This window comes from Culex pipiens, chromosome 2, assembly GCF_016801865.2.
Source record: "Culex pipiens pallens isolate TS chromosome 2, TS_CPP_V2, whole genome shotgun sequence".
NCBI lineage: Eukaryota > Metazoa > Arthropoda > Insecta > Diptera > Culicidae > Culex > Culex pipiens.
In genome coordinates, this window is record NC_068938.1 from 80,616,758 (window position 1) to 80,905,115 (window position 288,358).

At 36.3% G+C, this 288,358-nt stretch overlaps 13 protein-coding genes and 2 long non-coding RNA genes across 18 annotated transcripts in view; 9 read left to right on the forward strand and 6 right to left on the reverse strand.

The window, feature by feature from the left end:
• Positions 1 to 12,578, forward strand: part of LOC120418319 (A disintegrin and metalloproteinase with thrombospondin motifs adt-2-like) — a 16,177-nt gene extending 3,599 nt beyond the window's left edge. Inside the window, exons 2-7 of the mRNA XM_039580647.2 lie at positions 1,132 to 1,967; positions 2,023 to 2,151; positions 2,211 to 2,330; positions 6,603 to 6,738; positions 6,795 to 7,313; positions 12,271 to 12,578. Coding sequence (XP_039436581.1) covers positions 1,132 to 1,967; positions 2,023 to 2,151; positions 2,211 to 2,330; positions 6,603 to 6,738; positions 6,795 to 7,313; positions 12,271 to 12,525 — 1,995 coding nt within the window. The 3' untranslated portion in view covers positions 12,526 to 12,578. The remainder of the gene's footprint in view (positions 1 to 1,131; positions 1,968 to 2,022; positions 2,152 to 2,210; positions 2,331 to 6,602; positions 6,739 to 6,794; positions 7,314 to 12,270) is intronic.
• A 22,001-nt stretch (positions 12,579 to 34,579) lies between these two features.
• LOC120418286 (carbonic anhydrase 2) lies at positions 34,580 to 76,226 on the forward strand. The gene is made up of 4 exons (XM_039580613.2): positions 34,580 to 35,023; positions 57,790 to 58,205; positions 63,334 to 63,405; positions 74,425 to 76,226. The coding sequence occupies exons 1-4, from the start codon at positions 34,990 to 34,992 to the stop codon at positions 74,731 to 74,733; spliced, it is 831 nt and encodes a 276-aa protein (XP_039436547.1). The 5' UTR covers positions 34,580 to 34,989; the 3' UTR covers positions 74,734 to 76,226.
• On the forward strand, positions 43,727 to 48,394 carry LOC128092769 (uncharacterized). Its single transcript, XM_052707348.1, has 2 exons — positions 43,727 to 47,925; positions 48,049 to 48,394. The coding sequence occupies exons 1-2, from the start codon at positions 47,205 to 47,207 to the stop codon at positions 48,240 to 48,242; spliced, it is 915 nt and encodes a 304-aa protein (XP_052563308.1). The 5' UTR covers positions 43,727 to 47,204; the 3' UTR covers positions 48,243 to 48,394.
• Positions 61,872 to 62,521, reverse strand: LOC120418287 (uncharacterized). Its single transcript, XR_005605574.2, has 2 exons — positions 61,962 to 62,521; positions 61,872 to 61,907 (listed from the first exon to the last, which is right to left on the reverse strand). It is a non-coding gene; the product is annotated as an uncharacterized LOC120418287 (long non-coding RNA).
• A 3,912-nt stretch (positions 76,227 to 80,138) lies between the features above and the next one.
• Positions 80,139 to 85,213, forward strand: LOC120418295 (HEAT repeat-containing protein 3). Its single transcript, XM_039580625.2, has 2 exons — positions 80,139 to 80,894; positions 83,670 to 85,213. The coding sequence occupies exons 1-2, from the start codon at positions 80,297 to 80,299 to the stop codon at positions 85,031 to 85,033; spliced, it is 1,962 nt and encodes a 653-aa protein (XP_039436559.1). The 5' UTR covers positions 80,139 to 80,296; the 3' UTR covers positions 85,034 to 85,213.
• Positions 85,214 to 88,229: 3,016 nt separating this feature from the next.
• LOC120418290 (cyclin-dependent kinase 12) lies at positions 88,230 to 122,648 on the reverse strand. Of its 2 annotated transcripts, none has more exons than XM_039580618.2 (6): positions 122,503 to 122,648; positions 109,072 to 109,438; positions 90,318 to 90,546; positions 90,102 to 90,262; positions 89,886 to 90,045; positions 88,230 to 89,747 (listed from the first exon to the last, which is right to left on the reverse strand). In XM_039580618.2, the coding sequence occupies exons 2-6, from the start codon at positions 109,275 to 109,277 to the stop codon at positions 88,458 to 88,460; spliced, it is 2,046 nt and encodes a 681-aa protein (XP_039436552.1). In that variant the 5' UTR covers positions 109,278 to 109,438; positions 122,503 to 122,648; the 3' UTR covers positions 88,230 to 88,457. The 2 variants fall into 2 exon arrangements, with proteins under 2 accessions (XP_039436552.1, XP_039436553.1); XM_039580619.2 differs by having other exon boundaries at positions 122,237 to 122,553.
• LOC120418294 (larval cuticle protein 65Ag1-like) lies at positions 90,554 to 92,552 on the forward strand. The gene has a single exon (XM_039580624.2). The coding sequence runs from the start codon at positions 91,340 to 91,342 to the stop codon at positions 91,703 to 91,705; it is 366 nt and encodes a 121-aa protein (XP_039436558.1). The 5' UTR covers positions 90,554 to 91,339; the 3' UTR covers positions 91,706 to 92,552.
• On the reverse strand, positions 95,892 to 96,374 carry LOC120418292 (larval cuticle protein 65Ag1-like). Its single transcript, XM_039580622.2, has one exon. It carries the CDS (start codon positions 96,338 to 96,340, stop codon positions 95,966 to 95,968), a length of 375 nt encoding a protein of 124 aa, XP_039436556.1. The 5' UTR covers positions 96,341 to 96,374; the 3' UTR covers positions 95,892 to 95,965.
• LOC120418291 (larval cuticle protein 65Ag1-like) lies at positions 96,497 to 97,128 on the forward strand. Its single transcript, XM_039580620.2, has one exon. The coding sequence runs from the start codon at positions 96,497 to 96,499 to the stop codon at positions 97,001 to 97,003; it is 507 nt and encodes a 168-aa protein (XP_039436554.1). The 3' UTR covers positions 97,004 to 97,128.
• On the forward strand, positions 101,246 to 102,150 carry LOC120418293 (endocuticle structural glycoprotein SgAbd-1-like). Its single transcript, XM_039580623.2, has one exon. The coding sequence runs from the start codon at positions 101,684 to 101,686 to the stop codon at positions 102,053 to 102,055; it is 372 nt and encodes a 123-aa protein (XP_039436557.1). The 5' UTR covers positions 101,246 to 101,683; the 3' UTR covers positions 102,056 to 102,150.
• Positions 122,649 to 128,349: 5,701 nt separating the features above from the next.
• LOC120418298 (larval cuticle protein 65Ag1-like) lies at positions 128,350 to 132,665 on the reverse strand. Its single transcript, XM_039580628.2, has one exon. The coding sequence runs from the start codon at positions 128,800 to 128,802 to the stop codon at positions 128,422 to 128,424; it is 381 nt and encodes a 126-aa protein (XP_039436562.1). The 5' UTR covers positions 128,803 to 132,665; the 3' UTR covers positions 128,350 to 128,421.
• A 2,874-nt stretch (positions 132,666 to 135,539) lies between these two features.
• LOC120418297 (trypsin-3-like) lies at positions 135,540 to 150,848 on the reverse strand. The gene is made up of 7 exons (XM_039580627.2): positions 150,645 to 150,848; positions 150,396 to 150,571; positions 146,111 to 146,276; positions 145,467 to 145,622; positions 144,022 to 144,165; positions 136,172 to 136,502; positions 135,540 to 135,844 (listed from the first exon to the last, which is right to left on the reverse strand). The coding sequence occupies exons 1-7, from the start codon at positions 150,714 to 150,716 to the stop codon at positions 135,732 to 135,734; spliced, it is 1,158 nt and encodes a 385-aa protein (XP_039436561.1). The 5' UTR covers positions 150,717 to 150,848; the 3' UTR covers positions 135,540 to 135,731.
• Positions 150,849 to 151,973: 1,125 nt separating this feature from the next.
• LOC120418301 (major facilitator superfamily domain-containing protein 6-like) lies at positions 151,974 to 157,026 on the reverse strand. Its single transcript, XM_039580630.2, has 3 exons — positions 156,314 to 157,026; positions 152,530 to 153,368; positions 151,974 to 152,476 (listed from the first exon to the last, which is right to left on the reverse strand). The coding sequence occupies exons 1-3, from the start codon at positions 156,737 to 156,739 to the stop codon at positions 152,050 to 152,052; spliced, it is 1,692 nt and encodes a 563-aa protein (XP_039436564.1). The 5' UTR covers positions 156,740 to 157,026; the 3' UTR covers positions 151,974 to 152,049.
• Positions 157,027 to 179,714: 22,688 nt separating this feature from the next.
• On the forward strand, positions 179,715 to 184,281 carry LOC120418302 (uncharacterized). 2 transcript variants are annotated; one of them, XR_005605575.2, is made up of 4 exons: positions 179,715 to 179,726; positions 181,860 to 181,965; positions 182,050 to 182,176; positions 182,240 to 184,281. It is a non-coding gene; the product is annotated as an uncharacterized LOC120418302 (long non-coding RNA). The 2 variants fall into 2 exon arrangements; XR_008212128.1 differs by lacking the exon at positions 179,715 to 179,726 and adding an exon at positions 181,696 to 181,731.
• Positions 184,282 to 210,006: 25,725 nt separating this feature from the next.
• LOC120428131 (uncharacterized) overlaps positions 210,007 to 288,358 on the forward strand; it is a 481,672-nt gene continuing 403,320 nt past the window's right edge. For both annotated transcript variants that reach the window (XM_052708221.1, XM_052708222.1), the window contains exon 1: positions 210,007 to 210,921. The gene's annotated coding sequence lies outside the window, so the exon portion shown is untranslated. The remainder of the gene's footprint in view (positions 210,922 to 288,358) is intronic.

A 288,358-nucleotide genomic window follows, 5' to 3' on the forward strand; every position in this document is an offset into this window, starting at 1 on the left:
TAAGTAGAGAAGTGTTCAAAGAACCTTAAAATCAATTTCTAATAAATTGGAACTTTTCATTTACGAGCAATTCCAGCTCAAATCAGATTTCTCCGATTTCAATGAAACTAGGCCTATATAAGCCATTTTTGTGTATATGGAGCCAGTTGCACTCGATAATGACATCGTATGACAAACTTATGTGAAATTGGACGAGCTTTCCGGTAAAAATATTTGCGAGACTGAAAAATCAAGTCTGCCATATAGTTAGACATTGCCAAAAACCACTAAAAACCTATTTTTTCAACATTTTTATTTTTAAAACCGCTGTATCTTCACAAATATTGGATATAGGACAATGGTCAATATGGAGACTTTTATGTAAAATTGTCTGAGGAATCAATTCCCGCTATCGGTTTTTGAAAATTTTGACGTTAAGACCCCTTTTCAAAACAAAAAAAAAACAGTTTTAGTAAATGATTTGTGCTTTTTTTTAGGAGAGACATGCATTTTTCATGAGTCTTTTTGTCACATTTTAAGCTATTTTCACAAAAATTTTGAGCGAAAAATAATCGTGACATCACCTTTAAATTTAACTTTTAAACCTAAAAATTGAAAAATCGCATAGAATTGGCGTGTATTTTTCTTTCAGTGTATTTTTTATCAAAAAGCCCGACTAATTTCCTACAAGTTTTTTTTGACCACTTTTTGATACGATGTAACGGCTTAGAGATACAGCAATATTTAAATTACAAAATACAAAAATATTTAAAACCCTTACGCCCTTCTCAAATGTCATTATCGAGTGCAACTGGCTCCATATACACAAAAATGGCTTATATAGGCCTAGGATAACATGTCTAAAAAGTTTCATTGAAATCGGAGAGGGTCGGGTACAAAAGTACCAGAAAAAATCCTGATTTGAGCTGGAATTGCTCTTACTTAACATATTTTTTCATAAATTTTTTGTTAAAGTAAATAAATTTTGTTTATAGCATTCTCAATTTTACGAAATCAATTCCCTCCCCAAACTTTAAGGCTGAAATTCGTAGGAAACCCAGTATCAATTTAATTTCAAAAATTTATCTAAGAACTGTTCTCGAAAAATTGCATGAATATATTATAAAGTTCAATAACTTTGTCCACTTTCAGCACGGCATCGTCTTCCTACCTAACCGCACACTCGAAATCCAACCCTTGAACGAGCGTTTACGTAATCTGGTCCCATCGCTGTACGGCCACTTCTTGCTAGAGTCCCAAAACCTGCACCTGATCAAGCAAACCACTTTCGAGAGTGTCATCAACGTGGACGACGTCCTAGACCGGAAGAACATTCTGAACAAGCAACCCACGATCAACAACGATGTCCACCTGTTGGGGGATACTTTAGCCGAACGGAACTACACCCTAGATGGGTTGGACGAGGTCGAGCTGGATGTTCCAGCGATGGGGAACCAACGACTTCGCAAGCTGACCATCGAGCTGGGACTGTTTTTTGATGAAGCAGCCTACAGGATCTTCGCGCCACATTTCGACAACGACGATTTGAAGTTGAAGGACTTCATCCTGGCGTACGTGAATGCCATCCAAGCTCTGTACCATCATCCCTCGCTTGGTTCTCCGGTGGACATTACGGTTGTCTACTTGGAGATCATGAAAAAGCAGCCTAAAGGAATGCCACACCACGGTGGCGAGCGGGAATCGCTGCTGGATTCGTTTTGCGCGTATCAGAACATATTAAATACCGGGAACGACGGAGATCCGAATCACTGGGATTTGGCGCTGTACGTGTCCGGGTTGGACTTTTACGCGATTGAGAATGGCCGCCGGAACGGGGTCACCATGGGACTGGCCACCGTTGGCGGTGTCTGTCTGGGGGAGTACGCCTGCGTGATTGCGGAGTTTGGAACGACCAGCGTGTTTGGGAAGCCCTATCCATCGGCTGGGTTCACTTCGGTGTACGTTTCGGCGCATGAAATTGGGCACAGGTAATCGATGACGAAATCATCTGGATCGAACTTAACTCCATTTGAAACAATTTAGTTTAGGAATGCATCACGACTCGGCGGGGAATCCGTGTGCCAAGGATGGCTACGTGATGTCACCTTCGAGGGGAACGCAAGGGGAAACCACGTGGTCCAGTTGTAGTGCGGCGGCGTTGAAGCAACTTGCGTGAGTTACTTGTTATTATTTTTTTAAATTGATCTGTATTAAATGAGAATAATTTTTAGTTGGGCCGACTGCTTGTTCGACTCACCGACCAAGACTCAGAAAGAGTTGGATGCTTGGAAGTTCAACGGGTATCCTGGGCAGGTGTTTACTTCCAAAAGGCAGTGCGAGATATTGTTGGTGTGAGTATGAATTCACAAGTTTCTATACTGCCCCTGTTCACATAAACGTCTCAAATGTGTTTTAATCACTTTGAGTAATTGATGCAGTCTGGTCCTTGGAACCACAAAGTGTTAGTTCTTTGTTCTATAGGTAACTCTTTTTTTCATAAAATTATTTTTATTAGGTCCTTTTCGGTGCTGGGACCTGGTTAGGACCGAGTCGGCTTTTGTAATTACATTTTACTTAAAGCTAAGAGTAATTACAGAGGATCTTGTGTGTAAATGTTAGTGGGAGGGGAGCCGATTACTATAGGAAAATCTATGGATAAACTATTAGTGGGCAAGTCAAATTGCATTTCTTTTCAGCTTGCTGTTTGTTTGAATATGGGGCATTTATGCGAACAGTGGCAGTATGAAAGACTAAGTTCGATTTAATTCAATTCCATAATCAAATCTGATCATACAAATTGGGCATGATAATATTCGAAAATTTGCATCTTGAGAATGTATTTTTGTGATCGATTTAGTGTCTTGGACAAAGTTGCAGTTTTCAAAAATTTCCCATTTTTAGTGGATTTTTATCACTAAAAGTTTAATTTCCATTTTTTATTTTATTTTTTTATGTGTGTTAATTTATCAATGAAAGCATGTTTTGCGCTGAAGTTCGGGATAGTGCACAATCTGGTACAGCAGTATTTGTTTTCAAATATTTTTTGTAAAAAAAATAAAATATTTTCAAAAAATATTCAAAGGTAATTTTTAAGAGCAAAAAAAATTTTCAACCGAAAATTACTTAACTTATTTTTGATAAAGTGCTGCCTTTTCAAAATATAGGTATTTTAAGGTAAATTGTATCAAAACATGTGCATAATTATTTTTTAAAGACTCATCCAACCCTGCAAAAAAACAACTTTGAAAAGCTCAGATGTTTTTTTTCTAACTTTGTTGATTGGACTGCCTCTCAATTTTCTCTTTGCTAAACAAAGAGTTTTTCTAATAAGTATCATCTAAAAGCCCCATTTTTCAACTCGCGAAATCCCTCTATAATTTTAAATTTAAAATACATTCCTGCACTTTAAAACGATCAAAATATTTGTTTTTGGCCATTTCAAAAATTTCAAAAGGTAACTCTAGATTCAAAAATTTAATTTTTATTTATATCGAAAAGAACAGCAAGTTGTACAAAAGTTTCATTAATTAATATTGAAAATCGAACAGACAATTTTCGAGATATCGCGAGTTGAAAAATTAAATCCTTTTAGATGATACCAATGAAAACTCATTTTTCATTCAAATTTAACTTTAAGGTGAAACGGGAAGGCAGCGCCATGTTGAAACCACGACTCGAGTTTTTGGAAGCACTTTTAAGGAAAATGGCCTAACACACGAAGTTCTGTTTATTTTTTGCAGATGCTAAATAGGTCGATAGCAAGCAATCTGTCGAGTTCAGATATTGGTTTAAGTTGAACAGAAGAAGGCGTCCCGTTTCACCTTAAACCTTAAAAATACTTTAGAATGCTTCTTACTTTAAACGTTGCACTCTACCGATTTTTTTAAACAATTACGGTTGCAAATTTAAATTTGCATTTAGAAATAATTTATGCAATTTTGATAGGTTACATTTTGGATTTGTTTTTTGAAAATCACTTCTTTATAATATCTCTGGTACAAGATTTGCAGTTTTCAAAAATCCAGAATTTAGAATTACGTACTTTGGAAATTATTTTTTGTGATAAAAAGCCAGGATTTTTTTTCGTATTCCATATTTTTGTAATGGAAAACTTATAATGTAAAATGGAGTTTGTTTCGCGGTGCCTGTCCGTCGGGACGCACTTTTTTCGCGTTCCGTTTTTGTCGATCGTCGTCGGTGTGTTTTTCTCGTTAGTCATGTATTTGATACACATCACAGCCGGGTTTCTTTGTTCTATGATTTGCAATTGTTTCACGGGAAGATTCGTTTTAAATTGCGTTAGCAAAATATAAATTATCATTCAATTCGACCATTCGTTTCCCGCGAATCGCGGCGACAAATATTGTTTCAACGCGATTGTTCAAGTCCTTCAGATAACATCATAACTTATCTTATAATAATTTAAAAGTATAAATAGTCTCAGGTCAACTCGACGTAAATATGTAACGCTGAGTTTAATATTTCACCTTTTAATCACACATAATTTTGATTCTATCTTTCCACAGCCGGCTGTCTAAGATTGAATCATTTATGCTAAACTCAACACCGAATAACCGGGAATGGTCTCATCCGCATCATCCGATTATTTGCCTTGAGAATACATAATACATCACCCTATTCAACGAAATTCATTGATAATTGGGCCACATCATTATCCTCTATGATGAATCCTGGCCATTACCCTTCCCCACTAACAAAATCCCAAGTAGAAGTAGTTTTCCGGCACACGCGGGGGTGTGGATATCGTATAGAACCCACCCTTGGTAGCAGCCTGTGCTAACTAACATTCCCGTCCCATCCCCTCGAGATCTACAAACTGACATGGCGGGCGCCGTTGGTGGCCAACGACTGTTTCCTATTCGCACCGGCTCTAGTTTTGATGATCGTGATGTTTTATCTTTTCAGCGCATTCATGCATGCTGTTGATAAGGGAAACACCATTAGATCGTTGAAGCGTATGACCGGTTGTGCTGATGGTCCTGTTCAGCAACGGAGAAGGACAACCATGGGTGGTCTCTCATGCTCATGCTCATGCTCAATTGAAAACTTATAATGTAAAATGGCTTCTTTTATCATAGGGCAGATTTATTTATCTAGTGATTATAAAATTCCGATCTTTTAAATCACTTTTCGTCATAAAAAAATTCCCCAAAATAATTAATTTTCATTTTTTTTAATTTTCCTTTCCTAAACCATTGCATGGCAATATCTCAGCAACTTAAGGTCGTATGAACAAAGTTCAAAAAAGCAAAATATAGAGAATTTTCTCAGCTTTTCAAAAAAAATTTTTTTGAAAAGTGGGCAAACATGTGCACTTATTTAAAAAAAATGAAAAACTGCGACTATTTTCAAAAACGTCACGTAAAAATGAATTTAACTTGAAAACGTGCACCGTATCAAAATCGTATCAAAATTTCACTTAAGAACTTTTTAGCATAAGCATAAGCATAGCATAAGCAAAATTTCACTAAAGTACTTTTTGATTGCAAATTTGATTTTACATCGAAAAATGAAGTTGAAATTTTGTTGCGACCAATGTTTTGATTTATTGAAAAATCAGTATTGATTCAAAAATTCATAACTCGGTCAACGATTTTTTGCACAACTTGGAAATTTCTGAAAAGTTGGCATTTGATGTCTCCTAAAACATATCAAAAAACGAAAAAAAATAAAATTGTTTTTTTTTACAAATCAAGGTTTAGTGACAAAAAATTAATTAAAAAACCATAATTATTTTTTACCGTGAATCATTTTTTTCAGCGCAGTCCTTATCCATACCTACAACTTTGCCCAAAACACCAATTCGATCAAAAATTTAATTCAAAAGGTGCAGATTTTTGAATTTTCATACATCATTTTTGTATGGACAGCTGCCAAATTTAGCATAGCATAGCATAGCATAACGGGTCTGCACCACGCTGTAGGGGGTGCCACAATGGTCAATTCAATATTCTTAGACAATTTGATTGCTGCCCGGTACATCCAAAAATATCTAAGAACGTTAATTTCCACACTGTGCTCCAAGGCTACGCCCATACAGTCCCGTGGGGATTTGGGAGGGGATGTTTTTGTTGTTCACTAGTGGCAAAAGTGCAGGGAACCCATGCGACTTTTAAAAGTGAACGGAATATTTTTGGGAGGTTTGGAATGTATGGACAGCTGCCAAATTTGTATGGAAAATTATATAGACAAACTAATGATGCAAAATGGCTTCTTTGGGCATACTGAAGGCACCAAAAAAGTTTCAGTCGGATTAGAAAAATACAAAAAAATTACCTCAATATTTCATAACTGCCATGTTTGCCGCCATTTTAAATAAATTAAAAATGTCAAAATCACTTTTAAGCATTTCTAAGTACATATATGAGCTTAAAAAATCGAAATACGACAAGTAGAATCAATTTTTGTTATTCTATTATCCAAAGTGATATATTCCGAGTACTGCATATTATCGAATCTGGACTTTGGTTAAAATTATTGTATCGATGAATTTGAATAATTGAAATTACGGGCTTTATCGTTAGTTTTCGGTGAAATTAAACTCACAAATTAGAAGAAATAAATGAAACTGATTGTATAATTGTCCTCCTCCCCAATTATAGGGACAAGGATGCAATCTTCGCCCCTACTTCCGGCTTGGAACGCATTTGCGAGAATCTCCAGTGTCGCACGCCCCATCGCACGGGATTTTACTTCGCTGGTCCCGCACTAGAAGGAACAGACTGTGGCGATAGCAAGGTAACTGAAATCGCCTACAAGTATGCAACCATTTTACAGTTTGCTCGCGTTTTCAGTGGTGCATCGGGGGAAGCTGCGCAAAGCAGAAAAAGAAACCGCTGAATGTGATTAAGGGAGGTTGGGGCGAATGGGTCACTGAGGACTGCAACTCGGGATGTTTGGAGCGGTCTCGTGGGTTCCAACAGAGAACCAGGCAGTGTGATAATCCGAAGCCGGTCAACACGGACGCCGGATGTGAGGGAAGTACGTATGACGTGGTCGTTTGCGACGATGAGCAACTGTGCCGGGACAAACGGCAACCGATCGAGATTTACGCAAATATTAGGTGTAAGGAGTTTAGCAAGCTGTTGAGTAGACTTGATCCGGCTGGGCGTGGGCTTCAGGGGCCGTATGATGGTCACCGGTTGTGGATGAGTTGTGCCATCTATTGCAAACGGGCGGATAGTGATGCGTACTATGCGCCACGGTTTGATTTGAACGATCTTGGGGTGGATTCGTACTTCCCGGATGGAACGAGGTGTCACTCGGATGGTACAACGAACTATTACTGCCAGCAGCATCACTGTTTGCCGGAGGTGAGTAGATGTCGTGCTCTGGGTGGACGAGATTATTTGTTAAGACTTGTTACTGAATGTTACGCTTCAATGTTAGGACTATTAATTATAAATTATTACGGATTTTAGAAGATACTTTTAAAACAAAACTAAAACATTCCGTTTATTTATTTATTTATTTATTTAATTCAAATAATGTAACTTAAGGCTTAGCCTTTTAATTTGTTACAAAGTGTGCAGATGCAGGATTTAATTCAATATCGATAAATCGATTCCTTAATGCTATGCTTCTCTTTATCCTAATTCTAATTTACGCTGGCGAGTTCTGACAGTAGGTTTTCTTTGAAATTTTTATAAGAATGACTATTTTTGATACTAATGCTTAATTGATTCCAATTCACAACCCCTCTTGCAAAGAAAGATTGACTATAGTAAAAAGACGAATGTTGCGGTATCAAAAAACTTTTAGTTCTTGTAGATCTTAACGGTCTGAGCTTAGTATATAAATATTCTGGTTTTTTAGTATGAATTATTCTGAACAAGTTAACACATGAACGAAATTTATAGAATTGCGAAAAATTACATCCAATAAGTGTTTTCTGCAAGTGAGTAACTCTAGATATTCTTGGAAGGTTATAAACAAATCTTACACATGAATTAAGTGCCACCCTAAGTCGATCAAGGGCTGCCATAGATGCATTTGTGTACAAGAAATCTCCATAAATAAAATGCGGAAAAAGCAGGGATTTAAAAATTCGAATTTTTGTTGCTATGTCTAGATGTCTGGCTACAAGATGTAATTTCTTTAATGTTCCATAAATTTTTCCACACTGAATGTTGATTTGGGTCTCCCAACATAAATTACACATAAAGGTTACCCCAAGATTTACAACTTTATCAACAAAAACAATTAGGTCACCATTCAAAAACAACATGGGATGATTCACTTTAATCTTGGAATGACTGAATAGAATTGCTTGCGTTTTAGACGAATTTATAAACAACAAGTTACGTTGAGACCAGAGCCAAACACTATGAAGATCGGAATTAATTTTTCGTGCAACAACATCAAGATTATAATTAACATCAGCATTGAAGTAAATTTGGACATCATCAGCAAATAAATGCACCGAACAAAAAGTTAGAACCGATGGAAGATCATTTATAAAAAGCGAGAATAGAATTGGCCCCAAGACTGAACCTTGGGGGACACCAGATTTTATCATTACAAAACTAGAAAAGACATCATTGTACAAAACGGCTTGACTTCGATCGTTTAAATATGACTTTATAAGATCAACAGCCATAGAAGAAAAGTTAAATTTAGATTTTAATTTATGCAATAGTTTTGTATGTGACACACGATCAAATGCCTTGGCGAAATCTATTAAGAGCAAAATAGCAATACCCTTTTTATCTAAATTTAAGGCAATGTCGTCGTGTATTTTTATTAACGCAGTTTCAGTGCTGTGGTGTTTTCTAAAACCTGATTGATAGGGACTCAGTAAATTCATTTGATTAACATATTCTGAAATTTGTGATTTTACTAATTTTTCAAATGCTTTAGAAAGAGCACTTAGAATGCTTATTGGCCTAAGATTACTTAAAGAAGTACTATTATTTTTTTTCTTAATAGGAATAACTTTTACGCGTTTCCATGCATTAGGAAAAATTGAAGTCAGAAAAATAGAATTGAAAATATGAGTAATATAAGATAATGCTAAGGGTAGAATAATTTTAACAAATTTAATTGGTATTTCATCTAAACCGATTGCATTTGAAGTGATAGAAAATACAGCATTAACAACCTCAAAATCTTCCACTAGTCGAAAACGAAAACCATCATCATTTGAAAAGCCTGAAACACCATCATAAAGAGTATCATCGGACGTAAAATTAGAGGCAAAAAAATTATTAATGTCTGTAGGAGAAAACTCGCAGCTTTTGTGGGTGGAACTAGTTTTAGTAACACCAAGTTTTTTAATATTTTTCCATAATTGTTTACTAGGAACGTTGGTATTAATAATTCTTCTTTCATAATTTTCCTTGGCATGTTTGATCGTTTCATTTACGCGATTTCTAAGTCTTTTATATTTGTTATGCAGATCAGTAGTTTTGTTACGTTTCCAATTATTGTAGGCAATATTTCTATTAACGATAGCTAGTTCAATACCATTGTTATACCAAGGATTGTCTCTTGGTTTGTACCACTTGAGGGGAAAAAAGTCTTCATGTAACACCTTAAGTCTTTCATTAAAACTGACCAATAAATCATTAGGATCAGTTATACGCAAAAAAGAGTTCCAGTCGAAAGAAAAAAAGGTATCACGCAAAGCTGCCGCATTAAAGTTATTGTAATCTCTATAATAAATAATATTTTTTTCAGAATTGAAATCAATATCTAATGAGGCAATTATCATATCATGACTTGACACACCTGGCATAGAAATTTGATCATTTTTTATAATAAGTTGCGGAGAGTCAGTCAAAAGAAGATCGAGCTGAGAACAACCAGTATTATGAAAGAATGTTGGCTCATCGTTTATACAAACAAATGACTTTCTTTCCAGAACATCACGAAAACTTCGTGATTTATTCGAATCTTTCATCAAATTAGTATTGAAATCACCTATAAAAAAGGTTGAATCATATTTTATGTTATACTCTTCAAAGTGGGATGCCAGAAGACCAGAACAATCAGAAGTTGGTGGATTATAGTAAACTCCTAGTAGAAATTTGTTCAAACCGCATTGCATTTCCAGCAACAAAAATTCAGTTGTATGAAAGTATGGAGAAGATATCGATTTACTAACAATGCGGCAATTCAAATTCTTTCGATAATATACACAAATACCTCCTCCTTGTCGATTTCGGTCATTTCTAACCAGTTGGAAATTATCAATTTCAATCATCGAATCGGTAATCTTATCACTTAACCAAGTTTCTGTCATACAAATGATATCAATTTTGTTGTCAATAAAAGACATTTTAAGTTCATTGAATTTAGTGAACTGTCGAGCACAAAGGCTTTGAACATTGATGTGAGAAATATTCAATTTTTCATTATTTAAACAAGCATTGATGACCGCACGTGGAATGAATGAATTTGAAGGGGTGTTGTGAACGGATCCACTATTCAACATCGTAGAACCAACTGCAAATTGACTTCAGAGGAAACCCAACTGCCATACCCACCACACGAAAATTACAACTAGGATTTGAGAAGCATATCTTATAACTAATTATTGAATTCACTTTTCTTGAAATATGGGCCGTCTAGGATTAAATCAATCAAACATAAAGTAACACAACTATCTTAGTAAGTTACGGCCATTGATAGCGCCTCTGCATCCAGCACGGTAGTACCAGCACTACAGCAAAAACGGTAGCTTACGACATCGCCGACAGGAACAACAGTCATCGACAACAGCGGCCGACCTCACCAGCAACAGCAGCATCCGTAAAACAGCGACATCAGCAACCGTCATCAGCAGCAGCAGCAAACCGTCATCAGCAACAACAGCAGACATCATCAGCAACAATTTGATCAGCAAGCGTAGTATTTTTTTTCTTCAGCAACAGACTTTCAGGAAGGATGGATTCACGGGAAATAAGGGATCGGATTCAAGGGAAAATCGAGGCGGGATGAATGATTTAGCGAGGATAGGTTTGATTGGTGAACTATTTTCACAAATTGACTTTCAGGAGGGGTGGGGATTCACGGAAAAAACTCAAGGAAGGGAAACAAAGGAGGTGGGGGAAGGAGAGAGAGCGCTTTTGAGGAAAGGTTATTTGACGTGGTGGAACAGCTTGTCCAGCGTGTGGCACGCGACGGCATCAGCAGCACCAGGTCCCTTCACGAAAACGACGCCGTCTCTGGAGTAAACCCTCAGCAGCCTCCCCTTCTTCTTGAGTTTCAGAGCCTCACTTCGAATCTGTCTGGCTTGCTCGGTGAGGTTTTCGTTGATGTACACACGGTTGTCACTGTCGAATCCAAAGTTGCGCAAGCTGAGGGTCTTCAGGTTGAGGTAACTGCGGTAGAATTCGTCTCTAACGTTCTTCAGGGCAAATTGGCACACGATTGGAGGCATCGTTCCGGGTGCGATAGGGTCGCGAGCCATACGTCTGAGCGAGACCATGGGGAGTTGATTATCTTTGTACCCAAGTGTGTTTGCCATGTTCCTGAACAGACCGAGCAAATTTTCATTTTGTGTGTAGGGAACCCCAGAGATAAGAATATCTTGAGATCTACCAAGTCGATTGATGCCCTCTGCAGTAATATCCAGGTCATGGCGTATGACGTCCACAGTTTGAGCGATGTTTTGAACACTCGAGTGGCACTCGTTCCGCAACTCGGCAAGCTTAAGCTCGATGCCACCAATACGCTCCTCGAGATCCGTTTTGCAGGAGTCAATTTTGGATTCGATAGTGTTGAATTTTTCTTCCATGATTGTGGCAGAGCTCGAAAACATTCCATGGATTTTGGACCACAGATCAGCCAAATCGGTGACTTCACCCATCTCACTGCCCTGGTTAAGATCGCTGCGAGATCTTTTCAAAGTATTGCCGTCCAAGCTGATAAGTGAGTTCACCGAGGTTGAACGTGTTATCATTGAATGGTTAGAGTTCATTTCAGTGAGTGACCATTACAGCAGCTGTCAGAGTGGTCACTCCGAAAAGGTCACAAGGAAACTAAAGAGATCCAGCAGCAACGTGGTGTATAAATAATGTTGCTAATTGGCGATTTACAGCTAACACCTCTTCTTAAACAGCAGAACTCCACCAGATCGATGACGAGTCAGCTCTCCTGCAGCGGCCAAACAATAACCGTAACTTGTAACGTGGTAATACCGATAGATTTTACGATTTAATCCGCGACGATAACTTTATTTACGTTTGCTTGTTCATCCCTTAGGGTGATGTTTGCTCGACTTATCTAAATTACCCCCCACTTTCATTCGTTCCATCTCGCACGCAGAACTTCAAAACATCCAAGATCTCGATCTGGGCCCTGACCGAGGACATTCCCATCCCGGGTAACGCCCTGCCCATGCGGACCCACTTCCTGGACAAGGAGCTGTTCAACTACCTGTCGATCGACCGGTACGGCCGCCCGCTGGTGCAGCACTGGAACTACCGACCGGTTCCGCACGAGGACGACGGCGAGTTCCCGGACATCGACTATCTGGAGCTGCCGGAAGAGGTCCGCAAGGCAACACACCGGCAACGGTGAATTTAGAATATGATGGAGTGTTAATTTAAGAAATAAATAAATAATAAAACGAAGGGAAACATGTTTTCTTTCTGACTCCGCTGGCAAGAAATTTGTTTATTGCGAATTTTGTTTGTGGAAGAAATAAAAATGTTTATCGTTTGCTGATCTGTTGACGCACGTGAGAGAGACCACGGCCAAAGAAGAATTAAGATGTTTTTGATAACACCTGCTCTAGGGCTATTATCATGTCGCAAACGAGGGGGTGTTGATAAAAAAGGTAAACGCATGCAGACAATACAGATGGACGTCGAACAGGAAAAACAACGCTTCAAGGTATCTTGAGTGTTCGAGATCTTTTCGTTGGCTATGATTCATACCATAAAAGGGAATTTCAAAAGAAGCTTTTTTGAAGTATTTGGTTTTCCAAACAAATACAAGTGCTGATTATACGTGGATTTATTCAAATCTGTATGTTGGCAAAGAAATTTGTGATTATGCTCATTTGAAAAGGTTTTACTTAACTTCAAAATCTCGTTTTTTTTTTGCAATTCCTTTGTAAAACCATTATTTTTTCCTGTCATTTTCGAATGACAAAATGGCATACTTTTTAGCATCCAGAAGTAATAATTTTCGATACACCGAAAGAAATCCGAATTCGTAAACACTGAAATGTTACCAAAATCATCAACATTTTTCCCGATTTCGCTGTAAATGTTTTCAAAATCGTAAACATTGTTGGAAATGTTTCCATGTTGTCGAATTCAGCAACACAGAGTTACCGGATTAGCTTACAGGATTGCTATCCGTGTACTGCTTTGGAATTCGACACTTATCTAGACGTCAAATAACTTTTATCCTGACGAAAAAAATCAATTCAAAGGGATATGCAATCAGCTAGTTGCAAAATTTAAAATTTTATTAATTTATTCAACTCGGTAATCCTTCTGAGCTTGTGCTGAAAACTTTCTATACTCAATATAACTTTCTTTTACTTTACTTTTTCAAAACTTTTTTTCGTAAAATCGCGATAACTCGTGATGTTTACAAGCAAACCCCTTATGTTTATATATCAAAAAATTTGTAGTTGTCTGATCTACTTTGTAGAACATTGATACACTCTAAAACAGTGTTTCTCAACCTTTTGCGATCCATTCCCCCCTTGACTGATTTGCAAGAACTTCATTCCCCCCCCCCTCCCTTTTTTATTTTTTTGCACAAGTATAATTGCATCTTTTTCAGGTTTGCAAATAGATTACAATTTTCATAACAAATTGATGTGTAAAATACGCAATAAACTATAGAAGGTATTTGAAAACGTTTTATTTTTATTAAAAAAAAACTTACAGACAATTTGACGATTTCGCAGGTTTAAATTTGAACGATAGTTTGTTTATTTGATCATTTTTTCTTTAAAAAAAAAGCTGGTATTCTATTCCTTCTTTTCGTTTTAATTACAATTATAAATACAATTATAAAATATGTACAAATATAAAAAAAAATATCTGCGACAGAAGACAGATTGCTCTAAAAAAAGTGAAGAATTCAAATAATCTTAAATAATATTTGAAAAACTTTTTTTCAATTTCCAATTATTTTTCAAAAAAATGATCTTGTTAAAAGGTTACAAAAATCTTATAGAATCCAGCGAAAAAGTCTGTCACAAAAAAAAATCTTGTGTCCAAAAAAATACAAATGCCTGAGAAATATTTAAAAAATCATTTATTGTTTCAAGAAATGTCAAAATTAAGAGAAAATGAAACTTTCATAATTATTTTTTGGGAAAAAACAAATGTTGTGATTACTAGTCAAAGAAATTGAAAGCTGCAAAGAATGTGTCAGATAATGATTTAAGAAATTGGATGTTTATTGAACCCTCATTCACCCCCTAGAATGGCTAAATTCCCCCCCAGGGGGGAATTCCTCACCGGTTGAGAAACACTGCTCTAAAAAATAACCCTGCAAAGTTAGAAAAAACACGAAATTTTAAATTGAAATTTTTTCTTCTAAATGAAAAAATGACCCTTCTGGGTCAATGTAGATTCAAAAAGAACATAAAAAAATGGCAGAGTTTTTAAAACTTTTTTAGTGTTTTTTTCGATGAAAAATACGTTTTTTCGGAATTCTGAGTACGCCATCAAATCGGGCGTCTTATTTTACATAAAAGTTCCTTTGACACTAGTGCGTCCATCCCGGGAATTCCCGGGACAAAATTCCCGGGATTTTTCCAAAACCGGGAATTCCCGAATCCCGGGATTTTTTATAATTTGTCCCGGGAATTCCCGAAATTGAAAAAAAAAAACAAATTTTGGTCTGAAAATTCAGATTTGGTTGTGGAAATAGATGACAAGTTGAATATTTAGTAATGGATTAGAATTTTAAAGCATTTTTTTTAAAAGGTCCTAAATTTTCATTATTTGTTATTTGAGGTTTTTTAATATCCCTGACTCAAAGTGGTTTTAAAAACACCCAAAAGCCAAAAATTGTAGTATATTTATGATTTTTTATTTGAAAAAAAAAACATATTAAATTATTTTTCATAAAACACTGTAATATTGGTTAAATCAAGACAAATGTTACGAATTAAGACAGCTATTTGAGCCATTTTTCTGCATAATGTTTTGAATGACTTCGGTTTGAACAGGAACATAACAAAACAATAAGTACGCCGATTTCCAAGTTTATTGCTCTAAAATCTCCTGCACCTATTCAGACTGTAGTCCCGATTTTCCTAGTTGGCAATAGTATCTTATAAATAATTTGTAAAATATATTTTATATTTAACATGAAATTCAAAATATACTTTATATTTTACATTGTTTTCGCATTTTATTTTTTTTTTACATTTTCAATAAAATTTCAAGCTTTTCAAATATTAAAAAAATAAAATATTTTTCCCGTTTCCCGGGAAATTTAAAACCCGGGAAAATTGGACGCCCTATTTGACACCAAATTTCTATCTCATCACTGTTTCAGGCTGCAAATGATTGAAAAACATGTCTTTTTTCGCAAGTTCGAAAATTGAAGGGGTCGTATCGCTCCTCTTTCTCGAGATATCAAAAAACGGACCTTGGATTCGTGATCACTGATCAGGGACAAAAGTTACCCCTTAGGACAAAGTTTCACGCAAATTGAAGAGGGGTCGGGGCAACTTTTCCCGATTTCGTGTGAGTTGGTAGAGAATATCAAAACAAAGAAAAAAGATCTCTTGGAGGTTTTTTGCAGCACTTTTTAGAAAAATGTATGTAACTCAATCCAAACATTTTTTTTTTCTTTGTTTTCTACAATGAATTTTAGTCAATTTCGCACAACTTTCTAGAACAAATCTAATTTTTTACCCACATACTGACGAGATACAGGCCCCCCTCTCCCCTAAATAAAAAAAATATTTTTTTAAATTGATAAAAAATCAACAGATTGGAATAACTTTTTCAAATTTTTAAACCATTGAATGGAATTGAATCTTTTGCTCAGGAACATAGGGTGAATGCAACTGTTTTGATTCTACCTAAGAATATTTTTTTCTTAAGATCCTATTAGATCCAATTCAACAAGAATCATAAAAATTGGAAAAATTTGAGTGGAATTTGGTTGAAGTAACTTTTACCACTTTTTAACTCAGTGAAAAAAGCAGTAAATTTCATTAACTTCAGAACGTAGGGTAAGCGCATATCTGTTTGTTCGACCTTAGTGAATGTAATACAACTGTTTGAAGTTACATTATAAGAATTTAAGCTCATGAAAATGAGTTAAGTTTATAGAAATGAGTTAAAAATGCCTTTTGCTTTGGAACATAGGAAAGATGCACCTAATGAGCATCTACTTAAGTGAAGGTGGTTGTTAAGATCCTACCAAACCAAACTCAACAAAAATACACGGTATGGCGGAAGCAATTTATTATAAATCAAGATAACCATGGGTATGTAAAATACGTAAAAAGTTGTGTTTCTCCTTCCTGATAAAGAATATGTACGATTTAAAATATTGTATCGGTGAAAAATGCGATTTTCAGAAAGTGTTTTTTCATATCAACGGAGACGCCTGGTACTAATAAGAAGTTGATAATTTAGATTGAAGGTTTTAAGTTTATAGTAAATTTAGGCATGAGAAATGCAAAACATTTTGAAAGACGACAAATAATAAGGCAAACAGAGAAAGAGGCTTGGCGTAAAGCTTAAGTGTGATTTATTAACCTCGAAAGTCACAAGTTCTTTTTCAACACTTTCTTTTGTTGTTTCTTTATTTTGGACTTGATCATTGCTGTACAGCAAACACTGTCAAGAAGGTCTAGAACAGTTGAAGATCACTTGCGTAGAGAGAATGAAGCACAACAATTGTAAACCGATTGTACTTTGTACACCAAACATTTGTGTTTACATATCTATTTGCGTTACCCAAAATAAAAGTTTGACAATTTATGATGACCATTTCACCGAAATTGTTCAAGGCGTTTAATTTTCTCTTTGGGTTGTTGGTGGAGGCGGAAAGCAGTTGAAAATTTATTTCAATGCTTCAGCAAAGCGAAAACCAATCTTCCCAGCTTTCGTTCATGAGCAATTCTCTGAGATTTCGGTCATTCGATTTTTTTTGTATTTTTTAATCCGGCTGAAACTTTTTTGGTGCCTTCGGTATGCCCAAAGAAGCCATTTTGCATCATTAGTTTGTCCATATAATTTTCCATACAAATTTGGCAGCTGTCCATACAAAAATGATATGTGAAAATTCAAAAATCTGTATCTTTTGAAGGAATTTTTTGATCGATTTGGTGTCTTCGGCAAAGTTGTAGGTATGAATATGGACTACACTGAAAAAAATTGATACACGATAAAAAAAAATTTGGTGATTTTTAATTTAACTTTTTGTCACTAAAACTTGATTTGCAAAAAAACACTATTTTTAATTTTTTTCATTTTTTGATATGTTTTAGAGGACATAAAATGCCAACTTTTCAGAAATTTCCAGAATGGGCAAAAAATCTTTGACCGAGTTATGATTTTTTGAATCAATACAGATTTTTTCAAAAAATCGAAATATTGGTCGCAAAAATTTTTCAACTTCATTTTTCGATGTAAAATCGAATTTGCAATCAAAAAGTACTTTAGTGAATTTTTGAAAAAGTGCACCATTTTCAAGTTATAACCTTTTTTAGGTAACTTTTTTGAAAATAGTCGCAGTTTTTCATTTTTTAAAAATAGTGCCCATGTTTGCCCACTATTGAAAAAAATATTTTTGAAGAGCTGAGAAAATTCTCTATATTTTGCTTCTTCGGACTTTGTTGATACGACCCTTAGTTGCTGAGATATTGCCATGCAAAGGTTAAAAAACATGAAAATTGATGTTTTCTAAGTCTCACCCAAACAACCCACTATTTTCTAATGTCGATATCTCAGCAACTATAGGTCCGATTCACAATGTTAATATATGAAACATTTGTGAAATTTTCCGATCTTTTCGAAAAAAATATTTTCAAAAATTCAAAATCAAGACTAACATTTCAAACAGGCCAAACATTCAATATTACGCCCATTTGAAATGTTAGTCTTGATTTAAAATTTTTGAAAGTATTTTTTTCGAAAAGATCGGAAAATTTCACGAATGTTTCACGTTTCAACATTGTAAATCGGACCTATAGTTGCTGAGATATCGACATTAGAAAATGGTGGGTTGTTTGGGTGAGACTTAGAAAACATCAATTTTCCTGTTTTTTAACATTTGCATGGCAATATCTCAGCAACTAAGGGTTGTATCAACAAAGTCCGAAAAAGCAAAATATAGAGAATTTTCTCAACTTTCCAAAAATATTTTTTCCAAAAGTGGGCAAACATGGGCACTATTTTTAAAAAATGAAAAACTGCGACTATTTTCAAAAAAGTTACTTAAAAATGGCTATAACTTAAAAACGGTACACTTTATCAAAATTTCACTAAAGTACTTTTTGATTGCAAATTCGATTTTACATCGAAAAATGAAGTTGAAAAATTTTTGCGACCAATATTTCGATTTTTTTTAAAAATCTGTATTGATTCAAAAAATCATAACTCGGTCAAAGATTTTTTGCCCATTCTGGAAATTTCTGAAAAGTTGGCATTTTATGTCCTCTAAAACATATCAAAAAATGAAAAAAATTAAAAATAGTGTTTTTTTGCAAATCAAGTTTTAGTGACAAAAAGTTAAATTAAAAATCACCAAATTTTTTTTTACCGTGTATCAATTTTTTTCAGTGTAGTCCATATCCATACCTACAACTTTGCCGAAGACACCAAATCGATCAAAAAATTCCTTCAAAAGATACAGATTTTTGAATTTTCACATATCATTTTTGTATGGACAGCTGCCAAATTTGTATGGAAAATTATATGGACAAACTAATGATGCAAAATGGCTTCTTTGGGCATACCGAAGGCACCAAAAAAGTTTCAGCCGGATTAAAAAATACAAAAATTAAAATTAAAGAAAAAAGACCGATTCCGTAGAGAACTGCTCTCATGTCACACGAGCAACTTTGGGATCGTGTTGTTGTTGTTGATGTGCTAACGTTGTGCCAGACAACGCAAAGTGATAGAATTGCGAGTAAAATGTCGATAAATTTGTCAAATCGTCGTGATTGTGCTAGCCTACCTCATGCACGTTTGACAATGAATGAATCGTTTTTTTTTTCAAGTTTTTGAGAACAGCTTTTTAAGTAACACAAATGGCGTCATCAATTTATCAAAAAAATCCACATAAGACAACATAGCACGATCACGACGAAATGTTGTGGCGTTTAACACTTTAGCTTTCGGGACTTGATTCAAAAATGATTACAGTCAGGGCTACGATTTGTACGGAGGAGTAACGTAAGAATTATGTGGTTTCAGTATGCTTAATTTATGTTTCAAAAACGTTGGTGGATATATTTCTAAGGCAACCTTATTCTTCTTCAAATTTACTTTGCATAAAACTGAGTACCGTAAACTGGGGTCAATCGGGACACATGGGGTGAATTGGGACAGCAGTTTTAACCATGTTAGAGCACAATATTTTGATTTTTCTGGTTGGTTTTGGTTAGAACAGACTCTGGCCAACAAGATGTGTACATCCATTTCCAAATTTAAAAGCTTTAAGTGCTCTAAAAACTGCTGTCCCTATTCAGACTATAGTCCCGATTCACCCCAGATTACGGTAAACGATAACCGTACTAAACGCAAGGTTAGCTGTTATAAGCAGAAGTAGAACATTCAGTTGGATGGTGAGGATAAGAGAACGAACATTTTTCGAATAAATTAGTGTTAACCGAAATGCCAGCTCATGACGCAGTTCAAATATTTTATACTTCTTGGATTAAGACTGCAATTTAAATTATGAACTCGCCAAAAGGTTGCAATTTCTTCGCAAGAAAATCAAATCATTCAAAATAGTTTTGAGGGAAATGATGTCTGCTCTTCAGAAGTTTTTTTTTCTTTTTTAAGAATTCACAAATCGAATTATTCAGATGCTCTTAGACCAGGTAAAGTAAATCAGAAGAAGTGTTCGGAGCACCCTAGTGCATCATTCACAGCAGCAAGATGTTTTGTCAGAAAAAAATCAGGTACGCAAAAAAGTATTAGCATTACACTCAAAATTGGTTATACAAACTGCCCTGTTTGTTATGTTCTACTTGAGATTTGCGGAAATAAACAAAAATGAAAACTGTTTTTCCAAAATGTTTACTTCCTTTTTTGAATGCTTCGTTGCTAAGTACAGGAGTGTTAGTACAATATGTTTACAAACATTTGCAGGTCTTCTTTTGCAAAATACAAAATCCATATAACTGAAGATTAAGCTGCGCAAAAAATATTTAACAAGTTCCACATCAAACTTCTTATTTCCAAACTGTTCCAGTCTATTTGACGTATATCGACCGACGTGATTGCGGCTAACTAACCCCGATAATTAGTGCTAGTTTGTACGATCCTGCTAATCGGTTAGACAATATTGATTGATCTTAATCGACTAGCGCGTGATTGTGACCGGCTAGATCGCATATTCAAATCGGTTGAAACTCCTAGGGTAGAACAATTATCCTGAACTTGTCTTACGAAACAATACACATAAATACCGATTGAACAAATTTAATACATAAGTATAATTGGTAATTTTTGTTTTGTTTAGTATTTCTAGCGAAAGATTTTAAAACTTTTTGAAATATTTTTAATATTATAAATCTAATTTTTACAAACATTGATATCAAAGTCTTTTGAAAGTCACTTTTAAATTTAAATTTAGTGGACATGTGTCAAAAGTTTCAACCATATCTAAAAGCTTCGTGTTGAACAAATTTGCAATTCGACGTAAATTAGTCACTCTACCTTTTAAAATAGAACGCTTGTGTAGCGATATTAAGATTGTTGTTAAATACGCAACTAAGACTTAAAATTTTCTAAAGTTTAATAAAATTTCAAGCTACAATATGACTCTAAACCAATTACCTGGTCCGTGCAAATTGAATCACGTGCTACTTTTAGCTCTCAAGTGCTGGCAACAGTTGCGCTCCCGTTGAGGTAGCAATGGTAGAAAAGCAACCCAAAGCGCGCGTTTTTTTTTTTTTGCAAACTCAATATTTGCGCAACTCTTTATAGTACTGGTATAATAAAGCATCAACAACGCGCCATTATGGTCATATCGGGCATTTGTGTCTCACTTGACGACAAGCTATCTACCTCTTCCTCCGGATTGATATCGAACGATACAGGCTTACGCGAGTTCATGCGACGACGACCTTGGCTTATTCTTGAGGTGGAAAGTTCTATTTTAAAGAAAAATTGAAGGGTCATGCATAATTTAGGTGTGCCACGTGACGAGGGGAAAGTTTGGCTGTCACGATATCTTACCAACTGATCGTCTTGAACTGATAATTATAATTCAAATTTGGTCACCTGTTTCAGTCATGGACTTGGCATGGCGTTGTGGTAATTGACCGGAAATTGAGCTGCTATGAAGTTATATTTTCATTTGTTGAGATAAAATCGAAAATTATACAAGCGATGATTTGTCGATTTTCTAGTCGCAGTCAAAAGTTTATGATAAAAGTTTTTAATTGGGTGTGTATGATGGTTTAATCGTTATAAGCTGTTTGATAATTGAACTTTAATTGGTTTTCAATCAAATTTCACCTCACAGTGACACATTATTAAGGGTAGATCTTCAATAACTTGGGTTCGTTGGAAAGGTCTATTGATTACCCATCCAACGATGGGTTGCATGATGGAATCGGACATCATTTTGAACAAAATATCTAAGATCCGGCGTTTAAAAAGTGTACAAAATACACTTAAGTGCTTATAACTTTTGATGGGGTAGTCAGATTTTCAATCTCTTTGACTCTTTGGAAAGTCACATCAAACGATGTGTCGCATGGTTGATCCGGACAACGTGTTCATCAAAATATCTGAGATCCGGCCTCAAAAAAGTGCTTAAATGACACTTGAGTGCTTATAACTATTGATAGGGTTGTCAGACTTTCTACGTTTTGGGCTCGTTGGAAAGGTCTTTTAAATCTATATATATAAATAATTTCGACGGGTTTGTTCGAACGCGAATCAATTCAACACGGAATGTCGGATCGAGGTGCTCTTTGTTGCGTTGGGTTCGTATAAGTCCAAGGAAGGTTCTTACGCCAAAAAGTTACAACTTTGGCCACTCTGGAACCGATTGCGGAAAATTTACAGATTGTATGGGAAAAGTAACGTAAAATCAAATTTTGATCACAGGAGGCTGAATAAGCAAAAAAAGTTAAAAACGTCAACAAACGAAAAAAAGGCAGAACGAAGTTTGTCGGGTAACGCTTGTACCTTTATAAAAATGTATAGCATGACGTGTTTTCTTACAAAAACCACCCTTTTTACAATCTTCCGGACTTGAGCCTGAATCGGTTTTTTGCATAACTTTTAAAGTACTTTACTAAACTTCACAATTTATAGATAGTGACTTATGGGACTCCAAGACGGATCGAATGAGACCAAAACGGTCAAAATCGGTTCAGCCAGTCCCGAGATAATCAAGTGCAATTATTTTGATCAACATCCGCACAGACATTTGCTCAGAATTTGATTCTGAGTCGATATGTACACGTGAAGGTGGGTCTACGAGGTCAAATAACGAAGTTCATTTTACGAATGATTGTATAGCCTTTCCTCATTGAGGTAAGTAGGCAAAAAGTGTTTATTAGACCTTTTTAAAAATAAAACTCCAAAAGTTATGATTAAGTGTTTCAATTGTAATTTTAACAAGAATTTTTTTCAGAAATAAGTCGTTAAATAAAAGAAAAACTTTAAACAAGTCAATTTTGGGAAAATCGGGACAATACTCAAATAACTTGGGATTCGTTATTTTCCGGTTTAGAAGAATCAAGTCCTGATTCAACCCATTTGACAAAAGTTTCGATTAAATTGATGCTTTTAAACATCTTTTCAATCAGTAGCTAAATTTTATTTAATTCTTAGATTTTTCTAATAGATTTCGCAATAGATCCCATTCTAAAACAACTGATTTTCAGCAATAGTTAGTATTTTCTCATTTTTTTCTAACTCTTGGTAATCTCTTAGTTATAAGCAATAATCGTTCCAAATGGATTGAGTTTTAACACACAGCTGAAAGGAACTCCAAAACTCTGTTATGTACTGCAAATGAACTTATTGTATCATGATTATTCACGAATAAAAACTAATTGAAATTGATTAAATTTTAACAAAAATCATTTGTTTTATGAAAATCCAACCAAGAAACTTAGAATCTTCATAAAATTTTCGTAAAATTGTCATGATTTCATCGATAACTGGGCAATTTCTGGGTCCTTTACCAAATCCTCGTGACATTTTTTCCCAATTAAATATCGATTCTTATATCTTATCCCTCTACTGCCCAAATGTTTTTTTCGAAAATTTTTATTTTTCCCGTGTTCAGGAGGTCATTTTGAGCAACTTTTGTTCTACGAAAAACTTTACTTCTTTTGTTTTATGTTTTTCTTGTTTTATTTTTAGTATTTTAATTTGCATTTATCTTGTTTAGTTTATCTTTGTTTTTGGTAGTATTTGGCATATTCTACCACCTCCTATCATTACATTTTGCCTTTCTAATTTTTTCATGTTTTTAAAGTCACTTTTTATCTTTTTTGCATGTTTTTCACATTTTCCGCTATAGAATGATACCATTATCATTTAAATTGTGAAAAAATGCGTAGAGGCGTAGTCTGGGACACAACAAAAATTACTGCATACTTATTTTTACTTAAAATATAGGAAATGTTAGTAAAAAACACAGCCAAAGTTGACCCCTGAAAAAATGACATTTTTAAAAACATTGTCAAAGTCACATAAAACAAGTAAAAATTCAAACCCATGAGTATTCCAAAATTTAAAGAGTTCTTCCCGAAGGCGGGGTTAGGTTGTAGAGGGTTATCTTATATCTTTAAAATATAAAAAAAAAACATTTACACCAGTTTAATGGCAAATTTGGCCGTTCTAACATAAATCAAATAAACAATTTAAATTCAATTTCAAAAATAGGCAACTAGCAAAGGCCACAATGCTGCAGAAGGTTATACATAAGTCTAATAATACATAATTGACCGATTCTTAGCGAAGCTACACCAAAATGTCACATTTTTCAATTTTCAATGAGATTTTTAATATGAAGAAAAACATTTTTATTATGATGCAATAATTGCAATGTGCTTTAAATGCATTTTCTTACCTTAAAAGCCAAGAATATTGACCAAATGTGGTCTGCAAGCCATTGAACGGGAGAGGAGTTTTTTCATAAATCTGCTCCTTTCGTTGTCCCGTCACGAAAAGAAATGGCTGGCAAAAACTCAAATTTCAACCAATTCTTTCAGTTCAAGGAGCAAAAGATTCGTTTTTTAATTTGTGATAATGTGTAGAAGAGCAAAAGTTTTTAAAAATCAAACTGGCAAAACTGTAGCGATTTTTGTAGTGTGCCTTTTAAAAGTCCAGTTTTACGATGTTGTCCCGTCACGCTACATTTTTATTTCAGGAGAAGCACAGGTACTATATGGTTAATTCTGCATGATATTTCTTTTAAGGAAAATCAATTATCTTTCCAAATATGTTATAACATTGGGGGGTTTCTTCTTTTATTTTGCCACTACAGCCAAAACGCTGAAAAAAACTTGGATTTTTTTTGAAAAGGAGCCGAAGAATCGGTCAATTAAGCTTTCCTATTTTTGTGAAAGTGACAGGGTTTTAACGCTGCACAAATAAATATTTGAAATATTTATAAAGAATATTTATCTGGAACATCAACAAACATTCAACACCATTTGAATAGGTAAAATTTACTAACTTGACTGTTAATTGCTTTCATTGGCACTTTCGAAAGTATCTTCAAGATATTTAAAGAATGAAAGAGAGCAACGCAATAAAGATTTAAAGTTGAAAATACACAGTTGAAATTAAGTAAATTTTAGAAGGATGAAAATTTTATGCCTAAATATAATCTTCTAACTTTACCACAATTTATGTAGAAGAAAGTTCAATTACACGAAAAAGTTGAAAATTTACACAGTTTTCAAGGCAATATTACCCATTTTTGTTGAATCAAAATCTGTCCCAGGTATAATGTTACCATGATTTTATTTTATTGTGTAAAATATTGTCATATCATGGATTTCTTATGCAGTTTGATCGAATCAAATGTTAAACTATTGTATTTCTTCAGCAGCTCTTCTTCTTATATATCTACCCGGGCAGACGGCAAGAACAAAATTCATTCCATTTCAATAACAAATACTTTCCCCCTTTTTCTCGAGCTTGGGAGTTTAGGTGTTAAAGTAAAAGAAAATGTTATAGATCTTCTTGAAAAACCCATGAGTAAGAGATTAATAACAGTTTATGTTATCATAAAAAGATTTTTTTTTAGTCTGATATTGGTTGAAAGCCAAAACGACTTGGGAATAACATTTTTTGTTTTGGAAAAATAACTCCAACTGTTATCGGGCTGATCGGATTAGTTGTTAAAAAAAAATAATAATAACAAAGATTTTTTCGAAGAATACCTACAAATTTGATTAGTCTGTTATTAGAATAACGATCCAATAACAAAATAAAAATCATAACGACGAATAACAAATCCTGTTATAAATAACATTAAATGTTATTGGTTAGTATTTTCAAATATCAAAAAAAGTTATTCCCAACTTATTTCCGTTTGCTCGGGTATTTCTAATAAAATGACCTCTATAATTGTTCCACTTGGTAATTACTCTTAGCTTTAAGAAAAATTTTATTACAAAAGCCGACTCGGTCTTTACCAGGTCCCAGCACCGAAAAGGACCTAATAAAAATAATTTTATGAAAAAAAATTGTTCCACTTGAAACATTAAAAAACAACAATCAATGCAGCAAGTGAAAGTCAAGAATTTCTGCCAAATCACTGTTCCTTCTCTCATTCACAGTTGCAAGCGGTGAGTAAATCGCGTTAAAATAGCACCCAACACTCTTGTTACAGTATCAATTAGTGTGGTCAAAAATGAGCAATTACTGTCAACGTAAATCAACTTTATGGGCCGAACGTGCGTGACTCTTTTATTGCAGTTGGCGAATCACGTTTTTGTGAGAAGCATGATCATTCTTATTGAAACATTTAGAGTTACGTTTGATTCAAGTTTTTTTTCCTGTGCATACATCCTGCATTTCTGAAAAAAATCTTGAACCAGTTTATACCGCTTGAAATGAGTTTTATTTGGTTCATCTTTATTTGTCTTAACTACACTCATCCAATTCACACTTGGTTTTTTATCAGATTTAAGATTCGACTTTTTTTTTAAATTCACTAAGTTTGATCAGAATTTTAATTATTAGTGCTTCAAAATTATTTAAAAAGGTCTCATAAGATTTAGTTATAATTTTTTTTTATTTAATCAAGCTGATTAAACAGATAAGAAAATCAACCAAACACTCTGATGCGATTACACACATAAACAAAGATGGCCTGTTCGAGCAATAAATACTTCAGTTTACGCAAAAACCGAAAATAAAGCAGACACAAGCGTTGTCGGGCCGATCGTAAATTACCTTTTGGCTGGGATTTGAACTCATAATTTTACCGTGCTGAACGGGATTTGCACAAGGAAAGTGCAAATGTTCAAGAAGAGAGAGAAATAAACATTCAAGCAGAGTAAACCTTAACACAAAAGAAGAGTTGAAGTGGGTGAAAATAACTTCAAAGGTTGTAAAATCTAAGCACCACACCCGCAAACAGAAATAGCGTTCAAACCCATGGCGAGAATGGCTGCACGTGTGACACTTTGAGTGTTGTGTTTGTTTTACTTGGTCACTTGCGCGGGGAGAAATGACCACAGGAATAGGACTTTGCGAAGGAACGTGTAGAGCGAGCATGGGCACGTGTGAAAATAAAGCGTTGAAGATATGTTGCAGTAATTTGTTGTCTGATTTGTTGGTTTGTTGATATTTTGTTAATCTTTATTTAATGAAAAAATATTTAAATGTTTAAGTAAGCTGACGCAAATGTAGAAGTGTCAATTCGAATATCACGATCAATAATTATAAAACGTAAGAGTCACATGCAAATAAAGTAATGTTTATAGGATGTCCTGCAAATATAATAGCAGCTTTATTTAATTCTAGAAAAAAAAATCGACGGATATTTCAAAAAAGGTGTTGGTCACTTGTAGTAAACAAATTCATAAACTACTTTCTAGGAACACAATATTGCACACCATTGGCAACAGCAATCCTACCGTTTATCCTGTGTTGTTTGATAAAGATTAGCACCTTGTATATCTTCGCAAAACAAGTTGTTTCTTTTGGTCAGCAGATGCCGATCCTAAAATATCGCTTGAGTTTTGGTCTTTATATTGGGCTGACTGTTTTAAATCAGGTTTTTGAAAAAGTGGATTTTGAAAATGTTTAACTATTCTTCATAACAATATTTTTTTTATTTAAAAATAATTCGTTTCTCAAGTACCGTAAATGATAGGTTTGCGATTTTTCCGCAAAATGAAGAGTACAATTAAAATATGTAAGAAATGGTTTAGAAACATACTGACCGTGGTAGAGAAGTGTTCAAAGTACCTCAAGAAGAACTTTTCATAAAATATTGACAAGTTTAAAAAGTTAGTTAACTATAGTTAAGAAAATGTAGATGAAAGTAATTATTTTAAACTTCTCAAATTGTCATGATTTTCTCAATGAACTGAACATCTCAACATCGGAAAACGAAATGCATTTTCGGATTCTTTGGACAATTTTCCACTAAGAGAAGGTTAAAAAAGTTTGTAAATAATAAATAATATGTGTTTTTGAAACACAATTCGATAAAATCTTCAAATTTATAGGCAATTTCAGTTGAACTAATTTCATGTCAAATGTGAAAACTTGTGATTCGTGCTTCGAATTCAGTATAAAATGCAATATAAATCGATAATTTTATAAAAAAAAAACAATTTTTAAAAAATTTCAGGCAAAATTCCGACTTTTTAACAATTTTACCTAAAATTAATATGTATTTTGCTAAAAAGCTTATACACTTAGTTAACTAAATATAAACATTAATTTTTTTCTTAAAAACTATATCAGCTACTTTAGTAATGGTACATTTAGCGTACAAATAAAGTTTGAACATCTTAAATATGATTTTAACAAGAAAAACAATGACTATCAAAGTCACCCCGGAATTAAAACTAAGAATTTTTAACGTAGCTATTTTTCTTAACATTATTGAAAACACTTTTTTTCCGAAATAGTGCATAGACTTTGTGTGGTCTACCCCAGTACATGTTTTAAAAATAATAATCTTGAGAAAAACCTTACCTATCAAAGTCACCCCGTACATTTTTCTCGAAAGACAAAACATTTCAAAAACTTAGTCCACTTTACGTCAATGGTTTCCAAGTGCTAATTAAAATTGTGGCAGTGTTAATTGGTATCAAAATCAGTTCAGTGTGATAATTACTTGAGCCAACATTTATTGGCTGTTTTGTTTTGAACACACACGGAAAATGCTGTCTCATTGGAACTTTGTTACCATTAGTCCAATTTGGTCATCAATAAAATTATTAAATGATTTTTTTTATTTATTCTTTTTAATAATTGTTCTAAGAAATTTAATGAATAAATGAGGCTTACTTACCATGATTTTACTTTTGATAACATTGGGGTATCGTCATCTGGGGTGGTTTGGGATACTTGGGGCAAATAGGGACAATAGAAATATTTTTTGATTGGTTAGAGTTAGAACTGAAAGAAACTTACTAAGTTCGTACATTGATTACCAAATTATTCTTAGCATAACTTTTTTGCATATAGTCCCGATTTGCCCCAGTAAAGCCATATTTTTAACTGAATATAGTATTAGTAAAACATTTTTAGGGTTTTAACAAATTTCCAATAAGAGAACAAGCTTAATTTCATATTGCATAACTCAGTCGTCAATCCCTTACAACTCCTCCAAAAAACTCCTAAAAGAATTGATTCATAATATTTTCGTGAGGTTTTACGCAACAATTTTTCAAAAATGTTATGTTAAAATTTTGACATTGAGTTTAAAAAATATACTTCCGTTGATAGTATTACTTCCTTCTTCACCAAAAACATTAATTTGCTAAAAAAATCAATTTTTGACTTCATTGACTACTCTAAATTTTGCAGTCTCATAAAAATGCAATTTACGCAAATTGAGATATTTTTTCCAAACATAAAACTTGAATAATTTTCCTTAAATATTCAACAAATAAATTTTACCCACACATCAAAGACTAGCCAGTAGCCACAAAGCATTCAAAACATCAACGCGCAGCATCCATCAACCCAATCAATTGAAGTGATCGCGACACCACACACACACGCACAGCACCTTTCATGATGGCTAATGCAAATTGTTCAACAGTGTTGGCTGCTTCGACCAGCCAGCGCCTTCTTTTCGTTGTATTTCCCTTTTACACACAATCACAGCAGCACTGTAGGGTTGCCAGCCGTATCAGCCGAACACACCTGTGCGATTTGACTCAAATCGTTTCGAGGGCGGTGGTGTGGGGCGGGTGGGGACTGGAACCTCCGAACACATGTAAACAGTAAACATTGCCTCGTGCTCGGTCGGCTCGGGTTCGGCTTCGCGTTCGGGTGTACCGGCTTTTTGACGTCAACCGAATCGTGCTGTAGTTGGTCGGGTCATTGTTTACTTCCAGCCGCCGAAGATCGCGCCCGGCTTGTTGAGTTTGGACGGTGAGGGAAATTTCGGAATTTAGAAGGAAATTGTAAATAAAAATAGTGAATCAAATGAGAAGTTCATTTTTTATGTTTGTTTCAGGTAAAAGAATGCCTACCAAATAATTAAAGAATTTTTAAAACTTTTTTTTTTAAATCCAGAGTACTTTTTTCTGATGATCACGTAAGCGTCGTTTTAAAACATGGAGTTTCGACATTTTTCCTGTATCACTTGGTGATCTAAAAGCACTTAAAAATAAAAATCCAATAATACCATGAATAATCTAAAACCTGGTAAAATTTCGATTGTATCAGCTAAATCAGAGCCTCAGGTAATATTTGTACACAAGACAAATGTCAAATTCTATATACTCATCTTAAAATTATGGTTTAACACGGCTCAATGGTTTTCATTGCTGAATAAACCGCACATATTCAAGTCAATCAAAACTCAACTTTCAAAATATTCTACAAAGTTAAAGTGGATGTGCAACATAAAGTCGAAACACATAAGGTCGAATGGGAAAAGGTCGAAAGTGGACATGAGGTTGAATGGACAAAATGTCGAATGTGGAAATAGTGAAACATAATTCTGTAATTTTTTTGTGAATTTTCTAGCATAGAATACGCTAATTTAAAAATGTGCACAAATAGTCAGACTTTTTAAATATTTCAGTAACAAAATTCTTATAAACAAATAAGTATTTTTTTGAGAGTTTTTTTTTTCAATCTTGTAATTATGGCCAGGTCTTTAATAAAATTGCATAAGTTAAGTGATAATATTGTATCCTATTCTTTCAATTATGAGCAGTTCTTTTATGAAGAAAAGTCTGATTTCAAAAATATTTTGCAAGTTTTTTTTTCTATTTTTATCTGGGTGCAGAATAGTTGTCGGCAAAGCGGCCTCAATTTAGAACTGTCAAAGCGGAACCAATTTAGTGTTCGCAAAATAATACCAAGAAGTGGCAAGTATTGTGATAGATTGTGATTAGAGGGTGACGATTCTCGAGATTTTCAATTTCCCGGGAATCGAGAGTTGAATTTGGCAATTTCCCGGGAATTCCCGGGACCCGGGAGTTTTTTTTTCTATGCCAATAGTGGCAATAATTTAAAAGAAAATGTAATAATATTTTAATTTTAATTTAATCCTCTTTATCTGAGGAACTATATCTACCTTTTGATTATTTTTTTTTCTGAATCTGCAAATACAAGATCGTTTCTTGTGCTTTTTAGAACTCAAAATTGTAGTTTAAAATGTTAACAAATCTTTATTCGCACTGAGTGATTTTTCAAAAGTTTCACAAGCTTGTTGCATGAACTTCTTATTAGATTTTTGTGAAGTAAAAAAAAAACTAATATATAATTTCCCAGTATCGTGATATTTGCAGAATGATAAACGACGACTCAAAACAACAATTTATACTTGTTTTGTCTCCTTTTTAAGGTCAACGGTAAATATTCATTGAAGAAATATTTACAGTTATCCGGAAAATCCGAAAGTTCACAATTGGTGGACTTTACAAAGATTGACAGAGTGTTTTTTCCAAAATATAATTGAATATTGAGGTTGACGTAAAACAAAAAATGACTCATTGACATCAAAAAAGGAAATTACCTTGATACAGCGAAATTACCCTAGGGACATAGAATTAAAAAAACAGGTTATGAGGATTGCTGTGCTCGAGAGAGGATATGGAAATTGAACTTATTTTGAAAAAGCTTTTCCCTCTTATAAATAATAAATAAAAATAATTTAAAAAAACTTCAGATTTAAATTCTGGGGAGTAACTGCTAAGTATGCTTCAAGATAAATTTTGGGATCCAATTTTTATGGCTTCTCTCAATTACAGTTATTGGAATTTTTGACAAGTTAAATTTTAAACTTTCTGAATAAGAAGGTCAGAGAAGCATTGGTTTTTTTCGAACTTGGACATCGAACATTGAACTTCCAATGTATATACAATTTCGAATTTTTCAAATAATTTTCTTATTAGTTTATATAATCTTGCTTCGATATTCATAAGCATAAAATTTCCCGGGAGTCTCGACCGAATTTCCCGGGAATCGAGAGGTCCAAAAATCGTCGATTTCCCGGGAAATTTTTCCCGGGAATTCCCGCTCGTCACCCTCTAATTGTGATCGATCTATAATTTATTTTGTCAGGAATAAAAAAAGTCGATGGCGTCGAGCTATTAAGGTATTCGAAGTCAAAACATCTTAAGAAGAGGGTTGAAATCGAGATTGGCATGATTCGTTGCTAACATTTCAAAATCGCTATGTCTCACGCAAAACCTATGTTTATGACGCTTTTTGAAATGTTAGCGACGAATTATCAATAACTATGAATGGTACCTGCCAAATAATATTGGATAATCTTACTCCGATATTATCACTGCACATCAAAGATACATAATCTCGGAACTTCCATTCGGTTGCTCTTCTGATTCACGAAATTCCACCCACTTTTGACACCATTTTTCACCACGTGCAAAACAAAAAAGGCCTCTTTTGGCCGCCCATCGTTTAGCATACGAAGAAAAAAGTGGGATGCACTTAATTTTTCATCGAAAACATCAACATCTATCAACATCATCAGATCCAAAATGTTTCAAAACAATTCACTTCAGCAGCAAAAAATATGTCACGCTTGAGCTTGAACATAGCCTTCTACTTTGTTTATGTTTACAGCTGTAGTGCTGTTGTATTAGTGGGGAGCAGTGGGGAGCTTTCGAAAATCACGTTACGCATTCTGTCTTTTCAGCACCCAGATTTTTATTATTAACTTATTCTTGATTGTCGTTACATTTGTGTGAGTTATTTCATTCTTTTAAATAAAAGAAAACTTTTGTTGTAAAAGTCTGACTCACGAAATATTTATTTATTTTTTTCATTCTTAGAAAAGAAATATGGTGTAATATGTTTTTTCATTGTTTAATAACAACCTGTAATTGATTGTCATATTTTTTTTTTCATTCTTTCAAACATGAGCAGAACTTAATAAAGTCGAACTTCTAAATTATTTTATAATCTTCATGAAAAACGATTCTTGATGGTTGAACAATATTATTGACTTTTTCCATTCTTTCAAACATAAGCAGCTCCAATAAAATATTTTAGAAGGTTTTCTATCCTTTTTAATCAATCTGTGATGATCGTAATAGCTTGACTTCTGCAATATTTTATTTCCCAAGTTTAGTTTATGAAAGGGGGAGCTTTCAAAAATTTCCCAAAAATCCGGGGGCAAAAACCGCTTAAAGCACATTTCCGAAGCAGTTTTCATATTTACGCATTTAGAAAAAAAACGGTCAATTAGGGTTATTTTTATACATTTGTATGCTCAGAAAAATGTCGACCCTTTGTCCTTTCTAGAGTTTGTTTGAATAGGTCCTATAAACATATGAAACACAATAGATTATAGGACCTTTAAAAAAAACTCTAGATTTCAACAATAATCCATTCGACCTTTTGTCCACTTTCGACCTTTTGTCTATTCGATTATTTGACATGCGACCTATTGTATTTCGACCTTTTGACATACAATATTTTTTGTCATATTTTGCATATTTTGAAGAGCAATTGACAGATAAAACACAGCATTGAAAATTTTCCTAAACCGGTATTTAAAAAGTTTCCAAAAAATATTTTATTTAAAAATTCAAATTTGAAATTTCATGGAATCAAGACTAACATTTAAAATGGGCGTTATATTGAATGGTTGGCCCCTTTTGAAGGGTAAGTTTTGTTTCCAAAATATTTTCAAAATATATATTTTTGAAAAGATACAATTTCTCATTTGTTTCTTTTCTTAAATTGGAGATATTGGCATTAGAGAATGTGGGAATGTTTGTTTCTTTTTCTTTTATTCGCTGTATTTCAGCAACCAGATGTCCAATCTTCAATGTCTCTTAGGCTATTTTATTGAAAATTTTCTGAATTTTTCGAAAAAATATGTTTAGGAATTGACAATCAATTTAAAAACGAAACAAAAGATTTTTCAGTTAAAATTAAACTATAAATGGCTATATCTTGAAAACACTGCGCTTAATCTGAAAATCTTTTTGGTTGCAAATTTGATTTCAAATTGAAAAATGAAGTCTTAAAAAATTACATTTTTTTTTCCAAAAACATATAATTTTTTTCAAAAAATCAAAATAATTCAAAAAGTTAAACATACTAATTTTAAGGAATTGTTTTTTTTTTGTGAAAACAAATTATTTTTTTCCACGTACTTATTTATTTTTTTTCTGAATATTCCGCATCCATACCTACAACTTTGCCGTAGACATCAAATCGATCAAAAAAATCCTACACAAGTAACAAATTTTCGAATATTTACGTACAATTTTTGTATGGACAGCTGCCAAAATTGTACGGCGCCTTGTATGGGTTAACCAATGACACAAAATTGTTTCTTTGGTCATAGGACCCCACAAAGTTTGAACCAAATGTAATCAATCGATTTAAAAATTTGAATTACCTTATTTAAGTTCGACCTTTGAAAAAAGGTTTTAAAAATCATGCAAATTATTCAAATTTATCACTCCTTCCGCATTAACCCTAAACCAATTTCAAAAGCAATTTTCGCAATTAAAAGCCCAAGTTCACAACTTTTTAGATAAAGTCCAAAGTTAAACCATCGCGTACACCACCAACACGGCATCAATTGCAATCGTTTAGTGCGAGACTCCCGACTGCACACAGGAATCAACAACAACAACGGCAGCGAAACTAACACTAGTCGGCGCACTTATCACCCCAATCCGCTTGTGTTTGTCGTCGCGGCGGTCGACCATCATCCGAGTGGGCCAAGCGGCCGACGAGCGCGGTATATAAGGTGACGGTCCGAACTCGCTTAGGCGCTTACTCGTCAATCAGTTGAGCAGGAACCTCGTAACAGAACGGACGCGTGTGCTCTTTTGTAACCCTTTTTTGTGTGGTGATCGTGACGGTAAAGTTGCGTTGGTGAAGCGAAAAATTACAATTTCAAATCCCGTCGGCGAAAAAATCTTCGGCGAGAAAGTGATTGGGATTCTGAAAGTAAAAGACTTAAATCACAGAGACTTGCTGCTACCAGAGTGGAGTTAGTGCAGCTGAACAGTAGAAAAGAAGTGCAGTTGTGCAGTTTATTGTGGTGGGGCAGTACCTGATCGTGGATTGGAAAGTTTTTTTTTTTGTTTTAAAGCCTTCTAATAAATATTAAACTCGAGTGGCCGAACCTCGGAAGAAGTGCGCGGACCTTAACTTTGTACCTGTACTAAGCAAAAACCAAAAAAAAACAGCAAACACCATGTCGAAGGTCTGGGGATACACTGAGCTGAACGGTAAGTGAAGCTAGAAAGAATGCGGTTGCGTAAATTTACATGCAGTTCGATGTAATCGCGGGGTGAACTTTGCGCGCCTCGGTGAGGCGGCGATTGTTTATTTTAATTTAGGGAGAAAAATAACAGGCTAGTTTAAACGAGTGATTTACAATATGCAAATCGAGATCGGGACTTTCCTGGCAATTTAGTGCGGTTTGATGAATGTTCTAGTTGTGACATGACTCGGCTTCTGGTCTGAAGCTTGCTTCCAGTCAAGTAACTTAATTATCCCGGGGTAGCATTTTACGTTAATTGTGTTGCTGACACAAAATACTCGGCATTGATCTTTAAGCTTGGTTGAAATGAGGTGATTGAAGGAATTTTGTGTTATTTACACCCTTAGGCACGAACTAATTTCGCACAGGAATGTTGAAATCATTAAATCACGGACATTATTTTCAAAGTATTGATTTCTGTTTCTTTAATAATTTGTTTGACCTATAATGTGAATGATAAAAGTAGATCGCACACGTATTTTTGTGTAACTTCAAGCTTAACTTAATTTTGACAAGTTTCGAAACAATTGACATTCAACTTAAAAATTCAAATCAGCTAAGACTAGGGCTTTGATAAAACCTTAAATTTAAAATTAAATTGACTTAAAAATAGAAGTTTTCTACACACTCAATAGTTGTTTGTTCAATAAATTTTTTGTATAAATCTTCTCAAATCTGTTTGAAAACTAAACATTTAAAACTATTTATCAAAAACACCATCAAAGCTCGGAACTACCCTAACTCAACAAGAACCGCCATGGTCACGTAGTGCAAAATATGTGCCAAATCGCGAATATTAGCGATCGAGTGATAACAAATGTTGGCACCGGAATGCTAATCACCGTAAGTGGTTATCAACACAGTCAATGGCGAAATTTTATCATCCTTATTAATTTTCATGTGTAAATTTCATTTTTTTGGTTTTTCTTTCATGACAATTTATGTTTAAAAAAAAATAAAATGAACCCCAAACTTGTTGTTTGAATGTTACAATGAACATATTAAAACAAGTTTATTCAATCTTTTTTCTAAAATAATAATTTTCCCGCAGCTAAATTATTTTTTTTTGTTCAAAAATTATCCAAAACACTTTGTAGAAATAAATTCTTGGTATAAAACAAACGAGTAATTTTTCCAAAATAACCCGATTTGATCAAATTAAAAATTGATATGAAAATATTTGAAAATCTCTTTTTGAGGATGGAATTTTCTTATACATTTGGTAGCTTTAGTAAAAATGAAGGTTGTGATGAAATGTTTTGAAGAAAACATATGTTACACTCTCAACTAGTTACAACTAATTTTTTAGTTTATGTAAAGGTTTTGCAAGAGCAAAATAGCAATTTTTGAGACAAGCAGATTTACGGACTTTTATCACAGAGATTATTCTGCTTTAATTATTTTAACAGTCATGCTACAGTCCAGACTCGATTATCCGAAGCCTCGATTATCCGAAGTTTCGATTATCCGAAGTTTCGATTATCCGAAGTTTCGATTATCCGAAGTTTGATTATCTGAAGGTTTGTTTTGGATTTCGGATAGTCGAATCATGAAAAAAAAATGTTTTTCGTGTTTTTTTATTTTCTAATTTTAAATATTAAATTCGAGTTCTGTGACCCCATTTTATTCAAATTCGAGTTGTTGATTGCCTTTTATTTTACCAAATACATTTTTTCAGTATTTCAACCTCGCCAGTTTGGCCACCATCTTGGATTTAAAAACTCAAAATCAATTTAGAGCATGTTTAGGGTAATATTCAAGCTTAACAATCAAAAACAAGACAACGAAAAAAAATTTCTTGATTCGATTATCCGAAGTGAAATTTTCTCGAGGCCTTCGGATAATTGAGTCTGGACCGTACTATGTTTTTTCCAAATATTGATTCTACAAGTGTTGTTTGATATCCCCTAAATAGTTAACAAATAATTGTTACAAGTTACTTCAATGGAAATTTAATTTTTTAGCAATATTTTTTTGAAATAGCCTAAATATTTTCTTCGAGAAAACTATTATTTTCAAATAAAATTAAAACATAGACTACCAAATTTTATTCTATTATTTTAAAAAGAACAACAAAATTGGATAAAAATGACTCAACTTTTTTTTAAGTGGATGCAAATTTAACTTTGAGTGATTAGGGTCAAAAGGTTAGGGGTAATATTAAATGTTTGGCCCTTTTGAAATGTTTGTTTTGATCCCAAAATTTCACTTTTTCCGATATGAATTTTCAGCCAATATTGGGATGGAATCTCCAAAAAAATGATAGAATTTGCCATCAGCAACACAATTCACGTGTTTTTTCAGGTATTTATCGTTTGAATTGCGGGAAATTTGAAAATCAAAAACCCAAACAATGATTTGTTATGGGCTACCATTTGACAGCTAGTGCTTTTGTTGTGGGCTCTCATTTGACAACCGTGCTAATGTTGACTGTTGTCAGTTTGCTTTGGTCGGAATAGGGGTTTTTTTAAGTGGATGCAAATTTAACTTTGAGTGATTAGGGTCAAAAGGTTAGGGGTAATATTAAATGTTTGGCCCTTTTGAAATGTTTGTTTTGATCCCAAAATTTCACTTTTTCCGATATGAATTTTCAGCCAATATTGGGATGGAATCTCCAAAAATATGATAGAATTTGCCATCAGCAACACAATTCACGTGTTTTTTCAGGTATTTATCGTTTGAATTGCGGGAAATTTGAAAATCAAAAACCCAAACAATGATTTGTTATGGGCTACCATTTGACAGCTAGTGCTTTTGTTGTGGGCTCTCATTTGACAACCGTGTTAATGTTGACTGTTGTCAGTTTGCTTTGGTCGGAATAGGGTTGCCATCCCCCCGGTCTAAATCGGCCGATTTCGTAGAACAGTACTCATTTTTAAAACAAAATTACAACTTTTTGAAATTCATTCAAAATTAAGCTTTGTTGACACAAAATTCTAAAATAAAAGAGTTTTCTAAAAATAAATACAGTGCCATCTCGTTTTTGGCAACACGACTTTTCGATACATTTCCTTTCAGCAGAAATGTCAGACTAACGGGAATTGCTTAATTTTTCATTCAAGATGTTGCTTGAAAATTAGGCTTAAATTTCACACAAAATGAGCAATTAAATAATTGATGTTGCTTTTGTGCAAGCAGAAATGTTTGAAAAAGTCAAGTTGCCAAAAACAGGAAGGCACTGTAGTTTATATTGGTATTTAAACATTATTTCACCAAATTCCTATGACTAGCGATTCCATTTTAAATATTTTGTTGAAATAAACTCGTTTGATATTGTCAGTGATTTGTTGAAATATCACTCCAAAAATCATCAACACGTGGTAACTGCTCCCCAAAAAACTGATAAGACATTTCCAACCTATCATCACGTGCCTATCTTAAACCTGCCAAAACGCAATCGACTTTATGAAAATATACAGCCCTCAACAACAATGGCCGCGCGCAACCACCAACCAACGTCACCATCGCTAGATCATTGCATTCGTTGAGTGATTGATTAAAACAAAACACATCCATCAATCAATCATAATTTTCTGTTCGAAACTGGTTAATAATCTGCGCGTGATTGTTTCTATATTTTTTATCGCCACACTTGAGTGAAAATTGAGTGCAATTTCCCAGCTCTCCATGGTATGTAAATAGCCCGACTGATCAGTACTTGAAGTAGTCCCACGTCAAACTCTGAAAGGGTGCGAAGACACGTGGTCGAGGTTGCCCCAAAATGGCCGCAATTGATTGGCATAATTTACAACAGGTCGTGGATTACAAGTTGAGCTCGAACAATTTCAATATTATAAATTACTGATAAGGTGTAACCGGTTTCACAAAGTCCGAAAATCCTTCTCGACTTGAACGACCTGCCTAGACTGCGTTTCGTTGCCTTCAAGTTCCCCGCTTATCAGATCTCTTCATGAAGTCCCTAATCAGAGCTCTCGTCGTTATCTCGTCCCGTCAATTACGCACGTGCTGATTGTGGAGCAACCGTCAATAGACTTTCGATTGTAAGGCCTAGGTATAAAACTAACGCCAGTGCCAGCGGATTAGGTGGCAAGCAAACTAATTTGATGTGGTAACAAGGGCCACTTGACTCGTTGAGCGCGCAGTCCAACAGTCTTCAACGCTTCGCGCCTACGCCTTTATTGCATCCAATTGAAACAATTGAGGCTAGTTAATTCAACACAATTTACACTTGTTTGGCTAGCTGGAATCGCCCGCGGCAGTGACGATTTATCGTCCAGCCAAGAGATTATGCACCTGGCTTTTGTTGTTTTATCGACACATTCCAGAACGAAATTTTTCCAAATCACTTCATTCCGTGCATCGTCCGGCGGTGTATCATCATCATCCCGGGCGAGGCTAATAATTAGTTTGAAAATTCCCACAGGCAGACTAACTCGTGATTGTATTGAAAAAGGCCTTTTGTTTTTTGCCGTCCACGTGTGCTGTTGAGGGTGGTCGTGTCGGAGAGGTGTTGACCAGGTCTATTTTGTAAAACTAAACTATGCTATGTCACGTGGTGTCGTGGGCGTGGGTTATTTTTAAGCGTCGCGCGTCGTGTGGGCAGTTTAAAATTATAATCTTGATCGATACAGATTGGTTTGAATTTATAATTTAAACATTTGATGACGACAGGAGAAGGCTTTCACGAAAATCAATGCTTTTATCATACATTAAATATAATAAATTGAGAGCATCTCAAAACAAAGTAAAATTCTCGATTTTTTATTTTATTTTTTTGGTCCTAAAAACATATCTAGAGTTTTGAAAAGGTCCTATAAGCTATTGTGTTTCATATGTTTATAGGACTTATTAAAAAAAAAACTTTAGATATGAAACATAATAGCTTATAGGACCTTTGAGCAAATCTCTGAGATTTCGGTCATTCGGCTGAAACTTTTTTGGTTCCTTCGGTATGCCCAAAGAAGCTATTTTGCATCATTAGTTTGTCCATATAATTTTCATATAAATTTGGCAGCTGTCCATATGAAAAAGATTTATAAAAATTCAAAAATCTGTATCTTTTGAAGGAATTTTTTGATCGATTTGGTGTCTTCGGCAAAATTGTAGGTATGGATAAGGACTACACTGAAAAAAAATAAAACACGTTAAGAAAAATTTGGTGATTTTTGATTTCACTTTTTGTACCTAAAACTTGATTTGCAAAAAATCACTATTTTTATTTTTTTTTATTTTCTGATATGTTCTAGGACAGCGATTCTCAACGGGGGTACCGGGCCTACTTGATTTACATGGCAGGGGGTACCAGCCTAGAAGAAGGTTGAGAATCGCTGTTCTAGGAGACATCAAATGCCAACTATACAGAAATTTCCAGAACGGGCAAAAAGTCTTTGACCGAGTTATGATTTTTTGAATCAATACTGATTTTTTCGATAAATCGAAATATTGGTCGCAAAAGTTTTTCAACTTCATTTTTCGATGTAAAATCAAATTTGCAATCAAACAGTAGTCTAGTTAAATTTGGTTTAAAGTGCACCGTTATCAATTTATAGCCATTTTCAGTTAACTGTCTTAAAAATAGTAGCAGTTTTTCATATTTTTTTTTAAATCAGTGTGCATGTTTGCTCACTTTTGAAAAAAAGAAAATTCTCTATATTTTGATTTTTTGAACTTTGTTGATACGACCCTTAATTGCAGAGATATTGCCATGCAAAGATTTAAAAACAGGAAAATGGATGTTTTATAAGTCTCACTCAAACAACCCACCATTTTCTAATGTCGATATCTTAGCAACTAATGGTCTGATTTACAATGTTAAAATATGAAACATTCATAAAATTTTCCGATCTTTTCGAAAACATTTTTTTATCAAAATTTAGATCAAGGAGAACATTTCAAAATGGCCAAACATTCAATATTACGCCCTATTAAAATGTTAGTCTAGATTTAAAAATTTTGAAATTCAAAAATAAATTAAGTTTTTTGAAATATAAAAACCTTTTCGACTGAATACTTGATGATTTTTGTTTAAAAAAAAGCGTAGGAGCTCAATTCAAAATAGTCAGCAACATTTTTTAACCATCTACTGCCCAATATTTTTTTCGAAAATATTTATTTTTCCCGTGTTCAGGAGGTCATTTTGAGCAACTTTTGTTCTACGAAAAACTTTACTTCTCTTGTTTTATGTTTTTCTTGTTTTATTTTAAGCATTTTAATTTGCATTTATCTTGTTAAGTTTATGTTTGTTTTTGGTAGTATTTGGCCTATTCTACCATCTAATATGATTACATTTTGCCTATCTAATTTGTTCACGTTTTTACAGTCATTTTTTCATTTTTTTGCATGTTTTTTACATTTTTTGCTATAGAATGGCATCTTCATCATTTAAGTTTCAAAAAAATGCGTAGGCATAGTCTGGGACACTACAAAAATTACTGCATACTTCTTTTTACTGAAAATATAGGAAAGGTAAAAAACACAGCCAAAGTTGACCCCTAAAAAAATGACATTTTTAAAAACATTGGCAAAGTCAAATAAAACAAGTTAAACTTCCAACCCTGGAATTTTCTAAAATTTTAAGAGTTCTTTTGCTTTTTAAAGATCAAAAATCGCTTTGATTTTTTTTTAGATCGAAGCCCGTTTAAAGGCGGGGTTAGGTATAGAGGGTTAACCCTGGTTGCTTGGCAACTATCCACTTTTATAAATATTTCAATTGAAGATTCTATATGAAGTGGTGAAATGTTACTCTCAGTGTTCCAATCGAGGTGTCAGGTCAGGTTTCCAATAAATTGACAAGACCTTGCAAGCATGTGGTTCGAATAACTTTAAAAAAAAATGAACAAATGTGATTTTGAACATCACAATTTTCAAGAAACTTGTGTTTAGAATAAATATTATTATAAACACCAGTTTCAAACAATTTAGGATAGTCCAAATCTATTTTTTGGTCTAAAATATTTAAAAAAATGATTCCACTTTATTCTTATCAACATTTTCAACATTTGCCTCCATACCAAATCAATCTAAAAATCTTTTCTAAAGATACAACAGCTGTCAAAATGTACGGAGATTTGAATGGAAAAACTAGTGAGACAAACAAAACTAATCCTATGGTAATAGGAACAATTTAAAAAGTTTATTGAAACTTTAGAAAATTTCAAATGCTAAGCACTTTTTAAGAACTGAGAATTATTCAATGCATTTCTCAAGGAGGTATTACACTATGACAAACAAACAAAACTCGTACTTTTTGACAGTTAATTTGCTTTTGTTTTGCCTGCATTTATAAAAATAATCAAACAAAAATATCAGCTTGCATTCATTTTGCTTTGTTTGCGAGTTTGCCGCAAACAAGTTTACGAATTAGGTAAACTGAAAAACACGAAAAAGTTCGAGTTTGTTTGTTTGCGTTACGCTTTGTATTTCGTCGGTTTCTCAAACACGATGCAATATTTTTGCAGTCTTTTTGAAGCAATTTGTTCGTCTTGTTCCATTCTACAATCAGCTTTAAAAACATTGCAAAATGTCGTTTTAGAGTAAACGAAGATACACGAAGCGTAACGCCTGCGCACTATGCGAGGTTTAATTGTATGTCATAGTCGAATACCTTCTTCAATTGGCAAAATTCATTTTTGATAAATTCAATATTCCCAAACGATTTAAAATTAAATTCTTGGTGGATTGAAGTTAAACCCGCAATTTAGAGTAAAATAATATTAACAAGCAGTTTTTTGTCAATTGGAATGAGGCAAATAAATTAATTGTATATTTAATGGTCTAAGGTCCACCACATTTCTGAACAAACAGATGACAGATGCCTTCTGTCATCATCATCGTCCGATTTGTTCGGATGGAAAATTTTGTAAGGCACGATTTCACAAATTATTTATCACCATTGACGACTTTTGTTACCTCGCATCTGTGGGTTTTTGACAAAGAACTTTGTCCTAAGGGCTCTATTCTGGTGAGGTGTCAATCCAGAAAAACGAAAAATGTCGCGCGTTACGAAAATGTTGCATGCTTGGTACTGCGGAAGGGGTCTGCAACGAATGAAATGTGGCAACAATGGTGCAACATTCTCGCGTGACAGTTCCAAGAAAGCAGGAGACGAGGCAAAATTTGCACCATGTTGCCACATTTCATGCGGACTATATAAGCTAACAGATAGCCTCTGAACAATTTAGTTTTGACCGAAAATCCGTCAGAGACGGATCGACGGTGGTAATTTTATTGCTCACACACACATACACACATTGAAAGACACAGGTTGTGCACCACCTTGGGAGGAATTCTGTTCTAAAGAACATTGTTAGAACGGTCACTCGGAAACCAGAATGATTCAAGGCAATGGGGTTGGGACCAAACTGGTAGGATATTGGCCACACCCGGAGTGGCCATGGCCCTGAGGGAAGGTTCTACCGGGGGGACATTTATCGAACCATACGACTTGGGGCAATATGGGTATCAAAATTCATGGTTTTTGATACTGGTAATGAAAATGGCCATTTTGACAGGATTGGCCACACCCGGAGTGGCCATGGCCCTGAGGGAAGGTTCTACCGGGGGGACATTTATCGAACCATACGACTTGGGGCAATATGGGTATCAAAATTCATGGTTTTTGATACTGGTAATGAAAATGGCCATTTTGACAGGATTGGCCACACCCGGAGTGGCCATGGCCCTGAGGGAAGGTTCTACCGGGGGGACATTTATCGAACCATACGACTTGGGGCAATATGGGTATCAAAATTCATGGTTTTTGATACTGGTAATGAAAATGGCCATTTTGACAGGATTGGCCACACCCGTAGTGGCCATGGCCCTGAGGGAAGGTTCTACCGGGGGGACATTTATCGAACCATACGACTTGGGGCAATATGGGTATCAAAATTCATGGTTTTTGATACTGGTGATGAAAATGGCCATTTTGACAGGATTGGCCACACCCGGAGTGGCCATGGCCCTGAGGGAAGGTTTTACCGGGGGGACATTTATCGAACCATACGACTTGGGGCAATATGGGTATCAAAATTCATGGTTTTTGATACTGGTAATGAAAATGGCCATTTTGACAGGATTGGCCACACCCGTAGTGGCCATGGCCCTGAGGGAAGGTTCTACCGGGGGGACATTTATCGAACCATACGACTTGGGGCAATATGGGTATCAAAATTCATGGTTTTTGATACTGGTAATGAAAATGGCCTTTTTGACAGGATTGGCCACACCCGGAGTGGCCATGGCCCTGAGGGAAGGTTCTACCGGGGGGACATTTATCGAACCATACGACTTGGGGCAATATGGGTATCAAAATTCATGGTTTTTGATACTGGTAATGAAAATGGCAATTTTGACAGGATTGGCCACACCCGGAGTGGCCAGTGCCATGGGGAATGTTTCTCCGGGAGGACATTTACGGAACCATATAAATTAAAAACTCCTTTATTTGACCTCCTTGCCAAATGGTGTCTTCGGAAGAGTTGTTGTACTTGATAAGGGCTATCATTTGAAGTTATTGACATACAGGGTGACGACCTTCCAGGGTGTCAACCAAAAACTAACTCTGTTGGATGACGTTGTAGGGCTTTGGTGTCTTGGGCAAAGTTGTAGAGGAGAAAATTTCATGAAAGTTTGTCAAAGGCGCCAAATTTGTAGCTCTTTATCTACTCGAGATATACGTCATTTTTGCAAAAATGGTAAAAAAAGCACTTTTTTGGTGATTACTTAAAATGTTAGCATTTTAGCGGCCTACTATGTTCTGAAGAGTTGTTTATGACATGAAATTACACATCTTTGCCGAAGACAGCAAAATGTTGTGAGCATTTATTGAGGAGTTATAACCATTTGTAAGTGATTTTGAGCATATTTTCAAGTTGCAATGTTTTCAAAATGGCGCATTTTGGCGCAAAACCGAACAATGCACATGAAAGTACACACTTTCAACTACATTTTCTGAAAATATTTTCGTGTCTATCGGTGTCGATTTAGAGATACAGTGGACTCTCTGGTTGTCGATCTTCTCGATATCAATATTAATCCAGCTGTTAATAAATTTTTCAGTCCCTTCAAATAGATTGCTTTGATTTTTTGTTCTATAATTTCATAACTCCTACTCTCGACGGTTCCTTCAATATCGACAACGAGAGAGTCCACTGTATCTCAATTTGAATTTGACGGTTTTTAATCAATTTATTTATAATTTTTAAGCGGAATCTTATTGAAACGTGGCTCGGTAAATTGATCGATTTTAATATTGCTTATTGCGAGATAAAATCACGTTTCTCCTTCGCTGTGAGTGACAGGAGATTATTGCCGCCTTATTACCGCAGTGTAAAAATCAGCAAGTTAAACTGAAATTCTGCGTTGATTTGGCTGTCAACTTGTTTTTTTTTTTTTTGAATATTTTCCAAAAAGTCAGCTCAAAACTCAAGGCAACCTTTGACAACAGCCAAAAATTTGTTCTGCGGTTGTCTTGCGGCTGTCATGCGACCATTATCTTGCGGTCGTATCACCGCGCGTGAACTCTAATTATTGACGCCCACAGTAAAACATTGTTCATGCTTAAAATTATGATACACATTTTAAAATTATGAATAAATACATGTTTTTCACAAAAATAATGTAAGTAAAAATGTTAAATAATTGTTAAATAAATGTGTAATTAAAATTAAGTATATCTTTTTATATTTGGTCACTCTGGAAAGGTTGTCGTATTTTTTTCATAGACAATGTAATTTCCATAAAAATCGATCAATTTACCCTTCAATTTACCGATTTTCACCTTGTATTCATTATGATTTCGAATAACATTTATAAATAAATTGATTAAAAATCGGCAAATTCAAATTGAAATATCTAAAAATATAAACACGGAGATATTTTCAGGAAATGTAGTTGAAAGTGTGTACTTTCAGGTGCATTGTTCGGTTTTGTGCCAAAATGCGCCATTTTGAAAACATTGCAACTTGAAAATATGCTCAAAATCACTTACAAATGGTTATAACTCCTCAATAAATGCTCACAACATTTTGCTGTCTTCGGCAAAGATGTTTAATTTTATGTTATAAACAACTCTTCAGAACATAGTAGGCCACAAAAACGCTAACATTTTGAGTTATCTAAAAAAAGTGCTTTTTGGACCATTTTTGCAAAAATGGCGTATATCTCGAGTAGATTAAGAGCTACAAATTTGGCGCCTTCGACAAACCTTCATGAATTTTTCTCCTCTACAACTTTGCCCAAAATACCAAAGCCCTACAACGTCATCCAACAAAGTTCATTTTGGTTGACACCCTGGAAGGTCATCACCCTGTATGTCAATAACTTCAAAAGATAGCCCTTATCAAGTACAACAACTCTTCCGAAAACACCATTTGGCTAGGACGTCAAATAAAAGAGTTATCAATTTATTCCACTTAATTTTGCCATTCCGAACACTGTGCAATGGCCAGTCCGGGTGTGGCCAATCCTGTCAAAATTGCCATTTTCATTACCAGTATCAAAAACCATGAATTTTGATAACCATATTACCCCAAGTCGTATGGTTCGATAAATGTCCCCTCGGTAGAACCTTCCCTCAGGGCCATGGCCACTCCGGGTGTGGCCAATATCCTACCAGTTTGGTCCCAACTCCATTGCCTGAAATCATTCTGGTTTTCGAGTGACCGTTCTAACAATGTTCTTAAGAACAGAATTCCTCCCAAGTATGTGCACAACCTGTGTCTTTCAATGTGTGCATGTGTGTGTGAGCAATAAAATTACCACCGTCGATCCGTCTCTGACGGATTTTCGGTCAAAACTAAATTGTTCAGAGGCTATCTGTTAGCTTATATAGTCCGCATGAAATGTGGCAACAATGGTACAACATTCTCGCGTGACAGTTCCAAGAATGCAGGAGACGAGGCAAAATTTGCACCATGTTGCCACATTTCATGCGGACTATATAAGCTAACAGATAGCCTCTGAACAATTTAGTTTTGACCGAAAATCCGTCAGAGACGGATCGACGGTGGTAATTTTATTGCTCACACACACATACACACATTGAAAGACACAGGTTGTGCACCAACTTGGGAGGAATTCTGTTCTAACGAAGATTGTTAGAACGGATACTCGAAAACCAGAATGATTTCAGGCAATGGGGTTGGGACCAAACTGGTAGGATACTGGCCACACCCGGAGTGGCCATGGCCCTGAGGGAAGGTTCTACCGGGGGGACATTTATCGAACCATACGACTTGGGGCAATATGGGTATCAAAATTCATGGTTTTTGATACTGGTAATGAAAATGGCCATTTTGACAGGATTGGCCACACCCGGAGTGGCCATGGCCCTGAGGGAAGGTTCTACCGGGGGGACATTTATCGAACCATACGACTTGGGGCAATATGGGCATCAAAATTCATGGTTTTTGATACTGGTAATGAAAATGGCCATTTTGACAGGATTGGCCACACCCGGAGTGGCCATGGCCCTGAGGGAAGGTTCTACCGGGGGGACATTTATCGAACCATACGACTTGGGGCAATATGGGTATCAAAATTCATGGTTTTTGATACTGTTAATGAAAATGGCCATTTTGACAGGATTGGCCACACCCGGAGTGGCCATGGCCCTGAGGGAAGGTTCTACCGGGGGGACATTTATCGAACCATACGACTTGGGGCAATATGGGTATCAAAATTCATGGTTTTTGATACTGGTGATGAAAATGGCCATTTTGACAGGATTGGCCACACCCGGAGTGGCCATGGCCCTGAGGGAAGGTTCTACCGGGGGGACATTTATCGAACCATACGACTTGGGGCAATATGGGTATCAAAATTCATGGTTTTTGATACTGGTAATGAAAATGGCCATTTTGACAGGATTGGCCACACCCGGAGTGGCCATGGCCCTGAGGGAAGGTTCTACCGGGGGGACATTTATCGAACCATACGACTTGGGGCAATATGGGTATCAAAATTCATGGTTTTTGATACTGGTAATGAAAATGGCCATACCCGGAGTGGCCATGGCCCTGAGGGAAGGTTCTACCGGGGGGACATTTATCGAACCATACGATTTTGGCAACATGGTTTTTGGGACTGGACATGAAAATTGCCATTTCGATAGTGGTTGTAAAGTCCATGATTTCCGGATGCAGCTCTATCGCTGCCGTTTTTTTCTGGGAAGGGGGGGGGATGTTTTGGCAATTTATATCCATAGAGGTGCCATTGATTGAATACATTTTATTAGAATTAATTATTCAGGATTAAATAAATAGGCAAAGAATTAAAAAATATAAATAAAAATAGCATGATTTTTAGAGTTTTGTACAAAGTTCTTTGTCATATTGGTCATGTAGAACATAACCACCTGCACCTTTTTTGTTTGAAAATTAGCAATCCGCTAATGGTAATCTCAAATATTGTCGTCTCCGGTGTCGAATTTGGTCCACAATAAAGTCATCTACCTCGCTCGAAGAAAAAGCTGGGGCTCAAGAAATGTCAGTTTTAACCCTTAAATCTGAAACCAACTTAAATTCGTAATTTGTTTAAGTTTTCAATCAATTCCAGAATTTCTCACCTTTTTTAAGAATACCAACAGAAAACATAAAAACACAAACAAAACCACTTAAGAGATAATCCTCCTTTCGACCTTGGTGTCCCCTCAAGAGAGGTCCGTCGCACTGTTTATGCGGCAATATCCTGGTTGGATATTGAAACACATTAAAAAAAAGACTTCCCAGACGGGATAATAAATTTAATCGTGATAAAGGTGATCGCGCGTCACAGACAAACAGACCACGTGACTCTAGTCGCATGCTGCAGAGGTGCTTCCGAAATGCAAATTTGCGCGCGCAAGTTGTAAAAATGTGATAAATTCGTACACTCCTGGTGGTGATAAGCAGTGATAAGCGGATTTTTGGGGGTGGAAATTTTGTTTTCGTAAATAGAAATTTTTGGACTATGTGGATGCGATTTTTTATGATTTGTTTATTTTATGAGATAAATTTTGATAAACAGTGTGACCTCATCGTAGCTTAAACATTTGGATTACAAAATAGCTACATTTGTCATAATTATGACTAACGTGAGTGATTTATTCGTTGGGCATTTGGTTTTACTATTAGTTCTAACAATTGATCAATTTATTTGCAGAAAAATGTGACTAATTTATCATGATTATTTGTCAAAGACAAACAGACGAAAAACTCAAAATGCTCAACTTGATTTAATAAAAATCAAATTGACAACATTTAAACAGTCAAACTATCGGAGTCCCACTGTATTAAAGCTGCACGTTGCACAAACTAATCCGCCAGGAACGCAAATTTCCTTATTTATTTTCATTTTTGGGGCGGGTTTTGCACGTCGACAAACGATCTCAAGGTGAACGGATCAATATGTTTTGGCGGCGGCGATGGCCAGTGGCTTCCGACTAACTTGTTTGCTTTGTCGTAGGACGTAGGTTCCTCAAGAACCCGAAAAGCAAATAAACACTGGAGGTGTGGTTGAAGAGAGTTGGATGTGATGATGGCCTTTGGTCGTTATTTGTTGTGACAAAATATGGAGGTTTATTTATATTTTGAATGTCTTGACGCGTCAAGAAAGTCTTTAAATGATATTAAAACCTCGATTTAAAAAAAACTCGAAAAACAAAACCTAAATTTCTTTGCAACAATCTACAACAAACTGTCAAAACTGCTCGAAAGTGCTCGACTAACATGAAACAACGACGCAATGGAATCATTCTTGCTCGAGCATGTTAGAAATTGTCAAACAACCTTTCAAATATGAAAAAATCGCAAATTTTAAGCCAACTAGCTACACCAAGTGAAAAAATTAGCATCCATTACCGTATGTCGCATTGAGTGAATTTTTCGAGACGAAATCGTTTCCCTCAATTGGTTGATTGTCTCAACTCACGACAAAGTCATTATCACAGCCTGCGGTCAATCTTGTTGGGGCGGCGTGGTCGTCAATTGAGTTGACTCGGTGAGCATCTTCTGTTTGAAGTCAAAGCAGGCCGGTTCTTCTGGTTTTTTTCGAGCAGTTTCGTTAAACGCAGGATGCGCTGAATTTGGTCAAATTTTGGGTCACGTTGATAAGGTAAATGATCTTGATGCGACAACTTTGTTTCAATTCTAGATGTCAAGGTTAGTTGAAATTTCCTGATTTAAAGCAATAATAAATTTTCATATCGATCCGGGAAGTTTCAAAAGTTGTTTCCTCAAACAATAAGGTAATTATAAGGGGTTTAAGTGGGGTTCAACAGGTATCACCGGTCAAAGCTAATGTGTTCAAGCAGTAATTAAAAGGGGCACCACCAGTTACACTTACACAAAAAGATTGTGTCACGTCACTCAACTGCGGTGACTTTGCATCAAAAGTGTCACTAGCAGTGACAGCAGTTACAAGTACTGCGTAGTTGTTTACCCTAAGCTTCTGAACAATTTTCTCTAGAAACAATTACAGTTAACACTGCTAGTACGGATTTCTTTCTGAGACAAGCTATCTGACAAGCTAAGTACTGAAATCGAGCAGCTTTTTACAGAGCTGTAAAATCTACCTCTTGAAAACGACAATCTTACCGGATTCGAACGGTAGTTATTACGGTTATTACAGATCGCCCATTAATTAAAAAAAAACAAAAACTTCTCGAATGCTGTTAGTAGTGTCAGCTCGATCGTAAACGTCAAACTGCTCAAATCGCTTGCAAAGGGCACGACAACCGCGATAAATGTCGTGATTTCGATCCCAGTCCTTTTTGCGAAACATTTTAATCAATTTCGCACCAACTAAAATTCCCGTTTCGCCCACCGAAAAAACAGGTTTCAATTCGCGGAACCTCTCCGTCTTCTTAAAAGCTCTGCCGTCATCTTGTTCCGACCACCTGGAACCAGTTATCGGTTCTCGACGCCAAAACCCGCGTTTTCAACGTCTCGTGCTCGATCTCCACGATCTCCATGCTCGCCGGCACGTGAATTCATCTCTCGCCGGGGATCAACATTCTTTTCTGCAATTGATGTAACGAAGTTAAACGAACCTATTAGGGCCTGACTGTGTGTTTGCACTATAAATAGCGCGATCTACAGAATGAAAGGAACTTGTGAGCGGGGTTCAGAATTCGCTGCATCGGTATGCGCGCGTTGTGGCGATGCACTGAACTGTAACTTCAATCCCAACTCACTTTCATCCATCCAACGGCCTGCCACGATTACGGGCCTGCTAAACGGTAGAGCAGAGTTATATCACGTTATGGTGCATCACCAGGCCTACTCGATCAATCTTCGGACCCAATAAATCTACCACTTGACCAACTGTTAGACCGTTTAGACCCAATTTTCCAAATGCCTGCTTGGACACCGGTTTTCACCCCGTGTCAGTGAACTTTCTCGATCGCGATGGCGCGCGTTTGTTTACACTTTTGACGCACGTGCAGCGCGAGTACCCGTCACGATCGAGTCACGATCAACGCGACTGCCTTTTTTCGGGGGTTTGTTGTCTTTCGGTCGAACAGCTTGTCCCACAACACGAAGCTGTTGGCACCTCGCGCAGATGTGCAACGCGTGACAGCTGTGTGTTGGTGAAGTCGCGGCGCGGTGATCTACCGAAAACCTGTTAATCGCATTTAAGGTAGTCGAAACTGTTGTTGGGGACTTTCCGATGTTTTTTCGGACAGCCGGACTTCGTCCGGAGTTGTTAATTTAAAGATCACGCGGAAGAGTGGCAACTTCCGCGGTCGTCTTTCACGAACGGTTTTGCTTTCAGTTGACATTCTAGAAAAATCTACTGAAACAATGACGCAAACGTCAACCCCATAAAAGATCGCGCCAGCTTTGATCTAGATCATTCTGAGCGATCACTTCCTCATTCTACCAGCCTACCCGCCAACTTCGATGTAGTTGTGCAACGCTGCAACTCCCCAGCGTCGGCAACTCTACCATAGTTGCCGCGATTCCGAGATAACCTGCTTCACCGTGCCTCACCGTCAACCCTCGCGACCAACCGCGCCGATGTAAACAACAACTGCGCCAAAACCAGTTCGCGCCGAGGTGCCGGGTTTTTTTGCCGACCCACCGAAGCGAAGCAATTTCTTCTTCGGAATTCTCGCCGAACTGAACCGGCTGACTGGCAGCGCAAGTCACGTGATGGAGGCCCGTGTGCGTAGTTGCCGATATCGTGAGTCGGCCGAAAAAACAACAACGTCAACAAAGCAGGCTGGAGGTTGCAGTGCTGACGGATGCGCGAGTGAGTCATGGTTTGCTGTGGAGGGAGTTATTGGAACCGGGGCTGGTGAAGCTCATCTTGTGACAACTGACAGAAGGTTGTCCTTGATGTTTCATGTGAGTTTTGAGATGAGATTAACATTTCAATCGTAATTTCTCATAATTTCTTAATCTTGACCTGATCTGACAATCAAGATTGATTTTATTCAAAAGGACACATCTCGAGTTTTTTTTGAAAAGGTCCTATAAACAAAATTTTCACTTTTTGCTTTTTAGGTGTTTTTGAATACCCCTGACTCAAGGCGGTTCTAAAAACACCCAAAAAGCAAAAATTGAAAATTTTGTTTATAGGACCTTTTCAAAAAAAAACTCTAGACATCTTCAAATGCTAGTTACCCCAATTGAGTAAGATTCCAGCGACTTTCCCACCACTGACCGCATCATGGCCAGCTAGGATGCAGCGTAAAATTCAAGCGCGTGCCCTCAGCTATCACTCCCAGGCCTACTGATTTAGCTTCCTCCCTTCCTGACAGAAGCAACTGAAGGAAAGCGGATATACGGATCTTATCATCTGGATGCGCACTACCCACTGCCAACTGCGAACCCAGGGATTGTTTACACCTATCATTAACCGGATAGCGCGCTGCAAAACAGGCAATAAAGCTGCGACTTGATAACCGACATAACTGACAGTTGTGCCGAGGGAAGTTGTTTAGATGAAACGCAGCTGGAGTTGGTTGGTTGGTCTCTAATCAGCACGCGTTGTGTATGGAATTCGAGCAGACACGATTCCTAGGTAATGAACTTGACCAAGGGAATGGTTCAGTACGGCTGTCAATGGGTCAACGGGTTTAGTCAACGCGAAAACTGTAATCATCGCGCTGGAAGCGTATGATTTGGATGGGTCTGGTCAGTGCGGGTGAATAGCCGGAACCTTTAAAGCTTGACGAGAAAAATGTTGAATTTGAAGAAATTTCAGCAGTTAAAAATGGCGCCAAGCGTCACTCTTTGTGCAGCCTACTTTGACGGCTCGCGTCAGGGTCACACGACCTTTTACAGCTCGAGCTTCCTATCTTATCTTGACCTCCTAGGTGATAACACAGGTGAACAGACGTTTGGAACAATGGCGCACGGGATTTGATTGGGGCCAATTAGGCCATATTGATGGAAGATTCCTTGACGCGTGGACGCTCGGAGTTATTTTGGTTCTTGAGCTGGCACTTGGTGTGTCGGACCAGTCACCGATAATTTAAAATAGTTGTTTTGAAACGATTCGTTGAATAAAAATGATGTTTACGCCTATTTGCCATAACAAGTCACGTGATATTGTTCATATCGTCACCCATTAAACGAATCCCAGTTGATCGCAGTAACCGGCGGATGAAACCGGCTCCGGCCTACTCGATTGCATATTAATGATCGCACCCAAGCTGTTGTCAACCGGCGCGACTCGACCCAGCTGTCAATTGGCATCAATGTGTGCCAAAAATGGGATCTCCACTTAAAGTCACTTAACTTTATTTGTCAAGAATCTCTGCTGACCCGCGGCCGGCAATTGGGATCAATCGAAAAGTTATGACGCGTTCTCCGTGACAGTTTGTGCAAAAATAGTCAATTTTGATTGAAATGACCGGCGTAACGCTTTTTGCGCGATTCTAACCTAAAACAAACAAATAAACAACAAAGCGATCGTAAAATGGCAATCGCGACGTTCAAATCACGTGACAGTTTTGCGCAGCGTCATCGCTGTTTGTCAATTTGTGATTCATTGCGGCGTAAATTGACGCGCTGAAATCTCAACTGACAGCCCATTTTTGCTGGCAGTAGGCGGGAATTCATTGTAATTGCACCTTTAACGAAAGGGGGCGAAAGTGGGGCTCGCGGGACTCGCACGTTCCGACGACGGTACGATGTTCTTATCTCCGGTAAACACACGTAGGTCAGCGTGCATCCTCATGTGCCGGCGGTGGATGATGAGGACGCTCAATTACGTCAGTGCTGCGATCTGTCAAGATTGTTGGACGGCGATAAGCGTGGCTTAGGTGTGATTGCTTGTTGCAATTTTGTCGGTTAAGGTTTATTTTTATTTTGAGGTAAAATTAAACAATGTTCTTATTAAGAATTTTATTTTGGAGTAAAACATAAACATTTTTCTACGATAACTGCCATTCAATGCCAAAATGACGTGAAGTTTGAGAAACTTGTCAATTTGACATTTATTTTACACGCAGCGCTCACGCACACTTCTATTTGGAGCCTAACGTTTCAAAAGGGCACATAACTTGTGTAAACAATAGTGCATCCCTTTCACTCAAATGACAGTTTACATCAGGTGTGTAAGGGCTCTTGTTTAAAAAAGTTATGTGCCCTAATGAAATGGCAAGCACGATTTGTTCGTGACAAAACAAAGACAGTTCGCTGTCCTACCAGCGAGATTCTACTGTAAAATTCCCAGATAAATGCAAAAGACCGCAACTATTTAAGCGCTAATCGATTCCAAAACTTTCATTGCCACCGACACTTGATGGCAATGACGTGAGTCCCTCCACTTCTCAGGATCTAGGTCAAGAAGATCCCGTCAATGACGCTTGATGATTTTCTTCTCACTTTCCGCGTTTATTCGTGGGTCGCTTGCATTTTCTCAATAACCTTTCGATATCCACTCAAGATGCACTGGACAGATGAACCTTGCTGGTTTGACTGTAATAGTGACGAATCAAAGTTAATATCACTTTCAAATTTAATTTTTTTTTCAAAATTTCATTCTTCGGTAACGACCTTTACTTTTTACTTTTGATTACTTTGTTTACAAACAGCAGCGTTTGACGTTTCTTCTGCAAATGTACCAGTGAGCATTAATTTTCTCCTGAAAATCTTGGAATTTTTTCATTGAGCCCAACATTGAGCCCATATCTCGCGTAAGATTGAAACGAAATTCAATCTGTTTCAATGTTTTCTCTCAGTGAGAGCTCAGTGAAATTTTTTTTTGATGAAGAATCTCTCAAAAACAAAATTCAAGCATGAATCTTTTCAAAGCAAAATTGAAATTGCAATTTTTCAACAACATTCATTCTGAATCGTGTCAAACAAACAAAAGTTAACTGTGCATGGAATTTTCCTAGTAACCAAACGAGATGCTGCAGCAACTATTGCTGCTTCAAAGGCAGGCTACTAACCTCCAACCTCTCCATAAGGGTCTTGCAGTGTGGGACGCTGTAAAGAAGCTTAATCGTGTAATTGAGCACGAATTAGCGGTTATTGTTAAGGTTATTGATGAACACGGAAGGGGATAATCGAGAGGGATTGTGCTGGAAAGTAGAACCAGTTAAGAACCATGCTTCCGGATAGTGTTGCATTTAGTAAATATCTATTGAACGTTCAGTTCCTTTTTGGACTCGGTCGTTGTAGAAGACCGACTTATTCGGCGGGATAGTTGCGGGCTTTAAACTGTCAAAACATCTTACTGATCCTGCTGCAGGTTTGTTGGAATGGACATGGAATTTGCTTTTGATTGGATTTTTTACATAATTTTGAATTGTGAAACATGTCTGAATCCGGCTAGAATGGCGTGGCTAGGTTAAAGTGACAGTTTGTCACACGTTCAATTTGTTTTCTCCATAATTGCGAATAACCTGGAAAGGAGGTTTGAAAATCAATGGAACGGTTCCAAAGATAGAGAAAAACAAATTAAATTTTGATTGCAAACTTAAGAAACAGTTTTGTCGTAACTTTATGGATACCGACTATATTAAAAGCTAGACTGTTAAGACTAATTTGTCAATAGTAATATTTTTTTAAATGCATTTTTGTTCTCCAATGAGATTTAACTAGTCACGTACGCCAAATGCCTGACCACATAAATTACGATACGGCTAATGGCTGCCCTATCATGCACTTCTATCACTCATCACTTAACGACTCAGTATTGGAAAGTGGCAGTTCAAATTAACCTAGCCATTACACCCAGAACAATGGTTTCAATCAATCCTTTTTCGGAGCAGGCGCTAAACAAAAGATGCATGAGATGAATAAATTATAATTTGTTTGATCAGCGCTATCTAGATGAGAAACACTCACTGTATCAACACAATGTCCAATCCTAGATAACTGTGTCATTCGGTTGAAACTCAATCAACCACCTCCGACGACCTATTGCTGGAGAAACAAAATAATTAGAACCGATTATCTTGTCCAAATGTTGACTCGCGCGCGCTGGTTGGACAAATTTACCCAAGTATGTAGTACAAATATTGGTGCAATACAAATTACCTTTTTCGATGCTTGATAACACGTGACTTTGTTCGAGATAAATTTCAAATTGTTTTACTGTTTATCGGTGTGATTCAGTCGATCATTTGCGACGCATCACGTGGTTTCTGCGGCGGGGTAATCGAAGGTAAAAGTGATTCCGGAGTCACGAGCGACGCCTTGGGGGCGTATATAACCGATTACGTCGTTACTTCCTCGGAAACGAGACGTCATTAATGCGATGCAATGGATTAGTTCTAGAATGTTTTGACTACACTCAAACCCCGATGGTTTGACACCAACTGATGTCAAACGAACGGGGTCACTTTTTAGTTTGACACCCCTTTTACACGGAGTTCACACACACTACCAAACGTTTGTTTTGATAGTGTGCGTGAGCGCCGTGTAAAAAGTGACAGTTCGTCACTTTTTAGTTTGACTTTGACCAACGACGTACAAACTAAAAAAGTGTCAAACGAAAAATCGAACAATCACCTGGGATTAGTGTATTTGCTCGACTCAGGATTTGTTTATTTGTCACTCTTAACACGGAACCCACTCACACTACCAAAAAAACGTGTGTGAGATCCGTGTAAAGAGGGTGTCAAACTGAAAATGGACCCCGATGGTTTGACAACAATCGATTTCAAACCAACAAAGTTTCAGTGAATGTGTGAACATATTTTCTTCACTTGAATTTCTCGGAGCTGGCTGAGCGAAGTTTGACCAAGTTTGTTCCATTCGGTTTGAATTAGAATCCCATAAGTCCGTATTGAAAATTATTGAGTTTGATTTAGTGCTTTCAAAGTTATTGTACGATCAGTTCCTAGCTGGACTCGATCGCTGGAAACGACCGGCGACTCAACGACCGACGATATAGGCGGCGGGCCAAATGCGGGCATAAAAATGTCAAAATCTCTTCCCCTCTCACTACGTCTCACCATCCAGCTGCAGCTTCCTACTTGACAGCTCGTTCCAAGGGGACCATAGTTGATCCATCGAAAAAATGTTGTCTTGTCAAAAAAAAAATTGCATTAAAATGAAAAAAAGTGATCAGAAATTGTTTTTAATCGTGTTTTTTATCGTTGTACATAAAAATTGACATAGGGCTTTAGTACCCAATTGAGAACCCCAGCTACCAACTAAATCTACAATCACACAAAAAGATGTTCTGGCTTGGATGTCATAAATAAAAATATTGACTGAAAAGTTCTGTCGGAAATATTTGTAAACAAACTTACAAAGCTTGCATGCAACAAAATTTCAGCATTTTTTAAAAACAAATGTCTCTGTCTTCTTTTTTCCCCAGGACCCCACGTCTGGAAGGAGATGTACCCGCAGGCGGCCGGCGAGCGCCAATCGCCGGTGGACATCCGGACGCGCCAGACCACCCAGTCCAGCGACCTCAGCTCGAACCCGCTCCGGTGGACGTACGTGCCGGAGAACACGCGCAGCCTGGTCAACCCGGGCTACTGCTGGCGGGTGGACGTCGATGGCAAGGGATCCCAGCTGACCGGCGGGCCCCTCGGGGACGAGATCTTCGTGCTGGAGCAGTTCCACAGCCACTGGGGCTGTTCGGACTCGCGCGGTTCCGAGCACACCGTCGACGGGGAAGCCTTTGCCGGGGAGTTGCACCTGGTGCACTGGAACCAGACCAAGTACGCGAGCTTCGCCGAGGCCGCCGGTCAGCCGGACGGGCTGGCCGTGCTGGGAGTGTTCTTGAAGGTAAGGGGGCTTATCACGTGGTGGTCGTAAATTAGGACAAATGAGGGCAAAAAGTCAGGGGTATTATCAAAATTGGTGAGCGTGTGATGATGATTGCATGGGAGAACCGTGCGAGTTCACGTGTTGCGATAGTGAGAGGACGCGAGATGATCCGTGAAGCATTTGTTTCTTGTTGATACCAGGGAAGTCTATCATTTTTGAAGGTTGCACCCAAATCATACATCACTGACATTCAGTGGTGACCAATCCACCGACATCCATTGTCAACGCTTCTGTCAACAAACGTCAAGATCAGCTCACTCGCGTTGCAGTCAAACGGAAGTCGTATCAAGTGTCAGATCGTCATCCTTTGTCAAAGCTCCTATCAAAATTGTCAGAGAATTTGGCACCTCTCGTACGGGTGTAACGATCGTTACTTTATTCATAACCGCGGTAGAAAAAATAAGATCAATCACAGTCCTAACGGTACCGCGTTTCAACGTGTCGGCATGCAGCCTACTCAGTAATTATTCTGAACTCTGACTCAATCCATCACATGACCTTCACCACGATCAGCAGCCTGCTCACTGCATTTGCTGGTAGTGTCAAAACATATTCGCGTAGAGCACTCGACGCTCAGGCTACTGCGATTCTAGAACTTTGACCAGCGCTGCAAGCTTCCAGATTTGACAGATTTGGTAAGGTAGGAAGCTGTAATTTCTTCCACCTTCGCCGGTCGTTGTTTCAGTCCACCGAATGCGACTTCCAGATTGATAGGGATGCTCGAAAAGCATTGTTTGTTCGTCATTTTCCGACACGCAATAAATGGCGTTGAAACTTTCAACTGCACGCTACGGCGTAAACGATAGATGACGGATGCTAATTTATTCCGTGCGTTCGACCTCCGGCCTAACGAGATAATTATGCAAGACGAGACCGACTTAGGCTAGTCGTACAGCAGGTTAGTTCTGGACAGTGCACTTTGTTGTCTGCTGGAGTGGATTGATGACGCAACTAGACTGGATGAACTTTACTCGCAGTTGTTGAGATCGAGCGCGCTTGGCGCAACTGTCAAATGTCAAAATTTGTCTGAAATCAACATGACACTGCGCAACTGTCAAAATTGTGAAAAGTGTCAACAATTATGTCAAGCGAGCACGACATCGTCGTGAAATGTAAAAAAAAAATGCGTCTGGCAATGCGCGAGGAAACGTCTGGAACCGCTAAGGTCGGTACGACCAATTTCCGATCCATAGGTCGGACCCTTCCGCGTCACGGTTTGCTGGGTGCGACATTGGAAACTGCGTTGAAGAACGAGTAGTTCACCGCAGTAGGCGCTGCACTGTCAGCGCAGGCCGTGCCATTTCTAAATCTAATTACTGTACGCGGACGGAAAAGTGGCGTCCAAGTATCGGTTACGAAACCTGCTGTTCTGCCAGCAGGTGTGGTTTTGAGTCATTGCTAGCACGCGGAACTGGTTTGATTCTGCTGGAATTGTCCCCGTACATTCGCTGGGTAATTCGCAGCGCGACTTGCTGAACATTGGTGTCAACGATTTGTGCCCGTTTTGGCGGGGTTCGGGGTTTTCGGGGTAATCCGAGGGGGATGACACTCCTGCGTTGACCGAGCGATAAAGCTCCCTTTCCAGACCTTTGCAGCGCTAACTTTTGCTTTCCCACTTTATATTGCTTTAACTCGCGTTAACCGCGATAACTCGCTTTTTGGCATGCGTTTTGTTTCGTTCACGCATCAGACTGCTCGATTTTTATGACAGCGAGAACTGTCAAACGCATATGACAGTTCTCGTTGTCAAATCAGTCGAGCAGTTTGTTTTGCTGGAACCGATCATCAGCGACCGAAATTCTTGACCGGATCCCGTCGCCGGAGAACCGCGACGACCACGAGGAGGAGGAAGATCCTTCTTCTCCACCATCTTCCTCCTCCCATAAAAGTAAAGTACCTGAACATTATCGCCAAAGCCGCCGTTAACACGACCTGCGAGGACCGAGAGCGCCAATGATCGAAGGGGACACCCATCCGCGTCGATGCGGTTTCGGGGGGGGGGGGGGGGGGGGGGTTGGTGGGTTGCTTTGCTCCCGGTGCAACGTCGTGATGGATCACACCCGGAAAGGTGCAATCGATAAGCACTGGCAGGCGCAAATGCACTTGAAGAAGTTGTGGGGAAAGGAAGAATCGAAGGCGTCCACCGAGGAAGGTTTCGCCGTACGTGTCGTGTGAGACACGGGTCAGGCAATATCCGGAAGGGACGTTTCACGACGATCCGGACTGCGGGGAATTCATGTGTTCCACGTGCAACGTGATAATGGACCATACGCGGAAGGGACCTGTTGGCCAAGTTACGCGTCAATCATAGTGCGAAATCTGCCTCCAAGCGGGACAATTCCGTGCTGCGGGTCAACAAGTTACAGGACCAGGACGGTCTTCCGGAAGACGATCAAACCTCCTAGGTGGGTCGAATGATACCCACCCAAAACAACCGCATCCAACGCAAGCTGGCAGGACGCAAGCTGGCCCGGCTTCAGCGAATAAGCAGCTTCCGGAAGGAATGTTAATGAAAACGGGCCGCACGCTGTGACCGGGGTTGGGTATGATGAGTCTGCTGTGCTGTACGGCGATGAACATCCGGAGGGCCAGCCACCGAAGTGCCCCACGGAATCCTGCCAAGCACTTTACCGGGGATGTTTGACGGAACACTGTTACCGAGACTGAAACCGTGATTGAAAAAAAATGACGAAACGGAAGCTGCTCAACCGGAACCAATCGGAACACCACTACCTCGAGAACACAAGTTTCGAAAAAGTTCGATGTGCGGAGAGAAAGTCGTGGAAGCATAATCAGCTTTTTAAATTGTTCTTATAGCGATGAAGTACACAATAAAGATAAATTTAAATAATTTATTTGATTTAATATTATACTGCTCGATTTATTCCAGATTATCCTGCCTGAAATGATTTCCTGAACTTGCCGTAGCCTCTTAGATAATCGGCGCATTGCAATCTTGCATCTGGCCCCGATTCTCCAAATCGCGACGCGCACTCCGCCTACACCTGCCTCCCATTCTGGTAATCGTTAAGCACCTCCTTCTTGTTATTGTCACCGTGGAACAGCTGTTGTTGTGAGTCCGTCACCACTTGCTTCGGCGCTACAGACGACCCTTGAACTCCCGGCCCGACAATCGCTGCTTATTAAGGCAGTTAGGTTAGGTTGCGCGTACCCTTCGAGAATTCACCTCCAGCTTGCGCCGATTGTCTTCCGGCAGGCATTCTATATCTACGTCCACCTCCTCCTCTAATTTCAAGGCTTGCGGGGTCCGTTCCGCATCCGCGCCGTCCCCAGATTATGCTGGGCTCATTGTTGTCATTGATCTTTAGCCGCATCGGATCGCCTTGGCTTTGGCGAGCGTTCCCGAGCTCTTGAGGAAATTTCCCAGTTTCTTGGCGAAAGTTTCGGCGATTCGCTGGAGGACGGTAACATTCCGCGCATGCTGGCGTAGCCCGTAGGCGTTGGGATTCAGCTTCGAAATTGTTAACTTCGCTGTTTAATTCACCGAGGTTTTCGAGAATTTCCGCGATCGCTGCTCCGTGCTCGTTATCGTAAAGGGCGGGTGATGAAGCTTATTCCAAGCCTGCTCCATCTCTTCAGTAAAGTCGCAACAAAATACCAATGTCCATCAGGATGTGGTGCGCATTTTATCACACAAATCTGCCAACAAAATCAACCATTAAAATCTTAACTCGACCCCTTAAAAAATCTTACCCTTCTCCTCCTTGAGTTGCAATCAGAAATCTTCCGTCTTCCCGTCCGTTTCGTCCACCCGTCCACCTCCACTCGGCCCCCGCATCTGCTCCGTCGGATTCGCCGGTCCCGCCATCGGTGTAAACGGTGTACTACGGATTGTAGATTATCACGTTCACCGTCGGCGCCACAACACGGGACGATTTCACCTGCTCCGAGCGCCACAAACCAGCAGCGATTCCACCACCACCGAGTAGGCAAAAATAAAACACACTGATTGCCTCGCTGATTGCTTTGTTTATTTTTCCCGAAACTGCAGGAAAAAAACCAAAACAAATACCGAGTTGCCAAACCCGATTAAAAACTACTCGACTTAAGCCAGCAAGGTTGCAAGATCGATTCGTTTGCTTCAAAAATCGAGCAGACGCTGACCGCTTTAACTCGCTTTAACGCGCGTTAACTTGCGATAACTTGCTTTAAGGTGGCGTTATGTGAAAACTCGGCACGATGAGTAGCGTTGATGCTTTTCGAGCTAGTTTTTGTGCGTTTTAGTGTGTTATCGCGGAGTGACGTCCCCCTCGGGGTAATCCGTCAACGACAGGTTTGGTTTGTTTCTGGGTTTTGGAAAAGGAACAGAGAGGAGGCACGGCACCTATTTTCAGTCTAAAAAGGTTCTACTTTTCAGAGTGCCAAAAATAGGGACTTTCCCTCGTAAAACAACAAAATGCGACATTGCTCGCGAAGAAGTCGTACAAATTTTCAAGTGCAACTTTTTGCACGTCCATCGAGCGTAATTGGATTGGGTTCGCCGGTTATGAACAGTAGGTAGTTTGCTCTTCTATTTTCGAACAAATGCCTACTTGGTGATTATGACATTTGGTTACGATGGCGCAGCCCCATACGATCTTGTTTAGACATCATTTCTGGAGTTTTTTTTGAAAAGGTCCTATAAACCAAATTTTAAATTTTTGCTTTTTGGGTGTTTTTAGAACCGCCTTGAGTCAGGGGTATTCAAAAACACCCAAAAAGCAAAAAATGAAAAATTGGTTTATAGGACCTTTTCAAAAAAAAACTCCAGATTTATAAAATAGTATACTTATTTTGATCATAAAGATGCTAAATTTTAAGGATTTTCTTATCGATTTGGGGTCTTCAGCAATTTTTAAGGTTATGATTTGAACTGAATAACTAAAAGCAAAACACTCGAAATTTTCTTTTTCTTTTTTTCAAAGTATATTAGTTAACTAAAAATGTTTTTGCGTGATTCGATAATCCGAAATTCGATAATCGTTACTTCGTATTATCGAGTCTAGACTGTACACAAAAGTAAATTCCCATCAACAGGTTCCACAATGCTCTAACGCTATATTTGTCTGTTCTTACAAATTTCCAGGTCGGAAAGCCCCACCCTGAAATGGACACCATCGCGAAGCTGTTGCCGTTCATCACCCATAAGGGAGACCGGGTAAGTGTCTAACGCAACACAACAAAAACTGCCCGACCAATGTCGGGTATAGAACTCTGAAACCTCTCAGAGTGTAGAACCCCCGGTTGGAAGTTGTCATTTCGTAACCTGCACTGCGGTGATGGATTAGGGTAGAGGGATGTGACTTTGGAAATTTTCATGTTAGAGCTGATTTTGAAAAGTCCAATTTTTAAACCCCTAATATTATTGATTTTTGCTGAAAAAACAAAACTCTCCCTAATTAATTACAACTATTCATCAATTGGCAATCATATCGGATGATAGAACATTCAATCGAGGTAGAGGGGTGCAAAAGTCTTTACATTCTGTAATTACTCACTGCGATTAGCATTCGGAGGGGGGACGATGGTAATTTATAGTTCCCCGGCGAACTCCACACTCTGAGTGGTGAAATTGTCCACTCTACTGCTCCTATGGGTCTAATCGTTTGCCATTTTCGATTTAAATAATCTGCCCCGCGCCTTAGTCACCTCTGGCCAGTGTTGCCAGCGTTGCGTTGAAGAGTGCGGGAAGTCTAGGTTGATTTGCATTCGCTGGATGATGCAAATTTCCCGCAAAACGATGCAGCAGTATTCTTTTTATTTCGCTCGCTGTATAGGTATATCTACTGTGATAAATATTAATCGATTGAGACATCTTCAAGTGCACGTGTGGTGGCAGCGATGAGTTTACTCAATCCTGGATGGGGGCAATTTTTGCCGGGGGAAGGCTCGTGATGGAATTTGTTGAGTGAAATGTGGAATGAATGTAGATAAAATTGCTGTAGAAATTGTTTCTAGGGAATTTTACGAGCAAGGGCTTTTTTGCTTTTTTTTATATAAAGATATTTTTTGTGACTATTTTCTTGATAAAACAAAAGCAATTTTGCACAAACCCAATGAATTCAAAATATCAACATCGAACTTACATTTTAAAATGGTGTTTTAATCTCTTTTATAATATGAGCAATTCTCTACCAAGACCGGAAATGGATTTTATTTGTATTTTTTGATTTGGCTCAAACTTTGTGGGGGCCTTCCCTATGACCAAATAAGCTATTTTGCGTCTTTGGTTCACCCATACAAGTCTTCATACAATTTTGGCAGCTGTCCATACAAAAATGGTATGTAAATATTCAAACAGCTTTTGAGTGAATTTTCTGATCAATTTGGTGTCTTCGGCAAAGTTGTAGGTATTGTTGAGGACTTTTGAGAAAAAAATAGGTACACGGAAAAAAAAAATTGCAGATTTTTTAATCAACTTTTTTTTCCCTAAAACTCAATTTCCCAAAATACGTATTTTTTGATTTTCGAGATTTTTTGATATGTTTTAGGGGACAAAAATCCGCAACTTTTGAGCCATAGAGAAACATGGTCAAAAAATCTGCCGCCGAGTTATGAATTTTTGAAAAAATAGTGATTTTTGGAAAAAATCGAAGTTTCATGCAAAAACAAGTTTGACATTATTTTTCAATGCAAAATTGAATTTGCAATCGAAAAGTACTTCACAGATTTTTTGATAAAGGGCTCCGTTTTCAAATATAGCCACAGAAAGTTTGATTTTAGCGAAATATTTGCAGTTTTTCAATTTTTAAAAATAGTGACCATGAGTCACCATTTCTAAAAATATTTTTTTTGAAAAGTTCAGAAAATTTGCTATAAAATTGTCTAAGAGACATTGAAGATTGGACCTTTGGTTGCTGAAATACAGCGGCTTAAAGAAAAGAAACACGAAAATTGAAGTTTTTTAAGTCTCACCCAAACAACCCACAATTTTCTAATGACGATTTCTCAGCAATTAATGGTCCGATTTTCAATGATAATACATGAAACATTCGTGAAATTTTCCGATCAAGACTAACATTTTAAAATGGCCAAACATTGAATATTACGCCCATTATATTTTTAGAAATGGTGACTCATGGTCACTATTTTTAAAAATTGAAAAACTGCAAATATTTCGCTAAAATCAAACTTTCTGTGGCTATATCTTGAAAACGGAGCCCTTTATCAAAAAATCTGTAAAGTACTTTTCGATTGCAAATTCAATTTTGCATTGAAAAATAATGTCAAACTTGTTTTTGCATGAAACTTCGATTTTTTCCAAAAATCACTATTTTTCCAAAAATTCATAATTCGGCGGCAGATTTTTTGACCATGTTTCTCTATGGCTCAAAAGTTGCGGATTTTTGTCCCCTAAAACATATCAAAAAATCTCGAAAATCAAAAAATACGTATTTTGGGAAATTGAGTTTTAGTGAAAAAAAAGTTGATTAAAATATCTTCAAATTTTTTTTCCGTGTACCTATTTTTTTCTCAAAAGTCCTCAACAATACCTACAACTTTGCCGAAGACACCAAATTGATCAGAAAATTCACTCAAAAGTTACAGCTGTTTGAATATTTACATACCATTTTTGTATGGACAGCTGCCAAAATTGTATGAAGACTTGTATGGGTGAACCAAAGACGCAAAATAGCTTATTTGGTCATAGGGAAGGCCCCCACAAAGTTTGAGCCAAATCAAAAAATACAAAAAATAAAAATGGTCGCAATCCGCCGATTTCGTAGAGAGTTGCTCATATAAGGCTTGATTTCAATACAGTCCAGACTCGATAATCCGAAGGCTTCGGTAAAATTTCTCTTCGTATAATCCAATCTTCGGATAGTCGAATTACGATAAAAATATTTTTTATTGTCTTATATTTGATTGTTTAGTTTAAAAAACTACTCACAAGTGATTTGAATTCCACCATTCGAATTTAACTAAATTGGGGTTGTGTATTCCATAATTCGAGTATCCTGAGCATTCGGATAGCCAAACTTCGGATAATAGAGGCTTTAAACATTCGAGTCTGGACTTAATTTCGTAAATATTTTTAAAAATTGAAAACAAACAAAACATTTTACAAAAAAGAATATTGTGGACAATGTAGCGACCCTAAGTCGCTTACCTACTATACATAGACTACAGTTATTGTTTGTCATGAACAATGTCAAGTTCACGACAACGGTAAATGGTCTAGCACAAGCGGTGTGTTATACAAAACATTCAGGTAGCGGTAACGCTTGACACATGATGTTTTGTATAACATTTTTCGACCACGACCTAGGGCACTGGTAGATCACTGTTCAGTGATCTTAGTATTTAACGGCCTGAGCTTGTTCAGTCGCGTTCGTCTTGTGTTGTTCATTCAAGAGGCTGTTAGTCGGCTTCTTCTTGTATTGTGCAGCCAATAGTCTTGTGCTTGTGTCAGTCAGTACTCATGTCAATGTAATAAATAAAAAGCAGTTAAAATCAAAGTGCAAGTGTTATCTTAAGCCAGTGCATAATATCACAGTTATCCCGCTCGGACACACGGTCCGATACATCTGGTGACAGCGGAAACTAACCGCTAGGAAAAAGGAAAACGCCATTTCTGACTGAATTAAGTAATAATTGATATAGCACTCGATTTCGATTAGTAGATACAAGGAAGCAAAAGTGTGTGGGTGTACTACTCGTGAATTCTAGAACTACGCAGAACTGAGTATTGTTTTTGACCGTTTTTCGTGAATGTGTGTGTTGCTGTTTCGACGACTTTGACGATTTCATCCGTAAGCGAGGCAGGCCACCACGAGAGGATGATCATCATTCTACTGATAACATGGTGAGTACCTTTTAGTTTTAAGTTCTGATTTTTGTGGAAAAAAATAATAGTGTTTGTTGATTTGATGGAGAAGTCAGTACTACAAAGCTATTTCGTTGAGTAAAAGAGTTTGAGTAAAATGTTCATTGTTATGCATCACTTATAAATTTCAATTTTAAATTTTAAAATAACAAAATGGTGTTTGATCTGAAAGAGGCAGTAATTTGCATTCCAAAATTTGATGGATCTCCTGACCATCTACAAAATTTTATAGCATTTATAGACATTTTTGCTCAAGGCAATGAAAATAATGCCAACGTTAATTGGGAACATCAATTACTTGTAGTAGTTCGCATGAAGTTTCATGGGAAAGCGCTAGATAAAGCAGACAATTTAATTAAAGAAACTTGGAATGAAACCAAACAAGCTTTGAAAAATTCCTTTGAAGATAAATTAAGTGTTGAGCAGATTATCTTGCAAGTTAATAGTTTAAAGCAATTGTATCATGAATCTTTTGAAGATTATAAAGAGAGGGCTGACGTATAAAGAGAGGGCTAACGTCTATGCAAATAGACAATTTAAATCAAATTTTATCTCAGGTTTGAGAGATTACAATGTTGTGAAACTTGCAGCAAATATCCAAGCTGATGATTATGAAGACTTAGTTGCAGAATTAGTCAAAAAGTGCAGATATATTGAAGCAATTAATACCAGTTCAGCAATGAAACAAAATTATACAAATAACAATTACGATGATGCAATTCGTTATCACTCAGATGATTTTAACGATGAATGTACATCATTTAACAAACGCCATTATAACTATAGCTCTAATTCAAACTCAAACAGTAGATCATATTATCATGGGAGGAAAAACAACAAATTTCAAAATTTTGAAAATCGCCCACACTGGCAAGACAGAAACCAGTCTCAAAATTTTAATGATAGCAATTTTAATAACCAGACTAATGGTTCAGACTGGTTTGATAACAGAAATGCTAATTTCAGTCAACAACAAATGGACAATCAGAATAATTTACTAAATTATTCAGATAATTGTTCAGTTTTTGTAACAGAAGAGTCAGAACTAGTGCATAGCTTTGAAGATTTTAATCAAAACTATGAGTCTAAAAATGTAATAGATATTTCAAATTCAAATTACGATGAGCACATCGAACTTGCTGAAAACAGTGAAGTAAGATATGAATCTGATTTAGAATCTGAAGATACAGAATCAGATCAATTGAGTGAAAATTTGAGTATTCTGCTTACTACTGCGGCATGGAAAGGTGACAATGTATTTGAAGAGAATACTGCGGTTGAACCAACTACACACAGTGAAATCGAAGTACAAGTTTTGAATGTTAATAAAGAATTAGATCAGTTGACCCAAATAAATGAAATAAATGATGATGTTGCAACTTCGTCTGATTATTTAAAAGAAGAATATAATAAATCAGATGACAAAGAAGTTATTTATGATTTAACAAAGATTTATGCTGAGACTAACGATTCAAACATAATTATTCCTCAATGGATATTTAATCAGAAAACGTCTGAGGAAATTCATAATGGAGTTCATCAAGAACAAGTTGTTGTATCGGAATTTGATCCTATAAAAGATACCGCTTATGAAAGTCAATTTTATCCAAAAGATGCCAATGAGATCATAGAAAGTGATATTGCATGGGTTGAAACAACGAACCCGATTGCCTTGGAACAAGTCAGAACGTTTAAAAAAATAAAACAATATCATACAGATAAATTCAACTCTCGGTCGATATCATCATTGAGTTATGGTGATAGAAAAGAGAACTCAAATTCAATTGAAGAAATTAAACCTTTAAGTTTAAATTGTCAAAATGTATTGCAATCCTCACAAAAGCTTGAAGATTTCAAAAGATTTCGTATGAAAGGAAGCTAAATATGTTTTGATAATTTGGACTGGACACATTATCGAAAAATGTCGAATGAAAATTGAAATGAAAAGGATATTTATTTTAAAAAGAAGTGATTGGTTAAACATAATGGTCGCTCAAGTGCAGTGCTCTTTATAACTTTATTCATGAGTGTAGACTCTTATTATCAGGTTCACAATATGAATTTAATTTTTTTAAATCTATGTTGTAGTAACTCACCCGCAAAATTAAATAAGTCTTCGAAGATTTACCTTTCGATGGTTTCATCATTAGGTTTAATCCTCTACTAAAATAAATAAAAAGTCAATTAAAATGATCAAGGTACTAACATACATACTTAATAGACAAATAAACTTTGAAAGATTTTGTTATGCGAACAGGCATAATGACCCGCTTCACCGTGCTCCTACAGAAATTATGAAGCTTAATAATACAACGTAATAGCGATCGCAACAGGCGATTTGCTTCAATTATGCATTGTTAGCAAAATGCTCTTCAAATTTTGTTTACTTGATGACACACACGCTAATAATGTGTACGCTGTCAATGAAAACGATTATAATGTAAATTCGTTAAGTACTTTCAAGAGTAATTTGAGTTTAATCATGTAAAAAAAGTACATTGCATTTTATACTAATATGCTTGCATGCGAGAATTTCCCTTTGCTTGAGACTTTTCCTTTCAGCGCACCTACTACCAACTTTTCGGGGTCATAGGGGGAATGATCGGTCGGATCATTTATGTAAGTATATAAATTGAATGATGCCAGTAAATGATTCGGACTATTCTATTCACCAAAATTTAATATCATTCAATTTAAACCTGTATGCATGCAAGATGAATGTAAGAGGTCTGTGAGAAGAGCGATAAATAAAATGATTGAAAAAAAATACTATAAGTATGGTTTAAAAATAACCAATCATTTTGTTTATAAAATATTCAAAAAAAAAACAAACTGAGAGTCAATCAAAATTAAATGCCACCTAGAAAATAAAATATGGGGCTTAGCCAATTCGTAGAGATAATCATTATATTTAAATAATCATTATATTAAAAAAAAACTTCTGCAAATTAAAAAAAAATGCAGCTTAGCAATTCAAAGTATAAAAACAAAAAAAAAAAAAACTTAGGGTTTAGAATTTTGAGCCAGTCCTCAGAGAGCGGAATCCACTCTGCTAGGGAGCAGAGGTAACTTCAAACTTCAACATTGACGCTGGGGTCTTCAAGATAGGACAACGAAGGGTCCTTGGCGTTACTCCAGATGGTGGTGTTCTTCTCAATCAATGACGCTAGGGTCTTCAAGATAGGACAACGAAGGGTCCTTGGCGTTACTCCAGATGTTGAAAAATTGGTGATCTTCAATGTTACTCAATGTTGTATGGTGTTACCACGGATGTTGACGAAGCTGATGGTCTAGACTGTGGCAAGGAGAATGGCAAGAGATCGATGGAATCTCGTTGGAAAGACAAATATATACGGTATCAACATACGATTTAAACGACGGCGACTGGGAGATGATGCTCCTAGATTGCGCCTTATTTATTAATAACCGGAGTGTTATTAGCGGCTAAGCAATGAACCTCGACTGCATTTATTTTGGCAATGGTTGCCTGAACAGATTTTTGGCAGTGTTTGCCTTGACAGAATTGATCAAACGAACTAATGGAAGTTCAATCATACCGTATCAAGCCAACGAGATACGAAAAGTTTAACAAGAGATGGCCTCAACAACAGATTGAACACTTAACAGCGAAAAGTCAACGGTTGGAAAAACAGAGTCAATATCGTCAACACAGCCCAGACGTACATCATCGAAGCAGCCAGGACAACCGTGATTATCCCAGAAGACACCCCAGAGTCATAACGCGAGACGGAAGACATCCAAGAAGACATCCCTGAGGTAGCAAGGACCAACGTAAAGTTAGGAAAAATTATAATATTTTACCAAAAAACTTACAACTATCTACTTGAAATCAATCTCTTCAAGATTAATTTCAAGCTGTTAAGGAAGGGGAGATGTAGCGACCCTAAGTCGCTTACCTACTATACATAGACTACAGTTATTGTTTGTCATGAACAATGTCAAGTTCACGACAACGGTAAATGGTCTAGCACAAGCGGTGTGTTATACAAAACATTCAGGTAGCGGTAACGCTTGACACATGATGTTTTGTATAACATTTTTCGACCACGACCTAGGGCACTGGTAGATCACTGTTCAGTGATCTTAGTATTTAACGGCCTGAGCTTGTTCAGTCGCGTTCGTCTTGTGTTGTTCATTCAAGAGGCTGTTAGTCGGCTTCTTCTTGTATTGTGCAGCCAATAGTCTTGTGCTTGTGTCAGTCAGTACTCATGTCAATGTAATAAATAAAAAGCAGTTAAAATCAAAGTGCAAGTGTTATCTTAAGCCAGTGCATAATATCACAGTTATCCCGCTCGGACACTCGGTCCGACACAACAATGTTTATCGAACCTATGATTTCCAAGTTATCATCACTTCAATATGAATATGAACGCTTAACGAGATGACACTGAGAAAAACTTATTTTTCACAAAATTTTAAATTGAGGGTGGTTGAATCGTAGTTTATAACAGTCTGATCATGCAAGCATAAAAAAATATTATTTAAAGTTTGCTCAGCCTTTTGGTATTTTTTTTTGCTGGAATGCTTTTTTTTTCCTTACAAATATTTTAATTTTTACAAATTAAATTTTTCATTTTTTTTTAGTAGTTTTGATTGCAAATGCGATTTCATCTAAAACAAATTTTAAATATCGGTATGAAAATATTTTCAATTAAAAAAAACTAAACATTTAAGCATTTCTGTCAGTTTTTGTACCAACTAAAACTCTAGTACGGATTTTTTATTTTATTCCATTTAAGTTGGAATTGTAACATTCAATATTAAAACGAAAAAGAAAATAAAATCAGGATTTTCCGTGTTTTTTTTTTTTTTTTTTTGATAAGCAAAATCGATCCAGAAAAAAATATTTGAGATAAAAACTATGAATTTTTGTATGACCATCCCTCAAAATTTTTGAAAAGACTTGTAAAGAAAAGCTTTGATGAAAAATTGCTTCCATTGACATATAAAATGTTTGGATAAAATCTCATTCAAATAAAAATAACTTGAAAAATAATCAATTCAAAATCTCGAAAACACTTGCAAAAATTTTGAAAATGAATCTACTGCTAATTTTTTTTAATTGAAACAATTTTTTTCAATTTTTACATCTGTGAAGGATTTAAAAAAAAAAAGTTGTATTTACTCAATATGAAAAAATTCAGACTATTTTTTTTGCAAATTTGCAATTTTTTTAGAATTAATGAAATATAAAATATTCAAGTATAATGTCTACTTCTAATGCATGGATTAAAATGCAAGATTTTTTAAATTATCATGTTTTTTTTTAAACTCGACATTTTAGCAATCTAAAAAATAGGAATTGTCACAATTATTTAACAAAATATTTTTGTTAATTTTATAATAATTTAAAAGTAATTTTATTAAAATCACAGAGCAGACTAATAAGTGTTTTATAATTTGCATAGGTTGATATAGTAATTTATGTTTTCTTTTTTCAAAATGATTAATATCATGTAAATAAATCATTCGCCTGTTATTCTATAGTTATTTATTTTTATTTTAATAGATATTCTTGTTTTAAACTAGAAATTCGTTTATACTTCAATATTCTTATTCATTATGATATATGTATACCATTTTGAGTCGTTTAAAAAAATCAAAAAATCTGAACTATGATTTTTATTCAGTTTTTTTTTAATTTATTTTCTGTAATTCTTGATTTTATAGCATTACATGATCTAGATTTTATTTATTTGAAAAAAAAAACTTTTTTATTCAAATCATGCTTTGCTAGTTTAATTTATTTAATATTTTCTTTAAATTTTGTTTAATTATTGTTAAATGCATCGAACTTAGCTATTTAAAAACTCAAAACAACATTTCGTAACAAATGCTGCGCGTAACACTCTACGTAGATTTCTTCACTCTCCTGATTGAATCGTCCACGCGACGCCGACGACACTACACTGAAAATATGCCACACTTTTTATTCAAGTGCCCAAACACTTGAATGATTGAATAAAGTCACATCGTAGATCTAATTGGTTTGTGTTTCAACATCAATCCAAACCACTATCAAATGCAAGTGTTTGGGCGGTTGACTTTTTGGTATTTTTTAACATGTTATTTTCATTCGGGTGGCTCAAGCTTTTCAATTGTTTTGCTCATGAATTTGTCCCACCTTCTTGAACTATTCAAAGTGATGAGCAAAACACTTGAAATGATCTTAAGATCTACCCAAACAGGCACTATTCAAAGTCAACGTGATTATCCACATGAATTTAATGTGTTTCACTGATTGATTTTTGCGCGACTTTCATCGAAGGCTAGAAGCGAGGCAAGAACCAATAGCACAAAAAACTCTCCCGTCTTCAACTGGCCGGCCGGCGCAGTGGTAGCGTGCACGACTAGCAAGCGAGAACCTGTAAATCGCTTGTACGAACTTTTATTTTTCAACACCATTTAAAATTCAAATGTTTGGCTATTGACATTATTTTATGGCAAATCACCGAAATTTCAAGTGTTTTGCGATTGCTATTTGAGTGCTCTGTACAGCAGGGCCAGATCATATGTAGAACACTTCGTTGAGCTGTGTAAGTTTTGCTCAGTGTATGATAACAACAACACGAGCGATCTCCTTCTTTCCGAGAGAGGCCACGTGTTTGTTTACCTGTGCGCCACTGACCCATCAATGCAGTGCACACACAAACATTATTCTTTGTGGGGAGCACTTTACCATTTTATCATTTCCTTTGCAACTACACCAGACGGTGCGAGTTATTGAGTAAACTGAGGTTAGTTTACTGACATAGATTATTATTGAAGAATGAACATTGAATTTTGATTAAATTTTGATGGCAACACTGTTTTGTTTATAATACTGTCAGTAAATGTAATACTTACAGTACATTTCAAAACAAAACTAAACATTTAGTCAATTAATAATTCCCAGAAATTTTGACAGTTATAATCTGGCGCGACGAGGGACACTCGACTGTCAAACACGTGCGCTTACTCAGAAAATGCTCCAATTGTCTTGAATGCTGATCTATGACGCCGTCAACTAGGCTAGCGTGTGACACCTCTTCACCTGCGTTGGGGGCTGATTGTGGCACTTATCAGTATTGTCTGTTGTTTGTTTACGTTCGTTTGTTTATTTGCCTGTCTGTCTATTTGCGCAAGAACAACAGAATGGAAGATGGACTGTCATTACCGATATTATCGCCTCATCTGAGTAATTGATTTACCGTTTCTTTGTTACCACCGTGACTTGGTGTTGTTTGCCACTTGTGGCGCTACAATCGGCAAAGGGGTTTTGAACTGTCATCCAACCGAGGGGTTCGCCAACATCAACATAAAACTAACATCTCAAACCCCTCTTTCCAGGTCACCATGCCGAAGCCCCTCGATCCGGCCAACCTGCTGCCGGCCACCAAGGCCTACTGGACCTATCTGGGCTCCCTGACCACCCCACCCTGCACCGAGTCGGTCACCTGGATCCTGTTCAAGGAACCGATCGAGGTGTCCCACGAGCAGCTGGAGCACTTCCGCGAGATGCGCTGCTATGACGCCCGCGAGGAGTGCCCCTGCGACGACTCGCTGCACAAGACCTTCGAGTACGGCAAGGTCATCAACAACTACCGGCCCCCGCTGGAGCTGGGCAGCCGCGAGCTGCGCGAGTACGGTGGCCACTAATGGGCGGACCCCGCCGGCGGTGCCGTCTTCGCGGACGACACTTCCAGCCGGCTGTGAGCGCAGTTGGTTGAGGGTTGACGACACACGTGGGATGGAAAAGCAATAACTTATGAGAGGGAGGAGTTTTAAAAGGAAAAAAAAATATGGCAAGTCACTCGAGAATTGCACAGTGTGTTTGAAACGTCACCGTCACAAATTTGTCAATCGTGTGTTTTGAAAATTGCACGTGTTTACTATTCCACGTGTTTGCGCCGGGGAAATAAAATTGTTGGACATTTCCGTACAAGCTGTCTGAACATCTCTATGTGATCCTGTTCGTCAAATTGGAAGCAATATTGCATGCAAGAAGAGTCGTTTCTCACTTCAAAAACTAGATGGCGTCACAATCACAGGGCAGATCACTTGTTTGGGGATGTTCATCGAGCAGAAAATAACCAGATTTAGGCAGCTCTACGGAGATTGCACCGAGTGATTGCATTTTCAACAGACAGGTTTCAATTAGATTATCCACAAAAAAAAACAATTGTAGAAAAAAGAACGGAAGGCGCAGTGCAATTTCGTTGCCATTTGTTAACTAAAATTGAATTTAATTGTTTTTATTCAAATTTATCGTTGCGCTGGTGAACACAATATTATATTAATATTTTAGTGCAGTCGATTATAGTATGTTAGTTTGTACATTAGTTTGCTCCAAAATCATAGAAAAAACGTTATTCAAATTGTCACCGGTCTACCCACCGGGTAGGAACCACCCAAAGCAAACTTCTGCGTAATTTAAAAGTCGTTTCAGGTCCCCACCCCGTGGGTATGCACTAAAGTTGTAAGAAACCATTATTTTTCGGGCTGGGAACAGGGTTAATCGGTAAGATTTTTCAATCAGGATTGTCGAATCACAGCAAGCCATTCAGCATCTATTCATCCTAAATACGTTAAGTTGAGGTTAGGTTCACTGTTCTGTTCCGTTAATACACGTTAAGTTGAAACCAGCGCGATTCCAGTTTTAAAATCCAGCAAAAAAACAACTCAAACCGTGACATAGAAAGTGCCTGTAACCGCAACCAGAGGAAAGGAAAGTAACAAAAACAACCAAGTGTGAAATAGAGTTAGTCGATCAGTTAACTAAACATACGAAGCAAAACAAAACAAAAACAGATATCCTAACAAACAAACAAAACAAGTAGTGGGAACCAAAAACCGTGAGCAGTATTCTAGGGATCTTTTTCCTTTTCTAAATACGGTAATTCCCAATGAAAGCATGATATTTTTTGTATGCCGTTTTAGACAGAATTCTAGTGTACCACGTGTTTATAGAGAGTGTGCTGGTAATATATATTTACACGTTGAAATGTAAGCGTACACGGAAAGAAAATAAAACAAAACACCACGTGTCAAGGAAAGAAAGAAGCATTCATATATTACGTTGTTTGTAAGTGTTACAGAGAATTTTGTGAACATATATGAGAAAATATATATATCAACATGTAGCTTAAAACTATTGCGTTTTCCGGTTTATTTTTCAAATATCACATTTTAACCATTCTAACAAAATCTGAACATTTTTCGGAACCGAAACGAAACTTGTTACTTGCGGGTTTGCATTGATCAAGTACCTGGGCGAGGGGGATGACACTTCGCGATTTGATAAAAATCGCATCAAATCGCGTCAAATTCCACTATATTCGCTCATCGCACCTTCATCGTAGTTGATTTTTGCTTATCGTGGCACACCGCCAGATCGCGCTCATCGCGCTCATCGTGCTCAGATCGTGCTCGACTGAAAATATTTGTTTCATGCAGTGAGCGTTGCTATGAAATATTCGTTCATGCAGTTTTCCGCGAAACTGGACGCACTGTTGGAATGTTTTGATTCTTTTCGAGCAGTCAGAAAAGTAAATAAACAGACGAATCGAATCGTTTTGCCTTCCTCACCTCAATGAGGAAAGGCTATAAAATCACTCGATAAATGAACTTCTTAATTCGACCTCGTAGACCCGCCTTCACGTATACCTATCGACTCAGAATCAAATTCTGAACAAATGTCAAATGTTGAGCGATTTAAGTCTTCAAATTAACTTTAAAAATCCTAAACGTGAATCCTTTACCGGCAAAATATCAAGGGGTGCGAGATTCACTTAATACAGTCATCCCACATATTCGGAACACCCACAAATTCGGAACACTTTTATGATAATTTGTCAATAGCATGCCGAAAGTAGCTTTTCTGTCGACCTTACTATTTTTAGAACCTTCGTTTGGACATTATCTTGCTATTTCACTAGTAAAAGTAGTACTTTTTGAAATTTTGTCCTGAGCAGCAAAACACTGCCTCCAAATTGCCTGTTCCGTAATTGTGGGATGTGTGCCTGCCACTATTGTGGAACACCTGAATTTAACTGATATTTTCACAAAAAAGATATCAAACTTGTATCAAACCATGTATAAAACATCACTAAGCATGAGTTTTAATGGTTTCGATGAGAGGGCATTATTTGGTAATAAATGTGTACTCCTGGAGAGATCCAAAGTTTGTTTACATTCTTAAGAAAAAAGTTTTCCGAATTTGTGGATTTTAAGGGTCAAAGTAATTCTTCAAAAACTTCATATAAAAGTTAAAATTTGCAGATGTTACAGCATTCGAAAGATCGCAAGAAAAGCTTTCAAATGAAGGTAAAAGCGAATCATCAAGTTCAATTATCGACTGGCTATGATTTTTTGAACATTGGCCGATCTGAAACCGTTCCGAATATGTGGGATGTACTATGTCGATTCGGTATGTTAAATTTTTTAAACAGTTGCGGCTAGATTTTAAGGTTATCGAGAAATTAAAAGTGAGAGTGTGTGCGTGCAACATGAAGTTAAACTTTTCAAAGTGCCATGGTAACCTTCACAGCAATTTCATAGAAAGTTTAACTCCATGTTGCACACACTCTCACTTTTAATTTCTCGATAGGTAATCAACCAGTAAACAATTTTTCATTCCCGCAGATTTCTCCCGTCTACGGCCGGCGTATCAGCTGGGTTTGCTGGGGATGAAAACTAAACGATTGCGTCTCGACCAAGGTGGGCGTTCAGTTCTTCCGGTGACCTCGTTCTGCAAGAGCTTCACGAGCCACTGAACTGGAACGCATGAAAAATGCTGCCGAATCTGTTCACGGGCCTACCCTGCGGTCGATGCTGATGCTCCAGCTCCTGCAGCGGAATCCGGCGGTTGTCGCACAAGATCTGGTGGCCAATGACTCGCAGATTGGCGTAAGCTGCAGCAGCATGTTCGTTATGCGTAGGTTCTTGGCGCGGTCAACTTCGCTGTCGGTACAGAAGCATCCACTCGTTCTGTAGGTCAAACACCGTGCTCCGTACTTGAGCAGATCGGACATGAAGAAGATGCCCCACAGGCCGATGTCCTTGATGCTGTGACACAGGTTGTCCACGGCGAGCTTGGATTTTCCTGCGAGCGATCCCACGAGATTGATCAGCGTGTTGGCGACCATCAGCGGAACATTGTCCAGGCGCCAGCGGTAGCGAATCTTCCCAAACGCGCATTTTCGAACCGGTGAATTGGAAGGGGTGTTTCCGTCGAAGGTGTTGCCACCCATTCTGAGGCTAGACTCGGCCAGTAAATGTAAAAAAAACGTTACTTAATCCACCTTTAGGCCTTCCTCTCGTTTATAGTGATTCCAACCCCCCTAAAGTGTCACACATGTTTATGGATCTCCCCTAACGTTCGCAGCACCTAAGAGGTCCTAATAAAAATAAGTGATGAGTAAAAAAACAGACTACCTACAGACTATTTTTTTTTCTCATAAAATTATTTTTATTAGGTCCTTTTCGGTACTGGGACCTGGTTAGGACCGAGTCGGGTTTTGTAATTACATTTGACTTAATAATTACAGAGGATCTTGTGTGTAAATGTTAGTGGGAGGGGAGCCGAACCTACAGACTATTTGTTAAGATTATACAGACACGGCCTTTGAGGAAAATGGCATCCCTCTACACGGCTTTTTCGTGGCGATCAGACCCGACCAGTTGAGGTTATGTAAATTCAGACCATTTTTTAAACTGCTTGTAATTTAAGATAGGTAGGGGAAATATGCCCATTTTAATCACTTTAAGCCGTCCGACCAATTCTCATCACTTTTGCCGTTTTCTGCTATAAAATCAACATTTTTAGATGTATCAACAATGGAGAGTTGCTTGCTCACTTTTGTTTGAGCTATTTATTGCTTTGGAACCGTCAAAAACACTTTATGAAAGCTGTAATTCATGATCAAAGTGCTGATAGGCCGATAATAGAAATAGGCTGAGAAAGGGTATAGTTCCCCTAAGTCAGATCTTGAAAATTCTTACTCCACCTAAAAGGTCTTCTCATATGCTTTCTAAAAATATATAACATGTGAGGGTTTCATGAAAAATCCACCCTTTTTACCATAATTTTAATTTAATATGAAACAGTTTTTTTTTAACATAACTTTTTAAATACATGGTAAAACTGCATGAATTTAAATAGCAACTTAGGGGACGTTAAGACGGATCGATTAAAACCATTCCGGCCAAAATCGGTTGAGCCTGTGACGAGATATTTCAGTGACATTGATTTGGTACACATGTCTACATACAGCCAAACACACCGACATTTGCTCAGCTGGTGATTCTGAGTCGATATGTACATATGAAGGTAGGTCTAGGAGGTCTAATTAAAAAGTTCATTTTCCGAGTGATTTTATAGCCTTTCCTCAGTAAGGTGAGGAAGGCAAAAACATTTGTGATATTGTGATAGAGTGTTACAAACAAAAGTTTATAAATGGGATATTCATGAAGTTCTTTATTCAAAATGCATTTACACAAAATCAAAAGTGAAATCGTTAACGTTCTAATAATTGATTAAGTCGACCTGATGCTTGACCACTCAGCTTTACTTAAACGGCTGGTACAGTGCTATCTGCCGCTCGAACTGCACTTTTGGACGAGCTTGATTAAATTTGGGAGTACATATTCTACATCAGAACCGCGGAACAGTAGCGGAGCGGCCAATTTGTTCATCATTCTCACTTCTACGAGTCGAACGTCGTCACCTAGTTTCGAGTTTCGAGAACGCCAAGGCAATGCTGCAGCATGTAGAGCAAACAATTTGATTTGATTTTTGAATCAAATTCTAATTCAGTAGTAGAAAGCATTTAAAGGACGTACAGATACACAATTCAAAGCAATTTTTAAATTGATATAATAACAAGTTGAAAAATTAAACTATAAAAACTCAACCAAGAAATCATTTTGTTCAAATTATACCAGTCTAAAAACACGTGCCACCACTCACATTCTCTGCTCGGGCCTCCTCCTCTCACGCGGTCACTCATTTTATACCACTCTTTGACAGCGGCTGTCTCTTCCGCAGCTGAGTGATGTTTTGCTTTGGGATCGTTCTGTCAAACGTGTCGTCGCAGTTTTCAGTCGTCGCGTGTGGTGCAATTTTCGCTGTTTTGCCGTCGTGCGTCGAAATCCCATGTGCTTCGTGTTTTGGCCGGTGAAGAATCTGCTCCAAACCTGGTTCCCGTAGTGCCCGCTCGCGATGGGGAAAGCCAAGAAGCCAAAGGTTCACAAGAACCAGCTGAATCCGACGGGGCTGGTGGACGTGGGCGCGTTGCTCAACCAGGAGCTGGCCAACGGGAAGTCGGAAACGCCGATCCAGGCCATCGTGGACCAGCTGCAGTCGGCCAGCGCCGAGGACAAGATCTGCGGGCTGCAAACGTTGGCCACGATCTGCCAGAATGACGTGAACATTGCGGCCGTGATTGAGAGTGAAATTGTGCGGATTGCGGCGGCGTTGCTGGTCGATGCGGACAACAGCATCCGGCATGCGACGGCCGGGGCGTTCCGGAATCTTTCGGTGCTGTCGGTGGAGATTTGCGAGTACATGGTCGATCAGGACGTGCTGACGCCGCTGCTGGCTCTGCTGAATAAGTACGCCGGGAGCGAGTGGAAGCCGACCTTTGATCAGACCTTGCAGAACCAGATGGACGAGAAGTCGGACACGTTCCTGCAGGCGGTCAGTTTGCTGTGGAATCTGTGCGAGAGCACGTCGGTCGCGCTGGACAGCTTTAATCAGTCGCAGCTGCTGGAAAGTTTCGTCAAATGTTTGGACTGGAATGTGTACGGGAAGGATATTGGTGAGTTGGAACCTTTAATCTCCTTAAGTTTAGTGTTTCATTTCAACAACCTTAACTTTTAAACGATCGCTCACTTATAGTTGTTCATCACGTGTAAACGTTGTTCAAATTTATGTAGTGGAGAGTGGTTAAAAATTGCTACCTGATAGCTTTAAATCATTTTGACTCATTTTTTTCATCTTACTGTATTGCAATAAGCCAAAGTAAGGCAATTTACTCACGAAAAATAAAAAAAATGTAAGAAGACATCTCGGTTTAGTTTTCAAAACGACGTATAAGCCAAACCCCTCTAGTGGAGAAAAACGAGGATCAAGTTTCATTCAATTCAAAATCATTGCTCTGACTATTAGCTTTGGTAGCTATATCAAGTAATCCGAAATTCAAGCAATTAATGTGTGTTTTAATCTTGACTCCTAAGCGTGTGAAGAATGATAGCAACAATAGCTGAGCGGGGACGATAATTCCGCGTTACACAGCAACGAAGGGAAATGTTCAAGCCGAAGTTTATGAACTGCTTGCGCAGAACTGGCCTCTTCGTCATCAACTGCCAGGACGTCGAAACTGCAGAATGGCTCGAATCTGTACTGGCAGACCTATCGCCATGGGAGGCTGCTGTACTAGAAGCTGTAGATCCAGACGTGATCCCAAGACTGAAGGTGATGGAAGGACTTTTCTATCGAAGCGCAGCAGTGGATAATGACACCATCATGTTGTACTTGGAGAGCCAAAATGACGGACCATATTATAAGCTTTCAGGGTCCCACAAAGCACCGTGTCCACTGCATTCAAAAATAATGAGAAGTGAATTGCAATGCAGGACAAGGAAAATCTGCGAAAATCTTGAAAAAGCTATAAAACGTGGGAAACAACCAACCGCTGTCCAGAATCCTGATCCGCGAAAAGGATGATGACGTTCTCGGTGACGAAGACTGGGTTCCAGATACCAATTGAAAGTAGATACATCTAACAACACCCTGAGTGATTCTAAGGCGCACACGAATCCGTTTCAGGAGTGAAATGGCATTTCAGGTTAAAACTACTTTATTTCAGTTGATTTTTTTATTAACTGAAACGCTCAAACTGAAACAGAACGAGCAAGAGAAGAAAGAAGGTCGTCTTTCTTTTTGTGGAACCGGTGTTAAGTTGTCCAAACTGCTTGCAGTGCCGTCACTAGCAAGCGCAACAGCCACTGTAGATACTGGTCAGCGCTATGAGTTTTGATACAACGGTGTTAAACTCAGGTATTGACAACGGGATTATTGTACAACTCGCTAAATTTTAGGGAAACTTAGATGTTTTGACCCTTTCCTATCTTCCCCATGTGGCGGAATTGGTTGAAGATGAATCCCAATACCAACCGCTTTGTTAAGAATACGGGATACATACATCTTAAGAAATTTCATCATAACGTGCTTTCAACCCTAATACCTATATCCTCAATATTCTTTAAGAACATGCCATCTAACTCGAAAATAAGTGCAATTGAAATTGTACATTTTTATCTCTTGAAAATATATTTATCATTTATTCAAACTGATATTGGTATCTTCATCCTTAAAAAAATGCGATTCCCAAGTATCAAAATTCAATTATCAATGTGTTTATAAATATCACGACGATTGCTGAACTAGAAGATAATTTTTGTAGTTATTTTCATGAGTAAAATGTGCTGTTTTGGCATATTACGTGTTGCAGGGTTTTTGAAAGTGTTTCATTTCGTCTTTGTCGAATAAGTTCCTTTTTTGAAGCAAGTAATTATTCAATTCTCGAACGAAAAAAATACTATAAAAAAATGCAGTACCCGTTTAAACTTCGTCATATATTATCAATTTACAGTCATCCAACATATTCGGAACACCCACAAATTCGGAACACTTTTGTGATAATTTATCAATAACATGGCAAATGTAGCTTTTCTGTCGACCCTACTATTTTTAGGGCCTTCATTTGGACATTCTCTTGCTATTTCACTAGTAAAATTAGTATTTTTTGAACAAAAAACCTCATTTCAAGACTATTTTATTCAGAGCAGCAAAACACTGCCTCCAAATTGCCTGTTCCATAATTGTGGGTTGTTATTGTGCCTCCCACAATTGTGGAACACCTGAATTTAACTGATATTTTAACAAAAAAAGTTATCAGACCACTTATAAAACATAACTTAGCTTGAGTTTCGTTGGTTTCAGTGCGAGAAGTCATTATTTTGTAAAAATTATGTACTCACGGAGAGAACCAAAGTTTGTTTACATCCGTAAGAAAAAAGTGTTCCGAATTTGTGGATTTCAAGGGTCAATGTTTTTCTTCAAAAACTTGATATAAAAATTTTAAATTTGCAGTTGTTCGATACATCATTCGAAAGATCGCAAGAAAAGCTTTCAAATGAAGGTAAAAGCGAATCATTAAGTTCAATTATCGATTTGCTATGATTTTTTGAGCGTTGGCCGATCTGTAAACCGTTCCGAATATGTGGGATGACTGTACAATGCTTCTACTAATGTCGCAAATTTCTGGATGGATCCGGAATATGATGATTTGTACCGATCAAATAAAATCATTATCAGCCTTTTAGTATTGTTCCCGGTCCACTGACACAACTTCAGTTTCTTCATCTCGTCAAGCAAGAAACATTAGGATGTAATGTCGGCATAGACATTATCAGAATCTTGATCAAATCATATATCGTACACGGTTTGCATCGTTTTTTCAACGAAAATGGTGTTTCGGAATTCACTCAAAATCTCAGTTTTTTAAACTTTACTTTTCTCCCCCTTCCAGCGGTCGCCGTGGCCCAGTGCCTGCTGGTCATCTCCGAGGACAACGCCGCGTCGTGGCGCATTCTGGTCAACTTTGGCACAGAGCTGCACTCGCTGCTGCTGCTGCCCGACGAGGACCATCCGACCGTGCTGCTGCGAACCGTTGCCGCGGGAATCATCGCCAACGTGCCGGCACTGGCCGCTACCTACAGTGGACAGTTGCTGCAGACGCTCGCCAAAACGCTGGAGGTCAATCATCGCACGGCCCTCGGTACGGTGACGAGTGCGTTGCCGCTGGTCGGCCAGAAGGACGTGGCGGCGCTGGAGGTGATCGAGGACGCTCCGATGGAGGACGAATCGGCGGAGCAGTCGTTTCAGCGGAGACGCCGTGCCGATTTGCCGTCGGACGTTGAGCTGGAGGTGCGGAATGTGGGTTGGTTGCTTCAGGCGCAACGGATTGCGGCGGAGATATTGACCAACATTTGCTCGACCGAGGAGGAAGAGTGGCAGGACGATATGGACGATGAGAATTTGTCGGAGGCCGAAAGTGTGCACGACTTTGACGCGGCCACCGGGATGAACGATAGTCTGCAGAATACCGACAAACTGCCGGTAGAGGTGCTGGAGGCGATCAAGACGATGTCGCTGGTGGAGAAGCTCTGGCAGAAGGCGCAACCGATCGCGGAAAATGTGCGGGAAATTCTCGAGGAGAACGACAGGAACTTGGTGAAGCGGGTCAACAATCTACGAGCGGCCGCGATGCTTTGCCTGCACAATCTTTGCAACAACATTACAGTGGAGGACCTCGGCGGTGCCGAAGCAGTCTACACAGTTTGGCTCGAACTGGGCCAGCAAGTGTTCCAAGGTCAGCAAAACCCAAAACTTCTGGAAGCTTCCACCTCCCTGATGCGGGCCACCCTCGAACATCTACGCAAGAGTCCCGAACTGTTCAAACAAATGACCGAGAGTGACCTGCAGCTGATGCTGAACGGTGTCAACGAGTGCCAAGACTCGGAAATTCGTGCCAACTGGCTCCGGATGCTGGGCATCCTCGGCTGTCTCCTCCCAGAGCCCCTCATCAAGCTGATCATCGACTTTGTGCTCGTCACCTGCCTCAAGGAGCAGGACCTCTGGACCGTCTCGGAAGCGATGGACTCGATGATGGACATCTTCGCCGATAACGACTGGCCCCAGCTGGTGTACGAGCTCGGCATGCCGGCCAAATGCAAAGAACTGGACCGCATCATGAAGGCCAAACTCAAGCAGAGCAAGCGCGAACTGAACGAACGCTACCCGGCCGTCTGCACCGTGCGGACCAACCTCAGCCGGTTCTGCAAGTATCTGGAGGCGGAGATGAAAAAGTTTCGACCCAACACCGAAGGTTGAGGCGTGCGAGCGGACGCGAGTGTGTGTGAATTGTAACCGTATAGAAGTCAACACTTTCTATAATCGCAAAACTGAATTGAATCACTAGTTTTTCACCCCAATTGCCTCTTTTAGTCGTTAGATGTAATAGAGATGTGCACTCAATAAAGTCTATGAATTCTTTTTGGTAGAAACTCTAAACGTGGTGGTTTTTCTTTTACCCAACCATTATCTGATCTCACTCCGTTTGCGGACGTCAAATTGTCAAATCCTCGGTTAATATTCCTTTTCTCGGTTTAAAAACTTATTTTAGATCGAAGATGCCGTGAAAGCTGTCACAAAAAAAACATTACCATACGAATTTTGAGAAGCGTTTTTAACTGACGATCTCCGACGAGGCCCACTTGCCATCTGTCGGTGGATACGCGCAACTCGCGAAAACTGTCATCTTAGGGTAGGCCTGGTTGCCAGGAATTTGTAACATCATTAGCAACTTTGCTCCTACGCCGGTTATTGTTAAAGGGTTGTGTTGCCGTTCTATCATCAAACAGTACCAGCCCAAGGACCAGTACTATGGTCTATTTCACAGCAGCCTGCACCGGTCCATTACCGAACAGTTGCGACCAGTACCGATTCCACTAGTATTAGTTGCACCTGTAACCGCTCAGGCATTGCAAGGCCAAGCTATGCAACCCCCAGTTCCAGCTGCCCGGCGTGAAGCACCGTTCCAAGCTGGCCAACATCCGGCTTTGGAACAGGCTCAGCAGGCTCATGTTCCGATCCAGGGTGACCAACAGCCAGTTCAGCCCCAATGGTCGATGCGAGCTCCGGTAAAAGCGCAAGGTAGGTACACAACAACGAGTACCGCGATCCAGTCTGGCCAAAACCCGGCTCCGGAACAGGCCCAAACTGGGCAATGGGTAGTTCCGTTTTAAACTCGAGAGAAAGCATGAAGTTTGGGATCCCCAGAAAAACGTGCACTTTCAATTTTGATAAAGGACTGCGGTGTCAATTAAAATTTTTGAAGTTGTCGCGCGTTACAATGGCAAGTCTTTGGTGTGTGTTCTAGGTACTCGAATCTTACGTACCAAGCAGAGATGATATCTGCAACGCAACTGTTTTCTGTTGCGTGAAAGCAGCAACATGCCGTGCAAACTTTTTAAACTAACAGAAAGACTCTGGAGGATTTAGCGTCCATCAGATTTATTTCAAACGATGGGAATTTTATTACTCTCACACACACAGCAGTTCCTTTCAAATGAAGATTGCCAGGACGGTCACCGGAATACCGAACTGATTTGGGGCAATGGAGTTGACACTAAATTTGTAGGATATTGGCCACACCCTGGAGTAGCCAGTGCCCTAGGGGAAGTTTCACCCGGGGGGACATTTACCGAACCATACAATTTGGGACAATATGGGCAACTAAATTCGTGGCCGTGACCCACGCTCACGAATATTACTCAATCCGTCACGAACGAGTCGAAAGCAGCATTCTTCAAAGTGCACCAAAATGGAAAATGAACCAGTCTAATTTGAAGGACAAAGTAAGATATGAGTTCTTTTCGGCCCTGTAGTTTACAGTTGAGTTCACAGAATCAAGCCGTCCTCTGGTGGTTAAGTCGTCCAAAACCAACGAGAAGATCGCTGCTATTAATCGGTTGGCTGACACGACTATAATGACAACAGACACAGCAAATATGAGCGACACTGCTCGTGCATATATTGAGATCCAATAGAAGCGCATTTTTTTTCTAAAATTGCACTATGAAACATCCCTTGCCCATTTTGACGCGGGAGACAATACGGAGCAGTGCGAAGATAATAATGACGAGGATGAAGTGGGCTCGGAAAAATTTTCTTAGCTTTTCGAGGTTCTCGAGGATAACAGTGAGTAAAATTGATAACTTGAAATTGATGTTAGATTTGTTGAGATATAGTTATCCATGCAATTTCTCAAAACTACTATAAGAGAAAGAAATACAACGAGTAAGATAAATTTAAGTCAGTGAAATTAATCATCAAATATATATTTGAAGAAACAGAATTCAAAATTTTCCCTGTAGTTCTATAATTTAGAAATACGTTGAAAACTTTACTTATAGTCAACCATGCCACATTATTTTATGGGAGATCTGTATTTTCCTAAAAATAAATCTGTATGTAATCTGTATCATGTCGAATTTGGATCCATACATTTTTTTTAAACAAAAGATTTAAGCTTTTAAATATTGCATAATTCAATTATTTAATTGTTGAAAAAAAAAAATATTTTCCCTAAAAGAGAACTCAGCTAGCAAAATCTAAACTTAGAAACATGTACCCTCCCTGTAAAGGCTTATGAATTGATCCCAGTTGGAAGGTTCTCCAAATCTCTGAATATCATATGTAACATCCTGGAGCAGAACTGTAAAATTCTAATAAAAACTATAATGAAAAAATAATTCGAGCCTAACATTTCAAAAGAGCACACTAGAGAGCACATAACATTTGTTAACAACAGTGGGAGCTCTGTGTTACTCTGTGGTGCACTGGTTTGTACCTATAGGTGAGTATATGCTTGCGTACCGCAAAACTTTTATCCGTGGACCGCGAATAGCGTTTAAGAGTTCGCGGAGCCAGCTCAGCGTTGATGCGCCGATAGATTATGTTTCCAGATCGAAAGGGTCCGGATCAATATTACGGGTTTAAACAGCTTTCTAAAATGCATACCCACAATCCTGCGAATAACCGTGTTCAGAGTTCAGAGAGAACTTTCAGCATACCAGCAAAAGATCTCCGGCCGTAAGAGTGATTTCATTTCGGGCTGTCATCGTTGAAAAAATTTCGACTTGTTGCACCTCTTCAACGGGACTCAGACGTACCGTAGACCGGATAAAGGCATCCTGTTAGGATTGTGTTAAGTTCCAGAATCTTCTATTTTCTTTAGTTATGCCGCCTTTTGACATTTTCACGCCGCATTTATTCGCTACTTCTTCTTCGCCCTCTTTCTGGCTCGGACCAAAGAGAGTGGGATTTCGTCTTCCGAGTTCGTAGTGGTCTCGGTTTTTCATCGCTACCAATGCAAAAAGTAAAAAAGATTTTTTCTTGCGTTTAATTTCCATACAGATCTTAGAGATGTGAGACAAAATTCTCCTTGAACGCTACGTCGGTGTTCATAAACATCAAAAAAGAAGTGGTCGAGCATGGAATTTCTTTCAACAAAACGTGTCAGCAATTTCATAAGGCGACGTTTTTATTGCAATAGTTGGCCATCGATAACAAGTAATAACTTACATCAATCTCTCACAGCTAGTTTCTAGTTCTAGTCAAGCATCATCAATATTTTGGGATTATCAAAACATCGCGCACGCGATGTAAGGCAACAAACGGTTGATTCACATTGAATAAATAAACTAAAACCTAATTCACTCCACCCAAACCAAACTGCTCGAACGCAGCGCAGCTAGCTTTGATTGTTCCCATTCCGATCGACGGCTGTCAAAACAGTGGTAGCCGCTCCGTTTGACGGCTGATTGACAGTGGCCGGATCGGCGAAATGACGACTTCGTCGCGGCTTGGGCAGCGGGTTCCAGTCGATGCAATCCTGGAAGGTGCCCACATCGTCGCCCTCGATTCCGAGCGATTTGGTGGGGCTCTTCTTGACCCGCAGGTCCGACTTGCTCAGCAGGTTGTCCAGGTTTTCGTCGGCCCCGTCGGGCACGTTGTCGTAGTAGGAGCCGCGCTTCTTGGTGGGTTGGGAGACTTGGACGGGTTCGTCCAGGTTGGAGCCCATTTCTTGTAGTAGGCGGGCGATTTCGCGCTCCCGTTCGTTCAGCTCGCGCATGTTGCGGTTGACGCTGTCAGTTGATTGGGCCGAGTACAGCGTACTTGTGGAGTCGTGGTTGACTTTGAGTAGGCTTTGACTTTTGTTGATGGATTCGATGATGTCGCGAACGGAGCGTCGCCGCTCGGTTCCGTCGTTGGGCGGGATGTTGACATCGCTCGTCGATTCGCTGATCTTCAGCCGGGCCGAGCCGATCTTGGCGTCAATTTCCGTCTTGATTGGTTCCACTTTATACTCAAACTCGTAGTTGATGGGCTTGATTGCTTTCGAATCCATGTTTTGGTCCTCTTCTGGCGTCGTTATCGCGGAGTCGGACGATTCGGTTATTCGAAGGACGCTGTCTCCGTTTTGCTTGGGTGGTTGGTTGCGGTTCTTGTTCAACCTTCTGGCCGGAATAGGTGTTTCGGGGAGGGCCAAGTTCTCGAAGTCAGGCTCCTCCGCGACCGGAGGAGTCTGCGGAACTGGAGGTGGGGTCGGTTTCGCGCGCGGGGATGGCAAGGGTGGCGGTTCTTCAACGATTCTCAACTCTTCAGCTTGGGAAATTTCCTCGACTGGTTCGGGGAGTTCCGAACTCGTTACCGTAACGCTTAGTGCCTGAAGATTTTTGGTAGCACCTTCGTTGGTAGAACCCGTCTCGGTGGTGACGACTTCATCCTTCTCCTCCACAATGACCAGATTTGTAACGCGATTGTTGTTGGCATCACTGCTCGATGTGGTTGTCGTTTCGTGGTTGGAAGCACTGCTGACGTTTACGGCGTCATCGGATGTGGTTCGCACGAAGGATTCGATTTCCGCCGTTAGGTTAGTCAGCTCCTGGACGTCCTTGGGATCTTCCTCCAGTGGAGGTGTCTCGTCGATACGCAAGCGAGTGCTGAGCTGCGAGGTGTCCGAGTTGGAGGATGTGTTGACCTTAAATAAATATATGTAGTTAAACTCCTAGTTACAAGCACTTACACGGAGAAAAATCAGTCCTCAAAATCGTGAACAAGCGTTCACGAATTTCTGAACCACGAACAAAGTGACTTTTCTCAGTGTAATAGAACTCACCATTCTCGGCGGTGGTGGCGGCGCCCGGCGCTTCTTCCTCGTCCGGGTCATACTCGACCGGATGGTTCCGTTGGCGCTGAAACCGCCCAGCGAGACGCTATCGTCCAGGGCATCTTCGTCGTCGAACGGGTTGGTACTCTTGAGACTAGTTTGGGACACCCTGGAATGAATTCGTTAATGTTCTGAAGAACTTTTAGGAGATTGTTGAGTCATTACCCAGCGGTCATTCCCCGTCCGGTTGTGGCCGTCGCCGCGTTGTACCGGGAACGTGGCGTCGACGTGACCATGGTGTTGTGCCCAGCGCCGCCGTAAGTCGCGAAGCCGTTCTGGATCGTGCTGCGGTAGCGATCGTTCCGGAACAGGCCGATACCGTTTTCCTGGGAAAGGGTGGTCAAGTTAGTTAATGAATCAGACTTGGGCAAAAGGACCTACCCTCTGCTGATCCTGCAGCGAGCTCCGATACAGCGTGTTCCGCTGGAACATCGGCGTCGTCGTGTTCGACTGGGTGTGGCTGATGGTGGCCCGATAGGCTGACGCATTGCTAATGGTGTTGTAATGCGACTCGGCATCGTCCCTCCTCAACGGCGGTGGACTCTCCGAAGTTTTGGTGACTCCCAGCGATGACGAGCGCTTCTTCTTGACGCGGAACGTCTTGAATTCCCTGAAAAGATGAGAAGAAAAGGTTGCATAAGTCGGCGTCATCATCTTCGTTAATCATCAACATCAGCTGGTTTTAAAGTCGAGTCTCCACGCCAACCCGACTCGACTGATAAGCTACTTATCTCGGCGGGAGCCGAGTACTCGAGCTTAATTCAATCAACTTCCAGCTGGAATTAGTCCCACCTAGTTCCAATTGATAAGCCATCAAAATTTAACGATGCAATTTGTTTGACCCCAAGACACGTCTTGGTCGTTGATCTTCATTTCGAGTCAATAATTTGTACTCAACTCAATCGAATTGGTCCAGAGAGTCGTATTGTAGGACCGCGGACTGCACTTTAATTGAGCTTAATCGAAGCTGGTTCACACACAATATGCGACTTCAAGTGCTTGGTTACTACAGCTAGTTGTGAAGTAGTTGTATCGAAGAGTTGAACTCAGAAGCGATAAAGTATGAATTTAGTGGCATGCGAGCTATGACTCTTCATAAACTGGGTCTAACAAGATTTGGCTTATTTTGTTGAGTAAGAAGACTCTAATTAACACCACTGACTAGCGCATGAGATAATGCACATTTCCAGGTCAGATTGGCGTGACGACAGGTTAGTATAATATCCTTGAGAGATGTTCAACTGTTTATTGACTTGAATATTTATCAAGGATATTGAACTTGGCTATATGCAACGAAGTCGAAAATTATCTATAATTCAAGTATATAAGCTGGAAGCATCTCCCAAATCATCACAGTGTAGCTTCCAACTTCCAACTAGTCAAATCGAAAAATAAGAATTAAAATGAACCCCCTCATCGCACTTTCGATCGCCCTGTTCGCAGCAGTTCACGCAGCTCCCCAAAGCTCCGGAACGACTCCGGTGCCGATCCTGAGTGAAAATTCCAACCTCCAGCCCGACGGAAGCTTCCAGTTTGCGTTCCAGTCGGGCGATGGTGTCCAGGTGCAGAATCAGGGCACACTGAAGGAGATTGAGGTGCCGAAGGCGGACGGAAGTGGCACCGAAAAGGAGCAAGTCATTGTTCAGAGCGGTAGCTACTCCTATCAGGCGCCCGATGGACAGCAGATCACGGTGACCTACACCGCGGACGAGAATGGATTCCATCCGCAGGGAGCGCATCTGCCGGTGGCGAATGCTAATGGACAATAGGTTGTAGTTGTATGATTCTTGAAGTTATCTAATATAATTTTGCTGTTTTATTTACTGTTGAGTTTTTATCCCTTCCAAAAAAATCCTATTGAAATAAAAATTCAAAGGATCGTTTTGCGACGAAATCCATAAAAAGATTCATTTGATTTGTTTTTTTTTTTTGCATAAACATCGGGGAGGCCTCATGGCGAAATCCAGTCTGCAAACCGCTGAAATATCACCGTCTCCTAGCGAAGCAAAGTGGAAAAAATGGATTGCGCAAAATAACCAATTTTGAATAATTCCATTTTCGGATGTTTTTTTTTTAAGATGTCAAAAAATGTCATTTTTTCAGCTTCATTTGGCAGTGCTGCCATTTTTTTAAATGTCGTATTTTTTTAGAAACTTTTATTTTAACTTCATTTTAAAATGTAAAATCAAATGTGCAATCGAAAAGTACTTCTCGTTAGTTTTGATATCGTGCATCGTTTTCGGTTTTTATTCACAGATTTTTATTTTTTATTTTTGATGATAATGTGATAATGTGAAAACGAGGTTTTTCTTTCAACACGAGCAGGGCTGCAAAAAGTCACGTTATCAACAACAAATAGAAGTTGGATGGCTTTAACTTAAACGATGCACGGTATCGAAATTTGTGTATTATACTTTTCGATTGCAAATTTGATAATTCATCTTAAAATGACATTTTTTTACATTTTTAAACGTTTTTAACCCTCTAAAACCCAACCCCGCCTTTAGACGAGCTTCGATTTAAAAAAAAAACGCCAAAAATCAAAATTTCATTGGAAAGAAGAACTCTTAAAATTTTAGAAAATTTATGGGTTTGAAGTTTAACTTGTTTTATATGACTTTGCCAATGTTTTTAAAAATGTCATTATTTTAGGGGTCAACTTTGGCTGTGTTTTTTTACTAACATTTTTACATTTCCTATATCTCAAAAAAAGTAATTTTTGTAGTGTCCCAGACTATGTCTCTACGCATTTTTTTTAACAATTTAAATAATATTGGTACCATTCTATAGCAGAAAATGTGAAAAACAAGCAAAAAATTGAAAAGTGCCTTAAAAACATGAAAAAATAGATAGGCAAAATGTAATGATAGGAGGTGCTAGAATAGGCCAAATACTACCAAAAACTTACATAAACTAAACAAGTTAAAATCCAAATTAAAATACTAAAATTTAAACAAGAAAAACATAAAACAAGAGAAGTGAAGTTTTTCGTAGAACAAAAGTTACTCAAAATGACCTCCTAAAGATGAGAAAAATAAAAAAAATCGAAAAAATGGGCAGTAGAGGGTTAAAAAGACATGATATATTATAATAATTGGCATCACAGCCAAATGAAATTTTGACCAACTTGTGCCATAGCTAAAAATGTGGCATTTTTTGTCATCTAAAACCTATCTTGAAAAAAGATTCAAAACAAAATAATTATGAGCAATTAAGTTATTTGTGTAAACATTCCAAGTGTAAAATAGGAAAATATTTTTAGCAGTATTCTATTTTATTTGGAATAGTTCTAAGCAATACCTCGAACTTTGCCCAAGACACCAAATCGATCAGAAAATTCGTTCTCATGATACTTATTTTGTAACATTTAAAAGTCAAAGACAAATTTTTATCAGAAAAAAAACACAAATATTAAATTTTCAAAAAAATGCTCATTCTTGAAAGAATTACTTAGAAGTTCATTTACATTAATTTCACGTCTAACCAGCAGGATCTTCATAAAAAAGTACTTCGATTTGGCTCAAATTTTACATGAGAGCCAACATAGTCGAAATGACTTAATTTTTTATTTGGCGTTAAGGGTGGTTTTGTCTGAAGCACGGTGATCCAAAAACTGCAATTTTGATGATTTTCACAAAAAAAAAACACATTTTTTTAAATTAACAAGATTCCGGAACGGCTGAACCAATTTCAGCTCGTTACGTTGCAAGGAAATGTGTCAAATCAGCCTTTTATTTCAAAAGTTCTGAGACATTTCAAAACATAGATGCATAGTGAATACACTGACAGATCAAATGAAAATTTGTTTGCCGATAAGACGGTCTTGGGAATAATGAGCTCACAGTTGAAATTATTTTTCTATTATTATTCAGGGTATTTTAAGTAACATTTAAAAAAATTATGAATATTCATTGACAGGAAACTGACATATGACTTTTTGAAAAATAAAAGATTTCGGTATAGAGCAATTCCAGCTCAAATCAGGAATTTTTCTGGTACTTTTGTACCCGACCCTCTCCGATTTCAATGAAACTTTGTAGACATGTTATCCTGGGCCTATATAAGCAATTTTTGTGTATATGGAGCCAATAGTACTCGAAAATAACATTTGAGAAGGGCGTAAGTTATTTAAATATTTTTGTATTTTGCAATTTAAAAATTACTGTATCTCGAAGCCGTTGCATCGTATCAAAAAGTGGTCAAAGACAAACTTGTAGGAAATTGGACGGGCTTTCTGAAAAAAAAAAAAAAACAAAAATACACGCCACATCTATGAGATTTTTTGATTTCTAAGTCTAAAACTTAAATTTAAAGTTGATGTCACGATTTTTTTTCGATCAAAATTTTTGAGGAAATAGCCTAAAATGTTACCAAAAGACTGATGAAAAATGCAGGATGGTATGTCTCTTCTAAAAAAATACAATAATCTGGCAAACTTATGGGAAATTGGACGAGCTTTCCGGTAAAAATATTTACGAGACTGAAAAACCAAGTCTGTCATATAGAAATTGCTGAAAACCACCAAAAAACCCGTTTTTTTAACATTTTTTTTTTAATACCGCTGTATCTTCCCAAGGATTGGACATAGGACAATGGTCAATATGGAGACTTTTATGTAAAATTGTCTGGAGAATCGATCCCCACTACTGGTTTTTAAAAATTTTGACGTTTAGACCACTTTGCAAAAAAACAGTTTTAGTAAATGATTTTTGTATTTTTTTAGAAGAGACATACCATCCTGCATTTTTCGTCAGTCTTTTGGTAACATTTTAGGCTATTTCCTCAAAAATTTTGAACGAAAAAAACCGTGACATCACCTATAAATTTAAGTTTTAGACTTAGAAATCAAAAAATCTCATAGATGTGGCGTGTATTTTTGTTTCAGTGTATTTTTTTCAGAAAGCCCGTCCAATTTCCTACAAGTTTGTCTTTGACCACTTTTTGATACAATGCAACGGCTTCGAGATACAGTAATTTTTAAATTGCAAAATACAAAAATATTTAAATAACTTACGCCCTTCTCAAATGTTATTTTCGAGTACTATTGGCTCCATATACACAAAAATGGCTTATATAGGCCCAGGATAACATGTCTACAAAGTTTCATTGAAATCGGAGAGGGTCGGGTACAAAAGTACCAGAAAAATTCCTGATTTGAGTTGGAATTGCTCTATATCAAATAAATCAAAATTATCATGCTTCTCCAATGAGTTTCCATTACATTTTGCTGTTTTTAATTACTTTGGTCACGGAACTCTCATGCCAAAATTTACCCGTTTTGTTACATCCTAGTACATATCCTTCAAGCCAACGCTGTCGTGCTATCTTTTCGCACGTCGTTATTTGACGTTCCGAGAAACATGTCTGGATTATTTTTTGTATAGGTCCAATAAACCAAATTTCTAGGTTTTGCTTTTTGTGTGTTTTTTAAACCGCCTTGAGTCAAAGGTATTTAAAAACACCCAAAAAGCTAAAAAAAACTCCAGATGTGTTTTAATGATTGACTTGAATAAACAATAACATGGCACACAATGACAAACACGTTTTGTTGACCATTCTGTGCATTGTCCCGAAGTTAGGCTGAATTTGGTTGCCGAGGTCCCGAATATTAATTACAAATGTTTACGGTTATCGGCTATGTACGTGTGTCAAACGCGTTCTGACCTATAATCTCTTTGACCAGTTGTCGCACTTACATCATTTTTCAAGGTGTGTCAAGATAGCACGAAAAGATTGAAACTTCTTTAATATAAAGAGTGACAATAATACACGGAGTATTTTCGGTATCTAATGAATATCTTAGAATTGAAATCGAATTTTCGAAATCTGTGAAGCTGGACAAAATGGCGTTCTCAAATCAATTTGGTTAAAAATGCACTTGCGACAAGATAGTACGACAATGACGAAATGTGATCAGTGCAATATTTGATAAGAACAGAAGAATGTAAAAAAACACACACTTTAGAACCAAAATATATTCAGCCATTTATTTACAATAACCACAGTCGAATCTCCGAACCTACAGCAGCTTATTGAGGATTGTTGGGATCAACTGGGGCCACCGGCAGATGAGCTCCCTGCGGGTGGAATCCGGTCTCGTCGGCGGTGTAGGTCAGCTTGATCTGCTGGCCATCGGGCGCCGGGTACGAGAAGGATCCAGTTTGAACCAGAGCTTGAACGGTTTCGGTTCCCGTTCCGTCAGCCTTGGCCACCTGGACCTGCTTGAGGGCTCCTTCGTTCTGAACTTCGATCCCGTCACCGGACTTGAACGCGTACTTGAAGCTACCATCGGGCTGGATGTCCGAACTCTCGCTCACGATCGGCACCGGGGTCGTTCCGGATTGCTGGGGGGCTGCGCAGGCCACGGCGAAGAGGGCCACGAAAACGGCAACGAAGGTGTTCATTCTGAGGCGATGGAGTTGGTTTGGTTGGTTCTGAGTCAACGATGAAACTGAACTGTTCAAACATTTTAATTTCACTTTTATACTAATTCAAGTTTGAAAATACACGAGTCAAAGTCAATGGCGTGTAGTTTTGATAGAAGCTAATAATTAACCTTCATGGAGTTTGACACCTTGCACCTCTACCGTATCCAAATAGTTTCTAGCGATATAAAAGTCCGGCGAACAAATTCAATTAGCATCAGTTTGATCGCGGTTTTTCAACAGATCATCGCCGAAAATACATCTCCCAAAATGAACACCTTTATTGCCGTTTTCGTGGCCCTGTTCGCCCTGGCCGCAGCTGCCCCCCAGCAATCCGGAACGACCCCGGTGCCGATTGTGAGTGAGAGTTCGGACATCCAGCCCGATGGCAGCTTCAAGTACGCGTTCAAGTCCGGTGACGGAACCGAGGTTCAGGACGAAGGAGCCCTCAAGCAGGTCCAGGTGCCCAAGGCTGACGGATCGGGAACCGAAACTGCCCAAGCACTGGTGCAAACTGGATCCTTTTCGTACCAGGCTCCCGATGGCCAGCAGATCAAGCTGACCTACACCGCCGACGAGACCGGATTCCACCCGCAGGGAGCTCATCTGCCGGTGGCCCCGGTTGATCCGAACCATCCTTAGAGATGATGGGAGACGATGCGTCCGAATGTATAAAGTGTAATAGTGAACTAAGCAAAGTGATTCCTATTTTGGATCGTTTACAATACTCATCTTAATAAATTGGTAAAAGTGATTCTCAAGGGAAATTATGTGGTTTCATTGAACCTTTATTTGGTAAATTTTGAAAGAATTTATGTCTTCTTTTGGTACAGGTTGTTTGGAAATGTAGTCAAGACTCGATTATCTGAAGGTTTGTATAGGACTTCGGATAATTGAACCACGAAATTGAATTATTCACCCTCTTAGATGTGCATGAATCTTTGTCCGAAGAGGAAATTTTTTGTAGCTGATCACGAATCCGAGCTCCATTTTTCGATATCTCGTTACGGAGTGGCGGTTAGAACTCTTCCATTTTTGGACATTCAGATTTTTTCATTTAGAGCAAAATTTTCATTTTGAAATTTCGCGATTTTTGAAACTTTGCAGGACTTTTTTTAAACAAAGTAAAAACGTTGTACAAAGTTTTAGAGTAATTAATTACAAATATTTTGATGTTTAAACATAAGGGGTTTGCTTGTAACCATTAAGAGTCATGGCGATTTTATAAAAAAAAATGTTTTTTTATTCTATCCGCCATCATGGATTAAAAAATTCTTAATCGCTTTAGAGTAGTTTAGAGTTCATATTTAAGTCCGACAATCAAAAATAAGTCAACGATTTTTTTCCTGGTTTGAATATCCTTCGTGACATTTTTTCGAGGCCTTCGGATATGCCATTTTGTGGACTGGTCAAAATGGGCATGTGAACATTCGAAAGTCTATATCTTAGGAATGGATGTTCTGATCGATTTGATGTCTTCGGCAAAGCTGTAATAACGACTTCTTTGTATTTTTTGTTTGTTACAAAAAACTATGTCGATTTGTAAATAACAGCAATTTTTCATAATTATCTTTTCTTATCTAAAAATCTAATATGACTTTCTATCACTTAAAACTGAGTTCCCAAAAACCAATCAAAATTTCATACTACATTCCAGACTCGATTATCCGAAGGCCATGAAAAGGTTTTTTCCCTTATTCCCGAATCCCACATTCCCGAATTCCATATCCCCGAAAATTCCACATTCCCGAAAATCACTTTCGCCATTTCCCCGAAAATCATTTTTTTTCCGAAATTTCCACATCCCCGAAAATCATATTCCCGAAAATTCCTTATCCCCGAATGTCATTTATCTGAATGGCCATTTTACCGAACTGTCGTTTTCCCGAATTTACACAAACCCGAATGGTTATTTCTCCGAAAGTTCCATTTTCCCGAATGATATAAACTTAGATATAAACTAAAATGTTTTTTTAGGGATATTTTTACAAAAGTATGACCTTAATATTAAACTCTCCTACGTGTATTTTTAAATATAAAAAAAAAATAAAAAAAAGATAACCGTAGAAGGCCATTCATAAACCACGCGGTTTTGAGATCATCCACGTACAAAAAAAAAGTTTTTTTTTGTATGGGCAATTTTCAGCAAAGCACAATTTTCCAAAACGGTATCCACGTGGTAAAGATTGCACAGCAACGATATCTTTAAGCGACGACTCGAAGCGCAGGAATCAGTTTGTTCTAGATTTTGTTTAACTTTTTAGTTAAATCTAGTTTTATCTAGCTTTTTATCTAGTTAAATTTATCTTTTAAGTTAAAGTTGATTATTGAATTACAAAATGCACCTTTTTAAAATATTTCATCACCGCCATTTTGGGTTAAAAATTACTAAATCACTTTCAAGTAGTTTAAGGGTTATTACCAGAAGTGAACTTTTGACAAGGCCTTTGGATAACCGAGTCTGAACTGTATTTTGATTTTCAACTAAATGCAAAAAAAGCGAAATGATCAATGTATCAAACCGACACTGTCCTGCTATCTTGTCGTTTGTCGCTTTTTGACGTTCCGAGAAAAACGCGTGTTAGTGTTTGGTCATGAATAAACGAAAAATAGAGCACGCTATGTAAACAATAACAAACACGTTTTATTTGGTTGACCATTCTGTGCATTGTCCTGAAATTTGTTTGAATTTGGTTGCTGAGGTCCCGAGTTATAATTACAAACGTTCACGGTAGTCGGGCATGTACGTGTGTCAAACGCATTCTGATCTGAAACCTCTTTGGCCAGTTGTCGCACTTACAGCAATTTTCAGAGTGTGTCAAGTTAGCACGAGACGACATTTTTCGGTTTGTATTGAATATCTCAGAATTGAAATCGATTTTTTGGGTATCTATGTAGGTCAAAGGATGAGGCATTGTGAGCTGCACAAAATGGCTTTCTTAATTCAATTTGGCCCAAAATCGACGTACGACAAGTTAGCTCGACTGCGACGAAATGAGAAAAATAGGCAACTGTATTAAGCGGCACGCTGTTATTTAGATTTGTTTATTAGAAATATGTACTCTGCTAAAGATGTTCTCCTTTTTTACATCATTTGTCACAGTCGGAGTTTTTGTTGGATTCGGTGGAATCAGTTCTTTTTGAAAGGCAGTTGGAGTAACTAAATCTCAGAATCCGGAATTCGAATCCTTTAACTCCACAGACTTGGAAAATATTCAAAATTTAAGTGAAGCTGGAATAAAACGCTCGAAAAAAAATCGGAATTTTTTGAACGTTCAATTGTGGACATGATACTTCATTGATCGCCACATCCACGAACCCGGTCAGGCGGGTATGCCCGTTGTCCAGAACCGCGCGCGCAAAAAAGTGCTTCGATTTTGCTCAAAATTGAAGTGCGTTTTTTTATGTTTGATAATTTTCGCAAAACCATATTTTTCAAAAATCGCAATTTCGTTCCATTTCAACCGATTTTAGCTCGAACGCAAATTAAAGGGCAATCAAGGAAGAATTGATTGAAGTTCGATAAATCCAGCCTTTTATATGAAAAAGTTTTAGAAAAAAAACAAAGTCTGAAAATATTTTTATCGGATTCCTTGAGAAATTTTACGTTACATAATGGACGAGGTTCATTAACAGTCGCGTATTTCAATTACAAAAAAAAATGTACGCGAAAAAATTTAGGCCATCGCTGATATTTTAAAATTATTGCAGTTTTAGTGAAAAAAGTTGTTTTTCCGCTTTTGACATTTTCTCCTCGAAAAATCCTGATTTTACATTTAACAAATCACATATTGGAATCCTGCTAATGAACTTCGCCCATTTTTAAGTTGTTACGTAAAATTGTCCGAATAAAAAAGGCTCTTTGGTCCAGACAACGTAAAAACGGCATTGGATGTTTTGTATAAGTGAAAGATCTTTCAAACTCCTAACTATTTTTTTCTGAAAAGATAACATTATCACCTTTCATTTTCGTCCAAATGAGCTAAAATCGGTTGAAATTGAGTGAAGTTATGGTTTTTTTGAAAAATGTATTTTTAAATATCGACGAAAATTACGAATTTTGGGACCACCCTAGCACTTGGAACTGCTATATTATGAGTCCTTATCATAATCTATCACTTTGCCGAAGCCACCGAATCGATAGAAAAGAATACTGTAGTGCATCGTTTTCTGTCAAAATTTTCTCTAGCTTAGCATGACACAAAAGTTCAATGTCTTCTCAAAACTCAACAATTCGTTTATTCCCTCAATCACGGCAAATGATCTGTAAAACAGACCATCCAACAGTTCACGTTGTGGAATACAGTGTGGACGCGAGGGAAGATGGCTGGCAATTTCAGCCGGCCTGTTCAAATCAAAGCCGCTTCTCCAAGAGTTCCAAGAGACGACGCACGCCGCTCAATTTAGCAGAACAATTTATCGGCCCACTTGCGGCCCGCAATGAACTGCGTGATTCGTTCTTGGGGAGACGCGTCGGTTCCGCAGTGGATGGTTGTTTTGTTTTTAGATCGTCGTTTATGGATGGTCACCTTGTTGTTAGTGGCGGAAGACCTTCAGCGCCAATATTTACAACTAGATGCGCCGTCGCAGTTGTGGAGACCGAACCAGACATTGCGGGTTTCTTCGCTGCCTTGAAGCGGTAGCTTATGATCTTGCTTAGAGTGGGTGCTGCTCTTAATTTATAATATTAGATATCGAAAAATACTGATTTTCTAACCTTGAGCTAGATTTGAAGTTTCAGACATAACTTATCGATATACAAAGTATTTTTTTGTGCGCTTGATCATAAAAAATTGTTGATGTTTGGCCGGGTCAATATTTTCAATGATTTCTGGCAAAAGTAAATTTTCTGCAATTTTTTTTCGCCGCAATCATGATGGCACGAATGACCATCGATGCATATCGGGGAGTATCGCCGACTTGCGCTGGCAAGGTCACCGTTGTTAGCTCACCCCACGAGCTGCTCATCTTTCTCGGACCTGCTAATTGCAACTGCACAGCGAACCTTGAACCACCAACTCCACGATGGACGAGTGTGGACTTGGTCGCGATTTAGCGCATTTCTAAGCGCGCTTGTTGCAACGATATCGTGGCGTGACGTTTCTTAACCTAAAACCAGCGGTGATCTCTTCAGGGTAACCTCTACGATCTATTCGCACCTTTTTCTTCGATGCCGGCCGGCAGGTACGTCCACGATAGTGAATCTTGCCGGTAGAGTTTTGGGGGGAGTATTCATATATAAGCTGAAGGCGGGATTGAAGATTTTATCAGTTATTCAAATTTTCGTGAAGTCAACGAATCCGAACCCAACGATCTGCGAAAATGAAATCCTTCGTCGCAGTATTCGCCGTTGTAGCCCTGGTCGTAGCGTCGGTTATGGCCGCGCCCCAGCAGGGACAGGACTCCACACCGATCCCGATCGTTTCCCAGTCCTCGAACCAGAACCCGGACGGAAGCTTCAACTACGCGTACGAGTCGGCCAACGGCATCAAGGTGCAGAGTGATGGCGAGGCCAAGCAGATCCAGGTCCAGAAGGAGGACGGAACGGGCTCGGAACAGGCGGTGGTGTCCGTCCAGAAGGGTTCGTACTCGTACAACGCCCCGGACGGAACGCCCATCTCGGTGCAGTGGACCGCCGACGAGAACGGATTCCACGCCCAGGGAGACCATTTGCCGGTGGCGCCGGTCGCATAAGGTGAAGAGTGACGGTTCGAAGGAGTGATTTTGAGTAAGGTTCCTTAAGAGTTTTGATATTTGTGTACAGAGTGGTAATAAAGTGATTTAATCGATTCTTTAAAATGTTTTTGATTTATGGTGACCGGTGTCAAATGAGTGTTCGCGAAATTTGTGTCGTTAACTGCAGTAATGAGACATTAAACCAGTGATTCCCAACCGGTGAAGAATTCCCCTTGAACATTAGAAAATCAATGTGTTTAACGTTTTTACTAAAATCCTTAATACCTTTGTGGCCCGTTGAAACTTTATTGCTTGTAAACAATGGGAATTCATTCGATAAGTATCAACAGTAGGATGGTCCACCACCTGAAATCAAAGATTGGCTCATCACTAGGCTAAATTTCAAATTTGAGCTCATTCTGACAACGGGAACTCTTCCCTCTGATCTTTTGATGTTTTTTTTTTAATAAAAAAGTCGTCAAAATGTATTGAGAAATGCAACTGTTTTACTTTTTTACTTGTGGAGGGCGCTAAAGTTATCCGATTCTTACCAATTCTCAGATGTATAACCTTCATTAAATTTAGAACAACTTTCCTCAAGAAACCATATTTTTAGGATTTTATCCCGCGAATTTGTAAGAATTTGTTGAATATTGCGCCCTCCGCAGGTAAAAAACTGCTTTTCTCCATACATTTTACGATTTTTTTCCAAACAAACTTCAAGCAATTAGAAGGAGGGTTCCCGTGGCCAGAAAAAGCTCAAATTTGAAATTTAGCCTTGTGATAAGCCTATCTTTGATTTCAGGGTGTAACCCCGAGAAAGCTCGAATTTGGACCACCCTAATCAAAATCTTTGTTTCTTAGATTTCATCTTTAAATGTGTTTGAAAATATAGGCAAGAACCAAAAATCAATTACAGCTTTTAAAAAGGAAATTGGAAAGAAAACAAGTTTAATTTTATTATTTCAAACTTGAATAGCTCCTTCAAAATAAATTTTTTTTTTAATTAAAAAAAAAAAGCGACGCTATAGGAATGGTTTCGATCATGAGCCGTTCTATTTGTTTTTTTTTGCAGAAGATTGTTTTTTTCGGTTTTTGGTCCTTTGAAAATACTTAAAAACCTGAGCAGCATTAAGCATTGGTAGAATTTCGATTTTTGAGATCATTTTTTTACAAACATACTTTTTTTGTTTTTTTTTTTAATCTTTTCAAGCATTAATGGAACCTTGAAATATTGAGTTATCAAACATTTTTTTATTGAGTTTTGCATACTTTTGAAAAACAAAAAGGTTTTTTGATCACTTTGTATATGTTTCTGTTTTTTGAAAAAAAAAATGCAGTAGGGGAGAGTGGGGACACTTGATCTCTAGCATGTATCTTGTCAGCATATGGGTAAACAGATTAGCTTTGTTCTAGAATGTTTTGCGAAATTTACTCAAACTCATTGTGGAAAATATATTTTTTCTTTGTTTTGATATGTATAGAAAACAATTGAAATTTATTCAAAAAAATTTCTTTTATACATAAATTGTTTGATAAACTTATCAACTGCAAAACCCTCACGCATTTGACGTAAAATTTATCGCAATACTACTCCTAAAATAATTGTTTAAAGAGTGCAATAAGAGAGACTTGGTCTCTGCATTTTAAAAGTTACCATTTTTCAAAGGTTTTGTTCACCAGCTTTTGAAATCATGCTCAATGTAGGTCCAAAATATAATATTTTATATTTTTAAATATTTTACAAACTGTGAAATTCCTGTAACTTCAATCAATAGTTTGGATGAATAAGAAACATTTTGCTTAAGATTTCTTCAAAATGTTAAAAGGAGGATCAAGCTACCACTGTATAGTGGTCCAGATCGCAAAATTAAGTGGAAAATTGATTTTCCAAAAAAATGTGAACTTTTGGAGCTTTGGTGTCTTCAGAAGAGTTGTTGCAAATGGAAAGGGCAACTTTTGATTTGGTTGAAAATTAAGGTGGTTCACGATTAGGGTGATTTTGAAAATCTAACTTTGCATGAATATTTTTTGGAATTTTTTCGTCTTTTAGAAAGTTGTTGGGCTTGCCAATTCAAGCAACTTTGTCTCAGACACAACAATTTTATCTCGTAATCTACGCCTTCTATGACCAAATTTATAGAAAGCATCTGATCAAACCTTCAAAAATCAGTTTTTTTACGTGGCAATTCAGGGTTAAGTTTTAGAGTCGAGTAGTGTTCGTGGGGGAGATCGGTTCGTGAATCGACGCGCGAGAACCCGCGAGAAAGTGATGGAAGTTTCTGGAATTTCTTCAAAAAAGTGTTCGCGGTGTGGCCATGAAAATTTGGCCTTCAGTCGAGTAGTGTTCGTGGGGGAGATCGGTTCGTGAATCGACGCGCGAGAACCCGCGAGAAAGTGATGGAAGTTTCTGGAATTTCTTCAAAAAAGTGTTCGCGGTGTGGCCATGAAAATTTGGCCTTCAGTCGAGTAGTGTTCGTGGGGGAGATCGGTTCGTGAATCGACGCGCGAGATAGTAGTGGAAATTCGGGAATTCGTGTCGTTGTGTGAATTTTGGCGCTATGTCGTGCGCGGTGTAGCAGAGCTATTTCATACTTTTGGGATATTATATTATGAACTGCACGTCACGGATTAAAACGTTAATTATAATAACTCTTCGTTTCGAAAGCCCTTCCCATAGCTTCGTTGCTCGGATGGCACGCCGACGGTAAGAATTAAAAAAATGATTTTATGAATTGCACGTTACCTAATAAAACGATTATTATAATTACACTTCCTTTCAAAGCCCTTCCCATAGCTTCGTTGCTCGGATGGCACGCCGTCGGTAAGAATAAAAAAATGATTTTATGAATTGCACATCGCCGAATAAAAACCAATTATAATTACACTTAGTTTTAAAGCCCTTCCCATAGCTTCGTTGCTCGGATGGCACGCCGGCGGTATGAAGTTTCAAAAAATACGCGATTGAATAAGTCCTTCTCATAGCGTCGTAGCTCGGAAGGCAAGGATCATGTTTCATTTTCTGGTCATATCATCTACCAAGATGAATCCTGACCTTCCCTTTCCTTCCCCTACTAACACAATTCCCCCACTTCCCGTGATGCTTGAAGGAGATGCTGTGGATTCAACGGTCTCATGCGGTGTCAACAGATATAGAGCGACAAACTCTGTGTCTGATGAGTCTGCAACTTCAACTATCGGACTAACATTCCTACCTTTGTTGAACTGCATCTCCTTGGGGGGGCGCCGGTATTGACTTAAAGCAGAGATCTTCAGGGGTTATACAGAGAGGATGATTAGCTCCCACTACTCATCTGTTGGTTCATTGTGTAACTTCAGCTGATCCGTCAATAACGGAGTAGCAGCTCATTGGCAGTCAACCATGCTCATGCTCATGCTCATGCTCATTCAGGGTTAAGTTTTAGAGAAAAGTGATATTCAGAGCACTTTTAGAGCTCTAAAATACAAACATTTTTATTTTTTGACATGTCAATTTGGACTTAAGGGTCAAAAGTTACAGCCATTTTAAGGTAGAAAAGATTCAAATTTAAAACTTAAATATCTCGAAAAGGCGCAAGCCAAAATTTAAGCACCAGGTTGCATTTGAAAGAGGAGATTTAGCACTACAAACTTTGAAAAAATCTCAGGGGTGTTTTTCTTTAAACTCAAGATATCTTCATTTGAAAAAGTCTAATTTTCAAGTTTTTCCAACAACTTTCTACAAGCCGAAAAAATTCCAAAAAATATTCCTGCAAAGTTAGATTTTCATGAACCACCCTAATTTTCAACCAAACCAAAAGTTGCCCCTTTCCATTTGCAACAACTCTTCTCAAGACACCAAAGCTCCAAAACGTCACCATTTTTCGGAAAATCAATTTTCCACTTAATTTTGCGATCTGGGCCACTGTGCACTGACATTTTTAAAACGCTGATTAAGAATATTTTTTTGAAGCACTCGGCATGACTCGAAGAGCTCATCTGAATTACCCTTATCAGCCAAACATAGTTGAATGTTCAAGCTTTCAATTCATGCAAATGCGATACAAAAAAGGTGATCAAGTCTCCCCACTCTCCCCTATTGATATCTATGTCTTTTTTGCTGAATTCCGAATAAAATATTAAACGAGAGTAATTTAGTTTACTGGGTTTGCACGAGGTTAATAAAAAATGGTTGTAGAATTAAATCTTTACGTATTAATAATCTGATTAAAATCCTACGAAATCTTTATTCTATTTAACTCTCTACAAACAAACTTCGCTAGTGCAGTGTCAATCCGAAATTGTATAATGATGTAGCGCGTAACCGTCGCAAGCTTATGGGTATGGCAATATGAGTATCAAACTGCATTGTTTTTCTTATAAAAATGATATTTCAACACTGGTGAGCAATTCTTTTGATTTTTCTTAAACTTTGTAGGGACCTTACCTATGACCAAAGAAGCTATTTTGTATAATTGGTTCACCCATACAAGTCTCCATACAATTTTGGATGCTGTCCATTCAAAAATGGTACGTAAATATTCAAACAGCTGTAACTTTTGAGTGATTTTTCTGATCAATTTGGTGTCTTGGGCAAAGTTGTAGGTATTGTTGAGGACTTTTGAGAAAAATAGGTACACGGGAAAAAATATCGGATTTCTTATCAACTTTTTTTCACAAAAACTCAATTTTTCAAAATACATATTTTTTGATTTTCGAAAATTTTTGATATGTTTCACGGGACAAAAACTCGCAACTTTTGAGCCATAAAGAATCATAGTCAAAAAATCTGCCGCCGAGCTATAATTTTTTGATGTTTAGTGATTTTTGGAAAAAAAATCGAAATTTCATGCAAAAACAAATTTGACGTAATTTTTTATGTAAAATTGAATTTTCAATCAAAAAGTACTTTATAGATTTTTTGATAAAGGGCTCTGTTTTCAAGATAAAGCCTCCGAAAGTTTGATTTGGCGAAATATTTGCAGTTTTTTGATTTTTTAAAATAGTGTCCATGAGTGAACATTTCCAAAAATATTTTTTTTTTTAAAGTTCAGATTTTTTTTATGAAATTGTCTAAGAGACATTGAAGATTGGACCTCTGGTTGCTGAGATACAGCGGCTTAAAGAAAAAGAAACATGAAAATTGAAGTTTCCTAAGTCTTACCCAAACAACATGAAACATTCGTGAAATTTTCCGATCTCTTCGCAAAAAAATATTTTGAAAAAAATTAAATCAAAACTAGCATTTTAAATGGGCGTAATATTCAATTTTTGGACCTGATTTGATAATTTTTTTCCGTGTACCTATTTTTTTCTCAATAGTCCACAACAATACCTACAACTTTGCCGAATACACCAAATTGATCAGAAAATTCACTCAAAAGTTACAGCTGTTTCAATATTTACGTACCACTTTTGAAAAAGCCAAAGCAGCCAAAATTGTATGGAGACACAAAATAGCTTCTTTGTTCATAGAAACGGTCCCTACAAAAAATAAAAATGGTAATAGAACAGTATATATTTGTCATTTTGGTCATGAGTAACATAACCACCTGGACCTTTTTAATTACAAGTTTGACTTGTTTTATATGCATTTTTCTCATAAAAAAAGTCATAACAAGAAGGTAATTTTGTGCTATTTTTCTGACTAAACATTTTCAATTTTTCATGGGTAATAATATTAATTTATAACAACAAATGTGAAAACAAGTCTAAATTGAAAAAAGAGTATGGAAAGATATAAAAAATATTAGACAGGCAAAACATGATTTTGTTAAAAGCTTTTAAAAAACTTGTATAGGTGGGGCAAGTGTACCATATGATTTTAAGTATGGAACAAACAACAAGTTTTTTTTGGAAATAAATACGTAAAAGTTCTTAAAACCTGGTAAAAATTATATAATAATTGCCCTGCAAAATAAATACATAATGTTAAAACTTACCATTTATCTTTTGAATATATATTTTTTTTTGAAAAAGCGAATCATTATTATTTCACATAATCATGAAAGAAACGTTTCAAATACATTCTAATCTGATGTGTTTAAGTGTTAACAGTTCAATTGTAAGAAAATTAACATATTGTTTTATGAATTGTCTTTATGCCCTACTAGTTGAGTAGAGCGTACTGAGAATAAATAATTTTAAAATAAATATTTTATGATGCAAAACTGGATTTTTAGTCAGACCTGAAATAAGATGATTATCAAAAAAATCGACAGATTTTCTACATTTCAACGGGGTTTAACGAGCATTTCTTTAGCTTGTTACACTTGCCCCTATAATTCTCGATTACTTTTTCAATACAATCAATGTGCCATGGGGGCAATATTTACCACGACATTATTGAAAATTTTCAGCTGTATCAGTTGGCCATCGAAACTTTTCAAATTGCTTCATCATTCTGACAAATCTGGAAATTATTTTCAAACTGCAATCTCCATTCCATCATCGCCGCGTCATCACCCCCGTACGGGTTCAATCCAGCGCAGGGTAGATTGCGGAGTGGGTGTTCTGTTCATATTCAGCAAACCAGCCAAAGTGTCCCCCTCCAAAAAAGTGACACCACGTTTCATTTGCGCCTTCCATATTTATTATTTATTTATATATTATTTACTTCAGAGTCCAATCCAGTCAACCCAGTCCCGCTTCGTAGCTGTCTATCCACATCATTTGCGCGTTGTAGTTGTGTTCTACAGTCGTAATTTTTAATAAACACATTGATTTCGATATAATTTGGTCAAATGTTAATTGATGAAACTCGTTTTTAGTCCTAAGATATTCTGTCTGTGTAAAGTTTACCAACCGAATATCCGAGCCTAGCTTCAAAAAAAAAGAATTTTGGGTCAAGAGACCACACCACCAACATCGATCTGTCTAGAATGTGTCCAGCGCGGGAGGTTCCTCTCCACACGTCGTCGTCGGCTCACTTCTCCGACCGTCAATTGTCACGTTTGCGGGCAAATTTGAAACATAAACGCCGGCAAGTGTCGCGAAAACGTGCCACGAATTTGTGCAATAAATAACCCAATTAAACCCGGCTTCGCCATACTTACCACATATCGCGCAGGCCATCACGGATGCTGACCAGGCTGCCCCGGCGCTCGGACTTGGGCTTGTCGGACCGGTGGCCACCAAAGTGCCAGAAGCGCAGCCGCTTGTGGTTCTCGTCCTCGTAGAACGGGTTCAGGTGCTCCGGGTAGTCGTAGACGGAGTTGGTGCTGCCGCTGCGCTCCGCAGTGGCGTATCCGTACGACGACATGAGGTGACTTCACTGATTTCCGGACTTGAACTTTTTTTTTCTTCTGCCACTTCTGACTTGTTTGTTTCTTCCCTCGCGCAAGCTTTTGACACTTAAATTGCACTCATCTGTGGTCCGGCTGGAATTTTAGCAGCTGGATGTTAATTCGACAAGTTTTGCCCCTAGAACACACAACGACGAAATGAGGATGTTATAAATCTTGGATGATAATTTCGCGCGGCCAGTGCAGTCCACAAACACATTGTAAGTCCAAGCGAATTCGAAATCACGCGGCCCACTTCTTGGTACAGATCGTCGCAACTATGGGTATCTCTCGCTCCGAGTTGGTACGCGATATCTTATCAGGTTGGCATGTACTGTGTAAACGTAGGCCCTGGAACACCTTATCAGTGCAAACTTTGGTTTGGGGCGGTAAAAAGGTCTACCTGTTGAGGCGGAGACCGACGTTGTTGGTGAAGACCAGGACGTGTGGTGTTGATTAGCGCCATTACCACCGTAAGCTTTATGTAACTTGATGGGAAATGTGGTGATCACATTTTAGGTGTTTTTTGGTAGCGGAATGTGATTAGTAATGGGATTTTTTTTAAGATGGGTGATAAAAACGCCGCTTGACTGCGATTGCTAGTATTCTTTAGACTCTTCGAGTTGTGGAGTTTGTTTTTTTTAAATGGCAAAAAATCATTTTTTTTCAATGCATAGAGCATAGAGGGCATCTAAGGGTTAAAAAATCAATAAGCCTGAAATTATTGTTGTGTGCTTTTCAAAAATCCAATGAATCTTATATTTGATATAAAATTAATTTGGTTTTTTTTCTGTATCGATGGAAACGCAGCAAACGTGCATCGATTTGCTCAAATACGAAATGCTCTAAACATGAGATATTTACTAAAAGTAATTCAATGACCATGAGAAAACAACAAAAGGAGGCCTAAGTATTAGAGGATGAACTAATTATGTTAAAAACAGATGCGATATAGCCTCACCTCAAACTAGGGTTTAGTTTCCTTTAATGTTGTATGACAAAGATGAGAATTTTCAACATTTTTGGAAATTCAATATTCTTTCTTCACAAAAACTGGAATATCTCAGCTCAAAGTTGATGAAACTGCAAAGTTGCTGAGACAAAAATCTTCGTCGGAAAATTTCCTAAAAGATGCATGTATTCGTTCAGATGAGGAAATTTTTGTGTTCAATACCGAGGGGAAAGATTAAAAAGAAAGAAAAGCAAAACTCGTCTAATCTAATCATCTAATCAGACCCTAGCGCAGCCAATCTTTCGAAGGGATCCTGGAGAGTGCCTTAGGTTAGATGACGCCTAGCACTCTTCTTGTCATTTATTAACATTTGTAGTGCGCCATTGCATTGAAATGCATTGAAACATCACAAGCGTTAAAGCGGCCAGGCCTACTGCGTAAAGCCGTATCGCAGAGATGACTCGTAATTGGGTTGAGTTTGAGCACTGAGTGTTCGAACAACAACACAATTCTGAATCGACAGGGGAGGAAGAAGCGTGAGGACACACCACCATACGCTCCGAGATTTGGTTGTATTCGTTGGGAGCACCATGCTAAGAAGGTTTGGTACTCCGGGACCCTCTGGGATGGGACATTGTATTTCCACGAATGCCCTGGACACTATTTGCCGTGGTTAAAGCGCCACAACTCGCTCTCTGTAACAGTATTCCTAATTCCAGTCCACGCTCACCAAGTCGTCATGGCCTAGTGGTTAGCATTTTTGCTTACCAATCCAAAGGACGGGGGATCGAACCCCGCCTCGAGCGACTTTGATTTTTCGTTCATATTTATCATTTCAAATTCATGTGTTCTTAACTTTCTCGTTGGGAGCAGATGGGCATCGAGAACCCAGAACAATTCGCTTACAAAGCGAACACCGTAACCAGTCAGCCACGGCCGCTCCTCAAAAGAAAAGCAAAACTCGTATTTTTAAACTTAAAAGCTGCCAGGAAAGTGAAAACAAGGTTTTAAAAAACCAAATCGATACATTAACTTTTTTATTGGACCACAGACCACAGACCTTTTTGGTAAAGGCTATTTGTAAATTTTAAGATTTTCCTTTTTTCTAAGCAGATTTGGTGAAATTGTAGAAAAAACTGACTTAAAAAAATGCTCAGGGAACATGGTAAACGATTTTTCCGAAAATTTGCATGTATGAGAGAGTTGCTTCCAACATGAATATCTATCATTTGAGAACTGAGCACATTGATTTCCTCGACTTTTTTTTGGGAAACGCTAGTGCTTCGTCTTTAATTGTGTCACCAAAGACAACAAGTTTTTAAAAAATCCAGTTTTTAATGTAAAAAACTAACTTAATCCACCTGTGTGGTTGATGCCTTCCTCACTTTTTACCAACAATGGGTAATATGAGTGGTTTGGACACATTTTTCAGCTATTCTTTTAGGTCCAGAAAAATAAGTACACAGATATAACTTAAGTTGTCATAACTCGAGACAGGGTTGCCAGATTTTCTATTATGTTTGAAAGGTCTCTTGATTACCTAACCAACGATGGGTTGGATGATGGTTCCGGACATCGTTCACATACATTGAAGTGAGATCCGGCTTCAAAAAAGCACATAAATATCACTTAAGTGGTCATAACTCGAGACAGGGTTGCCAGATCTTCGATGTTGTGGACTCGTTGGAAAGGTCTCTTGATAACCTAAACAACGATGGGTCGGATGATGGATCCGGACATCGTTTACATGCATTTAAGTTAGACCCGGCTTCAAAAAAGTACATAAATATCACATAAGTGGTCATAACTCGAGACAGGGTTGCCAGATCTTCGATGTTGTGGACTCGTTGGAAAGGTCTCTTGATAACCTAAACAACGATGGGTCGGATGATGGATCCGGACATCGTTTACATGCATTTAAGTTAGACCCGGCTTCAAAAAAGTACATAAATATCACATAAGTGGTCATAACTCGAGACAGGGTTGCCAGATCTTCGATGTTGTGGACTCGTTGGAAAGGTCTCTTGATAACCTAAACAACGATGGGTCGGATGATGGATCCGGACATCGTTTACATGCATTTAAGTTAGACCCGGCTTCAAAAAAGTACATAAATATCACATAAGTGGTCATAACTCGAGACAGGGTTGCCAGATCTTCGATGTTGTGGACTCGTTGGAAAGGTCTCTTGATAACCTAAACAACGATGGGTCGGATGATGGATCTGGATATCGTTTACATACATTTAAGTGAGATCCGGCTTCAAAAAAGTACATAAATATCACATAAGTGGTCATAACTCGAGACAGGGTTGCCAGATCTTCGATGTTGTGGACTCGTTGGAAAGGTCTCTTGATAACCTAAACAACGATGGGTCGGATGATGGATCTGGATATCGTTTACATACATTTAAGTGAGATCCGGCTTCAAAAAAGTACATAAATATCACATAAGTGGTCATAACTCGAGACAGGGTTGCCAGATCTTCGATGTTGTGGACTCGTTGGAAAGGTCTCTCGATTACCTAACCAACGATGGGTCGGATGATGGATCCGGACATCGTTTACATGCATTTAAGTTAGACCCGGCTTCAAAAAAGTACATAAATATCACTTAAGTGGTCATAACTCGAGACAGGGTTGCCAGATCTTCGATGTTGTGGACTCGTTGGAAAGGTCTCTTGATTATCTAAATAACGATGGGTCGGATGATGGATCCGGACATCGTTTACATGCATATAATTGAGATCCGGATATATGTGAAAACACATTTTTATACATAACTTTTGAACTACTTATCGAAACTTCAAACAATTCAATAGCGATGTATGGGACCCTAAACCAATTCGAATGCAACTGGTTCGATCAAAATCGGTTCAGCCAGTGCTGAGAAAACTTGGCAAGATTTTTGAACACATACATACATACACACACACACACATACACACACACAGACATTTGTTCAGTTTTCGATTCTGAGTCGATATGTATATATGAAGGTGGGTCTTCGAGCTTTTAATAAAAAGTTCATTTTTAGAGCAGGATTATAGCCTTACCTCAGTGAGGAAGGCAAAATTGATTAGAAAATTATTGATTTTCCGTACGTTCTACTCAACTAGTGGGGCAAGACGAACAACCCGTTGGGGCAAGAGGAACAATGCATGAAACAACATATTAATTTGCTAACAATTGAACTGTTGTCACTTAGATACATCAGATTAGAATGTATTTGAGACGTTTCTTTAATTTTTAGATTAAAAAAATAATATTTTACTAAAAATTTGATCGATTTACGAAAAAAAAAACTGTAACTTAGATGATAAAAAGTAAATTTTCATGATATCACTATATTTTGTATGGAATTTTTTTTCAACAATTGTTTATCATTTTTTAAATACTTTTATGTTTTTATTTCACAATAAAATATGTTGTTGCAGCAATTCGTTATTTTTTCCATACTAAAAATCCATATGGTACACTTGCCCCACCTGAACATGATTTTTTAAAAGCTCTCAACAAAAATAACCAAAAGTTAAATCATACTTTATAATAGGTGCAAATCATTGGTAGAGACACTACTGATCTAGGAAAAATAGCATTTTGATAAAATGAGCCTTAAAACGAACCCTAAGCCTTATTTTGTACATTCCAAATATTATAAGAAAACAAAGGTTTTGAAAAAAACTTGATTCAATCTTATGCCCAGTGGCGTTTTGCCCCATATTCCCCTAACAGTATTTTTTAAACGACCGGTCAATTGTTTTTGAATAAGATTTATTTTAGAATTATTTTGTCTGCATTAAGCACTTTGCAAAAAATCTCCAAAATATTATTTAAACAGACTCCTCCACGCTCTGATATGGTCCCATTTTTTGCAGATTCCATGAGACAATTTTAAAGCAAAAAACGAAAAAACAATTTGAAAAAAATAAAATTGTTATCGGCTCGGGTGATTTATTTTTATTTTAATATTGTCTTGAATTTATAACAAAAAATGATACTTATAAACAAGCACCTTAACACCTAAACTCCCAAGCTCAAGAAAATTAGTAATTTGAGTGGAAATTCCCCCCTTTTTGAGCTTGGGAGTTTAGGTGTTAAATAAAAAAATCCAGATTGAATATCTGTTCATGTTTAAACTTATAAGTACAACGATTAAAGGCATGACTCAAAAACAAATTGAAAAGACAACATTTGACGATAGATCAACTATAGTTCTTTTGGAACTAGTTTTTGAGAAAGAGACTTTCTGTCAAGAAAGGCCTTAACACTTATTTTTCAAAATGGATTATAAAATAAAATGCAAATATTTTGAAAACTTACAAAAGCAAAGATTTTTCTAGAAACTTATAAAAAGTATTAAAAAATAATATATACATATATCTCATTAATTGAAAACAGTATGAAAGTTTTTTATAAATTAATTATTTAGCATGTTTGGAATGATCTTATAAATAAACAGTATTAACGAAAATTTTATATTTAGCCTACTTTTCTGTACCAAAAATAACAGAATCGAATAGTAACCCATTTCAAAACAAATGCTGAAAATTTCTACTTTTCAGCACTTGTTAGGAAAAGTTATACTTTTCAACATTTTTTTTTTGATTTGAGCGATTCATTGACTCAATGCAAGGACATTTGTCCTATAATTCTGTCCAAAGGGTGTTTTTCGGAATTGCAAAAAACGTTGTATGGAACTCGTTGCAAAACTTGATTTTTCATCACTCGTCGTATTTATCTAACTCGGTAAACCTCGTTGGATAAATGTACGACTCGTGCTGAAAAAATCCTCTTTTTGCAACTTGTTGCATAAAGTACTATTTTCATTCAAATGTGAAAAGCATGCCTGGTTTTTAACATTGTTTAATGTTGTGCCCTCTTCCACTCGACTATGGTTCACAAGTTGAGGGACATAAAACTTGCAATAAATAAAAAAAATCGAAACATCATTTGTTTCCATTACTTTTATGTTTTGTAAGATCTGTTGTCCCTAAACTATTGTTTTCTAAAATGATTTAAACGCCTTTTATTGATAATGAGTTTGGACGTGAAATTTCTTGTTGCCGAAAATTTGACGTTTGTCAGAAGTTTTTTTTTCGTTTTCATCTTTTGAACTATTTTTACAAAATTTCACTACTTGTTTTTGGATTTGTTCTTCGGGTCTGTTTGTTCTGTAAAAATGCTAAAAAAATAAAATTGAAATAACAAGCGAAAGTTTGAACATTTGCATTTTAAACTAGTTTAGTTGACTAAAATTTATAGAAACTAATGATATCCATAAAATGTAAATTAGGAAGAAAACTTTTTTTTAGCGAAATGGAAAACTTTTTGCTGTACTGTACATCGAAAATTTACAAAAAAAAACCCGATTTAATATCACCAGAGGTGAAATAGAGCCTTTCTTACAAAATGATGAAACTCCGAGATATATTTTGGTGCAATTATTTTTTCAAAAACATAATGATACCATCCAGTGAGAATTTTACCTAAAGCTTCGAATCTTTTAAGGGTTAACCTCAAATGCCATTTTTTTTTAATTTCAGAAGTACATTATTTGTCGCAAGACATTTAAATTTAATTAAGAAAAACATATTGGATTGACATTATTAGAAAAAAATAAAGGGTACTCAGTCTATAATGTTAGTCTATGATTAACTTAAAAAAATATGTATCGCAATTGCACTTTGTCGATCAATTATGAGAAGCCAGAAAGAACACTTTCACGCGCAGCGTAAAACGCGCAAGCGTAAAAGCGCTGGCGTTGAAGCTTCGACTTGACGACTTGTCGAGCTTTCGAGCGAGAACGAGCCGGGACTTCGAATTTGATGTTCAATATATGATTTTGTATAAATCCAAAAATTTAATAGGAAAAAATAGGGTAAAAACAAGACGAAAAACACTAAAATCGCTATATCTCTGGAAATACATTTTGGAAAAGCTTCAAATTTTGGGCCCAAACAGTTTATGGCGCATATTTTCGAATGGCTTTTTGTTTGAAACTGAATTCTTTAAATTTGATAGTGTTATCTGTAAAATAGTCCAAAAAATACCTCTAAAAATGGCTTTGACCACATTTACTGGTCGAAAATTGTGAATCGAAAAATAAAATGTTCGTCTCCGACCCCACGGCTACAGATCTGGCTTTTAAAAATTGTGGGTTTCACGAGCGGTTTTCCAGTGATGGAAGACACAAATTTTTAAGAGCGGATACAGACATCGGCCATGTATTTCAGAAAAAGAGCTCGTAATTCAGACTTTGAGTTCCGGGTTTCGGGCCAAAATTCAATCGAAAGAGCGCATCTAAACCTTCAATTTAGTAATAGGATTTTTTCCTGGGACGAATCCTCGCCGTGCACGAATTTTTTTAGATTTCTGAAAAAAGCGTTTTTCCAAAAGCAAACCTTAAACCTTTCTTTTGTAAGAAAGGCAAAACAAAAGGTTTTTGAATAAACCCAAATATGCTTAAAATGATTCAAAACGCAGGAGAATGCAATTGAAATTGATTTCAGCTTATTGTACTTGAATTTCCTCTGATTTTTCAGCCTGGTTTTGAAGAAGGGAGGGGGGCATATGTAATAGCCTTATTTATTAAAAAAAACCTTAGAGAATCATGGTCAAAAATTAATTTAAAAAAACCTTGCAAGAAATACGAAATGTCAAAATGAAAAATATTGTTTTCAATGAAAAAAGAGAGTAATCTTATGAGATGGTGTAGATTTGAAAAGTACATTAAATTTCCCTTCTATTGACAATAAAGTTTTATTTCTTCAATTTGAAAATTGTAAACCTTTTTTTAAAATTAAACATAATAATTTTGATTATAGACCACAACTAACAAAATTTAAATATCTTGTTAATGGTTGAACATAATGAAATTAAAGCAAAATTGTGATAAAAGGTGCACAATTTCAACAACAGAAAATTGCACTATAATGGAAAAGTATTCAGAAGAAAAGGTCTTCCCCCCAGGGGGCAAACGCTGTTAATCTTTCCCCCTTTGTGCAATAAAAGCGTCAATAAACTATCCAAGGGTGTAGTAGCATCCACAACAACAAGCAAATCTCAGCCAAGTGGAACAAAATAAGTTGCTGAGTTGGAAAATGGACTGTGTTTATCTTTTTTTTTATCGAGCTTTACCTGCAAGTTAAGCCTCGTGTGAGCTGATCTGTGAGCACCTCTGCGATGTAATTGACGCTCGAGACTCTGGGCAAGATGCAACAGCACAGCAACAAGTTGATTTGCTAATTATTTTATCGTACATCGTTTGCCAACGGTGCAAAAACTTGATGCAAGAGAACGTTATCCAATCGTTGCAGGTTTTACACCCTGCTGAGTTTGCCAAAGAATGCATGATAAAGTTAGGATAAGTATGACTGGAGCCGGTTAATCACTGCAAATTAAATGCAAATATAAAGTTTATCAAATGCTTATTCTAAAAATTAAAACAAAAAAATCTATCAAAGCTATTTTAACTTTAACATGTGTTAGTAATTTTGTCAATTCTAAATTTTCTAAAACATTAACAAATATTTCTAAACGAACTATCGAGCTACGTCACCTATGCCAAATTGACAAACACTAATCGATTTCTAAACTGAAAAATCTCATTTATTAATCATCAACCTGGTCATCCACGTAAGTTCACCTTTAACTACTGTGCTGACGTCAGTCGTGGTTTAATATTATTGTGTTGTGACGAATTCAAACCGAAAATGTTTCCATGTATGTTTGCGACCGAGGACAATGCTGCACAAGAATGGGTTTTATCAGCTGATTGGTGAAAATTACCTTCATTATTTTATCTCAACCATGACTTCGTTACTTGTGTGCTAGTTTGTGATATTTAGTAATATTTAGTAGACATTTGAATTAAACTTTGTATGAGATTCTTAACTAAAATCTTTAAAAAAACATGTGCAAATTTTAAAGAATATAAATTATTGCTAACATTAAAATTATTCAAAAAAAAAAAAACATATGAACAGCAGATTACACACGTGCGACGATTGCCTTATCGTATCATCCGTCAGTTGACAGAAAACAGACACAAGCTGACTTATTCTTGACCGTGCAAGGTCTTGTTTACTTGCTCACCTGAGTAATTTATTTAAAACTCGTTAAACGTCGTATGACGCGGAGCAGTGACACTTGATAATGAAGTTTTGAGGCGGTTTGGTGCAAATTTAAGAGTGAAAATTTCACTATTACAATTAACTATCTAAATAAACAAAAACAAAAAAAAGCTAAATATTGAAATTTTGTATTTGCATGGGCATTTTAAATTTAATAACATTTGACTTGTTTGTTTGCAGCAATTTATTCAAACCATCAACCCACAAGAAAAACTAACCTGAAAAAGTGAAACGCTTTTGCTTTGATTCACAAGTGAACGGTGTATTCACAAAGCCCGGTGCATTCGTAATGCTTGTTTGGGTTTTATCGAAGAGTGCAGTCTTCTTCTTGTCGGTTATCGTTAATCATGAATACACACCACGACCACCGAGTCGAACAGTAGGCTTTGTTCTCAAACGCGGCTTCGTGGTAAACGATTTATTCATGTTTTTTTTCGTTTACAGTAGGCCACGCACACTTTCGATAAGCTCGCACACTCAGGCATGTCGATATGTGTGTAGGTTTTTTATTTCATGTGAAAGTTTTATTGGATTGATACGCGCGTTCTGCTGTTTATCTTATCAAATGGATAATCTATGCTAACTTTAGTGAGGGAATTAGTACATTGCATCACAGTTATGTGAACCACGTGATAATTTGCTTTGAATGTAACATTGTATCAAAAATGATGTCTTCATATCTTTCAATTATGAGTTGAAAATATGAGAAAAAAAAGGTTTGCAATAAACCATTTAGAAGACAATCCATACTATTTGTGAAACGGAAAGATATAAAACAATCATGATTTTTTTTGGTTTTACATAAATATTTTTTTAAAATTTAAATAATTTAAATAAATAAACAGCGTTCTAGGTCTCGCAAATAATGATTTGAACGTGATTTTATTGTTAAAATTTGTTTTTGTGTTTTCCTATATTTATTGCCATAGAAATTTCAATTGCTTTGAACAAAATTTTAATTTTAGGGCATCAAAAAGGGTCTGGAAAATTATTGTGTTGGAAAAAATCATTGTAGAAGATCATTCTTACGCCCAAAAAATTACGTGTTACAACTTTTTGCGTTCCTCACTATAAAAAGAAAGGCCATAAAATCACTCGAATAAAGAACTTCTAAATTTTTAGACCTATTTCACGTATACATATCAACTCAGAATCAAATTCAGATTAAATGTGTTGGTGTTGAAATGTTAATCAAAAAATTGTAACTAGATTATTTTCGGACTGGCTGGGGATATTGACCATTAGGGGAAAGTGGGCCAAGTGTAACAAGCATGTTCGTTCAACCCATTAAAAACGTTAAAAAATCTGTCGGATTTTTTTATAATCATCTTATTTCAGGTCTTGACTAAGACTTTGATAGAACAAGTTTAAAAAAAATTCTGTTTTCAATGTAAAAAAATGATTTTCAAATTTTTGATTTTACGTACGTTCTACTCAACTAGACGAACAACCTGTTGGGGCAAGATGATCAATGCATGAGACAACATGTTAATTTGCTAACAATTGAACTGTTATCACTTAGATACATCAGATTAGAATGTATTTGAAACGTTTCTTTCATTTTTAGATTAAATAATAATATTTTGGTTATAATTTAGTCGTTTTTACGAAATAAAAATTATTACTCAGATGACAAAAAGTAAAATTTCATAATATCATTATATTTTGTATGGACAATTTTTTTTTAACAATTGCTTATCAGTTTTAAGTACTTTAATGTATTTATTTCCCAATAATTCCCCCAATGTTGTTGCAGGAATCCGTAATTTTGTCCATACTAAAAATCCATATGGTACACTTGCCCCATCTGGACAAGACTTTTTAAAAGCTCTCTACCAAAATAACCAAAAGTTAAATCATACTTTATAATAGGTGCAAGTCATTGGTAGGGACACTACTGATCTAGGAAAAATAGCATTTTGATTTAATGGGCCTTCAAACGAACCCTAAGCCTTATTTTGAACTTTCCAAATATTATAAGAAAACATAAGTTTTGAAAACAACTTCATTAAATCTTATGTCCCGTGGCGTTTAAGTCGTTTTGGCGGTTATGTGGTAGTAGAATTAGCTAATTGCATTGCTAGCAACAATGCCTCATACTGGAAATAATCAAAATTGTAGGAATTACGACCGTACGAGCGATTGTTCCTCTTGCCCCATATGGTCGTCTTGCCCCACCTTCCCCTATAATCTCATTCGATCCGTCTTGGGGCCTAGTAGGGGAAATTCTCGTATGTTTGGCAGGTTAAGCACTCGCTCCTAACTCCATCCAATTAGCTGATTTTTACTATTAAAACAACTAATTTTGTTGAGCTATTTATCACTCGATTTCAGTTGAAAATGCTTTTAATTAGCTTTAACTGAATGTCTAAGTTCTGATCAGCCAACATTAGAGGCACGCTGGAATTAGAAGCTGTTCCCCTAAGTCCCTATTGAAAATATGTAAAATATTTCAAAAGATTTGCTAAAATCGGTTTTCACTAAAGACCGGAAGGTTGTAAAAAGGGTAATTTTTGTAAAAATCTACAATCACTTAACTTAAAATAGTGATGTCAAGTAGAATAGATAAATTGTGCAGAAAAGTAAGTAAATTAGCGCGGTTTTCTGCAATCAACATGGAAATTTTGGACTATTTTACGTTGCTTTGCAGTTGTTTGTTCACCTTTTATATTGAAACATCAACTTATCGTAGATTTGGGAATATTCCAAATCTTACGTCGAATTAGTAACATACTTACTTTTGAGCAGTTCTCTCAAATTTCGGTCATTCGATTTTTTTTGTATTTTTTAATCCGAAAAATCTGTATCTTTTGAAGGAATTTTTGATCGATTTGGTGTCTTCGGCAAAGTTGTAGGTATCGACACAGACTACACTGAAAAAAATTATACACGGTAAAAAAATTGGTGATTTTTTATTTAACTTTTTGTCACTAAGACTTGATTTGCAAAAAACACTATTTTTATTTTTGCTTTCATTTTTTGATATGTTTTAGAGGACATCAAATGCCAACTTTTCAGAAGTTTCCGTGTTGTGCAAAAAATCTTTGATCGTGTTATGAATTTTTTAATCAATACTGATTTTTTTCAAAAAATCGAAATATTGGTCGCAAAAAATGTTCAACTTCCGTATTCTATTTATAGTTTCAAAATTTAAACTTAAAACAAAAAAACTTGTTCGACAAGTTTCCCTGAAAAAAAAAAACAAATATTAGAAAGCCACTTATGATCCGGGAATCCCCAATATTAGCCTCAATAAGCCTGATCATCATTGTCATCAATAAATTTAGCAGCCACCACATCAGTGGAGACTCAACGACGTCATTAGACTTGCAAACTCCTTCCAGTTATGTCACATTCTATCACTTCCAGCCTTCAGACCTTCACGACGCCGGTACGCCACACGGCCGGAACCTGATCAGGTGGGTCGCCGGCCGCCAATCGCCCGCGGAAAATTTGAAATTTTAATCCATTCCACGACTGACATTGGGTTCGGTGCTTATTCTGAAGGAGGTTGAACACACTTTGTTGTGTGTACATCAACCACACACTCGTGCAACGACTTGAGAGAGTGTTTCAAGTTGGCGCGGAATTTACACAATACTGTTTTTTCCTCTGACAGCGTGTGTTTGCGTGTTATTTTATTGTTTTTTGCACAGCTGCCGAGACTTGAACGCAGAACCCATCTCTTCAGAGGGGTTAAGCGCGCAAGCCAAAAACCGACGAAAAAATCGAAGCAAAATATAGAATATGTTTATTTTTAGGCCGCCGTCGGCCAATCTGTTGTTGGCTGTTTTTATAATTTTCACTCGTTCACTCTCGCTCTCGGGTTTTTCTTCAGCAAAAATTTTCACCGTTTGATCACGTCACTGGTTTATTTTCTTCTCACTCTATCTCTCCCCCTCAATGGCAATGCACTTAATCCCACAAATCGAAAAGCTGCCCAAATTTGCTTCTCCAATTAGCGCCCCGTGGCGCGTCGCGTCACACGCCTGATCCACGCGTCGCGTCAAATCGGCGTCGTCGTCGTCCGGATTAGGGCGCGCAATGCTTCGGGATGACTTTTTGGGAAGTCACTCTCCGGGCCATGACTCACCACGAATCCCTCGCGAAACGGTACCTTGGAAACGAAAAACGAAACAATCTTAATCGGCTCGCGTTCTCTCGTCGACTGAGTCGGGTTGAGTTGAGTCGGAGTCGGAGCGTGTTGAGTAAACTTTGAGCGTCACGGCGGCGATGATGAGCGGTAAGTGTAGTCGGTGCAGCGAGTTGAGAACGAACCCGATCGAATGAGCCAAGTAGTTGAGACTGACGTCGGTCGGTCGGTGTGATGGTTGGTGGAATAAGAAAGAGTGACGAGTCCATGCAAAGGTGCGAAGAGAAATAAAACTAAAGATTTAAGCAGAATTATGGTACACACTTTTTATAATATCAAAGACTATCATAGTGAAACTAATTACTTTCCCAAAAGTGAGCTGGAAGTAAAAAGAACTAAGCTGAAAATAAATAATGGGCGTTGCCCAATGCATTCTTCTATGATTAGAATACATTTTGGAAATATTTTTTTTAAATGCTTGTTAAAGGAATAGAATAACTTTTAATTAAAGTGAAATTAAACAGAAATGCTCACAAAAAGTTGCTCTACTCGTTGGTTTACTTGGTTTTAGTAAATTTCCAGATTATCCAGCATCATTCAAACACGACCGCTTATTAGGCTTAAAATGGGTATATTTCCCCCATAAGAGAACATCAAATACCAACTTTTAAGAAATTTTGATAAAGTGCACCTTTTTCAAGTGATATCCATTTTTAGGTAACTTTTTTGGAAAATAGTCGCAGTTATTATTTTTTTTTTAAATTCGTATCCACGTTAGCCCACTTTCGAAAATATTTTTGAAAAGCTGGCCGGGCTCGCAACGTCAAAAAACGACGTTTGACAAGTTAGAACGACAGCGTCGCATTGATAATTGAAGGCCAACCCGAACCGACGGAAATAACTTAGGAATAACATTGTATGATATTTGAAAATGCTAAGACAATAACATTTTATATTATTTATAACAGGATTTGTTATTATTTTTTGTTATTTAAACAACAAATCCTATCATCCTAATAGGGTAGTTTTCCGACAACTCACACAGCAGTTGCCCCGACCCCTCTTCGACTTTCGTGAAACTTTGTCCGAGGTCCGTTTTTCGATATCTCGTGACGGAGGGGCGGTACGACCCCTTCCATTTTTGAACATGCGAAAAAAGAGGTGTTTTTCAATAATTTGCAGCCTGAAACGGTGATGAGATAGAAATTTGGTGTCAAAGAAACTTTTATGTAAAATTAGACGCTTACTTTATGGCGTACTCAGAATTCCGAAAAAACGTATTTTTCACCAAAAAAAAAAAAAACACTAAAAAAGTTTTAAAAACTCTCCCATTATCCGTTATTTGACTGTTAAATTTTTTGGAACATGCCATTTTATGGGAAATTTAAGTATACTTTTCAAATCTACATTAAACCAGAAGGGTAATTTTTTCATTTAGAACAAAATTTTTCGATTTAAAATTTTGTCAAAACTTTTTTTTTGTAAAATTGCGATGACTCGTGATGTTTTTAAGCAAACTCCTTAATTTTTGTAATTGTCTGCTCTATAACTTTGTAGAACATTATTACACTCTAAAAAATAACCCTGCAAAGTTAAAAAAACACGAAATTTAAAAATGAAAAATTTTGTTCAACAAGAAAAAATGACCCTTCTGGTTTAATGAAGATTTGAAAAGTACACTAAATTTCCCATAAAATAACATGTTCCAAAAATTGTTACAGTCATGTAACGGAAAATGGGAGAATTTTTAAATTTTTTAGTGTTTTTTTCGATGAAAAACACGTTTTTTCGGTATTCTGAGTACGCCATAAAATTAGCGTCTAATTTAACATAAAGTCCCTTTGACACCAAATTTCTATCTCATCACCGTTTCAGGCTGCAAATGATTGAAAAACACCTCTTTTTCGCATGTTCTAAAATTGAAGGGGTCCTCCATCACGAGATATCGAAAACGGACCTCGGATTCGTGATCACGGACAAAAGTTACCCCTTAGGACAAAGTTTCACGCAAATCGAAGAGGTGTCGGGGCAACTGCTGTATGTTGTTGTTGTTTATTTTATTAACGTGACTTTAACCTAGAGAGGTAATTCGTCACTTACTGCTGTATGAGTTGGCGGAGAATTACCCTAGATTGTATTGTATTATATTGCTTTTTAAATGTATACTTTATTATTTTTATTTAACATTGGCATGGAAACTATTGAAAATTTTGTTCTTGGTGAATTTCGATGCTTTCCAGAAAATACTATTATTTTAAATTGGGTGAATTTCTTTTCCGCTTACCTACTTTTTCCATCCTAAGTCCTGATCCTTATCATAACCTACAACTTTGCTGGATACACCAAATTGATCAGAAAATCCTCAAGATACAGATTTTCGAATACAGTCGACTCTCTGGCTGTCGATCTCCTCGATATCAATGTTGTTCCAGCCGTCAATAAATTTTTCAGTCCCATCAAGTAGCATGCTTTGATTTTTCGTTCTATGCTTTGATACCTCCTGCTCTCGACGGTCCCTTCAATATCGACAACGAGAGAGTCCACTGTATTTGTTAAGCTCTTTTCTTTGGAAAGTCGTCAAATTTTTATGGAGACTAGTGTAGAGAATCCAATGATGCAAAATGGCTTATTAGGACCTAAAGAATAATTTCCTCCAAATTAATATATAAAAACAAATTTAGAGAACTACTCAGGGGAACAGCATGCGATATTATCGGGCTGCTTTATCACCACTTTAACGTCGATTTACAGCTTTTAGGAAGGGTTTTCATCTTAAATCTAGTAAACGGATCCATAAATACAGTGAAATCTGCATTTCACATTTTTCTTAGTACGTTTACATAAAGTGACCTAATTTTTAAAAACTGTATTCAACATTTTAATGAAATACTTGTTTGAACGCATATCTGGTTTGTTTATCAACGATAATTATTTTTTTTTTCAATGAAATAAAATTTCTAAAGATAAACAATTTTTGTGGGTTTTGTTTTCAACAAAAAACAATTTTTCAAATCTACTCTTTACTGATAATTTCTCATTATTTTTTAGTTAGTAGGTATGTTAAATTTTCGTCTCTTGAAATGGACCAGATAAATTACGATGAACGGCTAGAAAAACGGTTCAACGTCAGCTTAGAAAGAGAAAATAGAGAAATAGGAAGAGAGCGTAGAGTTAAAAACAACTGAGAGAAACTGTTTGCACTGCTATACAATATTCAGTGCTATTTGCCATATGGAAGACACGCGAACCAATTGGTTCCAACGGGTGGCGTCGCGACGCCGAGTAGTAGCGGCAGGTGTGGGTGGGTTGATCTAGAGAGCCTGGAGCTTATAAGAGAACGGCCATCTCAAACCAAAAGTACCAATCGAAGCACGAGAACTGTCAAACGGAGGTACCAATCGAGTAAAAAACAAAGGATTTTGCTCGATTGGTACCTCTGTTTGACAGTTCTCGTGCTTCGATTGGTACTTTTAGTTTGAGATGGCCGTTCTCTAATAAGCTCCAGGCTCTCTAGGTTGATCGCGTTCATCGCAAACTTTGCTGTGTGGTGTGACGTCATTGCACAGTGGTCCGAAACCGAAATCTAGCGTGACAAAATTGAAAGCGGCCACACTTTAAGATTTAGAGCTTTAGTGTCTTCGGGACAAATGATCAGGGTCAATAGGGGCATATTTTGGTATGGTGGGCATTAGGGTGGTCCAAATTTTAGGGTGGTTCAGAATTTTTATTTTGGTGGGATGACGAGATAGCGCTTTGGTGTCTTCAGAAAAGTTGTAGAGAACACCATTTTGAGCAACTTTGCTGAAGAGCACAAAGCTCTATCTTCAAACGGGAAGTTTCTAGAGCCATTTTTGTAATTTAGGTATATAATAAATTTAATTATTTTGTTGATTCCTGAAATATTTCAGCCAAAACCTTGTTTCTTCTTTTACAACCACTAGATCATTTTGTACATTTTTGAGCCCTTCTAGACAATTGTAGATCTTGTCAAAATGAACATTATTATTCTTGAAAAATGAATTTTGGTCAATTCTATCAAAAGTTATGGGCAAAAAACGATAAAAAATGCTCATTTTCAAATTGAGATTAAATAAGTTAAACAAAAAAGACCCCCGAGATATTTTCAGCAAATGTACTCTAAAATGTGAACTTTCAGATGCTTCTACACCCAGAACTGGGCATCGGCATACGAGAGGATAAAGAGCACGATTCGGTAGTAAAATGATACTGTGTGCGGACGGAGAGGATACATCCCGAGATTACCGAGAGTACTTTACTCATGGTTCATTTTCCAAAAAAGTTCATCTATCAAAAAAAAAAAGTACCGGTACCGAGACTCGAACCCAAGACCTTCGGCGTATTGAACCGTGCCTTTGCCGTATGGGCCACCATGGTTCGGTGACTAAATGGCGGTCGTTTGTCCATATAAGCCACTCATAAGATGAACTGTTCCAATGAACGAATGAACACGCGAGAGGACTTTACTCTCGCAATATAGCACTTTCCTCACGTTTATTTTCGTGAGGACTATCCCCTCGTTCTTTAACTTTGGGTGTAAGAGCGAGGTCAAACTCCACCAGCTTTTCGAGTTATTCACATTTCAAAATGGCGTCTTTTTCGTCGTATTTTGGCAATTACTTTCGTTTTAAAGGTCCGATTTTTACTCTCTTAGAAGATAAATGTGTGTTTTGATAAGCTCTACAAAAGTCTAGAAGACACCAACTCGCTACAACACAAGCCTGAGTTGATAAATTCAAAAAACTCATTTTTTCATAAACACTTCAACTTAAATTACAAAAATGGCTCTAGAAACTTCCCGTTTGAAGATAGAGCTTTGTGCTCTTCAGCAAAGTTGCTCACAATGGTGTTCTCTACAACTTTTCTGAAGACATCAAAGCGCTATCTCGTCATCCCGCCAAAATAAAAATTCATAACCACCCTAAAATTTGGACCACCCTAATGCCCACCATACCAAAATATGCCCCTATTGACCCTGATCATTTGTCCCGAAGACACTAAAGCTCTAAATCTTAACGTGTGGCCGCTATCAATTTTGTCACGCTAGATTTCGGTTTCGGACCACTGTGCATTGTGGTGTGTTCATTTGGCGTTGGTTTCAAAGTAGGTCGTGTGGGATCTTTGTTCATTACAAGGGAATGATGGAAAGAGAGGAATCACAAATCCGTATAAATAATTTCAAGATTTTTCAGGTGTAAACCGAAAACGCGATCTAAAATTAAAATGGAAGAATAAGGCTTTTAACTGCTTATTTAATTGTCGGTGTACAGGACGCCGCACTGTTTAATCATTTTCTGACGTACATTCAACTTTGCAGTCCAAACCCAGTCATTGAATTGGAAAAATAAAATTCTTTTTCAAATTTTCTTTTCTTGATTTGTGTGCACCTAAGTCGAAGACCAAGATTGTTTACTTTTTGCTCTTTGGTCTGACAGTCTTGGTCTGACAGATTTGGTCTGTCAGTTTTATCATGGATTTTGGTCTGGTCTAGGCGAGGGATAGGACACAGCACCTTCCTGGTTCATTATTAAATAGTGTGATTGGGACTGCTTAAGGGGCTGTGATATTTATTTTGTTTTAAATTAATTTAAAATATAAATTGAAATAAAATTCTCGTAAGTTACACAGAAAAAAAATGATGGTAATATTCATCAGGAAATGGTGACAGATTTTGTGGCAAAAAATATGATTCATTTTACCCCAGGAAATGATGAATTTTCATCAGTTTTTGATTAATATTCATCTGGTTCACATTTTTACACATTTTTTATGTAATATTACACAAATAAAGAGGTAATATTCAACCTACCAAATTTTCAACATTCCAAAATTCAACTTTTTTTTCTGTGTATCAAGTTTACTATTATCGATTTTATTCAATTCTCACAATGTCTCTCTGATATTTTCAACGTTATTTCACATAACCTACTGATGGTTATTCGGATCAACCGGTGCCACCGGCAGATGAGCTCCCTGCGGATGGAATCCGGTCTCATCGGCGGTGTAGTTCAGCTGAATTTGCTGACCATCGGGTGAGGGATACGAGAAGCTTCCGGTTTGAACCAGCACCTGGACCTGTTCGGTTCCGGTTCCGTTTGCGTTGGGAACCTGGATCTGCTTAAGCGTTCCCACGTCCTGAACCTCGGTTCCGTCACTTTCCTGGAACGTGTATTGGAAGCTGCCGTCGGGCTGGATGTTGGAACTTTCGCTGACCAGTGACACTGGGGTGGTTGTGCTTCCTTGGGGAGCTGGGTTACAGCTGGCCACGGCAAAGAAGAGAACGATTATAGTGACAATGGAGTTCATTTTGAAGTCGGAGATTTGAATGGTATAAATTCCCAAATTATACTGTGCTAATCAAAGAATTTTTGTGGATTTTTATATCATGCAAAAATGCAAAAAAGGGCTTCAATAATCTAGCACTTGTAAACACCGAGCCAGGTAAATACACCGGATTGAAATAAAACAAATCACTGGCGGCTAATAATCATATTTATTGCCGCCACCACTCGCGTGCCCGACCGCGTTACACTCTGATTGTCACTCACTAACTCTTCTCATCTCTAGACGTCAACCATAGTTGATCTGTCAGCCAGTGTTGACCAGGGTTAGATTCCTACATCCCTCTCTTCCTTGAAAATGATAGATACTTCACAATTGATAATTTAACAGTTTAGTAAACTAGCTTGTCCTCATAATTGCCCTGATCTGAACAGACGAGTGGATTTATTTTTAATCTAGTATTTGTTGATAACAATAGTATTATAATCTTATATCTTTTGCTGAGTCAAACGAGCATTTATGTTTACAGTACAATCTCTTGTCACGCCCTTTGAACTTTGAACTAAGCCGTTACACTCAATGAAGTTTTGTCCTTTCACTCTCAGCTGTTCAATTTAATTGTTGCTCCGTCACATTTATTAATCTTGTAATTGTAAATCCATAATTCACTACAGTTAACCGCTATCCTATCGATCCAGTACTACCTCCTCCTTCACTTAAAACAATTTAATTTAAAGTTAATAGAATGCTAAGCGTTTCCCTATTTTCCTATAATTTGAGCAAATTTACTCAATAAATTAATGAGTCTAAAATCTTGTACGCAGCATTTTTCAGATAGTATTTTTTTATAGATTCCAATGCAAATAATATTAGATTTTATAAGACACTTGTTTCAGCCTCTTTCTAAAAAAATGACTTGTTTTTTTTTTGTTCCCTTTGTTTTGAGTCCGGTAGATTTGAATGAATAAAGATAATCCTCAACTATCGTTTCACAATTCTATGTCTTAAAACAATAACAGTCGCTCAAATAAGTTATTTGCCGAAACAAGCTGGAGCAGTCCTTTGCGCTGCAAGAGCTGATGGGAAAGTACCTATGCCCTGCAGTTAAAGTCTTAGCCTTCATTAACTAACTGACAAATTTTCTGTGATATAAACTTAAGCTTTCCTATCCTTTTTCTTCTCCCCTAGCAAAAGTAGCAGTTGTTTTAAACAGTTTTATCTGCTCTCGCTTAATTAATTGAAATTACTGAACTTATTTCGTCCAATAATTGTTTCTGAATTATTTTGTAGCTGTACGTATCTCCAAAACTCTGCATTTTGTAATTAGTTAGGCAAAATGTATTATGATAAGTGCAACTAATAAACATGAATTGAATATAAGTTATTTCTCATTCATTTTCTTATGGAGTTACCGATTATTAACAATTTCACGGTGCCTATCAATCAGAGCCCCCTGCATCAATACTCCTGTCACACATTCCCCAGCATTTAATCAACCCCATAAAGCAGCGTCTACAAAATAACTTACCACAACACCTAACTATTTCTACAATCAAATTATAACGGAATTGGATCCGTCAACCTGACAATTCTGGAATACGAAGACAACTTCGCACCCCCAAACAGAACCCTATCTTGCAACCATCCTCCTTCAAATCTTAAGGACCCCCTTAGTTCATCAGCAGTCTCCAGGTGAGCCGCCAGCCAACTCGGCTCCGGGCCGCACACACTCCGTCCAGGTCGGCACCCCGCCCGCCTGGCTCTCTTGCCATGCGCACGACCCAAAGGATCCGGTAAACCCAGGTGACTCTCTGAAAACCCGGTTTACCGTTGAGCTGCACTAGCTCGTGGTTCATCCTTCTCCTCTGTGTGTTGTTCACGCGGAATTCGGCCTAACGCAGTAAGACCTCTCCGAACGAAATACGTGTGCTGGCAAAACCTCCTCCTCCTGTGACCTGTTGCTAATGAAACTCAGTAATAAAAAAAGGTATTTTGTAGGTTTAATCACTGATTGTGTTATAGTATTTAAGAGCAGGTTAAAGTTTGGCTTTACAACTTCTACATTATTAGAACACAATATCTTGCCTCTTGTATACGTTTGATGAGTACATAACCTTAACGAATTAAAACAACCAACAAAACAAACCTTCCGCTTTAACGTTCCCAGATCTTTTATGGCCCCTATTGTAAGATTCTGCTCGCAACTAGGAGTCTGAAGGCTTGAATGGGGAGAGCACCCAAACCTCTTTTTACTCCTTCCACCCACGGATTCGATCTGACGACCCTTGGATTGCAAGTCCAGCCGCCGACCAGCGACTCTTCCAGGAGCAGGTTTGGTTTGGTGTGTTTTTTTTGTTCGTATATCAGGGAGACGACTTCTACGCCTGGAATGACTCTACGGCCTAACAACAACTAAGGGCGAAGACCAACGTTTTACTCCCCATCCGAATGGAAGTCATTAGAAGGTGGGAAACGAACCCCTGATCATCCGCTTACAACGCGAATAGCGTAACCATTCGACCACGCCTGCACCCAAACGAATTACCAAATACCCTAAACTTTCCTGTTACTTTTCAATCATTTCAACTGTTAACTTGTGCAAAAATGATCCCTAATGGCACTACTGAACTTCCTTAAAAAATATCCTTGTAGTTTGTACCTTGAATTCCTAACTTTAACAGTAACTGTTACTTACGACAATGTTACAATGATGACGAATAAAAATCTTTCTAACTTCACCTTTCGATGATCATACACAAGCCTGCAGCCCCTACCCCAGGCCTAAATATTAACAAGCCATCTATATGCTAGGCAGAGCGAAAATCCAGAAGCCTCCTCTTCAACAGGCTTCCCTGTAATCATCCACAAGCCATCTCTCCACCAGGCATGAGTGGACAATCACAAGCCTCTTCTCCCCCAGGCCTTACAGCAGATATTCACGAGCCATCTCTCCACCAGGCATGAGTGAACATCCACCAGCCTCCTCTTCACCAGGCTTCCATGTATTCATCCACAAGCCAATATCCGGCACTAAGCCATCCCCCGGCACTAAGCCAACCTCCGGCACTAAGCCAACCCCCGGCACTAAGCCAACCCCCGGCACTAAGCCAATATCCGGCACTAAGCCAACCTCCGGCACTAATCCAACCTCCGGCACTAAGCCAACCTCCGGCACTAAGCCAATATCCATAAAAACCACAACGGCTAAAATACTAACACCCCCAAGACCTACCGTTAATATTCACACACCATTCTTTTTACCAATACATAATAGAAATTTACTGCACTAAACATCAATAATTATCTTCCACATTTTTAACTGGAATTTCCACTGTTCGTCCAAGAAATCTACCCTAAAACCACTCTTTGCTGATTTTTTTTTAATTACCGTAACTAAACATTAACCAAAACTCCTATTGAACCTCAGCATCGTGTATCAGGTAAACATTGCACTTCCGCTAACCCAATTTTGGGTAATCTGTTTATTGCCAACTTGAATCTGAACCCCTTGATCGTGCATCATGAAAACAAAATTTCTCGAGAGTGCGCCCGTGCAGCACACATACAAACACGTTAACTCCGCGAAAAACCGGACATTTCACAATGAAACAACAAACACACACACCCTCAGTCCGGCTCCCCTTACCTTCTCTTCCTCTTCCTCCTGCAAAATATGTTTTCTCCTCGTCGCCAATGTAAACACCGAGCCAGGTAAATACACCGGATTGAAATAAAACAAATCACTGGCGGCTAATAATCATATTTATTGCCGCCACCACTCGCGTGCCCGACCGCGTTACACTCTGATTGTCACTCACTAACTCTTCTCATCTCTAGACGTCAACCATAGTTGATCTGTCAGCCAGTGTTGACCAGGGTTAGATTCCTACAGCACTCACCGGCGAGGTTGGTTTAATTTGCACTAGGACTTCAATTGTAACACATGATTGATAGTTGTGAATGCTCAATTTAGATGCATTCGTTGCTGCAACACAAACCTGTAGACTGTCTATTGTCTATACAAAAATGATATATGAAAACTCAAAAATCTGTATCTTTTGAAGGAATTTTTTAATCGATTTGGTGTCTTCGGCAAAGTTGTAGGTATGGATAAGGACTACACTGAAAAAAATGATACACGGTAAAAAAAATTGTTAAATTTTTATTTAACTTTTTTCAAAAGGGTCAAACAATCAATATTACGTCTTTTTGAAGTTTTAGTCTTGATTGAAAAAAAATTGAAAATATTTTTTTCGAAAAGATCGGAAAATTTTACGAATGTTTCATACTTTAAAAATGAAAATTGGACCATTAGTTGCTGCGATATCGACGTTAGAAAATGGTTGGTTGTTTGGGTGAGACTTAGAAAACATCAATTTTCCTGCTTTTTAAACCTTTGCATGGCAATATCTCAGCAACTAAGGGTCGTATCAACAAAGTTCAAAAAAGCAAAATATAGAGAATTTTCTCAGCTCTTCAAAATATATTTTTGTCAAAAGTGGGCAAACATGTGGATTAATTTAAAAAAAAAGAAAACTGCGACTATTTTCAAAAAGTTTACCTAAAAATGGCTATAACTTGAAAACGGTGCACTTTATGAAAATTTCACTTTGATACTTTTTGATAGCAAATTTGATTTTACATCGAAAAATGAAGTTGAAAAATTTTTGCGAACGATATTTCGATTTTTTGAAAAAATCAGTATTGATTCGAAAATTCATTTCTGAAATTTCTGAAAAGTTGGCATTTTATGTCCCCTAAAACATATCAAAAAATTAAAAAAGGTGTTTTTTTTTTGCAAATTAAGTTTTAGTGACAAAAAGTTAACTAAAAATCAATTTTTTTTACCGTGTATAATTTTTTTTCAGTGTAGTCCTTATCCATACCTACAACTTAGCCGAAGACACCAAATTGATCAAAAAATTCCTTCAAAAGATATAGATTTTTGAATTTACATATATGATTTTTGTATGGACAGCTGCCAAATTTGTATGGAAATTTGCATGGACAAACTAATGATGCAAAATGGCTTCTTTGGGCATACCGGAGGCACCAAAAAAGTTTCAGCCGGATTAAAAAATACAAAAAAAATCGAATGACCGAAATCTCAGAGAATTGCTCAGCTTTTATTGTACGTCAAAGTCCTGACATGTCAACATTAGGTGCTAGCTGAAAATTGTTTTTTGTTCGATCTGTCATAGAAAATAATGTTTCAAATTTTAATTTTTATTAAAACTCTCCACGAAAATCTAGTGCTGTGATTATTATTATTTTGGGCTAGGTATTACTTATTATCTTTTCAAGAATTCTGTTACATTGTTAAATCAAGTGACTATTAGCTTTGGTGAGGTAAGTGTTTTTTTAAAAGTTAAATTAAAAGATGATTAATTAATAAACATTAAAGGTTATAAAAGTTTTTTATGATGCAAATGATTTGCGAATATTTAATTTAACATTTGAAAACCACTTCACAGACTGAATCGTAAATAATTCACTGATTTATTCAAATTGGAGGGGACAAGGCCGTTATGGTTTGATGCTGACATTTAATATTTGTTAGTGAGAAAATAAACCATAATGCTGAGCAGATTATTTTTTCCATTCCAAACAAAATTTGTTTAATCATTTTCAAGTTGTGATTAAGATACAATTAAATATGTAAAATCTCGAATTGTAAATAATATATCGTTCATAAAAATATCAATAGTGATTAATCTTAAAATAACTTCAACAGAAGAAAAATTGTCAACAAGTCCTTATTGTCATATTAAAAGCAAAACAATTTTAATCAATGCAGTACCTGATGACAACATTCCAAAGATTTCAGCTTGCCATGCTTTCAATTTCCGTTCCGTTTCGTTATAACAATTGCAAGTTGGTGCCATAATGAACGAAATGTTTCTCTGAAAGCTCTGCACGAGTGGCGCATCGCCACCTTGGTTGTACGTTCGTGCTATAAAAGCTCGTTGCTACGATGCTTGGCGGTTTGATTTGGGAGTTTGATTAATTTCCGATCTGATTCAGTAAAATGTATTTGTTTTTTAAACTTTTAGTGGGAACTTTAATTTTTTTTATAATCATATTTTTTGCATGATATCAACTCGTTATCAATATCCTTAAAATTATTTTTTCAACGAAACAATACTGAATATTTTTAAATTGTAATCAGGAGAGAAAATAGTAAAAAAAAGCATTCAATAATAAGGATTTCCATGTTCAGTTGACGTTTTTACTGTAACGAAACTTTAACCCACCCAACCGCAGTATCATTTCGTCACGATGTTAATTATTCAAATTAGCACGTGTCCTCGCGCGGCCGTATGCTCGTGTTACGCATGTTTGGACTGGTCGTCGAAAACAACAACGACAGGGCAAAAAAAAACAGGGAAACGTTCCAATTTTCGATCTGCTGTTGGTAAATTAAATTTGCATTAATCGGGTTCACGCCGGAAGGTAAGCAAAACGGGAAGCGGGTTATTTTTTTGTGTGCTGCAACCTCTCGAGTTTGCATGCTTTGATCACACAACGTGCAATATTTCCGTGGTTCAGAGGGAGTGGGTGGGACCGATGACGGGGGGAGGGAAGGAGGATTTGTTTTTTAACTGGTGATATTTGTACCGGGTTCGATGTGGTGTGGTTAAGGTACCGGATAAAAATGACTTTTTTTGCATTTTTGTCTGCGGAAAGAAAATTTTCATGCATTTACGGATTTTTTGTTTGCAAATGTTTCACTAGATACCAGTTTTATGAAATAAAATAAATATTTTTGTTTCTAGAAATTTATTACCCGATTGCTACAATATTTTTCACTAGGAATATAGACTCAAAAAACAAAACAGAAAAAAACCACAAAGTTCCGGATCACGGCCCTTTCGAAGGATGGATTGACGTGGTTGCGGTCCTGGCTGCCAGAACCCTCATCCTTCGCATTCTCGCCAGTCCCAGTCAGTCAGTCAGTGATGGAATCGATAAATGACCGTTAGTGAAATGAATAAATTAAAGAGAAAAACTTTCAGCGCGGTTCCACTGCAGAATGATGCCACTGCTGCCGATTTTGGGTGGTTTCCTGGTGCATTAAAAAAGAGGGAGGTAGAGGTGGGCGACAAAAGTCGGTGAAATGTGGTGCTAGAATTTAGTTGGTTTAAGGTAGATTGATCTGTTTAGAGTTTATTTTGCATGAAAAATATTTTAAAGTTGAAAAAACTGTTCCGGTATCCTGTGCGTTGGGAAAGAATGACCAAGATAACAAAGAGTTTTGAAAAAAAATTGTACTGTCAAACAACAATTCTCACAAAAAAAAGAATAAAACGCAGTCCAAAACCAGATCAATCAACCCCTCTTTTTAACGCATAACGGTCACTCAATCAGAGCGTTTGAAATTCCACCCACGAACCTGGTGCAACCTGCTGCTGGGTCCCCCAGGAGGACCCCTGGCCGGCGGGTCCCGGTACAAATCCCGGTGCTAATGCCTGGCCAACGGTTGAACCCGAAGCTGGGAGTGCCGACGGTGGCACCACCACCCACAAACTCCCGATGGCCTCCACGATCCATCCCAGGTGGGGCTCCATCGGGGTGTAGTACGCCGTAGTTCTCCGCTGCATCGAGGCCACGCACTGGCCGGCGCTGACCGGGGGATTTATTTCCGCCAAAATGGCTGCTAATTTAAAGTTGCACACCAGGGCCGTGCCGCGTTCCTCGCTGTGCCGCAGGACGTCCGGATCCAGCTGGGGGGAGAAGTGAATGAATGTTGTATGCAAATCGGAACGCGGGTCTGTTGGGCTATTGATGTCGTTTATTTTATTGAATTTTATATTATTATCACATGGCGTGGCAGGGATTTTGGCTGACGGCGAATTTGTAACTGTTGATACAAGGGGATTAATTTACATCTGTTATTGTAGGCACAGGGGCTTAACATGTTGCTGTACGGAAGTGACAACGCGATAAATTGGAAATACATGTACGAATGTTGTTTGTTTATTTAATGAGAGGCGAAATCCGTTAAAGCAGCGTAGTTATAACAATATCGTACGATTGTTTTAATTGGTTGAAAACAACTTTATCTTGATTATATCAAATAATAAAATGTTAGTTTTTGATACATTTCGTTTAAGAGCAATTCCAGCTCAAATCAGGAATTTTTCTGATACTTTTGTACCCGACCCTCTCCGATTTCAATGAAACTTTGTATACATGTTATCCTAGGCCTATATAAGCCATTTTTGTGCATATGGAGCAAATAGTACTCGAGAATAACATTAGAGAAGGGAGTAAGGTATTAAAATATTTTTGTATTCTGTAATTTAAAAATTACTGTATCTCGAAGCCGTTGCGTCGTATCAAAAAGTGGTCAAAGACAAACTTGTAGGAAATTGGACGGGCTTACTGAAAAAAATACACTGAAACAAAAATACACGCCACATCTATGAGATTTTTTGATTTTTAAGTCTAAAACTTAAATTTGAAGGTGATGTCACGATTTTTTTTCGTTCAAAATTTTTGAGGAAATAGCCTAAAATGTTACTAAAAGACTGACGAAAAATGCAGGATGGTATGTCTCTCCTAAAAAAATACAAAAATCATTTACTAAAACTGTTTTTTTGAAAAGTGGTCTAAACATCAAAATTTTTAAAAACCGGTAGTGGGAATCAATTTTCCAGACAATTTTACATAAAAGTCTTTGTATTGACCACTGTCCTATGTCGAATCCTTGGGAAGATACAGCGGTTTTAAAAATAAAAATGTTGAAAAAACGGGATTTTTGGTGGTTTTTTGCATTTTCTATATGACAGACTTGGTTTTTCAGTCTCGTAGATATTTTTACTGGAAAGCTCGTCCAATTTCCCATAAGTTTGCCTTTGACAGCATTTCAATTGGATGTAAAGGCTTACAGATATAAGCTTAATTACATTGCTTATAACTGAAAATAGAATATTTTTTTCAGTGTGGTAGAAACCAGGATAGTAAATTTGATTACGTAAATATAAAAACGATATAAATCAAAGAGCTTTCAAAGGCAAACTTATGGGAAATTGGACGAGCTTTCCGGTAAAAATATTTACGAGACTGAAAACCCAAGTCTGTCATATACAAATTGCCAAAAACCACAAAAAACCCTTTATTTTAACATTTTCATTTTTAAGACCGCTGTATCTTCCCAAGGATTCGATATAGGACAATGGTCAATATGGAGACTTTTATGCAAAATCGATTCCCACTACCGGTTTTCAAAAATTTTGACTTTTAGACCACTTTTCAAAAAAACAGTTTTAGTAAATGATTTTTGTATTTTTTTAGGAGAGACATACCTTCCTGCATTTTTCGTCAGTCTTTTGGTAGCATCTTAGGGTATTTCCTCAAAAATTTTGAGCGAAAAAAAAATCGTGACATCACCTTCAAATTTATTTTTTAAACTTAAAAATTGAAAAATGACATAAAAGTGGCGTGTATTTTTGTTTCAGTGTATTTTTATCAGAAAGCCCTTCCAATTTCCTACAAGTTTGTCTTTGACCACTTTTTGATACGATGCAACGGCTTCGAGATACAGTAATTTTTAAATTGCAAAATACTAAAATATTTAAATACCTTACGCCCTTCTCAAATGTTATTCTCGAGTACTATTGGCTCCATATACACAAAAATGACTATACCTAGGATAACATGTCTACAAAGTTTCATTGAAATCGGAGAGGGTCGGGTACAAAAGTACCAGAAAAAAATCCTGATTTGAGCTGGAATTGCTCTTAAAATAATTAATAATAAGGCTTGGAATTCGTTTTTATTTGTATTTCCTTATTCCTTCAAAGCCGAGTTCTATTCTGCTTCGCACGTTATATTCAATATATTTAATGTGCCAAGCTACAGTCAAATATATGTTCGGTAAAAACTGCTTTTTGGATGACTGTTTGGGATAATAGAAAAAAAAACTTGTATATTTAAGATGTTCACAATAAAAGCTGACCTTCTGAAGACATCTTTAAAAAGTTTAAAATTGCTCATGTATTTACAAACTAGGGACCTATATAGGGAAATGAAATGTTCTGGGAGAAATTTCAAACACCCAAAGTCATACATTTAAGGTTAAAAAACTTGTGGTTTTTCTTTGGTGCTGGCGCGTTTCTTGCACCGAACAAGCACAAACATTACAAAAACTACCAGATTATTATAAACAACAGTTTTACAATGTTTGTGATTGTTATAAATCTAGTTTATGTGTGTGTGTGTGTGTGCAACCAACCAAACGGGACCACGCGGTCGCTTCTTACAAATTGAGTTGTTTCCATGTATTTTATTTTTAGATCTACATTCTATACATGCAAATAACTCGCATAGGCATTTGGAAGGTGTTAGCTCTGCCGAGCTTCGGTGTCCCATTTCTTCGCTGGCTAGCCGAGCGCGAGGTACTTCAGCTTTATTGACAAGCCCCGCCCTGAAGAACGTTTGCATCAATCGGATTAAAACGTTATTTAGAACTTCCGAACCCTTGTCAAATGGACAAGGACCCAGCGCGTATATAGTAACAGTAACAGTATTCCTAATTCCAATCATAGCCTACCAAGTCGCGATGGCCTAGTGGTTAGCATTTTTGCTTACCAATCCAAAGGACGGGGGATCGAACCCCGACTCGAGCGACTTTGGTTTTTCGTTCATGTTCAGAGTTTCAAGATTTATATGTCCTATGATTTCTCGTTGGGAGCAGATGGGAATCGAACCCAGGACCATTCGCTTACAAAGCGAACACCGTAACCAGTCAGCCACGGCCGCTCCTAATTGTTATAAATCTAGTTTATTGCCCAAAATTATTTTAAATTGATTCCAACCTTGTTCTTGCATAGTTTTGTTGCTCGATTTCGCCTCTCCATATAGGCTCTCTATTACAAACCAGTTAATCACTGCCCTAACAGATTTGTCCTAACAATTCTGCTCACACTTCACACATATATGAAATTTTTCAATATTTAAACTCAGTCATTAAAAAAGATTTATCGTTAACTGGAAATTTTAAGAGTTATTTCTTGAATTCATGAACAGGAACCATCCACAAACCACGTCGACAATTTTTTTTTGAATTCTTAAATAAAATCTTTTTTGTATGGAGCGTGAACAATCGCCAACCCAGCCCCCCCTCCACAGAAAAAAGATCACAATACGATTGCCACTTTGGAATTTTTGATCCGATACGTAAATAATTATGAATTTTTTTGGAAACATGCAAATTTAGGTCTTTCGGGCAAGAAGGGGCAAAATTTCGTATACATAGTCTAAAAATAAATTTCATTTTTTTCCCGAGTGGTTAAAATTTGAAAAATGCATTGAAATCGTTAAAACTTACTTTCAATTGGAAAGCAAAAACAGAGAAGGGGTCATCATGATTTCAGAGAACTTTCAGAAACTACTTATTTTCAAATACCTTTCAAATGAAACCAGAAGAATTAATTTTTTTTGAAAACTGCCAGAACTATACAAGTTTTAAGAAAAAAAATTGAGTTTTAGTTGTAGTTAATATTGAATATTTGGCCCTTTTGAAATGTTAGTCTTGATTCAAAAATTTTGAAAATATTTTTTCGGAATCGGAAATCGGAAAATTTCACGAATGTATCATATTTCAACATTGTAAATCAGACCATTAGTTGCTGAGACGTTAGAAAATGGTGGTTTGTTTGGGTGAGACATGGAAAACATATATTTTCATCACGGCGTGTTTTGTGGGCAACATTAAGAAGAAAAAAATAGTCATCGCTACTTTCAAATGTGTCTTATAGGAAATTTTCTCAGCATTCCAATGCTTTTGAGAGCGAAATGTTTCATCGAGAATTTTTTTAGATATCTTTATTTTAAGTTTTTTTGTTTTAAATTCATTCATCATTTAGCGGAAACTTTTCAATAACAGTTCAGGAAAATTGTAAAATGATGTGTTTTATGTGTCATTTACTCATCAAAATGAGCAAAATAAGATAAGAAACAACTTTGTAAAAGGTTGAAAATCGCTAAAATTTTAAAAATTAAGTTTCAATCAAGTTTATGAATACGTGGGATTTATTCAGAAATTAAAATCATAAAACATAATTTCATCATTTGTGTATATAAATATCAGCCGTCTGTTCTGATTTAGCTTAGATTTTTTTCTGGTTTGAGATTGTTAAGGGTATTACTTGATATTTATGATTAAATATGATATTTCCTTAACCAAACATTAACCTGTTTTTCGAAATGGGACTACAAATAACTGTGGAGAGTTTCAGGAGAAATCCTTTTCATGTGTATGAAAGGTTTTGTTTTAGTTTGATTTGTATGAAATTATCAAGGAATCAGCAATATTATAGACGACTTTTCTTTTTTAAAAACGTTTTACAAGTTCCTTGAGTTTTGTTTGAATAGCTTTTAATGGAGACTTCTGTTTTATTTTTTGATAAATTAATATTTTAATTTTGTTTAAACCAAAAAATGTGTTGGAAGGTGTGTTTAACATTCTCAGTTGAAACACACGAATATTATTGCTATTTTTAAATGCATTTTCAACAGTAAAACATTTAATAGTAGTATATTTTTACTTCATACTCATGAAAATATTACTTTTGAAGCTTGCAACAGTAATTTGTAGTACATTTTAGGTTTTAAATTATGTATCTATGTTCCTGGTTCATTTTGGTTCAAAAAAATATCATATTTATTCATAAAAATCCAATAACACCCTTACCATTCTCACACCTTTAACAATTTTGGTTCTATCAGCTAAATCAGAGCAGCCACGTGATATATGTACACACAAAAATGTAATAATCTATTAATTTTATTTTTTTTATTAATTTAAAAGCGGTTTTATGATTTTAATTCATAACAAATTTAGAATATTAAAAAACTTAGTTAAAATATAATTTTTAAAATGTTTGGCGATTTGCAACCTTCTACAAATTTGTTCCTTGTCTAATTTAGCACAGTTTGATGAGTAAATAGCACATAAAACACATCATTTGACGAGTTTCCTGAACTGTTATTAAAAAGTTTCCAATAAATGATGAATGAATTTAAAACAAAAACTTAAAATAAAGATATCTAAGAAATTTCTCGATGAAACATTTTGCTCTTAGAAGCATGGGAAAGCTGAGAAAATTTTCTATAAGACGCATTAAAAAGTAGCGATGACTATTTTTTCCTTAAGAGGTTGTTCTAGAAAACACGCCGTGTTCATGTTTTTAAACATTTGCATGACAATATCTCAGCATCTAAGGGTCGTATCCACAAAGTTCAAAAAAGCAAAATATAGAGAATTTTCTCATTTTTTCAAACGTCTATTTTCAATCACACCTAAAAATGGCCTTAACTTGAAAATGGTGCACTTTATCAAAATTTCACTCCAGAACTTTTTGATTGCAAATTTGATTTTACATCAAAAAATGAAGTTGAAAAATTTTTGCGATAAATATTTCGATTTTTTGAAAAAATCTGTATTGATTCAAAAATTCATAACTCAGTCAAAGATTTTTTGCACAACCTGGAAATTTCTGAAAAGTTGGCATTTTATGTCCCCTAAAACATATAAAAAAATAGTGTTTTTTTTGCAAATCAAGTTTTAGTGACAAAAAGTTAAATGGAAAATCACCAAAAAAATTTTATCGTGTATCATTTTTTCAGTGTAGTCCATATCCAAACCTACAACTTTGCCGAAGACACCAAATCGATCAAAAAATTCCTTCAAAAGATACAGATTTTTGAATTTTCATAAATCGTTTTTGTATGGACAGCTGCCAAATTTGTATGGAAATTTATATGGACAAACTAATGATGCAAAATGGTTTCTTTGGGCATACCGAAGGCACCAAAAAAGTTTCAGGCGGATTAAAAAATACAAAAATTAAAATTCTTAAAAAAAACCGCTTTCGTAGATAATTGCTTATATGCAAATAATTGCATGAAAAAAATGAAAAAAAAAATCTTTTTGAAATATCTGTTGTTTCTGTGTATTTTCTTTTGATAAAATTGATGTTCATTTTACACAGCTTTGTATCCACGTGGTTTATGGACGGTCCCTTTGGAGTTTTGGAACTAAAAATTGCTGTAATTTTTGACCCTAAAGTCCAAATTGACCTGTCAAAAAATAAAAATGTTTGTTTTTAGAGCTCCAAAAGTGCCCGAATATCACTTTTCTCTAAAACATAACCCTAAATTGCCACGTTCAAAAAACTGATTTTTGAAGGTTTGCTCAGATCTGGAGTTTTTTTTTTAAAGGTCCAATAAACCAAATTTTCAGTGTTTGCTTTTTGGGTGTTTTTTAATACCCCTGACTCAAGGCGGTTTTGAAAACACCCAAGAAGCAAAAACTGGAAATTTGGTTTATTGGACCTTTAAAAAAAAAAACAAAAAACTCCAGAGATGTTTTTTATAAATTTGGTCGTAGAAGGCGTAGATAACGAGATAATATTTTGGAGTCTTGGACAAAGTTGCTTGGAATAGCAAGCTCAACAACTTTTTAGAAGACAACATTATTCCCAAAAATATTCATGAGAAGTTAGATTTTCAAAATCACCCTAAAACTGAACCACTCTTATTTTCAATCAACCCAAAGGTGACCCTTTCCATTTGCAACAACTCTTCTGAAGACACCAAAGCTCCAAAACTTCACATTTTTTCCAAAATTTCATTTTCGACTTAATTTTACGATCGGGACCACTGTGCAATGACCAATTTCAGAATGGGAAGAAGCCTGGCGGCCCAATTCCGTGGTCATTGCACGGACAAGTTCTCGATTCATCGGAGCAGTAAAAATCACTTTTTCAATCATAGCTTGGCAAAATCAAACCATTCGTCGTACTCTATAGCTCTAAAAATGATGCAAAAAAAGTTAATTAATAGGTTTTTATTGTGTTCGTATATCGAATAGTCTTAATCATAATTAAAAACTCTGCCGAAGACACTAAATTGATCAGAAAATTGCTTCTCAAGATTCAAATTTTCGAATATTTGCACGTCACTTTTCTATGGAGAGCCCCCAAAGTTGTATGGAGACTTCAATCATGTAAAATGCCTTACTTGGACCGAAAGAATCGATGGGCAAAATTTTATCCAAACTTTTCTTTCCGAAATTCTAGAGAACTGCTTAAATAAGTTAATTCACTAAAAAATGCATTTGAAATATCCAAAACATTGATTTTAATAAAATTTTTTTCTGAGTTTGACCTTACGGATTTTGTCCATAGAATTGTTAATAAGTTGTTTAAAAAATATTACAAACATAATTCAACTTACCAAACAGGACTGCGATCCACTAAACCTGTACTCCACGCAACGACCTTCCCCTCCTCCGTTGATCCTTCCTCTGTTCCGCTCATCGCAGACCCACTTGTCGAAAAAGCTCACATTCCGTACCACCGTGTAAGGATAATTGGATGGCTGCAAAAAAGTAGTACAACGAAAAACAAAAAAAAAAGTATTACTACAATAATCCCACCAACAGATAAGTGCAATTACTTTCACCACCCACCCAGCAGCACACTGGCTGTTTGCAGCAGACAATGAAAAATTGTTAACCAGACTTTTTTTTAAATTAAACCACCCGAGTACAGAAGTGGACGCCGCCGCCGCCGCCACCGCTCCGAGTTTTCCAAACTGTTTCAACTATCAATAAATTACACAGTTGAATGAAATAATTCTCACGAAACTTGCGCGTAGGAGTGCGAACGTGGAGTGGTGAAACCGGAGGGAAAATGCACACCTCCCACAACCTTTTGTTCCGCGGAACAGATTGTGGCAAAGTGCATCGCTTCCGTTTATGGACAGTGGGCGACAGTGCGTTGAAATGGTCAGATTCAGCTGTTTAGTTCAGGTTCAGGTTCAGGTTCAGGTTCAGGTTCAGGTTCAGGTTCAGGTTCAGGTTCAGGTTCAGGTTCAGGTTCAGGTTCAGGTTCAGGTTCAGGTTCAGGTTCAGGTTCAGGTTCAGGTTCAGGTTCAGGTTCAGGTTCAGGTTCAGGTTCAGGTTCAGGTTCAGGTTCAGGTTCAGGTTCAGGTTCAGGTTCAGGTTCAGGTTCAGGTTCAGGTACAGGTTCAGGTTCAGGTTCAGGTTCAGGTTCAGGTTCAGGTTCAGGTTCAGGTTCAGGTTCAGGTTCAGGTTCAGGTTCAGGTTCAGGTTCAGGTTCAGGTTCAGGTTCAGGTTCAGGTTCAGGTTCAGGTTCAGGTTCAGGTTCAGGTTCAGGTTCAGGTTCAGGTTCAGGTTCAGGTTCAGGTTCAGGTTCAGGTTCAGGTTCAGGTTCAGGTTCAGGTTCAGGTTCAGGTTCAGGTTCAGGTTCAGGTTCAGGTTCAGGTTCAGGTTCAGGTTCAGGTTCAGGTTCAGGTTCAGGTTCAGGTTCAGGTTCAGGTTCAGGTTCAGGTTCAGGTTCAGGTTCAGGTTCAGGTTCAGGTTCAGGTTCAGGTTCAGGTTCAGGTTCAGGTTCAGGTTCAGGTTTAGGTTCAGGTTCAGGTTCAGGTTCAGGTTCAGGTTCAGGTTCAGGTTCAGGTTCAGGTTCAGGTTCAGGTTCAGGTTCAGGTTCTGGTTCAGGTTCAGGTTCAGGTTCAGCTTATACATTAGTTTTATTAAAAGTCTGGTTCAAGCGTTAAACTCCCACTGTCCCCACAGGATTCCGCCGGGGCGTTCCGGCAAACATCGTGGAAAACCCCCGGCGGCTGGCAACCAGAGGAAAAAAAAACGAAGCACTCACCCCGACAGAGTTGTTATAAATGTTTATGAAACAGTTTTCATTAACTTTGTTGCTAGCTGTGGTTGTCTGTCCGCCGGTGCTGGTCACGTTCGGGGGAGGTCCTTGGAGCTCGATCCACTGGACCGAGGAGTTGTTCAGCGGCAACGGGCGGTCAAGCTTATCACGTGCAAGTGGTGCCACATTTTACGAAATGAGCCGCCACCGTTGGCGGGTTTTGGATCGCAGGAGGGATGGAATGGAAATAAAAGTTTATTAAATTTATTAAAATTAATTTCTGCGCTTTTCCCGCCTCAACTGGTTCAGCAGGGAAGCGAGCCAGCTGACGGGAACAATGTGAGTGTGTGTGTGTGTGTTGACATGGGGCTGATTTGTGTGCTGTGTTAATGTAATTAATGTTGGCGCGGGCTTCGCGCTCATTTTGTAAGTGATCCGCGGGTAGCAAAGCATCGGGCGTTTTCCCCGAACGCGGAATGTTGTTTGCATTGCTCACAGTGAACTAATTTAAAATAATTAGTTTGAAGCCGCAGGACATGTTTATTAATAAGCAAAACATTTTCAAACTCGCACACACACCACACATAGATGAAATTAGTTTAAATCTGTTCAACCCCCCTCTCGGCACTGATCCAGTTCTGATTGATTACCTTGAGTAGTGCAATGTCGTGCTCGCCGGAAGTTGCGTTGTACGCCTCGTGCGGAATTACGGAGATTACGTTGCGTCTTACGGTGCTGCTGGTGTTGGTCCCAGCTGCTCCGGATGCACTTAGATTGCCAGCCATGATGAAAGTTTCGCCAGGATTAATAAGTCGACTGGACCGTTGGGAGTTTAAGCGTGATGCGGTTTCGATTGGGGATTGAGAAATTGAAGAAATTAAGGAAAGTTATCTTGAGACGAGAACAATTTGTCTTATGATTTATTATCAGGAATTGGTTTTGATGAATTTGAACAGCATGATCCCTCTTGATAGGAATAGATTAACATTGAAATTTTCATTCTTCAGATGCCGTAAACCGGGGTGACTTTGATAGGATTTCAATTTGGTTTTTCTCAAGATTATTATTTTTAAAACATGTACTGGGGTAGGCCACACAAAGTCCATGCAGTATTTTGGATTAAAAGTTTTTTCAATAGTGTTTAGAAAAATAGTTACGTTAAAAATTCTTAGTTTAAATTCCGGGGTGACTTTGATAGTCATAGTTTTTCTTGTTAAAATCATATTTAAGATGTTCAAATTTTATTTGTACGTTAAATATATCATCACTAAAGTAGTTGATAAAGTTTTTAGGAAAAAAAATCAATATTTATACTTAGTTAACTAAGTTTATAAGCTTTTTAGCAAAATACATATCAATTTAAAATTGTTAAAAAGTCGGAACTTTGCCTGAAATTTGTTAGAACAAGTTTTGTTTATAAAATTATCGATTTATATTGCATTTTATACTGAATTCAAAGCACGAACGAATCACAAGTTTTCACATTTTACATAAAATTTGTTCAACTGAAATTGCCTATAAATTTGGAAATTTATTTTTAATTGTGTTCCAAAAACACACATTATTTATTATTTACAAACTTATTTAACCTTCTCCTAGTGGAAAATTGTCCAAAGAATCCGAAAATGCATTCCGTTTTCCGATTCGAAATCATGTTCATTGAGAAAATCAAGACACTTTGAGAAGTTTAAAATAATGACTTTCATCAACATTTTTTTTTAAATTATAGTTAACTAACAATTTAAACTTCTCAAAATTTTATGAAAATTTCTTCTTGAGGTACTTTGAACACTTCTCTACCACGGTCAGTATGATTCTAAACAATTCCGTACGTATTTTAATTGTACTCTTCATTTTGCGGAAAAATCTTATACCTATCAAAGTCACCCCGTTTTACGATATTGCATTTTGAAGTCAAAAGTAAGTGATGGAAAAATATTAATAAAATTAAAACCTAAACTAGATTTTCCCGGAAAATGACGAGTACAGATAAAATACGTAAGGAATGGTATGAAATCATACTGACCGTGGTAGAGAAGTTTCCACGTACTTCAAAAAGAAGTTTATAAAAAATCTTGGAAGGTTTAAAAAGTAGAGCAAATTTGATACTAAATATGAAAACTTTTGATTCGTATTTCGTATTCAATTTTAAATGCAATATATGTCTCTATGTTTTTAAACAACACTATTTATTTAAAAAAATAAACAAAATTCTGAATCTTTAACAATTTAACCAATCATGTATATGTTTTTTGTTGAAAAGTTTTAAAACTTATTGAACTCAATAAAAACATTGATTTTTGTCTTTGAAATTATAGCGGCACCCTAAGTGATGGTAAATTTTGGGAAAAAAATTTACCCATTTAATCTGTATTTAACAAGAACATCTATGACTATCACAGTCATCCTGGAATTCTCAATAAAAATTTTAAACGCAACTGTCTTTTTGAACACAGTTGAATTTTTTTTTCCAAAAATGGTGCAGTAAATATTAAAAAAAATAAAATCTTGAGACAAACCTTGCCAGTTGAAAAATATTCCAAAAATATATCAAAACCCTATCAATGCCACCCTGGTTCACGTAATTTAGTTAAATGTTTACAATTTAACGGTACACATCATTCAGAGCTTGTTGGCAACTGGGTTGCAAAAATATTAGAGACAATGTTTTCAATTTGAATGCTTTGTTTTGTAAGTCAAAAAATGCAACGTTGCTTCTTAAGATTTGCCTTAAAGTCTCCATTGCATTTTAACGTCAAAATAGTTATGTAAATATTTAAAAATTTGATAATGAGTTTTCTGGTCGATTTAGTGTCTTTAGCTTATATGTCTTTAAATTATATGTAGATCTTTTCTAGAAAAAACGTTACTTAATCCAAATGGCATCCCTCTACACGGCTTTTTGTGGCGATCAGACCCGACCATTTGAGGTTATGTAAATTCAGACCATTTTTAAACTGCTTGTAATTTTGGATAGGTAAGTCAGATCATAAAAAAATCTTAATCCACAAGAAAGGTCATTTCAGAATAATATGGCAGGTTTGTATGCAAATTGTGAAATTTATATGCAGCAGTTTTTTAAGCATAACTTTTAATGTGTGTTGCGACGGAGCACGTCCCAAATACGGCCGAAGCAGTCCCCTCGTTCTACGTCAGTGTTAAGGTAAGAACAAGATTGTCCGTCAGACCTGGACGCAAACGCAAAATTTTGCGCCTGTCATCATAGCCTGCCAGTCATCGACCATTGAACAAAGCAACCCCTGTTGATTGTTCGACTGACAGTTGTTAGAAAAATCGAACTGGCACAGCGTTCTGCGTTCACCACTGCGTCGAACGGACAATCTTGTTCTTAGCTTTAGTGTTTGTTTTGTTTGACTGGTGCCCGTGCTGTCGCTTGGCAAACGATTAGAAGAATCAAAACAATCTGAGCAAGCGGGAGCACGGGCGCAGCTGGACAGGTCAGCTGCGAAAAGACACCATAATTGTAAGTTTATTGTTAAATTGTGAACGTTCTGATTGTAATTCATTTATTTAATAAATTACGGTTTTGTAGCATGTGAGAAATAAAAGAATTATATTTCGCCCTGCTCACGAAAACGGTGCCCGGAGTAGCACCTTCCCGCCTGTCTCAACAATGTGCTTTTCTAAATCTTAAAAATTTCAATAGGGGCTTATGGGACCCAAGACGAATCGAATGAGGTCAATACGGTCAAAATCGACTCAGCCAGTGACGAGATATTCCAGTGACATTGATTCGGTACACATGTCTACATACAGCCAAACACACAGACATTTGCTCAGCTGGTGATTCTGAGTCGATATGTACAAATGAAGGTAGGTCTAGGAGGTCTAATTAAAAATTAAATTTTTCGAGTGAGCTTTTCCTCATTAAAGTGAGGAAGGCAAAAACGTTACTTAATCCACCGTGGCTTCCTCTTGCCTAAGGTCCTAATAAAAATAAGTTATGAACTAAAAAAATCAAACTACCTACAGACTATTTGTACAGAATATACAGACAACGCATTTGACAACGCATTTCCTTGGCGATCACATTCGGCTCTTTGCGGGTGTGTTGAGAATCACCCTTTTTTGTAGTCGTCCAAATAGATTGTTTATCATAACTTTAAAACGACTCAATGAAAATGTACAATTTTAAATACCACGCTGTTGGACCTGGAAGTGAACCTAGTGGACCACATCTGGACAAAAATTGTTCAGCAAAAACATATTTTTGGTCAACATCCCCACCCGCAACACCCGCGACAGACACGGACGACGACACAAAGAGAAACGCAAAAAAGAACTTTTTCAAAACTTTTTTTTCGTAAAATCGCGATAACTTGTGATGTTTATAAGCAAACTCCTTATGTTTGTTTATCAAAATTTTTGTTTTTGTCTGCTCTACAATTTTGTAGAACATTTTTATACTCTAAATAAATGACCATGCATAGTTAGAAAAAAAACACGAAATTTTAAAATGAAAGAATTTGTTCTGAATATTTTTTTAAATAGTGTTTTTATCGATGAAAAATAGTTTTTTTAGAAATTCTGGGTACGCTTATCTATTTTTACATAAAAGTCCCTTTGACATCTAATTTCTATCTCATCACCGTTACAGGATGCAAATTATCGAATTTTTTTCGCATATTCAAAAATAGAAGGGGTCGTACCGCCCCTCCGTCACGAGATATCTAAAAACGGACCTCGGGTTCGTGATCAAGAACAAAATAAGAATTTAAATTTTCAGCAAAACATATTTTTTTGACCCTTTGATTTTTGAAGAAATTTCAGAAAAAAAACTTGAAAACAATAATTTGAATTGCGCAACCAATAATTCAAACGAGGATTAAAAATACTAATGAATAAAAACAATCTACCATCAGAACTCCATAGTTAAATTATCAGAATCTAAAATTCAATCCCTAGAATACTCACGTCACCCGGCCCGACTGGGGCTCCCGAACATGCACACATCCGGCCGTCGTCAGAATGTACTTATCCTTGATGATGATGCCACTGCAAATATGCCTGGACGGCACAGATCCACCATAATTCGAGGAGGGAGGCTGCAACTGACCGACAATTGGCGGAGCACTGGACCGGATGGAAACCTAAAACAGTTTGAGGGTGGTGGGTGGCGATGACTACTGGTGATGATCCAGGTGAAAAGTTCCACCTACTCACCTGATATGGTGCCAGGACGGACCCGGAACTGGTCGAAACCAGCAGCATCAAACCCGTAATCAACAGCCACATTTCAAACTTGCTGGTGTTTGGTTTTGAGTTGGAACTTAACTCTTGCCTGAATTTGGGAAAACACGAAACAACCCCTTTTGCAGCTGAAGCTGACCAGAGAATCTAGTATAACTAAAATCCAGAGCGAGAGTGCTTTCAGTACCTGGAAATTGTTCACTCTGACGAAAGATCGAGAAAACAGACAAATCTGCTTATCTACACTGTTTGAGGAGACGATTTAATGCTCAGCAAATAACACATGCACTCTGTCGCCTCGAGTCTGGGTTACCGATGTGCAGTTTTAAACAACTTTTGCCAACATTTCAGAGACTAGTGAAAGTTGATTAAAATGTTGAGAAACATTTGAATTTTCCAACATTTCCCTCAAATGTATGTCCAGTCCAACCTAGTTTGCAAACAAGCAAAAAAAAAAACACACAATTCAACACCTCGTCAGTTCTGATGGAAAAAAGGGGTTGGGAAAAGTTTTCCACAACTGGCCACAATTTTCCGCCGTGGTGCATAATCCTGGCGTTTGTCCGCGCTGAGTGATTTTGCTTGTTGCCTGAATGACAGTTTTATAACTTTTGTCGCCGACAACTGCTGTGGGGTGGGCGCTGTTGGCTGGCAAAAAGTAGCACCTAGAGACACCGGACCGTGGGCTGTCGCGAAACGTCATCGCCGTTGCCGGAAGTGCACATCCAAGTGTCGAAGCACGTGGGAAATATAGTTTCGTTCCTGCGTTGTTTGGAGTTTTAATTAATTTGACTCCTCTTGCACTGAAGAATTGGGAAAGAGTGAGCAACATTTCGACGTTGTCTGTTATCTTGTCGCACGTCACTTTTTGAAGTTCCGAGAAAAATCCGTTTTAATTTTTGACCTTGAATAAACAAAACAAAGAGTATGGAATATAAACAATAACAACCATATTTTGTTTGATCATTTTGTGCATTGTCCCGAAGTTTGGTTGAATTTGGTTGCCGAAGTCCCGAGTTATAATAACAAAGTTTACGGTAGTCGGGCATGTACGTGTGTCAAACGCGTTCTGACATGAAATTCCTTTGGTAAGTTGTCGCACTTACAGCAATTTTCAGGGTGTGTCAAGATAGCACGACAAGATTGAAACTTCTTTCATATGAAATGTGACAACAATGCAATTTGGGGATTTGTGAAGGCCAGGTATAGAGAGCAGCCAAAAATGTCGTTCTTAACTCAATTTGGCCCAAAATGCACATGCGACAAGATAGCACGACAACAACGACATAATAAGTTGTATATTATAGTTTTAACGATTGAATTGTTCATATATTTTACTAAATTCTACAATAATCACACGACAGATTTACAATAGAATTCAAGCTGCTGACTTTGAACTCTCAGTCAATCCCACAAACTGTTCCCCTTTCGGGACCAACGACACTCTCTTCTCCAGCATCGTTTGCAGCACGGTCTGATCATGCTCAGCAGCCTCCTCCTTGTTCGGTTTATCATACTTCTTCAGCCACACCAGATGCAGCAGTTTGTAGCAAGCACCGCAAACCAGTGCAATGTACCCGGTGTACCGGAAGCCCAGCCTGGTTCCATGTTCCGAAATCAGGAAACCACCCACGAACGATCCGACGCCTTTACCCAGGCAAAAGTGCACCATTCCGGACACCCCGATCAGGGTCGCAACCAGGTTGTTTGGCGCCAGTACGGCACAGTACGTGGTGGCCACGACCCACATGAAGTAGCACGAGATAGCCTCGTTCAGCTCGATCGGAAAGCACCAGAAAGGGTTTCTGAAAAAAGGAAGTCGTTATTGGATGATCGTGGGGAGGTCAAAGTGACTCACTCAATAAAGGAATATCCCAATATCCTAAGTGCATGCGCCATAAACGCCACCACCAGCAGATTCACGTGCCCGGCCCACCGAGTAATCGGCCCCGTCAGGTACATCATCGGGATGCTGGCCACCGTTCCGACGGTGTAGGTCAACCCCAGCAGGTAGTTCGGTGAGCCCATCTCCTTCATGATCACGAACAGATAGCTCTCGATAAAGCCCCAAAACGCTCCCAAGAAGAACAGGAAGAAGATGAACATCAGCACGTGCGGCAGTCGCAGTATCTTGAACAGGTGCTGCATGATGCTCTCCGAGGGCTGTTTGTGGCCAACGGGAAGGAACACCACCGAAATCAGCGACAATCCCAGCAGAACGTCGTACGTATAGAACGCGGGTCTATAGTTTGTATCGCCCGTCCCGCTGGAGTAGTAATCGATCATCAGTCCCGTCAGCGGAGTAAAGATGGCCATCCCAGCGCTGGAGTACAACTTCTCGCGGCCAAAGTCACCTCCGTGTTGTTCGATCATGGTCAACGCGATGGGATCGGTGATGGTTAGGGTGGCCGTCAGCATGGTCGTGGCGAAGAATCGGATCAGCAGGTAGTACCAGAAGGTCCGATCGTACTCCGGTACACGAGGGAGGCTGCATTCAACGTTGAGATGATTTTGGATCACTTTCTTTAGAGTACAGTTTTCGAGAGCTACTAAGCCGCATGGGGTGAGGGAGTCTGCTGCTGCGTTGAAGAATGCCAGCTCAATTTGGCTGGTGGCATTTCTTCCTGGTGAACAGAACTGGATGTAAGTGTTCTCTGAGTCGGCTAGTTCCGGGCACAGTGTTAGGCAGGATGGACCCTGAAAAAGAACAATAATTCAAAATCTAAAAATCTAAAAATCTAAAAATCTAAAAATCTAAAAGTCTAAAAATCTAAAAATCTAAAAATCTAAAAATCTAAAAATCTAAAAATCTAAAAATCTAAAAATCTAAAAATCTAAAAATCTAAAAATCTAAAAATCTAAAAATCTAAAAATCTAAAAATCTAAAAATCTAAAAATCTAAAAATCTAAAAATCTAAAAATCTAAAAATCAAAAAATCTAAAAATCAAAAAATCTAAAAATCTAAAAATCTAAAAATCTAAAAATCTAAAAATCTAAAAATCTAAAAATCTAAAAATCTAAAAATCTAAAAATCTAAAAATCTAAAAATCTAAAAATCTAAAAATCTAAAAATCTAAAAATCTAAAAATCTAAAAATCTAAAAATCTAAAAATCTAAAAACCAAAAAACTAAAAATCTAAAAATCTAAAAATCTAAAAATCTAAAAATCTAAAAATCTAAAAATCTAAAAATCTAAAAATCTAAAAATCTAAAAATCTAAAAATCTAAAAATCTAAAAATCAAAAAATCTAAAAATCTAAAAATCTAAAAATCTAAAAATCTAAAAATCTAAAAATCTAAAAATCTAAAAATCTAAAAATCTAAAAATCTAAAAATCTAAAAATCTAAAAATCTAAAAATCTAAAAATCTAAAAATCTAAAAATCTAAAAATCTAAAAATCTAAAAATCTAAAATCTAAAAATCTAAAAATCTAAAAATCTAAAAATCTAAAAATCTAAAAATCTTAAAATCTAAAAATCTAAAAATCTAAAAATCTAAAAATCTAAAAATCTAAAAATCTAAAAATCTAAAAATCTAAAAATCTAAAAATCTAAAAATCTAAAAATCTAAAAATCTAAAAATCTAGAAATCAAGAATTAGGTTACGGAACCGGAATTTATTGTTCAAAGTGAGGGAATGAAAAATATGAAATGAAAATTTGAGCTCGATTCTTTTTGCCTTCCTCACTGAGGTAAGGCTATAATCCTGCTCTGAAAATGAACTTTTTATTAAAAGCTCCTAGACCCACCTTCATGTATACATATCGACTCAGAATCTAAAACTGAACAAATGTCTGTGTGTGTGTGTATGTGTGTGTGTATGTGTGTTTGTATGTGTGTGTGTATGTATGTATGTGACCAAAATTCTCACTGAGTTTTCTCAGCACTGGCTGAACCGATTTTGATCGAACCAGTTGCATTCGACTTGGTTTAGGGTCCCATACATCGCTATTGAATTGATTGAAGTTTCGATTAGTAGTTCAAAAGTTATGTATAAAAATGTGTTTTCACAAATATCCGGATCTCAATTATATGCATGTAAACGATGTCCGGATCCATCATCCAACCCATCGTTGGTTAGGTAATAAAAAGGCCTTTCCAATGAGTCCAAAACATTGAAGATCTGGCAACCCTGTCTCGAGTTATGACCACTTAAGTGCTATTTATGTACTTTTTTGAAGCCGGATCTCAATTATATGCACGTAAACGATGTCCGGATCCATCATCCGACCCATCGTTGGTTAGGTAATAAAAAGGCCTTTCCAATGAGTCTAAAACATTGAAGATCTGGCAACCCTGTCTCGAGTTATGACCACTTAAGTGATATTTATGTACAATTTTGAAGCCAGATCTCACTTAAATGTACGTAAACTATGTCCGGATCCATGATCCGACCCATCGTTGGTTATGCAATTGAAAGGCCTTTCCAAAGAGTCCAAAACATTGAAGATCTGACCACCCTGTCTCGAGTTAAGACCACTTAAGTGATATTTATGTACTTTTTTGAAGCCGGATCTCACTTAAATGTATGTAAACTATGTCCGGATCCATCATCCGACCAATCGTTGGTTAGGTAATTGAAAGGCCTTTTCAATGAGTACAAAACATTGAAGATCTGGCAACCCTGTCTCGAGTTATGACCACTTAAGTGATATTTATGTACTTTTTTGAAGCCGGATCTCACTTAAATGTATGTAAACTATGTCCGGATCCATCATCTGATCAATCGTTGGTTAGTTAATTGAAAGGCCTTTGCAAAGTGTCCAAAACATTGAAGATCTGGCAACCCTGTCTCGAGTTATGACCACTTAAGTGATATTTATGTACTTTTTTGAAGCCGGATCTCACTTAAATGTATGTAAACTATGTCCGGATCCATCATCCGACCAATCGTTGGTTAGGTAATTGAAAGCACTTTCTAATGAGTCCAAAACATTGAAGATCTGGCAACCCTGTCTCGAATTATGACCACTTAAGTGATATTCATGTACTTTTTTGAAGCCAGATCTCACTTAAATGTATGTAAACTATGTCCGGATCCACAATCCATCCCATCGTTGGTTAGGTTATCACAAGACCTTTCCAACGAGTCCAAATATTGAAGATCTGGCAACCCTGTCTCGAGTTATGACCACTTAAGTGATATTTATGTACTTTTTTGAAGCCGGATCTCACTTAAATGTATGTAAACTATGTCCGGATCCATCATCCGACCCATCGTTGGTTAGGCAATTGAAAGGTCTTTTCAAAGTATCCAAAACATTGAAGATCTAGCAACCCTGTCTCTAGTTATTACCACATAAGTTATATCTGTGTTTTTTTTTTATCTAAAAAAAAGCTGAAATGTGTGTCCAAACCACTCATATTACCCATTTTTGGTAAAAAGTGAGGAAGGCATCAACCACATAGGTGGATTAGGTTAGTTTTGGTTTTGCTTGTTTAGCTTGGTATGTTTGTTTATACAATACAAATTTTATTCTCAAAGAACGGTTGTAACTGATTTCTCTTAATATGCGTTTTATTTTTTATTCTTTGAAGAATATTTTTGAAACTTTCATTTGCGGGCATAGAAATTTAGAGTATTTGAAACTTCCTAACTGAAAATCAGACTAGATTCCAAAACCATAGCTCATTGTCATACCGCAAACTCCCTTCCAGCTACGTTTCCCCCGTACTCCTTCGCCACCACAGTCCTCAGCTCCGTCATGGCCCTCCGTGGAACAAAATGATCCAACGCGTGATGGGACACAATGTTCAGCACCAGCGCCACCAGCAGCACCGGTTTGTACCGGCCAAATCGATCCACCAAATAACCGGTGATGGGCGGACTCAGACAGGTCGTCCCCAGCAGCGTCAGATAGACGGTTGCAATTTCGGCCACCGTCAGTCCGAGACTCTGCATGTGAACCGTCAGGTACGGGACCAGCGACGAGGTAGCGCCAAAGATCAGAAACAGGGACACCTTGAGCAGCACCAGGTTTGGGTTGACGCGACGCTTGGTGGCCGCCACGTGGCCATTTTTCGCGCCAACGTGCTCATCTGTTTCCGTCGCCGTTTTGGGCGCCATCTTGCGGTTTTCCACGGGAAATTCCTAGCTGCTTCTGAACTGCTCTGCTCGGTCTGATTTGCACGCTAGAAGACTCCATAAAGGTGACAAATTGCGATTTTGCGCCGAATTAATTCACTCCAATTTTCCGCTCGAGATCGCGAGACACTGCTGCTGCTAGTATCACTCTGGGGGATGCTGTGCTTTTCTGAGACGCCACCACCTGGACCATGAACGATTGACGACCGGCGAGGAGAATCTGCGACTACGACGACGATGGGCTGACACTGACTGACTGACTTGTTGGTTGGATCGTTGATTCGTTGGATGGCTCTGTAGAACTTCCGTACACGGAGATGAGACACCTTCACACAACATCTTCCAATTATTATGTTTAGAGACGTAACGAGGAGTTGTGAGATTTTTGTAACAATCTTCCTATCACTTTTGAAATTTTTATCTATTTTGGTTTGAAAATTTTGCAATTCGTTTTTCCCCTATTAATTAGTAGTTCATTAAGGTTTGTCACTACATCTCCGGACTCGACTGACCAAATTGGCTGCTATTTAGGGGATTGATCTTTCCTGTTGTACGCCCCTGTTCAAGCCAATATAAATAAGATAATTCAGCATTATGCAGCATCACACGACAATGGCGAACCTCTCCACTACACACTCTAGTGACGGAGGGCGATTGTGGCTTTATTAATTTATTCCACTTCTCGCTGCGGTCAACACTAGAAGATAGCTAGCTATAATCTGGTCTATTTGCACTTGGCCATCAGAGATTGGCCACAAGTGAAGGGAATGTGGCTTACGATTACTGCTCGCTGCAGTCACGTTTGAGATCGTTTTAGAGCCTGGGAGTTAATTCAACGTCGCTGACGGTGTGCATGATCCTGTGGCACGTGGCCAGTTTCAACCGGGTAGTATCGGTAGTCAATACCTTGATATGGTGGATTTTTTTTTGTTGAAGCAATATAGACGAGACAATCTTTGTTTAGGATGATTAATTAGTGGTTTAATTAATATATTATTTATAAATAATTTATAATATAATATTAATAGCGGTTTAATCAATTAATTGTGGAATTACTATCACGTGACACACTGAACATAAGTTATATTAAAAATTGTGCTGGAAAATAGAAAAAAGACATTTTGTTAGTACAAATCAGCTTAAACTAAATTTCAAAACGTCGTTACATTGCAAGTTATTAATGATGCTATGAGATTGAGGACATTTTTATATTGAATTTATTTACAAAATAATGAGGATTTGTACACAACAACATTGAAAACTCCTACATTAATTTTCCTCTTTTTTTTATTTTTCCTTACATTTCATGACTACCAAACATTTGAATCAAATTTTGTTGTACGAAAAACTTTACTTCTCTTGTTCTATGTTTTTATCGATTCATTTTAAGTATTTTGATTTTCGTTTTTCTTTTACAGTATTTGATTGTTTCTGATAGTATATGGCTTGTTCTACCACCTTTTTTCATGATATTTTGCCTTTTTATTTTTTTAAACGTTTATATAGCATTTTTTTTGCGTGTTTTTCAAATTTTCTCCTGTAGAATTGTCCGATCAGTTGCAAAGTCGCATAAAAAGTAAAACTTTTCAACCTAAACTGTTTTAAACATAAAAAGTCCAATATTTCAAAAGATTAAAAAAAATTTTGAAAAGACATATTCTTGATGGTATTTTTTATCGATATCCGCCTAGAGGCGGTGGTTGCAGAGCTTTAATATAATATATAAAGGCAATTTTCGCCGTACAGACAAAAATGGTACGTGAATAATTGACAATCTGTACACACCATTTTTGTTTCGCTGAAATTCAATACAGTTTCAACGATTTGTCAACTGAAATTTCAGTATACGATTCAACAATTTAGGTATTACTGAACTCCCAGATAACTGGTATTTGTAATTTGTACAGATGATTGACTTAAATTTCTGTAAAATAAATGTCAGTTTGCTTTGCTGAAAATTCTGAAACATTCTTTTGTCAATTTGACCGATCATTTGCCAAAGATTCAGATTCTATTTTAAAAATGTGCAACGATTGTCCTCTTTCCAGTTGATTTAGTTTAAAAAGGTTGCAGCATTGCATTCAAATATATTTTTTTCAATCTTGGGGCTGTTAGACACACTTTAAAATCTGAAAGTGAAATAATTATTTTCAATAAGGCCAATGTATATATTTCCCATAGCTTTTGTTGTGAGTAAAAAAATATAATTGAAATAACAAGCCATAGTTCCAAAAATTGAACGCAAAAAAAATTTTAAAGTGCATTTTACACTAGTCAGTTGATTGCAATCATTATTTCTCAAAAAAATAAAATTTGACCAAAACAAAAAAAAAAATTCAAAAGAGCATGTTTGGTTGATTTAAACAATCAACCCAAATATGCTCAAAATGATGTTAAACGCAGGGGAATGCATTTTAAATTAATTACAGCTGATTGCACTTAAATTTCCATTGAAATTCTGAAGTTTTTTTTTTTGAAAAAAAAAAGTTTTTTGCCCCTTGATTTTTCGGGACAACTTTGAAGGGGAGGCTTGACTAAAACTTTTAATAAAATTTGTATCAGCCTAAACATAAAAAAAAATCACTGAAAGTAGGCTTATAACTAACTGAAAATTACACAAAGTACATTTCTTGACCTGATTTTTTAGGTACGTTTGGTTTTTTTAATAATTCTCTGAGCTTGTAATGTGCAGTCCCACATAAAATAATGGCATCTATTATTTTTATCGGAAACATTTTAAAGAAACATGATAATTGGAAAGATTTTATCTTTTTGACATTATGAAATGCAATTTAATGCGTATAAAATTATATTTAGCATGTTTGAAATCGTTTAAAAATGTTATTAATTTTTATGAAATCCCGATGTACAATACAAAAAAAAATATTCATAACTTAGAATTGAGCCAGGGGGTATCTCAAAAGACTTTCCAAATTTTTCAATTTATCTCGTCACCCTACTCAAAACCATCCACATTAACAACCCCCGGGTCTTTTGTGGTCTCTATTGCAAGTTTCTGCTCGAACCTAGGAGTCCGAAGGCTTGAATGGGGAGAGCACCCAAACCTCTTTCTACTCCAAGGAACCTTCCACCCCAGTGTTTGAACTGACGACCTTCGGATTGCGAGTCCAACCACCGCCAGTGATTCCACCGGAGTAGGCTTGGTTTGGTGTGTTGTTTGTACTTATGGCATGGAGACGACTCCTACACCTGGAATGACTTAACGGCCTAACAACCAAGGCCGGGACCGACATTTTACTTCCTCATCCGATGGAAGGTTGCAGCAGATGGGAATGGGGTCACCCTACTGTACAGGTTTATAATGCATTTTGAAACACTTTTTTTAACTTTTATTATTTTAATTATAAAACAATGAGTTTCTCAAAACCTTTCAGCTAAATGGATAACAAAAAAGAAATCTCAATTTCTGATTTTTTTTATTCTTGGGAAGACCATGTTTTAAGCAACCATATGTTTGATCAACAATGTTCAGAAGGACATCCAAAAATACAGCAATTGACAAAAAAATCTGACCATAGAAGGACATTTATGAATGTTTCTTTAATACAAATCAATACAAATTTATTTTGGAACAAATCAGCACAGTCCAGAGTCGATTATCCGAAGCCTCGATATGGGGCTTCGGATATTCGAATCACGAAAAACACATTTTAGTAAAATTTCATTGGTTGGTTGCTTTAAAAGTGAACAAATGCAATTTTCAGTATTTCCGCCATTTTGGCCGCCATCTTGGGTTCATACTGAAGCTCGACAATAAAAAATAAGGCAAAGAAAAATATTATTTTGGAACTCAATTATCCGAAGTGAAATTCTTTAAAAAAATTATCGTCTTTATTTTAATTTGCAGTTTAATTTTATTAAGCAGTTCTCTACGCAATCGATCTTTTTTTAATTTTAATTTTTGTACATTCTAATCTTGCCAAAACTTTTATGGTGCTTTTAGAATGCCAAAAGAAGCCATTTTGCATAATTAGTTTGTCAATATCATTTTCCATACAAATTTGGTAGCTGTCCATACAAAAATAATGTATGAAAATTCAAAAATCTATATTTTTTGAAGGTATTATTTGAACGATTTTATGTCTTCGGCAAAGTTGCAAATATGGACTACACTGGAAAAAAAATGATGCACGGTAAAAAAAATTTGGTGATATTTTATTTAACTTTTTGTTATTAAAGCTTAATTTGCAAAAAAACACTATTTTTACTTTTTTTATATGTTTTAGGGGACATAAAATGCCAACTTTTCAGAAATTTCCAGGTTGTGCAAAAAATCTTTGACCGAGTTATGAATTTTTTTAACTTCATTTTTCGATGTAAAATCAAATTTGCAATCAAAAAGTACTCTAGTGAAATTTTGATAAAGTGCACCGTTTTCAAGTTTAAGCCATTTTTAGGTAACTTTTTTGAAATTAGTCGTAGTTTTTCTAAATTTAAAATTAGTGCACATGTTTGCCCACTTTTGAAATAAATATTTAGTTGTATCCTTTTTTTCAGTGTAGTCTTTATCCATACCTAAAACTATGTCGAAGACACCAAATCGATCAAAAAAATCCTTCAAAAGATACAAATTTTTGAATTTTCATATAACATTTTTGTATGGACAGCTGCCAAATTTGTATGGAAAATTATATGGACAAACTAATGATGCAAAATTGCTTCTTTGGGCATACCAAAGGCACCAAAAAAGTTTCAGCCAAATTAAAAAATTCCAAAAGTATCGAATGACCGAAATCTGAGAGAATTGCTCTGGAGTTAAATTTTACCAACATCCCAAACGGGTCCATCGCAAACACGTCGATTGAATTTGCCGCACGTTGTTCATCTTGTGTCGACACTTTTGAGACAACAACCGACAATCCATCGGGCTCAGTCCAGGATCATTGCGTTCAACTCCCTACGGGAATCGCAAACATCTGGGCCGTTTATTTATGAAACCTTCCTGCAGGCTAAATCCGGGCCCTCATTGCCCTGATTAAACGTCGTCATTGCCGGAGTATAATTTTCCTTCCCCTTCCTTGTGATGTGTACAAGCTTTGGGTTTCCTTTGAGGTTTTTCCCAGAAACAACAACAGCCAGCAACGTTTCGGAGCACCACGTTCCGGATCACCTCCGGGGAGGGTGAGTGAAAAGACACACAATAGTCGAAAGATGCTGCTGCTGCTGGAAAACCACCAAACCGGAGCAGCAGCCAGGACTTTCAAAATTGCAAGGAAAGGTGGTCCTTGTGGAACAACAACCTCCCTCCCCCCTAGTTTTCTTCGACCTCCAAGAGATAATCCTTAGAAATTGCTTCTCATCACGTTCACGTCGGTTCGGTTAAGGTCCGGAACCGTCTTCGGAGTGCATCGTGCAGCGCTCAAACAAACGCAAACTGCTTTTGGATGGATGAATGGTTGGTTGGTTGGCGGAGGAAGACAAGTGATTAGGACACCGACCGGGAATGCAATGCAATGGCGTTTGGGGGGATGGGAGGGGGTTGTTCCTTAGAAAGGATCCCATGATGATGAAGGTGCGGTTGGTTTTAGAGGAAGAACAATTGCCCTCGGTGAACGCCGGATGTGCTGGACCGTGTGCAAATTCAATTGAACCAAAGCGAGCAGCTAACTCAAATTAGGTTTGTGATAATTTCGAGAAAAGGGAGGGAAGTTTGAAGAAATTCAATTTGCAATGCCATTGTTTAAGCTACAAGTAGAAAATCAGTTTAGTTAAGTAAGAAAATATGAGCAGTTTAATAATCTTAATTATTATCTCACTTTAAATCTAACATGGCCCAAGGGTCCTGATTTCTTCTCAAAGATCAGAAATCACTCATTCATTGCCAAACGATTTTTTACTGACTAGAGCGCGCAACCATTCGCGGGCAAACACGACACGCTAGCAGCCAGAGCCTTGGCCAATCGTTTCACATAGCTAAACAAATATTTCGTGCATTTCTTTGCCTACTCCGTCCGTCGAACCGAGTCACAAACGAATACGTTGAGAGAGGAGAGAATCTAACAAAATACCAGCGCAGCGCTCTTTTGGCCTGCGCTACCACCAAGGGAATGATGGAAGGAGAGGAATCTCAAATCCTTATATTATCTTTTTCACCGAAATCTTTTCAAACACGCTCGAAGCAAAATGATCATTCGTTCGGACATTGAGATCCTAACTAGGGAGACTGGTCGAAGTGAGTTTGACGTACCCAAACAGACACGAGTTTGACGTATCCAAACGAGCATTTGCCTTTACGCCCAGCAAAACTTATCAGTGTTGCCAAGCTCAAAACATACGTTGCCAGATCGATTTAGCAAGCTTAGACCAGTCTCCCTATTTAGGGTCTCTAATAGGACACAGCTCCCTCTTGGCTACCACAGTTTGCCGTCAATATATATTTGGCATGATGGAAATGGCTGTAAAATGTGTCTTTGTTGTTGTGTTATCAACAAAATTGCAAAACATTTTTGAAAACATTGATTTGAAGCAGATTAATAAATGATCAAAACAAAGCCGACCGCAGACTATTTATACCGGATTGTAGTGAGAGGGAGAGCAAATAGAGAGTATTCGATTGGTTTGGAATTGATAAACGGACAGAAACGGTCAGAGCAGTTTTTCGTCGCGTTAGATTTGTGCTTGCGAGTGAATGAGTTTTTTTTAAACAATCAGGGCCTTTGACATGGCCTTTTAGGGATAGTGCGATTTCGAAAATCACACTAAATATTTTTTCAAAATTTTTCATTTTTTGGCACAAAGTTCAATCTCATCACGGCTTCGAGCAGTAAAAAGATGAAAATGTGTCTAAATCTAAATAAGCACTTAGAACCAAGTTTCGCAAAAACCGAAAAGGGATTGGGGCTACTTTTTCTTATTTCTCGTGAATTCATAGACAACTTCCGGTGACATTTCTTATTATAAATCATCTTTGATATTTCAACCAAGGATTTTCTTTCATTCATTTTTCAAATGAAACTTGCTGTACCTCAGTTTCGTTATGCGCCACGAATCAAACGTAAGCATTATCAAACAGGGTCTGGCAACTTTAGTAGGCAAATTTGGGTATTTTTTGGAGAACACGAGTTTTAGTTCGAGTCGCAGAATATTCAGCAATTCGAAATCGGAGTCGCATAAATATTACCAGTGAAAGGTTTTATTTTTGCTGCAACGATTCAATTTGGTTTAGTTTTGCAATATGAATGAGTTACAACCTGAGCATACAACTAAAAGCGTCATTCAACAACAAAAAAAAACGCATCATATGATCGCAAAATGACGAACTTTATTTGATCAGGTGGTGTTAATTTCTAAGCAATTTTTAAAATAATTGCCTAAAAAGTAAATAAGAAATCTGGGTGTAAATAAAAATAAACAAATCTTTGACAGCATAAAAATGTTTACATTATAGTAAGCAAAGTGAGCAGTTTAGGGCAAATTGAGCTAATGTTTTTAGGAAAGCATTATTTGACCAATACTACATTAATTGGTTCAGTATATTGCACTGATTATCTATCGAAGGTTTCCATTGAATATTTTTCCTCAACATGTATCTTAAATCAATTGCCAGATTATAAAGCCTCCGAAATTGAGGCACTAACAAAATGATTGATAATGTTTGTAAAAAAAATCCAGCCTATTCCGTTTTTAAAGTCCAACAAGTTGAGCTGTAAATAAAAAAAAAATAAGAAATAAAATAACAAAAACTACCTTCAGTATCAGGGCTGTGGAGTCGGAGTCGGAATCTGAGTTTGAGTCGATAAATCATCATAAGCCGGGGTTCGAGTTGAAGTGGCAGTTGGCTAATTTTCAACAACTTTGTATGGAAGTTCCTGTTGGAGTTGGAGTCAAAGTTGGAGAAAATCTAAAGCTCCAAAAGAGTCGAAGTCGCAAAATTATCAGTCGGAGTCGGAGTCATTTCAAGAGCTACACGACTCCACAGCCCTGCTCCTTATTATTATTGTCAATTGACAGTTTCTGTTGCTGTACCTTCATTTACTATTCGTTTAATTCCAATAACTTACGGTTGTCACGGTAAATAAGCTTGATGCACTGCAAAGCCTGCTCCTTTTCGTCAGGATCAGAAGTTTCTTCAGCAGTCTTTTGCAGAAGAACAATAGTTCGGTCCATTATCTGTTTCGCCATGTACTGGTCCGGAATTCTTAGCTGAATTTCGATTCGGTCGTTGTTTCTGTTCGTTTCCTGTTTTAGTGTTATTAAGTCCCGCTTTTGGCCTACATGGAAGAAAGATGTATCGATAACTTGTATTGCACTGTGAAATAATAATATAGAGCAGTTCTCTAGGATTTCGGTCATTCGATTTTTTTTGTATTTTTTAATCCGACTGAAACTTTTTTGGTGCCTTCGGTATGCCCAAAGAAGCCATTTTGCATCATTAGTTTGTCCATATAATTTTCCATACAAATTCGGCAGCTGTCCATACAAAAATGATGTATGAAAATTCAAAAATCTGTATCTTTTGAAGGAATTTTTTGATCGATTTGGTGTCTTCGGCAAAGTTGTAGGTATGGATACGGACTACACTGGAAAAAAATAATACACGGTAAAAAAAATTTGGTGATTTTTTTATTTAACTTTTTATCACTAAAACTTGATTTACAAAAAAACACTATTTTTAATTTTTTTTATTTTTTGATATGTTTTAGAAGGCATAAAATGCCAACTTTTCAGAAATTTCCAGGTTGTGCAAAAAATCACTGACCGAGTTATGAATTTTTTAATCAATACTGATTTTTTCAAAAAATCGAAATTTTGGTCGTAAAAATTTTTCAACTTCATTTTTCGATGTAAAATCAAATTTGCAATCAAAAAGTACTTTACTGAAATTTTGATAAAGTGCACCGTTTTCAAGTTATAGCCATATTTAAGTGACTTTTTTGAAAATAGTCGCAGTTTTTCATTTTTTTAAATTAGTGCACATGTTTGCCCAGTTTTGAAAAAAATATTTTTGAAAAGCTGAGAAAATTCTCTATATTTTGCTTATTCGGACTATGTTGATACGACCTTTAGTTGCTGAGATATTGCAATGCAAAGGTTTAAAAACAGGAAAATTGATGTTTTCTATGTTTCACCCAAACAACCCACCATTTTCTATCGTCAATATCTCAGCAACTAATGGTCCGATTTTCAATGTTAATATATGAAACATTTGTGAAATTTTCCGATCTCTTCGAAAAAAATATTTTTGGAATTTTCAAATCAAGACTAACATTTCACAAAGGCCAAACATTCAGTATTACGCCCTTTTAAAATGTTTGTCTTGATTTGAAAATTCCAAAAATATTTTTTTCGAAAAGATCGGAAAATTTCACAATTGTTTCATATATTAACATTGAAAATCGGACCATTAGTTGCTGAGATATTGACGATAGAAAATGGTGGGTTGTTTGGGTGAAACTTAGAAAACATCAATTTTCCTGTTTTTAAACCTTTGCATTGCAATATCTCAGCAACTAAAGGTCGTATCAACATAGTCCGAATAAGCAAAATATAGAGAATTTTCTCAGCTTTTCAAAAATATTTTTTTCAAAACTGGGCAAACATGTGCACTAATTTAAAAAAATGAAAAACTGCGACTATTTTCAAAAAAGTCACTTAAATATGGCTATAACTTGAAAACGGTGCACTTTATCAAAATTTCAGTAAAGTACTTTTTGATTGCAAATTTGATTTTACATCGAAAAATGAAGTTGAAAAATTTTTACGACCAAAATTTCGATTTTTTGAAAAAATCAGTATTGATTAAAAAATTCATAACTCGGTCAGTGATTTTTTGCACAACCTGGAAATTTCTGAAAAGTTGGCATTTTATGTCTTCTAAAACATATCAAAAAATAAAAAAAATTAAAAATAGTGTTTTTTTGTAAATCAAGTTTTAGTGATAAAAAGTTAAATAAAAAAATCACCAAATTTTTTTTTACCGTGTATTATTTTTTCCAGTGTAGTCCGTATCCATACCTACAACTTTGCCGAAGACACCAAATCGATCAAAAAATTCCTTCAAAAGATACAGATTTTTGAATTTTCATACATCATTTTTGTATGGACAGCAGCTGCCGAATTTGTATGGAAAATTATATGGACAAACTAATGATGCAAAATGGCTTCTTTGGGCATACCGAAGGCACCAAAAAAGTTTCAGCCGGATTAAAAAATACAAAAATTAAAATTGAAGAAAAAAGACCGATTTCGTAGAGAATTGCTCTATAGTGTTGTTTTTGGTGCATTTTTTTCGTTAATTTATCAATTTAGATCAACTTTCGTCTTAAGAAAATCTTTAATTTTGGAAGAGATCGTGCTATCTTGTGGTATGTCGCTTTTTAACGTTTCAAGAAAAACAAGTCTGGAGTTTTTTTTTTAAAAGGTCCAATAAACCAAATTTCCAGTTTTTGCTTTTTGGGTGTTTTTAGAACCGCCTTTAGTCAGGGGTATTAAAAAACACTCAAAAAGCAAAAACAAAAAAAATTGGTTTATTGGTCCTTTTCAAAAAAAACTCCAGAAGTATCAGCTGCAAATTACTGAAAATCCTGTATTTTTTCGCATGTTCAAAATGGAAGGGGTCGTACCACCTCCTCTCCGTCATATATCGAATAACGGTCCTCGGATTCGTGATCAGGGACAAAAGTAACCCCTAGGGACAAAGTTTCACGCACATTGAAGAGGGTCAGGGCCACTGCTATGTGAGTTGGTGGAGAATTGACGTAGTTCAAAATGTTTTGCATTTGGGTAATTCTCTACCAACTCACACGAAATCGGGAAAAGTTGCCCCGACCCCTCTTCGATTTGCGTGAAACTTTGCCCTAAGGGGTAACTTTTGTCCCTGATCACGAAACCGAGGTCCGTTTTTTGATATCTCGTGACGGAGGGGCGGTACGACCCCTTCCATTTTTGAACATGCGAAAAAAGAGGTGTTTTTCAACAATTTGCAGCCTGAAACGATGATGAGATAGAAATTTGGTGTCAAAGGGACTTTTATGTAAAATTAGACGCCCGATTTGATGGCGTACTCAGAATTCCGAATAAACGTATTTTTCATCGAAAAAAACGCTAAAAAAGTTTTAAAAATTCTCCCATTTTCCGTTACTCGACTGTAAAAAATTTTGGAACATGTCATTTTATGGGAAATTTAATGTACTTTTCGAATCTACATTGTCCCAGAAGGGTCATTTTTTCATTTAGAACAAAATTTTTCATTTTAAAATTTCGTGTTTTTTCTAACTTTGCAGGATTATTTTTTAGAGTATAACAATGTTCTACAAAGTTGTAGAGCAGACAATTACAAAAATTTTGATATAAAGACATAAGGGGTTTGCTTAAAAACATCACGAGTTATCGCGATTTTACGAAAAAAAGTTTTGAAAAAGTTAATTTTTGCGTTTCTCTTTGTTTCGTCGTCCGTGTCTGTCGCGGGTGACAAATGAATGGCCATGATCGATGACGACCAACTTTTTCAAAACTTTTTTTCGTAAAATCGCGATAACTCGTGATGTTGATAAGCAAACCCCTTATGTCTGTAAATCAAAATTTTTGTAATTGTCTGCTCTACAACTTTGTAGAACATTGTTACACTCTAAAAAATAACCCTGCAAAGTTAGAAAAAACACGAAATTTTAAAATGAAGAATTTTGTTCTAAATGAAAAAATGACCCTTCTGGGACAATGTAGATTCGAAAAGTGCATTAAATTTCCCATAAAATGACATGTTCCAAAATTTTTTACAGTCGAGTAACGGAAAATGGGAGAATTTTTATTTTTTTTAGTGTTTTTTTTCGATGAAAAAAACGTTTATTCGGAATTCTGAGTACGCCATCAAATCGGGCGTCTAATTTTACACAAAAGTCCCTTTGACACCAAATTTCTATCTCATCACCGTTTCAGGCTGCAAATTATTGAAAAACACCTCTTTTTCACATGTTCAAAAATGGAAGCGGTCGTACCGCCCCTCCGTCACGAGATATCAAAAAACGGACCTCGGATTCGTGATCAGGGACAAAAGTTACCCCTTAGGACAAAGTTTCACGCAAATCGAAGAGGGGTCGGGGCAACTGCTGTGTGAGTTGGCGGAGAATTACCCATTTATTTTATCATTAAGTAGTACTAAATTGCAAAAAAAAGTATGTTTTAATCAAAATTTAAAATTTATTTTTCACACCAGGCGTCTCCATTAGTTGTTTAACACATTTTTTCTGAAAAACGAAATTTTCACCGATGGAATGTTTTGAATCGAACATTTTCTTAATCAGGAAGGTGAAACACAACTTTCTTTCGATTTATAATATTTTGCTTCCGCCATATCGTGAGTCACAAATAACTGTAATGTCGATTTTAACGATTGGATCTGGGATCCACACTTACTCACCTTGGATGTTCATTGCAACGTCTTCTTTTATTTCAAAACATTGACTAATTCACAGTGAATGTTTCTAGCGACCATAGAAAAAAAAAAGGAATTGAACAGGTAACTTTCACCAACAAACTGTATCGATTAAACTATTTGCTTTTCTTAATGATTATTGCCAATTGTTTTTTTTTTTAATTTTATTTGCCGAATGCCGAATCTAAAATTTTTCGTAGCCTTTGTATTAAATCGAATACTCATACAGCGGATAAAAAGTAGAATTTTAGATTATATTTGATCAGCATTGCCTTGAAACTGTTTGGGACTCAACTCGCGTCAACTTGTTCCATTAGGTTTAACGTGTTGCAACGCGTTCAACGAGTTTGATTTCGATTGACTGAATTATTTTGAAATTATTTTGGAAATATAACTGTTACCATGCTTAATTTTTATAGGGAAAACAAATGCATTTTCTGAGAATTTTTTAATCTTACTACTAGTTACTAGAACAAAATCACCACTAACTTTTTCAACTTATATAGTTCACACAAACAACGGTCGTGCCGATGAGTGTAAGCGTAGTATAACGTGCTAGTAGAAACTGAACAGGGCTTTATATACGGCGCCAAGCGTTGAAAAACTACTCGTGATAAAAAGTACCACCGTTGCAACGCGTTGATCGCATTTGGTAACTTGTTATGACTGGAGTAGGGGAAATGCATGTATGTTTGGAAGGTTTTTTTTTAATTCATCATCCCGGTATGAGAATCACACTCACGAACTCTGGATTGGAAATCCAGCACGCCGCTAGTCGAAACCCATCCCCTACCGGTCAGTATTCCCAGTGAGCAGATTTACTCTTTGAAGGAATCTGACTTTGCCGAGCCAGACTGGAATCGAACCCATCACCTTCCGCTTACAAGGCGTAACGCGTAACCTCACGGCCACGGAAGCTTGGCAGGTTTGTCGGGGATCAAACATATTTGGTAACAAAAAGAGCATAATTCTACGTTTTAGCCGAAAACGTACAGCATCGGTGTAAACAGCAACTCTTTTTGAATTAATCTGCATTTTCATTTTTATAATAAAGTTGTTTAAAAAGCACTTCAAAATAGTCCTAATTTTGGTAGGTCGCAAATCTCTCTCACGCGGCTGCAATTTTGTTGCCATCATTGTTCCCATTCTGTAATGTTTTCTTTATGTTTCCATGCAAAATGTACGCATTTCACCTAGCAACCCTGGTGCCCACTCTCTCACTCTCCAACATTCTTTTGTTTGGTGGCATCTAATTTTGGCATGCTGCGATTACGTTTGAAGTATCAAACTCACTAAAGATGTTAAATTTGGTGATAAATTTGTTATCGGAAAAAATATTTTGGAGCTGTAATTGATCGTCAAAGTGCTGATATGGCAACATTAGATGCACGATGGAATTAGATGCTATTCCCCTACTAAGTTTATTTCAATAAGGTAAATTTTCGTAAAACTGAACTTCCGCCTAAGTAAAATGTACCGAAAACCTTACAAAAACATACAAATTTACGAATCCAGTTGGTTTATGCTTTGGGATGTTTTCATCAATGCTGTATAGAAATCATCCACAAACCACGTGGACACATTTTTAGAAATTTCAACCCCCCTCCCTCCTGGACAATTGTCCATGCAAACAATTGTCCCCACCAAACTGTAGAGGAGGCGCATGGTATTTCATTGAATACAACCCCCCCCCCCCTTTAAGGCTCCACATTGTTTATGGATGGTCGCATACTTGGATGATGAAAAAAAATTTAAAAACTATTTTTGATACTCTTGAAAAAACAAATTTCGACTTATTTTCTAGAGCGCAGGGCAGAATGCGCCACTTTAGAAAACAAAACAATTTCTTCGAAAACAACTTTCAAGGTTGATAAGAAATGACTTAAATAGTCACTTAACAAAACAAACATTTTTTAATGTATTGTAAATTTGTCGAAATAAGACACTATTTTTTCAAATCACCATCAAAACAATTACAAAAATCAACTAATGTTGCATTTAACGAGATTTGTGATGCTACCAGAAATGCCACAATTCATTCAATCAAAATTTCATAACTTTTGATTGTTTTTATAAGGCAGGATAAGGGTGGCCCATTCTGCCCCAAGTGGATTTCTATTTAACACTTCCACTACCAAGCCTCTAAGTAACTTGAAGGTTCCGTTGTTGTTTGATTGCCTTCGTAAAGGCTCTTGGTAACATTCTAAACATTGAACAAACTTTTTCAAACAATCTTACTTTTCAGAAAGCTGTAGCAGTACCATCAGTACAACCCTCTGCCGTAAGAACGGCAGACAGAAAAGATGAATTCGCCAATATTTTAGCGTGCCATAATTATGGTTGGCTTATCTTCGCGCGCTACGCCTCGACCTAATTATGTCATGGGTTGAGCGCCACCCCTTATGGGAGACTTTCAAAATACTTTGCCTTGACCTGTTATGAGATCCGCACAAGAAGGAAGAATCTTCAGATGCTAAAGTTTGCGACAAGAGCACTTTTTTGACTCAAACGGGAGGTCGATGCACTCCAGTTCGGCAGTCAGAGATTGCAAATTCTTAAGAGATGCTTCGGCTAAACTCGCGCAATTATTGCAATTGTAATGTTGCTCGAGTTCTAGAGAACCGAAGTTGTTCTAAGTGCACCTCTACTGAGGGTTCTAGGACTTCGACTCGGTCACTTTTACCCTGATCGTGGAGGAAGCAGGAGTGGTCGAAGGACCGTTTTGGAATCGTTTTTAGGAAGTTAGTTTAAAGTCGTGGAAGTGTTTCAGTGGCAGAGGTTAATTCTGCGATTTTATTTCTAGAGCTCGCGGCTAGGTAGAGTTAGGAGTAGGGTAGTGGCGGAACCGTTTGAAACCCTGATACTCCAGGTAACGTGGTTAAATTGTGGTTACCTAGTGCGTTGGCTCATTTTTGGGGAATTGGTGGGCGATCTTCTCGGCACAGGTGGCGACCGGCATCATCCGTAGCAGAGCGACCACTCCAACCGACAACCCAGCGCTTCTGGACTCCACCAAGGGGTCGAAGTTCCGGGGTGAACCCCCAAGCAGCTCGTCCGTCAACATACGAGCTGGGCGGCGTCCGTCAACACACGCCGCGGTCGAACCCTCGACAATCAACCGACCGAACCGGAACGGCCTCGTGGAGGCCTAGGTACACCACCAAGTTCCCGCGCGCATCCGCGCCGTCGTCGCAACCGACGCCAACATCGCAGCATCGTAGCTGCACACCCGTGCGCCCCCGCACACCGGAAGTGATGCCGAACGCACGCCGATAGTGCCAACCCGTCTGCTGTTAGCCGCCGGCGGAACCATCTCGCCGTAGCCGAAGCTGTAAGCGCGCCACCACCTGATCGCCGGATTGCCAACCAACACACGTAAATCCATGGTCGTGTAAGTACAAACCCTTTTTCGACATGCGCATGATCGATCGTTGGCCAGTGCTTTTTCCGCCAACCCCGTGGGCAACATAAGCCACCCCCTTATTATGTTGCGTGATCGCAAGCCCCCAGTGAATGAATTATAGCGACCCCGAATGAATTTCGCCCCCCAAGCCAACGCACACCCTAGCCAAGCAGTGCACTGCAAATGAACAGGTAGAGAGACAGGAAAACTCGAGTGGTACCGAGGTACCGTGTAGGACTAACATGCTGAAGATCTGCGGATCGAATCTCGTAGGGCCCGAAGTATTTTTTTTGTAATTCAATAAAATTGTAGCTACGAAAATGCGAACCTGAATATACGATTTTTTGAGTTTCTGGAGTAATTTTGTGGTTTTTTCTAATGTTTTCTGAGGCATCTTTTCACGACTTTCGCGGTAGTTTTCTGTTTGGTTCCGCCATTCTGGCTTCTGAAGCGTTCTGGGGAAATTTGATTGGGGAGATTTTCTACCTGTGATGATAAGAACGGGGCAAGTACAATCTTTTGTTTTCTAGATCTGAGGTATTTTTTTTGAGTTTGCGATCTTTTTCTTCCGTTTGTAGCGCCTCGGCTAACCGCCGAGTTCTCGGATGAGTCGGATCGTTCTCAATCGCAAATTTTGGCATCAAGGATACACCCGCCCTGTGGCAGGGTCTCATAGCTGGGCAAAGCAGCACATGATGAATGGTCTCCCTTTGGGAGTGGCGCTTAAGCCATTCGTTTAATTACGCCAATGCGATCCGACCGACCGCCTCCGGTTACAAAGCTTATTTTAAGAACCTCGAAATAAACAACATTTGCGTGGTTTTAACAATAAATTTACATTTTTGCTCATAATTCGAAAAATACAATGAATTCCAACGACGTATTCAGTGTGGTGTTGATATTTGACATCTTTTATAAGACCCTTGCCTTATAGTAGGTCTTAATCCATTCTTAAGCCCAAATCCAAGGGTGGCCCATTCTGGCCCCTCCTGCCCCTTACAAAACGATTTAAATTTGTTAAGGCTGGTCCAAATTTTATTTACATTTTTTCAGCCCCCCTCCCCTCCACACTTTCAAAATTGTCCCGAAAAACCATGGGGCAAAAAAAATATTTTTTCAAAAAACTTAAAAAATTTAATGGAAATTTAAGTGCAATTAGCTGAAATTGATCAAAAATGCCTGCGTTTAAAAGCATTTTTTGCATATTTGGGTTGATTTAAACATCTTTTGATTTTTTTTGAACGATGTTTTTTTTCGCTAAAATTTATGTTTTGTCAAATCTTTCATTTTTTTTTGAAAATTAATGATTGCAAAACAACTGAACTGGTGTCAAATGCATTTTTTGCAATTCCATCGTGAAACAACTTACTTTTCCTGTACTTCTTGAACGATGAAATAGCCTACTTTTCTGTACCAAAAATAACAGAATCGAATAGCAACACTTTTCAAAATAAATGCTGAAAAGTTCTACTTTTCAGCACTCAAATGGGTGCTGAAAAGTTGAACTTTTCAGCACTTGTTTCGAAAAGTAACACCTTTCAACTTTTTTTTTATTTAAACGATTTATTGACAAAATACATGAAAATTTGACATAAAATTTCACTCAGTGTGTGTTTTTTGGAATTGCAAAAAAATTTGTATGGAACTCGTTGCAAAACTTGATTTTTTCAGCACTCTTCGTATTTATCCAACTCGGTGAACCTCGTTGGGTAAATGTACGACTCGTGCTAAAAAAATCATCTTTTTGCAACTTGTTGCATAAACTACTATTAAAACACTTTATGCATTCAAATGTTGAGACTATGGTTTGTTATATCAATTTAGATTTTTTCTATTTTTTTAGCCCACAAACGGGGAAATTAATGGGAAATTTAATGTACTTATCGAATATACATTGACCCAGAAGGGTCATTTTTTCATTTAGAACAAAAATGTTCATTTTAAAATTTGGTGTTTTTTCTAACTTTGCAGGGTTATTTTTCAGAGTGTAACAATGTTCTACAAAGTTGCAGAGCAGACAATTACAAAAAATTTAATATGTAGACATAAGCGGTTTGCTCATAAACATTATGAGTTATCGCGAGTTTACGAAAAAAAAGTTTTGAAAATATTGGTCGTCGTTGATCATGGCCGTTCATGGTCACCCGCGACAGACACGGACGATGAAACAAAGTGAATGTAATCTAATCTAATCTAATCTAATCTAATCTAATCAGACCCTAGCGCAGCCAATCTTTCGAAGGGATCCTGGAGAGTGCCTTAGGTTAGATGACGCCTAGCACTCTTCTTGTCATTTATTAACATTTGTAGTGCGCCATTGCATCGGAATGCATTGAAACATCACAAGCGTTAAAGCGGCCAGGCCTACTGCGTAAAGCCGTATCGCAGAGATGACTCGTTATTGGGTTGAGTTTGAGCACTGCGTGTTCGAACAACAACACAATTCTGAATCGACAGGGGAGGAAGAAGCGTGGGGACACACCACCATACGCTCCGAGATTTGGTTGTATTCGTTGGGAGCACCATGCTAAGAAGGTTTGGTACTCCGGGACCCTCTGGAATGGGACTTTGTATTTCCACGAATGCCCTGGACACTATTTGCCGTGGTTATAGCGCCACAACTCGCTCTCTGTAACAGTATTCCTAATTCCAGTACACGCTCACCAAGTTGGCATGGCCTAGTGGTTAGCATCTTTGCTTACCAATCCAAAGAACGGAGGAGCGAACCCCGCCTCGACCGACTTTGATTTTTCGTTCATATTCATCATTTCAGATTTCTATGTTCTTAAATTTCTCGTTGGGAGCAGATGGGAATCGAACCCAGAACCATTCGCTTACAAAGCGAACACCGTAACCAGTCAGCCACGGCCGCTCCCACGGACGATGAAACAAAGTGAAACGCAAAAAGTAACTTTTTTAAAACTTTTTTTCGTAAAATCGCGATAACTCGTGATGTTTATAAGCAAACCCCTTATGTCTATATATCAAAATTTTTGTAATTGTCTGCTCTACAACTTTGTAGGAAATTATAACACTCTAAAAAATAGCCCTGCAAAGTTAGAAAAAACACAAAATTTTAAAATGAAAAATTTTGTTCTAAATGAAAAAATGACCTTTCAATGGTCAATGTAGATTCGAAAAGAACATTAAATTTCCCATAAAATGACTTGTTCCAAAAAATTTTACAGGCGAGTAACGGAAAATGGGAATATTTTTAAAACTTTTTTAGTATTTTTTTCGATGAAAATACGTTTTTTCGGAATTCTGAGTAAGCCATCAAATCAGTCGTCTAATTTTACATAAAAGTCCCTTTGACACTCTTTTTTTCGCATGTTCAAAAATGGAAGGGGTCGTACCGCCCCTCCGTCACGAGATATAAAAGACGGACCTCGGATTCGTGATCAGGGAAAAAAAGTTACCCGTTAGGAAAAAGTTTCACGCAAATCGAAGAGGGGTAAAGAATTACCCATTTGCAAAAAAAAAAAAAATCAAACCAGAACTTTTTTTTTTACTTTGTAAGTTTTTAATTTTAGCCTAGGTCTTACAGTGTCAACAGATAAAATAATCATACATATCGTCCCACGGCCAAAATCGGTTGCAACGCGACGAAACGCGTCAAACAACGTGATACGAGTCTACACGGGTTTGCACACGTTTTCGGTGAAATGTTGATGGCACATTCTGCCGTGACGTTACAACGGTTTGACGTTACTTTTTTCAGTTTTTTTTGCTGTTACTCGGAAATTTCAAAGAAATCACCTCAATATTTTTACAGATTCTGAACGTATGTTATTTTTGCCATAATACTCAACATCGGGCTAAGGATTTAACGTTTCGGTTGCTGTTCTACGAGCGAATATGTAGCGTGATAATACAACGGTGGAGAATTTTGTTCCTTCAATACTTTTTAGAAAAACGTTACTTAATCTACCCTTAGGTGGTTGGCGCCTTAATCACATTTAAAGGGTGCTATCCAAAATGCAAAAAGTGCGTAAATAACACTTAATTGCATATAACTTTTGATAGGGTTGTCAGATCTTCAATGTTTTGGACGCGTTGGAAAGCTCTTTTGAATACCTATCCAACGATAGGTCGCATGAAAGATCCGGACAGCATTTTCATCAAAATATATGAGATCAGGCCTAAAAAAAAGTGCGTAAATAACACTTTAGTGCTTATAACTTTTGAAAGATTTGTCAGATCTTCAATGTCTTGGACGCGTTGGAAACGTCTTTTAAATATCTCTCTGAAAATGTATAGCATGACGGGTTTTCTTACAAAAACCACCCTTTTTACAATCTACCGGACTTTTGTTAAAATTGTTTTTTCAGCATAACTTTTGAAGCACTTATCTAAACTGCATGATTTTCAATAGCGACTTATGGGACCCCAAGATGGATCGAATGACGCCAAAACGAATAAAATCGGTTCAGCCAATGTCGAGATAATCGAGTGACAATTTTTTGATCAACATCCCACCACACACACAGACATTTGCTTAGAATTTGATTCTGAGTCGATAGGTATACATGAAGGTGGGTCTAGGAGGTCTAATTGAGAAGTTCATTTTTCGAGTGATTTTATAGCCTTTCCTCAGTAACGTGAGGAAGGCAAAAAGGCTGTGATTCTGCTCTAATAATCAACATAACCCGAGCAGACGGAAATAACTTGGGAAGGTCAGTTTTTGATATTGTGAGAAGATCGAAATATGTTATTGGGATGATCGGATTAGTTGTTAAAATAACAAAAATCAATAACAAAGATTTGTTCGAAGAATAACTTAAACTGTTGTTATGTTGTTATTGCAATAACAAACCAATAACACAGAAGGAATCATGAAGGAATAACAAGATTTGTTATTTTGTGCGGAGAGGTGGAGCAGCATAATAACAAAAAATGTTATTGAACTGGTATGTCTCCATAACAAAAAAAGTTATTGTTTTGGTTTGTTTGTAATTTGCAAATAAACCTGCAGTTTCCATAACTCCTCTGTACTAGTCAGGGCTGCAGAGTCGGGTACCTCCAAGCGACTTTGAAACCATACTTTGAAGACAACTCCGACTCTGAATGCAGGATATGACATCAACGACGATTCAGCTCTCTAAAAATACCCGACTTCACAGATTCCGACTCCAAGTAAAAGTTGCTGAAAATTTGCTGAATCCGATGCAGTCTCCGAGGTCTCACTCCAGCTCGAACTTCAACGTCAGCTCCGACTTCCTGGCTCTGTGAAAATAATAACAGTTTTAGTTATTCACGCTTCAAAATTTCTCAATAAATAAATCAATTCCGTTAGGGAATATAACAAAATTAAAAAAAAATGAACTCTCAAAAGTTAATTTTATCGGATTAATTTTAGCTTGAAACCCCATTTCATGGTGAAATAAATGACCCCGATAAAATTGGTCAAAATTATTTCATAGTTCTAGCCAATTTTAGTAAAATCCCTTAGGGGGTATATCAAATAATTAAAAAAATCAACTTTCAAAATTTTAACTTTTCAGAATAATTTTAGCTTAAGGACCCCATTTCATGGCCAAAATAATGACCCCGACGAAATTGGTCAAAATTATCCCATAGTTCTAGCCAATTTTAGCAAAGTCCCTTAGGGGGTATATCAAATAATTAAAAATATCAACTTTCAAAATTTCAACTTTTTGGAATAATTTTAGCTTAAGGACCCCATTTCATGGCCAAAATAATGACCCCGACGAAATTGGTCAAAATTATCCCATAGTTCTAACCATTTTAAACAAAGTCCTTTAGGGGGTATATCAAATAATTAAAAAAATCAACTTTCAAAATTTCAACTTTTTAGAATAATTTTAGCTTAAGGACCCCATTTCATGGCCAAAATAATGACCCCGACGAAATTGGTCAAAATTATCCCATAGTTCTAGCCAATTTTAGCAAAGTCCCTTAGGGGGTATCCCAAGTAACATTTTTTTCCAGGAGTTCTACAAGAACTCTTCAAGATAGCTACAGCATAGCAGTTTGGACCGCGGTAGGATAAAATTCTCTTCAAAACTTCTTCAGGAGTTTGGAAGAGAACTTGAAGAGAGTTTTATCCTACCGCGGTCCAAACTGCTATGCTGTAGCTATCTTGAAGAGCTCTTGTAGAACTCTTGGAAAAAATGATACTTGGAATATTAAATAATTGAAAAAAATCAACTTTCAAAATTTCAACTTTTTAGAATAATTTTAGCTTAAGGACCCCATTTCATGGCCAAAATAATGACCCCGACGAAATTAGTCAAAATTATCCCAAAGATCTAAACATATTTAGCAAAGAAAAAATAATAACAGATTGTGTTATGGACACTTAGAAACTTTTCCATTTGTGCGGTTATGGTAATTTTATTTCTAAGTCAGTATACCGAACGAATAACTAATTTTGTTATAAGGAGAGTTTTTGAAATGTATAACATTTCCTCTTATTAGCGTGTTATTAAACATTTTCAATGTAATATCACTTCAATACCAAATTTTGTTATTTTATCAGAAACTGTTATTATTTTTTCTTCTTGAAGTTGAACTTCAGGATAAAATAATAACACTTTTTGTTATTTTAACAGGATTTGTTATTGAAATATTATTAATTTTGTTATTACCGTCTGCACGGGAAACTAGACATTTTTATGTTTTTTTTTATGTTTTTAACGTAAAATTGACTACTGAATCGGATGCCATCATTGTTTTTTTTTTAAAAAAAAGCTAAGCTTTTTTGAGCCGCTGTGCAGCTCGTGACGTTACAACGCAGACTTATTCAAAAAGGGTGTTTGTAACGTCACGGAAATTCTCAACGCTGTATCTTTGAGAAAAATTGATCAATTGTGATCTACCCAGTTGCATTCGACGGAAATTTATCCTATTTCTAGAAAAGGCTGTGTTTTTTTTTTAAATAAAACCAAAACAAATTAAAGCTTTTGCTTTTTTTTATCCTTATGAGTCTAAAATTAAAGTAAAGGAAATTTCCAGAATAAAATAATCATCATACATTTTGTCTCACGGTCAAAATCGGTTGCAACGCGACGAAACGCGTCAAACGGAGTGGTACGAGTTTACACGGGTTTGAACACGTTTTCCGTGAAGAGTTGAGTCAGCGCTAGCACAAAGATAGCATAGGCTATATAATCGGGTGGCTTATTTTTTAATTGTCGGCAAGGCTCTGCAAGGTAAATATAGCTGTACTTGTTGATTTATTAATAGAGCAATTCTCTACGAAATCGGTCTTTTTTCTTCAATTTTAATTTTTGTATTTTTTAATCCGGCTGAAACTTTTTTGGTGCCTTCGGTATGCCCAAAGAAGCCATTTTGCATCATTAGTTTGTCCATATAATTTTCCATACAAATTCGGCAGCTGCTGTCCATACAAAAATGATGTATGAAAATTCAAAAATCTGTATCTTTTGAAGGAATTTTTTGATCGATTTGGTGTCTTCGGCAAAGTTGTAGGTATGGATACGGACTACACTGGAAAAAATAATACACGGTAAAAAAAAATTTGGTGATTTTTTTATTTAACTTTTTATCACTAAAACTTGATTTACAAAAAAACACTATTTTTAATTTTTTTTATTTTTTGATATGTTTTAGAAGACATAAAATGCCAACTTTTCAGAAATTTCCAGGTTGTGCAAAAAATCACTGACCGAGTTATGAATTTTTTAATCAATACTGATTTTTTCAAAAAATCGAAATTTTGGTCGTAAAAATTTTTCAACTTCATTTTTCGATGTAAAATCAAATTTGCAATCAAAAAGTACTTTACTGAAATTTTGATAAAGTGCACCGTTTTCAAGTTATAGCCATATTTAAGTGACTTTTTTGAAAATAGTCGCAGTTTTTCATTTTTTTAAATTAGTGCACATGTTTGCCCAGTTTTGAAAAAAATATTTTTGAAAAGCTGAGAAAATTCTCTATATTTTGCTTATTCGGACTATGTTGATACGACCTTTAGTTGCTGAGATATTGCAATGCAAAGGTTTAAAAACAGGAAAATTGATGTTTTCTAAGTTTCACCCAAACAACCCACCATTTTCTATCGTCAATATCTCAGCAACTAATGGTCCGATTTTCAATGTTAATATATGAAACAATTGTGAAATTTTCCGATCTTTTCGAAAAAAATATTTTTGGAATTTTCAAATCAAGACAAACATTTTAAAAGGGCGTAATACTGAATGTTTGGCCTTTGTGAAATGTTAGTCTTGATTTGAAAATTCCAAAAATATTTTTTTCGAAGAGATCGGAAAATTTCACAAATGTTTCATATATTAACATTGAAAATCGGACCATTAGTTGCTGAGATATTGACGATAGAAAATGGTGGGTTGTTTGGGTGAAACTTAGAAAACATCAATTTTCCTGTTTTTAAACCTTTGCATTGCAATATCTCAGCAACTAAAGGTCGTATCAACATAGTCCGAATAAGCAAAATATAGAGAATTTTCTCAGCTTTTCAAAAATATTTTTTTCAAAACTGGGCAAACATGTGCACTAATTTAAAAAAATGAAAAACTGCGACTATTTTCAAAAAAGTCACTTAAATATGGCTATAACTTGAAAACGGTGCACTTTATCAAAATTTCAGTAAAGTACTTTTTGATTGCAAATTTGATTTTACATCGAAAAATGAAGTTGAAAAATTTTTACGACCAAAATTTCGATTTTTTGAAAAAATCAGTATTGATTAAAAAATTCATAACTCGGTCAGTGATTTTTTGCACAACCTGGAAATTTCTGAAAAGTTGGCATTTTATGCCTTCTAAAACATATCAAAAAATAAAAAAAATTAAAAATAGTGTTTTTTTTTGTAAATCAAGTTTTAGTGATAAAAAGTTAAATAAAAAAATCACCAAATTTTTTTACCGTGTATTATTTTTTTCCAGTGTAGTCCGTATCCATACCTACAACTTTGCCGAAGACACCAAATCGATCAAAAAATTCCTTCAAAAGATACAGATTTTTGAATTTTCATACATCATTTTTGTATGGACAGCTGCCGAATTTGTATGGAAAATTATATGGACAAACTAATGATGCAAAATGGCTTCTTTGGGCATACCGAAGGCACCAAAAAAGTTTCAGTCGGATTAAAAAATACAAAAAAAATCGAATGACCGAAATCCTAGAGAACTGCTCAATATCTCTGGTCGTTTTGAAACATGTTTTGTCAAAGTGAGTTTAAAGAGGATTGTGTTTTTAAATTGTTGTGGTTACACTTGATAAAGTGCTTCATTGCGTCTATGCAAACTTACAATATGAATATAGATATATAGTTGCTGACTGCATTTTTGTGCTTTTAGTTACTACAACTGCTGGATTACTTAGAAATAATAGGAAAAAAACCCGATTTACTTAACAATGTGTGAGCAGCGTATTCAAAACTCCCGTTTACGGATGAAAAACAAGGTAATTTGTTATAGCTTGTATTTTTAGGAATTATAATTAAAAAGAATTTCTGTTTTCTACCAACATTTGATTCAAACTTACCAGCACCCTACAACTGGTGTCAGATTGATTCGGCATCTACCAGCAGTCGGAGTGGCAGCTCAGCTGGTCATTGATGCTGTAAATCGAGAGCCAATTCAAACCAATTTGATCAATATGCAGCGAGAAAACGGTAACAAAACGTGAACCTGAATAACCGTTTATATCTGACAATTTACACTTTTTTTGTCGTTAGATCGTATCATCGAAGCAGAAAGAATCGTGGATTCAACGCAGACTGATTCGAATTTTTCTTGAGTTAGAAGCTAGTTAGGTTTGAACTGAGAATTGCTTATTACATTTAGGTCTGAAAGCAGTTCTTAGGTCAAACAGTAAAAATGTCAATTGAAATGTAAAGAGTTGAAATAAAGTGTTGATCAACAAAGATCGTAACAGCACTTTGTTCCGAGATGGTAGACACTTTTTAAGCCTATTAAAAATTAAAAATTACGCGATATCTAGTCTGCGTTGAAACCACATCGGTCGACATGGAAGCTCACGGATAGATAACTGTTACGATGATGATGGATGATTGATGGATCAGCACGACACGAATTGGATCGATACGGTATGTTCACTGAGATAAACTGATAATAATCATGTGTTTGTTTTAGTTGTATTTTGTGGTGTGCCAACCAGCTCAACAGCTTGATTGAGTTATTTGGAGAAACTGCCAACTCCTAAAACGAAAAAAGCATAGGTGCGTCTTGTAAGTAATGAATAATTTTAATGACTAGTCAATTAGAAATACCATCATCAGGGGTGACATTGGGTTTGGGTGTGAGATTGGGTCATACAAAAATGCAGAAATTTGAATGACCCAAGCTTACCCGGGCAGATGGTAATAACAAAATTCATGCCATTTCAATTACAAATACTGTTCAAATAACAGAAGGTGTTATGAAATCTTTTTGAAAAATCCACGTTTGCATAAGGGTTTAATAACAGTTTATGTTATCATAACAAAGTTTATTATTGGTCTGATATTGGTGGAAAGCCAAAACAACTTTGTAATAACATTTTTTTGATATGAAAGAATACCTCAAACTGTTATTGGGATGATCGGATTAGTTGTTAAAATAACTTAAAATAATAACAAAGATTTATTCGAAGAATAAATAAAAGTGTTATTAGTCTGTTATTACAATAACAATCCAATAACAAAAAACTCATAACAACGCATAGCAAATCTTGTTATAAATAAAATAAAATGTTATCAGCCTAGTGTTATTCCCATGTTATTTCCGTCTGCTCGGGATCTTGTTAAAATAACATACAGTCGTGTCTCGGTTTTGCACCGCATATGGGGGATGCAAAACCGAGGCGTGCATAACTGAAGCACAGAGCTTATGGGATTTTGGCTATATGGGAGACATTGACTATAATCGTATGAAAAATCATGCAAAAATAAAAAAAAATATAGCGTTTTGGAATTGGGATGATGTCAGCTATCCATTAAAATTAAAACTTCATGAAATTTTCACAAAAATACTTATTTTTCCTGTATTTAGAAAATGCATTTTTTTCTCTAAAGAAAACAAAAAAGTATATTGTAATTGCAATATGGTAATCAAATGATCAGATTTGTTTTCATACAATTCGAATGTTAAATATTTTTTTTTTGAAATTGATCAACATTTTTACAAAACTACGTATTTTCGAAATAATATTCCAAATTTCAGTTTTTTACAATATGGGTATCAATCGATCGAGATTTTTGCATACATTTCGAATGTAATAAAAACATATTTTGAAAACACTAAAAAATTTCACAAAACTACGTTTTTTTTCGTAAAAATACTCAAAATTTTAGTTTTTACAAACAATTAGGATTTTTTCATACATATCGAATGTAATTACAACATTTTTTGAAAATACTCAAAATTTTCATAAAACTACGTATTTTCGAAAAGCTACTCAAAATTACAGTTTTTACAATAAAGTTTCAAATGATCGGGATTTTTTACACATTTCAAAAGTTATAACGCAAATTTGAGAAAATGCTCAAAATTTTAACTATACTACGCATTAAAAAAAAAATACTCAAATTTTTTTAAAGGTAAATATTGTTATTTCATTCGAAATGTATGAAAAATCTCGATCATTCGATACCCATATTGTTAAAACGGAAATTTTGAGTATTTTTTTTCGAAAATACGTAGTTATGTAAAATTTTGAGTATTTTTAAAAAATTGTTATTACTTTCGAAATGTATGTAAAAATTCTGATCGTTTGATACGAAAAACGAAATTGACTTTATAGCTGTCGGCCACCATTGCTAGTACCAACCACTAGTGTCTTCCTTTTTATCTACAAGGACTTCGCCGCCCTGGGCTCCTAAGTGTATGAAAGTATGGCACGGAGCGACGGCGCCGAATACCCATATTTACACAAAGAATTTTAGAGCGCCCGCCGCGAGATTCGAACCGGCGACCTCTGGATTGTGAGTCCAGTGCGCGGTCCGATTGATCCACACGGGCGGGACATTGATACCCATATTGTAAAAACAGAAATTTTGAGATTAGAATTTTTTTTTGAGAAAATCGTAGTTTTGTGAAAATTTTGAGTGTTTTCAAAATATGTTTTTATAACATTCGAAATGTATGAAAAAATCCCGATCGTTTGCTATCCATATTGTTAAAAAACTGAAAATTGGAGTATTTTTTCGGAAATTCGTAGTTTTGAGAAAATTTTGAGTATTTAAAAAAAAGTTGATATTACATTCAAAATGTATCAAAAAATCCCAATTGTTTGATACCCAAATTGTAAAAACTGAAATTTTGAGTGTTTTTTCGAAAATACGTAATTTTGTGAACATTTTTAGTGTTTTCAAAAAAAAAAAAAATTACATTCGAAATGTTTGAAAAAATACCAATCATTTGATACCCATTTTGCAATAACAATAACTTTGAGTATTTTTTCGAGATACATTGTATTTTCAAAAAACAGGAAAAATACGTATTTTTGTGAAAATTTTCATGAATGGATAGCTGACATCATCCCGATTCCAAAACACTATAATATTTTGATGTTTGTATGATTTTTCATACGAATAAAGCCAATGTCTCCCATATAGCCAAAATCCCATAAGCTCTGTGCTTCAGTTAAGCACTGGACCGTGCTTAACCGAGGCGGCTGAACGAATCAAAACCGGGGCAGTGCAATACCAAGGCGTGCAAAACCGGGGCATGGCTGTAACATGTTATTGGCCTGGTATTTTCAAATATCAAAAAACGTTATTCTTAAGTTATTTCTGTCTGCTCGGGTACCCCAGACCCAATGTCACCCCTGATGACGGTAAGGAAATTAATAAACTTTTAAAATAAAAGAAAAGAAATAAAGAAAATCTTCAAAATAGTGTGATTTTTTTAATCCGAAATGCAGCAAGATAGCACAAAAGTTGCAAAAAAACATGTTCTGCACCAATGTGCGTGATGACGCAAACGTTTAGAGCCTATGTTAAGATTTTTTTGAAAAAATCTGGAAAAAATGCTCCGCATAAACTTAGATATTTCCAAAAGTAATGATTGTTAGACAACTGTACTGATGTTTAATGCATAACACTACACAAATATTCTAAAATGTAAAAATATTGATTTTAAAATTCAACTTTTAGCGGTAAAAAAGTTATTAAAAAATGTGTATTTTTTAAGAGTGTAACTATTTTTTAATTTTCTTAACTAATACCTTAAACTTTCCCCAAGTTACCAAATTGATCAGAAAAATCCTTTCCAATATACAGATTTTTGAATAAAAAGTCCATGCGGATAGTCCTTTCAAAAAGAAACGAGAGGAAAGTACTATTTGGCGTGAGTTCTCGTGAGATCTCTCGCGCTACAAAAACAACAAATCGTGTTCATTCGTTCATTAAAACAGTTCATCCCATTGAGTAGCTTATATGAACAAATGACCGCCACTTAACCACCGAACCGTGGTGGCCGATACGGCAAAGGCGCAGTTCAATATGCCGAAGGTCTCGGGTTCAAGTCTCGGTCATAGAAAAGCCACCAGGGAGGTTTTGTCGAAAATGAAATCCTTTTTCGGGTTTTCTGTTGAATTGCTTATCAAATCAGCGCAAACAAAAAAAAACTTACTAATTATTTCAATCAAAAATCAGAAAAAAAATCACTTCGCAGATTTTTGAGTTTTTATTTATTTAATTGTTATTGTAACAATTATAATCGTTGAAGCGCGTTTAAAAAAATTGAACTATCTTAACTCAAGAAAAAATAAAGTGTCATCAACATTCTTTGATTCTATATTTGAAATTTGTAATATTTAAGTATGCTTCTAAAATATCATCCAAACTTCTCAAACAACTCGCCTCAAAAGCCACAATAAACTACGTGCACAAGTTAACCCCCCCCCCCCCCCTTCTGGGTTTGGTTGGAAAAATATGGTCGCGCACTTCATCACTCACCTCCGCAAAAGTACGCCACAATTTGTCACAGAATCAGTGCCCCTCCGTCCAGGACAAATGTGCCACGTCGACATTCCCCTCGGCAGAGGTGTTGAAAAGTTTTCAGTTAAAAGATAAATAACAGCAAATAAGTGCTACTTCCGTGCTACCTTCATCCACGAACTGCACCCCCTACCCTACCCCAGATCCTCAGCGATAAGTGCACGGTTCGAGCAAAGTCATGGCCGCAAGTAGTTTGTGCAAGGAAACTGTCATCACATTCCAACCAAACTGCAGCAGTAGCAGATGCAGCGGAAAAGCTGAGAGTGACACCGACGACGACCTGGAGAACCTTACGGGAGGATTTCGCCAACCAGAGACACAAACACATAAATTTCCGTCATCTTCCCTGCGATGCTACACCGGAAGTTTTTTTGAGAGTGGAGGTGGGGTGTTGGAGGGGGCAAAACAACCACAAAAATATGTGTGTGTGAGCATTTGGAGAGGACAGCCCATCTTTACTGTGCGTTGCACACACACACACACACACACACAGACGGAAGAGCGACCCGCACACATATCTACACTTACTTTCATCATAACTAACCATCTTTGGCGAGGTATATGCTGTTAACTGAGCAGAATGTCATGCACAACTTTTCCAGAGCTTTGGAGAAGCTCATGCAGCAGCAAACGCTCACCTGAAGGGATTATGGCACGCTCGAATTCTTAAGACTTGGAGAAAACTTTACATGAGATGCTTGACTTCTTGTTTATGCTAGTTTAAAGTTTTCTTTGCTGATTTTTGCAAAAAATAAAAAATAAATGAAAATATTGTCAAACAAAAAGTCGAAATGTTTTCTTAGGTTCATTACCAAATTTCCAATCAAAGAGGACTCAACTTTTTGCCTCTCTCAACTCAACACCAAGTTTTGAGAATATATCTATGTATGTGGTCCCGAGCAGACGGAAATAACTTGGGAAGATCAGTTTTTGATATTGTGAGAAGATCGAAATATGTTATTGGGATGATCGGATTAGTTGTTAAAATAACAAAAATCAATAACAAAGATTTGTTCGAAGAATAACTTAAACTGTTATTATGTTGTTATTGCAATAACAAACCAATAACACAGAAGGAATCATGAAGGAATAACAAGATTTGTTATTTTGAGCGGAGAGGTGGAGCAGCATAATAACAAAAAATATTATTGAACTGGTATGTCTCCATAACAAAAAAGTTATTATTTTGGTTTATTTGCCATTTGCAAATAAACCTGCAGTTGCCATACTAGTACTAGTCAGGGCTGCAGAGTCGGGTACCTCCAAGCGACCTTGAATCCATACTTTGAAGACAACTCCGACTCTGGATGCAGGATATGACGTCAACGACGACTTCAGCTCTCCAAAAATACCCGACTTCACAGATTCCGACTCCAAGTAAAAGTTGCTGAAAATTTGCTGAATCCGATGCAGTCTCCGAGGTCTCACTCCAGCTCGAACTTCAACATCAGCTCCGACTTCCTGGCTCTGGGAAAATAATAACAGTTTTTGTTATTCACACTTCAAAAATTCTCAATAAATAAATCAATTCCGTTAGGAAATATGACACAATTTAAAAAAAAAAATTAACTCTCAAAAGTTATTTTAATCGGATTAATTTTAGCTTGAAACCCCATTTTATGGTGAAATAAATGACCCCGATGAAATCGATCAAAATTTTTTCACAGTTCTAGCCAATTTTAGTAAAATCCCTTTGAGGGTATATCGAATAATTAAAAATAATCAACTTCCAAAATTTCAACTTTTTAGAATGATTTCAGCTTAAGGACCCCATTTCATGGCCAAAATAATGATCCCGACGAAATTGGTCAAAATTATCCCATAGTTCTAGCCAATTTAAGCAAAATCCCATAGGGGTTATATCAAATAATTAAAAAAATCAACTTTCAAAATTTCAACATTTTAGAATAATTTTAGCTTAAGGACCCCATTTCATGGCCAAAATAATGACCGCGACGAAATTAGACAAAATTATCCCAAAGATCTAAACATATTTCACAAAAGAAAAAATAATAACAGATTGTGTTATGGACACTTAGAAACTTGTCCATTTGTGAGATTTATGGTAATTTTATTTCTAAGTTAGTATATCAAACGAATAACAAATTTTGTTTTTTGTTTTTGGTTTTTGGTTTTTGGTTTTTGGTTTTTGGTTTTTTGTTTTTTGTTTTTTGTTTTTTGTTTTTTGTTTTTGGTTTTTTGTTTTTTGTTTTTTGTTTTTTGTTTTTTGTTTTTTGTTTTTTGTTTTTTGTTTTTTGTTTTTTGTTTTTTGTTTTTTGTTTTTTGTTTTTTGTTTTTTGTTTTTTGTTTTTTGTTTTTTGTTTTTTGTTTTTTGTTTTTTGTTTTTTGTTTTTTGTTTTTTGTTTTTTGTTTTTTGTTTTTTGTTTTTTGTTTTTTGTTTTTTGTTTTTTGTTTTTTGTTTTTTGTTTTTTGTTTTTTGTTTTTTGTTTTTTGTTTTTTGTTTTTTGTTTTTTGTTTTTTGTTTTTTGTTTTTTGTTTTTTGTTTTTTGTTTTTTGTTTTTTGTTTTTTGTTTTTTGTTTTTTGTTTTTTGTTTTTTGTTTTTTGTTTTTTGTTTTTTGTTTTTTGTTTTTTGTTTTTTGTTTTTTGTTTTTTGTTTTTTGTTTTTTGTTTTTTGTTTTTTGTTTTTTTGTTTTTTGTTTTTTTTTTGCAATGTGTAGTGATGATAACAGTAACGTTTTTTTTTGATAATTGTATTATTTCAAGTTTAGTTGATTCTTATTTGTTCCCTAATCAAATGTTACATTTAATTAAAAGGCAATTTGCCAATTTTCCTAACGATTCTAAAACTTTATAGCTTTGTAGTTTGATACTTTTTTGCCTTTTTTAGGCCTTCAGAAATCACTCTGTCGAATTTTGTAGGCTTCGGGTTTAGACTGATAATATAATCTGTATCTAAACTTTTCAAATTTTATTCCAGATAAGATTTGAAAACAAAACAAAACTGGTCGACGAAAATATTTAAAGAAAACTGATTCTGCCATGATTTTTGAAACGTAAAATTATAAATTTCCACGATTACCATTAAACCGAGTCATCAAATATCGTAAAAATTAAACAGGACTTTGAAAAAATGTAAAATTTTCTTATAATTTAAAATATTTTACAAAATTTTGTTTAGCAAAAACAAATAAGGCTGGTACAAATATTTTTCAAAGTTTTTTGTCACTCTCCTTCTTCATGACTGGCCTGAAAAATTTGGGGGGGCACAAAAAAGTTTCCCAAAAAACCTAAAAAAAACAATGGAAATTTAAGTGCAATCAGCTTTTAAAAATCAATTCCAAAAGCATTCCCATGTGTTTAGAATTATTTTGAACATTCAAAAATCTAGTGTAAAATGAAAACACTTTTCTAAGTCAAATGTTGAAAATTCGGCTTTAATCATTTATTTTTTAAATTTCAGATTCAGTTCAATTTGTTTTGCTGTTCAATTTGCTTCAAATCCGTTTAATTTTTGAACTTTACTACTATTCATTCCACAAAATAATTGCCCAATGCCTGTTGAATAGCCTGTCCCATTTTGAGGTCATGTCGAGGAATTTCAGGTGCTCACTTCTTAAATGATAGATTATGATGTTAGGAACAATGTTTTCTTAGACAAGAAAAAATAATAAAATACTTTCTCGCACCCCCTACTCGATTTACTGAAAAATGTCACTTTTTTGAACAAATTTTCTAAAATCGCTTGGAATCAATACAAAAACTGATTCGATCTGGTGAGTATTATCTTCAAACGATAGGTTTTTGTCCATAGATTAAGATGCACTATCAATATTGGACCAAAATCTAAGTTTTTGGACTCTCCCAGGCGGATTTATGTCGAAAAAATCGCATTTTTTTGAAACTTTTTTCAGAAATGCTCATTTAATTTAGGGTAGCCTATTTTTCCCAGTAAAACCAATACATGCAGCTTGTAGGAAATTTCATGGCGAACATTTTTCCCTCTGAGAAAATGCAATTTCGACACTCCAGAGCCGAGATATTTGAGTTTTAGTGAGGAAAAATGTGCCAATTTTCAAAATTTCTCAGAATTCAGAAGCAAGGCCTACTAATTACCCGATGTTGCAAGCATGTATCGCAAAGGTCAGGGTATGCTTCCTTATAGTAATTTTGGCCGCTGAATCCGAATCTGAAATCAAAATTCGTGTAAACAGTGATGTTATGTAACTACACCCTTTTGGAATGTTATTTGCGTGATAAAATCGCTGCCATTCAAATTGCTTGCAAGTTCGATCATACTTTTTTCGGTTTTCGTAAATACCACTTTGATTCAGCGATTTTCCACTCTCCATATCAAAAAGATTTGTTTTGTATGGAAATTGGGGAGGAGGGGGTCAGCGATTAAAAAAAAAAGTGTCCACGTGGTTTATGGATAGTCCCTAAGCCACCACCAAATAACAATATGCGATTTTTCGAATTGCTTAAGATAATCAAAAAGTAAAAAACATTTAACAGATCTGTAAGTAAAAAATCAATCAAAGTGGAACGAAAACCGAGAAAAGTATGACCGAACTTGCAAGCAATTTGAATGGCAGCGATTTAATTACGCAAATAACATTCCAAAAGGGTGTAGCTACAAAACATCACTGTTTACACGAAATTTGATTTCAGATTCGGATTCAGCGGCCAAAATTACTATAAGAAAGCATACCCTGACCTTTGCGACACATGCTTGCAACATCGGGTAATTAGTAGGCCTTGCTTCTGAATTCTGAGAAATTTTGAAAATTGGCACTTTTTTCCTCACTAAAACTCAAATATCTCGGCTCTGGAGTGTCGAAATTGCATTTTCTCAGAGGGAAAAATGTTCGCCATGAAATTTCCTATAAGCTGCATGTATTGGTTTTACTAGGAAAAATAGGCTACCCTAAATTAAATGAGCATTTCTGAAAAAAGTTTCAAAAAAATGCGATTTTTTCGACATAAATCCGCCTGGGAGAGTCCAAAAACTTAGATTTTGGTCCAATATTGATAGTGCATCTTAATCTATGGACAAAAACCTATCGTTTGAAGATAATACTCACCAGATCGAATCAGTTTTTGTATTGATTCCAAGCGATTTTAGAAAATTTGTTCAAAAAAGTGACATTTTTCAGTAAATCGACTAGGGGGTGCGAGAAAGTATTTTATTATTTTTTCTTGTCTAAGAAAACATTGTTCCTAACATCATAATCTATCATTTAAGAAGTGAGCACCTGAAATTCCTCGACATGACCTCAAAATGGGACAGGCTACTGTTGAACTACAACGAATTGCACAAATTTGCCAGACCAGCAAGCTTTTGCCCTTCCACGTGGAGCAACCTGAAAATCTCTTTCATTTATTAGTTCCAATGGCATCAAATGTGCATCGCTGGAATGTGTATGAACCATTTTTTTCTGAGTGCTGTTGTTTCCCTTGAACCTGCTCAACAAGCATTCCAGCCGGATCATACCAGGAGTGCCAGGTTGCATATTTCAGTTGGCTTGCTTCGAAGCTTTTTTCGGTGATTTCCATCCCAAAAATATGGGCCCACCATCGGGCATCCTGAATGCAAATTAAATTTTTGCTATTTGTATGCCAATGACCTCCACCTCACCATCAACCCGGTCCTTACTTTCGGTGCACCTATAGGGCTTTGCCATTGACCTGGGCTCGGGCAGAGCAAGGCCCGAAAATGTCGGGCCTCAACGTGAGTGGCGAATCTGTTTCGTTCATGCATGGCAAGCATTCCATCATATTGACATAAAGCGGGATTTCCCCCAGCAGCGCCAGGATTTCCATATTTTAGTAGCCCCCGCGTGCCGAGAGTTTGGATATTTTTTTTTCGTTCGTAATATCATAACTCAAGCTTCAGCTTTCATTTTTCATCCCTCGCGCGCAAATTTCCACTGTCCAGGTCCGCTCGATGTGTGTGTGTTGTGTTGTGTTTGCGGAAAAGACACCTCGCAGCGTACTTTCCAGAATTGGATGGGTGATGTGGGTGGTGATGGGTGCAGAAGGGAAAATTTGAATAATTCGTGGAATGCTAGGAATCCAGAAAATGCCGAAATTAATTAACTTTCTAAGCCTAAGCTCTCGATACTGGAAAAACATTAGCGTGTCCCAAAAAAACACGAAGTCGAGGAATTCAATGTGCTCAGTTCTCAAATGATAGAAAATCATGTTAGAAACAACTCTCTCATACATGAAAACTTTCGGAAAAATCGCATTTTTTTGAAAAAAGTCAGTTTTTTCGACAATTTCACAAAATCTGCTCAGAAAAAATGGAAAATTTTAAAATTTCAAATAGCCTATACCATTAAATGATGGTCTGTGGTCCAATGAACAAGTTAATGTATCGATTTGGCCTTTTAAAACCTTGTTTTTACTTTCCCGGTAGCTTTTATGTCGAAAAATACGAGTTTTTGCTTTACTTTTTTTCAATCTTTTCCCTCGGTATTGAACACAAAAATTTCCTCATATGTGAGAATACATGCATCTTGTAGGAAATTTTCCGCTGAAGATTATCGTCTAAGCAACTTTGAAGTTTCATTAACTCTGAGCTGAGATATTCCAGTTTTTGTGAAGAAAGAATATTGAATATTTGAAAATGTTGATATTAATCATCATTGGCATACACAGTAAAAAATAATGTAAATTTGGAAGCTGTAATTTTGGAAGGATGAATATTATCTCTTTTATGATGTAATTTTACCTCAATTTAGACTGAAAAATTGACATTACACCATAAAAGTGGTAAAATTACACATTTCCAGAGGTAAAATTGCACCTTTTTTCTGACATAAAAGATGTACCCCTTCCCAGATGTAATATTCTCATGATTTTTTTTTCTGTGTACAATATTAAGGATAATTTAAGCCTAATTTGAAGTGCGGCTGTATCGCATCTGGTTTAAACATGATTGGTTAATCCTTCAATACTAAGGGCCACCTGGTGTTGTTTTCTCATGGCACACTACGTGCTAAATCAATGAATTACTTTTAGCAAATAACTCATATTTAGAGCATTTTGCATTTAAACCAATCGATGCACGTTTGCTGTGTTTCCATGGATACAAATAAACAAATAACAAATATAAGGTTCAATTGTACGCATTTCCGTGATCTGAACCACAACGTAACGTTTACACTCCCTTCTTATAACTCCTGTCGATAAATCCGATGTTCAGGTCAATTAAAAATATCACTAATATTTGGAATTTATTCTATAGGGATCCATCCATTAATCACGTAGACATTTTTTTTAAATCTCAGCTCCCTCCCCTTCTCATGGTCAATTGTCCATAAAAAAAACTTTTTTGGATGGAGCGTGGACAATTGCCAACCCCGTACAATCGAACCATATATTTCGATGCCTCTGTGCTCTTGTACTAAGCTTACTGGTTTTCCTATCTAGATAGCATAAGAGAGCACAGATGCATCGATTTGTTATTTGTTTATTTGTATCCATGGAAACACAGCAAACGTGCATCGATTGGTTTAAATGCAAAATGCTCTAAATATGAGTTATTTGCTAAAAGTAATTCATTGATTTAGCACGTAGTGTGCCATGAGAAAACAACACCAGGTGGCCCTTAGTATTGAAGGATTAACCAATCATGTTTAAAAACAGATGCGATACAGCCGCACTTCAAATTAGGCTTAAATTATTCTTAATATTGTATGCCAATGATGATTAATATCAACATTTTCAAATATTCAATATTCTTTCTTCACAAAAACTGGAATATCTCAGCTCAGAGTTGATGAAACTTCAAAGTTGCTTAGACAAAAATCTTTGGCGGAAAATTTCCTACAAGATGCATGTATTCTCACATATGAGGAAATTTTTGTGTTCAATACCGAGGGAAAAGATTGAAAAAAAGTAAAGCAAAAACTCGTATTTTTCGACATAAAAGCTACCGGGAAAGTGAAAACAAGGTTTTAAAAGGCCAAATCGATACATTAACTTGTTTATTGGACCACAGACCATCATTTAATGGCATAGGCTATTTGAAATTTTAAAATTTTCCATTTTTTCTAAGCAGATTTTGTGAAATTGTCGAAAAAACTGACTTTTTTCAAAAAAATGCCCAGGGAACGTGGTAAACAATTTTTCCGAAAGTTTTTATGTATGAGAGAGTTGTTTCTAACATGATTTTCTATCATTTGAGAACTGAGCACATTGAATTCCTCGACTTCGTGTTTTTTTGGGACACGCTAAAAAACATGCTAATTAGAGTTCCAGTTCCATAGTTATGTTTTATCCAATTGAAAAAAAATCATTTTAAATTAAAAAACGGGTTTAGGATTTTAAAGAGGAGATAGTTTTTCTTTGTGTTGAGTCACAAACAGGTAATTATTTATTTACTTGATTTCAAAACAATATTTAGTATTTTTGTCTGTGAGGGGATCTTAAAACAACTACTGAAAAATGATTATAATAATAAATTAAACGTTACACGAATCGTCGAACAGAAGCCAAAAGAACAAAAGCATGGAACTTTTTTTCGAAGTTTTTTTAAGCATACGCAAAGATATTTTTTGTGATTTTTGAACACTTCTAAACTCAAATTCATTCACTTTTTAAAGAGTTTCAAATTGTTTCTAGATATAGGTATTTTAAGCCCTCTTGTGATATTTTAAATTCATGATAATTTTATGAAAAACTTTTTTTTCGTTTTTAGAGAAATTTAATTCTGTTAAACATTTTTAATATTTTTTGAAGAGTTGAATATTACAACAAAAATAACAAGAGCAATTATTTGGAACAATCAGATTGAAAAATTGTTTGAATTGATTTGTATAATTTCAAACTTGAATACTTTTTAAATTTATTTTTGTAGATGAAATTGTCTTTTCTATAGGAGTTAAACAGTAAAAAACAGTTCTGTTTAAAAAAAAACAAATCTATTCATTCAATATTTTTATTCATTAAACTTCTTAGACTCAACTTAAGAATTTAATTTTTCAAAGGTATTTAAAAAATCTTGTTCCAAGTATGCATTATTGAAAATTGGTTTAATTTATTTTTGTCAATTTTTTTGCCTTCCTCACTGAGGTAAGGCTATAATCCTGCTCTAAAAATGAACTTTTTATTAAAAGCTCGAAGACCCACCTTCATATATACATATCGACTCAGAATCGAAAACTGAACAAATGTCTGTGTGTGTGTGTGTATGTGTGTGTGTGTGTATGTGTGTGTGTGTGTATGTGTGTGTGTGTGTATGTATGTATGTGTTCAAAAATCTTGCCAAGTTTTCTCAGCACTGGCTGAACCGATTTTGATCGAACCAGTTACATTCGACTTGGTTTAGGGTCCCATACATCGCTATTGAATTGTTTGAAGTTTCGATAAGTAGTTCAAAAGTTATGTATAAAAATGTGTTTTCACATATATCCGGATCTCAATTATATGCATGTAAACGATGTCCAGATCCATCATCCAACCCATCGTTGGTTAGGTAATCAAAAGACCTTTCCAACAAGTCCACAACATCGAAGATCTGGCAACCCTGTCTCGAGTTATGACCACTTAAGTGATATTTATGTACTTTTTTAAGCCGGATCTCACTTAAATGCATGTAAACGATGTCCGGATCCATCATCCGACCCATTGTTGGTTAGATAATCGAGAGACCTTTCGAACGAGTCCACATAATTGAAGATCTGGCAACCCTGTCTCGAGTTATGACCACTTAAGTGATATTTATGTACTTTTTTGAAGCCGGATCTCACTTAAATGCATGTAAACGATGTCCGGATCCATCATCCGACCCATTGTTGGTTAGGTAATCGAGAGACCTTTCCAACGAGTCCACAACATCGAAGATCTGGCAACCCTGTCTCGAGTTATGACCACTTAAGTGATATTTATGTACTTTTTTGAAGCCGGATCTCACTTAAATGCATGTAAACGATGTCCGGATCTATCATCCGACCCATCGTTGGTTAGGTAATCAAGAGACCTTTCCAACGAGTCCGCAACATCGAAGATCTGGCAACCCTGTCTCGAGTTATGACCACTTAAGTGATATTTATGTACTTTTTTGAAGCCGGATCTCACTTAAATGTATGTAAACGATGTCCGGAACCATCATCCGACTCATCGTTGAATAGGTTATCAAGAGACCTTTCCAACGAGAACACAATATCGAAGATCTGGCAACCCTGTCTCGAGTTATGACCACTTAAGTGATATTTAAGTACTTTTTTGAAGCCGGATCTCACTTAAATGCATGTAAACGATGTCCGGATCCATCATCCGACCCATCGTTGGTTAGGTAATCGAGAGACCTTTCCAACGAGTCCACAACATCGAAGATCTGGCAACCCTGTCTCGAGTTATGACCACTTAAGTGATATGTATGTACTTTTTTGAAGCCGGATCTCACTTAAATGTATGTAAACGATGTCCGGAACCATCATCCGACTCATCGTTGGTTAGGTAATCAAAAGACCTTTCCAACGAGTCCAAATAATTGAAGATCTGGCAACCATGTCTCGAGTTATGACCACTTAAGTGATATTGATGTACTTTTTTGAAGCCGGATCTCACTTAAATGTATGTAAACGATGTCCGGAACCATCATCCGACTCATCGTTGGTTAGGTAATCAAAAGACCTTTCCAACGAGTCCACAACATCGAAGATCTGGCAACCCTGTCTCGAGTTATGACCACTTAAGTGATATTTATGTACTTTTTTGAAGCCGGATCTCACTTAAATGCATGTAAACGATGTCCGGATCCATCATCTTACCCATCATTGGTTGAGTAATCGAGAGACTTTTCCAACGGGTTCACATAATTGAAGATCTGGCAACCCTGTCTCGAGTTATGACCACTTAAGTGATATTTATGTACTTTTTTGAAGCCGGATCTCACTTAAATGTATGTAAACTATGTCCGGATCCATCATCCGACCCATCGTTGGTTAGGTAATCGAAAGAACTTTCCAACGAGTCCACAGAATTGAAGATCTGGCAACCCTGTCTCGAGTTATGACAACTTAAGTTATATCTGTGTACTTATTTTTCTGGACCTAAAAAAATAGCTGAAATATGTGTCCAAACCACTCATATTACCCATTGTTGGTAACAAGTGAGGAAGGCATCAACCACATAGGTGGATTAGGTTAGTTTTTTTCATAAATGTATAGAACAACCAAACAAATCAAAATGTGACTGGAAAATAAAAAAAGAGATAGGCTAATATCTCGATCAAAAATTTAAGAACAGGCAAAAATAAATTGATACAAGATACATGTAATTTAAACTTTATAAAGAATAAAAGAATAACAAGATTTTTTTTGTAAAACTACAATTTTTCAACGAAAAAAAGGTGTTGACGGTTTCCTCCGCGTAATCCTGGAGGATTTTTTCACACTCACAAAAGTTGTAACAATGTTTTTGACTGCAAAAATTGCAAATTATGTGAAGTTACCGATCCAACTTTTTTGGGAGTTGGGAGTAGAAATTCGAATGTAAAAAAATAGAATTTTTCAAACATAAAAAATGGTGTTGAAATTGTTTGAAAATATTCGATATAATAACGTCATGATTCGAAATCCGGACACTTAGTAGCATGTAATTTTTGTTATGGCTGGCAAAAAATCATCCCGGACAGACGATTATAACAAAATTCATGCCGTTTTAATAGCAAATATTGTTTAAATAACAAAAAGTGTTATGGAATCTTCTTGAAAAATCCATTTTTGAATAAGGGTTTAATAACAGTTTATGTTATCATAACAAAATTTGTTATTGGTCTGATATTGGTTGACAGCCAAAACAACTTATTTTTGTTATGGAAGAATACCTGCTACTGTTATTAGGATGATCGGATTAGTTGTTAAAATAACAAAAAAAAAAACGAAGATTTGTTCGAAGAATAACTAAAAATGTTATTAGTCTGTTGTTACAATAACAATCCAATAACAAAAAAAATCATAACGACGAATAACAAATTTTGTTAAAAATAACATAAAATGTTATCAGCCTAGTATTTTCAAATATCAAAAAATGTTATTCCCACGTTATTTCCGTCTGATCGGGATTTAACAAGTTGGAAATGTAGGAATATCATCAGGATGTAGCATAAACAGGCAGATTTAAGAGAATGCATGCAAAATATGTATTTTCTAACAAATTTTCATCAGAATTTTAAAATTAAAATGACTTGTTATGGTTCGAATCCCGGACACACATAAAAGCTGGTTCGAAATCCGGACACTTTTGCTTCGAATTCCAGACACTCGATTTTGCTTATGAACCGCACAAATTTGGACTGAAAGGTTAGTGAATGGAATTTTTTAGGTCTCAAATAAGCTGTTTACATGAAAACAATCGATATTTTATACAAACATTTTTGCCGGTGCATCGGACGCCTATGAAATATTTCAGTGAATTGCTTCACATTTTTGGTAAACTTATAATTTTATTTTATGTAATTGTTTTGGCATTTACTACAACGTTCAAACAAACTTTAAATATCCAGATAATTGATAAAACAAGATGAGGTGTCCGGGTTTCGAAGCGTCCGGGAATTCGAATCATGACGTTATTCATATTTTTTTATTAAAATTTTTCATGTTATTAATAATAATTAAGTATTTTGCAAATTTTTAAGCGAAAATATGGAAAGTCCTTTTTTAGTTCACAAATTGAATTGATTTATAAAAAAATATTAAAATATGTCCATACTATAGAGCGAGCAACTTCCCAGGGATACAAAAATCCCGGGAAATTTTCAACAAATTTCCCGGGAAATGTTAAATGAGTCGTGTGATGTTTTTGGGGAAGATCGGTGGGCAAATCGCCGCGCGAAAATCCGCTTGAAAGTGCTAGAAGATTCTGGAATTCATTGAAAAAGGTGTCGCGTCGTGGCCTTGGAAGTTGGGCCATCAGTCGTGTGGTGTTCGTGGGGGAGATCGGTGGGCGAATCGACGCGAGAATCCGCGAGAAAGTAGTGGAAGTTCCTTTAATTTTTTGATAGAAGGCTTCGCGTTGTCGTGTATATGTTGAATTTCATTTCGCCCTTCCCATAGCATCGTTGCTCGGATGGCACGCCGCTGTCCGAAGTAAAAAATTACGGGATTGAGTTTATAATTAAGTTCTTCTAGCGTCGAAGATCGGAAAGCAACGATTATGTTTCACTATCTGGTCATATTATCTACCGCCGCCGGTTTAGTTCGTTTATGTTATTGTTTTAATTTCGTTACAATCGGTTACGTGGTCTCCTCTTTTCTTGTAGTTCAAATTTGTTGATTGTAAAAATGTTTTCTAACGGGCAGTGTTAGTATTAACTCATTAAACTTTCCATTTTATGAAGAATAATTATTTTTAACATTTACTCGCGTTATCGTATAAACAGTAAAAATATACTGATAAGTCCAGCCCATAGCAATACTGCTCGGTTGGCACGCGTTCGATTAAAAAACTTTTTAAATAATCAATTATGTATCTTTCCGCAGCCGGCTGCCTAAGATTTTTAAAATTTCAACAGATAAACAAATTTCTTATGGTCGCATCACCTACCACAGTGAATCCTGACCTCATACCCATCTTACTAACCCCTCAAAACTCATGTGATACTTTGTCGGAGACGCAGCTGATTTAGCGGTCCCATCACTCAAGTATCGGACTAACATTCCCATCCACTTCCCCGTGTCTTACCACTGGTCGTGGCTGGCGTCGGTATTGATCATCATGATAGGGATTTTTGAAAATTGCGAAGGGGTGATGATTGGTTCCTACTTTTCATCTGTGGTCCACGGAGCAATTTTCGGAGGTCCTGGTCAATAACGAAGTAGCATCTACGGGCACACACCAATGCTATGCTATGCTATGCTATGCTAATTTCCCGGGAAATGTTAAATATCAATGCCTCTGTGCTCTCATGTACTAAGCATACTGGGATTCCAATCCAGTTAGCATAAAAGAGCACAGATGCATCGATATATGAAAAATTGGTCTAATCTTGGCTCTGAATAGGCCGTTGCGAATATTTTTCAACACTCCCCGAAAAATTATTGAATGATTTTTTTTTTAACTTTAGGTTATAGAAATCATATCGAAAATTTGGAATGCTGTTTCCTGCGTTTGAAATCATACATAGCATGTCTGAGATCGATCAAAAATATTTTGGATTTTTGTTAATTCCGTAGGACAAATTGGCAAAAAAGATGTTTTTTTTCTGATTTTCACTAGAGAGCCTATATGGAGAGGCGAAATGTCACTCTCAGGGTTCCAATCGAACTGTCAAATCGGGGTTCCAATCGAGCAACAAGATCATACAAGAACAAGGTCGGAATCAATTAAAAATAATGTTGGCAAAAAAACGAGACTTATAACAATCACAAGTATTGTAAAACTGTTGTTGATAATAATCTGGTAGTTTTTGTTATGTTTGTGCTTGTTCGGTACAAGAAAAGTGCAAACACCAAAGAAAAACTACAAGTTTTTCAACCTTAAATTTGAATGACTTTGGGTGTTTGAAATTTCTCCCAGAACATTTCATTTCCCTATGTAGGTCCCTAATTTTCACTTGATACACAATTTTTTAGTCAATACTCAAAGTTTTCAGAAATTTGGTGCAAGCATTTGAAATACGTTTTAATTTTTCGATAATGTTAGTTTTTGATTATTCAGCCTAATAAATGACTTTTGTTAAAGTAAATTCATATTTCAACCTCCTACGCCCATCGTGCTAGTGCTCTATAAATTTTCAACTTTAAACTGTTATTACTCGAACACTTTTAAACAAATTACCCAGATTATTGGTTCTGGTTTGTCTTTGAGACATTTAATGATACGAATTCAATTTTCATCCTATTTGGTCATGGTATTTTTTATTTTTCAAATTATACAACATCAGTTTTCGTTTTAAAAACTTACCAAAACTATAATAGTTTCATTTTACCAGGCCTTGACAACTGTTCCGAAGTTTTTGTTCTCTACAACCCAAAAAGTTTGGCTTTTTTTTTTCTAAAACATCCTTTATTTTTCTATTGCATTGTATCTTTACAAAATGCAGGCACCACACACGACGACATCAATTCCCTAAGCTTTTTTAACAAATGTTCAAATAATCCTCAAAATACTTCTTCACTAAACCTTTCGAATTCCATCTAAACTCTCTTATGCTCCTCTGGAAAATAAACAAATTGAAACGGGGAAATTTATCCACACAGTAAGCGACAAAGTGTACAGCAAGCCACATCGCAGCCCTTTGGGGAAAACTTTCTGTATCAATACGCCAGAAAAACAGATCATCTATTTGCTTAGCCGAAACTGCGAACCTTTTTCGAAAAATTCCAAAAATCCAATCACGAATTTCTTTCCCCGCTAGACAACTGCGAACTCGATGCAGATTAGTGTCAATCTCACCACAAACTTCACAAATTTCATTTTCCACTCTTCCTATATTATAATGCAATAATTTGCGCTTGTTTGGTACAAGATCGTTGAAAAGTAAATAAAGTTTAGATTTATCATGTGACAAAAAATATGGTTGATTCATTAAATTCCAAAGTATGTTCCAGTTTATTAAAGGAAACTCTATTTCAATACGTGGTGTAAAATTGTATTGATCAATGAAAGTACGGTATAGTTGTTTAGTACATTTAATTTGAATATTATCGTTAATCAGCCTTTTTGATTCCTCAATCCATTCCTTGCCATTTCTCGTTAATCTTTGTAAATGATTAAAATTCAATAAGTATTTTTCATTCTGAGAGTTATCATCTGTTTCTTTTAAAATATTTTTTATAAATAAAGCTTTGCACTTGGCTTCTGGATCAATGAATCCCAATCCACCACGGTCCATATCTAAATACAGCTGTCTTTTATCAACTCTAAAAATATAACCTTTCCAAAGAAACATTCCCGAAATTTTTCTAATTGAAGCAATGTGCTTATTTTTTGGTGGTAAAACTTGTGAGAGATACCACAACTTAGATAAAATAAATGTGTTCAAATACCAAACTTTTTGAATTAAATCCATTGTTCGAAAATTGTTCAAATTGATCCTATATTTTATCCCATTTATTAATTTTTCGTAGTTATAATCAATAGTATTGCTCCAATTGCTCTTAAAGGTCACGCCGAGCAAATTTAAATTTTCTGTTTCTTTAACCATAAAAGGGCCTCCCTTACAATTATTAATCCTCCAAAAACATGACTTATCTTTGTTTAACTTTATTTTTGAACATTTAGAGAAAGAGTCAATAATATTGAGAACAATATCAAACTCTTCATTGCTTCTAAGAAACACATTTAAGTCATCAGCGAAGGCAATTACTCTGAGAAACTTATTAAACGTAAGAACCCCGAGTATGGCCTGATCAATATTCCGAATAAGAGGTTCTATATATAAAACAAATAAAATCATACTTAAAGGACAGCCTTGACGGACCGAACACTTTATTCTTATCTCCTCCGTAAGAAAACCATTGAACAATATTTTAGAAGTAGCCTTCCCATATAAACACTTCAAGCAACTAATCAATTTATCTGAAAATCCAAACCTTTTTAAAACTATCCAAAGAAAATCATGACTTACTTTGTCAAAAGCTTTTTCGAGATCCAAACTAAGCAAAAACCCTTTGAAGCTCTTACTTTCAATAGATTTTGTTAAAATACGTCGAACATCATTAAGATTATCTGTGCATGAACGCCCTGCAATACATGCACTTTGTCCTATATCTATTAAATTTCCAATTTTTGATTGTATCCTATTAGCAATTATTTTTGTAAAAAGTTTATAATCTGTGTTTAATAAGCTGATTGGTCTTTGATTCTGTAATAGAGATGTATCACCTTTTTTAGGTATCAAGGTTATTATTCCTTCCGAAAATTCTTTTGGGGGAATCAATTCTCCACTAAGATATGCATTAAAAAGTTTACAAATATCAAATTTTAAAATTTCAAAGTGCGTTAGATAAAATTCATAAGTCAGCCCGTCCGGGCCCGGCGACTTTTTACGGTTGCATAATTTTAAGGTTGCAGCGATTTCTTCAACACTTATGTACTCTTCCAAACTTTGTTTTTCCTCAATCGTTAAATTCTTGGTAACATTTTGTAAGATGTCATCTGCTTCGTCTTGGTCAACAAGATCTGAAACATTACTGTACTGTTCCGAAAAGTAGCTGTGCACCATGGGGCCGATTTTGGCACTTTCAGTAACAATATTCCCATTTGAAATGTCTTTCAAACGTAGACCGAAAGAACTTCCACGATGTATCGAATTTGAAAGCTGATAAACTGTCATTTTTTCCCCCTCCGCAATTGTGCTCGACGCCATTTTTTCCCCAAGATTTTTCAACCGATTTTGTTCTAAGTTCATTAGTTTAGATTTAACAATACTCATTTCATCTGCCACATTTTCCCCTTCAACTAAACGCTTCGATAAATTGTTTAGAGAACCCAAAAGAGCCGACTTAGAATTCCTGACAGTAAGATTTAAATTGTAACTTTCATTTTTATAAAATTGTTTTACTTTATTTTTAAAATGTTGATTCCACCACCTGTTAAAGTTATAATTATATACATTCCTTTCCTTAAGATTTTCATACTCTTGTTTAAATTTTTCAGTTATATTATTCATTGAAAGTAAAGAAGGGTTGAATTTCCAATAGCCACGCCCTTTTGTCAATAAGTTCCCATTTAAATATTTTATTTTAATTACAACAGAGTGATGATCCGAGAAAGCGAGGGGCAATGTAGAGCAAGCTACAACATTTTCTACCAAACTAGAAGGCGCATAAAACCTATCTAGTCTGGAGGCGGAATCACCTCGATAAAAGGTGAATTGGTTTTCTTTTCTGAGTTTAGCAATATCTTTATAAGCAAATAAATCAATCAAACTTTTTAATCCACAAGAAAAATTCTTGTAGGGCCCTTTAGTGTCGGCCGCGTCCAAAATACAATTAAAATCTCCCCCAATCAACGTTGATGCAGAATTAGGTATGTTTAAATGTACAGTCAAAGCTTCAGTAAATAAATTATCTCGTTCCTTCTTCATATTACTTCCAGAGTGCGCATAAATATTTACAAAATTTACATTATTTACAATTACTGAGATAACTCTACCAGATGGATCATATATACAATCAGAGTAATCAAAAGTTTTCTTTATAAGTATTGCTGTTCCCTTACGATCTAAACTAACATTAACTAAAGCATTATGTGTAAAAATAAAAGAAAAATCCTCATAACTAACTTCTTGCAAAAAAATTATATCGATGTCGTGGTTATATACAAAATCCTTCAATAATCCCTTGTTAACTGTCGTGGTGGTGCTGTTTAAATTTATGGTAGCAATAGAATACGAATAGTTCATAGTGTTAGTGTGACTTGAGTTAGTAATATCAGTATTAGTATATGTTAGTATGGTTAGTATTGGTTAGTATTGGCGTATCGTTTGTGTTAGTAAAGGTGTCCGAAGAGAGTCAGTGTACTGGTGGGCAAAGGTCATATCCGGAAAAGGAGTGTGGGTACACCCAAAGGAAAAATATAACTCAAAATCTGCAACATTGGATTTGCTGCAGAAAATGTCATATTTTATAACATTTTTTGCAGCAAGCCCGTAGATCATTTTTGCCCGCGTGTAAAAATTTCAGCGATCTGCAGTTCTCACCAACACATATAAAGCTGGCCCGTCCCCGAGCAACACTCCAAAGAGAAGCATATGTTGGTGCTCTTTCACTCACTTCTCATCAAGCGTCCATAGCGCGGTGGTAGCGTGTCGGATCAATAACCAAGAAGTTGGTGGTTCAATCCTCGTTCTGCTAAGAGTTTTTTTGTGAAATACAACCAAAAAGCCGTCGGTAATGTCGATAATTGTCGGTAACGGGCAAAAATGTCATACTCCTATATCGCAAAAAATGCATGAGGACAGATTTCATGCAGATTCTGATATACTTTCATGCCGCCATGCATCACAATCATGCGACTGCCAGTTGGGTGTACGATGAAATAGTTTACTTGTTGTCGTGTGGTGATCGTTGCTCGGAAGCCGATCTCGTTCGTGGTCCCGTCGGCTTCGGCAGCGCCAACGCCGCCAGCAGATCGGCACCTTGGGCTGGTACGATGAACTGCTTTCCTCCTATCGCATCTGACTCGGATGCGTCCGACTCGATGGGCTTTCGTGGACGACCACGCTTCCCCTTGCCCTTTTTGCCTTTACCCTTCGCCTCAGTCCAGGCGTCGTCCGTCTCCATCGAAGCTGCGCCGTTTGGCGAAACTTCTCCTTCGTTTTGCTGGTTGTCGTCGTCTTCGTCCATGGACTGATCGCCGCTCTCCTCCGCGACTTCGTCCCCTCCACCCTGCGGCAGCGCAAGCTGCTCTGCAGGAGCCGTAAACTCTGGAGCAACAGGCTCCACGTGGTCTTCGAGGTTAGGTTTGCTGATGGGTGCTGGGGGTTTTGGGTTAAGTACCACCATTCCAGATGCGGGCGATGCGCCCACCGGTTCCGCAGGTGTTCCGTTTGCAACGATGCTAGCAAAAGATCCGCCAGCTGGTGTCGCCGCCGCGGCCAGCCGCTTGTTGACACTGTTCCGTTTCGGGCAGGTCGCCTTCAGGTGATCAAGTGCCCCACACCCGAAGCATTTGTTCTGCAATCCGTCGTAGTAGATCCTTGCCTTGCAGTGCTGGATTGTCAGCTGCGCAGGGATCTCCGACACCAGCTCGATGTGGAGGCCCCTGACCCCGTTCCAGATCGGGAAACCAGTTTCCACCGAGTACCGTTCCCGCACCAACTGCTGGATGGCACCGTACTTGGACATCGTCGTAACGATGTGCCGATCGTCCACTTCCGGGGGAAGTCCGAAAATCCGGACGTACTTGAACGTACCTGCGGCCGCCTGTACTTTTACTTCCAGGGAGGTTCCATTGTCGTAGTCGAACTTGACCTGCGGCCCCAGTTTGGTCAGGGCACCGCGCATCATCGGTTCCGTTTTGAACCGCACGAACACGCTGTGGTCGTCGCGGTACATTGCGCTCAAGTCCTCGCTGGTCCATCCTTGTTTGTTGAAGAACTTGAAGATTTCCGCGTTGTTCGGATTCCGGGCCTCAGCCCCAAACCGGAGCTTGATGGTGAATTCCCGTTTCGGTTCCATTTAGGGTGCTACGCCCCGAAAAATTCCACAAAGGAAAAAATCCCTGGCAAACAATGCCAGTCAAACAATAGTTTTTTGCTTTCACAGAAGGCACAATATGCGTTAGCCACTGGAGAAACACTTCTATCTCGCTTGAAGTCTGTCAGCGAACTGTGCTCCGCTGCAATTATTCTCTTTGCACTGACATTGTGTTTGTGTTATTAAAACTATTATTTCCAATATCAAATATTTTTTTTAATAATTGCATTTATTATTCTTATCCAAGTTCCAAGTTATAATAAGTTATATGGGTTTATTTAATATTTAGTACAAGAATTAGCTGTAGAATAATTTTTTTTTGTCTTAAATTCTTTGATCGGTTTGAACGTCGAAACATTTGTTAAGATCTGAGGACATATTTATTTATTTTATATTATTATTATATTTGTGATATTTTTTTATTTTTATTATTTAACATTTATTATATTTTTCATTATTATATTACAACTATACCATTACTCTCTATATTTCGAATTGCGTTGAAAAACTCCTAACACCATTGTTTTTCAGGACCACTTGATCTACCATCTGAGAGTCTTTTTAACAAAATTCAGTAGTTATTTCTTGTTATGTCACGATTTTGGAATCAGTAATATTTTTGTTAAGAAGTTTTCCAAGATTTAATTATTCATTTGAATGAATTGTCGTTTTTAAAGCTTTTCCAATTCATAAGATTGTCTTCTGCCTAGTTTTTATACATTATTTTTGTTTTCAATGGCATTATAAAATTCCTGCTTCCAAAATTGGGACAGTTGTATCAATTCTAGGCTTTAAAGCTGTTTCGAAGCTTTTGTTACCTAGCCATTACAATTCTTTCAGCTTTTGGTATATTTAATATTACGAGCACCTTGATTTTCTTTTTTCCATATTTTTTTTATTTGGTCTGATTTTTTTTTTCATGCCGAAATAAGCTATTCCATTTATTAATGTTGATTAAAATGAATAAATGCTTCGAAACAACTTGTAAAGTTCTTATGGCATATATTGATACTTGTATTATTATTTGTTATACATTATATAATCTCTATTTGTTTTTCATTATATTATATAACCCATATTAACATATATTTCAAACGCCAAACAACCCCCCAAAAATACTAACCCCTCTCAAAAAATAATCCCAGGGCCTTCATATATTTTATGGACTGGATGAGGGAGTCGTGGATCGCCTGGCCCAAGTCACATGAATGTCATTGTCTATTTAATCATACCATAACAAATGGTTGGATAGAGAATGATAAGCTTTTAAGGTCCTTAAGATATAAGTCGGTTACTAACCAAACCGTCTCAGTTAAAACATACTGTGGTCATGGCCAAGTCCTGCCAAGACGGGGGTACTAATACATACATACATACATACATACAAAACTATAATAGTTTCATTTTGATCCTTGATATCATATTTTCAGTTTGTCAGCAAATAAAGAAGATCTATTCCCAGTTGTGAATGGATCTGAAATAAACTTTGAAATGAAATTTTCAGATTAACTGGTTAGTTCAATAAGAACAGTAAATTGAAATGAGTTCTTTCATTATTTTATTTTGTAAATAAAAAAATGTGCCTGAATATAAGGCATTGCCGGGAAATTTCCAAACAGGAAATATTTTTTTGGGAAATCCCTGGAATTCCGGGAAAAATTTTTACCGGGGTGTGAAATTGGACGCTCTACCTTAATAACATAAAAAAGTCTATAACAAACAGGGTTGTGAGAATATTTAATTCTTGTGATTAAACGAGCCATTTTTGCTTGCAATATAAAAAAAATAAAAAATGTGTTTCTAAGATAAACATTTTCGAAGATTAAGTTTTCATTTCTGAATAAACAGGTGCAGCAACCTTTACCTATAATCATCATCCTTAAAATGTCAAATAAATCAGGGTTAGTAAGTAAGTATAAAAAAAAATCTCAGACCAGTGTAGTGTATAGCTAAATACTGGTTAAGTGTACAAAAAAGATTTCCTCAAAATTTTGCCAGAAGATTTCAACATATTTCCTCCCCTAAGGCCACACATGCGCACTGCGCATCATCCCACATTGACACTTCGAATTTCCCCAACAACACCCGTCAACACTGTCAACTGTCATCCTTTGCATCTGTCGGTATTCCACCCATCTCTAGTTTGTTTGACATTCCACCATTATGTGTTCGTTCCATCGCTCTCACTTTCTCTCTCTCTCTCTCTCTCTCTCTCATCAATGCAGCATCCCTTTTTCCGAGAGAAATCTTCTCTCACTGACTGATAAAATTTCCTCTCGCGCTCAGCAAAATTGGTTTCGCTCTCGCAGGAGCACCTCGTGCGCGTTCGGGTGATTTCCCGTTCGGTTTGTTTTCCTTACGATTTGCTCCCGAATTTTCCGGAAAATTGTGCGTTGTGTGGACACTTTTCCCATTTAGGTGGGGGGAGAACGAAGGGTGTAAACATACACCTTCGATTCGACTGAGGCAGGGGTGCCGTTTGAGTAAAATGGGTTATTTTTTAGGGTAGTTATTGCCCTTTTTGTAAGTTGAGTTGAGTATCAATTGAGAATGTTAATTTTGGCGAATGCCAAAAAAAGCAAAAAGCAATCCACTTTAACGACCCCCGGTTTTTTTGTGGTCTCTGTTGCAAGTTACTGCTCATTTCTAGGCGTTCGAAGGTTAAGTGTGGTTAGTCAGCCAAAACCTCTTTTACGCAAATGGGCCGACGTTTTACTTCCCCATTCGATAGAAGGCCAGGAGGATAAGGCGGGAATCGAACCCGCGTCCCATAGCAACTAAGGAATTGGCAGCCAAAGCCGCTAACCACCGCGCCACGAGGCCCTCCTTATGAGTAATGAGTAATGAGTAATGAGTAATGAGTAATGAGTAATGAGTAATGAGTAATGAGTAATGAGTAATGAGTAATGAGTAATGAGTAATGAGTAATGAGTAATGAGTAATGAGTAATGAGTAATGAGTAATGAGTAATGAGTAATGAATAATGAGTAATGAGTAATGAGTAATGAGTAATGAGTAATGAGTAATGAGTAATGAGTAATGAGTAATGAGTAATGAATAATGAGTAATGAGTAATGAGTAATGAGTAATGAGTAATGAGTAATGAGTAATGAGTAATGAGTAATGAGTAATGAGTAATGAGTAATGAGTAATGAGTAATGAGTAATGAGTAATGAGTAATGTGTAATGAGTAGTGATGAATGTTCAGAGTATTGAGTAAAATTTAAGTTTCCACTTTTCTGGCACCCCTGACCAGGTTCGGCTCTGGCCGGGTAGGGTGTGAGGCTCGTCAACTACACTCCCTCTCACTCTCTATCGTCGAAACTCTCTCTCTCATCCTGGACCATCGTGCAGGACCAGAGGATGTCCTCGGAGCAGATCACCGACGGAGGTTCAGTTTTGCAGAGATTTTCGACCCATTCGGATGCTGAACCAGCGGAACTCGTCGTCGCGGGCGTGGTATCACCAGTGAGGATTCTTCTTCTCAGCTCTTGTGGATTTTGACTTGCTGGAAGGGTGACAGCAGGTGGTGTGTGTGTGTGTTCTGATCTGACCTTCCCCAGAGGGAGTCACCTCTTGCTGCCAATTTGGGCTCCCGGAAGAGGAAGTAAGGCGCGTTCCGGTCGCAATCAGACCGTCCGGAAGCTTGTCCGTTCCGTGTTTTCTGTGTTCCGTCGTCATCGATTTGTGCTTTGACAGGCGGGAGTGAGTGAGAAGCAAGTTTGTGCCCCAGGAATACGTATTCACGGTAATAAAAAGGGAGAGAAGCAGCGAAGAGAGCGAGAGAAGGATAAAGATAGCGTGTTTCGCCCGGAAGAGTGAAGAGTCCGAAGTGGAACCAAAGCAAGGACTCGCGTAACGTTACGCAGCATCCAGAGTAGAGGAATTCTGTGCGGTGGGTGGTGTGTTGTTGTCGTGGTCACCCCACTTGGTCCTGTAGGAAGAGGGTGGCAATTACTGAGTGTGTCCAATCGTGTAGTATTTTGTGTGATATCTTCTCTTGCCAAAGCTGAGAAGCTCAACCGAAGCGTTTCGTGCGGCCAAAGATTGGGGAAAAAGTTTCTCGGAACAAAGTTTCCCTCAAAGTGGTCATTTTCCGCCGGAGTGTGAGTTAACCAGGAGTTCGAGCCCATAATCGAAAATATTTGTGCGCGCCACCACCTTCAATCAAGTGGACTGCTGGGATTTTGGGAAATCGGTCCGGAAAGGCCATCAGGAGGAAAACTTTCCCTCGCAGAATCGGCGAGCATTCTTGTTAAGGGAATTCGGATACGCCGCTAGCATCATTACTGAGAAGAAAGGTGGGTGGCAATTTTCTTCCCCCGTTCCACACATTTCCCAAAAAAAAAAAAACACCAACGAGTCAAAAAGAAAATTCGTTATTTATCTCACGTTTTTCCTAATTTCACCTTCACTTCATGCTCTGTGCGGGGTGTTTGGTTCACTTATTTTTCACAACCTTCTTCAGCAAATTAGTTTTGACAAACTTTGGCAAGGTGGCTGGAAAGTTTTCTCGCCCAACGAGCTCAGTAAATTCCACGCGAGAAGCGTGGGTGGTGGAGTTTTGATGGTTTTGTTGAACAGTAAAAAAAATAAAAAGTAGATAAAAGTTTTTTTTATTCGTCTAGCCAAAAACAATTTTGCATGTTTATACTTTATCACCATTTTACTTTTTCTATTTTCGAAAAATATATATTTTTTCACTGTGCTATCAGCGCTGTTTTCATCGGCGAGTTGTTTAGCTGGAAATTGAACGGACGAGAAAATAAGCTGCTTGATAGACGGGTATGTCAACGTTAATGACTTTTCCAGGAGCAAGTTAATACGTTTTGCTACGCAAAAAGATAAGCGCGTACTTTTTAATTATCAGAATATTTTTTTGTCATGTTTTTTAATCTTGTTGTATATTCGACCGTATCAATAAATTTTTAGGTTAGGTTTGGCTTTCGGTCTGTTTGGGGAATCAAAACACTTGTATGTTCTCTTAACGGGTCGAAACGTCGGATGAAGAGAACATACAAGTGTTTTGATTCCCCAAACAGACCGAAAGCCAAACATGTTATTTAAGCTGTAATAATCTACGATTTTCCATATTTTTCTTGTTAATTGTAACAAAATTGTTTTGATTAATCTTTTAACTTTGATTCAAACCTGTTTTCAGGACAACAAAATTATCAATCTCAACTCAAATTTGTTGTCTTTCGGCCTTAAGCTAAATGAGATATTAAATAAAGTTTGCAACGACTAGCCTCCTCCCTTTCATTGTTTAAGCCGCCAAGACAAGTGTCAACCATCAAAACAGCATCGACAAGAATTAGTTCTACTTTTATGCACTCATTTGTGTGCTGAAAAAACAGAAATGCGTTTCGATTCTGTTGTTTTTGGTAGAGAAGAGATGGCCGTTTCGTCCTTAGAGATTGATAAGAATATTAAGAAGTTTTACGATAGAATTGCAAAAAAAGATTATTCGTATTAAAAATCTCCCATATGAAAAAAACAATAAAATATTGAAAAAACTAAAATGGAGTCGTCATGCAATAATATTTCTTACCAGAGTTCAGTTGTTCATTATTTCAGCCACTGCTTTTCTAAAATTAATTTTAATATTTATAAAAATGCAAAGTAAAATAAGTTAGTTTATTTTGTTTTTTGTTCATCATTAATCATTTCATTGTCCAGCACTAGAAAAATGAACAAGTTTTCTTTGAATCAACGCAAATGAAAACAAAAAATGCTTCATTTCTTATATTAGTCTCGTGTTTTTCTATAATTTTAAGTCAGGAAAAACATAGTTTAGAATAAAGTTGTTTCAAGGCTTTTTTTTAGAAACGAAAAAAATCCTATTGAACAAATGCAATTTTTTGAATGTTTAGCTGTATAAACTATAGAATTCAAACCAATGATAATTTTCTATTTAAATTTTACAGTTGAACTTGGATTCCGAAGATGCATACAAAACTTAAGGCATTTTTGTTTATTTATTGTTTCTTCTGTTTTTAAAAGCAATGTATCTAACGGTATGGAGGAAGCAAAAAACTATAAATCGAAATCACCCGTGAAAGATTTATACGTAGAAAGTTGTGTTTCGACTTCCTGATTAAGAATAAAATGAACTTAAAATATTCTATCGGTGAAAATCATGTTTTCCAGAAAAACTAACTTAATCCACCTATGTGGTTGGAGCCTTCCTCACTCATTACCAACAATGGCTGATTTGATGGGGTTGTACACAAATTTCATCTATTTTTTAGATTCGGATTAAGAAAGTACATAAATATCACTTAAATGGCCATATCTCGAGACAGGGTTGCCAGATCTTCAATGTTTTGGACTCGTTGGAAAGGTCTTTTGATAACCTATCCAACGATGGGTCGGATGGTGGATAGTTTACATACATTTAAGTGAGATCCGGCTTCCAAAAAGTACATAAATATCACTTAAATGGCCATATCTCGAGACAGGGTTGCCAGATCTTCAATGTTTTGGACTCGTTGGAAAGGTCTTTTGATAACCTATCCAACGATGGGTCGGATGGTGGATCCGGACATAGTTTACATACATTTAAGTGAGATCCGGCTACAAAAAAGTACATAAATATCACTTAAATGGGCATATCTCGAGACAGGGTTGCCAGATCTTCAATGTTTTGGACTCGTTGGAAAGGTTTTTTGACAACCTATCCAACGATGGGTCGGATGGTGGATAGTTTACATACATTTAAGTGAGATCCGGCTTCCAAAAAGTACATAAATATCACTTAAATGGCCATATCTCGAGACAGGGTTGCCAGATCTTCAATGTTTTGGACTCGTTGGAAAGGTCTTTTGATAACCTATCCAACGATGGGTCGGATGGTGGATCCGGACATAGTTTACATACATTTAAGTGAGATCCGGCTTCCAAAAAGTGCATAAATATCACTTAAGTGGACATATCTCGAGACAGGGTTGCCAGATCTTCAATGTTTTGGACTCGTTGGAAAGGTCTTTTGATAACCTATCCAACGATGGGTCGGATGGTGGATCCGAACATAGTTTACATACATTTAAATGAGACCCGGCTACAAAAAGTACATAAATATCACTTAAGTGGACATATCTCGAGACAGGGTTGCCAGATCTTCAATGTTTTGGACTCGTTGGAAAGGTCTTTTGATAACCTATCCAACGATGGGTCGGATGGTGGATCCGGACATAGTTTACATACATTTAAGTGAGATCCAGATATATGTGAAAACACATTTTTATACATAACTTTTGAACTACTTATCGAAACTTCAATCTTTATAAAACTCGATCTATGGGACCCTTAACCAAGTCGAATGCAACAGGTTCGGGTCAAATCGGTTCAGCCAGTGCCGAGAAACATGAGCTAGTTTGTTGGTCACATACATACATACACACACACATACACACACACATACACACACACATACACACAGACATTTGTTCAGTTTTCGATTCTGAGTCGATATGTATACATGAAGGTGGGTCTACGACGTTTTTATACAAAGTTCATTTTTAGAGCAGGATTATAGCCTTACCTCAGTGAGGAAGGCAAAAATGTGTTTCTCATATTAATGGAGACGCATGGTACCAAATAAAAAAAAATGATAAAAAGCATTTATTTTGACAGTTTATGCTAACTAAAGGTAAAATAAATGTAAAACATTTTAAAACCCGTCATACAATAAGGCTTATTAAAAAAATATTTAAATTACCTGAGCCACCATGCGCCTCCTACCATGGAAAAACGCAATGTTCACCGATAGAACATTTTGAATCGAACATTTTCACAATCAGGAAAGTAAAACACAACTTTCTACGTATAAATCTCCCATGGGTGTTTTTAATTTATAGTTTTTTTTGTTTATTCCATACGTATATCTTCAAACCATTTAAAATATTCAAATTTAAAATGCCGTTTTGAACTGCCACCAAGATTATTTTTGACAATTTTGGAATAAGAAGTCAACATTTTCATTGGATGGTAGTAGTGGGTCCATCCCGGAAATTTCCTGGACAGAATCCCGGGATTTTTCCAAAACTGGGAATTTCAGAATGCCGGGAATTTTTATATTATGTATTGGAAATTCTCAAAATTTAAAAAAATATCTAATTTTGATCTGAAAATTCTGATTTGGTTGTGTAAAAAGATAAACTGTTTAATACTTAGTAATTTATAAGAATTTTAAAGCATTAAAATTTGTATTCGGCATATATCAGCATTAATTTGGCTGATTAGGGAACATTGTTAAATTTTAATTTACAGATTCGCAAAATGCCAAACGCCTTGAATATTTTAATTAATAAAGACTGGGTCTTATGTTTATATAAATTAAGCATATTAAATGTGGTAAATAAAATCATATTTAATTAGGTTTCATCAAACACCAGCATCCTGGTAAATCATGACAAATTGAACTAATTAAGACAGCTGTTTAAGCCAATTTTTTGCATAATGTTTTGATTTTTTATTGATTTCGGTTAAATCAGTAACAGAACAATAAAATTAGCACTCTGATTTACAAATTTATTGCTCTAAAATCTCCTATACCTATTAAGACTGTAGTCCCGATTTCCTAAGTTGGCGGTAGTGATGTTTGTCATAGAAAAATCGAAAAACTATGAGAAAAAATGCAATTGACCAACAAGTTATAACCATAGGCGTATAGTCTATGAAACTCCTTAACTTTTGACCTGTAAGAGTATGGGTGTTGGAGGCTGTTGCAAAAAGATATTAAGGTTTTAAAAAAATCAATTTTTAACAGTAATTTGCAAAAGCTATGAGAATAAGTCAAACCAATCCTGGATATCTATAGCACATTTTGAAGTGCTTCAAAAGACCTTTCGAATGCATCTTAGAGAGTTGGAATTGATCAAGTTTTACGCAAATGGGAGCAATTTTATGATTTTTCATGTTTTTTGGACCTCAAACTTCAATGCCCGTTTTACCCCACTTCCCTTTGTCGTAGAGGGCTCATATTTGGCATGAGTTCATCTCATGTATAGACAAACAAACGCTGAAAGTTTCATCCAAATCGTAGCACCTCGATACGACCTCTAGAACAAACCGAGTAAAATCTATAAATACTGTTTCTTAAAGATAATTTGTGAAATATGTTTTATTTAAAACATGAAATTCGAAACTTATCTAAAATATTTCATGAACTGGTGTCCTTTTATTTGTCGTTGCTTCCTGTTTTGTCTTCCTCACTGAGGTAAGGCTATAATCCTGCTCTAAAAATGAACTTCGTATAAAAACGTCGTAGACGTAGACTTCATGTATACATATTGACTCAGAATCGAAAACTGAACAAATGTCTGTGTGTATGTGTGTGTGTATGTGTGTGTGTATGTGTGTGTGTATGTATGTATGTGACCAACAAACTAGCTCATGTTTCTCGGCACTGGCTGAACCTATTTGACCCGAACCTGTTGCATTCGACTTGGTTTAGGGTCCCATAGATCGAGTTTTATACAGATTGAAGTTTCGATAAGTAGTTCAAAAGTTATGTATAAAAATGTCCTGTCTCGAGATATGACCACATAAGTGATATTAATGTACTTTTTTAAAGCCGGATCTCACTTAAATGTATGTGAACTATGTCCGGATCCATCATCCGACTCATCGTTGGTTAGGTAATCAAAAGACCTTTCCAACAAGTCCAAAACATTGAAGATCTGGCAACCCTGTCTCGAGATATGACCACATAAGTGATATTTATGTACTTTTTTAAAGCCGGATCTCACTTAAATGTATGTAAACTATGTCCGGATCCACCATTCGACCTATTGTTGGTTAGGTTATCAAAAGACCTTTCCAACAAGTCCAAAACATTGAAGATCTGGCAACCCTGTCTCATGTTATGACCACTTAAGTGATATTTATGTACTTTTTTGAAGCCGGATCTCACTTAAATGTATGTCAGGGTGGCCACCTCGGGAAAAAACCGGGAAAACCGGGAAAAAACCGGGATTTTTATCCACCGGGAGAAAACCGGGAAAAACTCGGGAATTCGACCGACAAACCGGGAAAATATTTTAAGTTTCGTTAAAATTTGACAAAAGCCTCTTTAATGTATTCAATATGTTCTTTTCTCAATAAGAATATTATTCCTGTTATTCTAAATGAAGAATTCGCGAAATCTATGTTTGAATTTGTGTGATAGACTCATGCTTCTTGGCTAGGATTTTTTTTCTGTTGTATCCTATGACACTTTTACCAGGCGAATTTGTTTTTTTTTAATAAAGTGAAATGTTTGCTCTACCAGCGGTTCTCAACCTGGGGTACATGTACCCCTGGGGGTACCACGAGCGGTTTCAGGGGGTCCGGAAGAAAAACCCCGTAATGGCGGATATTTACCCCATCTTTGCTAAAATATTAGTTTTGCATAAAATTAAAATTAGGATTTTTTTGAAAGTGGAAAATATGGATATCATGGTACGTAAACAACATAACAGTTAATATATCTGTGGCCTGTATCTCAACAACAAAAGAATGGATCAAAAATGTTCAAAAAAGAATGCAGTAAAGAATTTTCACAACCATTTGATTTTTTAGAGATAAAATAGAATTATTTTTTAATTGAAAATAGCTACAACTTCAAAAAAGTATGTGTAGTATGTTTAAATCTGAAAAAAATATAAAAATTCAAAGAACAAGCCATAGTCTCAACATTTGAATGCAAAAAGTGTTAAAAATGCATTTTACGCTAGTTCAGTTGTTTTGCAATCATTAGTCTTCAAAAAATGTAAGATTTGACGAAAACAAAAAAAAAGAACGAAAAAAAATAAAGATCGAAAATTTTCAAAAATTCAAGAGATTATTAAATCAATCGAAACATGCTTAAAAATGATTCTAGACGCAAGAGAATGCATTTTAAATAAATTTCAGCTGATTGCACTTAAATTTCCATTAAAATTTTGATGTTTTATGAATAAAATAAATAATAATTTTTTGTCCCCTGATTTCTCGGGGCAACAAAAACTTTAAATAAAATGTGTACCCGCCTTATGTACTGTTGAAACAATCACAGCACGATAATTTTTTAATTGTTTTTACCATTATGTGTTTTGGTTTTTTTAAGAAAGTATTTTTTATTAAAATTATTCTAAAAAGAAAGTTCGATTCTTTACATTTGTCGATTTTTTTACATTTGTATGGCACTTTTCCTGCGCTGCTGCCAAAGTGTTTACATTTTTGTTTAGACTAATGATGCAAAAAGACCTTTTTTGGTCGAAAAGAAAGTACTCACATAATTCTAGCAAAAAAAAAAAATATCACAGAAATTGATAATTCTTGGAAGAATTGTTCTTTTTGAATTCACAAAACTTCTATTCAAAGAAAATTAACGCGCATTTACATCAATGTTGATAACAATGTATTTTTGTAAATCTATTTTACAAAATAATAAATTCTATTAATAAATTATCTTATTTTAAAAAATAAAAAAGACTTTTGATGAAAAAACCCAATAATGTGAAAATTAGAGGTTTGATTGATAACAAATAAAAACGGCTTCGTTTAAAACTTAATTACTTTTTACTCAAGATTTGAAAGCTTTCTTGAGGAATTCAAACTTTGAACCAAATGTATGCGTTCAAAATGTATGATGATATTAACGTTAGCCTAAAAAACATTGTAATTTGGTTTAAAAACATTCCGGAAAATTCCTTCTGGTCCCGGGAGAAAACCGGGAAAAAACCGGGAAATTGAAGATCGAAATCTGGTGGCCACCCTGATGTATGTGAACTATGTCCAGATCCATCATCCGACTCATCGTTGGTTAGGTAATCAAAAGACCTTTCCAATTAGTCCATTGAAGATCTGGCAACCCTGTATCGAGATATGGCCACTTAAGTGATATCGATGTACTTTTTGGAAGCCGGATCTAAAAAATAGATGAAACTTGTGTACAGCCATTGTTGTGAGGAAGGCTCCAACCACATAGGTGGATTAAGTTAGTTTTACTTTTTAATTTTTATAGAATTTTTTAAACTTTAATAGTTATGTCATATACAAAGAAATAAATAAAGCAAAATCTGTAAATACAAAAGACTTATTTTATTTGAATCACGTTTTATTAAAAATGATAATCTTTTTAAATTCATGGCACACCAAATAAACAAAGAAATCAATTTTAATTTTTTTAAAGCTATCTAAAAATGCTGTCATTGTTGAAGTTTAGATCATCACCATTTGATTGTATTGAGTAATTCTATGATTTTAAGCTTGAAAGACATAAAAAATATAAAAAAAATCACAGATTTTATGACTGTTTAATAAATTTCCAGGGATTCAAACTAATTTTTCCTGTTACCTGGGAAAACTGGACGCCCTAGTTTCTGTGCACCCTTGATTAAGTTTTTTGTACTTTTTTTGGTTTGTTATTAAGCCATTAACAATTGTCTTGTCATATTTGATTTCTGACAGTTTCATTATATTTTCAAAAAGCATTCAAGCGTTTAGTTTGCTTCTTTTTAAGAGAAGGAAGTATCAACAATACCTGAATCCATTAAATTTTAAAGACACTAGGATAGTTATTCTCAAACATTGTTTGCACATTTTACTAACTTTATCAAACTAAGGGAACTATACCCTTTTTCAGCCTATTTCTATTATCGGCCTATAAGCACATTGATCATGAGTAGGGTTAGTGAATTTTCACGATTTCGCGGACAGCGTGAAATTCGTGAAATTTGAAGATTTCCTTGAAATCCCGTGAAATTTATCAATTTCTCAAATCAATTCTTTGAAATAACAACTTATCAATTATTTCATCTATAAAATATAAATAAACTTTTTAAGTTAATTTTATTAGTTCTCAATTATGAACCACTAGAAGAATTGTTAGCAAAACATACATAAACATGAAATTGTGACAACATTTACTGCGAAGTGAATGCTGCGAATACTTAAATAATGTTTACAGAAATCACTCAAAGTAGAAAACATATTCTCGGAATCATCAAGTTATCAACAGCAAAATAACATTAATAATTTGATTAAATTTTTACAAATGTTGGCTTTTTCACCCAAAACATGTTAAAATTGATTAAACGAGTATGATGTGATATTGTTTTGAAAAATTGCATAGATTTTATTAAATTGAATTATTTTTCTGAGTTTTGTTAACTTTTCTATGATTATTTAGGTGGATGGTTCCCGTTGAAGTTAAAAAATGCTTCCTTTCTTGTTTTCTGTTAATATTAATTTTAAAGATTTCGTTACTAAATAAATTATTTTTGCATATTGATTTTTAATTTTGTTTCTGAAAAATAAGATGAAAATCTTAAGAAATATTTTTAACTCGCAGAAAATTCAAACTCTGTCAATCATTTTGACTGGACAAGGTTGTAAAATTTTGCTCTGATATGAAATTTAATAAATGTAAATGATTAAACAAATGCAAATTAAAGCAGTTCAATAAATGAGAATATGCATGACCTACACTTCGTTTCAAAATATAACTTTTTTGGAAATAAGGAAAAGTTTTTTTTATGTCATGTTCAAATTTAGTGGAGATTTGTATAGTTTATTGAAGAATAATAATCCATAAAAAGTAGTTGCTGTGATTTAAACATAAGTTTTTCAAAGTTATTTTAACATTTTTCACGTTCCGCGAAATTTCCGTGAAATTTGGTGTTTTGAAATTATGGTCCCCGTGAAATTTGCAATTTTTGAGCGTGAAAAATCACTAAGCCTAATCATGAGTTACAGCTTTCTGTTCCAAATTAAAAAATAGATCAAATAAAAGTGAGCAAGCAATTCTCCATTGTTGAAACATCTGAAAATGTTGATTTAATAGCGGAAAACGGCAAAAGTGATGAGAATTGGTCTAACGGCTTAGAGTGATTAAAATTGGTATATTTCCCCTAGTTGGTGCAAGACCTTATCCAGAAATTTGTCAAACCCCACTAGTTCGGCGCAAGCTTCAATTTTAGGAAATACTGCTCTAGGATAACTGATTAAGTTTTCGCAGTTATTTTAGTACATCAGTTAGATTTTATCGATAGCAGAGTGTGGCATGGAAAATTTACGATATAGCTTTATGAGCTCATAAAAGCTTCACGCAACATTGCAAATTTACGCCACATAGAATGTCGAGCGAAACAACTGTCTCCCTGCTCGATACGACAACGCTAGTGAACGTCACTTGCAATTATCCTTTAAGCCCACACGCTGTTGGTCAGTACAGAGGGACACAAAAGCCTAGCAAAAGTCTGACCACATCCAACTACAACCGGCTAGCCACTTCACACAGTCTCTAGTCAGCGGTACTGCAGCGCAGAGCTTTCTATTACTATAGACATTCGGCAGAAGAAGTGGGCAGAGAAGAAAAGCTTTTACTTTACTAGCTACTCTTCCTCACAATTTCGCTTCCAGTTTGCCAGTCTCCGAAAGACGTCCAGAAAAATGTAATGAAAACACTACGAGACAGAGGAGAGAGAGAGACGAAGCATGAAAATTCGAGCGATAAAAATAATAACGATAATAAAATGCCCGCAGCAATAAAAAGCCATCGCTGGGGCAGCAAGGCGGTGGCCCTATTCCACCCCTCCCACACCCTCCAGTGACGACGATGACGAAAAACGGTTGCAATAATTTTTCCTTCCTTTCGGGACGAGAGGACTTTAGCGTTGAGGCTTGGAAGGGGAAGTACTAAACTACAGGATCAACCGCAGTGGACACTGCTCAAGTGATGGTTAATTGGTGTGGGTTTATTGGTTCTTTAAACGTTTTATTGATTAATTTTGAGTTGAAATTTTGAATTCAATTTTATTTAAGCAGATGTTTCTTTCGGATTTATAGAAAGTTTTTTTTCCGTATACTTTACCATCAATTCCATTCAACGATTCTTTGGGCTTACCATGTAAAGTGGTTCAAAATTTCTAGAGTTTCATTCAAAAAGGTTCTACAGTATTCATTTCTTTTCGATACAAGTGTTAAACAGATGAATCGAATGTTGAACATTTCTGTGAACTTCAACTTAAGAGCTTAAGATTTTCATGCAAACAAAAAATCTAATAAATAAAATCTGTAAGGATGAATTGATTAATTCAACTTTAACATCAGAAACAAAAGAAAATTGCTTGCTTAATTGTAAAAAAAATTAAGCTGCATAAGTCACATATTTTAGTTTAGAAAACCGAAAATATTTGTTTTCATATTTAATCTAACAAAGTTGATTTTTTTCAGTGATTACCTTGCTTATTTATCACTGATATCTCGGGAACTAATGTTCCGATATCCAAATTTTAAAATAAAGAATAACACTTGAAAATATAAAAAATGTGTGATTTGGCCCTTTTAAATAGTAATTCTTGATATAAAAAATGTAAATCTTTCCCAGTTCCTGAGGGGAACACCCTTGAAGAGTATCGGGACCGGCATTTACAAAGCGGATTCAGTGGCAGTTTCATTCTCAACTTAATGTTAACATGTTTAGGTTAATGTTAACATTCCATAGGGCGCCTACCTAAGGTGTCGTGATAAGTTCCAGCTTGTGACGATACACTACCTCCCCTTTACTAAGCAATCGATTCCAGAAGGGAAAAGATCACCAGTTGTGTTGGTCCGAGCCGGGATTTGAACCTCGGTCTACCGCTTACGAGGCGGAAGCGTTGCCACTGGGCTACGTGGCTCGGTCATTATGATATCAAAATCTTAAATATTTTCATTGTAAAGAGCAGAAATTTTACTTTTTTTTATGTATTTTTATCAGTAAAAAATACTCGAGATATCAGTTATAAAAAATAAATTAGTCAATAAAAAAAATATCTGTTTTTTCCTGTTCATAATTTATGCATGGCCATATCATAGCTACCAAAAGCCAGATAAAAAAAAATTCAAAAAAATGAAAAGGTAGGGCATTTTTTTCAGCTTTCCTAATTTTTTGTTTGTGCATGAGCACATATTACTATAACTTGAAATACCCTTTGATTGTCATAATAACTTGACATTCAAAAATGAATTATTTTTTTTTGACCTTTTAAAGTTTTTTTTGAAAATCATTATTTATTCAAAAAAATATAACTGGCTCAAAAAGTATTTGCCCTTCCGAGAAATTTTTGAAAAGATAGCATTTTTTTTGTCCCCTTAAGATATTTAGGTCGTTGCAAATATTTTTCAAGGGTGATGTCGCTCTCATCTCATTCAACATTGGCTCCAAAAACAAATATTCTTGAAACTTGAATTGAAAATCAACACAAAACATTTAAAAATGCATTTTCCTGTGTTGAAAATTATTTTTCTTATGATTGTAACAGCTCAAACATATCTTGATTTTTTATAAAATTTCAAGGTACAGTACTGCAAAAAAAATCTAAAACTGATTTTTCCTAAAAAGATAGTTTTTTATAGAAAATCAGGGATTGTAAACCAGCTGTACAGGTGAGCAGTTCTCTAGGATTTCGGTCATTCGATTTTTTTTTGTATTTTTTAATCCGACTGAAACTTTTTTGGTGCCTTCGGTATGCCCAAAGAAGCCATTTTGCATCATTAGTTTGTCCATATAATTTTCCATACAAATTTGGCAGCTGTCCATACAAAAATGATGTATGAAAATTCAAAAATCTGTATCTTTTGAAGGAATTTTTTGATCGATTTGGTGTCTTCGGCAAAGTTGTAGGTATGGATACGGACTACACTAGAAAAAAATAATACACGGTAAAAAAAATTTGGTGATTTTTTTATTTAACTTTTTGTCACTAAAACTTGATTTACAAAAAAACACTATTTTTAATTTTTTTTATTTTTTGATATGTTTTAGAGGACATAAAATGCCAACTTTTCAGAAATTTCCAGGTTGTGCAAAAAATCATTGACCGAGTTATGAATTTTTTAATCAATACTGATTTTTTCAAAAAATCGAAATTTTGGTCGTAAAAATTTTTCAACTTCATTTTTCGATGTAAAATTAAATTTGCAATCAAAAAGTACTTTAGTGAAATTTTGATAAAGTGCACCGTTTTCAAGTTATAGCCATATTTAAGTGACTTTTTTGAAAATAGTCGCAGTTTTTCATTTTTTTAAATTAGTGCACATGTTTGCCCAGTTTTGAAAAAAATATTTTTGAAAAGCTGAGAAAATTCTCTATATTTTGCTTATTCGGACTTTGTTGATACGACCTTTAGTTGCTTAATAATAATAATAATTAAATATACTTTATTGAATCTTTCTTATAATAATTACATTTGGTTTACATAATAAGTGGTCAGCTGTGGCTCTTCAGCTTTAGTTTGCTTTTCGTGATTTAAACACTGTTCATTTTCTTAACTTTAAAAGTATATGATTTATCATTTTTGTAACACTAGGTACAATGAGGAAAAAAAAAATGTTAAGAAAACATAACCTAACCTAAAACTAACTTAAACTTACAATAAACTAAACCAATCCTTGAATCAAGGGGTATTCAGAAATAGCACATTTTTCCCTGAATTTCAAACATTTTTCTTGAATCTTCTGATCCAACATTTTTACTTCTGCTAATTCATGAACCTCACTTGATCTTGTCCAGCCAGGAACATTCAAAACCATTTTGAGTACCTTGTTTTGGACACGCTGGAGCTTCAATTTATGAGTTCTAGCGCAACACTCCCAAACAGGTACTGCATACTCAATAACGGGGTAAATTATTTGTTTGTAAACTGCTAGCTTATTTTTCAAAGATAGTTTTGATTTTCTGTTAATTAAAGGATACAAACACCTGATGAGAATGCTGCACTTGTTCAATATTTTATCTACATGCTGCCGAAACAATAGTTTCGAGTCAAGTATGAGACCTAAATAGACAACTTCCTTTGACCAGGGTATTGAAACATCATTCATTTTAATCAAAACATCATCCTTTGGGGCAAATCTGGCCGATTTGGAAAGTGGAAAAATGATGGTTTGAGTTTTGGCTGCATTTATGCGAATTTTCCAGTCGCCAAAGTATTCGGAAAGAACGTCAAGACCCTTCTGAAGACGGCCAACTAAATATCTGGTTATTTTACCCTTATAAATAACGGCAGTGTCATCAGCAAAAAGTGACAACACACCATTACCAGGAAGAGTAGGCAAATCAGATGTAAAAATATTGTACAGAAGTGGGCCAAGAATACTTCCTTGGGGAACCCCAGCATCAATGTTGAATAATCCAGAAGCAATCCCATTCAGAAAAACCCTGAACGATCTCTCCGAAAGATAGTGCTGGATAATTTTGATAAGATACATTGGAAAACCGTATAAATACAGTTTATGTATCAAACCATCATGCCAAACATTGTCAAAAGCCTTCTCAACATCCAACAAAGCCATAGCAGTTGATTTAGACTCAAGCTTGTTCTGCTTGATGATTTTAGTTACTCTCGTAAGCTGATGAGCAGTATTATGTCCCTTTCGGAAGCCAAACTGTTCATTCAAAATTATATTATTATCGTTGGTAAAATCCAAAAGCCTTGAATAGATGACCTTCTCAAAGAGTTTGGACAGACTACTCAAAAGACTAATGGGACGATAACTTGTTGGCGATGTTGGATCTTTTTGAGGCTTCAAAATTGGTATGACTTTGCCCAGTTTCCAATTGGTGGGGAAGTAACCAAGTTGCAAACATTTATTGAAAATATTGGCTAGATGTTGAAAGAACTGATCACTCTGTTTTTTCAACACCAGATTAAAAATGTTATCAAAGCCAGGAGCTTTCATATTTTTCATTTGTTTTACTGCAACTTTGACTTCCTCACCAGAAACATGGGAATCTGCAGGAAATTCAAAGGTAGAGTCATTGATTGTTGAAATACTATTGGCAACTGATGTTTCTTTACGGCTGGTCATGGAAGCGCCAAGATTATGTGAACTAACAAAATGAAGCCCAAGTGCATTTGCCTTTTCCTCGGATGTAATCAAAGGAGAATCCTCAACAATAAGAGGAGGAATAGGCTTTGGTTTGTTTTTAAGAACTTTTGAAAGTTTCCAAAATGGTTTTGAATAATTCCCAAGCTGGCTTACATGTTTTGAAAATTCTTGATTTCTGATATTGTCAAGTCGGTCTTGTATGATTTTGTTTAAATTGTTAACTGAAATCTTTTTGTCATAGTCCCCAGTCCGTTGATATTGTCTCCTATAAACATTCCTAAGTCTAATTAAGTGTTTAGTATCTACGTCAATATCAGTTACCTTAATATTAACAGGAACCTCCCGAACGTTGGCAGCCTCTGCTTGGTTGATAGCCTGCTGGATCATTTCCAGCGAACAATCAATATCAGCAGAAGTTTCCGGGTGTTGATCATAGTCGATGTTGCTGTCGACCACTTGCTGAAACTGCTGCCAGTCAACGTTGTGGTAATCTTTCCGTGTTGGTTGCCGCTGCGGAGTAACGGAAGCTCCAACCTCCACAACCACCGGATAGTGATCAGAACTCAACTCTTCAAACACCTCAGGATGAGCCACGTTCTCAGCCATATTGGTAATGAAGAAGTCGATGATTGAGTGATTCCCAGACCGAGCCACCCTCGTTGGACGATCTGGACTCACAACGTTGTAGTATCCGTTTTGCAGATCGTTTTGCAGAATCACTCCGTTCCGATTCCTCCTGCTATTGCCCCAAACTTCATGCTTCGCGTTGAGGTCACCAGCGATGATGTACTTTGCGCTCCGCCGTGTCAGCTTCTGGATATCGCTCTTCAGTTTTGCTGCTGAACCATCTCTGGCATTCACCTGACGTGGGCAGTATGCAGCAATGAAGAGTACTGGGCCAACCGAAGTGGAAATTTCCACTCCAACGGCCTCGATGATGTCCAGCTTAAAGTGTGGCAGCCGGCGTGGCTTGAGATCACGATGAACAGCGACAAGCACACCTCCTCCTCCAGAGGTGGTCCTATCGAGCTGCGTCGCGATCTTGTAGTTTTGCAGATAAACTTTTTCACCAGGCTTCAGATGAGTTTCCGTGATGGCAGCTACGTCGATCTCCTTCTCGCGAAGAAAATCCACCAGCTCTAAGTGCTTCCTCCTAATGGAGCAAGCGTTCCAATTCAGCAGCTTGAGGGACCTACGATCCATACTGGATGACGAACGAGGTCAGCACTTCAATCTGCTGGGTCTTGGTTTTGCATCCACGCAGTGCAGCGGACATCTGTTTGAAAATATTGAGGAGTTCGGTTGAGGTGTAAAGATCATTACCATTTTCCTCAACTGCTGGTTCTTGGGTTGGTCTTGGCTCCTGGCTGAAGCCCGGTGGTGGCGGTCTCGGCTCCTGGCTGGAACCCGGCCGGGGATGATTCATCTCAGCTCTCTTCCTGGGATCCAACGGCAACGGTGCCAAGTTCGGGACCTGGCGTCGCGGTTGAAGAGGTGGAAAATTTTGCTCCACCAGGGCTGGAGGAGTTCTACGACGCTGAGGCTGATTCTTCGTCGATGCTTGCTGCCGAATTTTCACGAACTCAGCTCTCTTGGGGCACTTTCGGTCGGTTGACGAGTGCTCACCGTTGCAGTTGAGGCACTTCACCAGCGAATCTTGGATGCACTGGGATGTGATGTGCGCATCGGTACCACATTTGGCGCAACGACGCTTCAGGTGGCAGTTCTTACCTCCGTGCCCGAAACCCAGGCAGTTGAAGCATTGTGTGACGTCACGATGCACTGGTCGGTATCGCTCCCACGACACGATGATGTTGAAAACCGCTCGAATTGCCTTCAGCTCAGGAAGCGTCGTCGATCCCTTAGCCAAATGCAGCAGGTAGAGCTGGTCACGGTACTTGATGTCTTTGTTGCGTCGGCTCATTTTGTGCACGGCCAACACATCCAGTTTCAAAACTTTTAGCTCGGCAGCTAATTCCTCCACTGGCATGTCGTACAGACCTCTGACGACGATTTTGTACGGCTTATCCATGACGACATCATGGGTAAAGTACTCCGCCTCGTTTTCGGTCAAGTAATCCTTGACCAGTTGATAGTGCTGCCTGGATTGCACCAGCACCTTAAATCCGTCTTGACACAGACGAATGTTGCCTTGGACTTTCCCAGACTTGATGAGTTCAACAAGCCCCGCACGAAAGTCGATCGTTGCTGCTGATTGCCTCACATAAAAAGGAGGCAGTTTCTCCTTTCGCTGTTTCACTTCATTCTCCTTTGCTTCCGCTACCTGGTCCTCGTCAGGCAGTCCAGCAAACTTGTTGTTCTTCAATAGCTGCTCCTCGTGCGATGAAGAGTTCTCCTCCTCCTCATCCATCGGTACAGTACCGTCGCTCTTTTTCGTCTTTTTGCTGTTCGATGTCACTTCCAAAAGCACCTTCCTTTTGGAAATTCCCGGTTTTTGGCCATCAGTTGAGGCCTCAACCTTCCTTTTGGAAATTCCCACTTTTTTGCCTGCTTGAGCCGCAGGTAGGGCAATATTGCCGGCGTTTTGCGCCGGGACGCGACGAGTCATGTTGATTCAGACAACCTTCACCAACGAATGCTCGGATAACAATGAACCTTTAGTTGCTGAGATATTGCAATGCAAAGGTTTAAAAACAGGAAAATTGATGATTTCTAAGTCTCACCCAAACAACCCACCATTTTCTATCGTCAATATCTTAGCAACTAATGGTCCGATTTTCAATGTTAATATATGAAACATTTGTGAAATTTTCCGATCTTTTCGAAAAAAATATTTTCAAAATTTTCAAATCAAGACTAACATTTCAAAAAGGCCAAACATTCAATATTACGCCCTTTTAAAATGTTAGTCTTGATTTGAAAATTTTGAAAATATTTTTTTCGAAAAGATCGGAAAATTTCACAATTGTTTCATATATTAACATTGAAAATCGGACCATTAGTTGCTGAGATATTGACGATAGAAAATGGTGGGTTGTTTGGGTGAAACTTAGAAAACATCAATTTTCCTGTTTTTAAACCTTTGCATTGCAATATCTCAGCAACTAAAGGTCGTATCAACAAAGTCCGAATAAGCAAAATATAGAGAATTTTCTCAGCTTTTCAAAAATATTTTTTTCAAAACTGGGCAAACATGTGCACTAATTTTAAAAAATAAAAAACTGCGACTATTTTCAAAAAAGTCACTTAAATATGGCTATAACTTGAAAACGGTGCACTTTATCAAAATTTCACTAAAGTACTTTTTGATTGCAAATTTGATTTTACATCGAAAAATGAAGTTGAAAAATTTTACGACCAAAATTTCGATTTTTTGAAAAAATCAGTATTGATTAAAAAATTCATAACTCGGTCAATGATTTTTTGCACAACCTGGAAATTTCTGAAAAGTTGGCATTTTATGTCCTCTAAAACATATCAAAAAATAAAAAAAATTAAAAATAGTGTTTTTTTGTAAATCAAGTTTTAGTGATAAAAAGTTAAATAAAAAAATCACCAAATTTTTTTTACCGTGTATTATTTTTTTCCAGTGTAGTCCGTATCCATACCTACAACTTTGCCGAAGACACCAAATCGATCAAAAAATTCCTTCAAAAGATACAGATTTTTGAATTTTCATACATCATTTTTGTATGGACAGCTGCCAAATTTGTATGGAAAATTATATGGACAAACTAATGATGCAAAATGGCTTCTTTGGGCATACCGAAGGCACCAAAAAAGTTTCAGTCGGATTAAAAAATACAAAAATTAAAATTGAAGAAAAAAGACCGATTTCGTAGAGAATTGCTCAGGTGCATAATGCACACACAACACTTTTCATTGAAATGGAGAAACCATGGCAATTATTTTAAATTTTTCCCCTCTTCTTTCTCGATTATGGCAAGAGCCTTGGGACATAAACTTTGCAAAATATTTGCAACGAGAAACCAAGCATTGCTGACAAAAAATAATTTATAACCCGATTTTTTTTCTTACAGATTTATGAATTAAGACAAATCATTTTTGTATGAACAACTGCCGAATTTGTATGTAACACGATATGGGCAAACTTATGATGCAAAGTGACTTCTTTGGGCATACGGAAGATTTTCAAACAGTTTCAGCTAGATAAAAAAATATGACAAAAATTCGATTGCCAAAACCTCAAGGAATTAATCTTATAGAGATTTGTGATTTTTTTTTTTTTTTTTTTTTTTTATGATAGGTTTTATTTACATTAAGTCTGTTCATATATACAATGATTTTACACGTTCAGCTGTTCCTATTGATCATTATTTCCTGGTCTCCTAGCTGATCTAGAACGGGATCTTCTTTGATTTTCCTTCTTCTTTCCTCTGAACGGTGGGATTATCATTTTTTCAGGGTCAAATATTTCCATGAATTTCTGGTGATCTTCCATTTGTATGCGTTGTTCATTGTATGAGCTTGTTACTACGTTCTTTTCTTTTCCAAAAGTTGTTTGTTTTTCTTCTTCTTCTCCAAATCCCGGCATAATTTCTAGCGAACTTGTCTTCCCGTGAATTAACACCTTCGCAAAGGTGTCATTTCCAGAAGTTTTCTCCTTCTTTTCCTTTACTTTGGCTTTGTACGGACAAGTTACCTTCAAATGACCCGTTTTACCGCAACCAAAACATTTATTTTGCAATCCGTCATAATATATGCGAGCATCCACGTGAAGAATCTGCAACCGAGCTGGGATTTCCGCCCTAACTTCCATGAATAATCCTCTTACCCCGTTCCATATTGGAAATCCCGTCTCCTCACCGTACCGTTCCCTAACCTGACATTGAACTTTTCCGTACTTCTTCATCACTTCCGCAATTTGCGTGTCCTCGACCTCCGGGGGAAGTCCAAAAATCCGGACATATTTGATGGCGCCAGATGCCTCAAAGATGTTAACACGTGCCGTTGTTCCGTCAGCATAAACAAAGGTTTCCTGAGGTCCCAGCTTCTTCAAAGCTTTCCGCATCAAAACTTCGGATTGGAACCGGACGAAGACTCCAAAATCTTCGCGGTACATCGCGCTTAGTTCTGCTGCGCTCCATTTCTGCTTCTTGAAAAACGTAAAGATGTCGTCATTTGTTGGATTCCGACCTTGAGCTCCAAAATGAATTTTTATTGTTGCCTGCTTCTTCAGCTCCATTGTTCCGAGCACAATGCTCAAAAACAATACTCTGCTAGTAACCACTGTCCCGAAACACGTCCGACTTCGAAAGAGTCTTCCTGCACACTGTTAAGACACTTTGAGACATTATTGCTACTAATTTTTTAGCAAGTCATGAAATTTTACAAAAAAGGTATATTTTTACCATGACTTATTGTAAATAATAGGGCCGCATTTATAAAGCGAGTTCAGTTTCTTTACATTTTTTACTCATTTTACCTAGTGTTATAAACATGATAAATCATATGGGTACTTTCGTGCCAACTGTCTCACCACTCGAAATGGACTTTCGCTTAGTCAGAAGCTCGAATTTGGTAGAACTATTGATACTATCAAAACTTTTAAGAATCCCGATTATGAAGGAAATTGGACCTCCCCTTTCTTTTTTGGCACCGCCCCAAATTTTTGCAATTTTCGTAATTTTTTCAAAAACCTCTTTTCAAATGGCCATATCTCGGAAACGAAAAATGATGGAGCAAAACTCGACAGTTATTTTTAAAGGAAATTGGACGCTGAATTGAAAAAGGTTAAAAAATCGTTATCTCAAGAGATTTTTATTCTCCCAAGATTCGAAAAATTGATTCTTATGTAAAATCGTTTGGGGAAAACGATGATGAAGTTTATTTTAAAATTAAATCATGTGTTTGTTAAGAAAATTGCATTTAAGTGCAACAAATATTGATTCCAATAAAAAATAAGCCTGGAGGCGCAGGTCTCACCCAAAATTGTTCATGTGTGAGAATCTTGTAGGAAATTCAATTCCCTACAACTTTGCCCAAGAAGGCAAAACGATCTGAAATGATCCTGGTTTTTGGTGATTTTTTTAGAAAAAAAGTATTTTCTTATATACGTCCTATTTATTTTCATCGCATTGCTAGTAACTTATCAGGATCAATTTAGATCTTCTTGCACCCTTCGACAAAGTTGTAGAAATTGAATTTCCTACAAGAATCACACACTTGAACAAAATTGAACAAAACCAGCGCCACCTGCTTCCAAAATTCTGAAGCGATGTGCCGAGGTCGCATTTCCAAAGCGGACTCAGTGACGTAATTTTACTCAACGATCAATGTGTCGTAGTGCCCTGGGTGCAGAATAGTGGTTCGCAAAGCGGCCTCAATTTAGAACTGTCAAAGCGGAACCAATTTACTGTTTGCAAAATGATACCAAGAAGTGGCAAGTATTGTAATCGATCTATAATTTATTTTGTCAGGATTAAAAAATTTACACGAGCTTTGAAATATTCCAAGTCAACAAATCTTAAGATACAAATATACATAATCTCGGAACTTCCATTCGGCTGTTCTTCTGGTTCGCAAAATTCCAATCACTTCTGACGCAATTTTTCGTCACATGGAATATTAAAAAAAGTATCTTTTGGTCGCCCATCGTTTAGTCTACGAACAAAAAATGCGCGAAGCACTTAATTTTTCAACGAAAACATTAACATCAACAGATCCAAAATGTTTCAAAACAAGTCACTTTAGCAACAAAAAATATGTCACGCTTGAGCTTGAACAAAGCCTTCTACTTTGTTTATGTTTACAGCAGTAGTGCACTTGTAGTAGTGAGGAGCAGTTGGGAGCATTCGAAAATCACGTTACGCATTCTGTCTTTTCAGCACCCAGGTAGTGCCAAACTATTTAATGTCAGTTGTGTTGCAGCAAACTGGGAATTGAACCCCTGATCGGTTGCTTACGAGGCGGTAGCATGATCGTAAGCTGTGATAGCCGATTTTTTTTGTTTGATGAAACATTTAAATAGGGGAAATATGCCCATTTTAAGCCTAATAAGCAGTCGTGTTTGAATGATGCTGGATAATCTGGATTGTTCCTTGAAATTCACTAAAACCAAGTACATTAACGAGTAGAGCAACTTTTTGTGAACATTTCCGTTTATTTTCACTTTTATTAAAAGTTATGCTATTCCTTTTACAAGCATTTTAAAAAAATATTTCAAAAATGCATTCTAATCAGTCGAGTGCAAAAGACCATGCCCATTTTTCTATTTTCAGCTTAATTCTTTTTTTCTTCCAGCGCTCTTTTGGGTCTGCTTAGTGCTGCCAAAATTGATGAAATTTCAAGCGAACACTCACAAAAAGTAGCATTTATAGCGAAAGTTTCCTGGCAGCACTTGCTCACTCCAACAGGCGCTGCACCAGCATGTTGGTGGTGTTGGTGGCCACCCTTTGTTCTTTATTTGCCTTCGCTCCTCGCTCGGTTTTCTTCAGCCTTCGATTGGAATGGATATTCAAAATTGAAACGTCAAACGACTTGGCGCGTTTGTTTTTTTGATGGTGCTTGCTAATTATTTACATGTTTCGGGATTATTTTTCAAGTGAGTGACTAACTAATGGGCAAAAGAACATGTTGCTGGTAGTTGGAAGCAAATATTATATCTTAAGCGCTTTGAAAACGTTAGCGCAAGTGAAAAGATATTGATGGCGGCTTTCGTTAAGCAGTTAACCTCTCATCTTGCGTGTGGATGTGTGTGCCACCAAAATGATGAGAAATGGTCTCGCAAAATAGAAATTATGATCAAAAGTGCATTAAATTTGATCTTTTTGGCCAGTAAGTGGCATAAATTTGCGTGCTTACTTGAGGCGGTGCTGTTGATGGTAAGTTTATAGCCTAAATAGTATTTTTGGAGCTTTAATCGACCATCAAACTCTCCATATGACGAAGATAGGTGTTTGATTAGAAAGGGTATATTTCCCCTAGTCAAGTACAAATCAATCGGATATTTTAAATGCAAGATTAAAAAATTACAAACACAACACCACTCAACGGTAGACGCCCTTTCAAGACAACAAGCCAAGATAAATCCTGCAACTCCACAGCACCACCGTTTTCAGTAGATGTTTGTATATCAAATGATATTGAGATGAAGATGATTCCGCTGCAGCAGCTCTGGCCGTTAAGCCCCACGCACAATCGGTGAAAGCAGTAAAAGTGAGTGGGTGGATATAAAAAAAAGAAGAGAAACCCCTGTCTTGACTCGGGTAGTTGAAGTTGGAGTGCGGCACCCTTCTAGAGCTTAGTACCAACTGTGACCGCCGTTATTATTGTGCCCGGAGAGTGGTTTAATGGCGCGCACTCAACAGCGTTGAGGGGGGAAAATCCTGACCTAGAACCGCACACAAGATCCCGAGCCCGCGCAGGGAAATGAAGAAATTTAAGGACAGAAGGATTTTAATGGCTCTATTGTCTGGAAAGTACTCACACAGCAGCGGCGGCTGAAATGATTGCGCGTTTTTGTGCGCTAAAAGTGAACCATTTCTTCTCAGTGCCTGGGCGGGGTGGGTTTCCTCCCTTCTCTTAATGGGTGCTGATTATGGCTCTGAGGTTGACTTTTTATGGCGGAGGCTTTCTTCCTATATCTTGAGCCATTTTTGGCTTCTTAAGGAGAAAGGTCTTTGTGTGCGTGTGTCATTACGGGTCGAACATTAAGGTGTCATTATTTTGATGGGGGGTGTGGAAATTGTTCGACCATTATTGTGACATAAGGTTACACGGTTATTTGAAATTTGGAGGAAATTACCTATTTTAAGCATGCTTTAAGGACTTTTAACGATTGAACAAAACAAATACAACTTAACCGAAACTACCCACGCTCCAACAAATCAAACAAATCACGAGGCAAATAAATCCAAAACTCATCACAAGCTTCGCTTGCGCTCTCGCCCTTATTTATTGCATCAAATTCTGCTGAAATCAATTCGTTACAATAATAAATTTGATTTCTCATTTTCGCTTCGCCCCCACCGTTCACGCGGGAGCCGTTGTTGGTCCTTATTTTCTTCTCCTCCAGCGGGCGCGCGCGCACACTCACACAAACATCATTTAGCTGTCGTTGTTGTTGTTGTGCAGACGTCGAATTTTCCACAAGCAGAAGCTCAAATTGCAGGAGGAAAAAAAAACACTAAAGAGATACGGAGAGCAGAGAGCAGTCAAGAAATTGGGGCAGGATTAAAATTTGATTCTGAGTAGAGCATTGTGCTCAAGCAAATTTTCAGTGAGAGAGTCGAACTGAAAAAAAATCCAGGTATTTTTTTGTGTATAAAACCAGCAAAAAATTTCGAAATTGGTTTTAGTTCCTAATCATTTTAAATTTAATAGAAACCATAATCACAGCAATAAATCCGATGGTAAAATCGCATGCAAAAGCATACACATCGTCTTTGTGAGAAAAGTCACTTAATATTACGGCGTCATCCATAAAGTATGTCACGCAAAAATCGGCCAAAATTTACCCCCCCCCCCTTTGTCACACTTTGTCACACAAAGTTGAACCCCCCCTCAAAAAGTACGTCACATTTTGCCAGACCCCCCCCCCTTGTTTTCGATGGGATTTTTTATAGTTTTTATATCTTTAAACTCTCATAATTTTGGTATTTTTGCCAATTTTAATATGAAAAAAAATGTCTAATTATTCATTTTTTAGAATAAACATTACGAAACAAAAAACAGTTTTGTATCTTTTAAAAATTATAAGACCCGGTATAACATTCAAGTATTAAACAATCTTGAAAACTGTTTTTCACAGCTTTGTATCTAATAAGTTCAAACCATTTATAGCAGTTTTCTTATGAACATCCTGCTTTCAAAGCATTTATTTTTATCAAGCAAGAATTTGCAAAATATTGAAGTTCCAGCTGCAAAAAAATGTGACTATATAATAAATTATAATGTGATACCGTCATCAGGGGTGACATTGGGTCTGGGAGTGAGTTTTGGGTCATACAAAAATGCAGAAATTTGTATGATCCAATCTCACCCCCCAGACCCAATGACACCCCTGATGACGGTTCTTCTAAATAATAGTAAACAAACAATTTTAGAAACGAGGATTTAATTTAATTGTGTACATTTCGAATTAATATTATGCAATCATAAAAAACAACCTAGCGTGACGTCACAGTCTCGCAAACCCCCCTCCCCCCTTGGTCACATCTTGTCACACCTACGGTAACCCCCCCTCTCCCCCTAAGAGCGTACGTACTTTATGGATGACGCCTTAGGAGCAATTCTCTGAGATTTCGGTCATTCGATTTTTTCTGTATTTTTTAATCCGGCTGAAACTTTTTTGGTGCCTTCGGTATGCCCAAAGAAGCCATTTTGCATCATTAGTTTGTCCATATAATTTTTCATACAAATTTGGCAACTGTCCATACAAAAATGATATGTGAAAATTCAAAAATCTGTATCTTTTGAAGGAATTTTTTGATCGATTTGGTGTCTTCGGCAAAGCTGTAGGTATGGATATGGACTACAGTGAAAAAAATTATACACGGTAAAAAAAATTTGGTGATTTTTAATTTAACTTTTTGTCATTAAAACTTGATTTGCAAAAAAACACTATTTTTATTTTTTTTTATTTTTTGATATGTTTTAGAGGACATCAAATGCCAACTTTTCAGAAATTTCCAGAATGGGCAAAAAATCTTTGACCGAGTTATGATTTTTTGAATCAATACAGATTTTTTCAAAAAATCGAAATATTGGTCGCAAAAATTTTTCAACTTAATTTTTCGATGTTAAATCGAATTTGCAATCAAAAAGTGCTTTAGTGATTTTTTGATAAAGTGCACCGTTTACAAGTTATAACTATTTTTAAGTAAATTTTTTGAAAATAGTCGCAGTTTTTCATTTTTTAAAATTACACAGAAAAAAAAATGTAAATTTACCCGACACTGAAACCATGTTTTAAATGTAAACATGCTTAATGTAATTTTGAATTCTCATTTAAATCGTTGAATTCCATTTAAAGACCCTCCTTTTAAATTGAGATTCAATGTAACACATGAATCTAATGTAAATAGAACTTTTGTTTCTGGCAAAACATAAATTTGAAATTTTCAATGGCATGTAATTGTACTTCTGATGTAAAATTTTCTGAATGTAAACTTAAAAATCATTTTTATTTCAACTGTTTTTCAAATGACAGCACAAGCAGCTACCAAAACAAACTGGTTCAGTGTTATTAAAGTTTGGAGCGCTGCGCAGTGAAGTGGAAGTGTTTTCGCAAGAAATGAAGGATTTTGCTTCGATGATAAATCAATCACAACAAGTTTTTAAGGTAAATGAGATTTGATAGAAACAGGTAACGAAAGATGTTGTCAAATCTTGTTGAGAAACTTATTCGCTTTGAATTTAGTGAGCGTTTCAAGTACGTTAAGAAAGTAGGATTTTGGAAAAACTTTATGCATGGTAGTATCAATTTACGTGAGCAGGATGCACTGTTTGTTACTTTGTTTTGCCTAATGTTTAGATTGACGACAAACGAAATAGGTTTGATTTTAAAATTTCATTTTCACAGACAATACAATAAGCAACTTCCGGAGCTGCTAGAGAATGCGTCGTACGAGATCTACTCGGAAGACTTCCGGAATTGCTGGGTCTGCTAGCCGCGTTTCTTACTCACCGCGTTATGGCGTGATTTCGTCCAAGATTACAATGGCCTTCAAGTTCTTGTCGTTCCTTCCCTGCAATTAGCCGTCGCCGGAAGATTGAGCTTCGTCATCTCAGTGTTGTCTATTGTCCAACGCGTCTCATTATTGGTTCGCGGTTGCCAGACGAAGTGGACCCATACTGCTTCTTGATGGCCAGAGTGTACTGCGTCGGATCAGGTGTGATGTTTTTGAAGGCGCATTGCAGGTTCAGGTGGGTGGTCAGGTGACACGATAGGAGTCTACACTTCTGGCAGGACATCCGCAGCAGGCCATAGTGCACCGGCAGCCAATCCGCGAATCCTTGCTGTGGTGCGCAGAATCGAACGGTTCCGGTGGCCACGAGTGGATATCTCCCTCAAGGCGCGGAGATGTGGTTCTAGCCAAGGTCCTGATGATTTCGAGTGTTGCTAAAATATTGATTGGTAATTTTTTTTGCATATCAACTCACCATAAACTTCTCCGTATTGGACACCAGACTGCTCTTCATCAGGTTAAAGTACTCCGTCAGCATGGTCGTGCCGTGAACGGGACACAACCTCCGCAAATGGTTCAAGATTGTATGCGGGAGAAAGTTCTGAGATAAAACGAGCGCCACGTTTCAACCGTCAGCTAGTACCGTCGCGATTGACAACTAAATCGAAATGAAAATAATGATTATTATAATTTTGTTGAGATAAATTTTAAAGAATCTCTGTTAAGATAAAACTTACCAAAAATAGCCAACAGCAAAAACAATAATAGTATGTATTACGCAGCGACAACCCGACAACCACCGTCAAAATTTGAATTTAATTTGATGGAACAGGCGATGTGTGAAATCGAGACATTGATTCCAAAACAACACGGTTTATACATCAGATGAGTAAAAACGACACATGTTGAGCGTATTTTTTATCTTCAGTAAAAGCATTCGCCGCATTCGCCTTAGCTAGGACACCCACCTATTACACTCTAGGGACAAACTAGTAAATTAATTAGATTTTAATCCTTTCTCATTGTTTTATTTTATAACGAAACGGTTAGGATCCAGAAACGTGTAATGTTTTTGACTTTTCTCGTACAATATTTGTTTTGAATCGCTTTGTTTCGCCTTTCACCTGCAGTTTTGCAGTTTTTCCCGCTAGGGATCATTTATTCAACATTGGCTGTAAAAGGCTGTGAAGTTTGAATTTTGGCGAAACGGTACCGTTCCTGTACCCGTTTGTTCAAGGCCATCATCGACCGGTTCGACGTGAATATCAAGGTGAGATGCAATTGATTATGGAATGTATGGAATTGAATAGACTCTAGGATTGATTGCAGGTCGTTATCGTCGATGGACCGAGTGATGCCGACAAATCCACTTTAGACCTGCGTAAGCTTTTCCAACATATGCCGCCGAACATGTCCGTTTAGTCGTAGGAAGCACCGAAACTTGGCCTCCACCTAGTTGCAGATGCTTATCTAGAGCTCCATCTTGTACATTTAACGTTGGACCATCTTTATTTGAAAGGCTGGGTGCGTTCTGGACCGCATGTTCATTTAGGCCATGTACAAGATCGCATACCTTCCGAAGAACATCCGCTCGGTGTAAAACGTCGGTGCCGGTTAAAGCGGAGCCAGTCGATGACATTATCTTCACGACAAACTAGGGCATGTCAACTATGGTCAATCGATGATTTTTCAGATTATTCCGTAAGTAGAAAAAATGTTGAATTTCGTCTGCGAAACGCTGTTAAATTAGATGCATTCACCGCAAGTTTAAAAGTTTAAAGCCCCGTTGAATTTTGAATTAGATGTAGATTTTTAACGCTTTAATGCACGCTTTTGTTTTGTTTTGAATTTGCATTGATTCAGTACAAAATCATGAGCATGCATTTTTAGAGACATTTGTGATTTGTGTACAAATCACAATGCATTTGAAATTTACATCTAATTTTAGATTCGACGGGGCAAAAAAAATTTACATCTTGGGTAAATTTACGTTGATTTCATCGGAAATTTACACGATTTCAAATCGTAAATTGTTCGGCAGGTTTACGTCGGATGACATTTAAATTTAAAATGAATTTAATGTAAATTCACATCATTAATGACGTGCACTTTTGGTACATCATTAATGATGTAAATTTACCGAATTATTTTTTTCTGTGTAGTGCCCATGTTTGCCCACCTTTGAAAAAAAATATTTTTGAAAAGCTGAGAAAATTCTCTATATTTTGCTTTATTGAACTTTGTTGATACGACCCATAGTTGCTGAGATATTGCCATGCAAAGGTTAAAAAACAGGAAAATTTATGTTTTCTAAGTCTCACCCAAACAACCCACCATTTTCTAATGTCGATATCTCAGCAACTAATGGTCCGATTTACAATGTCAAAACATGAAACATTCGTAAAATTTTCCGATCTTTTCGAAAAAAATATTTTCAAAAAATTTAAATCAAGACTAACATTTCAAACGGGCCAAACATTCAATATTACGGCCATTTGAAATGTTATTCTTGATTTAAAATATTTGAAAATATTTTTTTTAAAAGATTGGAAAATTTCACGAATGTTTCATGTTTTAACATTGTAAATCAGATTAATAGTTGCTGAGATATCGACATTAGAAAATGGTGGGTTGTTTGGGTGAGACTTAGAAAACATAAATTTTCCTGTTTTTAACCTTTGCATGGCAATATCTCAGCAACTATGGGTCGTATCAACAAAGTTCAATAAAGCAAAAATAGAGAATTTTCTCAGCTTTTCAAAAAAATATTTTTTCAAAGGTGGGCAAACATGGGCACTAATTTAAAAAAATGAAAAACTGCGACTATTTTCAAAAAAGTTACTTCAAAATGGTTATAACACGGATAGAAATCCTGTCCGGGAAATCGACAACATTGTTCTCGATTCGTTCTGAAATTCGTTTCAGAATGTTGTCGATCAGTCGTCCGGTAACATTTGCAACAAAATCGAGAACAATGTTGTCGATTTTGAGTGGTTACGGTTGGTGACGCCTGGTTCAAAACAAAACGCACGCAGCCATCCCGAACGGTTTAATCGGTTTTTGAATTGACCGTTGGTTTTGGTTTTTGAATTGACCGTTGGATATTTCTTTGGTTCAGTAAAACAGTTGATTCGTTTTTTTTATTTATTGAGGCAAATAATACATAATTAATTTAATAACTAATCTTTGTGTGTGTGTGTGTGTGTGTGTGTGTGTGTGTGTGTGTGTGTGTGTGTGTGTGTGTGTGTGTGTGTGTGTGTGTGTGTGTGTGTGTTAAGAATTTTGGAATTTGGGAATTTGGGATTTTGGGAATCTGGGAATTTGAGAATTTGGGATTTTGGGAATCTGGGAATTTGGGAATTTGAGAATTTAGGAATTTGGAAATTGGAGAATTTAAGAACTTGGGAATTTAAGAATTTGGGGATTGAGGAATTTGGGAATTTAGGAATTTGAGAATTTAGGAATTAAGGAATTTGGGAATTTGAGAGTTTGGGAATTTGGGAATTTAAGAATTTGGGAATTGGGGAATTTGTGATTTTGGGAATATGGAAATTTGGGAATTGGGGAATGTGTGATTTTGGGAATTTAAGAATTTGGGAATTTGTGAATTTGGGAATTTGGGATTTGGGATTTTGGGAATCTGGGAATTTGAGAATTTGGGAATTTAAGAATTTGGGAATTTGGGAATTTGGGAATTCAGGAATTTAGGAATTTAGGAAATTATGAATTTGGGATTTTGGGAATTTAAGAATTGGGGAATTTAGGAATTTAGGAATTTATGAATATGGGAATTTGAGAATTTGGGAATTTAGGAATTTGGGAATTTGGGAATTTAAGAATTTGGGAATTTGGGAAATTAAGAATTTGAGAATTGAGGAATTTGTGAATTTGGGAATTTAGGAATTTAGGAATTTAGGAATTTAGGAATTTAGGAATTAAGGAATTTGGGAATTTGGGAATTTGGGAATTTAGGAATTTAAGAATTTAGGAATTTGGGAACTTAGGAATTAAGGAATTTAGGAATTTAGGAACTTAGGAATTTAGGAATTTAGGAATTTAGGAATTTAGGAATTCAGGAATTTAGGAATTTAGGAATTTAGGAATTTAGGAATTTGGGAATTTAGGAATTAAGGAATTAAGGAATTTAGGAATTTAGGAATTTAGGAATTTAGGAATTTCGGAATTTAGGAATTTAGCAATTTAGGAATTTAGAAATTTAGGAATTTAGGAATTTAGCAATTTAGGAATTCAGGAATTTAGGAATTAAGGAATTTAGGAATTTGGGAATTTAAGAATTTGGGAATTTGGAATTTAGGAATTTGGGAATTTAGGAATTTAAGAATTTAGGAATTTGGGAACTTAGGAATTAAGGAATTTAGGAATTTAGGAACTTAGGAATTTAGGAATTTAGGAATTTAGGAATTTAGGAATTCAGGAATTTAGGAATTTAGGAATTTATGAATTAGGAATTTGGGAATTTAGGAATTTTGGAATTAAGGAATTTAGGAATTTAGGAATTTAGGAATTTAGGAATTTAGGAATTTATGAATTAGGAATTTGGGAATTTAGGAATTTAGGAATTTAGGAATTTAGCAATTTAGCAATTTAGGAATTTAGAAATTTAGGAATTTAGGAATTTAGGAATTTAGGAATTTAGGAATTTAGGAATTTAGGAATTTAGGAATTTAGGAATTTAGGAATTTAGGAATTTAGGAATTTAGGAATTTAGGAATTTTGGAATTTAGGAATTTAGGAATTTAGGAATTTAGGAATTTAGGAATTTAGGAATTTAGGAATTTAGGAATTTAGGAATTTAGGAATTAAGGAATTTGGGAATTTGGAAATTTGGGAATTTAAGAATTCAGGAATTTGAGAATTGAGGAATTTAGGAATTTGGGAATTTAAGAATTTGGGAATTTGGGAATTTGGAATTTGGGAATTTAGGAATTTGGGAATTTAGGAATTTAGGAATTTAGGAATTTGGGAACTTAGGAATTAAGGAATTTAGGAATTTAGGAATTTAGGAATTTAGGAATTTAGGAATTCAGGAATTTAGGAATTTAGGAATTTATGAATTAGGAATTTGGGAATTTAGGAATTTAGGAATTTAGCAATTTAGCAATTTAGGAATTTAGAAATTTAGGAATTTAAGAAATTAGCAATTTAGGAATTTAGAAATTTAGGAATTTAGGAATTTAGGAAATTAGGAATTTAGGAATTTAGGAATTTAGGAATTCAGGAATTTAGGAATTTAGGAATTTAGGAATTTAGGAATTTAGGAATTTAGGAATTTAGGAATTTAGGAATTTAGGAATTTAGGAATTTAGGAATTTAGGAATTTAGGAATTTAGGAATTTAGGAATTTAGGAATTTAGGAATTTATGAATTTGGGAATTTAGGAATTTAGGAATTTAGGAATTTAGGAATTTAGGAATTTAGGAATTTAGGAATTTAGGAATTTAGGAATTTAGGAATTTAGGAATTTAGGAATTTAGGAATTTAGGAATTTAGGAATTTAGGAATTTAGGAATTTATGAATTAGGAATTTGGGAATTTAGGAATTTAGGAATTTAGGAATTTAGGAATTTAGGAATTTAGGAATTTAGGAATTTCGGAATTGAAAAATAAAGGAATTTTGAAAGTTTTGAATAATTGAAGTTTTGAATTGTTAAATTATTAAATTTCTATTTTTTTTAATTTTTGAGTTTTTGAAATTTTGAATTTTTGAATTTTAGTATTTTTTTAAGAATTTGGGAATTTGAGAATTTAGGAATTTGGGAATTTGGGAATTTAAGAATTTGCGAATTTGGGAAATTAAGAATTTGAGAATTGAGGAATTTGTGAATTTGGGAATTTAGGAATTTAGCAATTTAGGAATTTAGGAATTTAGTAATTTGGGAATTTAGGAATTTAGGAATTAGGGATTTTGGAATTTAGGAATTTAGGAATTTAGGAATTAAAAAAATTTAGGAATTTAGGAATTAAGGAATTTAGGAATTTAGGAATTCAGGAATTTAGGAATTTAGGAATTTAGGAATTTAGGAATTTAGGAATTTAGGAATTTAGGAATTTAGGAATATAGGAATTTAGGAATTTAGGAATTGAGAAATAAAGGAATTTTGAAATTTTTGAATAATTGAAGTTTTGAATTGTTAAATTATTGAATTTCTAAATTTTTGAATTTTTGAAATTTTGAATTTTTGAATTTTAGAATTTTTGATTTTATTTTTAGGAATATGGGAATTTGAGAATTTAGGAATTTGGGAATTTGGGAAATTAAGAATTTGAGAATTGAGGAATTTGTGAATTTGGGAATTTAGGAATTTAGAAATTTGAGAATTTGAGAGTTTGGCAATTTGGGAATTTAAGAATTTGAAAATTTGGGATTTTGGGAACTTAAGAATTTGGGAATTTAGGAATTTGGGAATTTGTGAATTTGGGAATTAAAGAATTAGGGAATTAGGGAATTTGAGATTTTGGGAATTTGAGAATAACGGACTTTGGGAATTTTGGAATTTGAGAATTTTAGAATTTTAGAATTTTAGAATTTTAGAATTTTAGAATTTTAGAATTTTAGAATTTTAGAATTTTAGAATTTTAGAATTTCAGAATTTTAGAATTTTAGAATTTTAGAATTTTAGAATTTTAGAATTTTAGAATTTTAGAATTTTAGAATTTTAGAATTTTAGAATTTTAGAATTTTAGAATTTTAGAATTTTAGAATTTTAGAATTTTAGAATTTTAGAATTTTAGAATTTTAGAATTTTAGAATTTTAGAATTTTAGAATTTTAGAATTTTAGAATTTTAGAATTTTAGAATTTTAGAATTTTAGAATTTTAGAATTTTAGAATTTTAGAATTTTAGAATTTTAGAATTTTAGAATTTTAGAATTTTAGAATTTTAGAATTTTAGAATTTTAGAATTTTAGAATTTTAGAATTTTAGAATTTTAGAATTTTAGAATTTTAGAATTTTAGAATTTTAGAATTTTAGAATTTTAGAATTTTAGAATTTTAGAATTTTAGAATTTTAGAATTTTAGAATTTTAGAATTTTAGAATTTTAGAATTTTAGAATTTTAGAATTTTAGAATTTTAGAATTTTAGAATTTTAGAATTTTAGAATTTTAGAATTTTAGAATTTTAGAATTTTAGAATTTTAGAATTTTAGAATTTTAGAATTTCAGAATTTTAGAATTTTAGAATTTTAGAATTTTGGAATTTTAGAATTTTAGAATTTTAGAATTTTAGAATTTTAGAATTTTAGAATTTTAGAATTTTAGAATTTTAGAATTTTAGAATTTTAGAATTTTAGAATTTTAGAATTTTAGAATTTTAGAATTTTAGAATTTTAGAATTTTAGAATTTTAGAATTTTAGAATTTTAGAATTTTAGAATTTTAGAATTTTAGAATTTTAGAATTTTTAGAATTTTAGAATTTTAGAATTTTAGAATTTTAGAATTTTAGAATTTTAGAATTTTAGAATTTTAGAATTTTAGAATTTTAGAATTTTAGAATTTTAGAATTTTAGAATTTTAGAATTTTAGAATTTTAGAATTTTAGAATTTTAGAATTTTAGAATTTTAGAATTTTAGAATTTTAGAATTTTAGAATTTTAGAATTTTAGAATTTTAGAATTTTAGAATTTTGGAATTTTTGAATTTTAGAATCATAGAATTTTAGAACTTAATACTACTATTACAATTTTGAAATTTTAGACTATTACAATTTGAACATTTTAGACTTTAAGAATTTTTAGAATATTCAAATTTTAGAATTTCAATCCTTAAATTTTACAAAATTTTATTGTTTAAAGATTAAAGAACTTTAGAATTATAGAATTTTAGATTTTAGTGTTTCAGTGTTTTTGAATTTTAGAAATTTTAAATTTCAAAACTTAAAGTTTTCGAATTTAAAAATTTAATAATTCAAAGTTTTAAAATTTCATATTTTTTGAACTTCAAAATGTTAAAATTTTTAAATTTTAGGATCTTTGAATTTTAGAATTTAAGAAATTCTCAATTTAGAAGTATAAAAATTAAGAAATTTTGAAATTAAGAAATTGAGATGTTGAAAAATTTAGAATTTTCGAAATTTTTAATTAATTTAAATAAAAAAAATATAGAATTTAAAAATTTCTGAACATTGGAATCATAGAATTTTAGAATCTCATATATATAAATATAGAATTGAAGAATTGAGGAAGAATAAATTTTGAGAATTTCTGTGTTTTGGAAATTTAGAATTTTAGAAATCTAGAAATGTAGAAATTCAGAAGAGTCTTGAATTTTTGAATTAAGGTTATTAAAATTTGAAAAGTATTGAGTTTTGAAATTTTAAAATTTAAGAATGAAAATTTTTGGAATTTAAGAATTTTATTATTTTGTAATTTAATAATTTTAAAATTACAGAAGATTAAAATCTTAGAATTTCAGAATTTGGAATTTTAGAATTTAATAAATTTGAAATTTCTGAATTATAAAATATAATAGTTTTAGAATTTAATAGTTAAACAATTTCAGAATTTTTGAATCTATTTTTAATTTTTGAATTGTAGAATATTAGAAATGAAATTTTAGAATTTAATAAATCTGTAATTTCAGAATATTAAATAAAATTTTAAATTTTAAAATTTATTTAGAAATGTGTGTGTGTGAATTTCAAATTTAGCTTAAGAATCCTAGAATTTTAGAATTTAAGGTCTTGAGAGTTTTAAAAATTTAGAAATTTAGATTTTTAGAATTTTTGAAATAAGAATTGTAGAATTGAAGATTGTGAGATTACAGTTTTGTGGTGGTAGAGTGTAATGTAGTGTGTGAGTGTGGGTATTCAGCGCCTTCTGCACGACCGAAGCTTGACCGCGAGAGGAGGAGGAGGAGGAGGAGGAGGAGGAGGAGGAGGAGGAGGAGGAGGAGGAGGAGGAGGAGGAGGAGGAAGGAGGAGGAGGAGGAGGAGGAGGAGGAGGAGGAGGAGAGGAGGAGGAGGAGGAGGAGGAGGAGGAGGAGGAGGAGGAGGAGGAGGAGGAGGAGGAGGAGGAGGAGGAGGAGGAGTAGGAGGAGGAGGAGGAGGAGGAGGAGGAGGAGGAGGAGGAGGAGGAGGAGGAGGAGGAGGAGGAGGAGTAGGAGGAGGAGGAGGAGGAGGAGGAGGAGGAGGAGGAGGAGGAGGAGGAGGAGGAGGAGGAGGATGAGGAGGAGGAGGAGGAGGAGGAGGAGGAGGAGGAGGAGGAGGAGGAGGAGATAACAAAGTCGTTCCGGTACCGGGCTTAAAAGTGCTTTTGGAAGTGGCGAAATCATCTGTCCGGGAGAAGTCAAATGCGATCCGCACCGTTGTTTCTGACAAAAGTGCTCGGAAGGATCAGTACAGGTTCAGTTCTGGAATGAAAGACGGAACCGTTGCCAACAACCACCCTCGAGAACCTCACTTCCTCCTCCTTCTCTGTTTGAAGTTTCAAAGGGACGTCAATCAACGGCAGCACGGCAACGGCTCGTTGTTGATTTCCTCCCGCTGGCCAACATCTTCCTCGGCGGCCGTGGAGCAGGATGAGGAGGAGGTTCCGGCGATGGACCGCTTTCCATCTACTCGAGGGTGGTCGTTGGCAACGGCTCCGTCTTTCATTTCAGAACTATACCTGTACTGGTCCTTTCGATCACTTGTCAGGCGGCGGTGCGGATCGACTTTGATTTTCGTGGACAGGTGATTTCACCACCTCCGAAAGCACTTTTAATCTCGTCCCGGTTGACCGGAACGATTTTGTTGGCGGTCTTTGCAGCTGGACTCTTGGGCAGCAATTGTTGCTGCCGAACTACACTTAATTTGGCACCCTCCGGAACCTGTTTTCGGGACACCGGCAACTTTTTTTTTCTCCCGAATCACAAACAAACTGTCACGACGTTTGGGTTGACGTTTTGATTTAGGCTGCGTTTTGACAGTTGTTACGCTCCGTAAAATGGTGACGGAAAAAGTTGCGTTTTCGAAAACAAAAGTTGCGCTTTCGAAAACAAAAGTTTTCGAAATCGAGGAGAATGTTTTCATTTTTGAAAACATTGTAAACGAAAATGAAAACAATCGATGTTATCGATTTTAAAACAATTTGTTTACGAATTTTCGGACAGGATTTCTATCCGTGAACTTGTAAACGGTGCACTTTATCAAAAAATTACTAAAGCACTTTTTGATTGCAAATTCGATTTTACATCGAAAAATGAAGTTGAAAAATTTTTGCGACCAATATTTCGATTTTTTGAAAAAATCTGTATTGATTCAAAAAATCATAACTCGGTCAAAGATTTTTTGCCCATTCTGGAAATTTCTGAAAAGTTGCCATTTGATGTCCTCTAAAACATATAAATAGTGTTTTTTATTTTTGCAAAACAAGTTTTGGTGACAAAAAATGAAATAAAAAAATCACCGTTTTTTTACCTTGCAACCTGGGTGCTGAATAGTGGTTCGCAAAACGGCCTCAATTTTGAACTGTCAAAGTGGAACCAATTTACTGTTCGTCAAAAGTAAAGAGTATTGTTATCGATCATTAAAAAATGTGTTTTTTTTTGCAAGAATGAAAAATGTGTGGCTTTTGAGGACCTGGAGTTGAAGTCAAGAAATGTATCCATCCAAAAGCTGTCTTTATTGTTTGATACCGTTTGAAAATCTACAGGTTTAGTGGAAATCTTCTCTATTTTGTGGATCAGCTTCACTAGAATTAGCGATGTTTTTTCGCTAGACCAGGAAGAGCTGCAGGATTCCAAAATCAGCCAGGGAATTTATCTGCGACATCACAGAAAGACATTTTTGTCACAGTTCTTCGTCACCCGTAAAAAGGAAAAACCTCTTCTAAACGATCGAAACTTGAAAACACACACAATTTTCCAGCAAAAAAAAATCTAGAACTAGAAAAAATAAAACACATTCCACTGATTATAAAACAGCTCATTTACCAGTAAGAAAAAAGTCATGCTTGTGCTTGAACAGCCTCCTACTTTGTAGATGTAATCAAAGTGGAATCATTCGAAAATCACGTTAAACATTTTCTCTATTCATCACCCAGATACTACTGATTATAAAACAGCGCATTTACCAGCAAGAAAAAAGTCATGCTTATGCTTGAACAGCCTCCTACTTTGTAGATGTAAACAAAGTGGGATCATTCGAAAATCACGTTACACATTCTCTCTATTCATCACCCAGCTTGCAACCTACAACTTTGCCGAAGACACCAAATCGATAAAAAAAATCCTTGAAAAGATACAGATTTTTTTAATTTTCATGCATCATTTTTGTATGGACAGCTGCCAAATTTGTATGGAATATTATATGGACAAACTAATGATGAATAATGGCTTCTTTGGGCATACCAAAGACACCAAAAAAGTTTCAGCCGGATAAAAAAATACAAAAAAAAAAATCGAAAAACCGTAATGTGAGAGAACTGCTCTGTTAAGTTTTTTGAGATTTTAAATGTTTTGATGCAAAGTTCATTGAAGGCGCTCAAGCTTTATTAAATAATAATTATGTTCATGAATTTGTTGATGTATTGGCATTAAAAATTATTTTGTCTTTTTTAACAACTGCTCAGTGGTTTTGATTGCAGAATTTAGAGGATAGTAGATTTTCGGAAAATGATGAGGGTTTGAAGCTTTAGTGATTTCAGAAGAGTAGTTGCAAATAAAAAGTTACAATTTTTGGGTTTTTCGAAAATAAGTGTTGTTTACGATACTAACGTTCCGATTTCAGCAACTTTGCCAAAAACAAAAAAAAAATCAAATGAACTATCTACAATTACTTAGAACGGAACTTATGGCTGTCTTCTACAATTAACTTAGTAAATTCTCTTGGGTGATATACGTTGCTATGCAGTTGTTTGTTTACCTTTGATATGGTAACGTTAACTTACCGTAGATTTTTTAAATCCATACTTAAAGTTTCTAATTTGATTACTTTTTCCATTGTAGAAGATCAGATTCATTTCCATTGATTCAAATTCCTAAGCTAAATACAATTTTCTGAGCTACGTGATTGTAGATAAGCCATAACTCGCAATCTTTGCTTTCTATGAATGATTTTGTCAACAGTATTACAGCAAACCCTCAAAATCAGTTTTTTTAGTGTAGCAATTCAGACTCTAGAAACATTTTCCTTTCTAAAATAAGTATTTTTCTTCTAACTTGAGATATCTTTGAATTGAAGAGATATATTTGAAAATGTTTAATATTCTAAGAAAAAGTGTATGGGTTTTTGGGGTTTTTATAGTCTACGATATTACAGGAAACAACTTTACGGGATAATTCGGCCAACTTGTTTTTTTATTGACCCAGTTTTTTTATATTTTATTCCTCACTGAAAATTGAAAAAACCCCTTGTCCAAAGTTGCTCCTCAGTTTCAATATCACTCCGCAGATGGAAGCAGGAAAAATATTCAAACCAAATGGTGGCAATAAATTTCAGCGTGATATATAGCGCAAAATGAGATAAAAACAGGAATTATACAAAACCAGACCGGATGGCTCCACAGAAAAAAAAATCCACATCGGAAAAGTGATAGAGGAGTAGTGTCAGTGGGACAAAATATGAAGACCGCGCAAAAATCCAGGAAAACCCCTCGCGAGAAAAAAGAAGCTCCACCACGGGGGCGAGGTGACGGAACTCGTGGAAACTGTGCCGCCATAATCTCGATAATCTCGATGATTTATAACCACCCTAGCCGAGGGTGTAAAGCCGGGAGGCCCGGCTCTGAGAAGAAGCCAACAAAATATATAAAAAAAACGGTAGACAGATTGCCTCATTCCTCACGAGGACCCCCCAGACTTGGCCAGGTAATGGACGCTGGGAAAATTAATTAAATTTTTCCACTTTGCCACTAAAGGGGAGCAACCACCAGGAATTGTTCTGCGCGACGTAAAATAACTACCTACTTATGACAGAGGCAAAAAAACCCTGGACCTAGTTCAGAGATCATCCATATACAACGTGGTTAACAAATGTGTGTATTTTCATAACCCAATCACGGGGCTTGTGGATGACCCTTTTAGACTCAGACAATGAAGATTATGTTCTTTGAGTTGCCTTTATAGGGCGATGACTTCCGGAAGGAAGGGGATTTCCCGTTCGAAGAAATTGATAAGGCAGGTCGTTGCTTTGCTTTGGTCTAACACTAGTTTAAAGTTGATTATAACATTTTATTAAACGTGATGCATCCATTCCAGAAAAGATACTAATCAACCAAAAAGCAATTTCTATTATTGCAAATGTCACTTGCAAAATATCAGCAAATCAAGCTCATCAGAATTAAAAATAGAAATCTGAAAGATCAAAAGTCCCCAGAAAATCCACCAAGCCAAAAGCTGCACCGCATTTCCATTTTCGTTTCGTAAGGTCCGTTCCGGGAAGCACACAAAGTTTTCCCGCTCCCCATCTTTTGGGATTAATTCTTGCGATTGAGGTTAATTTTATTCATAATTTCATCCCGTGTCGGTTCCATTTCCGAATGCGACCAAAAAGCAAAATGCTGGTCCGGGGGAAAACAAAATAATTCGATTGGATTTCTCCCTTGCTCTCTCTCTCTCACTCTCCTAGGAAGGTAAAAACGGAACGAAAAATTAAAGCTCATAGCCCGGGAAAAAGTTTGCGCTTATCCGGTTCGGGGTTTCCTTTGCAGATTTTTCGGAGGGTGGGGGCATCAGGTAGAGATGGTCGAGTTTGGGGAAATTTAGCCTAAAATCACAATATCTTTAACCTAAGCGTCTCTATTGACAGAGGCGCAGCGGAGCAAAGGAGCTTTTCGGCTGATGATTTTCGTTTCTCATTCACTCGAAACGGCTCGATGATGAGCGATTCTCTGGAGAAACGCGAGTTCATCAATCAGTTTTTTAAAAATTGAAATATGTTTGCTTTTTAAAGGGGTACAAAACACATTTGAGTCTTGTTCTTTACATAATATTTTAATGAGAATAAAATTACATGGAAGCTATGATTTAAACAAAATTAAATCAGTTTTTTTTATAAACCTTTTCTCAGTTTCAATGATTTTAATGATATATTCAACGTTTTACACACAGCAAAAAAAAAATCAGGCCGCGTGTAAAAGGCCTGGGTACATTTTTTTGCATTATTTTATAAAATTTATGTAATATTAAACCCTGAATATGCAGGCTATCAGTATGGGAAATCTACTTGACCGAAATGTCATGCTTGGTCATGCTGATATATGGATTTATTCCATCCATTCTTAATCGGTCTGATGGCCGAGCGGGCTAAGGCACCAATCTCTTCTGTTGCGTGATGGGTTTGAATCCCGCAGGTTGCAACTTTTTTTTGAAAAACATGCTTATATGCTGTTGTAAAATTTAGTGTCTTCTGTACTCGCTTTAGCAAGCGATTTTACCATCGGATTTTTGCTACAATAAAATACTGTTTGAGTAGAAGTTTGTAATAAGGCAATAACTAAATCAAATCCATATAGGTCCAAGGTGAGATTCTTGTAGGAAATTCAATTCCCTACAACTTTGTCTAAGGGTGTAAAAGATTGACATTTGGGCTATCGGGAAGTAGGATGTGAATTTTGGCAGCTATTTTATTCTGTTTTTCACAATGTTTTGAAGCTTTTTTTTATAGTTTCGAAGAACTGAATCCAAATTGAAAATATTCAACTGAATCAAATATTTGAAAATTACATTTGTATTTTTTGTTTTCAATTTCTTACTCTTAAGCAGTGTTGCAAATGAGTGATAGAAAAGCTATCAACTGATTATCTCTGCACCAAAAACATCCGAGAGTATAGCGGCCGTCACTATAGCTTGTGAGATCTCTTCTTGTGTCGCGTGATTCCAAGCGAGGTCATTCTCTCTCTATCACTCCTTCCCTTTTCATCGACTCTGCGCTCTCGCCGCTGAGTCTCTCAATCTCTCCGAAAACTGCAATGAGAGAACGCGAGATGGCAATTAGGAGCCGAACACGCATGACGTCCCGTTGAACTGCGTTTGCGAAATTGGTTTTGTGTTTAAACGCTGTTGCGGTAGGATGATCGTGGAAGCGGTAATGAGAGAGAAAGGGAAAATGTCAATCGCGAGTTTGTAGACACGAAAACGTGTTCGGTTAGGTTTGGCGCTGAGAGTTTCAATAAGGAGAGAAGAGCGGTTATATTTGAGGCATGAATATACAGGCGGGAAAATTGTAGTTGATGAGAGCTGATATTTTGACATTTTAACAACCCTGCCCTTAAGTATTCTTAGATTTTTTTGTTGCAAACCAGAAAAGTGATAGTATTTTATTCTACTGCAGCAAAAACTAAGAAATATATTTTGTAGTTAGAATATAATCATTGGTCCAAATTCGCCTCAGAAAATTTAAATTTGGCCCGCAATGATGGAAGGTAGAACCCCTGGCTAACATTATGATTATAGGTATTACACTGCTTTTCATCTTATAAATTGATGTAGCATAAATATTTTAAATGAATTAGGAGTGTAAAAAGTTAATTTTTATTTTAATGAATATTTGTTAAAATTAAATTCAGAAATGAAATAAGATGCTCTCAAACATTGATTATCAATTAAAAAATAAATAAATTAAATCCATTAAAATATTAACCTGCTTTTGATATGAATATCATCATATTTGTCAAGCTTTTGTTTTATTCAATTTTTAATAATTTTTTTGTACAGCAATATCAATAATATGTTTTTTTTTACAAAATACAAATAAGGACAACATATTTCTACTTAAAAAAAAAAACATTTATATAAACTCGATATTACTTACACTGAAAAAAAAAAGAATTTTGGAATGTTGAAAATGTGGTAGGTTCAATATTACATCTTTTTTGAGTAATATTACATAAAAAATGTGTTAAAATATGAACCAAATGAATATTAATCAAAAACTGATGAAAATTCATCATTTTCTGGAAAAAAATAATATTTTTTTGACACAAAATCTGTCACCATTTCCTGATGAATATTACCATCATTTTTTCTGAGCAATTATTTCTTTAAAGCAACAGGGAATAATTCTGAGCATGGTAGCTTGGTCAATTTTCATATTTTCAGTAAAACAATTTTCTACAGAAATTTGTAAAATTGATTATTTTCATAATAATAAAAATTTCTAATGAATTTGGATCAAACCCTGATTTTTTGTTTGCTGAACCTCAAATTTATATAAATCTTATTGCAATTTCCAAATTAATAAATTATATATATTTTTTAAATAAAACTTTGGAAACCTTACTAATAATCAATTTGACTAAATTATTCTCACTCTACGGCATAAATTTGTAAAAAAAAACTCAGTTACTATCAAAGTCACTCAGGTTTTTAAAATTAAAATATTAAACGCAACTTTTTTTAAAGCAATTTTTTTAGAAAAAAATACTTTTTAAAACTACGTACATGGACATTGTGTTAATTTTATAAATAAATTACCTATGAAGTCACCTTGGTTTACGGTATATAGAAACCAATTAAAATATGTTTTTATCTTATAAAGTTATTACTTAAATCATGAAATTTGATACAAAATAAATCACATTTTTAAGGCCACTCGAACAGACGGAAATATCGCGGGAATAACATTTTTTGATATTTGAAAATACTAGGCCAATAACATTTTAAGTTATTTATAACAAGATTTGTTATTCGCCGTTATGATTTTTTTGTTATTGGATTGTTATTATAATAACAGACTAATAACATTTTGAGTTATTCTTCGAACAAATCTTTGTTATTCTTTTTTTTTTATTTTAACAACTAATCCGATCATCCTAATAACAGTTGTAGGTATTCTTCCATAATTAAAAAAAGTTGTTTTGGCTGTCAATCAATATCAGACCAATAACAAATTTTGTTTTGATAACAAAAATTGTTATTAAACTCTTATACAAAAATGGATTCTGCAAGAATATTCCATAACACTTTTTTTTTAATTTTAACAGTATTTGTTATTGAAATGCCATGAATTTTGTTATAACCGTCTGCCCTGGCATTGAAAATTTCATTTCAAGTTGTTTGCTCCCCCCCTTTTTAAATTTCTTAAAACAAAACAGGCGGCAAAAAAATATTATTGACTAAAATTGAAATGTTTATAGAAAATACATGTAAAATCGATTGTTAATTGAATTTAAAAAAAATGTTTTGGTAGAAATGTATTAGAAAGAATTCATAGATACTTTGCCAATTTTCAGTACATATAGCACAAAACTTAAGTACATAAAATTCACCATTAAATGTTATGCCCCAAAAAAATTACAGGTGAGGAACGAAAAATGCCAGAATCTTTTGAAAAATAAATTTTTTTTTGGGAGTCTGAGTATGTTATCAAATCAATTTTTTTTATAAAAGTCCCTTTGACACCAAATTTCAAAACCATCACCTTTTCAGGCTGCAAATTATTGAAAATGAATTCTTTTTTTCGCATGTTCAAAAATGGAAGGGGTCGTACCACCCCTCCGTCACGAGATATTGAAAAACTTTGGACTTTGAATTCGTAATCAGTGACAAAAAAAACCTCCCAAATTGAAGAAAGGTCGGTACATCTTTTTTTCCAATTTCGTGTGAGTTGGCGAAGAATTACCCTAATACTTCTTTTTCCAATTCATAACTTTGATAAAATTAGATAAATATTTTAATATTAGTTATGAAGCAAAATTATTCAAATCAAAAATCAAATTATTCGCTCTACAGCATTGCCTTGGCGTTCTCGATTGCGAGATTCCTACTCGAAACTAGGTGTCCGAAGGCTTGATTGTTGAGGCAATTGCAAACCTCTTTTTACACCTTAGCTTCCATCCACCCCGGAATTCGAACTGACAACCTTTGGATTGTTAGTCCAACTGCCTACCAGCGACTCCACCGAGGCAGGACCCAGGAAGACGACTCCTACACCTGGATTGAGCCAACGACCTAACCCTCTAGGTTAGACCGGGGCCAACATTTAATTCCCCGTCTGACGGAAGGCGTGGTCAGACAAATCTCGTCTCGAAAAATGCAAGGTTATTATAAAGTACAAATTCCCAGAGAACTACCCTGATGCAACGCTGCGGTGGAAAGGGCAAGCCAGATCCTGGCCTGGCCCACACCGAAGCCGGAGGAATATCGATTAGTATCTCTCTCTTCGGCTCCAGCCTGTCATTTGCTGGCAACGGTTTCTCCGTGGTGGTTTCGGGAGCCCCTTCCCTCCTATTTACCCCAAGTTGAAGGTTATGTTTTGGGAGTGATATCAGGGGAGAGAGGGGGAGGGGGATAATGTAATAATAAGATTGAAATGGGTGAATTTTATGGCCCCCGGAACTGCTGGGACGGAAACTGGGCCACTCCGAGAGTAAACAAGCTGAAGCTGCTGCCGGGGGTTGTTGGCCACGTGGTGACGTAAAGTTTTAATTTTTATTTATCGAAACTGGTTGTGGTGGCCGGGAAAACTTCTAGAAGGGTAGGATGGCAATGTGGCACATTTGGGACGGGTGATGGTGACGAGTTGTGCTGGCCGGAATGTTAAGGAAATTAGAGCCCTTGGTTTGCTAATTGATTAAATTTCCTTATTTATCTAACTGGATCCCGGAGGGTAATTTATCAATCTGGTAATCACCCACTGGGACGATCTACAAGGGCTATTAAGTACCAGGTTGAAGAATTCAGAGAATTTTATTTTTATTTACAGTTCAGATCTATTCATGTTATGTGAGTCAGAAAGCTGTTTGAAAAGCACCAAAATTGTTCTTAATTATCTAAAATTCATCACTGCACTCATTTCTCGTGCCAAGTGCCACTTCACTCTTATAAAACTGACCTCATTGTGCTCAAAATTTCATTCACCAAGCAAAAACCAGATAAAAAAAACGAAAATAAAACAACCAATCTGACAAGCTCACTCGAAATTTTCAAATGTCAGAAACTTCCGCCAGAGATAATTAAAATCCATCCGCTGCTGACCTCTGAAGCTTTTTTTTTTTAATTTTTGCTCCCCGCGTCAGTCGCTTGACCCGAATTCATTTTGGCGTCCGGCCGAAAGTCACTCTTTCTCTCGTGACAAGTGCAGCGGCAAAATCTGCAGCACCAACACAGACGACGACGACGAGTGCTCACTCTTCAATTGGAAATAAATTGGCAAATTGAAACCGATCCTTGAGCGGCTTTCTGTCAATCTAGCCAAATAAAACACACACACAGAGAGATAGTCATGGCAGTGCAACAACGAGGACAACGATATGGCATGACAAGCGCGTCATTCTTGTCGCATTTTGGGAAATTTCGGAGCAATCGGAACCGGGACATTCTTGACCTGGTTTGGAATGTGTGCAGATGAAATGTCAGAGCAAATAATTAGTACCGTAAATCGGGGTGACAAGGTTGACAAAATGAACAATATGAATCAAATACGAACGAAATGGTATGGAATTACACTAAGCTTAGTTGAGCAGTGTTCAAATTACTAAAGTAGAAGTTTTCAACAAATTGTGAAAAGGTTTAAGGTGCAACGGAAAGGTCAGGCACAACTTATTTAATAGGAAAAAATAACTTAATCCACCTATGTGGTTGGAGCCTTCCTAACTCATTACCAACAATGGGTGATATGATGGGGTTGGACACAAATTTCATCCATTTTTTAGATCTGGAATAGAAATGTGCATAAATATCACTTTACCGAGCCACGTAGCCCAGTGGTAACGCTTCCGCCTCGTAAGCGGCAGATCGGGGTTCAAATCCCGGCTCGGAACAACAAAACTGGTGATCTCTTTCCATCTGGATTCGATTGCTTAGTAAAGGGAAGGTAGTGTATCGTCACAAACTGGACCTTATAAAGACACCTTAGGAAGACAACCTATGGAATGCAAACATTAACCATAACATGTTAACATTAAGTTGATTAATAAACTGTCACTGAATTCGCTTTGCAAATGCCGGCCCCGGTACTCTTCACGGGTGTTCCCCTCAGGAACAGGGAAAGATTTACTTACTTTTATAAATATCACTTAAGTGGCCATATCTCGAGACAGGGTTGCCAGATCTTCAATGTTCTAAACTCGTTGGAAAGGTCTTTTGATTACCTAACCAGCGATGGGTCGGATGATGGATACGGACATTGTTTACATACATTTAAGTGAGATCCGGCTACAAAAAAGTACATAAATATCACTAAAGTGGTCAGAACTCGAGACAGGGTTGCCAGATTATCAATGTTTGGACTCGTTGGAAAGGTCTTTCAACGATGTATAACCTGATTATGTTTGGTTCAGTTTACTGCCATTTATTCAACTTCCGAAAATATGCGAAAACACATTTTTATAAATAACTTATGAACTACTTATCGAAACTTCAAACAATTCAATAGCACCGTATGGGATCCTAAACCAAGTCGAATGCGACTAGCTTGGTCAAAATCGGTTCAGCCAGTGCTGAGAAAACTGAGTGACATTATTGGTCACATACACACACACATACACACACACACATACACACACACATACACACAGGCATTTGTTCAGTTTTCGATTCTGAGTCGATATGTATATATCAAGATGGGTTTTCGAGCTTTAAATAAAAAGTTCAATTTTAGAGCAGGATTCTAGCCTTACCTCAATGAGGAAGGCAAAAGAGTTCCTATAAACGTTAATTTTCCCATAGCTTATATAACGAACATTTCCTTTAGAAAACCACTCAATTAAATTCCTTTTGCAATTCAAAACTTTCCAATTTCAATTCAAAACTTTTTTCATTGACACTTTGAACATTTCCCAAACACTTTTTTTGTTGATAATTATAAAACACTTCTGGTAACAAACTATAACCACCCTTATGAGTAATTAAATAAATTGTAGCTTTTGTTAGATTATGACTACTTTACAAAACCGGTCAATTTTGTGATTTTTTATTCATTTTTATAATTTTGCAACTACAACTTGATGTTAGGGTCCCATAAGCCTATTTATGCCGTTGGTTTGTCCATACTAGGTTCCATTCAACTATCTTTTGGAAGAATTTTCTGATCGATTTTGTATCTTGGGCAAAGTTTTGACAAAGAATTCAAACGTAAAAAACGATTGTTGAAATATTATTTTTCACATAAAATCACGGGCTGGAAGGGAACTAGGGAAAAAAAGAGAATACCGCCAAGACCTGTGGGTTGTAAAGGTAATGGTTTGGTTTTTCAGAAATTTAACAAAAAAAAATTACGTCGGGTTTAAATGAAAAATCTAATTTTAAATTGAAAAGCACTGTTAAAGTGCGCCGTTTTTTATATAACCACTTAACTTTAAACTAAATATTTTTTTCAAGAGGTCCGGAAAATTTCTTTAAAAATGCCTAAAAAACATTGAAGATTTGGCTTCTGATTGCTGAGATAAAGTGGATAAAAGTTAAACAAATAAGATAATTGAAGATATCAGCCCACGATTTTCTAATTCCAACATCTCAGCCACTAATGGCACGGTGTGTTTTGTAGCACAAACTAATGATAAAAAATTCGGTATGTCTGATATTTGGCACTGTTAAGGAAGGGCTCTGTCTTTTTCTCTTTTTCATTTTCCGGGGTATACCGAAGTATTTCGTCGAATGATCAACTTTTTTTCGAAGATTGTTTTTCGATTTTATGGGACATTTCTTCAGAAAAGTCACTGAAATTCGGTACATTCATGTTGAAAATGCCTTGAGAGACTTTAACTAAATATAACTGACCAATATTTAACATCCAATAAATAGTTTTCAACCAAATATACCGTAAAACGGGGTGACTTTGATAGCCGGGGTGACTTTGATAGGTTTGAGATTTTTCCGCAAAATGAAGAGTACAATTAAGATACGTACGGAATTGTTTAGAATCATACTGACCGTGGTAGAAAAGTGTTCAAAGTACCTCAAAAAGAACTTTTCATAAAATTTTGAAAAGTTTAAAAAGTTAGTTTACTATAGTTAAGAAAATGTCGATGAAAGTCATTATTTTTAACTTCTCAAAGTGTCATGATTTTTTCAATGAACACGATTTTGAATCGGAAAACGGAATGCATTTTCGGATTCTTTGGACAATTTTCTACTAGGAGAAGGTTAAATAAGTTTGTAAATAATAAATAATATGTGTTTTTGAAACACAATTTAAAAAAAATCTCCAAATTTATAGGCAATTTTAGTTGAACAAATTTCATGTAAAATGTGAAAATTTGTGATTTGTGCTTTGAATTCAGTTTTAAATGCAATATAAATCGATAATTTCATAAACAAAACTAGTTTTAACAAATTTCAGGCAAAATTCCAACATTTTAACAATTTTACCTAAAATTTGTTTGTATTTTGTTAAAAAGCTTATAAACTTAGTTAACTAAATACAAACATTGTTTTTTTTTAAACTTTATCAGCTACTTAAGTAATGGTACATTTAACGAACAAATAAAGTTTGAACATCTAAAATATGATTTCAACAAGAAACACTATGACTATCAAAGTCACCCCGGAATTTAATTTAAGAATTTTTAACGTAACTATTTTTCTAAACACTATTGAAAAAACTTTTTTCCAAAAAAGTGCATGGACTTTGTGTGGCCTACCCCAGTACATGTTATAAAAAAATAATCTTGAGAAAAACCATAACTGTTGGAAAATATTCCAAAAACAAATTGAAATCCCATCAATGTCACCCCGGTTTACGGTACCAGATTTCTAGCATGCTTTGAAATTACCCCAATATCCAAGCTGGAAACCTCAATACGATCGAAAATAAATTTTTAATTTGTACAATTTGTCATGATAATACTGCAATACATTGTCCGTACACAAATTTCTGAATTTCATCTTTTATGTTTTGACGAAATTCATGGAAATTATTCAATAGCATTAATTTAAAAAATTTAGTAGTCAGTGGAACATTTTTGTTCATGAAAAACCATGCAATTTATCAAGAAATGGACATGTAATTTACGATTTAGAATTTTACTTTTAATCTCAAAAATTAATTAAGTAAATTTAAGGCATTTTTCATGTTCAAAAATATATACTATCCAAAACATTTTTCCGAAACCAGATTTTGCACAGTTTTCAGTGCGGAAATCTCGGAACCTTTCCATAAAAAAATAAATATAATTTGTGATGTTTTAGTTACGGATATATAGGCAAACTAGACAAATTCTATCCATATCCATATCCAGGATCATCAATAAATCCTGCGGAATTGCAAAAATTTACAGAAAAACTCGTATTTCAAAATTTCGTATGGTACTTGTTGCCACATGCGCCAGAAAATTTCTGTCAAATTGAAACAAATTCCAGAGTTGGCTTGAGTTGTACACAGTTGGGTCGTTAAGAGTCCAGTTTGTTTTTCTTTTCCCTCCTAATGGCTACATTTTGGTAGTCGGTGAGATTGTTTCGAAAAGTCGACAAATGTAAAACAAAACCCGTTTCGATTTGCATAACTACCACCCATTTGTGCATCGGCTTAAGAGAGTCATCCCAAGGACGTTAAAATATATTGTAGAGGAATAAACTTTTTGTTTCTGTTCTGCGACTTTCATCATTCGTTTTCCCCTCGCTGTGTCAAGGCAGCACTCCATTGTATTTTACGACCTCCTCCCCCCACCAGAAAAGAAAGCTTTTGTTTCGACCCCGAACCAGCCGCCTCCCCTTAGTTTCTGGTTGGAAGTTGTGTTTTTATTATCTCCCACAAAGTTGGAGGAATTTAGCTGGAAAATGGAAAGCTTTTATCGGGCCAAAAACTCAATTTGTCGGATATCGCCAGCCAGACTAATTCCTTACCCATTTAGTCTTCCTTTTTTTACAGTTTTGTCCCCCTCACAGTTTGTGAATCGGAGATGGGATTTGCCAATCCAATCACCAAAGTTAATTTTGGGAGCGTAAAAGTTTGGCTGTTAGTTTTCTAGATTTAATGAATTTGCTGCCAATGGGCGATGGGCGGAGAAAGAATCATTGCATCATCTTGAATTTTTTTGTAGCATAATTGATTGGTTACTTAAAAATGAACGGTTAAGAGTGAGATAAAAAAAAATGTGGTTTGTTTTACATTTTATTAAGCTATTTTATTTAACTAGCTTCATTTGTTTACAGTCAACTAATGTTTTTTTTTAATTTAACCTATGCAAATATTTTTGAAGTCCCTGGACTCGCGGGAATGTTATAAAAATTGAAATAACAAGCCAAGGTCTAAACTTTTGAATGAAAAGAAGTCAATTTTAAACTCATTATACCCCAGTTTTTCTGCAACCATTAAGTTTACAAAATTTCCATTTTTTTTACTTTAGGCCGTTGCAAATATTTTTCAAAGTTTATATCAAACCCCCCCTTCAAAATTGGCCTAAATAATCAGGGGGCAAAACAATCCATCGATACCTCGATATTTTCAAAACTAATGATAGGAAAGAAAGTTATAACAATTTTTATTTTATTTTTTTGTTCCCTCCCCCTCGACGTTGGTCAGAGCCGAGGGACATAAACTACAAAAATATTTGTAACCCCGGGCAGACGGTAATAACAAAATTAATAATATTTCAATAACAAATCCTGTTAAAATAACAAAAAGTGTTATTATTTTATCCTAAGGTTCAACTTCAAGAAGAAAAAATAATAAAAGTTTCTGATAGAATAACAAAATTTGGTATTGGAGTGATATTATATTAAAAATGTTTAATAACACGCTAAAAAGAGGAAATGTTATACATTTCAAAAACTCTCCTTATAACAACATTTGTTATTCGTTCGGTATACTGACTTAGAAATAAAATTACCATAAATCGCACAAATGGAAAAGTTTCTAAGTGTCCATAACACAATCTGTTATTATTTTTTTCTTTTGCTAACTATGTTTAGATCTTTGGGATAATTTTGTTTAATTGCGCCGGGGTCATTATTTTGGCCATGAAATGGGGTCCTTATGCTAAAATTATTCGAAGAAGTTGAAATTTTGGAAGTTGATTTTTTAAATTATTTGATATAACCCCTAAGGGACTTTGCTAAAATTGGCTAGAACTATGGGATAATTTTGTCCAATTTCGTCGGGATCATTATTTTGGCCATGAAATGGGGTCCTTAAGTTAAAATTATTCTGAAAAGTTGAAATTTTGAAAGGTGATTTTTTTAATTATTTGATATACCCCCTAAAGGACTTTGTTTAAAATGGTTAGAACTATGGGATAATTTTGACCAACTTCGTCAGGGTCATTATTTTGGCCATGAAATGGGGTCCTTAAGCTTAAATTATTCTAAAAAGTTGAAATTTGATTTTTTTAATTATTTGATATACCCCCTAAGGGACTTTGCTAAAATAGGCTAAAACTATGGGATAATTTTGACCAATTTCGTTGGGATCATTATTTTGGCCATGAAATGGGGTCCTTAAGCTAAAATTATTCTTAAAAGTTGAAATTTTGAAAGTTGATTTTTTAATTTTTTTGATATACCCCCTAAGGGATTTTAATAAAATTGGCTAGAACTATGAAATAATTTTGACCAATTTTATCGGGGTCATTAATTTCACCATGAAATGGGGTTTCAAGCTAAAATCAATCCGATAAAATTAACTTTTGAGAGTTCATTTTTTTTTATTTTGTTATATTCCCTAACGGAATTGATTTATTAATTGAGAATTTTTGATGTGTGAATAACAATAACTGTTATTATTTTCAAAGTGCCAGGAAGTCGGAGCTGACGTTGAAGTTCGAGCTGGAGTGAGACCTTGGAGACTGCATCGGATTCAGCAAATTTTCAGCAACTTTTACTTTTATCTGGATCTGAATCTGTGAAGTCGGGTATTTTTAGAGATCTGAAGTCGTCGTTGACGTCATATCCTGCATCCAGAGTCGGAGTTGTCTTCAAAGTATGGATTCAAAGTCGCTTGGAGGTACCCGACTCTGCAGCCCTGACTAGTACAGAGGAGTTATGACAACTGCAGGTTTATTTGCAAATTACAAATAAACCAAAACAATAACTTTTCTTGTTATGGATACATACCAGTTCAATAACATTTTTTGTTATTATGCTGCTCCACCTCTCCGCACAAAATAACAAATCTTGTTATTCCTTCATGATTCCTTCTTTGTTATTGGTTTGTTATTGCAATAACAACATAATAACAGTTTAAGTTATTCTTCGAACACATCTTTGTTATTGATTTTTGTTATTTTGACAACTAATCCGATCATCCCAATAACATATTTCGATCTTCTCACAATATCAAAAACTGACCTTCCCAAGTTATTTCCGTCTGCTCGGGACGGCCTTACTTTGTGCACCACATTTTTTAAAACATCGAAAAACAACAGAGCAATTCTTGACAGATTTTTGGTAGATTTATTTTTATTCTTTCTATTTATCTGGATAAAACTTTGTATGAACAAAGAAGTAATTTTTTATCATAAAAAAAAACGGAATCGACGTAACACCTTATAATGTGGCCCTCTTAAACCTTGCGTTTTCGTCAACGGATCCACAGGCGTGTATCGTTCTTTTTGCGACAAGACTCCGCCTCCCGGGTCTCCTAAGTGTGAAGGTATGGCACGGGGAGAGGGCACCGAAAACCTAGATTTACACTTAGAATTTTTTGCGTCCGCCTCGGGATTCGAACCGGCGACCTCTGGATTGTGAGTCCAGTGCGCGGTCCGATTGATCCATACAGGCAGACTTTTATCATAAGTTCTTCCATTTTTGGTTTTTTTTTTTTTTTTTTTTTTTTTTTTTTTTTTTTTTTTTTTTTTCTTCCATAAAAAAATGCTAATATCTGCATATTGAAAACGGATTTTAAATTAATTTGGTGTCTCGGACAAAACTGAAGATAGGGACAGGACAACAGTTCTACCCTAGAAAAAAATATGCGGTTTTTCACATAAAATAAACTGCACAAAAAAAAACAATGAAAAAAGGTAAGTTTGTTACTCGAGAACAATAATTACGAAAGTCCATACATTTTTGGCAGGTGCCACATAGATTGACTTGTGAATCGTGGACCGGTTCGGATGCCGGCGGATTTTCCGACGACGTAATTCCGGGTTGGTACGAAATTCTAACGAAAAATCTATTCTATCGTTACAAAGACCCCCAAAACGGTGTTATACCCACTCCAAAATGTTTATATAGCAATTCTATGGTAATATATTGACATTTAGTTGAGTTGAAAGTTTGCAAAAATAAGTTTAGATAAGTTTTGCATAGAATTTCCAAAGTTATATAAACTTTTATACTAAGTTGTTAGTAAACTTTACATTCAATCCCATTTATTTTTTGAATAGTCACAGATGCCTATTTGGAGTTGGGGGACTGGATTTATGGTGATTTTTCAACAAATAACTTTATTTTTGTTAATTTTTCGAAAGGTGTACAAACTTTTTTTCTTTTTTTTTTTGTAATAGTATTTAATATATAACTTTTTATAGAAATCATCTTTTCATTAGATTTTTGTAGCAAAATGTTCGGCATGAGTTTCTGAACAAAACGTAGTACTAGGTTTCTATCAAACTTTAAATTGTTTACATGTTTCATTACAAAATGTGCATAGTGCCTAAGGGGTGCATACTGTAAATATTTTCATAGCGGGTCGCGATTCCAAAAAAAAACAAAAAGTCAAAACAATTTTTCCACTTTTTCATAATTTTAATTTTTTTTCGAAAAAATATCATTACTGTAAAATTTAATTTTACCAACTTGTGCCATAGCTGAAATTTGCCATTATCGACATTAAAAAAAAGCCAAATAATACAATGCGGATTTTTTCATGGCGTAACTTCTTTTTTTTAAGAGTTTGTTAATTTTTTCTTAAGACACCAAATTGCAGGCCAAGTGCGAATGATTCTGATGATACCTCTTCAGTTGACGCTCAGGCGAGGAACATCCTGGAAGGAGCGTCACTGACTACGTCCGCAGTCCTGTTAGATCATTTCTTGATCGAGACAGTATAGCTCTGGTTCCTTGCAAGTGTCCTATTTTCTTACCTCCACGTTGGCTTGGTTTTCATGATGACCTAGCTGGTGGCCTGTGGAAACGGATCGTAAACCTTTGACCACCGCGGGTCAAAGTCGAGACGGCTAAAAGAAAGGGGCGCGACAATGTGGGAAAGGGAAGTTATTTGTGATTGTAGACGGTATTGTTTTGATTCGCAGTATGTTGAGTCAACTGCTGTGGATGTACCTGAAACATCGCACAACGGGGTTTCTCTTCTTTCCATTTCATCTACCACCTATCTTCTGTTTATTTTGTTTCACTGATTTTCTAACGCGGCTTCTGTTAACTCCATTTGATTTCGATTTTACTCATTTGATTCTCTTATTTCTCAACGCTTTTCCACTCTATTTTACCAACTGATGCTGCTGTAACAAACTGTCTGTTTTTCCTTAATTTGGCAGCGATGTCAATATTGTTTATCTTTATTTATCTATTTGAATAATTTTTCATCTGCCCTATAAATTGCATTTAATACAATCTAAGCTTGTTTGTTACCTCTTTTTATTAACTATTGTTAATTTCATTATCTACTTAATAAATTACTATCTTTCTTTTACTATTGATTCTTCAAATAGTATATTTCTTTCACTGTCCATTGTTTTCAATCTTCACCCTTTTCTTCAAACAAATGAGGTTCGAACCCTTACTCAATTTTTGGAATGATCAAAGAATTAACACAAATATTACTATTGTACTTTTGAAAAACTTTTCTAAAATGCTTAGGACCAAAATATTGTAACAAAACACCGCGACAAAAGAAATAGCAACATATAAACACGACTCAACACTAGGAAAGATTTCAGGAGAAAACAATACACAGTAAATAACAATTAGTTTTTGAACTCAAACTAAAAATATAACAGTTTTTGCTTTAATGAAAGTTGATAGGCACACTATAAATGGTTAGGCGCTTATACTTACATCAAACCCTACGTAATGTACCACCCCCGGCCGAGTTAAAATGCGTAACCGGAAAAGAAGGTGTGCATGCCTGGCACGAACACTCAAAGCGTGTTCTAGCGTGCTGCTCGTACTGACTCAGAGCAAGGGTGAGATGTAGGTGTAAGGGCAGTGCGTGTTCGTTGGGAACCTGGTGCATAAGATCGGTCAAGGCCCGTTCTTACACTGAAAATTGCGAATTGCGAATTTTTCTTAAGACACCAAATTGATCAGAAAATTCATACTCGAGAAACAGATTTTCGAAAGTTTTAATAGCACTTTTCTATGGACAGCCCCAACATTTCTTTGGAGATTTGTATGTAGAATCTAATGATGCAAAATGACTTCGCTGGACATAAGGAATCGATGAACAAAGTTTTATACAAATAAAAATAATCGTTTTCCGAATTGCCAGACAATTGCTCATATTCACAAGAAATTTACCAAATAAAAATATGATTCTACCGACATTTCCGTGACTTTTCAGAAGATTTCAATTGGTTCAAAAGGTTTTTGATTACTGATTTTGCCTAAATTAGCCCAGTGGCAGAGGTTTTAAAAGTTTACCTGCCCGCAGGTTGATTGTAAACTTTTGCACGGTGCTCAAAATACTTTCATTATGAAAAAAAAATGCCATCCGAGATTTTGGTGTCAGAGGAAGTGATAGAGACCAAAATTTTGGATTGCATATTTTTTCATAATAACGGTATTTTGAGCACTGTGTTTTGATGAAAATGCATTTTAACTGTTACTTATCTTACAAATAGAGATTAAATGAGGAAGAAAGCCAAACGTGTGGTCCTGGTCACGCAATATTTGAATGACCCCTAATATGCTAAACATATTGCTTTGCTTGTATTTATGAGCATCTCCTTAAAATAAGAACCTGCCTGCTTTGATTCCGTTCCGTTTCCCAACTTCAACGTAATTACAACACTAAACCTTTCCCTCCTTGGAATCTGTGAGACAACACGACAAGATGGAATCACTCCCTAATAGCGCTGTGTGTTTTGCACCCGTGTTCGGGGGGTACAACCGTAATTAATTATTTTCATTACATCGTTTTATCTTCGTAAGCTCACCCAGCAAGAGCAGCAGCAGCAAAAAAGGGGTGGCTGTTTTTCTCCCGGGGACCCAGCACCACCATCAGTAGCAAATGACGACTGTTTGCTTTTAGGTGTGGTCCCCAGACTAATGGCCCAGGACAACGGGGGTTTTCCCGCTGAAGCCGGTGCCGAATCTGGCAAACCCTCGCCCAGATGGAAGGGATTTTCTTTAAGAGCAGCTGTGTTCGCGCAGATTTCAACGGGAATTGAATTTTAAACTCACCAAATATTTATTAACAGGTCTGGTTTTGGGAAAATAATCACGTTTCCGCCAAGACTTGCTCTGCCTCCTCCCTCCCGCTAAAATGGGATGTGGTTTTCTCCGAAACCAACCGTGACTGATTTGCCAGAGCGCCAGATGGGATGCTGGTTATCTGATTGGCGCGAAGCTGTGTAGTACATCTACGAGATAACGCGTTGACGAAGCTGCTCGAAGAATTGGAGCTGACGCGAGAAACCTCCCAAGCAACCCAGAAACCACAAGGCGCCATGAAGTCAACAGAAAAGCTGTCAACGCTGGGAAAAGTTTGAGGTTTAAAGATGGAGATAACGTTGGACACGCTGGAATCTGTGTTCGAAAACAGTCATGTTCTAAAATACATCAGACAAAATGTCTGAGAAACAACTTTGAAACATATCTTGAGATAAACGTTTTATTTTGATAATTTCAAATGTCTCTCATCGCTACAATTGCAATGTACAACACGTTCATTTCAACCAACAAGAAACCAAGAAGCTTAAAGCATTCACACAGTCCACAAGCTTTCACGCTCCAGCAGAAAATGCAAAAAGTGACGAGCTGCGAATTGCACTCTTGATGACATGCACTCAGACAGTGCGCTTCCTGTCGTTTATTTGTCGTTTTATTCCGCCCAACTTACACACGTTTCAAAACGACATTTTGCAAAAAAAAAGAAGACGACACTTGTCCCCGAGAAGGCTGCGGGGACAGGAGCAACATCCGGACGGTGGGGCGTTTGGAAACGGAAAATGGGGATGGTCAGATAAAAATGATTTTTTTTGAAGATTTTTTTGGATTTTCCTTAAAATATTCATTTGACTTGGTTGAATCGAAACTGTTTTTTTGTTCTAGTGGTTGCGAAATTTTTAAATGAACTTTTAGATAAAGTTTTCTGACCATTGAACTGTTTGACATTTCATATTTATTTAAATTAAGTTAGGGTTCTTCTGCGGAGGTTATAGCGGCATTGAAGTTTAAAAATTAAAAATAAAATCACGAGAATGGCGAAAGATGACGAGATTTTTGCTTGTTTTAGTGATATCAACAGCTTCACCAAAGATGAGCTTGATCAGAAAATGTCGTTTTTTCGATATTTACAATGAATGCAATGCATGATTCGTTATGTCAAAAGAAACAATTTTGCATCAATAGCGTAATCCTCCAAAGCATCTACCACATTGATCGAACAAAAATCTGTGGTAGAAAAGTATCCACCGGTAGATGCTTTGGTGGATTTTTGACAGTTCGAATTCTTTCAAGAAAATCCACCGCGGTTAACCAAACCAAATTAACAAAAGCCCTTTTGTATGCCGAGCTCGAAAACAAGCTAAATTATTACCAAACCATGCTATCACTTTGGAATCTTGGAGAAAGTTGTTTGTGTTGATATTATTTTCAACTCTTCTGAATATTGAGAAGATAGAGCAGGGGTGCTCAAAGTTTTTGGATGCCGGGCCAAATTTGAAGCTTAAATGAGCTTGCGGGCCAAATATATAAAATTGATAGTTTAAAAAATGAATTAACGTCATTTTAATTTAAAAGAATTAAAAATACATCTATCACTTGAAGTTTATTTAGTTAATTTCTGTTATTTAAAAAAAAAATCGTTGTTATGATTTTCCAGCAATTAGGTCGATGCAAATATTTAGAGCTAGTGATTTTTAACGGCTCAAAAATTTAAATTTGTTGTGTAAGTTCAATGTAGTCCAGTTTTACATCTGACAGACTTTAAAATTTAAATATCAAAATAATTTCCTAAAGTCTTTCTAAACGAAAACCATTATTAGCTCATTATTTCGATTAAGTTTAAGCAAGACTCCATTTATAACAGTTTTTGGAGCATTTGGTATAGATAATAAACAAAAAATAAATAAAACAACCAAGGAAGTTAATGTCATCTTATTCCAAAAATGATAAACATACGGACCAAATCCGGCAACAATGTGATTGTTAAAATAGGGTAATTTCATTGTAAATTGCTTTGTAGAAAGTACATTAGGAGATGAATGAAAAATTATATCGATAGTTCCTGTAGTTTTGAAAATACTATATCTTTTACAAAAATCTTGGTACAAAAGCTCTAGTTGAAATTTTTATCAACATGTATTATAAATTGAAATTGAATAAAAACCTTAATTTCTACCTAAAACATGCAAAAAAAAATTATTAAATTCTTACTCACATTATACAATGCAATTTATTCATCGTTTTTTTTTACAAAGTTTAACTTTTTTTAAATAAAATAGCTCAAACTGTTTTAACTAAATCAACCATGATTGCATGGTTTTCAATTTATTTCAACAACTGCTTCCAAAATGCTCTACTTGTGGATTGTTTCAATTCAAAAATCAAACTATTAAACACAATTTTTCAAGTGATTTTTCGAATTTCGCGGCATTTCACGATGTTGACCGCATTTCACGGCCAAGGGCAAATTTCAAGTTTTACGCGGCTTCCGTGAAATCGCGAAAAATCACTAGCCCTACAAATATTTTAAAAGTTTTTGTCCCTCGAATCTGGTCATGGTCTAAGGGAGGCAAAAAAAAATAAAATAAATATGTTTCATACACTCGTACAGTTGATTTGAAATCAAAATTTTCAAAAAATGTAAGGTTCGACGAAAAAAAAAAAATAAGCAGAAAATCTTGTTGTAATTTTTATTTAATTTTTTTAAGGTTCAACATGATTTTTAAATTAATATGAAATACTTACATTTTTGCTATTAGGTTGTTGCAAATATTTTTCAAATCAGGGGCAATTTTTTTTTTCATAAAACAGGAAAATTTTAATGGAAATAGATGTCTTATCAACTCAAAACCCCTCAACTGTGGTCAGAGTCAAGGGACATAAACTTCAATAAATATTTGCAACGGCCTTATTACAGTATTTTCCTTAGTAAAAATGTTAACGTTTAATAGACATTTCAAAAATTGCTTCATTAAAATTTTAAGATAGTTTCACTAACATTGAAAAGTGTAAAATTATTTCAATTAGGATCAAAAATTGACAAATCATTAGTTTTATATTAAGAGAAAATTAAAAAATATTTGGCATTAACATATTCAAAATAAACCTTCAATTTAAAAAAGTTTAAAATCACTTTACAAATGGTCAAAGGGCCATTTAACATGACCACTCAAAATGGGTCCGCGGGCCATGAAAAATCACTTTGCGGGCCACGTTTGGCCCGCGGGCCATACTTTGGTCACCCCTGAGATAGAGCATTGAAGTTTTTGACAATGAATTAGAAAATTTTCAGCTTTAGAATTTTGCCCTATTTGGATGAGTTTTCCATGCAAAAATTTCTCCAAACGTAGACCATGTCCATGAAGAAATATATTGATTTTTTATGAAACACAAGGGATACCATATGGTTTTTTTTAAATGTCTGTACAGACTGAGCAAAAAAGTCTGCACATGTAATAAAATTAAAAAGGGAGGGACATACCTTCAAAAAATATTTGAAACGGCCTATGTTCGTAAAAATGCATCATAAACCTCTGCAATGCACTGTGGGTGCTTTTCCTATAATATAGGTAATATGATCGTTACTGAAGGCAATGCTTGAAAAGGGATCTATCAGAGCAACTCTCTACGAAATTGGCCGATTTCGACCATTTTAATTTTTTGTATTTTTTTATTTGGCTCAAAGTCTCCATACAATTTTGGCAGCTGTCCATACAAAAATGGTACGTAAATATTCAAACAGCTGTACCTTTTGAGTACATTTTCTGATCAATGTCTTCGGCAAAGTTGTAGGTATTATTGAGGACCATTGAGAAAAAAATAGGCTTACGAAAAAAAATTGGCGCGGGAATACATTAAAATAAAATCATGGCAATACCAAGTTTTGGTATTCATGCAATGTTCCAAAACCCAGAAGACCTCAACTTGGTATTGAAATGGTTTTATTTTGAGATATTATTTTACCCTTGGAATACCACGGTTTGGTATTTTTGTGCCCTTCTACATACAAGACTTTGGTATGATTTTATGGTATTTTAACAATACCAAAATAAAACCATTTCAATACCAAGTTGAGGTCTTCTGGATTTTTGAACATTGCTTGAATACCAAAACTTGGTATTGCCATGGTTTAATTTTTAGGTATTCCCGCGCCCTTGGAAAATCAGATTTTGGTATTCCTGTGGTCTTCCACATACATGATTTTGGTATGATTTCATGGTATTTTACTATCTATTACTGGGCAACCAAGAGCATATTTTGGTCGCTGGTATTTGCACAAGAAATACCAAAATTTGATATTTTCATAAAATTTTTAGTGCAACAGTTGCAGTTAGTGAAAAAACGGAAAAGATCCATATGCAACAGCCAAATCTTCTTACCTTATGATTCCATGTTGTTCTTAGTGATATTCTTCACCACATCGAATGCATTTGTTATTGATGTGCCTGTGCTTGAAGTGCTTGAAGATTCTAAAAAATAACAAGATTGAAAAATAAGTGTTATTAAAATGAAACTGGATTGAAATTCACCAAAATTCAATAATCTGTCAGTTAATTCGTTTTTCGAAGTTTTTGGTTATCCCAACTTAGAGAAATTTCTTAGTGGGTATTTAAAAAAAAATTGAAAATCAGCTTTAACATTTTTGGGTTGAAAGTCAAATTTATAAAAAAAAAAACTAACTTAATCCACCTATGTGGTTAATGCCTTCCTCACTTTTTACCCACAATGGGTAATATGAGTGGTTTGGACACATACTTCAGCTTTTTTTTAGATCCAGAAAAATAAGTACACAGATATAACTTAAGTGGTCATAACTCAAGACAGGGTTGCCAGATCTTCATTATTGTGAACTCGTTGGAAAGTTCTCTCGATTACCTAACCAACGATGGGTCGGATGATGGATCCGGACATCGTTTACATGCATATAAATGAGATCCGGATATATGCGAAAACACATTTTTATACATAACTTTTGAACTAGTTATCGAAACTTCAAACAATTCAATAGCGATGTATGGGACCCTAAACCATGTCGAATGTAACTGGTTTGGTCAAAATCGGTTCAGCCAGTGCTGAGAAAACTCAGTGAGAATTTTGGTCACATACATACACACACACACACACATACACACACATACACACACACACATACACACACACACACACACACAGACATTTGTTCAGTTTTCGATTCTGAGTCGATATGTATACATGAAGGTGGGCCTTTGAGCTTTTAATAAAAAGTTCATTTTTAGAGCAGGATTATAGCCTTACCTCAGTGAGGAAGGCAAAAATCCCATAGTTTCAGAGGAATTTGATGAAACCTTTCAATGCCAAAATAGGCAATACCAAAATGTGCCATCCTTACTTAGAAAATTTTCCACAATTTCAAGTAATTTCTTTAGGGGTATATCAAAAATGTTTAAAATCAAGTTTGAAATTTCCGGTATTCAATGAAAGCATTCGCTTTGAGATATCATTTTAGCGCAAAATAAATTATTTTGTCAAAATTGGTCAAAATTTTCCCATAGTTTCAGAGGAATTTGATAAAACACTGTAATACCAAAATAATACCAAAATGTGGTGTTCGACCATTGACAAATTATGCAATTTTGCAATATCAAAACAATACCTTAAATTGGTATGAAACCACATTTTGCTCTTGCATAATCCTTAAGAATTTTTTTAAAGGGACCAAAATGTAGTATTGAAACCAGAGAAAGCTATTATTACGCATTTCCCTTGTTATTTATCCATGCTCGGGAACGTAAAATGTCCATAGAGAAAGTGGGATAGACTGTTTGTTTACGTCTACAGATGCGCCCTATGGAAATAATAGTTAATACGGAATTGCAGCACTAACGATAGAAAAAGCGACGAGGAGTAACTCTCCAACAGCATCTTTCAACATAGAGAGAACAAGAAAAAAACGTTACTTAATCCACCCTTGGGTGGTTGGCGCCTTCCTCACATTTAAAGGGTGCTATCCAAAATGCAAAAAGTGCGTAAATAACACTTAAGTGCTTATAACTTTTGATAGGGTTGTCAGATCTCCAATGTTTTGGACGCGTTAGAAAGGTATTTTGAACACCTTTCCAATGACAGGTCGCATGAGAGATCCGGACAGCATTTTCATCAAAATATCTGAGATCCGGCCTCGAAAAAGTGCGTAAATAACACTTAACCCAAGTAACCGCGAGGCACTAAATAGCGGCATTAAATCAGCATTATATTGGCATTTAATACCAGCAAATAATGCTTCAAAACATTAAATCAGCACTTTTCCCTTGAGAAATATTTCAAGTGGCGCACAGTGATGCCGATTAGATGCCTCACCGAAAGCTCGAACAAAAAAAACTGCTTTATCGACGTCAAGGCTGGGGAAAAAAAAGGACAGCTAGCTGCTCCACACACTTGGTGGTGGGCCTCCTTTGTTTTTTTTCTCCTGTTGCGTTTCATGTGTGAGTGTGACACTTTGATGTTATTCTTGCATTTTTCTCGTCGATCTCCAGGATGCGCGCCAGCCAACTGATGTATTCTGAAATGAGTGTTTGTTTTGAAACTTTTAATCGATGTGGTTGATGCATCGAACATTAAGGAAGACTTTCTTTCTGCTGTTTCGAGTGTCTGGTTCATGAGAAAAACCCGTTGTCATTTTGTTGGACGAAAATTATTGACGAGTCACTCAGCAAATTGCGGCCATCCAGTCAAGTACAGTACAATCAATTACGAAAGGCTTGGAGTTAACAGGGACAAGTAATGGCTAACGGCTAACCTAAACTGTTTTTCCGAGGAGTGCTTGGTCCACGGTTGGCAAAATTAAACAAAGTATATCAGACTTCCGGAAAGCAGCTTTTTGCTTGCGAGAAAAGTCATTCAATTTACCAGAGAACTTTTGATAATGTCCTTTGTGCTATGGGCATATGTTTTGAAAAATTTGGCTTAATTACAGGCTGCAGTTTTTCACAAAAAAAAAATAAACAAAAAAAAACACTTCAGTCAGCGGGAATTGAACCCAGTTAACGCAAAAATAAAACTGTGGCACACTGGGGGAAATGCGCCTTAGCCCGCACGCTTATTGGAACAGTATAACGGGAGATGGATAAAAGTCAATAAGAGCGTGACTGTCTGAAATGTTTCCCGTATGGATGGGTTACTTTGTTGATAAACATCAAATGCTTTGAAGCACATTTTCAAGGTCGTAAATGGTGATTTAATGCCAGTTGTAATGCTGCAAAGTTTTGGTACTTTGAGGCATTCTCAAAGCTTATTTACTACTTCAAAGCATTCGAGTGCTGATTTAGTACTGAATAAATACTTCAATTTAGTGCTTGTGGTTACTTGGGAAGTACTTATAACTTTTGATAGATTTGTCAGATCTTCAATGTCTTGAACGCGTTGGAAAGGTCTTTTAAATACCTTTCTGAAAATGTATAGCATGACGGGGTTTCTTACAAAAACCACCCTTTTTACAATCTTCCGGACTTTTGCTAAAATCGTTTTTTTAGCATAACTTTTGAAGTACTTAACTAAAGTGCATAATTTTTAATAGCGACTTATGGGACCCCAAGACGGATCGAATGACGCCAAAATGGACAAAATCGGTTCAGCCAATGTCGAGATAATCGAGTGACAATTTTTTGATCAACATCCCACCACACACACAGACATTTGCTCAGAATTTGATTCTGAGTCGATAGGTATACATGAAGGTGGGTCTAGGTGGTCTAATTGAGAAGTTCATTTTTCGAGTGATTTTATAGCCTTTCCTCAGTAAGGTGAGGAAGGCAAAAAGAAATCAGCAAGACAGCCGTTCCATTAGCAAGGATTTCTTCTCGATTTAAACACAAATCTCCGTAGATTACTCCGGGAGGATGAATTGTGAGTGTATGTGTGCGCGCACTGTCACGCAGGTCGAGGTTGACTGCATCCGTGCTGGGCACAATTTTCCAACAGACCCAGGAATTACGCTCAGCATCATCGTGGTTGTACTTCAATTTACACTGACGAGGTGCCATCAGGACTGGTGTTCGTGCCTCAATTGTGTGTCTGTGTGTGTTCAGGGAAGGAAATGTTGTCAAGAGTACACTCGGGATTCCAGCTGCGAACGGGAAAAGACCCGAGCTAATTGATTTAAATTCAGTTTGCGTGACATACCGCAAAATAAAGTGGCTGTGTGATTACCATGGCGTGAGATTTTATTTTTTTTATCAAGGGTGTGACTGTTTTAACAGCTTGTTTGGGGATGTAAACTTAATTATATTAATTACCAGTGTGTTGGAGTTTCAACTTTATCTGTTGGAATAATTAAAAAATAATATTGCTCAATTCATTTTTTGTATTTAAATTTAAAGACAACATAAACTTTACACCCTCGAACCTCTCGAGGACATCGAAAGTTAACCTATTCTCATTGCAAACAAAACTGACATTTATCGTTGTCACCCGCCTCACTGTTGTTGGTTTATGTCATAAACTTTGCCTTATCATGAACCTTCACTCTGGCTAGGCTAACATCAATGTGTTGGAACAAAAGGGGAAAATGTTACATTATTGGAAATCTTTTTCTTAAATACTTTTTGAAGCTTAAAGTCAAAAATTGCTTTTAAATCAAATTTTAAAAGTGTTTTTAATTTTTCTAAAAAAAAAACAAGTTCACAATATTTCTATAAAAATAGAAAATAAGTGAAAAAAAAGATCACCACAATGACAAACTTGGTCACGTTGTAAAACACTCAAGGTCGTTCGGTGCGTGATACTCTCCAGAAACGCAAGTCAACGGGTGGCGGAATTGTCATAAAAAATTAAATAACCCATAATCACGGTCATATTTTCGGTGGAGGAATCTGCATATATGATAATAAAACGGGAGAGAGTGAGAAAAAGAGAGCGAGATTTCGAGAACGAGTATTATCAATGTCGTCGGGCCTGGACCGAATCGAGGGCACGGCTTTTGAGCGAGTGGGTGGAACCAGTGCAGATATTCGTGTGTCTGTCAAGCCGGCTAACAAACGAAGCTTTTTCTGTTAACACAGACCGGGAGGGTGGCGGCGTCGGCAAACATTAATAAAGTGGAAATGCTGAACACGTTGGCAAATAACGAATTTATTTTCTGAGCAAATTTGGGTGTTTTTCGACTGTGTTAATATGTTTGGGGAAGATTCAAATTACATATTAAATTAGAAATGTAGAAACTTGGCGAGCCTTCAAAGTATTTTGTTGGATAAACTCTGCCATTTTTAAACTTGTAACGTTTTATTTTCCGGAAAATCAAGTAAATGATTATTTTCATAGTTATGAAATTATTATCATTTTCTGGGATAAAATTATTCATTTTTGTTGACACAAAATCTGTCACCATTTCCACCATCATTTTTTTCTGTGTTCTGTGTCAATTACGGAATACAAAAATGTTTTTAAATAACTTACGCTCCTAATTTCATTTCCGAGTGCAACTTGCTCCATATACACCAAAATGGCTTATACAAGCCTAGAATAACATGTCAACAAAGTTCCATTGAAATCGAAGAGGGTCGAGAACAAAAGTACCAGAAAAAATCCTGATTTGTGCTGCAATTGCTTTGTGATTAAAAAATTTACTAGGGAGCTGGGCAAAAACTGGAAATTAATTTTATTATTTTTTAAAATTTTGGTGAAGCTTTTAAGGGACTTTTTGCATTTTGCATCATTGGCTAGTACATTTGTTTGATTGATTTTTATTAAAGAGAAGTTCCTTAAAACATGTATTTTTATTTCTATATTTATTATGTTTTAGAAGACCAAAATAGAAGTGTTTTTATATTTTTTTATAAGACATTTGCATTTTTTTTTCAAAATTTATGAGACCCTTCTAAATCGGCCCCCGTGCAATCAGCTAAAAACAGAGATTGCTTTATAATACCTGTTTTTTTTTATTGAAAATCGCATAAAAAAGAATAATTGTGCGAATGCTTAGATAATTTGAATCTAAGGATTGCAAATTAACTGGACAGCTGTAAATTGCAATTTAACACACTTTTTTAGGTATATTTTAGGTAAAAATAAGTATATTTTTGATTTTATTTAACGGTACTCATTAAAGAGCCTATATGGAGTGACGAATGGTTACCCTCTGGGTTCCAATTGATTTGACAAAACAGGGTTCTAATCGAGCACCATGACCTTAAAATATTATGGTTGGAATCTCTTGAAAATATGTTCGATCGATGAACGAGTTTAGTGTTATTATTTCTTTAATCAAATGTTCACACAATTTTAAATGTTTAAAATCTTGTTTTTCAATCAAAAATATTTTAATCAGATTTAAGATTTGCAAGGTCCGTACTTCAATTGAAACACTGTTTTGACAGCTAGATTGGAAACCACACAGAAAAAAATGATGGTATTATTCATCAGGAAATGGTGACAGATTTTGTGGCTAAAAAAATGATGAATTTTACCCCAGAAAATGATGAATTTTCATCAGTTTTTGATGAATATTCATCAGGTTCACATTTTTACACATTTTCTTATGTAATATTACTCAAAAAAGAGGTAATAGTCAACCTAACAAATTTTCAACATTCCAAAATTCAACTTTTTTTTTCTGTGCAGAGAGTAACAAATCGCCTCTTCAGTGGTGAGAACGTTATGAACAAGCCTATTTGCATTTTTTCTTAAATCACACAGAAAAAAAATGATGGTAATATTCATCAGGAAATGGTGACAGATTTTGTGTCTAAAAAAATGATAAATTTTACCCCAAAAAATGATTAATTTTCATCAGTTTTTGATGAATATCCATCAGGTTCACACATTTACACATTTTTTATGTAATATTACTCAAAAAAAGAGATAATATTCAACCTACCAAATTTTCAACATTCCAAAAATCAACTTTTTTTTTCTGTGCAGCATTAATTATTCTACACAGAAAAAAAATGATGGTAATATTCATCAGGAAACGGTGACAGATTTTGTGGCAAAATAAATGATAAATTTTACCCCAAAAAATGATGAATTTTCATCAGTTTTTGATGAATATTCATCAGGTTCACATTTTTACACATTTATTATGTAATATTACACAAATGAAGAGGTAATGTTCAACCTACCAAATTTTCAACATTCCAAAATTTAACTTTTTTTTCTGTGTAGTGTATCCCTTTCACTCGAATGACAGTTTACATAAGGTGAGAAAGGGACACACTCTTGTCTAAAAATGTTATGTGCCCTAATGAAAAGGCAAGGACGATTTAAGGAATTGTGTTGTTATTCAAACATTGTTGCATTTCAACAGAACTGATGACGTGAAGTTTGTTTTTTTTTAATGTAAACCTTAGTTCTGAAAAGACAAAAATGGCTTTTTAATTAAAAATAATTGTTCAACATTGTATAGTATAAATGCATTGGTTACCAAGCTACCGTCAATACACAGAAAAAAAAGTAGAAATTTGGAATGTTGAAAATTTGGTAGGTTGAATATTACCTCTTTTGTTGAGTAATATAACATAAAAAAGGTGTAAAAATGTGAACCTGATGAATATTCATCAAAAACTGATGAAAATTCATCATTTTCTGGGGTAAAATTCATATTTTTTTCAATCACTAAATCTGTTACCATTTCCTGATGAATATTACGATCATTTTTTTTCTGTGATTTCTTGCAACCACGAAAAAAAATCCTTTGAATAGTTTTAAGTGAAACGTCAAATACGTCGAGCATCTTGACAAGGATGGGTTCGACAACCACGGAATGACCATAGATTGACATATGAGCAACTCTCTACGAAATCGCCCGATTTCGACCATTTTTATTTTTTGTATTTTTTGATTTGGCTCAAACTTTGTGGGGGCCTTCCCTATGACCAAATAAGCTATTTTGCGTCATTGGTTCACCCATACAAGTCTCCATACAATTTTGGCTGCTGTCCATACAAAAATAGTATGTAAATATTCAAACAGCTGTAACTTATGAGTGATTTTTCTGATCAATTTGGTGTCTTCGGCAAAGTTGTAGGTATTGTTGAGGACAATTGAGAAAAAAATAGGTACACGGAAAAAAAATTGCAGAATTTCCCAAAATAAGTATTTTTTGATTTTCGAGATTTTTTGATATGTTTTAGGGGACGAAAATCTGCAACTTTTGAGCTATAGAGAAACATGGTCAAAAAATCTGCCGCCGAGATTTTTTGAAAAAATAGTGATTTTTGGAAAAAATCGAAATTTCATGCAAAAACAAATCTGAAGTTATTTTTTAATGCAAAATTGAATTTGCAATCGAAAACTATTTTACAATTTTTTTGATAAAGGGCTCCGTTTTCAAGATATAGCCACCGAAAGCTTGATTTTAGCAAAATATTTGCAGTTTTTCGAATTTTAAAAATAATGACCATGAGCGACCATTTCTAAAAATATTTTTTTTGAAAAGTTCAGAAAATTTGCTATAAAATTGTCTAAGAGACATTAAATATAGGATCTCGGGTTGCTGAGATACAGCCGCTTCAAGAAAAAGAAACACGAAAATTGAAGTTTTAAGTCTCACCAAAACAACCCACCATTTTCTAATGTCGATATCTCAGCAACTAATGGTCCGATTTTCAATGTTAAAACATGAAACGGTCGTGAAATTTTCCGATCTTTTCGAAAAAAATATTTGGAATATTTTTTTAAATCAAGACTAACATTTTAAAAGGGCCAAACATTGAATATTATTATTATTTCATGAAGTTTGATAAATCGGAAAATAGGTTTTCTCTCATATTCCGGAAGTTTCATCAAAGGGCCACCGGCAACCGGTTCCAAAATGGCCGGGATGAGTCAGAGCACAACGACATGACCATAAATTTTAATATTTTTTTTAAATTTCTTCTTTATCTTTTTGTCGGATGATAGGGTTATGCATATTCCGGAAGTGTCCCCAAGGACCTAGATTGGCCAAGTTGGTCGGCTGTAACAAATTTCCGATTGCCAAAGTGAACAAATCCGCATTTCCAGGTTAGGTTTGTAAAGGATACCAGATTTGATCAAAAACTGTTTTTTATTTTGCATTTTTTGTGTGTGTGTGTGTTTTTTTGTAATACCAAAGGAAGGTTGGATTCAGTTTGATTCAACTTTCCTGACCCAACTTGCACGAACTGTCTTGAAGCTTTTAAGAGCAGATTTTATCATATCTTGTAGTTGATGTAGCCATCTTCACTCTCGTCCTAGTCATCCATCTACATATGGGCCATCTGCGCCGTCTGCGTTGATGGGAAACAAATTAAGGAAGATAATTGAATTGGCAACCCAAGATAATGTATTCGCCACATATTCGCCTCATCTCATCCAACTCTTGGAGTTTGAGTTTGTGGCGATAGATGGATGGATCTAGATCTAGATATCTAGCTCGAGAGATGATTCCTTTATTCATCCATTAGGGGGCACACCATGTGTGTGGGGCCACATTTTAATTGAAAACTAATTGAATTCATGTGTGCGAGTGTGTGCGAATAGTCTCCTCGCTGTGAGTGTGAAAACAAACATGCCCCAGTCTGCTGCCGGTTCATGCATTATGCAGTTTTCCCCGGGAATGCAAATGAAGGTCCCAACACCAAAACCATCGCCAGGATCACACTTTTAACCCGGGGAGGTGACACCGCAAATAACTTTTATAGAGCGGAAAATGAGGCGCAAACTAATGGGAAAAATAATGGCAAATTCAAAACCCCGGCTCCTTCTCCGACACCCTCTTGAACGTGAGTTGGTGAAGAGGAGGCTGCACCACGTGGATGCACCACGTAGTGTGTGGGTGTGTGTCGTCTATATGGGTGTCAGTCCCGTCACGTCGTCGAGTCGAGATGATGGACGATGGACCGGCAGTGTGCTATAGTGGACTAACTAGCAGTAGCATTAATACCATCAGGTGGCCGCATGTGCTCTTAATGGTTCTCCCACACTCGAGTGACGTGTGGCGGTAAAGTGGAAGCTAGTAAATCGTACATTTAACATTGGGATAACAGCTTTGGGCTTTAATAGTGTAAAAAAGTAAGTGTACAGTACCACAAAAAGTAATTTTTAAATAGATTTTTTCTCGTCGATACTAACATTTTGAAGACTGATGATTTAACATAAGGGGTTTGCACGGTGCTCAAAATACCGTTATAATGAAAAAAAATGCAATCTGAGATTTTGGGGTCTATCGATTCCTTACACCATAACGCACCTCTGTGTAAAAATTACAATCATTCGCTGATGTAGTTTTCGAGATACAGTCCTTTTAAGATGTTACATCTGATTTTCAATAAGGAAACCAAAGCAATCTATACAATTTAAGCATTACAAAGAATATGCAATTCGAGATAATGATGAATTTTGCTTCATAAGTCTGTCAAGTATCTCTGAGCCAAAAATCAGAAGGTTTGCTGAAGTAGTTCTCGAGATACAGCCATTTTAAATGTTATTTCCAATTTCGATTTCAAAGCGCTTAAGATATAAAATTGCTTCCAACTACCGGCAACATGTTTTTTTGACCATTACTTAGTCACTCACTTGAAAAATAATCCCGAAAAATGTAAACAATTAGCAAGCATAATCAAAAAAACAAACGCGCTAAGTCTTCTGACGTTTGAATTTTGAATACCCATTCCAATCGAAGGCTGAAGAAAACCGAGCGAGGAGCGAAGGCAAATAAAGAACAAAGGGTGGCCACCAACACCACCAACATGCCGGTGCAGCGCCTGTTAGAGTGAGCAAGTGCTGCCAGGAAACTTTCGCTACAAATGCTTCTTTTCGTGAGTGTTCGCTTAAAATTTCATCAACTTTGGTAGCACTAAGCAGACCCAAAAGAGCGCTGGAAGAAAAAAAGAACAAAGCTGAAGCCCAATGCACTCGACTGATTAGAATGCATTTTTGAAATATTTTTTTCAAATGCTTGTAAAAGGAATAGCATAACTTTTAATAAAAGTGAAAATAAACTGAAATGTTCACAAAAAGTGGCTCTACTCGTTGGTGTACTTGGTTTTAGTGTATTACAAGGAACAATCTAGATTATCCAGCATCATTCAAACACGACCGCTTATTAGGCTTAAAATGGGCATATTTCCCCTAGTTACGGGTGACGATGAACGGCCATGATCGACACAACCAACTTTTCATATACACTGCAGTTCGTTTATTTGTTCATTGTTTTATTTATAATTTATTTTAAATTTTGTGTGTGTGTGTTTTTTTTAAATATCTGGCACACTTTTATATGAGCAGTTCTCTAGGATTTCGGTCATTCGATTTTTTTTGTATTTTTTAATCCGACTGAAACTTTTTTGGTGCCTTCGGTATGCCCAAAGAAGCCATTTTGCATCATTAGTTTGTCCATATAATTTTCCATACAAATTCGGCAGCTGTCCATACAAAAATGATGTATGAAAATTCAAAAATCTGTATCTTTTGAAGGAATTTTTTGATCGATTTGGTGTCTTCGGCAAAGTTGTAGGTATGGATACGGACTACACTGGAAAAAAATAATACACGGTAAAAAAAATTTGGTGATTTTTTTATTTAACTTTTTATCACTAAAACTTGATTTACAAAAAAACACTATTTTTAATTTTTTTTATTTTTTGATATGTTTTAGAAGGCATAAAATACCAACTTTTCAGAAATTTCCAGGTTGTGCAAAAAATCACTGACCGAGTTATGAATTTTTTAATCAATACTGATTTTTTCAAAAAATCGAAATTTTGGTCGTAAAAATTTTTCAACTTCATTTTTCGATGTAAAATCAAATTTGCAATCAAAAAGTACTTTACTGAAATTTTGATAAAGTGCACCGTTTTCAAGTTATAGCCATATTTAAGTGACTTTTTTGAAAATAGTCGCAGTTTTTCATTTTTTTAAATTAGTGCACATGTTTGCCCAGTTTTGAAAAAAATATTTTTGAAAAGCTGAGAAAATTCTCTATATTTTGCTTATTTGGACTTTGTTGATACGACCTTTAGTTGCTGAGATATTGCAATGCAAAGGTTTAAAAACAGGAAAATTGATGTTTTCTAAGTTTCACCCAAACAACAAAGGCCAAACATTCAATATTACGCCCTTTTAAAATGTTTGTCTTGATTTGAAAATTCCAAAAATATTTTTTTCGAAAAGATCGGAAAATTTCACAATTGTTTCATATATTAACATTGAAAATCGGACCATTAGTTGCTGAGATATTGACGATAGAAAATGGTGGGTTGTTTGGGTGAAACTTAGAAAACATCAATTTTCCTGTTTTTAAACCTTTGCATTGCAATATCTCAGCAACTAAAGGTCGTATCAACATAGTCCGAATAAGCAAAATATAGAGAATTTTCTCAGCTTTTCAAAAATATTTTTTTCAAAACTGGGCAAACATGTGCACTAATTTAAAAAAATGAAAAACTGCGACTATTTTCAAAAAAGTCACTTAAATATGGCTATAACTTGAAAACGGTGCACTTTATCAAAATTTTAGTAAAGTACTTTTTGATTGCAAATTTGATTTTACATCGAAAAATGAAGTTGAAAAATTTTTACGACCAAAATTTCGATTTTTTGAAAAAATCAGTATTGATTAAAAAATTCATAACTCGGTCAGTGATTTTTTGCACAACCTGGAAATTTCTGAAAAGTTGGCATTTTATGTCTTCTAAAACATATCAAAAAATAAAAAAAATTAAAAATAGTGTTTTTTTGTAAATCAAGTTTTAGTGATAAAAAGTTAAATAAAAAAATCACCAAATTTTTTTTTACCGTGTATTATTTTTTCCAGTGTAGTCCGTATCCATACCTACAACTTTGCCGAAGACACCAAATCGATCAAAAAATTCCTTCAAAAGATACAGATTTTTGAATTTTCATACATCATTTTTGTATGGACAGCTGCCGAATTTGTATGGAAAATTATATGGACAAACTAATGATGCAAAATGGCTTCTTTGGGCATACCGAAGGCACCAAAAAAGTTTCAGCCGGATTAAAAAATACAAAAATTAAAATTGAAGAAAAAAGACCGATTTCGTAGAGAATTGCTCATATATGATCAGTAGTGCGGTGCCTGTGTGGACGCGCAGTCCTGTTTTTTTCGTGTTATTTTCCGTCTCTTTTGTGTCGCTGTTCGAGTGCATGGGGTGATTGGTCATTATAATTAAATAATGGCATCAGTAGTGCGGTGCCTGTGTGGACGCGCAGTCCTGTTTTTTTTCGTGTTATTTTACGTCTCTTTTGTGTCGCTATTTGTGTACTTGGGGTGATTGGATTTCTTCTTCTTCTTTTTTCATTTATTTTTTGTTCGCGCGTTCGTTGGCCGATGAGTTTTATTTTTGTTCTCTTTATATAGTTTTCGATAGAAACGATCCGATTTTTGTTTTTTGAGACAAGCAAGTCGTATTTCTGGATTAAGTCTTTTCCATATCATCGAGGATCGGAAGGCACGTCGACGGATATGTTTTAAGGCTTATGATATAAAATACATCACCGTTGATCGGAAGGCACGCCGACGGAGAATTTCTGGAGAATCGCGGTCGAATTAATACTATTTTTAAATCCCTAGATAGGTATCTTTCCGCAGCCGGCTGCCTAAGATTTTTGAAATTTCAACCGATAAACAAATTGCTCATGGTCGCATCACCTACCACAGTGAATCCTGACCTCATACCCATCTTACTAACCCCTCAAAACTCATGTGATACTTTGTCGGAGACGCAGTCGATTTGGCGGTCCCATCACTCAAGTATCGGCTAACATTCCCATCCACTTCCCCGTGTCTTACCACTGGTCGTGGCCGGCGTCGGTATTGATCAGAACGATAGGGACCTTTGAAAATTGCGAAGGGGTGATGATTGGTTCCTACTTTTCATCTGTGGTCCACGGAGCAATGTTTGGGGGTCCTGGTCAATAACGAAGTAGCAGCTACGGGTAGACACCAATGCTATGCTATGCTATGCTATGCTAATATCTGGCACACTTTCATATACTTTTTTGCTGGTAATTTGGACTATTAAACAAATGAAATAATTCTTTTAAAACTATGCAGAATGATTTATTAAAAAACTTACACAGAAAAGTGAAATTTTTGAATGATTTTAACGGATTAGGCTATTGACCACAAGGCTTCTGGGAACGCTATCAAATAAATATCAAAAGTCATAAATATCAAAAGTAGACACTCAATACCTTCATGTGGACTACCGTTATCAGGGGTAACCTTGGGTCTGGGGGGTGAGATTTGGTTATACAAAATGACCCAATTTCATCCCTGATGACGGTACATAATCATATATTTTTCAAACATAACATACAATTTAGTTAGAAATAAATATAACTTCCAACTCGAATAAAATATCTGTTTCTTTCTTTTCTCTCTTCAGGTAATAAACAACATTTTTTTCAATCTGCGTTCTATTTCTATTACCCTGTAAGTACCATTTCATTTTCACAATTGAATTTAAAAAAATAACGATAATTTTGGATTAGCAAAACAAACAAATAAAATTACACTTCTCGTGCCTGTCACAAAATCCTCCCCAAAAAAAATCCTGCGATAAACAAATTTCAAGGACGAGTGGGCCGCTCGCAAGCTCCCAGCCAGCTTCCATACCAAACAAAAATAAATTCCCAGCGCACACGAGCGCCACCCGAATAGCTGGCTGGCTGAACTCTCGAGCACGCACATCCTGCCGGGGAGAGCAATCCGAAGCAGCAGCAGGAGGACGGGAAGGAAAAATCGATTTCTGCGGGAGCCAGGTCGCTTGGCGTCAGATTTAATTTATTGGAATCATAGTCACACTCGGCACAAGTGGCAGCAGCAGCAGAAACGGCAGCTTATCCGGGGAAGGAATTTTTCGTGTCAAGATGCTGCCGTCTTCGGAGTGTCTTCGAACGTTGGAGTGGAACGGGTTTGGGTGCCGTAGAATGAGGTTGGTTTGAAACTAGGGTTGGTGAGACGCTTATTTTTTAGGCGATTGGTATTCTTGAGTCGTCTGGTTATGACTACAAGATTTTGGATCATTTTGCAATCGAGGAACGTCAAATCATCTTGAGACATCTAGTTTTCTTCGGTCGTCTTTTCTTCTTGAGACGTATAGTCTGCTTGAGTCGTATTGTTTTGTTGTGACGCTTACTATAATTATTCCTGAGTTATTCAGTCTTCTTGAATCGTCATTAAATCATGAATCATGTAAGGGAGAGTGGGGAGACTTGATCCCCTTTTTTGTATCGCACATAACTCTATCAATTTCTCACAAAACTATAAAGTTTTTGCATGAAATGAAAGCTTAAACATTCATATATGTTTGGCTAATAAGGGTATTTCATCAGATGAACTCTTCGAATCATGCCAAGCGTTTTAAAAAAATATTTTTTGCAATTCCGTCGTGAAACTACTTACTTTTCCTGTCATTCTTGAACGACGAAATAGCCTACTTTTCTGTACCAAAAATAACAGAATCGAATAGCAACACTTTTCAAAATAAATGCTGAAAAGTTCTACTTTTCAGCACTGAAACGGGTGCTGAAAAGTTGAACTTTTCAGCACTTGTTTCGAAAAGTAACACTTTTCAACTTTTTTTTGATTTAAACGATTTATTGACAAAATACATGAAAATTTGACTTAAAACTTCACTCAATAAGTGTTTTTCGGAATTTCAAAAAATGTTGTATGGAACTCGTTGCAAAACTTGATTTTTTCAGCACTCTTCGTATTTATCCAACTCGGTGAACCTCGTTGGATAAATGTACGACTCGTGCTGAAAAAATCATCTTTTTGCAACTTGTTGCATAAACTACTATTAAACCGGCATTTTAAAAATTTTAGGGGTAACTTGATCCCCCTTTCAACATTTTGAAAAAATCTTATGCAAAATGTTTTTTATTCATCCAAACTTTTAATTTTCTAAAAGTTACAGCAATTTCACATAAAACCTGTACGTTTGTGTTCAAAATATAACAAGTTTAGTATGTAAAATATTTAAAAACTTAAAATATTATTTTTTAGACCAAAATTAAGCATGTTTACAAAAGCTGGAAATTTTTGTTTACAAAACTTTTGAAAAAAGGTTCAAACTGCAGTAAGTTATGTACAACTATACTAAAGGAAACTATGTATGAAAACCCAGCCCAATTAATTAATCTTGAGGCTGATTCCAGTGACTGTAAAAATGCAGGGATCAAGTCTCCCTAAACGCACTTTTTTAAACAATTGATTGTAAAAATAGTATGACGATAAATTTAACATCAAATGCGTAAGGGTTTTGGAGTTGATAAGTTTATCAAACAATTCATATATAAAAAATATTTTTTTGAATATTTTTTAGTGTTTTCTATGCATATCAAAAAAAGAAAAAAAGATCTCTTGGAAGATTTTTGCATCTCGTTTTAGAAAAATGTGTGTAACTCAATCTAAACATTTTTTTTATTTTTTTCTTTGTTTTCTACAATGAGTTTTAGTTAATTTCACACAACTTTCTAGAACAAAGCTAATTTTTTTACCCACATGCTGACGAGATACAGGCTTGGGATCAAGTGTCCCCGGGGATCAAGTCTCCCCACTCTCCCCTACCTTTTTGAGACGCCTTCTCTTCTTGAGTTGTTCATTCATATTGAGACGCTTGGTCTTCTTACGATAGCTAGTTTTGTTGAGTCTTCTTATCCTGCCTTGTTTTGTCGTCTCTAGTCGTATAGATTGCTCGATACGACTAGTCTGCATGATTTGTCTATACTCCATGAGTTATCTTGTCTTCGAGATTTCTTACCTCTTTGAGGCGCTTGGTCTTCTTGAGACGCATAATTTTTGTTGAGATGCATAGTCTCCTTGAGAGGCCTAGTCTTCGTGAGGCGCCTAGTCATTTTGAGACGCCTAGCCTCCTTGAGATGCTTAGTCTTCTTGAGACGCCTAGTCTAATCGAGCAATCCATTCAGTTTAGTATTTGTTTATCAAACTCACTAAACCCGACGGTTCCAACAACAACCCGGAATGTCTCTCTCTTATCAGTCAGATGTCGTCGTCCGACCCACGCTTCTGTTGGCAAGTCTTTGACAAATATGCTTGCTTTATGTGTCATGTTGTACTTTTCCGATGTTTTCTGCTACCAATGGAGGGGAGCTCATTTTCTCGGAATCTCGAATAACAATGTGGATGCTTTCTGC

Excerpts from the sequence above, each read along its gene's own strand:
- LOC120418286 (XM_039580613.2), top strand. The coding sequence starts at position 34,990 with ATGTCGAAGGTCTGGGGATACACTGAGCTGAACG. Across the intron at positions 35,024-57,789 it reads GGGATACACTGAGCTGAACG|GACCCCACGTCTGGAAGGAG; the intron begins GTAAGTGAAGCT and ends TTTTTTCCCCAG. Across the intron at positions 63,406-74,424 it reads TCACCCATAAGGGAGACCGG|GTCACCATGCCGAAGCCCCT; the intron begins GTAAGTGTCTAA and ends CCCTCTTTCCAG.
- LOC128092769 (XM_052707348.1), top strand. The coding sequence starts at position 47,205 with ATGGCCCTGAGGGAAGGTTCTACCGGGGGGACATTTATCGAACCATAC. Across the intron at positions 47,926-48,048 it reads GGCCATGGCCCTGAGGGAAG|GTTCTACCGGGGGGACATTT; the intron begins GTTCTACCGGGG and ends CCCTGAGGGAAG.
- LOC120418295 (XM_039580625.2), top strand. The coding sequence starts at position 80,297 with ATGGGGAAAGCCAAGAAGCCAAAGGTTCACAAGAACCAGCTGAATCCG. Across the intron at positions 80,895-83,669 it reads TGTGTACGGGAAGGATATTG|CGGTCGCCGTGGCCCAGTGC; the intron begins GTGAGTTGGAAC and ends TCCCCCTTCCAG.
- LOC120418294 (XM_039580624.2), top strand. The coding sequence starts at position 91,340 with ATGAACCCCCTCATCGCACTTTCGATCGCCCTGTTCGCAGCAGTTCAC.
- LOC120418292 (XM_039580622.2), bottom strand. The coding sequence starts at position 96,340 with ATGAACACCTTCGTTGCCGTTTTCGTGGCCCTCTTCGCCGTGGCCTGC.
- LOC120418291 (XM_039580620.2), top strand. The coding sequence starts at position 96,497 with ATGGAGTTTGACACCTTGCACCTCTACCGTATCCAAATAGTTTCTAGC.
- LOC120418293 (XM_039580623.2), top strand. The coding sequence starts at position 101,684 with ATGAAATCCTTCGTCGCAGTATTCGCCGTTGTAGCCCTGGTCGTAGCG.
- LOC120418290 (XM_039580618.2), bottom strand. The coding sequence starts at position 109,277 with ATGTCGTCGTACGGATACGCCACTGCGGAGCGCAGCGGCAGCACCAAC. Across the intron at positions 90,547-109,071 it reads GATGGCCTGCGCGATATGTG|GGAATTCAAGACGTTCCGCG; the intron begins GTAAGTATGGCG and ends TCATCTTTTCAG. Across the intron at positions 90,046-90,101 it reads GGACGGGGAATGACCGCTGG|GGTGTCCCAAACTAGTCTCA; the intron begins GTAATGACTCAA and ends AATTCATTCCAG.
- LOC120418298 (XM_039580628.2), bottom strand. The coding sequence starts at position 128,802 with ATGAACTCCATTGTCACTATAATCGTTCTCTTCTTTGCCGTGGCCAGC.
- LOC120418297 (XM_039580627.2), bottom strand. The coding sequence starts at position 150,716 with ATGTGGCTGTTGATTACGGGTTTGATGCTGCTGGTTTCGACCAGTTCC. Across the intron at positions 145,623-146,110 it reads ACGACATTGCACTACTCAAG|CTTGACCGCCCGTTGCCGCT; the intron begins GTAATCAATCAG and ends GCACGTGATAAG. Across the intron at positions 136,503-144,021 it reads GTGGATCGCAGTCCTGTTTG|CTGGATCCGGACGTCCTGCG; the intron begins GTAAGTTGAATT and ends TTCTCCCCCCAG.
- LOC120418301 (XM_039580630.2), bottom strand. The coding sequence starts at position 156,739 with ATGGCGCCCAAAACGGCGACGGAAACAGATGAGCACGTTGGCGCGAAA. Across the intron at positions 153,369-156,313 it reads TAGCTGGAAGGGAGTTTGCG|GGTCCATCCTGCCTAACACT; the intron begins GTATGACAATGA and ends GTTCTTTTTCAG. Across the intron at positions 152,477-152,529 it reads TTGGGATATTCCTTTATTGA|AAACCCTTTCTGGTGCTTTC; the intron begins GTGAGTCACTTT and ends TCCTTTTTTCAG.